At 31.9% G+C, this 268,750-nt stretch overlaps 1 protein-coding gene and 3 long non-coding RNA genes across 5 annotated transcripts; all 4 read left to right on the top strand.

Annotated features, from left to right (window-relative positions):
* The first annotated feature begins 47,381 nt into the window (after positions 1–47,381).
* Positions 47,382–62,147, top strand: LOC127723019 (uncharacterized). The gene is made up of 4 exons (XR_007991799.1): positions 47,382–47,620; positions 59,952–60,091; positions 60,766–60,862; positions 62,118–62,147. It is a non-coding gene; the product is annotated as an uncharacterized LOC127723019 (long non-coding RNA).
* A 12,016-nt stretch (positions 62,148–74,163) lies between these two features.
* LOC127723840 (ficolin-2-like) lies at positions 74,164–249,091 on the top strand. The gene is made up of 5 exons (XM_052230562.1): positions 74,164–74,549; positions 240,821–240,960; positions 243,136–243,232; positions 243,797–243,964; positions 248,569–249,091. Exons 1-5 carry the CDS (start codon positions 74,240–74,242, stop codon positions 248,823–248,825), a joined length of 972 nt encoding a protein of 323 aa, XP_052086522.1. The 5' UTR covers positions 74,164–74,239; the 3' UTR covers positions 248,826–249,091.
* LOC127723020 (uncharacterized) lies at positions 77,035–79,316 on the top strand. The gene is made up of 2 exons (XR_007991800.1): positions 77,035–77,067; positions 79,221–79,316. It is a non-coding gene; the product is annotated as an uncharacterized LOC127723020 (long non-coding RNA).
* LOC127723018 (uncharacterized) lies at positions 122,526–225,565 on the top strand. 2 transcript variants are annotated; one of them, XR_007991798.1, is made up of 4 exons: positions 122,526–122,898; positions 223,425–223,564; positions 224,239–224,335; positions 225,536–225,565. It is a non-coding gene; the product is annotated as an uncharacterized LOC127723018 (long non-coding RNA). The 2 variants fall into 2 exon arrangements; XR_007991797.1 differs by lacking the exon at positions 122,526–122,898 and adding an exon at positions 212,972–213,334.
* Positions 249,092–268,750: the final 19,659 nt, after the last annotated feature.

Genomic DNA, 268,750 nt, shown 5'->3' with positions numbered 1-268,750 from the left:
TGAAATAATTATTCTGAAATCTTTTTTCCTTTTCAACTTCATACACCATGTACAACCAAAAACATTTAAAAAAAAAGTCTAGATTTTGTTTTATCTTCGTTTTATGGCATATTTAAATCTTTGAATTTGAATTTTACCATTTTTGTTTTGTAAGCTGGTTGAAAAAAAAATCTTTTTTCTGGATGTCAAAGGATGCCTTACTAAGTTTCGCCTATTCAACATCGATTATGTCAATTCTGCTTTATATAGTTTGTATGTTGTTTAAGATTTGTATTTGTCTATAAATTTATATGACTGTAATTTCCCCTTCCATACCCAAACCGAGTCAATTAAAAAAGTGACAAAAAAAAGATAGAAGATATCATGTTAGACCAGCGGTGAAATCATAAAAAAAAGTGATTTATTGCACCCATAGAACACATGGCTAAATCATATATCCTTGGAAAGAAAAAATCGTAAATTTTCAGATTAATGGTGCCATAATCCTCAGAAGTGGTCAATTTTGCATAAAGGTTAACAATTATATATTTCCAAATGTTGTATTCTTAACTGTAAATTTGGTGTTTATTTCAGAACTTGTAAACATATTGTTAAGTCGATATTTGATTCAGCATTTATGAAGCTTGTAGGAGATATCAAATTAGAAAAATAACGTTGTTATGCATTAAAATTGACGTTTTTATTAGTTAAGAATTTTGTTCAATTATGACTCAATTTTGTTTCCATACAAGGATAGCCTTGAACTTTGATTATACAAATTCATATAAAAATGTACTTTGTAATAGACTTGTCAGTATTTAAAACTTAAACGGGAAGTAAAGAAGGGGAAAACTTAATTTTATTGAATTTAGTCCCACTGACTTATTAGTCAGTATTTGACATTTTTATTTCAGACTAAATGTATCTATGACATTTCTGTTTTTACATAAACATGTGTTCGTATAAATGTTTTCAAAATATATATTAGTATCCTGTCAACGTTTCTTCGCGTTTTTTGACGTTTGTAATGTGCCGAGTACCATATCGTATAGAAGGAAAATAATGTTTGTGTGATAACTTACATAAATGTATTAACAACAGAAAAAAACAATAAACAATAACTGAATGCAAAGTAAGTCTTTTAAATTCATTCGAATGTTTAAGATGAAAATAGCTCAAATAATTAATCAGCATCATCATCATCATCATCATCAACATCTGTCAAGTATGTATTGATATAATGACACAGGTGTTTTACATTGACAAAGTCAGTACAAGACAAATTATTTTCAAAACGCACAAATCTTATTGCACACTGATTAACCTTTGCACATGCACACCAAACCTTGAAGGAAGTCGGATGACATTTGACCTTCAAACAAGAACGGTTCAAGAGCAAAATTTCCTGCTTTCCAACTAAAATTGTAGAAGCGACCCAAGAACCGATTTAGCATCATGCGCATTCACCAGATTTTTCAATAGAGATCTCAACACGCGTAGTTAAAATGATGCTTCAAGGTAGAAATTGGGCTTAGTTAGAGCATTTACAGGTGGCAAATTTCACATATAGCCTGTTCAGATTTTTATGGCAACGTTAAGACTTTTTCTTGGCATCTTACCACATTGCTATCAACCTGACGTCAAATGAATCATTTATATATTATGGTGATATATAGAATAAGGCATTGCATTGACGGGGGATTACTCATTGAATTGATAGGGTGTTTCTTTCAATACCTTTAGTAAGGATTCCAACAGTATGTGCAGTCGGAAGGAACGAACATAAAACTGAATTCATTGACTCTCACAACTTAGGAATGTAACGCCGACAATACGTAGGGCTAGACACTATTCCTGTGTGAAACTACAATGCAGATATACGAGTCATTAAGCGAAAGCTTTAGTGGCATCATCAATAGTAACAACAGTAACGGTACCAATTTTACTGCACCAGATGCGAATTTCGACAACAAAATTATTCAGTGATGATCGAGATCAAAATGTTGAAAATCCAAAACTTATTAAAAAAAAAATGAAGAGCTTATAAACCAATAAAAAAAAAAAAATAGTATACCCAAAGACATGCAGGAATCAGAGCTTAGCATGAAGGAGATATTATCCTTAATTTAAAATGATTTCAAACCTTTTGAAACAAAAAAATTTAAAAACACATTATACGTTTTTTTCATTTCCAGTACCGAAGTACTGGCTACCGGGCTGTAGTAACAGTCCACTAGCAGAAGTATCGAGCAGTTGTAATATTAAAATAAGGGTACCTATTTTACTGGATCAGATGCGATATATATGGAACTGCTGAATACTATGTTAGATTTACCTTTGCTTTGTTGTAGTTGTATAATAATTGAATCGCTGTAATAATTCTACAATATGGCGTTGTCAGCTTATTTTCGATTTATGAGTTTTTATATCCCTCGGGTATCTGGAGCCTGTCTTTTATCAATTTATAACAATCTTTTGAAAAGCTTGGTATTTTGAAACAGAGGAGAGAACATCATAAAGGAAAGCATCATGAATTTTAAACGGATGTTAATTCTCTTTTTGCCTTATCTATGTTTATAACGGATTTAAATAGGTTTGACTTCAGAAGTACAGGGCTAAAGTAGGTACAAACAACTCATTGGTACATGTATAAAAGTGTAACAAAAATATGGAACTCTTTGAAAATTCAAAATAGAGAAGTCCACATAAAATTTGACAAAACCTCCAGCAAAAAATCCAAATGACGCTAAAGAGTCATATGAAAAAAGAGCATAATAGCACAAAAACAATAAAAAGAAAACTGTGAATTAATAAAAAGTTCACAACTTCAGCACCTATTATCTATCGCTCGGGACCATGTTGTATTATTTGTGAAGTATACATCAAGCTGATAAAATAAAGATATATAGTACCAAGAAAAATCACCGACCTTTAACGTTTTATACAGATCAGACAGGAATCCGACTAAAAAAAATATTTACATCAATATATGGTCTTCAACAAAATAAACACTATACAAGTTTTAAAACCATATATCATATTGTTAAGCTTGTACAAAACGAGGTTTGATATCTTTTAACGTTATAATCTCTTCTGTTATTCCATTGAAACATACACTCATTCCAATAAAAAATTTAAAAAAGACTTATAGAAGATACCAGACTTATAGTTCGTCTTTCTACAAAAGATAGTGACGCCCGAATCAAAAAAAGTTAAAAGGCCAAACAAATAAAGTTCGAAGAGGTGGAGCATTGAGCACAAAACATACCGAAAGGTTTTTCAAATACAGCTAATGTAGTCTATTTCTGGAGTCGAAAATCCTAAGTATTTCGAACAATTCTACGTTTTGTAAACAGTTGATTTACTAATATTACCATATCAATGATAATTCGTGTCAACACAGAAATACTGACTACTTACAATGCAGTGTTCAATTCAGTTCGACAATACTAATTGCAATATTCTAACATTGTATAATCCTTTTTTTTTAATTGAATGGCTGTTTCATAAGCGTAAGTCATAACTATGCAATGCATCAATGTTCCGATGTAAAATTAAATTACCTTCTTAATTGAAGTTTTGATGAATCGTACTATTCAATAGCTTAAAATATTGCACACCAAAAGTACCTATGAAATATTTACCGTGTTTACTAAAATGTTACGTAATAAGTGTTATTATAATATAACATAATATTGATCTAATGGATAACAGTCCAAAGACAATAAAAAACCTACTCAGAGCATGTAAAAAATATAATATAGAAAAATACTGAACTCCATAGAAAATTCAAAACGGAAAATGGCAAAATTGAAAACTTCAACACATCAAACGAATGGAAATATTTCTTACTTGGTACAGGCATTTTCTCATGTAGAAAAAAGGTGGATTAAACTTTGTTTTAAAGCTATACCTCTCACTTCAATGAAGGCTACACTGGTTTAATTTCGTGAGTCCGGAACAACTTTCTGAATTTTCTTTCCTCTGCACACTTAAACAAAACATATACAAAAACAAATTTGTACATGTTTTGCGTCCGAAGCGATTTTTCCAAAGCAAAATATTTGAAAGCCGAGGGTGTATAAGTAACGAATATGTTTAAAGGGTACCTTAAAATAATCGATCGAAATTTAATTTATTTTAGAGAGTTGAAACCTTAGTTTCTTAATAATTTAAGAAAGGTTTGTCATAAATCATGTCAGTACCGAAGCAGACTAACTACTGAGCTGATGACACCCTCGGGAACTCATAGTCCAGCAGCTATCGTATTTTACCACTACTTTAAAAAAATGACAAAAAAATAAGGAACAACGACAAAAATCGAAACTACCAAATCTAATAAAGATTGAAAGATCAGGAAAATATGGCTAACGCTTTGTACCCTTCTTCTTGATTTTCGTAGATTTGTAATACCAAATGTACGTATTTACGGTAATGCAAACGGTGTCAACACTTTATAAAGGTGTTTCGTTGGTTATCGTATATTATTCATGGGACTGAGAAATGTAATTTACTCCAAGTATTATCTAAATGCATTGATGATCAGTCATACATTAATTTCATGATATGAAAGTTAAAAGCTCGACCAATTGAAATCATACGACTTTCTTATATCAAGTTTCAAGCTCCATTGAAAAATAAATAAATTTCCAAAATGTTTTTGTGATATTATTGAAATTATAATTTCAATTATTTATGACATGAAATCAATAGATCAATATATCATACAATAAAGTAATCACTTTGTTACATCGTCATAGACTCGTCATATTTGTTTGGTTATTGTGCGAAGACGCTTTACAGTAAAACTACAAAATCACATTCTCAAACGGTAGCGGAATATCAATGAATGCTATGTTTTATATAAGGACAGCAGTTGTGTTTGCACTTTTTGTACAATATGTTGAAAGTTTTGGTATTAGAACACAGAGGTTTAACACCAACACAAACATAAGAATAGTTCAAAATGGAGCATCAGTTCATACAGTGGAAGCAAAATCCCGAATCCAGTGTGCCATGTTGTGCACAAGTGATAGTACTTGCTGCTCAAGTACCTATGAACAAATCGTTGAACACTGTTTTTTTATTTTTGGCTTACTGCCCTATGAAGGAACCCTCTACAGGATCACATACAAGTACAAAGACTCCTAAACTAGGTAGGATTGTTACAAAATAAAAATCATTTATTATTATAAGAATATCTTAATATATTTGTTCTGTTTTCATATTAATTGTGGATTTTTTTGTAATGATAGCGAGTTTTATCGTTTATTTTTGGATTATTATTGGCTATTTCACATATTTGAAACGAAAATGATTACATTCAATTTGTCCATTTTTGTTTTATAAATACAGTAAGATTTCATCATTTTTACTACATAATTTTACAAATGTTTATTCGCAAATTCCTATGCGAGTAAAGCGTAATGTGCCTAGATTAGGCTTCTTGCTAGAAATTTCGGTAATATACTTATTATATATACTTTTATATATGCTCTTTGGTCAGGTTGTTGTCTCTTTGACACATTCCCCATTTCCATTCTCAATTTTATTAGAAATAAGTTCGAATATGTCTTATTTTGTAAACACAGATAATATTCAGATACCTGATAATTTAAAGGCAGACGTGTTGTGTTATATTTGTATTTTTCTGACCAATTAATTGTGATCTTATATTTAGTAATGCATCGTTGAACATGATACCATGGTTATCTAAACTCACTTACAATACCTTCTAATTAAGAAAAGGCTTTAATTTTGAAAAGACATGAACACAATAGTTTAAGTTATAGATACAATGGATAAGCGTTGATTCATTGTATCTATATTACATATTGAATGAGTTAAAAGGAAGAACGACAGAATTCGACACTAGTTCTACCGTCAACCTTACAAATTTGTTGACGATACGATTTGTCAGTGTCAGTGTCTTAACATACTAGCGACATATTGTCGCGGTCTTAGATCTTTAGATTCTATTATAGTAGCCTTATCTGTACATTTACCGATTATGACATTTTGACTGAGTGTGAATTTGCATGCATTGGAGAAGACGCTTATCCTGTCACACATCCAGTCTCCTTCTTTCGGAGTTCTACGATTCCCAAAGCTACTTTGTTTAATATCTTGATGTGTCTGTTTTTAATCAATTTACGGGATTTTAACACCGGTTTTCTACTGTCGCATTCATTTAGTTGTATCATTTTTGTCCCACACTTAGTGTTAATTGACAATTTTCCGTCAAATATGTCAATTAGGACATGTTGATGATATCACTAATTACCTTTATGTTATATAGTGCACAAGCTGTAATAATGTCCTTTATAAAATGGCAAAATCAAAAGCTCATACACACATCTAACGAACGGAAAACAACTGTCATATTCATGACTCGGTTCAGGTCAGCTTGATATTTTGATATTTCCTCGATATTGACACCGTTGAACGACTAGAATATGACAAATGTAAGGATTTCAATTTCTGTCAAATATGTCAATTAGGACATGTTGATGATATCACTATTTACCTTTATGTTATTAAGTGCACAAGCTGTAATAATGTAGATAAACAATAAAATAAACGTTATCTTATAAATATACAATATTTGTTTAGTTTTTTTGGTCATTCTCCAAAAATAAAAGTATGCATTCCTTTTCGTGGTTCTTAATTATATTTTGTCCTTTGTTATGTGATTTTAATTACGCAATTGATGATCATACTGAATTCAGTGTGGGTTAATTTTGTTGTATTACTTAAATGATAATCGTTTAAAATTTAATGTCTTTGTTTTTGTGGGTAGGTGTGTTTACGTGTTTGATTTATACCTGTTTTGTATTTTTTTTTGTTCCTATCCGAGTTCGAATGATTCCATTCTATATATTAGGGTCATGATAGGAAGGTCTTCATTTTTTTCAATCTATTATTTATAATTAGCACACACTTATTCTCTATTCTATAGACTCCATTTATACTATCATGTGTATAATTTACCAGTTGTCTCATAAACATCGATCAGTGGTCAAATTTGTTTATATCCATCACTAAATAAAACTGATCTCTCACTTGAATATAATACAATTATATTAGTAAAATTCAAACACAAAGCTAACATTATTTCTTTAAAACCATATAGCCAGATTAAATCGGGACCTATATATTTTATATCTACAAATTGTAGTTACGTAATATACGCGACAGTTTATAGAAATAAAAAAAAAGTAAAATAACAAAAATACCAACTCCAAGAGAAATTCAAAACGGAATGTCCTTTATGAAATGGCAAAATCAAAAGCTCATACACATCTAACGAACAGAAAACAACTGTCATATTCATGACTCAGTTCAGGTCAGCTTGATATTTTAATATTTCCTCGATATTGACACCGTTGAACGACTAGAATATGACAAATGTAAGGATTTCAATTTCTGTCAAATATGTCAATTAGGACATGTTGATGATATCACTAATTACCTTTATGTTATATAGTGCACAAGCTGTAATAATGTAGATAAACAATATAATAAACGTTATCTTATAAATATACAATATTTGTTTAATTTTTTTGGTCATTCTCTAAAAATAAAAGTATGCATTCCTTTTCGTGGTTCTTAATTATATTTTGTCCTTTGTTATGTGATTTTAATTACGCAATTGATGATCATACTGAATTCAGTGTGGGTTAATTTTGTTGTATTACTTAAATGATAATCGTTTAAAATTAAATGTCTTTGTTTTTGTGGGTAGGTGTGTTTACGTGTTTGATTTATACCTGCTTTGTATTTTTTTTTTTCCTATCCAAGTTCGAATGATTCCATTCTATGTATTAGGGTCATGATAGGAAGGTCTTCATTTTTTTCAATCTATTATTTATAATTAGCACACACTTATTCTCTATTCTATAGACTCCATTTATATTATCATGTGTATAATTTACCAGTTGTCTCATAAACATCGATCAGTGGTCAAATTTGTTTATATCCATCGCTAAATAAAACTGCTCTCTCACTTGAATATAATAAAATTATATCAGTAAAATTCAAACACAAAGCTAACATTATTTCTTTTAAACCATATAGCCAGATTAAATCGGGACCTATATATTTTATATCTACAAATTGTAGTTACGTAATATACACGACAGTTTATAGAAATAAAAAAAAAGTAAAATAACAAAAATACCAACTCCAAGAGAAATTCAAAACGGAATGTCCTTTCTAAAATGGCAAAATCAAAAGCTCAAACAAATCTAACGAACGGAAAACAACTGTCATATTCATGACTCGGTACAGGTCAGCTTGATATTTTAATATTTCCTCGATATTGACACCGTTGAACGACTAGAATATGACAAATGTAAGTATTTCAATTTTCAAATTGTCAATTACCAAATTATCAGCATTAACATAGCCTCTGCTCACATCAATAAGAATATTTATATCTCAGTTAATATGTTGCGCTCGTGTATGTCCAATCTAAACGGACTTCCTGAGCAAGGTGTGCTCTTTACATAAAACATCTCCGACATGTTATAAGGAGCACTAGTGTACGACTGTCTTGCTCGGTGGAAGACTGAAAATGACCTTCAAATCAACTGATAAGAAATGTAAGGTGTGACAGTTGCCTTATTTCGTTATAACAGCTTATTTATGTTTATCCCAACACTTTTATGGATTGTGAAAAACAAAAATTATTATCCACAGTCATTTGAGGACTGTTGCAGTGGTTTACGGCGTTGTCACAGTCAAATACAATTTGTTACAGTCTTTCCAAAATTTGAGGCAGTTGTATAATGTGTGTCCCAACCTTTTGATAGTTGGGACAGTTAAAATTTGTTTGTGTCAACTTTTCAGACGTTGGTACAGTCAAATACATAATATTATTATCATCTATTGTGGTTTTTTTTTTATCATAATTTTTATTTTTTTTGGCGATCGTTGTTGATCATTTTGTCGTTTCCCGTTTATTGCTGCGGCATTGTCTGTTCATTTTCGACTTGTGCGTTTGACTATCCTTTAGGTATCGTTATCTTGTATTATGTTTATTCAGAAATGTTTATAACTTGCTTCATTATATGAGAAGTCTCCGTTTAAAAAAGAGGTTTAGAATTATTGGAGAAGATGCTTATGACACTAATGAATTTATTTTAATTCATATTTGAAATTGTTTTGATAAATTATGCAAAAGTGTAGGGCTACGAACTAACGACGGTGTACCTGAAGTAAATTTAAAGAATATGACTTCCTATTCTATACAGCATAATCACTGGTTTTATTTGAAGTGCTATCCATGAGGGATATTTGTCGATGATAATTAATCAAATCTGTCAAATTTTATCAAAAACGGAAAAAATCTTCACCGTAAACGGTTTATCCTCTTTATTGATTTGTTGCATTCCTGTCGGCAGACCGACCGTGGTCGTCAAACTTCATTTTACAAAAGGAAGCTACAGTTGTTTAGTTAGACCCCAATATAAGCTGAGCTGGAAATTGTTTCGGTGAGTAGAAATGAACAATATTTTAAAGCAAATCTTTTATCATTATCATCATCATTTATCCAATATTTTGAAGGAAAAATGTCCAAATTCTTCTTTCTACAGTACAGGTAAGAATCGACATGATTTCATCATATATGATCTATCGCCGCACTCCTGCATAGTAGCATGTTCCTAGGCAGTTAAGATTTAAGATTGTAAAAAGTGTATGCATCATTGAAATTAATGTATATCCCCATTTTCCCTCCCCCTTTTGGATCCATTATTTTCTATGCTGAAAACCCCAAGCCAAACACTCCTTTAATGATCTTATGCACATTCCTTTTTTATCTTGCCCTTCACAAATCTCTTTTAAGATGAAAATGAAAATAGGAAAATCATCAGTATTGGCAGAATGATAGAAAATTTTACAGGCCTGATAGTCATTTTACATATCTGGGCTGAAAAGTCTGTGCTCATCTGTGTAGACTGTATGTGTGGATCTAGCTGACATGGCAAATTCTGACCTGTTATCTTTGGGAGGATGTTGGTGTGTGACAAATCATGACATTTTATTTTTTAAGGACCTGTGACTTGTGCAAATGTTCATATTGAACCAAAAATCAGATCAGTTTAGAACAAAATTGATTGTTCAAAGTCACCTATTGCTAGTGACATGAGGCTATTTTAAACGTGTCTTAAGTATGGAACCCTACTACCCCAAACGTTTAATTGTTTTACATAAATCTTTGTTCCAGTTGTTTAGATTTCAAATGTTAACGAGTGAAATTCTCATGTTAATCATGTGTCTTCATAAATCTGACTAAACGTTTTAATCCCCTATCCACTTCACATACATCACCCAAAGGGTGACAAGGGAATAGAAAAAAAAGGTCACTCTTGATCTTGTCGTCTTATTGTTAAACCCTTTTCACGTGGGGCATTGGTTTGGTTGTGCGGGATGGGCTATCATAGGACCTATACATATTGTATGTTAATGTATTGTTCACTGTCTCGTTCTATATTGGCATGACATATTTGTCACTGGATTTTTTTAACCAAAAATCAACCAATCTTCACATGTACATATCCATATATTGTGTTGCTAACACCGGTTTCTAAGTATTTCCCGGGTTTACTTAATAACCTTTTGGATGATGTATAATAATGTCTTGCATTTTGACGAACACTTAAAGTAATCATGGTAATGTTAAATAGAATTTGAGAAAATTCATGTTGAATTTGACTACAAAGTAAATATTCATATATTTTGCTGTTAAAATTCTTATCTATAGGTGTTTTATTTAGCAAGAATGCATTATTAGTATATTTGTTTTCAAATAATTTCTGAGTCATGGACACCAAAACAGTTCAATTAAATGAATTAATTTAATAATATAAAGCATTGAAAGTGAGTTCTATAACGGTTCATAATAACATTAATTTCCAAAATAAAACAATATTATTAATTTAATTTTTAGGAAACAATTCACAAAGTCATAACAATTGTCCTTTTAAAAAAGTTATTTAACGAAATGTGTTAATAGTTTCACCATGTACTGTATGCGTCATTTTGAAAAAAGGTTGTGGAGGTTGCATCTTTTCTCAAAATGAATTATTGTAATGTATAAAATATCTATAATTAATGTATTTGCTAGGTGGTTTACAGTTAAAAAGAAATACAAAAACTATTCAAGGAGCAAAGTGAGCTTCATAACAGTTACTGTATTGTTTTTAGATTTAGCATAGAATATAAAATCACTAAATACTGTAAACTTGAAAAATATATGTTTGCATATCATAAGAATGTGTGTACTATATACACATGCTAGAATTCATGTATAAAAACCAAAATACATATATATTTTCATGTGATCTCTGTCATTTTTATATAAATTGTGTCCTGTTAGCATGGTTAGTCAAAATCCGTTTTATACCTTTTTACTTGTTTTGGTTTTAGGGCTACTGTCTCTTTGGCACACACCCAACATCTCCTTTTATTCATGTGTTGGATATTAGCATGAATGGCCATCCACATCAACAAATATGTTCCATGCATATATGTGTAATGTTATCTAGTTGTAACATTCAACTATAGATGTCACTGAGTCACTCTAATAGCTGCAAATTGTGAAACATTTGATTAATTCATAATTTTGTGTTAGTTCTTTATTGTTTTTGGAAAAAACGAATAGCGCTTACAGCATTATGAAATGATGATGATGTGATTTTCAAATCCAACTTACAATTTGTAAAGAAGCACCATTACTGGATGACTGTGTATACCTTGGATAATTTTTCATCATGTTCATATGAGATAGCAATTTAAAAAGAGGGACGAAAGATACCAGAGGGACAGTCAAACTCATAGATCGAAAACAAACTGACAACGTCATGGCCAAAAATAAAAAGACAAACAGACAAATAATAGTACAGATGACACAACATAGAAAACTAAAGACTAAGCAATACGAACCCCACCAAAAACTGGGGGTGATCTCAGGTGCTCCGGAAGGGTAAGCAGATCCTGCTCCACATGTCGCACCCGTCGAGTTGCTTATGTTATTACAAATCCGGTAAATAGTCTAATTCGGTAAGTCACATTCGTGAAAAGGGAAGGGTATTGTAGTTACGACATAAGGAACATATCCGATATCATCTGTGAAACGGTTATTCCATAACGGTCAACCAACTCGTGATGGCGTCCGTAAAATTTACGAAGGGATGACTTCAACTTCACCATTTGGAACTCTTGGTTTAATAGCTTCCTTGTGAGCAGCAATCCTCTATCAAGGAAATCATGATAGGAAACACAAGCCCGGGAATATCGTATCAATTGGGAGATATATACTCCGTATGCAGGCGCTGCTGGAATGTTGCTACATAGAAATGGAAAGTTCACAATTGGGAAGCTGAAATCATCTCTTTTGTCGTAAAGTTTTGTTTTCAACCGACCCTCATTGTCAATTTCTAGATGTAAGTCAAGATATGAGGCAGACTTAACTGTATCTGTAGTATCCTTTATCTCTAGTTCGATGGGATAGATTCGTTCAACATAGTCACCAAATTTTGTATTATTTAGTGAGAGAACATCATCTATATAGCGGAACGTAGAGTTAAAGGATATTGCTAACTTCTTATCTCTCTTCCTAAGAAGCTCCAGTATGAAGTCAGCCTCATAATAATAAAGAAACAAGTCGGCAAGAAGAGGGGCACAATTGGAATTCCGACAGTCTGTTGAAAAACACGCCCTCCAAACGTAACAAATATGTTGTCAATCAAGAAATCAAGCATCTTGATAATGTCAGTTTCAGAGAATTTTTTGTTTGAATCAGAGTGATTCTTTACAAAGTAGGATTTATCCCTCCCCAAGACAAGATACTTGTATCCACGTTCGCCATTCTTTTTAATGAAACAAAGTAATACCAACTCTTTCAATTTGTCTTTTAGTTTGGAATGGGGAAAACTTGTGTAAAGTGTAGGAAAGGTATAAATTGCTATTTCATATGGACATGATGAATTTGAATTTGGAATAATGATAATTTATAGTTTCAGTGACTATTAATTGTGCATCATACATGTATCTGAATTCCAGGAATACCTTGGATAGATATTCATTTAAACTAGCAATTTTGGAATAATGCATATTCATAGTTTCAATGAATATTAATAGTGCATCATATCTGAATTGATGAATACATTGGATAATCATTTATTTAAAGTAGCAATTTAGATAATGAGAATTTCTAGTTTCAGTGAAATGTATAGTGCATTACATCTGAAGTTAATGCTACATTGCAATTGTTAACTACCACCACGGGGTGTAAAACAACCTTGACTACCCATTAGGGTATCTCACTGTCCGTCACTATTGTTGAGTGTCTAACGTCTGCTTGCTATACTGAAAGTCTGAATGTACATGTATATTAATAATAGTCTAATATACTGTTGGAAGTGAAACTGGCATTTCATTCTGGTCAATCATATTAAACAATACATCTACTTCAAAGTATCATTTCATTGCCTCGCCTGTGACAAAAATTGAAGTATGTAAGAAATAGGTATTACAATCTGGTAGCGTCTAAAATGTAAACTATTTGTATAAAGCTTTACATTTTAGAAGCTAAAAGACCTGGATGCTTCTTATCTTGTATTCAGAAAGTAAATAAGTTGATATGAAGTTTCTGTTTGTCATATGTCTATTGCCATTGACCTTATTTCCTGGTTCAATGACTACTTGAAAAACAAATACAAATACAGTGAAATACTCTCTTATGTCTAATGAGTACATCTAATTGGATAATTTTATTTGGTGTATGGGTATCTTGCAAGGTCTACATGTCTGTCAGGTAGGGTCCACCCGACCTTTACTTCTTTTCAAGGATCAGTGATTTAGGTTATTTAGTTAGTAGTTACATTGTCAAGTCCGTTTCTCAGATACTTTAAGCACTTGATCAACTATATTTGGTTTATGGAATGATAATAAGGTGTATATGTATGACTGGTAGGTTTCATCAGACCTTGGCTTCAATGTCATGGTTCATTGAATAATGTTAAGTTTTTGGTGTTTGGTCTACAATGTATATCCCAATGTTTCTCAGATGCTATAAGCTATAGGATCACTATTTTTCAGATATCGAATGCTCATAAGGTGTATATGTTAGATTGGATGGTTTCATCTGACCGTGACCTCATTTTCATGGTTCATTGGACAATATTTTGTTATCATGGTTTGGATGTTTGGTCTATTTCACCGATACATTTGTACTATTAACCATTACATTCATTTAATTTGGGTTTTGGAATGATTGTAAGCTGTAAATCATCTGTCTGGCTTTGTTAATTTGACTTTCACTTCATTTTCATGGATTATTGATAATTTCATGAATTTTAAGTGTATGGGATACTTGCAATTGTTATGATTGTAGTAAAACTTTCATATTACAGACTGTCAATGCTAATAAATTCAATTATACATGTAGGTAAATCAGACGTGACATTTCAGCGTTTACACTCTTGTTTATATCAAAAGTCAGACAACTATTAGCAATGATTATTAACATTCATTTGATAATATTGTAGTCTTGTATCATGTAAAATAAGCGGAATAAGGAGATGTGGTATGAATTGCGATGACACAAATATCAACCGACGACCAAGTGATGTAATTGCTAGTAATTACTGGTCACTTCCTATCCTTCAACAATGAGCAAGACGAATACAGCAGAATGAGCAACATATAAAATGTTCAGCTATACATGTTACACACAAAAGTTTGATTTATACACAAATTCATCAAACAAACAAATATATGATAAACACAAACAAACAAAAGCCACTTCAACCATTCAAAAATAAGCCTCTATCAGGGTGTTGCAACCCATCATATAAGAATAAAAGTAAAATATTTATAAAAAAACTTATTAATACAAAAAAATAAATGAAAACGTAAGAACCATATACATGATATATGCATACCATCATATTTAGAGGCCACCAGTACTTAATATCAGTTGGCGACAAAATTTAATAAAAATTTTGTCAGTTAAGGATATGAAACAATAATTTCTTGATGATCATATCTGATGTCTCCAATTTTTATAGGCCCATTGATAATAAATGTATTATGGTTTACCAAAGTCCGTTATATGTCATCCAATATTTCTATATGTGATCCATTTTATTTGCTTTTGAATAAATACCTTCAAAATATCCCAATATATTTTTGCTACCATTTCAATATACACAATGTGCATCACAATTTGCATCACAAGAGCGTGTCTGTGTTATTTACTTTAAGTGAGCTGTTTGTTATATTTTTAATTTTATTTATTAGTGGAAGCATATTTTTGTGGTTTTAAATTCCTATAATTCGAACACTTTTAGCAAAAGAAAAAAAAAAATAACAAGAAATAAAAAAAAAAAAATTATATAAATAGTGGTTTCAAGACGGAGGATGAGAATTGGAATTTTCTTTTTGTGGCTGTACAATTAGAATTTAACTCTCTTGCTTACCCATGATGTATACACACTATATAACTATTGTTGTACATTATTAATATAGCATGGTGTGAAAAGCTTATGAAATACAAATAGGCAGCTGGCTAAAACATGATATTAAAACGGGTGATATGAGTAACCTGCTATGATAAGACATCAACCCAACAACAATAAAAATATAATTAAGAGGTCAACATACACATGACATAGCTTTAAACAAAAAAAAAACAGTCATGAAAATTTTAATTAGTGGCTTTTTTTTATAAGACCATGATAAATAAAATGATGCGGTACTTGTTTGCAATTAGGACAATCTTTTACCCGAGACCCAACATGCCCAATGCATAGAAGGTAGCAACTCAACTGGCAAATTTGATGAGGTCAGAATATTTTTTTCTAACATATAGTCGGCAAGATTATATATTTTTACTCAGACCAGGGCCAGAATACTTATTTTCAGTCCATCCTTATAATAACACAAAAACAACTCACAAGGTAAAATTGTTCGTTTTTTTTTATCTACAGGTTGAATAATGTATCAATATCAGACAGGCGTTTATGTGAGTTAATCAATGTTTTTGGGTAACCGTCAGTATGACATGTATTATATCAACTGAAACGTCAAAAATCACAAAAAGTCATCTTGAGGTCAGCATGTAGAATTCAACAAGACCAGAGTCTAAGGAATCAATACAACGAGCAGTAAACCGTTGTGTGAATAAATAAAAGAAGATTTAATCTCCTTGTCTGAAACAATGCGAGTCTTCTTGTTTGAAAAAGTTTGACGTTCACTGACGAGAGTTATTGTGTCGGTCTTAAATAAACAGTATGTCCATCCACCTATAAATACATTTTTACAATTTATGCATGATAAATTAGTTGAGAAAAATCCGATGAAAATATAAATTAACTCGAGTCATAATATTTTTGCCTCAATAATGCCATCTGAAGTGCTATTTATTAAGACTATTGAACTTCAAATAGACCACTCGGTACAATAAACAGTACAAAGTCGAGTCAATATTAAACTTTAACTAAACTATTCAAAAATAAAGTAAGGTAATATAAAACAAATTAAATTGAAATAGATTTAAGAATATTTTTGTTTTCAATAGCTGCAGAGCGTGCGTTAAAAGTTACCATAGCTTTGATTTTTTTTTATATATACATTAAAAATGGTTTATACCGGAATATTTATCATGTTCATAATTTTGTAACAAAAACAAATGTGGTCCCAAGTAAAAGCTTAACAACAATCAAATGATTTCTATTAGTGTCCATGCCGTATGAAATAAGCCCTCGGGAATAAGTAGTTTAAAACGGGGATAAGAATGACAGGTATAAAAAAAAGAAGATGTGGTATGATTGCCAATAAGACAACTCTCCACAAGAGACCAAATGACACAGAAATTAACAACTATAGGTCACCGTACGGTCTTCAACAATGAGCAAAGCCCATACCTCACAGTCAGCTATAAAAGGCCCCGAAATGACAATGTTAAACACTTCAAACGAGAAAAACAACGGCCTAATTTATGTACAAAAAATGAACGAAAAACAAATATGTAACACATAAACAAACGACAATTTAAATATATTGGTGACATTATGTGCACCATCTAATATTGTGAAATTTAATTGATGTACCAAGTATACTGCACAAAATGCAGTTTTTGACATAATGTGTCTTCACTAATTCTCAAAATCAAATATTAGGACAATAAGACACATGTTTCGTTGAAGAGTTAATATCCCCCCCCCCCCCCAAAAAAAAAAAAAACCAAACGTAAACAAAATCGTTCCATTAAGACAAAATCGATGTTAACTAGTCCATTAAATGTTGCCTACATCATTAGCACTGATACGTATTAATTTGATGTGTAGTATCATCAAAATTTGATTTCAACTATTGCATCACAATACTACAAGTATATAAAAACTTCCTTTACACCAGCTAAGGTCTTTTCTCCTACACCAACCGACTGCAGCGAATTTCCTCCTGGAACATGTACTGGGGTACATACTATCCAGCCAGAAAACGGTCCAACCATAATTGTGTTTTGTGACATGGACACTGATGGTAGAGGGTGGACGGTAAGTTAAATTTTTCTGTCAATAAAAAAAGAAATATTATAAATAAAGGCACCAGTAGTATACCGCTGTTCAGTAGTAATAAATCGGTTAAACTGAAACAAATCTGGGTCACAAACCAAAACCGAAGGAAACACATCAACTATAAGAGGAAAACAACGGAACAACATAAATACTGAACTGCTACAAAAACAAACGCCAACATACATAGAACCGGACTATTTGATAACAACTGCCATATTCCTGACTTGGTACAGGACATTTTAAGAGAAAAAAAGGTGGGTTGAACCAGGTTTGATGGCTATCCAAACATCCCGCTTATATGGCAATAAAACTGTATTATTTTTTTCCATTGAAGCGTAGTTATAGAAAAATAAAATTACTCCATATTTAATAATAGTACATTGTTTATTCAATTAATTGCATTTGTTTTTAGAAAATCTAATTCTTAAAGATATCGTTAAAAAGGTGTATCAAAAATATCAACTGAAGTGTTGTAACAGTACTTACAATCACTTAGACTGTATGACAAACTGAAAACTTTCGACTTGTCACCAATGGTAGCTAGAGTATGTCTATGTAGTCACGATATTTAAAAGGTAGTTTTAAACTTTTAATCTTAAAGACCTGAACATTTGCTTATTATTGAAGGCCGTATGGTGACCTAAAATGGCTTTCAACCACTCAATTTGGACTGTGTTGGATAATCGTTGCATTGAAATCATACCACATCTCCTTATTTTACACTTATAAAACATTTTTTTTCTTTTTTTTTATATATATGTATCTATATGTTTGCCTTGCATTCGATAACCCTTTCATAAGTTTGTAACCTGTGAACTTAAAAAATAATAACACAAAGACCTGAATACTAGCGTCATATGAGGCTTTTTGTATTGAATTTATGAACAAATGCTGAAAAAACATTAACAAACGCGATGAGATTTGCCATTAACTTTAAAACTTAGTTAGTTGTCATCTCATTGAAATACAGATTTTCTGGCCCTCATTCAATTTCAACCAACTAACATATTTCTGTTCTCCCTTCTTGTCTGATAATATTACTTAAACAGAGAAAATTATGCCTCTAAATTTTATCAATTTAAATATTAATGTGAATAATAACCTAATAACCCGAGGATTCCGAAAAGGTTATAGAAAAAGAAATCACAACGGAGAAGTGCCATTCCTCAAATCAAAGAATGGACATAAGTTCTGTATTGTATATGTCTTGCTTTCAACAATTACGTTGTACCACAGTTATAACTTTGGAATCGAGTAACATGCAATGCATGTATACACGACCATTCCTACCATATCAATGCATCTTGTCTAACTGTATCTGGATTTGTTGCGATGCCAATTTCAAAGTTTTTCTATCCCCTGGTAGATATTGCTTTATACCTATGTGGCGTAATTTGTTTCTTCTTTACGGTTTTTTAATGATCTTCAACTTCGTGTTTGATTTTGGAATTTCAACTTTTGTATATGAACGCCACTGATGAGTCTCATGTAGAGGAAACGCTCGTCTTGAGTACTAAATTAGAAGCCGGTATCTTTAATGAATCCTTTTAATCCTACCGTTGGTTTTTTTATGTTTCTTTTCTGGTTGTGTAGCAGATGTTGCAACAAAACTGTATGTCCTTTATGCATAGAAATTCTGGAACAAAAAACATGAAAAAGCTGGCTTCATCAATGACCGTCTAGAGTAAAACAATCCTACCCGTTGTCTTTATTTGAAGACCAATACCGAGAGAAGGTTTTTATTTACTTCTGCCTTCTTTTGTTGTCTTCAGAAAATGACTGTACCAAGTCAGAGTATGTATGACATTTGTTTTTCCAGTCGTTCCGTTGTTTAATATAGTCGAGCGATTGATTTTATCATGTTTTATGGTCTTTTCCTTATTTGAATTTTGGATTTATTTTTTTTTCGGGTTTGATAATTTTCTTTAGAACATGATGTGAAAATTAGAAATTGAAAATTGAATTTTGTAAAAAAAAATAGTAGCACCAACTCTACAAAAAAAATGAAAAAAAAAATTGTTCGCAAATATATATTTTGTTTAATTAAACTTTATTCATTTATATACTATTATTTTCATGGGTCTTAAAATCTTCGTTTATATTCAAAATACTTTGTATCTGTAGACAATTCAAAGACGATTTGATGGGAATGTTGATTTCTATAGAGATTGGGAGGATTACAAAAATGGATTTGGGGATATAGCAGGAGAACATTAGCTTGGTAAGATATTTCAATTAACATTTTGTTTTTATAACCGGTTTGTACTAACATTAGCAACACGACGGGTGCCACATGTAAAGCAGGATCTGCTTACCCTTCTAGGGCACCTGAGATCACCTTAAGTTTTTGATGGGGTTCGTGTTACTCAGTCTTCAGTTTTCTATGTTGTGTTTTGTGTACTATTGTAGGACTGTTTGTCTTTTTTTAGGCGTTGTCAGTTTATTTTCGACTTATGAGTTTGAATGTCCCTTTGGTATCTTTCGCCCCACTTGTCTAATAACAACATACGGGAATTAAATGAACATTTTCCAACAACAGCAATTTACATACTAGCTGATTTGACGTTATGCATGCTAATAGAGTATCCTAACTATTTGATTATATTCAAGCATATTTATAGTAATATTAATTTCAAACTTGATTCGGTTGGCATGTGCAAACCGTAACTTACATTTTGCTATATGTCTTAGCATATTTGTAATAGTCTAAGATCCAATTTTTAAAAATTTTGTTCCCTCAAACGTGTGATAGCCATCAATGTGTATGGTTTGTGACTCTGTTGTAACGTTCATCGAACGTGTGATAGCCATCAATACGTATGGATTATGACGACTCTGTTGTAACGTTCATCTAACGTGTAATAGCCATCAATACGTATGGCTTGGGACTCTGTTGTAGCGTTCATCGAACGTGTGATAGCCATCAATATGTATGGCTTGTGACTCTGTTGTAGCGTTCATCGAACGTGTGATAGCCACCAATACGTATAGCTTGTGACTCTGTTGTAACATTCATCGAAAGTGTGATAGCAATCAATACGTATGGTTTTTGACTCTGTTGTAACGTTCATCGAACGTGTGACAGCTGATGCCATTAAAACAAAAAAGCCTTTTATTCTTATTTATAAAGATTTATTTTTATGATTTTTAAAATATCGTGATTGTTATGGGCAACACAGTTCTTGGTGTTTATAATTTTCGCCCTGTGAATTGTTCATGTTATCGTTCATCATAAAAGCTTAAAACTCCAAGGGAGTATTTTGAGATCTCAACTTAATCGCAAATTTAGCAAAATTAAATTACTTTATAATCCCGATTGACTGGAAAAAGATACATACAATAACAAAACAATAGCAAATGTACAGTCATCACGTCTTACTCCTTAACAGAGGAATAATAGATACTGCAAAGTGATTAAATTTTCGCGAGTAATTTATTTTCAGTCAGTGGTTCTCCTTACTACAATCTACTACAATCTACATTGGTTTTATCCTTTTTGTGTTGATTGCAGGTGTTTGATACTAAATCAATGACTTTTCTATTACTAAATCTTGGTAAATTGTGGTAGAAAAAAGAAGCTTCACATATTTCATCGTGTTTATACAATTTATTTGTTGGAGACAATTTTTTTACGTTTAAATGTCTGTTTGTTTGTTTTCTTGTTTGAGAGGGAATGAAAGGTTGCTCGCAGATTTCTTGATATTCAAAAAATCTATTTCATTGAACATGAATATCTATGAATTTTCAAGGTTTAAAGCAGTATATCGACAGAATATGTACCGCTAATCATCTGTAAATAATTATCTATTTCAAAAGGAAATGACAATCTCCATTATATTCTTCGACAACAAAAAGATTACCAAGTCCAATTTGATCTTGAAGATGTCAATAAGACTACAGCGTATGCTGTGTACGATGGAATATGAGTGGGGAGTGAGAGCACTAACTACCAGCTTACAATTACAGGTTACAGTGGAACAGCAGGTAATCATAATTTAAACTTAAACATGCACAGGATTAAGTCCCCTTGTACAGTTGTTATTCAAATATAACCTAAAAATTGATATTGAAAACTGTAATGCTAAACCTAGGACCGTAAAGAAATGGAATGTGAATTATCTATAAGTTTACCTTTTATTACCTGTGAAATGAATCGCACAAACTTAATAAAAGGTTGCGCGAAAATTTAATGATTTGTATTCGCAAATGTAGGGGGAATGCGTGCAAACGTAATGTACCGATCGTTGATAATTACTTAGGGACCTATAATCATGATAATGTGGAGGTGTGAGAATGAAGGGTACATTCTCAATAGTCTGCTAAAATTCCCCGACAATTATAGCGTTTTCCTACTGTGTTGCCTTATTCCAAATGACTTGTCATCCATTCTGATTATTATAAACATATTAAAATATATAGCCACTTGCATGAAAAACCACAAAAAAGGATAAATCTGAAGAACAAACTACTGTTATTGGCCCTTGTTCTCTCGATTGGATATCAAGAATCTAGATGCACGCGTTATAATCGAAAATCTAAATTGTTTCTTGATTTTTGGGAGTCGAGTTTTTTTTAGACCGAGTAAACAATCATTTGAAGTAAAAGTATATCTGTATGCCTAGCCAATATAAAATCAGCATTACTAATTCAGCAATTGTTATTTTGGAAAACGAAATTTGGCCCTTGCAAAATTCCACCTATGGACCCCTCAAAGAATTCTGTTAACGTGCAGAGGTTGTGGCAGTATCTACACGAGACAGTGGATTTCACGTCATAATTTGGACCAGACGTGGCTGGAATTTATACATCGCACATAGCAAAACAGACGCCTTTCTTTGATAACCGTTTTACTGCCGTTCGGAAAAACAGGAATGACCATTTTGCTATAACCTAGTCAACCGTTTGGGTTTGCACGTGCATTGTGTTTACACTAATTATTTAATGGACTCGCTTGAACTTTTGCCTGCAGACATCAAAGACAATGAAGTTTAAAAATTTGTAAGCCATCTGTCACTCTTTGCTCTGTTCATACTTCTTGACCTTATAATTATCAATCAAAGATGAAATGTTTTGAAAGTAAGTGTTGGTGACACTCCCCTGTAAAATGAATGGGTCCGGTCTTGTCAATGATACCGGTACGTAATTCGACGGGATTTAACATGCTTGCAAGTCAATCATATGCCTAATATAAGACAGTGGTGTAAAACACAAGATGAGAATAGACTATAAAAACATTTAGAAAAGACTCGTCATTTAATGCATTTGGCAAACATTGTTCAACGAACTCCTCTGTCTTTTTTGAATAAGGGGACTTAGACCAACTTCTGCATTTTTTTAACTTTATTTCATCTGGAATAACGTGGAAATTCCAATTTTCAATTAAAAAAGAATGCTGTCAAATGTGCTTTGGATGAAACATTTAAATTATGGTTTTGGATGAATGATAATTTCATGTTTTACCTTTCGTGAAAGTTTACAGATACAAAATTATAAATTAAACATTTCTACGGTTTTTCAACAAATTCTACAATGATTATTTGTAAGTGAGCAGAGAATTTGATATACATTTAGTGAAACAAACGATTAAGTAACAATGAAATAATTTAGCCAGATCGTGTGATCCGCAGATACAAATATGCGTAAATTTTTACCATGTTTCACGAAAAATCAAGAAGAAAGAAGTTTTCCGCCATGTTATTGAATATTTTCAGAACGATATTGGTATTGACTCAAATCAACTTTTCAACCATTATGATATAAACAACTTTAAAATGCACTGAACTTAATCTTAAAGCTTCACCAATAAAACTTATTTCAACTCAGACATAATGTTGTAGAATTGATAGCAACATGACTGAAAATTGCTATTGGGTAATCAGGCAAAAATGAGGTATTTTAGCAGGATTTTTAATACAAGTAATATACGAATATTATTCCATATTGATAGATCTTAAGTACACTGTGTCTAAACTACCCCGGACAAAAATGTTTGGACGCAATAGTATATAATATCCGGTACGGTGACGGACCATCCGCAGACAGAGAAATGGTAGGATTTCTGTTTATTAATTTGTTATTTTTTATGATATTGAAGAAAATAAATACACATATAACTAATTTCAATTGTGAGATAAAATTTATAACAACCGTTCTGGATTAACGTAGAAAAATTAAATAAGGCATGTCAAAATGATGAAATGAGTGACCTTTGGGTCGAATTTGTTTAATTTCTCGTTAAATTGTGCATATTGTATGGAAAGAAAGGTAAGGCAAGAAAGATATTAAGATGGAAATTTGCAATACTCGTCACTTTGTGCTTCTCAATGTTTGTTTTTATGTGCATGGAACGAAATAAATAGATCATGTCAAAATGGATGGATACGGATTTGTCTTGGTATGAGGCCCGGTTTAGTTTTATTTTAAAACCACATATTTATGAAAAGTAACGTTAACACGATTCAGAACATTGTCTGTCGAAAAAAATTCAATATAGATGTTATTGAAAAACAAGCATGTCATGTTGAGATTTATTTTAAAATTACACCTTAGATAAGAATGCCGGATTTTGATTGGTTGTTAGCCAGGGTATTTTTCGCATATTCTAACATTTTTTCCTCATTTCAAACAAATTTGCCTCAAATTCCCCTCTCTGCCGTGGTATTTGCCATTTTGGATATTCCTTTGTTTACCCTCGCGAGCCTGTTCCCGCCTAATTTATTAGGAACCTTTCTCACTTTATCTCGACAACATGGTTATGCACTATTGAATGAGTTAAACTGAAAACTGTCAGAGATATACATATAAAGAGGGAAAGAACATGTGTATACAAAGGAACGATTGTGGGACCAAATTTCCCTCGCCTAGAGGCTTGGGAATTTTAACCGTTCCTTGACTGGTATTTTTCGCAAATACCCCGCAGTAACATCATATTTCTGTTCAAAAGGAACATTTTAGAAATAAGGACACATTTTTTGAATGCTATACGCATACCTTTTTTCTGTTTCTACTTCTACCATGTAAGAAACAAGATTCAAAATTTGAATGTATATGGTTACATGTTGCACTCATCTGATTTAACCATGCATTACATTAAATCTTTTATAACATCATGATTTTTGTTTGTTTACTATACTATAGCATATAATACTGTAAAATTAAATAAGAAGATGTTGTATGATTGTGTCACCATATCAATTAATCAACAGAGTAGAGCTAGCATACTTTATTATACTATATGCTATGTTTACAACGTATTATATGGTAATTTTTATATAAATTTCCTGTTACAAAACTTTGAATTTTTCGTAAAACTAAGGATTTTCTTATCCAAGGAATAGATTACCTTAGCCGTATTTGGCACAACTTTTTGGAATTTTGGTTCCTCAATGCTCGTCAACTTTGTACTTGTTTGGCTTTATAACTATTTTGTCCTGAGCGTCACTGATGAGTCTTATGTAGACGAAACGCGCGTCTGGCGTATTAAATTATAATCCTATTACCTTTGATAACTATTTACTCATTCATTCATTTATTCATTCATTGACGGACAGTCATAAAAGGACTTTAGGTTATACTAGTATTCTGCACGAATTAATGGTACATGCAACCCCGCAAATTTTTCTGGTACTGTGTATACTGTTTTTTGCAGTTGTTCACACTTGAGCAGACTCATTTCAAGTTCCAAGGAAACTTCAAAGTTAAGATTTGAAATAAATGGTTTGCAGCATATTATCGTCACAATATCTACTTCTTTTATAGAACAACCTATTTTGTAGTTAGAATCTCTGTAAAATTTGCCATTTTACATGAGAGTTAAATGAATATAAAAAACAAAAGTTTCATAAAAACATAGGGCAACAATTGCCTGTAGCTGAAATGAACATGGCCGTTTTCGAAGATAATGTCATTGTCATTGTTATAATGCTTTGAATGTAATTAAATCGTGATATACATGTAAGTCATGTCTGGTGTTAAGAGAACATCTTCTTTAATATACGTGTCTTTAATATCATAGAAAGACGTCCAAAAAGTATGTAATTAATGTACTGTGCTGTTGTTTTCCAAATAATTATAACATCGGTAACATACTTTGCCTTAATTTACATATTTTAAATTTACATTTATAGGTGATTCAATGAACGATTGGGATAACAATCCAATAAATGGTATGATGTTTTCTACTCGTGACAAGGATAACGACTTAAAACCAAAGCTGTCGTGTTCTGATTCCAAAAATAGTGGTTGGTGGCATGCCAAATGTACTAATGCCAACATCAACGGTGTGTTCAAAGACAACCTTAATTGGAAATCGTGGCGCAAAGACGGCATAACAAAGACAAGAATGATGATTGAACCAAGAAATTAAAAACATACGAAAAATGTTTGATAGATGAAACCTTTATAATACAAACATTTTTTTGATTTTTTTTATATCAATGTATTAATCTTGACATCCGTAAGAAAATGGTATACTAAATTCAGTTCAATTATCAAAAACCAAGATAGAAATATTGGATTGAAAGCGAAGGCAGTTATCTTGGTTTCACATGCAGCGAAAATGATATGACCATAATAAATATTTTGCACATTACTCAACGCTATAATGGGAATAATAACTACTTCAGATTCATATAAGCATAAAAATATTATAGAAAAGTATTGATATTACGAGTTAGAGAAATGCGAACGCCTTGTTTCATGTCAGATACGATTGCTCTGTTATGTATTTTACACCTCCAGACAATAATATCAACGATATTTTTCTTACTTAATAAACTTGTCACATTCCATTGCATGCTTTCTTTCATCGATGATGAAGTGCAATTGGCTCCTTTGTTTATTGTGAACATTAACTGTGATACGTTATTTCGGTATGCGCTTGCTTACATTGACATCTTGAATTTCAATCAACATAATATATATTTTTTAAAACATTATATGTTCGGAATGAGAGCACCAACTACCAACTTACGATTACCGAGTAAAACAGAAGGTAATATTAATAAAAACTCATATTTCCACAGGATTGGCTCCAATATATTCTTATTATTTGTTTTAACTGGCATGCCTTTTGAAATAATTTTTCTGAAATGTTTTTTTCTTTTCAACTTCATAAAACATGTACAACCAAAAAAATTAAAAAAAAAAGGCCTACATTTTGTTTCATCTTCGTTTTATGGCATATTTAGATCTTTGAATTTGAATTTTACCATTTTTGTTTTGTAAGCTGGTTGAAAAAAAAACTTTTTTCTGGATGCCAAAGGATGCCTTACTAAGTTTCGCCTATTCAACATCGATTATGTCAATTCTGCTTTATATAGTTTGTATGTTGACTAAGATTTGTATTTGCCTATAAATTTATATGACTTTGATGGTATTTTTGTAATTTCCCCTTCCATACCCAAACCGAGTCAATTAAAAAGGTGACAACAAAAAAGTTAGAAGATACCGTGTTAGACCAGCGGTGAAATCATAAAAAAGTAATTTAATGCACCCATAGAACACACGGCTAAATCATATATCCTTGGAAAGAAAAAATCGTAAACTTTTGGATTAATGATGCCATAATCCTCAGAAGTGGTCAATTTTGCATAAAGAGGGTCAAAGGTTAACAATTATATATTTCCAAATGTTGTCTTCTTAACTGTAAATTTGGTGTTTATTTCAGAACTTGTAAACATATTGTTAAGTCGATATTTGATTCAGCATTTATGAAACTTGTAGGAGATATCAAATTTAAAAAATAACGTTTTTATGCATTAAAATTGACGTTTTTATTAGTTAAGAATTTTGTTCAATTATGACTCAATTTTGTTTCCATACAAGGATAGCCTTGAACTTTAATTATACAAATTAATATAGAAATGTACCTTTTAATAGACTTGTCAGTATTTAAAATTTAAACGGGAAGTAAAGGAGGGGAAAAACTTAATTTTATTGAATTTAGTCCCATTGGCTTTTTAGTCAGTATTTGACATTTTCATTTCAGACTAAATGTATCTATGACATTTCTGTTTTTACATAAACATGTGTTCGTATAAAATTTTTCAAAATATATATAAGTATCCTGTCAACGTTTCTTGGCGTTATTTGACGTTCGTAATGTGCCAAGTATCATATCGTATAGAACGAAAATACTGTGTGTGTGATAACTTACATAAATTTATTAACAACATAAAAAAATAGACAATAACTGGATGCAAAGTAAGTCTTTTAAATTCATTCGAATGTTTAAGATGTAAATAGCTCAGATAATCAATCATCATCATCATCATCATCATCATCATCATCATCATCATCATCATCAACATCATCATCATCATCATCATCATCATCATCAACATCTGTCAAGTGTGTATTGATATAATGACACAGGTGTTTTACATTGACAAATTTCAGTGCAAGACAAACTATCTTCAAAACGCACAAATCTTACTGCACACTGATAACCCGTTGCACATGCACACCAAACCTTGAAGGAAGTCGGATGACATTTGACATTCAACCAAGAACGGTTCAAGAGCAAAATTTCATGCTTTCCAACCAAAATTTTAGGAGCGACCCAAGAACCGATTTAGCTTCATGCGCATTCACCAGATTTTTTAATAGAGATCTCAACACGCGTGGTTAAAATGATGCTTCTCAAGGTGGAAGTTGGGCCTAGTTAGAGCATTTAAAGGTTGCAAATTTCACACATAGCCTGTTTAGATTTTTATGGCAACGTTAAGACTTTTTCTTGGCATCATACATGTACCACATTGCTATCAACCTGACGTCGAATGAATCATCTATATCTTATGGTTATATATAGAATAAGTCATTGAATTGAACGGGGATAAGTCATTGAATTGATCTGATATAACTCATTGAATTGATAGGGTGTTTCTTTCAATACCTTTAGTAAGGATTTGTTGCCTAAATTAAACAGAGATGATATAGTGTCGCATCCTGTAACAACATGTGCAGTTGGAAGGAACGAACATAAAACTGAATTCATTGACTCTCAATACTTAGGAATGTAAGGCCGACAATACTTAAGGCTAGACACTATTCCTGTGTGAAACTACAATGCAGATATACACTACCAACAATTTGCCTAACGTTTACATGTACATTAAATGCCGCTATATAAACAGTACTTTTAGGAAACATAACTAATCAGTACATTAAATGCCGTTATATAAACAGTACTTTCAGGAAACATAAATAATCAGTACATTAAATGCCGCTATATTAACAGTACTTTTAGGAAACATCATTAATCAGTACATTAAATGGCGCTATATTACCAGTACTTTTAGGAAACATCACTAATCAGTACATTAAATGCCGCTATATAAACAGTACTTTTAGGAAACATAACTAATCAGTACATTTCTTACCCATACATTTTCAGTACATTAATTTATATATCATTTTTAGTAATGTTGAGATAAAGTTGTTTACAGTACTGAAAATTTCAGTCATTTTTCAGTACTGAAAATTTCAGTCATTTTTCAGTACTGTAAATTTCAGTCAATTTTCAGTACTGAAAATTTCAGTCATTTTTCAGTACAGAAAATTTCAGTCGTTTTTCAGTACAGAAAATTTCAGTCATTTTTCAGTACTGTAAATTTCAGTCAATTTTCAGTACTGAAAATTTCAGTCATTTTTCAGTACAGAAAATTTCAGTCGTTTTTCAGTACAGAAAATTTCAGTCATTTTTCAGTACTGTAAATTTCAGTCATTTTTCAGTACTGAAAATTTCAGTCATTTTAATGTACTGTAAATTTCAGTCATTTTTCAGAACTGAAAAATTCAGTCATTTTACAGTACTGAAAGTTGTAGTCATATTCAAGACCTAATAAAAAAGTTCTCGGCTATGCTATCACAAATATCATAACCCCCAAGGGTGAGTAGGGAATAGAAATATGGTCACTTGGTCTTCTTCCGACCGGCAGTAAAACGCTTGCCAAAGTTGGGCGTCCGTTTGGCTGTGCGGGATGAATCAAGTTTGCAGCTACGTCCTGTCAGAATGGTGAGGTAAATCCGATGCCTCGTGTAAAAAGAGTGCCAAGCTCTTTGCACGTTTAGAACCCTTGCAACATCTCTTCGAGGGGTCCGTAGGTAACCTGTTGCAAGACAAAATTTCTGTCCCTATCCTATCCAATATACCCTCATTTTCCAGTGACAGTCGAAATTCCCCCGACCATCATCCCGGTGGGCCTCCATAATTACAAGACCTACCTGTTGTATTTATTGTTAACTTTTTCTCGTCCTGAACATGCATGAAATATTTGCCACTGGACGTTTAGCAACCAACAATCAATCAATCATCAACAAGTATTTTAAAACTCCATCGCTGTATGTATTCTTTCATTTCAACCCATTAATGCATTGAAGATGATTCTTTTGATGAACTATATGGCCACATTCTTTATGTGCCTGTTTCAAGCCATGACTTCTCATTTTTGATTGTCGTTGTTTGTTGTATGTCATAAATGATGTTATTCAATGTTTTTGACGTAGATCAGTGCGGAGTTTTTTTTATTATTACGATTAGTTTCGCTAGTTATTAAGTAGACTTTTACAGCTTTCCGTGCGCTATGATTTTTTCATTGTTGATTTGTGTGAAAGACGGAAAAGGAGCTGTCAAAAAGACAGTCAAATTCAATCACATAAGCAACAAATACAAAACCATCAGACAGAGGTCACCAATACAGTTCTTCAATGTTTAGCAGTCCACACCATACAAGAAGCTCTGAATGGCTCCGACAAAAAAAAAGATGATATCTAGCTGTACAGCACAATGTCAGAATATCGTTTATTCAACTAAAGGTATAACTACACAAAGACATATCTATGACATGACTTTGTCCGACTTGGGACAGAGGTGCATATAAATGTGGCAGGTTAAACCGATTTTGTCGACGTCTGACGTTGGACATTATGGTTATATACTAGTATACTATCCTTGTTCTGTTGTTGATAGTTGGCAAGCATACCACATCTCCTTGTTTTTATAATACAAATAAATATGTAGGTTATATATGCAGTCGTCCATATTAAAACTGTTGCTCTTAAAGCAACAATGCATGGTCATAGCTATTTTTGACTAGGTAATTTCTTGGAGCACTTACATTGCAATGAAGTCTTTAATATAGTTCACGTTTCTCCTATAGATAGAAAACATTCTTCTGATACCATGACAGTTTGTTATCAGTGATAATTTCAAAGTAATTTAAAAGAATATGCACACATTTCAAGATCTTTTTTATAACATAAACCTTGGACAAAGTCAAGAGCCTGTAGTCTAGTGGTTGTGGTTGGTTCATTTCGGTCATATTTGTTGTTTGTGAATTGTTTTGTTATAAATTAGGCAATTAGTTTTCTCATATGAATTGTTTCATATTCATATTTTACATGTTTAAACCTTTTATAGCGACTTTACGGTATGGGTTTTCACTCACTTTATCAAGGCCGTACAGTCGACTATAATTGCTTATATCTACTTAATTGAACTTTGGTGAATAGTTATCTCATTGGCAATTATAACCACATTTCCTTATTTTTTTTTATTGTAATAGACCTATTTGGCATGTTTGGGAGTTTCAACTTCTGCAAAAATAATGCTTTAGATTAGTTTGTATTTCAGATAGCTCGCTATCGGTTTAAACCAGAAACCAGCAATACCAACATTGATATTTTTTATTCAACGGCAAGAAATTAGAACCTTAACTTTGCTTCTTTTTGTTCTTTGTGTGGTTTTAATATTGCATAAGAATTTTGACAGCAGTAGATTTTGAATGAAAAGCTGGACTAATTTTTAGGTTAGTAAGGCATAATCTAATTAAACTACATAATGTAAATAAATAAGGAAATATTAGTTAAATCCCCATGAAACAGTAACCCTTCTACCAAAGATATTTCAGTCTATCACTATATGAAGTCTAATTCGGTTTTCTTCATCTTTAACGTCACAACTAAAAGAGTGTTCAATTGCAAAAAACGGCATTTTTTTGTCCTTGACCTAAAGCACTTAAGTCCAAAGCGGTTGGTGTAAAAGAATTATTTAAAATACAGACAAATTTTCTACCTATGAAATTAAGGTGAATCGAGCTATCACATGAATTTTTTTTAATGTGAAATGAACACGAATCGAGCCTTCACATGAATTTAACAGTAACTGAACATATTTTAGATAATATTAATGCTTATCTAACATACCTTCTATCTTTTATAATACATAAAATTAGAAAATAGATATGTGTTTTTTTTGGTAGTGAGCATGTGTTCATACTACCATTCTATATTTCTTTCTTGTTGTTCATATTTCTTGGTCCTCAACAATAAAAGTCAGTCCTGTAAACTCTAACCAATAATGTCTCAAATATAACATATAAGATGCAACAAGACTGCTCAAGCTGAAATGTCTCGCCTGCTTTTCTATTCATGAATTATTTTATGCTGATAGTCCTAAGGATAAAGTTTTAGTACAAGTGTCACATAAATCTCACATTGTAAAAGATCCATGAAAATGAAGTCAAGGTGAGATAAACCAATTTAAGCCAGAAAGACATGTATAGCTGACAATCATTACACACACCTAATATAGTTTTGCTATTGCTTATCTTATACAAGAAACATACAAAACCATGAAAAATAAATATTTACCAATGAACCATGAAAAAATAAGGTCAAGGTGACTCATCAGATGAACCCTACCAGACAGACATGCACACCTTAAAATCATTTCATACACTAGATATAGTTGATCTATTGCTTATAGTAATAGACAAAAACAAAATTTTAAAATTGACCAATGAAATGTGCAAATTAGACAAATAATAGTACACAAGACACAACATAGAAAACTAATGACAAAGCAACACGAACCCCACCAAAAACTGGGTTTGATCTCAGGTGCTCCGGAGGGTAGGCAGATCCTGCTCCACATGTAGCACCCATCGTGTTGCTCATGTTATTACAAACCCGGTAAATTATAGTCTAATTCGGTAGGTCACATAATAGGTAAGTGCGAAATTCACATAACAAAAATAGAAACTTGTTTTCGAGCAGTCACTTGACCATGAAAATGAGGTCAAGGCCAACAGACATATGACAGACCTTCGTCATATAAGCCATCTGTACACAAGGTATGAAGCCTCCAGTTCAAGTTAATTACCATCTAAAATATAAAGCACAATACAAATACCGGTAGTTTACGCCGTAGGATTGTTATCTGTATGTTTTGCATGTCACAGGAGCAACAATAAAGCAAGAAGACATGCATGCAAATGTGTCACAGGTGTAGAATTTCATGTACATCGATGATTCGCATCCTGGATTATAGATGTATTATTGTTGATCAATTTTCAAACAAATTACCTATGGAAAAAGAGTCTTACTTGCAAAAGACAGAAATGAAAGATGTTAATCCTTTTATGAAAATTTTGTTAGTCTACTAGATAACTTAATATTCTAAAAATAGTTTATTCAAATGCCTGTAGACAGTACTAAGGTAGGAACCTTCCCATTGGTTGTTTCATGTCAAAAATACATAATAAAAAAAATATATGTTATTTGGAAAATTCTTTGTTGATTTTGTTTTTATTTATTTTATTCACAATGGAGAGCATGCTACATGTATGAAGTATACGAACTGCATGTTTCCCTTTTGATGTTTGTCTGGTGTTTTTATCGATGGATTCATAGGCGTTTGTTTTTGTTTTTGGAAAGGGGGCAGGGACCCAGCCCCCTTCATGGAGCTACATAAATGGTTAATGCATAAACTTTCTACATGTCCCACAACATGGAATGGACTCAAAGTTTGTAAAAATTCTTGTTATATCAATGTTTTGTACTTATTTCATTTAAAACTAAATTTTCTATTTTGAGAGTTTATCTGTTATGTTCATACAATAATTTGAATTTGAATTGTATAATATTCTGAAAAAGCTTGTGGTTGAGAGAAATATACACTCATGACAAGTTATTACAGGTTCTTTTGATCTCTTAAATACACCACTGTATGTCTCTTACATTGAAGTATTGTTTAAAAGTTCTCTCCTGCATATAATTGCTCTTAGTACCCATGGATTCCTTCATACATTTCATGTTCACCGATTTGACTCAAATTCTCATATTTGATTTATAACAATGTAAAACATTTATCCAAATTATAAAAAGTCTAAAATAAACAATATACCGGGCATGGGCTCGATAATATGTAGCTTCGTTTCGTGTGAATTTTAGTCTAGACGCCATCTAATTACTGTCGAGTCGACCTCCGAACACCTCCGATTGCCATATAAGCGATATAAACATAAATATAGATATAAATAGATATCAGACTCGTGCATTTGGATTTTTCTAGGTCTGTTTAATTTCATATTATAGATTAAAAATATATGTTAATCATCGTTTTTACCTATATAAGAATGATTTTTTGTGGATCGAATCAGTCAATCAAATGATTTACCTTTGTTTCACTTTCAATGTTGACATTCTTTTCATTTAAATAATTGAACACGCACAAAGCATGCGGTATCTAAGTATACTTATATATTTTTTTTTAAATTCTGTATTTTATTGATAAATATACTCACTTTTTAAGTCAACATCCCACTTTTACACTAACAGCAGCAACTGCAGGTGAGATACAGTGTTCTGTGGATCCCCTTACAAATTTTTCAATCTAGATATCCCAATGATGATTTATTGTTCCCAAGTTTGGTAAAATAATTTGGCTCATTAGTATATCAAAGGAGATCAGTTTTACAATTTTGGATAAGTTAACGGACAATGATAACGGACAAAAACTTATGAATATCTCTTTTAGCCCTTTGGGCCAAGTGGGCTAAAAATATGACAAACATGTCTTTTAAATGGATTTTTATAAATGTAATACCTTCTTGTATGACAAAGGAGTTGTGTCACTAAGGTGGAAATTTGGTCCCAAATTAAGTGCAAGTTACCATCTTTGACTTTAAATTTGACCTAACATTGTAACTTACATACGTGTGCTCTTTTGGTCGTGTTGTTGTCTCTTTGACATATTCGTCCATTTCCATTCTCAATTTTATGTACATGCAGGTTTAAAGACTGGTGTTCAGGATAAAAGTCAGTTCACATTTGTTGAGTTACAATACCAACAATAACAAAGCATGAAGAAATTGGTATATTTTGTAAAATTTCTTTTATTTCCTTGTTTTGCATCAACTTTGATATGTATGTAAACGTATTTTGAATATTTAATCTGGATTGAAAATTAAAAGTAAAACAACTTTAATTTTATATTTGGTGGAATTCTGTAAAAAGTATAAGTAAAGAATTAGCTTCTCTTAACTTATTTGCTGTTATTTGGCTGCAGTTAATGTTATAAAGAAAGTTCTGGATCACGAAAGGAATTCTGCAAAAAGATAGCATTGTTTTCGTTCTTGTGAAATATGTGCATATATTATCATGTAATTATGACATCATATCATTATATATGAGCTGCATCGGATTAGAAATCGACCTAATGCAAATGCTTGTTTACATGCATGGATATAAGAAGATGTGGTATGAGACAACTCTCCATCCGAGTCACAATTTGTAAAAGTAACCCATTATAGGTCAAAGTACATGTGTACATGTATTAGATTTCCGATTGATTTTGGAACCTTTAAATACGAAATAAAAGATAAATTTTAGTCTGTTTTGTATCAACTCAATATTTAACAGTTACAGACTTTGCAAAAAAGATTTTTTCAACCCCAAATAGGTTAACAGATGTCAGTGACGAATCAGGAAATTTTCATAAGGGGTTTGGGGGGGGGGGGGACACTGACAGTCCTAAGAGGGGCCCATTCCAGTCAAGCTTCAGTGGTTCCCTAAATAATCAACCATATTTTTCCCAATATTACCTTCATATCAGAAAAAAATTTGAACGTCACACAAAAAAGCAATGTGTGCATGATTGAAGTGTATAAGTAAAATGTAACAAAATCCCAAATAGCGATAAGGGGACGATAATTGATTCTAAAAGGGACCGGATGCTGGCAGATTTTGGAAATAAATATTCTGGCACCTATTTAGTTGGAAATAGATAAACTTTACTTATCACACTTGAAAATATATATTACATGAATTCTGACCCAAAATAATGAAAACGTACAATCTTTTTTCACTCGCTCTGCATGCCAAATGTACAAAGCATGTACATGTATACAATTACATAAATATTGTCTGTTGCAGTTGGTCTTAAATTCAAAAGTCAGATTTTCTTTGCCTATGTTTCTTCATAGCATTTTCTTTTTACTGCTCTTAATTAACATAACAATTTACATGTTAATTTGGGGGAGAGGCATGTAGCCTATGGTGTTAGAAAAGAATTAAAGAATTAAAAAAAGAACACAAAAAAAAACAGAGATTTTTTAAAATTAATTTTTCACGTATATTTGTAATGTTTATTGTATATTTGTGTTATTTTGTAGCAGTCCAATTGTTAGGATTTTATACTTATATATATCTTATATCGTATATAAGACACAGGACCCAACCTCTCTCCCTTTTAATGCTATTTTATTTTCATGCATTTATAAATTCACCCATCTGAAATTGTTTTTGTATAAATGAATTACAACCATTATAAATAACATACTTGTACAATCAGGGTTTTTTCTGTGATATAACAACATAAGCATTGTGATATAAGAATTATATGGGGAAGTGTACTAAATCCAAAGTTGTTCATATCCTGGCCTGGTTGGTTCGCAGTGGAATCTCAACCTAAAAAGTTGGGTACAGAGTTGAGACGTCCGGTTGGAGTTTGAATAACACCTCCCGTTCATATATTCTAATGCAATTATTTTGTATCAATTGCGCTGATTGGATGACGACAAGCGTAAAATTCTCTATCTCCCTGTCTGTAACTAAGGAAGCCGATATTTTGAATTCCGAAATATATTGACATGTAATTTCTCCAATAATAAGCAAATAAACTCACATTTGGACCTACAAATCTTCTTTTCATCCAATTTTGTTACATTTTGAAGCGGACAAGAAGCCAGAAAACGCCCGGTGTTTACATTTGATGACGAAAGCACACCTATGACGTCACCTAGTTTAGGCGCAAAAGAAGATAACATCATTTCGCGGAATTTTCGTTTAGTGAAAATTTTACACCCAAATAATGACTAAAATTGAATAATTTGTTTATTTTGCATTAGAATAGAGATAACTGTATTGAATTTGACGCTTTGCAGACGTCCATCGGTAGTTTTACTGTCGCAAATACACGTTTACCTGTCTCCGCTACGCGTCGCCAGGTAAACTAAATTTGCGACAGTAAAACTACCGATGGACGTCCACAAAGCGTCAAATACAATACAGTTATCTCTAAATTGATTAATGTGAAAGTCCCTACCCATTTACATATATATTATATAAGAAAATCAAAACCCATTTATACACATGTATATTTCCAAACTACCTGTTTAAATTAGGTAATCAAATAAGTTTATTTTCATTTTTTTTTAATTAACTTTAATAAAGTCTATTTCTACTCTCTGCTAAATGACATTGATGCCCCTCTCCCTTTTCCGTGGGCTGATAAGAGTTGAAAGAAATGATTTTGCCCAACATGCCCAGAGCATGAGGAAAATTAATTCTCTGCAACTCAAAATGCAGGAACTAAATTGTGTACAAAGTGAAAATGTAACTTTGCTGCAGTAAAATATAAGCATGCGTAGCAACAGATCAAAATGAATAAATCTACTTGTAAAAAATTCCCCCATCCCCCAAAAAAAATCAAATAGTTGTCCCCTTAAAACTAAACAACCCTGACCATGGCAACTATAAAAGAACCCTTGTAGTAAAGTTACAGAATACATGACAATTGACCAGGAGACAAGTCGGACCGAGTCCAATCGGAAAGTCTAAAAAGACAACTCGGACCGTCAATAAGACAACTCGGACCACCAATAAGTAAACTCGGACCATCTATAAAGACAACGCAAAGATTTATTATTCAAAGAGGATTTGAACTATATACATTATTAAATGATAAATTTTAGATGGCAACATCATTTCGGCATAATACTGAATTCGCAAAACATAATAAAAATAAATATTGTATTACGTGGATACAATTTTTTATTAATTTTTTATTAATTTATTATTGATGCATAAAATAAGTCTAGGGGTTAAATTAGCTTTATTTTATGCCCCCCCCCCCCCCTCCCCCATAGCAGAGGGGGCATTAAGTTTTACCATTGTCCGTCCGTACGTCCGTCCGTACGTCCCGAAGTTGGTTTCCATTCTCGAACTTAAGTTTGCCTGAACCAAATGTTATGAAACGTATACACAATGCTAATTACCACAAAACACAGATCAAGTTTGAATTATGGTGGCGTCACTTTAACTGTTCTAGAGTTATATCCCTTCACAATTGGAAGAATTGCTGAATTTTTCGTTTCCGTTCTCTTACTTTAGATTGCCTCAACCAAATGTTATGAAACTTACACACAATGCTTTATATCACAAAAAACACAGATCAAGTTAGAATTTTGGTGGCGTCACTTTAACCGTTCTAGAGTTATGCCCCTTTACAATTGAAAAAATTGCTGAATTTTTCGTTTCCATTCTCTAACTTTAGTTTGCCTCAATCAAATGTTATGAAACTTATACACAATGCTTATTAACACAAAACACAGATCAAGATCGAATTTTGGTGGGGTCACCTTAACCGTTCAAGAGTAATGCCCCTTTAAACATTTAAAAAAAGCTGATTTTTTTCGTTTCTGTTCTCTAACTTTAGTTTGCCTCAACCAAATGTTATGAAACTTATACACAATGCTAAATACAACAAAACAAGATCAAGTTTTGAATTTTAGTAGCGTCATTCTACCCATTTTAGAGTTATGCCCCTTTACAAATGAAAAATATTAGAATTTTTTGTTTCCATTCTTTAACTTAAGTTTAAATTGCCTAAACCAAATGGTATGTAACTTATACACAATACTTATTACGACAAAACTCGGATCAAGTACAAATTTAGGTAGTATCACTTTTACTGCTCCTCAGTAATGTCCTTTTATAACTTTATATGACATGCAAGCGGGGGCATCATCAGTGTCCCATGGACACATTACCTATTTATCTAAATTTTTTTCAAGTAACAGATAGAATTTATAGAACAGACAAGGGGTAATGGCAAATATTTCATGTATATTTTGAACACAGAGAAGATTGCCCCGGCACCCTTTGCCAAAAAAACCCTTCTTTTTCTTCTTTGTGCCCGCCTTCAGACTCTATGTTTTGAATTGTCGTTTCACTTTCCATATTCGGTATTTATTCTTATGTAAGCTCCACGTGGCAAAAATCATCACGTGATGCAGGAATTTATTATCTTGGAGTTAGGCTATTTCTTTCTTTTCGGGCGGGGACTCCAAGCAGACAACATGCATGTGTATAACGGCACTGTAGAATTTCTCAATAAATAAAGAAAGTTGCCGGTCCGGCACATGAAAAGATCGGTTAGAAAGCAAGGTTTTAATCTTAATTCGAGGGTTGAAAAAAGAGGGGGGTGTTCCTCAGGGAATCTTTTTATCTTATGAACTCTACATTTAAAAGGTTTTTTTTATTAATTAAAACAGAGAAAACAAATGTTAGTCAACTTGTGAGTGGTCTTTCTTCCTTTTTCCCATGCCAAGTAATCCTCGCTAAAAATTCCGGTGGACCTCCTACGGCACCCATTAGTAGTTAAAGATTTTATTTCATTCAACAAATTAATTTATGACCTGCATGTACGTGTCGCTCAGAACACGGTCATATACCAAATGATCAATATTAATCATCCATGTAATTTGCTCTATGGGATGTTTGCATACTTTCAACGGAGGCAATTTCATGACAAAATTGAACTATACTGGCTGCTAAAAGCGAATAATTATTTCACTGTTTCACTTTCATTAATGATTGAACAAAAAAAAATCATATTTTAGATTTTTTATATATCTCGTAGCTAGTGCCCTTTAATTAATCTGTTAATTAAAGTATTCATTTTGTCACAATATTTAAATTGAATCAACAATCAGTAATGTAACAAAACAAAAAGAGAATCTATCAAAACATTACAAAAAATATTTTCTCATACAGCTTTCAAACAACAGAAATAACAAGCATCTGTGAGTATTGCATGGCAATATATAGTCCCATACCGGTTAAAAAATTGATCTTTAAACTACATTGAATATAACAAATAGCAAGTCATCATCTTCAAGCATAACGAAAAAGGTGCGGAAATTATTAAGTGAATTTTCTGTCCAAGGGCCATAACTCTGCACAAAATCATCCGACCGGAACAAAATTCAAACTTGATCTGTAACTTGTCATGACAAAACAATACACGAAATGTCAAATTAATGTCTTGAAGCATGAAGAAAAAAAGAGTTGAACGCTGATGTGCTGGACTGACAGACAGACAGACAGACAGACAGATCGGCGGAGTGTAAACCTTAAGTCCCAAAAAATACTTTGGAACACAAGTACTCAACTGTTGATATAGACGTCTCTTCATGTACGGACCTAGGGCGTGTTTTATTGGTCTCTTCTGTATACCTCCAGAATGTCTTCTAGTGAATAGTTCAAAATAATGAATCAGGACCTATTCAGGAGATATTCTGATGAAGAAGTTACAAAACAACAATACAATTTGCCGTCGAATATAGCACTTTTTTTTTATGTTGGATTACATAAACGAAGTTTACGATAATTTATTAGAAAATTTAGTTACGCCAGTTCATTTGGTAGACATGACAAAACAAAAATAAAATAAAATTTAGTTACGCCAGTTCATTTGGTAGACATGACTTTAATAGTGTTCTCTGTTTTGGCATTGATGTAATTATATAAGTGTAAAGACAAAAAAATGGTTGGAAGAAATCGCTGTGTACGTAATATTGTTTCTTAATGTTTTTCTAACTTAATTAAGATAAACAAATAGGGCTTAAAGCTCAGACTATTTATCTTTTTGAAATGATCTGAAACTATACAAAAAAATGTCAATATTTTACTGGTATATATATGACCGAAAAGGACATCTTTCCTTTAGAAATTGTATATAAAAGATATTGAAGAGTTCTCAAAATCTTTATTCCCTGTTGGTCCTTGAAGAAAAATCTACTGGTCAAAACCATCGGACCACCACTTTTCCAGAACCTTGATCGTACAAATGTATATGTTTTCAAGGTACAAGTATACAAGGTAATGGCGTTTTCCAGACTGTTTATGACTAAATCCGTTTGTTGTGTAATGATTGACAGAGGCGGATTTTGGGGGCGGGGTGCCCAATCCCCTTTTGTGGGAAAAATTTGGTTGATTATATAGGGAATTACTGAAGCATGATTAGAGCGAGTTTCCTCTTGCCCAACCCCTCTTATGAACATTTCTTGATCCTCCACTGATTGATACTTTAGTCTGGAAGAGCATGATTTATATGTTGGTTTTAATTGGCTTCTAACAAGTTTTCAGTTACTACAAATACTCTTATTTCGGTGCTTCACGTTTATCATCTTTAGTTAACGTTAGTTGTTGTTGTGTCTCGTACTGATCTTTTGGGTTAATCCAATTGCAACTGACTTTTACACGTTGTTTTTATGTTGTACTGTTGCACCAGTCTACGTTTAGGGATGGGTTGAGCGCTCACAGACATGTTGAATCCTGTCACATTATCATGAGCCTGTAGTTCAGTGGTTATTGTTTGTTCATATCTGTCGACTCATATTGTATTTTTTTAGAATGGGTTTGTTATATATCGTTAGGCCGTTAGTTTATTTCGTTTTAATTGTTTCACATTTTTTATGTCGGGGCCTATACAGTATGGGTATTTGTCATTTTTGAAGGCCGCACGGTTGGTTATAATTGCTTACGCTACTTCATTGAAATCCGGTTGATAGTTGCCTAATTGGCAATCATACCACATCTCCTTACTTGTGTTTTTGATATTCTATATATGACTTTTAATTTTGCGTCTTGTCTAAACATGTATGAAATATTAGTCGCTGGACGTTAAAAACAAACAAACAACAATCAATCAATTTAAACTCGTGTTAAATAAGGAGAAAATCATATGATTTTTTGTGAAAAGGGGGGGGGGGAGGATTTTTAATATGAATATGGTGGCCTGGTAAGAGCTGGGAAAAATAGGCATGCTTAGCGACAAGTTAAAAATTTTAAATGAATAAAAAATTCCGTAGAAGATCCTCCTGCCCCATTCCCCTCCTTAGAATATCAAAAGGTCGTACCCTTACTGTTATTATCCGTGTGTTTTTATTATTTGTCCAGCTAGTTGTCCTTATAGTGTCCTACTAAGGTTGCCATACCATAAACACGTTTATCACACATCTCATATTTTATCATTTCTGCATCTATAAATCTATTAATGTCAGTTAGACTAAGCGACGCGATGTTTGTTATGTGTCTCTGCCGTCTAAACTACCTATTAAAAAAGAAAAGGTAGAAGAGAGCCAGAAGATCTTCCCAATGCCAAAAAAAAAAATAAAAATGGACCTCTTCTGGCTCACTACCGAAGAACAAAAAACACGCCCCTAGTTGACGTTATAATTTTATATATACTCAACATGCTCAAAATTGGAATAAAAAAATTATCAATTTAGATACTTCTCTTCAGACTCGTTATTTTTCCTTAAATCATTTATTTCTTCCAAAGTCTAATTTTATACTTTAACTTAGTCTGAGTTGTCATTATAGATGGTCCGAGTTGTCTTTTTTGAGACGGTCCGAGTTGTCCCAGGGCGGACTTGTCTTGCACCCAACTAAAATGCCCAAGTTTGAACATCATATTCAATTTCCTGACCACCATACCATACTAACCAAATTAAATGTGAACTACTTTGATATAATTCGTAACTTTTTACCTTAAAGAATCCTGGTCCTGAGTAGATTTTGAAGTTGTCGTCAGCAAAAGATTAAAACACCGTTCTATTGCGGGCTTCCGTTGTCGTTGATTTCTATATTTTGTGCAATGTCAATTTCATCATGGAACACTTTCTCCACAATCAGGGGTTCATTAGGGGATAAAAATAAGTTTGATATTTATGTTATTAATATATAATAGTTAGAATTTAAAAAGTTATCAATGTATTAATTTAAGTTGCAGTATAAAAACAATATTAGGTCAATGTCATAAAGATATAAACTTTTTTGTATTCGGCACAAAACTGGAGAAGGGCTCAGTAAAACCTCGCCCTTCCCCAGTTTCTCAGCCTCATACAAACATTTTATATTTTTCTGACATTGACCTAATATTGTATGTGTAGAAGAACTTAAAGATGACAAAAAGTTTAAGTACTGAAAAATGACTGAAATTTTCAGTACTGAAAAATGACTAAAATATTCAGTACTGTGAAATGACTGAAATTTACAGTACTGTAAAATGACTGAAATTTTCAGTACTGAAAAATGACTGAAATTTTCAGTACTGAAAAATGACTGAAATTTTCAGTACTGAAAAGTGACTGAAATTTTCAGTACTGAAAAATGACTGAAATTGTCAGTACTGAAAACAATTTTTTCTCAACATTACTAAAAATGATATATAAATAAATGTACTGATTAGTGATGTTTCTTAAAAGTACTGTTTATATATCGGCATTTAATGTACTGATTAGTGATGTTTTCTAAAAGTACTGTTTATATAGCGGCATTTAATGTACTGATTAGTGATGTTTCCTAAAAGTACTGTTTATATAGCGGCATTTAATGTACTGATTAACGATGTTTCCTAAAAGTACTGTAAATATAGCGGCATTTAATGTACTGATTATGTATGTTTCCTGAGAGTACTGTTTATATAACGGCATTTAATGCACTGATTAGTTATGTTTCCTAAAAGTACTATTTATATAGCGGCATTTAATGTACATGTAAACGTTAGGCAAATTGTTGGTAGTGTACGAGTCATTTAAGAGAAAGCTTTAGTGGCATCATCAATAGTAACAACATTAACAGTACCAATTTTACTGCACCAGATGCGAATTTCGACAACAAAATTATTCAGTGATGATCGAGATCAACATTTTGAAAATCCAAAACTTTTTAAAGAAAAATGAAGAGCTTATAAACCAAAAAAAGACAAATGGTATATCCACAAAGCCATGGAAGGAATCAGAGCTTAGCATGAAGGAGATATTGTCCTTAATTTAAAATGATGTCAAACCTTTTGAAACAAAAAATAAAAAAAAAAACACATTATACGTTTATTTTTCATTCCACTACCGAAGTACTGGCTACCGGGTTGTTGATACCCTCGGGAGTAAGAGTCCACCAGCAGAAGTATCGACCAGTTATAATATTAACATTACGGGTACCTATTTTACTGCACCAGATGCGATATATATGGAACTGCTGTATACTATGTTAGATGTACCCTTGCTTTGTTGTAGGTGTATAATACTTGAATCGCTGTAATAATTCTACAACCTATATGGCGTTGTCAGTTTATTTTCGATTTATGAGTTTTTATGTCCCTCGGGTATCTGGAGTCTCTCTTTTATCAATTTATAACACTCTTTTGAAAAGCTTGTTTTTTTGAAACGGAGGAGAGAACATCATAAAGGAAAGCGTCATGAATTTTAAACGGATGTTAATTCTCTTTTTACCCTATCTATGTTTATAACGGATTTGAATAGGTGTGACTTCAGAAGTACAGGGCTAAAGTAGGTAAAGACAACTCATTGGTACATGTATAAAAGTATAACAAAATTACGGAACTCTTTGTAAATTCAAATTGGAGAAGTGTACATGAAATTTGACAAAAACGTCAGCAAAAAAATCCGAGTCACGCTAAAGAGTCATATGAAAACAGAGCGTAATAGCACAAAAAAAAAAATAAAAGGAAAACTGTGAATTAATAAAAAGTTCACAACTTCAGGACCTATTATCTATCGCTCGGGACCATCTTGTATTATTTGTGAAGTATACATCAAGGTAATAAAATAAAGATATATAGTACCAAACAAAATCACCGACATTTAACGTTTTATACAGATCAGACAGGAATCCGACTAAAAAAGTTATTTACGTCAATATATGGTCTTCAACATCATAAATACCATACAAGTGTTAAAACAATATGTCATATTGTTAAGCTTGTTCAAAACGAGGTTTGATATCTTTTAATGCTATAATCTCTTCTGTTATTCCTTTGAAACATACACTCATTCCAATAAAAAATTTAAAAACAACTTATAGAAGATACCAGACTTGTAGTTCGTCTTTCTACAAAAGACAGGGACGCCCAAATAAAAAAATGTTAAAAGGCCAAACAAATACAGTTCGAAGAGGTGGAGCATTGAGAACAAAACATACCGAAAGGTTTTTCAAATACAGCTAATATAGTCTATTTCTGGTGTCGAAAGTCCTAAGTATTTCGAACAATTCTCAGTTTTGTAAACAGTTGATTTACTAATATTACAATATCAATGATAATTCGTGTCAACACAGAAATACTGACTACTTACAACGCAGTGTTCAATTAAGTTTGACAATACTAATTGCAATATTCTAACATAGTATAATCTTTTTTTTTAATTTGAATGTCTGTTTCATAAGCGTAAGTCATAACTATGCAATGCATCACTGTTCCATAGTAAAATGAAATTGCCTTCTTAATTGAAGTTTTGATGTATCATACTAGTCAATAGCTTAAAATATTGCACATCAAAAGTACCTATGAAATATTTACCGTGTTTACTGAATTGTTACGCAATAAGTGTTATTGTGCCGATTTAAAGATAATCAGATATTTGATTGTCAATAAAACTAATCTAGAAATCATTAATATTTTAGTATATGTTACACTCATTTCAATACACTGCACTAAAAGTAGTCGATAATGCTCCAGGGATTAGGACGAGTGTACTGGTACACTAATTAAAGCATGCCTTTTACGACATTATTCAAAACGATCCATAACGAGTCCTGAATTATTGGCAGCGGCTTCATACGCTTTCTAACAAATGGAATATTTTGTTCGAGGCAAACAAAATAATACCTTCATACAAGATTTAGTACATTATGTTCACAATGAATTAGAATCTCGTTACGTTGTGTCATTTCAGTTCGAGGGTGTTTGCACAACAGATAATCGGTAGATGAAGGCAACTAGTAGTCGTCAATGAGCAAATACCATACCGTATATTAATCAATAAAATGTCCCGACATGTCAAAAATAGAATGATTTAAATGAAAAAACTCTTTGGCTTAGTTGATGTACAGGACTGTACCATGTTATAACCACAAAACACATATGATAAACAACGACTAACAACAACCACCATATAACAGGCTCCTGACCTTGGATAGCATAGAATTCGGCGGGTTTCAACATGTTCACGAGCGATCAACCTTTCCTGTAAATGGAAGGGGATTTAACAACAACAAATTAAAAACAAATGGTAAAATCAGTTAACAGAAATGACTCATCAGATCTATATAAAGGACACAACGAATATATCTACAAAGTTCCAACCTAAAAGTACTCTCTATTAAAATGCCATAAACATTAGTTTCTTTTTTTTTCAACGATGAAGTTTAGGAATATGTCTTAGTATATACGCACTTAATATTGATCTAATAGATAACAGTCCAAAGACAGTAAAAAAACCTACTCAGAGCAAGTAAAAAATATGATATAGAAAAATACCGAACTTCATAGAAAATTCAAAACTGAAAATGGCAAAATTGAAAACTTCAACACATCAAACGAATGGAAATATTTCTTAATGGTACAGGCATTTTCTCATGTAGAACAAAAGGTGGATTAAACTTTGTTTTAAAGCTATACCTCTCACTTCAATGAAAGCTACACTGGTTCAACTTTGTAAGTCCGGAACAACTTTCTGAATTTTCTTTCCTCTGCACACTTAAACAAAAAATATACAAACACCAATTCATACATGTTTTGCGTCCAAAGCGATTTTTCCAAAGCAAAATATTTGAAAGCCGAGGGTGTATAAATATGTGTAAATGATACCTTAAAATAATCGACCGAAAGTTAATTTATTTTAGGGACCTGAGTGTCTTAATAATTTAAGAAATGTATGTCATAAATCATGTCAGTATCAAAGCAGTGACTTACTACTGAGCTGATGATACCCTCGGGAACTCATAGTCCAGCAGCTATTGTATTTAACCAGTACTTTAAAAAATGAAAAAAAAATAAGGAACAACGACAGAAATCGAAACTACCAAATTTAATTAAGATTGAAAGATCAGGAAAAATAGCTAACGCTTTGTACCCTTCTTCTTAATTTTCGTAGATTTGTAATACCAAATGTACGTTTTTACGGTAAACGCAAAAGGTGTCTACACTTAATAAAGGTTTTGCATTGGTTATCGTATATTTTTCATGGGACTGAAAAATGTAATTTACTCCAAGTATTTTCTAAATGTATTGATGATCTGTCATACATTAATTTCATGAAATAAGAGTTAAAAGCTCGACCAATTGAAATCATACGACTTTCTTATATCAAGTTTCAAGCTCCATTGAAAAATAAATACATTTCCAAAATGTTTATGTGATGTTATTGAAATTATAATTTCAATTATTTATGACAGAAATCAATAGACCAATATATCATACAATAAAGCAATCACTTTGTTACATCGTCATAGACTCATCATATTTGTTTGGTTATTGTGCGAAGACGCTATACAGTAAAACTACAAAACCATATTCTCAAATGGTAGCGGATTATCAATGAATGCTATGTTTTATATAAGAACAGCAGTTGTGTTTGCACTTTTTCCACAATATGTTGAAAGTTTTGGTATTAAAACACAGAAGTTTAACACCAACACAAACATAAGAATAGTTCAAAATGGAGCATCAGTTCATACAGTGGAAGCAAAATCCCGAATCCAGTGTGCCATGTTGTGCACAAGTGATAGTACTTGCTGCTCAAGTACCTATGACCAAATCTTAGAACACTGTTCCTTATTTTTGGCTTGCTGCCCTATGAAGGAACCCTCTACAGGATCACATACAAGTACAAAGACTCCAAAACTAGGTAGGATTGTTACAAAATAAAAATTATCTATTATTATAAGACTATTTTAATATATCTGTTCTGTTTTCATACCTTCGCACGTAAAGGGATTATATAGTGATGCAAATGTCCGACCGTTTGTCCCCTCGTTAGTCACAAGTGTGATGTCAAGATAAGAATAAACTCATCATAGATACTAGGATAAGAATTAAATTTTGAAGTAAACTATGGACAAACCTTTTTTTAATCTTAAAATCTCATGGACCAAGATATCAAGTCAAGTTATATATTGAATGAGTTAAAAGGAAGAACGACAGAATTCGACACAACATTAGTTCTACCGTCAACCTTACAAATTGGTTGACGATACGATTTGTCGGTGTCTTAACACACTAGCAACAGTTTTGCGTGGTCTTAGATCTTAAGATTCTATTATAGTCGCCTGATCTGTACATTTACCGATTATGACATTTTGACTGATTGTGAATTTGCATGCATTGGAGAAGACGCTGATCCTGTCACAAATCTAGTCTCCTTCTTTCGGAGTTCTACGATTCTCCAAGTTACTTTGTTTGATATCTTGATTTGTCTGTTCTTAATCAATTTACGGGATTTTAACACCGGTTTTCTACTGTCGCATTAATTTAGTTGTATCTTTTTTGTCCCACACTTAGTGTTAATTGACAATTTTCTGTTAAATGTGCCAATTAGGACATGTTAATGATATCACAAATTACCTTTATGTTATATAGTACACAAGCTAAAATAATGCAGATAAACAATAAAATAAAAGTTATCTTATAGATATACAATATTTGTTTAATTTGTTTGGTCATTCTCCAAAAATAAAAGTATGCATTCCTTTTTGTGGTTCTTAATTTTATTTTGTCCTTTGTTATGTGATTTTAAATACGCATCTGATGATCATACTGAATTCAGTGTGGGTTAATTTTGTTGTATTACTTAAATGATAATCGTTTAAAATTAAATGTCTTTGCTTTTGTAGGTAGGTGTGTTTACGTGTTTGATGTATACCTGTTTTGTATTATTTTTGTTCCTATCCAAGTTCGAATGATTCCATACTATATATTAGGGTCATGTTATGAAGGTCTTCATTTTTTTCTATCTATTATTTATAATTTAGCACACACTTATTCCTTACTGTACCAAGTCAGGAATATGACAGTTGTTATCCATTCGTTTGATCTGTTTGAGTTTTTGATTTTGCCATTTGATTAGGGACTTTCCTTTTAGAATTTTCCTCGGAGTTTAGTATTTTTGTGATTTTACCTTTTCTCTATTCTATAGACCCCATTTATACTACCATGTGTATAATTTACCAGTTATCTCATATACATCGATCAATGGTCAAATTTGTTTATATCCATCACTAAATAAAACTGCTCTCTCACTTGAATATAATACAATTATATAAGTAAAATTCAAACACAAAGCTATCATTTTTCCTTTGAAACCCTATAGCCAGATTGAATTGGGACCTATATATTTTGTATCTACAAATTTCATGTATTTAATATAAGCGACAGTTTATAGAAATAAAAAAAAGTAAAATAACAAAAATACCGAACTCAAAGAGAAATTCAAAACGGAATGTCCTTTATAAAATGGCAAAATCAAAAGCTCAAACACATCTAACGAACGGAAAACAAGTGTCATATTCATGACTCGGTACAGGTCAGCTTGATATTTTAATATTTCCTCGATATTGACACCGTTGAACGACTAGAATATGACAAATGTAAATATTTCAATTTTCCAATTGTCAATTTCAAAATTATCAGCATTAACATAGCCTCTGCTCACGTCAACAAGAATTTTTTATATCTCAGTTAATACGTTGCGCTCGTGTATGTTCAATCTAAACGGACTTCCTGAGCAGGTTGTGCTTCTTACATAAAACTTCGGAGTAGTGGACGAAAAAACAACTGTCCATATTAGTAACAGTCGTTGTACGACTGTTTTGGTCTGTGGAAGACTAAAAATGACTTTCAAATCAAATGATAAGAAATGTAAGGGTTGTGACAGTTGCCTTATGTTGTTGTAACAGCTTATTCATGCCTATCCCAACACTTTTAGGGGTTGTGAAAAACATAAATTATTATCCACAGTCATTTGAGGACTGTGCAGTTGTTTACGGCGTTGTCACAGTCAAATACTATTTGTTACAGTCTTGTTGTTGTGGTAGTTGTATAGTGTGTATCCCAACCTTTTGATAGTTGGGACAGTTAAAATTTGTTTGTGTCAACTTTTCAGACGTTGGTGCTGTCAAATACATTATATTATTATCATCTATTGTGGGTTTTATTTTATTATTATTTATTTCTTTTTTGCGATCGTTGTTGATCATTTTGTCGTTTCCCGTTTATTGCCGCGTCATTGTCCGTTCATTTTCGACTTGTGCGTTTGACTATCCTTTAGGTATCTTTATCTAATATTCCGTTTATTCAGAATTGTTCATAACTTGCTTCATCATATGAAAAGGCTCCGTTTAAAAAAGAGGTTAGGAATTATTGCAGAAGATGCTAATAATGCTAATGAATTCATTTTAATTCATATTTGAAATTGTTTTGATAAATTATGCAGAAGTGTAGGATTACGAACTAACGACGGTGTACCTGAAGTAAATTTAAAGAATATGACTACCTATTCTATACAGCACAATAACTGCTTTTATTTGAAGTGCTATCCATGAGGGATATTTGTCGATGATAATTAATCAAATCTGTCAAATTTGATCAAAAACGGAACAAATTTTCACCGTTAACGGTTCATCCTCTTTATTGTTTTGTTGCATTCCTGTCGGCAGACCGACCGTGGTCGTCAAACAGCATTTTAAAAAAGGAAGCTACAGTTGTTTAGTTAGACCACAATATAAGCTGAGCTTGAAATTGCATTCGGTGAGTAGAAATGAACAATATTTTAAAGCAAATCTATCATCATTATCATCATCATTCATCCAATATTTTGAAGGAAAAAATTTCCAAATTCTTTCTACAGTACAGGTAAGAATCGACATGATGTTATCCTATATGATCTTTCGCCGCAATTCTGCATAGTAGCATGTTCCAAGGCAGTTAGGATTTAAGATTGTAAAAAGTTTATGCATCATTGAAATTCAGGTAAATCCCCATTTTCCCTCCCCCTTTTTAATCCATTTTTTTTCTATGCTGAAAACCCCAAGTCAAACACTCTCTTAGTGATCTTATGCACATTCCTTTTTTCATCTTGCCCTTGACAAATCTCTTATTAGATGAAAATGAAAATAGGAAAATCATCAATATTGGCAGAATGATAGAAACTTTTACAGGCCTGATAGTCATTTTACATGCCTGGGCTGAAAAGCCTGTGCCCATCTGTGTAGACTGTATGTGTGGATCTAGCTGACATGGCAAATTCTGACCTGTTATCCTTGGGAGGATGTTGATGTGTGACAAAACATGACATTTCATTTATTAAAGGACCTGTGACTTGTGCAAATGTTCATATTGAACAAAAAATCAGATCAGTTTAGAACAAAATTGATTGTTTAAAGTCACCTATTGCTAGTGAAATTCTCATGTTAATCATGTGTCTTCATAAATCTGACTAAACTTTTCAATCCCCTATCCACTTCACAACCATCACCCCAAGGGTGACAAGGGAATAGAAAAAGGTCACTCTTGATCTTGTCGTCTAATTGTTAAACCCTTTTCAAGTAGGGCATTGGTTTGGTTGTGCGGGATGGCCTTTCATAGGACCTATACATATTGTATGGTAATGTATTGTTCACTGTCTTGTCCTATATTGGCATGAAATATTTGTCACTGGATTTTTTTTAACCAAAAATTAACCACATGTACATATGCATATATTGTGTTACTAACACCGGTTTCTAACTATTTCCCTGGTTTACTTAATTACCTTTTGGATGATGTATAATAATGTCTTGCATTTTGAAGAACACTTAAAGTAATCATGGTAATGTAAAATAGAATTTGAGAAAATTCATGTTGAATTTGACTACAAAGTAAGTATTCATATATTTTGCTGTTTAAATTCTTATCTATAGGTGATTTATTTAACAAGAATGCATTATTAGTATATTTGTTTTCAAATAATTTCTGAGTCATGGACAACAAAACAGATCAATTAAATGAATATATTTAATAATATAAAGCATTGAAAATGAGTATTTCTATAATGGTTCAAAATAATATTAATTAACAAAATAAAACAATATTATTAATTTAATTTTCCGGAAACGATGCACAAAGTCATAACAGTTGTCCTTTTAAAAAGGTTATTTAACAAAATGTGGTCATTGTTTCATTATGTATTTAATGCGTCTTATTGAACAAAAGGTTGTGAAGGTTGCATCTTTTCTCAAAATGTATTATTGCAATGAATAAATATCTATAAATAATGTATCATGCTTATTGCTAGGTGGTTTACAGTTAACAAGAAATACAAAAACTATTTAAGAAGCAAAGTGAGCTTCCTAACTGTATTCTTTTTAGATTTAGCATAGAATATAAAATCACTAAATAAGAATGTGTGTACTATATAAACATGCTAGAATTTATGTATAAAAACCAAAATGCATAGATATTTTCATGTGAACTCTGTCATTTTTATGTAAATTGTGTCCTGTTAGCATGGTTAGTCAAAATCCATTTAATTCCTATTTACTTGATTTGGTTTTGGGGCCACTGTCTCTTTGGCGTATAACCAACATCTCCTTTTATTCATGTGTTGGATATAAGCATTAATGGCCACCCACATCAACAAATATGTTTCCATGCATATATGTGTAATGTTATCTAGTTTTAACATTCAAGCCTTTTTATTTATATATAAATTTCATCGTTAAAGGACTTTCTATTCATTAGCCATATCTTTCTACATGTGTTTTGGTTTTTTCTTCTTTTTTGGGGGGAAAGGGGGGGGAGGAGTTGATATATCATTGATATTAGTATCCAACATCTCCTCTTATCGTGTTCAATTATATCTTTTCTGCCTTTTTAAAAAAATTAACAGCAAAATTTTATCTGTAAGCATATTTGTTTTATGTAAACATGGCATAAACTAAGTAGTTCATGAAGTTCAAAATCGTTTTTATATATATTGTATTGACAAGTAAGTTGTCACAAAATTGACTTAGTTAAATTCTTTGTATGTCTCAGAATTTAGTTTGAAAATATCTATAATTCTAATTCAAAATAAATTATTGAAATATATTTATTGATCATGAATTCTTGAACATGCAAATGTGACAGTAGAATACTAGGTAATAATCAAGATGTTAATACTGAATAGGTAATAATTAGGAATTTTTTTATACATGCTATACTGGTAATAAACAGATTTAGACACAATAGTTTATTGCCCTGAGGGATGAAAACTGTCAGGTGTATTGAAGGTGATATTATACTGAGGTTCACAAATTTTAATTATCCTCTGACTTCAAAATGTGGATATATTCAAATTATCCGCAATTAGACAGTAATCCGTCAATGAAAGTACACACCTCAGAAAACATGTAGATAGGAAGACAATATCTTTAAGAATTTAGACCCTCAAAAAAGTTTTTATTCTTCTTGTTGTATGGGACTTATAAATGCAATTGTATGAGTCCTAAAACTTTGTTATCAAGCAAATTAGGATTGGTAGTTTTCTTCCTAGTAAATACAGTTATTGTAATAGTGACTTTCTTCTAGGTAATGTATAAAGTATTAGATTAGTTACAATATTTCAGTACTTTATTCTCAATGTATATTACTTTTTGTAGAATTCACATTGGTTTGACCATGATTCCCAGCTCGAATATAAAGCCGGCTACATATGAACTATGATTTTGATGCATAGGAAATATAGATGTCACTGAGTCACTCTAATAACTGCAAATTGTGAAACATTGGATTAATTCCTAATTTTGTGTTAATTCTTTATTGTTTTTAGAAATAACGAATAGCGCTTACAGCATTATGCCATGTTGCTGGTGTGATTTTAAAACTCAACAGGACAAGAAAGAAATTGTGCATTGAACAAATTTCAAACTTACAATTTTTAAGAAGCCACATTACTGGATGACTGTGATTACCTTGGATAATTTTTCATCATGTTCATATGAAATAGCAATTAAATTGCTATTTCATATGAACATGATGAATTTGAATTTGGAATAATGAGAATTCATAGTTTCAGTGACTAATAATTGTGCATCATACATGTATCTGAATTTCATGAATACCTTGGATAGATATTCATTTAAACTAGCAATTTTGGAATAATGCATATTCGTAGTTTCAGTGAATATTAATAATGCATCATATCTGAATTCATGAATACATTGGATAATCATTTATTCAAAATAGCAATTTGGATAATGAGAATTTGTAGTTTCAGTGAAATGTATAGTGCATCACATCTGAAAATAATGCTGCATTGCAATTGTTTACTACACAAAAATGTCAGTATTCACCTCTGAAGCTAACAAAACCTTTAAATAGACTTATTAAGAAGGAATATAGTTACGATACTGTTGTCAGGTCATTAAAGATTGCATATTTTGGCGTTAATATTGATTCACTTATAGGGTCTTTGCATCGGCACTAAACACATTTATTTAAAAACCAGTTGTTGGCATGACACGGGTTATGTTCTTCTCATATATGTTATGATGGTATGATACTAAACCCCTAACGGGAAAGATTGTGCCTGATATTCATATGATGAAGACATAATCTTTCAATCAGTTTAATTGAAGTCTGGAGCTGGCATGTCAGTTAACTGCTAGTAGTCTGTTGTTATTTATGTATTATTGTCATTTTGTTTATTTTCTTTGGTTACATCTTCTGACATCAGACTCGGACTTCTCTTGAACTGAATTTCAATGTGCGTATTGTTATGCGTTTACTTTTCTACATTGGCTAGAGGTATAGGGGGAGGGTTGAGATCTCATAAACATGTTTAACCCCGCCGCATTTTTGCGCCTGTCCCAAGTCAGGAGCCTCTAGCCTTTGTTAGTCTTGTATTATTTTTAATTTTAGTTTCTTGTGTACAATTTGGAGTTTAGTATGGCGTTCATTATCACTGAACTAGTATATATATTTGTTTCGGGACCAGCTGAAGGACGCCTCCGGGTGCGGGAATTTCTCGCTGCATTGAAGACCTGTTAGTGACCTTCTGCTGTTGTCTGTTCTATGGTCGGGTTGTTGTCTCTTTTACACATTCCCCATTTCCATTCTCAATTTTATTGACTACCCATGAGGGTATCTCACTGTCCGTCATTATTGTTGAGTGTCAAACGTCTGCTTGCTATACTTAAAGTCTGAATGTACATGTTTATAAATAAAGTCTAAATTACTGTTCAAAGTGGAACTGGCATTTTATACTGGTCAATCAAATTAAACAATACATGTACTTCAAAGTATCATTTTATTATCTCGCCTGCGAAAAAAATTAAAGTATGTAAGAAATAGGTATTACAATCTGGTTGCGGCGACAGTGTAAACTATTCGTATAAAGCTTTACATTTTAGAAGCTAAAAGACCTGGATGCTTCTTATCTTGTATTCAGATAGTAAATATGTTGATATGAAGTTTCTGTCTGTCATATATCTATATATATTTGGTACATGGGTATCTTGCAAGGTCTACATGTCTGTCAGGTAGGGTTCACCCGACCTTGACTTCATTTCAAGATTCAGTGATTTAGGTTATTTAGTTAGTAGTTACATTGTCAAGTCCGTTTCTCAGAAACTTTAAGCACTAGATCAACTATTTTTTGGTGTGGAATGATAATAAGGTGTATATGTCTGACTTGCAGGTTTCATCAGACCTTGGCTTCAATGTCATGGTTCATTGAACAATGTTAAGTTTTTGTATATCCCAATGTTTCTCAGATGCTATAAGCTATAAGATCACAATTTTTGAGATATGGAATGATCATAAGGTGTACAAGTTTGATTGGATGGTTTCATCTGACCGTGACCTCATTTTCATGGTTCATTGCACAATATTTTCTTTTCATGGTTTGGATGTTTAGTCTATTTCTCCGATACATTTGTACTATAAACCACTACATTCATTAAATTTGGGTTATGGAATGATTGTAAGCTGTAAATCATTTGTCTGGCATTGTTAATTTGACTTTGACTTCATTTTAATGGATCATTGATAATTTCATGAATTTTAAGTGTATGTGATACTTGCAATTGTTATGATTGTAGTAAAACTTTCATATTACAGACTTTCAATGTTCATAAATTCAATTATACATGTAGGTAAATCAGACGTGACATTTCAGCGTTTTCACTCTTGTTTATATCAAAAGTCAGACAACTATTAACAATGATTATTAACATTCATTTGATAATATTATAGTTTTGTATAATGTAAAATAACCGGAATAAGGAGATGTGGTATGAATTTCGATGACACAACCATCAAATTCAACAAACAAACAAAAGCCACTATAATCATTCAAAAAGAAGCCTCTATCAGGGTTTTGCAACCCACCATATAAGAATGAAAGTAAAATATTTATAAAAAAATGATTGAAAACTAAAGAATTATGCATACCAACATGTTTAGAGGTCACCAGTACTTAATACCAGTTGGCGACAAAATTTAATAAAAATTTTGTCAGTTAAGGATATAAAACAATAATTTCTTGATTATCATATCTGATGTCTCCTATTGTTATAGGCCCATTGATAACAACTGTATTATGGTTTACCAAAATCCGTTATATGTGATCCAATATTTACAAGCTTCTGATCTCGGGCATGTTTTTCTACAGAATCATTTTATTTGCTTTTGAATAAATGCCTTCAAAATATCCCAATATATTTTTGCTACCCTTTTATTATACACAATTTGCATTACAAGGGCGTGTTTGTATTATGTACTATAGGGTGAGCTGTTTGTTTTATCTTTAATTTTATTTGAAAGCATATTTTGGGGTTTTAATTTGCTATGATTCGAAAACTTTTAGCAAAAGAAAAAATTTAACAAGAAATAAAAAAAGAAAATGATATAAATAGTGGTTTCAAGACGGAGGATGAGAATTGGAATTTTCTTTTTGTGGCTGTACAATTAGAGTTTGACTCTCTTGCTTATCAATGGTGAATACACAATGTTATAACTATTGTTGTACATTATTAATATAGCATGGTGTGAAAAGCTTATGAAATACAAATATGCAGCTGGCTAAAACATGATATTAAAACGGGTGATGTGAGTAACCTGCTATGATGAGGCATCAACACAAAAACAACAACAATTTAATTTAGAGGTCAACATATACATGACATAGCTTTCAACAAAAACAAAAACAGTCATGAAAATTCTAACTAGTAGATTTTTTTTATAAGATCATGATAAATCAAATGATGTGGTACTTGTTTGCAATTAAGACAATTTTCCACCCGATACCCAACATGCCCAAATGCATAGAAGTTAGCAACTCAACTGGCAAATTTGATGAGGTCAGAATATTTTTTCCAACATATAGGCGGCAAGATTATATATTTTTACTCAGACCAGGGCCAGAATACTTATTTTCAGTCCATCCTTATAATAACACAAAAACTACTCACAAGGTAAAATTGTTCCTTTTCTAACTACAGGTTGAATAATGTATCAATATCAGACAGGCGTTTATGTGAATTTATAAATGGTTTGAGTCACCGTCAGTATGACATGTTTTTTATCAACTGAAACGAAAAAAATCACAAAAAGTCATCTTGAGGTCAGCATGTAGAATTCAACAAGACCAGAGTCTAATGAATTAATACAACGAGCAGTAAACCGTTGTGTGAATAAATAAAAGATGATTTAATCTCCGAGTCTTCTTGTTTACAAAAGTTTAACGTTCACTAACGAGAGTTATTGGGTCGGCCTTAAAAAAACAGTATGTCCATCCACCTATAAATTTATTTTTACAAATTATACATCATAAATTGGTTGAGAAAAATCCGGTGAAAATATAAATTAACTCGAGGCATAATATGTTTGCCTCAATAATGCCATCTGACGTGCTTTATACATTAAGACTATTGAACTTCAAATAGACCACTCGGTACATTAAACAGTACAAAGTCGAGTCAATATTAAACTTTAACTAAACTTTTCAAAAATAAAGTAAGGTAATATTAAAACAAATTGAATTGAAATAGATTTTAGAATATTTTTGTTTTCAATAGCTGCAAAGCGTGCGTTAAAAGTTATCATAGCTTTGATTCATTTTTTTTTATATATATATTAAAACTGGTTTATACCACAATATTTATCATGTTTATAATTTTGTTACAAAAAAAAATGTGGTCTCAAATAAAAGCTAAAAAACAATCAAATGATTTCTATTAGTGTCCATGCCGTATGCAATAAGCCCTCGGGAATAAGTAGTTTAAAACGGGGATGACAGGTATGTATATTCCCGCTGGGTTTATAATATATTGACCGTTATTATGATGTGATTCGTAAAACTACGGGCATTGGAGATAGCCTTAAATGCATGAATGATTTCACACCTTTGACTTAATTAAAAAGTTGTTGTTTCGATAATTTTGAAAAGGGTTAACTGTTACCGTTGAAGATATTGGAAAAATCTGCTTTCAATTTATCTTATAGGTGAGGTGTTTTTTCATATGAAGTATTTAATGCGTATAAGACAGCCCCATGTGAAATTGCTGGTTCAGAATTTTTTTCAAAGATATGTGAGGCAAGGTATTTTTAAATAAATTGATAAGTTAAACAAATAACCAAATTAGTTGCGAATACCAAAATATTCAGTGACAAATATTTCAATATCCTATTTCTTTTACATCAGTTATTATTTAAATCAATGTTTTAAATGGGTGCGACAATGCTGTCTATTTTGTTACAACTTTATTAATACGCAAAGTGAAATTGTTTTACAAATGATTTAACCTATCCCGAACTGTCAGAAATTTTGTATCCGTGACTTTTAATAGTCTTAATGACTTGATCAATGTTTGGAAGTTGCGAAACTTAAATGTAGCTATGACTATATAATGGCTGTACCAAACATATTTTAACTGTAACAACCTTTTCGGCGTTTAAACAGTTCATTTATGACTCTTTCAAGGTTTTTTGCTTTGGGATCGTTATGAAATAACTGTTACAACCTTCAAATGGTTCCAGCAGTCGTATTATAACTGTGACAACCTTTTCGTCGTTAAAACAGTTTGTTTATGACTGTTGCAACGTTTTTCGAGTTGGGACAGTTGTAAATCAACTATTACAACTTTAAAATAATTGTATCAGTCCTATAATGACTGTGACAACTATTTTTAGCGTTGTTGCAATCGATTTATGTATAAGACAAACACTGTTAAAGTTGGAACAGTTAAAAAATAACTGCAACAGTGAAATTTTACAACTGTTACAACTTTGACAAATATTATCAGTCGTAAAATTACTGTTACTGGTATGGACAGTTGTTTTTTCTTTCAATAGTGGAGAAACGCATGAATTTGACGCTACAACGGTTTGATGTCAACATAATAAATAAGTTGATCGATACGATAGGTCTATGTATCAAATCACTAGAGACATGTGTTCGCAGTCTTAGAACATATATACCTGAATAGTTTTTTAATTTACATTTTTAGAGGATTCCTATAGAGGGTGTTGTATTTTTAGCATGTGAATTATAGGATTTAAACATCTGTTAACTACAGGTGCCTTAATTTATGAAAATAATACAAAAAAAAATATTGTTGGATTCTTTGTAACATAAAGGATAACGTTTTGCCTATTGGTTGACAAGGAATAATATAAGACTATTTATTATTCTTTTTTTATTTTGATATCCCATTTGATTTGGGATATTGTTTATTCATCTATGGTTACTCAATTTATTTTAACCTCCATTTAAAATAATTAATTTAATATGATCCTGTCCCTTGTAGTTGCTTACAAATTCTACAAACATGTACACAATTTAATTATATTCGTGACATTTTGTGCACTTTATCTAATATTGTGAAATTTAATTAATGTACCAAGTATACTGCACAAAATGCAGTTTTTGACATAATGTGTCTTCACTAATGCTCAAAGTCAGAATATTAGGACAATAAGACACATGTTACGTTGATTAGCTTAAATACCCCCCCCCCCCCCCCCCCCCCCAAAAAAAAAAAAAAGGACCAAACGTAAACGAAATCGTTCCATTAAAACAAAATTGATGTTAACAAGTCCATTAAATGTTGCCTACATTATGAGCACTGATACGTATAAATTTGATGTGTATTATCATAATAATTTGATTTCAACTATTGCATCATAATACTACAAGTATATAGTAATTTCCTTTTCACCAGCTATGGTCTTTTCTCCTACACCAACCGACTGTAGCGAATTTCCTCCTGGAACATGTACTGGGGTACATACTATCCAGCCAGAAAACGGTCCAACCATAACTGTGTTTTGTGACATGGACACTGATGGTAGAGGGTGGACGGTAAGTTAGATTTTTCTGTCAATAAAAAAAAAAATATTATAAAAAAAGGCACCAGTAGTATACAGCTGTTCAGTAGTCATCAATCGATTTAACTGAAACAAATCCGGGTCACAACCAAAACCGAGGGAAACACATCAACTATAAGAGGAAAACAACGGAACAACATAAATACTGAACTGCTACAAAAACAAACGCCAACATACAGAGAACCGGACTATTTGATAACAACTGCCATATTCCTGGCTTGGTACAGGACATTTTAAGAAAAAAGGTGGGTTGAACCAGGTTGTATGGCTAGCCAAACCTTCCGATTATATGGCAATATAACTGTATTAATTTTTTTCACTGAAGTGTAGTTATAGAAAAAAAATGCACTTACTCTATATCTAATAATAAAACATTGTTAATTCAATTAATTTCATTTTTTTAGAAAATGTCATTCTTAAAGATATCGTTAAAAAAAAGTGTATCAAAATTATTAACTGCGAAAATTAGAAATTGAAAATTGATTTTTTTTTTAAAATAGTAGCACAAACTCTACAAAAAAATTGAAAAAAAGATTGTTTGCAAATATAATAATTGTTTATTTAAAATTTATTCTGAAGTATACTATTATTTTCATGACGTTGGGTCTTAAAATCTTCGTTTATATTCAAAATACTTTGTATCTGTAGACAATTCAAAGACGATTTGATGGAAATGTTGATTTCTATAGAGATTGGGAGGATTACAAAACTGGATTTGGGGATATAGCAGGAGAACATTGGCTTGGTAAGATATTTTAATTAGAATTTTGTTTTTATTACCGGTTTGTAGTAACACGACGGGTTAGCATGTAAAGCAGGATCTGCTTACCCTTTCGGAGCACCTGAGATCACCCCAAGTTTTTGGTAGGGTTCGTGTTACTCAGTCTTCAGTTTTCTATGTTGTGTTTTGTGTACTTTTGTACGACTGTTTGTCTTTTTCTTTTGGCGTTGCCAGTTTATTTCGACTTATGAGTTTGCATGTTCCTTTGGTATCTTTCCCCTCTCTTGTCTAATCAACAACAGACGGAAATTAAATAAACATTTTCCAACAACAGCAGTTTACATACAAGCTAATTTGACCTTATGCATGCTAATAGAATAACCTAACTATTTGATTATATTCAAGCATATTTATAAAAATATTAGTTTCAAACTTGATTCGGTTGGCATGTGAAAACCGTAACTTACATTTTACTATATGTTTAAGCATATTTGTAATAGTCTAAGATCCAAAAACTTAAATTGTTTGTTACATCAAACGTGTGATAGCCATCAATACGTATGGTTTGTGACTCTGTTGTAACGTTCATCGAAAGTGTGATAGCCATCAATACGAATGGCTTGTGACTCTGGTGTCACGTTCATCGAACGCGTGATAGCCATCAATACGAATGGCTTGTGACGACTCTGTTGTATCGTTCATCTAACGTGTGATAGCCATCAAAACGTATGCCTTGTGATTCTGTTAGTGTTCATCGAACGTTTGATAGCCATCAACACGTATGGCTGAGATCTCGAAATACTACCTTGAAACTTTATGCTTTTATGATGGACAATAACACGAACAATTCAAAGGGCGAACTTTATAAACACCGAGAACAGTGTTGCCCATAACAATCACGATATTTTAAAAAGTGTTTGTCAGTGGTTTTCCTTACTACAATCTACTACAATCTACGTTGGTGTTATTCTTTTTGTGTTGATTGCAGGTGTTTGATACTAAATCAATTACTTTTCTAGTACTTAATCTTGGTAAATCTTGGTAGAAAATATTACATCGTGTTTATACAATTTATTTGTTGGAGACGATTTTTAACGTTTAAATGTCTGTTTGTTTGTTTTCTTGTTTGAGAAGGAATGAAAGGTTGCTCGCCGATTTCTTGATATTCAAAAAATCTATTTCATTGTACACAAATATCTATGAATTTTCAAGGTTTAAAGCAGTATATCGACAGAATATGTACCGCTAATTATCTTTTAATTATTATTCATTTCAAAAGGAAATGACAATCTTCATTATATTCTTCGACAACAACAAAATTACCAAGTCCGATTTGATCTTGAAGATGTCAATAAGACTACAGCTTATGCTGTGTACGATGGAATATGTGTGGGGAGTGAGAGCACTAACTACCAGCTTACAATTACAAGTTACAGTGGAACAGCAGGTAATCATAATTTAAACTTATAATTACACAGGATTAAGTCCCCTTGTACAGTTGTTATTTAAATATAACCTGAAAATTGATATTGAAAGCTGTAATGGTAAATCTAGGACCGTTAAGAAATGGAATGTGAATTATCTATAAGTTTACCTTTAATTACCTGTAAAATGAATTGCAAAAACTTTATAAAACGTTGTGCGTAAATTTAATGATTTGTATGCGCAAATGTAGGGGGAATGCGTGCGTACGTAATGTACCGATCGTTGATAATTATTTGGGGACCTATTGTGTGGAGATGTGAAAATGAAGTGTTAATTCTCAATTGTCTGCTAAAAAAAAGGATCAACATGAAGAAAAAACAAGTGTTATTGGTTTTTGTTCTGTGGATTGGATATCAAGAACCTAGATGCACGAGTTATAATCGAAAATCTAAACTGTTTCTTGATTTTTGTGAGTCGAGTTTTTTAAGACCGAGTAAATAATCATTTGAAGTAAAAGTATATTTGTATGCCTGGCCAAATATAAAATCAGCATTACCAATTCAGCAATTGTTATTTTGGAAAACAAAATTTAGCCCTTGAAAAATGCCACCTATGGACCCCTCAAAGAATTCTGTTCTTAACGTGCAGAGGGCGTGGCAGTATCTACACGAGACAGTGGATTTCACGTCATAATTTAGACCAGACGTGGCTGGAATTTATACATCCCACATAGCCAAACGGATGCCTTTCTTTGATAACCGTTTTACTGCCGTTCGGAAAAACAGGAATTACCATTTTTCTTTAACCTAGTCAACTGTTTGGGTTTGCACGTGCATTGTGTTTACACTAATAATTTAATGGACCCGTTTGAACTTTTACCTGCAGACATCAAAGACAATGAAATTTAAAAAATTGTTAGCCATCTGTCACTCTTAGCTCTGTTCATACTTTTTGACCTTATAAAAATTAATCAAAGATGAAATTTTTTGAAAGTAAATGTTGGTGACACTCCCCTGTAAAATAAATGGGTCCGGTCTTGTCAATGATAACAGTACGTAATTCGACCGGATTTAACATGCTTGCAAGTCAATCAAATGCCTAGTACAAGACAGTGGTGTAAAACAGAAGATGAGAATAGACTATAAAACATTTAGAAAAGACTCGTCATCTAAGGCAAACATTTTTCAACGAGCTCCTCTGTCCGTTTTTTGAATAGGGGAACTGAGACCAACTTCTGCATTTTTTTTTTAACTTTATTTCATCTTGAATAACGTGGAAATTCCAATTTTCAATTAAAAAAAAGCTGTGAAATGTTCTTTGGATGAAACAGTTCAATTATGGTTTTGGATGACTGATAATTTCATGGTTTACCTTTTGTGAAAGTGTACAGATAAAAAGTTACAATTAAACATTTCTACGTTTTTTTCAACAAAATATACAATGATTATTTGTACGTTAGCAGAGAATTTGATATAAATTTAGTGAAACAAACGATTAAGGAAAAAGAAAATAATTTAGCACGATCGTTTGATCCACAGATACAAATTTGCGTAAATTTTTACCATGTTTCACGATAAATCAAGAAAAGAAGTTTTCCGCCATGTTATTGAATATTTTCAGAACGATATTGATATTGACTCAAATCTACTTTTCAACCATTATGATATCAACAATTTTAAAATGCACTGAACTTAATCTTCAAGCTTTTCCGATAAAACTCATTTCAACTCAGACATAATATTGTAGAATTGATAGCAACATGACTGAACATTGCTATTGGGTAATTAGGCAAAAATGACGTATTTTAGCAGGCTTTTTAATACAAGTAGTATACGAATATTATTCCATATTGATAAAACTTAAGTACACTGTGTCTAAACTACCCCGGATAAAAATGTTCGGACTCAATAGTATATAATATCCGGTACGGTGAGGGACCATCGGCAGACAGAGAAATGGTAGGATTTCTATTTATTTATTTGTTATTTTTATGATATTGAAGAAAATAAATAAACATATAACTAATTTCAATTATGAGATAAAATATTTTCTACAACCGTTCTGAATTAACGGAGAAAAAAGTAAAAAGGCATGTCAAAATGATGAATTAAATGACCTTTGGATCGAATTTGTTTAATTTCTCGTTAAATTGTGCATATTGTATGGAAAGAAAGGTAAGGCAAGAAAGATATTAAGATGGAAATTGCAAAATTTCGTCACTTCGTGCTTCTCAATGTTTGTATTTATGTGCATGGAACGAAATAAATGGGTCATGTCAAAATGGAAGGACCCGGATTTGTCTTTGCATAAGGCCCGGTTTGCTTTTTTTTTAAAACAACAAATTTACGAAAAGCAACGTTAACACGATTCAGAATAGTGTCCGTCAAAAGAAATTCAATATAGATGTTATTGGAAAACAAGCCTGTCGTGTTATGATTTATTTTAAAAGGAAAATTTTAGAAAGAAGGACACATTTTTTGAATGCTATACGTATACCTTTTTCTGTTTCTACGTATACCATGTAAGAAACAAGATTCAAAATGTGAATGTACATGGTTCCTTGTTGCACTCCTCTGATTTAAGCATGCATTTCATTAAATCTATTATAACATCATGATTTTTGTTTGTTTACTATACTTTAGCACATAATACTGTAAAATTAAATAAGAAGATGTGGTATGATTGTGTCACCATATCAATTAATTAAAAGAGTAGAGCTAGCATACTTTATTATACTATATGCTATGTTTAAAATATTAACTCATTCATTCATTTATTCATTCATTGACGGACAGTCATAAAAAGACTTTAGGTTATACTTGTATTCTACACGATTTAATGGTACATGCAACCCCGCAAATGTTTCTGGTACTGTGTATACTGTGTTACAGTTTTTCACACTTGAGCAGACACATTTCAAGTTCAAAGGAAACTTTAAGCTAACATTTGAAATAAATGGTTTGCAGCATATTATCGTCACAATATCTACTTCTTTTTTAGAACAACCTACTTTGTAGTTAGAATCTCTGTAAAATTTGCCATTTTACATGAGAGTTAAATGAATATAAATACAAAAGTATCATAAGAACATAGGGTAACAATTGCCTGTAGCTGAAATGAACATGGCAGTTTTCGAAGATAATGTCATTGTCATTGTTACAATGATTTGAATGTAATTAAATCGTGATATTAGTCATGTCTAGTGTTAAGAGAACATCTTCTTTAATATACGTGTCTTTAATTCCATAGAAAGACGTATAAAAAGTATCTCACTAATGTACTGTGCTGTTGTTTTCCGACTAATCATAGCATCGGTAAAATACTTTGCCTTAATTTACATATTTTAAATTTAAATTTACAGGTGATTCAATGAACGATGGGGATAACAATCCAATGAATGGTATGATGTTTTCTACTCGTGACAAGGATAACGACTTAAAACCACTTCGGTCGTGTTCTGATTCCAAAAATAGTGGTTGGTGGCATGCGAAATGTACTAATGCCAACATCAACGGTGTGTTCAAAGACAACCTTAATTGGAAATCGTGGCGCAAAGACGGCATAACAAAGACAAGAATGATGATTAAACCAAGAAATAAAAAAACACAAGAAAAAATGTATGATAGATGAAACCTTTATAATACAAACACTTTTTTGATTTTTTTTTTATATCAATGTATTAATCTTGACATCCGTAAAAAATGGTATACTAAATTCAGTTCAATTATCAAAAACCAAGGTTATCTTGGCTTCACATGCAGCGAAAACGATATGACCATAATAAATATTTTACAATGCAATGACACATTACTCAACGCTATAATGGGAATAATAACCACTTCAGATTCATATAAACATAAATATATCTAGAACAGTATTGATATTACGAGTTAAAGAAATGCGAACGCCTTGTTTCATGTCAGATACGATTGCTCTGCTATGTATTTTACACCTCCATACAATAATATCAACGATATTTTTCTTGCTTAATAAACTTGTCACATTCTCTTGCATGCTTTCTTGTCATCAATGATGAAGTGCAGTTGGCTCCTTTGTTTATTGTGAACATAAACTGTGATACGTTATTTCGGTATGCGCTCGCTTACATTGACATCTTGGATTTCAATCAACATAAAATATATTTTTTAAAACATTATATGTGGGGTATGAGAGAACTAACTACCAACTTACGATTACCGATTACAGTAAAACAGAAGGTAATATTAATTAAAACTTATATTTCCACAGGATTGGCTCCAATCTATTCTTATTATTTGTTTTAACTGGCATGCCTTTTGAAATAATTATTCTGAAATCTTTTTTCCTTTTCAACTTCATACACCATGTACAACCAAAAACATTTAAAAAAAAAGTCTAGATTTTGTTTTATCTTCGTTTTATGGCATATTTAAATCTTTGAATTTGAATTTTACCATTTTTGTTTTGTAAGCTGGTTGAAAAAAAATCTTTTTTCTGGATGTCAAAGGATGCCTTACTAAGTTTCGCCTATTCAACATCGATTATGTCAATTCTGCTTTATATAGTTTGTATGTTGTTTAAGATTTGTATTTGTCTATAAATTTATATGACTGTAATTTCCCCTTCCATACCCAAACCGAGTCAATTAAAAAAGTGACAAAAAAAAGATAGAAGATACCATGTTAGACCAGCGGTGAAATCATAAAAAAAAGTGATTTATTGCACCCATAGAACACATGGCTAAATCATATATCCTTGGAAAGAAAAAATCGTAAATTTTCAGATTAATGGTGCCATAATCCTCAGAAGTGGTCAATTTTGCATAAAGGTTAACAATTATATATTTCCAAATGTTGTATTCTTAACTGTAAATTTGGTGTTTATTTCAGAACTTGTAAACATATTGTTAAGTCGATATTTGATTCAGCATTTATGAAGCTTGTAGGAGATATCAAATTAGAAAAATAACGTTTTTATGCATTAAAATTGACGTTTTTATTAGTTAAGAATTTTGTTCAATTATGACTCAATTTTGTTTCCATACAAGGATAGCCTTGAACTTTGATTATACAAATTCATATAAAAATGTACTTTGTAATAGACTTGTCAGTATTTAAAACTTAAACGGGAAGTAAAGAAGGGGAAAACTTAATTTTATTGAATTTAGTCCCACTGACTTATTAGTCAGTATTTGACATTTTTATTTCAGACTAAATGTATCTATGACATTTCTGTTTTTACATAAACATGTGTTCGTATAAATGTTTTCAAAATATATATTAGTATCCTGTCAACGTTTCTTCGCGTTTTTTGACGTTTGTAATGTGCCGAGTACCATATCGTATAGAAGGAAAATAATGTTTGTGTGATAACTTACATAAATGTATTAACAACAGAAAAAACAATAAACAATAACTGAATGCAAAGTAAGTCTTTTAAATTCATTCGAATGTTTAAGATGAAAATAGCTCAAATAATTAATCAGCATCATCATCATCATCATCATCAACATCTGTCAAGTATGTATTGATATAATGACACAGGTGTTTTACATTGACAAAGTCAGTACAAGACAAATTATTTTCAAAACGCACAAATCTTATTGCACACTGATTAACCTTTGCACATGCACACCAAACCTTGAAGGAAGTCGGATGACATTTGACCTTCAAACAAGAACGGTTCAAGAGCAAAATTTCCTGCTTTCCAACTAAAATTGTAGAAGCGACCCAAGAACCGATTTAGCATCATGCGCATTCACCAGATTTTTCAATAGAGATCTCAACACGCGTAGTTAAAATGATGCTTCAAGGTAGAAATTGGGCTTAGTTAGAGCATTTACAGGTGGCAAATTTCACATATAGCCTGTTCAGATTTTTATGGCAACGTTAAGACTTTTTCTTGGCATCTTACCACATTGCTATCAACCTGACGTCAAATGAATCATTTATATATTATGGTGATATATAGAATAAGGCATTGCATTGACGGGGGATTACTCATTGAATTGATAGGGTGTTTCTTTCAATACCTTTAGTAAGGATTCCAACAGTATGTGCAGTCGGAAGGAACGAACATAAAACTGAATTCATTGACTCTCACAACTTAGGAATGTAACGCCGACAATACGTAGGGCTAGACACTATTCCTGTGTGAAACTACAATGCAGATATACGAGTCATTAAGCGAAAGCTTTAGTGGCATCATCAATAGTAACAACAGTAACGGTACCAATTTTACTGCACCAGATGCGAATTTCGACAACAAAATTATTCAGTGATGATCGAGATCAAAATGTTGAAAATCCAAAACTTATTAAAAAAAAAATGAAGAGCTTATAAACCAATAAAAAAAAAAATAGTATACCCAAAGACATGCAGGAATCAGAGCTTAGCATGAAGGAGATATTATCCTTAATTTAAAATGATTTCAAACCTTTTGAAACAAAAAAATTTAAAAACACATTATACGTTTTTTTCATTTCCAGTACCGAAGTACTGGCTACCGGGCTGTAGTAACAGTCCACTAGCAGAAGTATCGAGCAGTTGTAATATTAAAATAAGGGTACCTATTTTACTGGATCAGATGCGATATATATGGAACTGCTGAATACTATGTTAGATTTACCTTTGCTTTGTTGTAGTTGTATAATAATTGAATCGCTGTAATAATTCTACAACCTATATGGCGTTGTCAGTTTATTTTCGATTTATTAGTTTTTATGTCCTTCGGGTATCTTGAGCCTCTCTTTTATCAATATATAACAATCTTTTAAAAAGCTTGTTATTTTGAAACAGAGGAGAGAACATCATAAAGGAAAGCATCATGAATTTTAAACGGATGTGAATTCTCTTTTTGCCTTATCTATGTTTATAACGGATTTGAATAGGTTTGACTTCAGAAGTACAGGGCTAAAGTAGGTAAAAACAACTCATTGGAACATGTATACTAGTATCAGAAAAATACGGAACTCTTTGTAAATTCAAAATGGAGAAGTCTACATAAAATTTGACAAAAACGCCAGCAAAAAATCCGAGTAACGCTAAAAAGTCCTGTGAAGAAAGCACAAAAACAAATAAAAGGAAAATTGAGAATTAATAAAAAGTTCACAACTTCAGGACCTATTATCTATCGCTCGGGACCATCTTGTATTATTTGTGAAGTATACATCAAGCTGATACAATAAAGATATATAGTACCAAGAAAAATCACCGACCTTTAACGTTTTATACAGATCAGACAGGAATCCGACTAAAAAAACATTTAGGTCAATATATGGTCTTCAACAAGATAAACACTACACAAGTGTTAAAACAATATGTCATATTGTTAAACTTGTACAAAACGAGGCTTGATATCTTTTAAGGTTATAATCTCTTCTGTTATTTCATTGAAACATACACTCATTTCAACAAAAATTTAAAATAACTTATAGAAGATACCAGACTTTTAGTTTGTCTTTCTACAAATGACAGTGACGCCCGAATCAAAACAAGTTAAAAGGCCAAATACAGTTCGAAGAGGTGGAGCATTGAGAAAAAAAACATACCGAAAGGTTTTGCAAATACAGCTAATGTAGTATATTTCTGGTGTCGAAAATCCTAAGAATTTCGAACAATTCTAAGTTTTGTATACAGTTGATTTACTAATATTACCATATCAATGATAATTCGTGTCAACACAGAAATACTGACTACGTACAACGCAGTGTTCAATTCAGTTCGACAATACTAATTGCAATATTTTAACATTGTATAATCCTTTTTTTTTATTTGAATGTCTGTTCTATAAGCGTAAGTCATAACTATGCCATGCATCACTGTTCCAATGTAAAATTAAATTTCCTTCTTAATTGAAGTTTTGATTGATCATACTAGTTAAAAGCTTAAAATATTGCACATCAAAAGTACTTATGAAATATTTACCGTGTTTACTGAATTGTTACGTAATAAGTGTTATTGTGCCGATTTAAAGATAACCAGATATTTTGATTGTCAATAAAGCCAATTTAGAAATCATTAATATTTTAGTATACATTACACATGTTACACAGATGTCAATTCACTGCAGATAATGTTCCAGGGATTAGTACAAGTGTACTGGTACACTAATTATAGCATGCCTTTTACGACTTTATTCAAAACGATCCATAACGAGTCCCGAATTATTAGTAGCGGCTTCATACGCTTTCTAACAAATGAAATGTTTTGTTGGAGTCAAACAACATAATACCTTCATACAAGATATAGTACATAATGTTGACAATGAATTAGAATCTCGTTACGTTGTAACATGTCATATCAGTTCGAGTGTGTATAATCCAGGGTGTTTGCACAACAGATTATCTGCAGATGAAGGCAACTAGTAGTCGTCAATGAGTAAATACCATACCGTATATTAATCAATAAAATGTCCCGACATGTCAAATATAGAATAATTCAAATGAAAAAACTCTTTGGCCTATAGTCCGGTCTAAAGGGGTCCTGTCCGCCTAAAAAACAATACAACTTTTTTATTGCTATCATTTAACGTATTTGACTAAGAAATTACATTTGATAACTGTCCACCCATTCATTTTAACCTTATTTATTTACTAATTGCTCCATTGATCATCATGTACCGCCCATTTTCCGATCCTTACGGAGGTTTAACATTGTCATGTCGGCCATTTTCCGTCTCCTGTTAACAACAGGGAGTCGTAGTTGTTTTTTTTTTTTTTCACGTGCACAGTTTCTGCTTTTTCCGTGTCATTCCGTCAACCAATCAGATATCCGTTGCCTTCCAAGTACTTCGCGCGGTTTCTGTAGCAGACACGCCTATCACAATATCGGAACAGAAGACATGTTCACAAAACGAGCATTTGGAAGAATTATTGTGATATAGTGTATTCTCTCTGGTCAATTATAAGCATATAAGTTATTCTTAACTGATGTTTGCAAATATAATTTATAATGAGAACATAGTGTTCTATATCCATATTTCATGGAACCACGTGCTCTGTCCATGAAAAAAATCTTGACCACGAGTCTAAGTCTGCACGAATATTATTTTTAGTATAAAAATTTAATTATACACAAAATATTGTATCCGAAGAATCAACATTGTCCTTGCGAGTTAGGTATCGATCTGCTTTTGTTTTGCTAATATTATTTTCGGAAAAAGTAGAAGGGGGAGAGGCAAACAAGAGCTTCACACGAGGTTCTTTCGTTACAGAAAACCATCAACGTACTGAAGTATACATCAAGCTGATAAAATAAAGATATATAGTACCAATAAAAATCACCGACCTTTAACGTTTTATACAGATCAGACAGGAATCCGACTACAAAAAATATTTACATCAATATATTGTCTTTAACGACATAAACACCATACAAGTGTTAAAACAATATGTCATATTGTTAAGTTTGTACAAAACGAGATTTGATATCTTTTAACGTTATAATCTCTTCTGTTATTCCATTGAAACATACACTCATTCCAAGTACAAAATTTAAAAAAACTTATAGAAGATACCAGACTTATAGTTCGTCTTTCTACAAAAGACAGTGACGCCCGAATCAAAAAAAAGTTAAAAGGCCGAATACAGTTCGAAGAGATGGGGCATTGAGAACAAAACATACCGAAAGGTTTTTGCAAATACAGCTAATATAGTCTTTTTCTGGTGTCGAAAATCCTAAGTATTTCGAACAATTCTAAGTTTTGTAAAGAGTTGATTTACTAGTATTACCGTTTCAATGATATATCGTGTCAACACGAAAATGCTGACTTCTTACAACGCAGTGTTCAATTCAGTTTGACAATACTAATTGCAATATTTTGACATTGTATAATTTTTTTTCTATTTGAATGTCTGTTTCATAAGTGAAAGTTATAACTATGCCATGCATCACTGTTCCAATATAAAATTAGATTTCTTTCTGAATTGAGGTTTTGATGAATCAGTCAATAGGTACATACAATGATGAATACTAGTAAATAGGTACATATAATGCAAATCAAAAGTTCCTTTAAAATATTTACCGTGTTTACTGAATTGATACGTAATAAGTGTTATAGTGCCGATTTAAATATAACCAGAAATTTGGTTGTCTTTAAAACCAATCTAGAAACCATTAATATTTTACCATACGTTACAAGCATGTCAATGTTGACAATGAATTAGAATTTCGTTACGTTGTAACATGTCATATCAGTTCGAGTGTATATAATCCAGGGTGTACTCTGTAGATGTAGTCAACTAGTAGTCGTCAATGAGCAAAAATGAACACGTATATTAATCTATAAACTGTCCCGACATGTGAAATATAGAATAATTTAAATGAAAAAAACTCTGTGGCCCAATTGATGTACCAAGCAATAACCACAAAACACATATGATAAACAACGACCAATAACAACCACCGAATAACAGGTTCCTGACCTAGGATAGCATAGCATGTGGCGGGTTTTCAACATGTTTACGAGCGATCATCCTTCCCTGTAAATGGAAAGTGATTTAACAACACAACATAAACACAAATGGTAAAATTAGTTAAAAAAATGACTCATTAGATCGATATAAAGGACAAAGTGAATATATCTACAAAGTTCCAATCTAGGAGTACTCTCTATAAAAATGTCATAAACATTAGTTTCTTTCTTTTTCAACGATGAAGATTAGAAATATTTCTAACAAGTTATTTAAGTGCGTACGCAATTACTATTGATTTAATGGATAACAGTCCAAATACAGCAAAGAAATCGACTAAGAGCAAGTAAAAAGTATCATATAAAAAATAACGAACTGCAAGGAAAATTCAAAACAGAAAGTGGCAAAATCGATGGCTTAAACAAAATAAACGAATGGAAAACAACTGCCATATTCCCGACTTGGTACTGGCATTTCCTCATGTAGAAAAAAGGTGGATTAAACCTTATTTTATAGCTAAACCTCTCACTTAAATGAAAATAACACTGATTCAAGTTTATGCGTCCTGAACAACTTTCTGAATTTACTTTCCTCTGTACACTAAAACACGCTTTTGAGTCTGAGGCGATTTTCCCTATCAATCTTCATCAGAAACACTCAAAGCCAAGGGTATATAAGTAACAAAATAGTTGAAGTGCTATGTGTTTAAAAGGCACCTAAATATAATAGCCAAATTGATCTAAGGTTAATTCATTTGAGGGCGTTGAAACCTTAGTTTCTTGATAGTTTAAGGAATGTTTTGTCATAAATCCTGTCAGTACCGAAGCACTGACTAGCTACGTAGCTGATGATACCCTCGGGAAGTCATAGTCAAGCAGCTGTTGTATTTAACCAGTGTTTTGCAAAATGCAAAAAAAAGGAACAACGACTGAAATCATCACTACAAAATTTGATAGAGATTAGGAAAATCTGGCTGTTGTATTCAACCAGTGTTTTGCAAAATGCAAAAATAAGGAACAACGACTGAAATCATCACTACCAAATTTGACAAGGATCCTTCTTCTTGATTTTCGTAGATTTATGATACCAAATTGCGTATTTACGGTATACGCAAAAGGTGTCTACATTTAATAAAAGTTTTTCGTTGGTAACCGTATATTATTCAATTTCATAGGACTGCGAAATAAAATAGTTTAAGTATTCTCTTAAGGCATTAATGAGCTGTCATGCGTTTGTTTTATGAAATGAAATGAGAGTTTAAAGCTCAACCAATTGAAATCATACGACTTTCTAATATGAAGTTTCAAGCTCCACTGAAAATTAATAAATTTCCAAAATATTTATTGTGATGTTATTGAAATTTCAATTTCGATTAGTTTCTTCTTTCTTTTATCAACGTATAAACTATATAAAATTAAAATAACTTATTCATGACAGGTATCAAAAGACCAATCTATCATACAATGAATCGATCACTTTGTTACATCGTCAAAGAGTCACCACATTTCTTTGGTTAAAAGTGCTTGTGCAAAGGCGCTTTAACGTCAAACTAAAACAACACATTCTCAAATGGTATCGGAATATCAATGAATACTATGTTTTATATAAGGACAGCAGTTGTGTTTGCACTTTTTGCACAATATGTTGAAAGTTTTGATATTAAAACACAGAAGTTCAACACCAACACGAACAGAAGAATAGTTCAAAATGGAGCACAAGTTCATACAGGGAAAGCCAAATCCCGAATCCAGTGTGCCATAATGTGCACAAGTGATAGTACTTGCTGCTCGAGTACCTATGACCAAATCTTAGAACACTGTTCATTATTTTTGGCTTGCTGTCCTACAAAGGAACCCTCTACAGGATCATATACAAGTATAAAGACTCCTAATTTAGGTAAGATTATTACACAATAATTGTAATCTATTATTATAAGACTATTTTAATATATTTCTTCTATTTTTATACCTTCGCACATAAAGGGATTATATAGTGATGCAAATGTCCGACCGTTCGTCTCTTCGTTAGTCAAAAGTGTGATGTCAAGAATAAACTCACCATAGATACCAGGATAATAATTAGATTTTGAAGTAAACCAGGAACAAACCTTTTTTTTTAATCTTAAAATCACATGTACCAAAATATCAAGTCAAGTAATATATTGAATGAGTTAAAAGGAAGAACGACAGAAATCGACACAACATAAGTTCGACCGTCAACCTTACAAATTGGTTGACGATACGATGTGTCAGTGTCTTAACACACTAGCGACATTTTTTTGCGGTCTTTAGATTCTATTACAGTCGTCTGATCTGTACATTTAACGATTATGACATTTAGACTGAGTGTGAAATTGCATGCATTGGAGAAGACACTTGTCCTGTCACACATCCAGTCTCCTTCTTTCGGAGTTCTAATTGTTCTTAATCAATTAACAGGATTTTAACACCGGTTTTCTACTGTCGCATTAATCTAGTTGAATCTATTTTGCCCCACACTTAGTGTTAATTGACAATTTCCTGTCATATATGTCAATTAGGACAGGTTGACGATATCACAAATCACATTTATGTTATATAGTGCACAAGGTATAATAATGTAGATAAACAATTAAATAAATGTTATCTTATAAATATACAATATTTGTTTAATTTTTGGGCCATCCATAAAAGTATGCATTCCTTTTCGTGTTTTTTTTTATTTATTTTATTTTGTCCTTTGTTATGTGATTTTAATAACGAATCTGATGGTCATACTGAATTCAGTGTGGGCTAATTTTGTTGTTTTACTTAAATGATAATCGTCTAAAAGTAAATGTCTTTGTTTTTCATGTTTTTGTGGGTACAATGTAGGTGTGTTTACGTGTTTGATTTAAACCTGTTATGTTATTGTTCCTATCCAAGTTCGAATGATTCAATACTATGTATTAGGGTCATGATAAGAAGGTTTTCATTTTTGTAGTCTTAGACCTTTTTTCTCAATCTATTATTTTTAATTTAGCACACACTTATTCTCTATTCTATAGACCCCATTTATACTATCATGTGTATAATTTACCAGTTGTCTCATAACCTTGATCAATTGTCAAATTTGTTTAAATCCATCACTACATAAAACTGCTCTCTGACTTGAATATAATACAACCATATTAGTAAAATTCAAACACAAAGCTATCATTTTTTCTTTTAAACTCTATAGCCAGAATGAATCGGGACTTATATATTTTATATTTACAAATTTTAGTTACTTAATATAAGCGACAGTTTATAAAACAAAATGTAAAATAACAAAAATATAGAACGCCAAGAGAAATTCAAAACGGAATGTCCTTTATAAAATGGCAAAACCGAAATCTCAAACACATCTTACGAATTGAAAACAACTGTCATATTCATGACTTGGTACATGCCAGCTTGATATTTTATTATTTTCCTCGATACTGACACCGATGAACGACTAGAATATGACAAATGTAAGGATTTCAATTTTCCAATTATCAATTTCCAGATTATCAGCATTAACATAGCATCTTCTAACATCAACAAGAATTTTTATATCTCAGTTAATACGTTGCACTCGTGTGTATGTTCAATCCAAACGGACTTCCTGGGCAGGGTGTGTTCTTTACATAAACCTTCTCCGACATGTTATAAGGAGAAACGCATGATTTTGACGCTACAATGGTTTGATGTCAACATAATAAATATGTTGACCGATAAAATAGGTCTATGTCTCAAGCCACTAGCAACATGTGTTCGCAGTTTTAGAACATATATACCAGAATAGTTTTTAATTTACATTTTTAGAGGATTCCTATAGAGAATGGTGTATTTTTAGCATGTGAATTATGAGATTTGAACATCTGTAAACTACTGATGCCTTAATTTATGAAAATAAAATACAAATATAATATTGTTGGGTTCTTTGTAATATTAAGGTTAACGTTTTGCCAATTTTTTATGGTGACATTTTGTGCACTTTATCTAATATTGTGAAATTTAATTGATGTACCAAGTAAACGGCAAAAAATGCAGTTTTTGACATAACATGTCTTCCCTCATGCTAAAAATCAAGATATTAGGACAATAAGACACATGTTACCAAACGTAAACAAAATCGTTCTATTAAGACGAAATTGATGTTAACAAGTCCATTAAATGTTGTCTACATTATGAGCACTAATACGTATATATTTGATGTGTATTATCATATTAATTTGTTTTCAACTATTGCATCATAATACTACAAGTATATAGTAATTTCCTTTTCACCAGCTAAGGTCTTTTCTCCTACACCAACCGACTGCAGCGAATTTCCTCTTGGAACATGTACTGGGGTACATACTATCCAGCCAGAAAACGGTCCAACCATAACTGTGTTCTGTGACATGGACACTGATGGTGGAGGGTGGACGGTAAGTTAAATTTTTCTGTCAATAAAAAAAGAAATATTAAAAATTAAGGCACCAGTAGTATACCGCTGTTCAGTAGTCATAAATCGATTTAACTGAAACAAATTCGGGTCACAAACTAAAACCGAGGGAAACACATCAACTATAAGAGATAAACAACGGAACAACATAAATACTGAACTGCTACAACAACAAACTCCAACATACATAGAACCGCACTATTTGATAACAACTGCCATATTCCTGACTTGGTACAGGACATTTTAAGAAAAAAAGGTGCGTTGAACCAGGTTGTATGGCTAGCCAAACCTCCCGCTTATATGGCAATAAAACTGTTTTAATTTTTTTCATTGAAGCGTAGTTATAGAAAAAAAATGCATTTACTCTATATCTAATAATAAGACATTGTTTATTCAATTAATTTCATTTTTTTAGAAAATGTCATTCTTAAAGATATCGTTAAAAAAGGTGAATCAAAAATATTAACAGAAGTGTTTTAACAGTACGTACGATCACTTTGAGTGTATGACAAACTGAAAACTTGCAACTTGTCACCGATGGTAGCTAGAGTATATCTATCTCGTCACGATACTTTAAAGGTAGTTTTAAACAAACTTAGAATATTGAAGACGTGAAAATTTCCTTATTATTGAAGGCCGTATGGTGACCTAAAATGACTGAAAACCACTCAATGTTGACTGTGTTGGATAATGGTTGCATTGAAATCATACCAAATCTCCTTATTTTATACTTATCAAACATTTTTACTTTTTTATTTTTTTATTTTATATGTATCTATATGTTTGCCTTGCATTCGATAACCCTTTCATAAGTTTGTAACCTGTGAACTTAAAGGATGATAACACAGAGACCTGAATACTAGCGTCATTTGAGGCTTTTTGTCTTGAATTTATGAACAAATGCTTAAAAAAACATTAACAAACGCGATGAGATTTGCCATTAACTTTAAAACTTAGTTAGTTGCCATCTGATTAAAATACAGATTTGCTGGCCCTCATTCAATTTCAACCAACTAACACATTTCTGTTCTCCCTTCTGTTCTGATAATATTACGTTAACAGAGAACAGTCTGCCTCTAAATTTTATCAATTTAAACATTAAATGTGAATAATAACCTAAACACCCGGGGATTCCGAAAAGGTCTTAGAAAAAGTAATCACAACGGAGAAGTGCCAGATCCTCAAATCAAAGGATGGACATAAGTTCTGTATTGTATATGTCTTGGTTTCAACAATTACGTTGTACCACAGTTATAACTTTGCAATCGAGTTACATGCAATGCATGTATACACGACCATTCCTAACATGTCAATGCATCTTGTCTAACTGTATCTGGATTTGTTGCGATGCCAATTCCAAAGTTTATTATACCCAGGTAGTGATTGCTTTATACGTATGTGGCGAAAGTAGTTTCGTCTTTACGGTTTTTAATGATCTTCAACTTCGTATTTGATTTTGGAATTCCATCTTTTGTATATGAGCGCCACTGATGAGTCTCATGTAAAGGAAACGCTCGTCTGGTGTACTAAATTAGAGCCGGTATATTTTATGAGTCTTTACAATCCTACCGTTGGTTTTTTATGTTTCTCTTCTGGTTGTGTAGCAGATGTTGCAACTAAACTGTGTGTCCTTTATGCATAGAAATTCGGGAATAGAAAACACGAAAAAGCTGCTTTCATCAATGACCGTCTAGAAACAAATTGTTCTACACGTTGTCTTTATTTGAAGACCAATACCGAGAGAAGGTTTTTTCAGTTCTGCCTGCTTTTGTTTTTTTCAGAATATGACTGTACCAAGTCAGAGTATGTATGACATTTGTTTTTCCAGGTGTCCGTTGTTTAATATAGTTGAGCGATTGATTTTATCAAGTTTTATTGTCTTTCCCTTTTTTTAAATTTTGGATTTATTTTTTTTGGGGAGTTGATAATTTTCTTTCGAACATATGATGTGAAAATTAGAAATTGAAAATTGAATTTTGTCATAATAGTAGCACAAACTGTTAAAAAAATTTTTAAAAAAGATTGTTTGCAAATATAATAATTATTTATTTAAACTTTTCTTATAAGTATACTATTATTTTCATGACGTTGGGTCTTAAAATCTTCGTTTATATTCAAAATACTTTGTATCTATAGACAATTCAAAGACGATTTGATGGAAGTATTGATTTCTATAGAGATTGGGAGGATTACAAACTTGGATTTGGGGATATAGCGGGAGAACATTGGCTAGGTAAGATATTTCAATTAGCATTTAGTTTTTATTACCGGGTTTGTACTAACATGAGCAACACGACGGGTGCCACATGTGAAGTAGGATCTGTTTATCCTTCCGGAGCACCTGAGATCACATCCAGTTTTTTATTAAGTTCGTTTTGCTCAGTTTTCAGTTTTCTATAAACACAGAGAACGGTGTTGCCCACAACAATCACGGTATTAATAGTTAAGGTGTTGGTAAGTGGTTCTCCTCATTATAAACGTTGGTTTTATCCTTTTTGTATTGATTGCAGGTGCTTGATACCTTATTTAGTATTGTTTTAGTACTGAATCTTGGTAAATCTCGGTAGAAAAAAAGCTTCACACATTACATTGTGTTTTATACATTGTTGGAGACATTTCTTTAAGTTTTAATGTCTTTTTTGTTTCAGAGGGAACGAAAGGTTCCTCGCCGATTTCTTTTTATTAAAACAATCTATTTCATTGAACACAAATATCTATGAATTTTCAAGGTTTAAAGCAGTATATCGACAGAATATGTACCGCTAATTATCTATAAATTATTATCTATTTCAAAAGGAAATGACAATCTCCATTGCATTCTTCGACAACAAAAACATTACCAAGTCCGATTTGATCTTGAAGATGTCAATAATACTACAGCGTATGCTGTGTACGATACCATATTTGTGGGGAGTGCGTTCACTGACTACCAACTCACAATGACAGGTTACAGTGGAACAGCAGGTAATCATAATGATGTTCTTTCCATTAGCAATCGAAACATTTCTGGATTCCATTAATATGTCCCCCAGAACTAGAAATTAAAGAAACAACAGTCTCATCGTCCTCTGCCTAATTTTTAGACTAGTACATCGAGTTTGACATATGCGGTCATCTCAGTACCAGAATCTTCGACAAACGAGACGATTTTGGTTATAAATTATCAATTTCCCACACCTTAGTAGCAATATACTAACTTCACCTGTAAAAGGGATATATATTTCCCAACTTATTCGGTATTCAAGAAATTCCAGCTGCTACTCAGACTTTGTAAAACGTCACAAGTGTTCGAGTTGAAAGTTGATGAACCAGGGGTATGTCAAAGAATGTCTCGTCCTTTTTCTAAAAACCGTTCATCAGAAGGTACCAAGACCTGTTGATAAATATTCAGTATCAACTTCACAAATAATACACGTTGGTTTTGAAGTATAGATTCTGGGTAATGACGTTGTTCATCATCTTAATAACTTGTTATAGTGTTCTTTTTTTTTTTGCTTAATGAATATTACTTTTGCTGTTTGGTCTGTTTTTGGTCATTTCCATTTGACGTGGCTCTGTTCTTATGCATCCCGTCATTATGATGTTGTATTATGGTAAATTTTTGTATTCTTGTGTTTCATTTTTGCTAATGTACTTTATTACATATAACGTGGCTCTGTACTTATACATCCGGTCATTGATAAGGGACTTTCCTTTTTGAATTTTCCTCGGAGTTCAGTATTTTTGTGATTTTTCTTTTTTCTGTACTTATACATCCCGTCATTTTGTTATTGTGCTATGGTAAATTTTTGTATTCCTGTCTTTCATTTTTGCTAATGTGCTTTGTCTCTATGCCTTTTTGTGTTTCTTTGTTACATATTTGCTTGTTTTTAAAGTGATTTAGATTATAACACAATGTTGACTGTTGTACCCTTATTTTTGACATTTTACCCATTATCATGCTTATGACTGTTTGTTTTGTTTACACATCGCTGTTAATATAATGGAATTGTATGCGACTGTTGCTATAAAACCAGGTTTAGTCCACCATTTTCTACATAAGAAAATGCCTGTACCAAGTCAGGAATATGACAGTGGTTATCCATTCGTTTGATGTGTTTGATCTTTTGATTTTTCCATTTGATTACGGACTTTTCGTTTAGAATTTTCACCGTTGTTCTGTATTTTTGTTATTTTACTTTTTAAACTTATAATTGCACAGGATTAAGTCCCATTGTAAAGTTGTTATTTAAACGTAGCCTAAAAATTGATATTGAAAACTGTTATGGTAAACCTAGGACGTTATTTGTAAGTTTACCTTTTATTGCCTGTAAAATGAATCACATAAATTTAATAAAAGGGGTTAATGATTTTTTATGCGGAAATGTAAAGGCAATGCGTGCAAACGTAATGTACCTATCGTTGATAATTAATTAGGGACCTATTATGTGGAGGTGTGAAAATGAAGGGTTAATTCTCAATAGTATGCTGAATTTTCCCGAAAATTATAAAGTATTGCTACCCTGTTGCCAAATTCCAAATGATTTGTCATCCATTTTGATTATTATTAACATATTAAAACCTATAGCCACCTTATGTAAATTCAAATTATACCTTCGTACATGTTTTACTCCCTTCTCTGCATGAAAAACCACTTAAAAGGATCAACATGAAGAACCAACTACTGTGATTGTACTTATAAAAAAGAAGATGTGGTATGATTGCCAATTATCAAACGACATACAATTTAACAGTTATAGGTCATCGTACGGCCTTCAACAATGAGCAAATCCCATACAGCATAGTCAGCTATAAACGGTCCCGAAATGACAAATGTAAAGCAATTCAAACGAGAAAACTAACAGCCTAGTTAATATACAAAACAACGAACGAAAAACAAATATGTAACACAGCAACAAACGACAACCATTGAATTACAGGCTCCTGACTTGGGACAGACACATACATACAGAATGTGGCTGGGTTAAACATGTTAGCGCGATCCCAACCCTCCCCATTACCTGGGACAGTGGTGTGACAGTACAACATAAGAACGAACTATAAAATCAGTTGAAAAAGGATTAACTCATCAGATGGATACAAATTGAAATACATAACACAGAGTGGACGTGACTGGGTACTTGTACATCCCAACAACAAACAGACAGTAAGTACAGATCTGAGAGTACTCGCAGTTACTGACAGCTAGTTAAAAGCCAATAACAACTAATAAAAGAAATAATGCATCTAAGACTATACAGCATTGATATGGTCCTTGTTTTCTTGATTGAATATCACGAATATCACGAACCTAAATGCATGCGTTATAATCAAAAATCTCAACTGTTTCTTGTTTTTTATTAGTCGGTTCTTTTTAAGACTGAGTAAACAATCAATTGAAGTAAAACTATATTTGTATGTCTAGGCAAATATTACATTAGCACTACCAATTCAGCAATTGTTATTTTGGAAAACGAAATTTAGCCCTATCAAAATTGATCTCTCAAAGAATTCTGTTTCTTAACGTGTTGTGGGTGTGGCAGTATCTACACGAGACATTGGATTTCACGTCATAATTTTGACCGCACGTGGCTGGAATTTATATCCCACATAGCCAAACGGACGCCTCTCGATGATAAGCGTTTTACTGCTGTTCGGACAAGACCAAGGAATGACCATTTTTCTATAACCTAGTCAACCGTTTGGATTTGCAAGTGCAATATATGTACACTAAAAATTTCATGAGCTCGTTTGAATTTTTGCCTTCAGACTTCAAAGACAAATGCAATTCAAAAATTTGTTAGCCATATGTCATCCTTTGCTCTGTTCATACCTGTTGACCGTGTAATTATTTATAAAAGATGAAATATTTTGAAAGTAAATGTTGATGACACTCCCCTGTAAATGAATGGGTCCGGCCTTGTCAATGAAACCTGTACGTAATGCGACGGGAATACACTTGCTTGCAAGTCAATCATATACCTCCAATTTTCTATTAAAAAAAATGCTGTCAGATGTGCTTTGAATAAAACATTTTAATTATGGTTGTGGATGACTGATAATTTCGTGGTTTACCTTTCGTTAAAGTTTACAGATAAAGAGTTACAATATTACATTTGTGACGTCAACAAACTATACAGCGATTATTTGTCGGAAAGCAACGAATTTGATATATATTTTGTGATACAAACGATAAAGTAAAAATGAAATAATTCAGCATGAACGTGTGATCCACAGATACATATGTGTGTAAATTTTTAGGATATTCACGAAAACTCCACAAAAGAATGACAACCGGAAAGAAGTTTTCCGCAATGTTTTGAAGATTAGCTGAACGAAAGTAGTATTGATTCAAATCGACTCTTCAATCATTATGATATAAACAATTTAAAATGCACTGAACTTTATCGTCAAGCTTCTCCGATAAAACTCATTTCAGATCATGACATAATATTGTAGAATTGACAGCAGCATGACTGTAAATAGCTCTTGCGTAATCAGGCAAAAATTAGGTAATTTAGCAGGCTTTTTAATACAAGTAATATACGAATATTATTCCATATTGATAGAACTTTAGTAGGTTTTTATATGAATTGGATTTTGAATAAATACGCATATTCACCGCGGAAAACATTGCGTGCGTTTACGTGTATTATTATGTTAAAATCGTTTAACGTACTATTGGTTTTGGTAAATAATTATCATTACATACATTTATTTGGTAACCTCTCGGAATATTGAATAAAACAATTACTGTCTTGTGTTTCGGTAAGTACGTGGTTTAATTGACTTTTGAAAACTGACATTACTTTGGCCGCTGGCCTCAGTGAATATCAGTTTTTTTAAAAGTCACCAAAAGACAGTAATTGTATAACATATAACAACACTATCCTTTCTCAGATTTGTACACTCGGATTGGAAGAAGAGAAAAATTGCCTGTTACCATATACTTTTGCACTACTTTGTCAATTGTTTTAGTCAAATGATACGTGTTGTGCTTTGGCAGAAAAAGGACTTTATCTTTTAACAATGTCAATCATAGACTCGTCATTGGACTGTATATTATTGTTTTGTCTTTACTGTCGCTATGCTGACCTATGATTGTATTATATTATCATATAAAACTATTCGTGTATTTACCTGTCCTTTATGTACGACTCGAACATTATCATTGTTCTGGTATATTGATCATCCATTATTTTTATATTTTGACCAGAATCTACTCAAACTACCTTGTCGTTAGAATCTCAGTAAAATTTGCTATTTTACATGACATTAAAAAAACGATTTGTCCTAAAAACAGATGGTAATAATTACCTGTAGCTAAATTGAACATGGCCGTTTGCAAAGATACTGTTATAATTGTTATTGGTATAATGATTTGAATGTAATGTTATCGTGATATCAGTCATGTCTGGTGTTAAGAGAACATCTTCTTTACGATACGTGTCTTTGATTACGTAGGAAGATGTTCAAAAAGTATCCAACCAGTGTAATGTGCTGTTGTTTCCTGATTAATTGTAACATCGGTAACTTACTGTTGCCCTATTTTACATATATTACAATACATTTTACAGGTGATTCAATGAATGATGGGAATAACAATTCAATGAATGGTATGATGTTTTCTACTCGTGACAAGGACAACGACTTAAAACCAACTCGGTCGTGTTCTGAGTCCAAAAAGAGTGGTTGGTGGCATGCAAAATGTACTAATGGCAACATCAACGGTGAGTTAAAAGCAGAATCTGATTTCAGTTCCAACATTCATTGGAAATCGTGGCGCAAAGACGGCATAACCAAGACAAGAATGATGATTAAACAAAGAAATTAAAAACAATATGAAAAATTGTATGATAGATGAAACCTTTATATTACAAACACTTATGTTGGTTTGTTTTCTTTTTTCATCAATGTATAAATCTTGACAACCTGCAGGTAAATGGTATACCACATTCAGTTATTTTATCAAAAACCAAGATAGAAACATTACATTGAAAGTGACAATAGTTATCTTGACTTTACATAGTCCATTCGGCAATTTAGCGAGAACAATTTGACCATCACAAATACTTTATACATTACCTGATGCAACAACCACTTCGGATGTTTAGAGATATAAACTATTGTATAATTTATTATATATTCATGTATATGTCTAGACTAGCATTTATATTACGAGTTGCAGAAATATGTCAGCCTTGTTTCTCGTCATTGATTTCTACGTTGACAGATAAGATTGCTCTGTTTTGTATTTTACACTTCCATACAATAATATCAAAGATACTTTTTCTTACTTCAATAAAATTGTCACATTCCATTGCATGTTTTCTTTTAATCGATGATATAGTGCAATTGGTTCCTTCGTGTAGTGTGAACATTAACTGTGATACGTTATTTCGGTATGGATTTCCTTACATTGACATCTTGGATTTCAATCAACATAATATATATTTTTTAAAGTCTATATGTTGGGGGATGAGAGCACTAATTACCAACTAACGGTTACCGATTACAGTAAAATAGAAGGTTATCTTAATCAAAACTGATATTTACACAGAATTGGGTCCAATTTATTCTTAATATTCGTTTTAACTGGCATGCCGTTTGAAATCATTTTTTTTCTTTTCACCTTCATATAACCCCCAACCCCCAACCCACCCTCTCCCCTCTCCCCTTAAAAAAGGCTGCATTTAATTTTATTGCTTGCTTGAATCTTTGAATGTGAAGTTTACTATTTTTGTTTTGTAAGCTCGTTGAATTCAGTTATTTTTTTCTGGAAGCCAAAGCATGCCTTTCTTAGTTTCGCCTATTCAAAATCGAGTATGTCAATTCTTCTTTATATTGTTTGTATTTTGATTTAAATTTGTATTTGCCTATAAATTTATATGACGTTGATGGTATTTTTGGTAATTTCCCCTTCCATACCCAAACCGATTCAATTAAAATAAGTGACAAAAAAGATAGATGATACCATGTTAGACCAGCGGTAAAATCATAACAAAACGTAATATAATGCATCCATAGAACACACGGCTAAATCATATATCCTTAGAAAGAGAAAATCGTGAATCGTCAGATTAATGATGTCATAAGCCTCAGAAGTCGTAACAATTTTGCATAATGAGGGTCAAAGGTTAACAATTATATATTTCCAAATGTTGTCTTCTTAACTGTAAATTTGGTGTTTATTTCAGAACTTGTAAACATATTGTTTAGTCAATATTTGATTCAGCATTTATGAAGCTTGTAGGAGATATCAAATTAAAAAGGAATAACGTTTTATGCATTGAAATTGATGTTTTTATTAGTTAAGAATTTTGTTCAATTATGACTCAATTTTGTTTCCATACAAGGATAGCCTTGAACTTTGATTATACAAATTCATATAACATGTACTTTTTAATAGACTTGTCAGTATTTAAAACTTAAACGGGAAGTTAAGGAGGGGAAAAACTTAATTTTATTGAATTTAGTCCCACTGGCTTTTTAATCAGTATTTGACATTTTCATTCAGACTAAATGTATCTATGACATTTCTGTTTTTACATAAACATGTGTTCTTATAAAATTTTTCAAAATATATTAGTATCTTGTCAACGGTTCTTGGCGTTATTTGACGTTCGTAATTTGCCAAGTACCATATCGTATAGAACGAAAATAATTTTTGTGCGATAACTTACATAAATGTATTAATAACAGAAAAAAATAGACAATAACTAAATGCAAAGTAAGTTTTTAAAATTAATTCGAATGTTTACGATGTAAATAGCTCAAATAATCAAGCCGCATCATCATCATCAACATTTGTCAAATGTGTATTGATATAATGACACAGGTGTTTTACATTGACAAAGTTCAGTTCAAGACAAATTATCTTCAAAACGCACAAATCTTACTGCACACTGATCTACATTGTACCTTTGCACATGCACACCAAACCTTGAAGGAAGTCTGATGACATTTGACCTTCAAACAAGAACGGTTCAAGAGCAAAATTTCCTGCTTCCTAACCAAAATTATAGAAGCGACCCAACAACCGATTTAGCTTTATGCGCATTCACCAGATTTTTCAATAGAGATCTCAACATGCATAGCTTAAATGATGCTTCTTAAGGTGGAAGTTGGGCTTAGTTAGAGCATTCACAGGTGGCAAATTTCACACATAGCCTGTTCAAATTTGTATGGCAACGTTTAGACTTTTTCTTAGCATCATACCACATTGCTATCAACCTGACGTCGAAGGAATCATTTATATATGATGGTGATATATAGGATAAGTCATTGAATTGAACGGGAATAAGTCATTGAATTGATCTGATATAACTCTTTGAATTGATAGGGTATTTCTTTCAATACCTGTAGTAAGGATTTGTTGCCTAAACTAATCAAAGATTATGTAGTGTCGCATCCTGTAATAACATGTGCAGTTGGAAGGAACGAACATTAAACTGAATTCACTGACTTTCACAACTCAGAAATGTAACGCCGACAATACTTAAGGCTAGACACTATTTCTGTATGAATCTACAATGCAGACATACGAATCATTTAATTAAAGCTTTAGTGGCATCATCAATAGTAACAACATTAACAGTACCAATTTTACTGCACCAGATGCGAATTTCGACGACAAAATTGTTCAGTGATGATCGAGATCAAAATTTTAAAAATCCAAAACTTATTAAAACAATGAAGAGCTAATAAACCATAAAAAACAAATAGTATACCCAAAGCCATGGAAGGAATCAGAGCTTTGCATGAAGGAGATATTATCCTTAATTTAAAATAATTTCAAACCTTTTGAAACAGAAAATTTAAAAAAACATTATACGTTTTTAAGTACTGGATACTGGGCTGTTGATACCCTCGGGAGTAACAGTCCACCAGCAGAAGTATCGACCAGTTGTAATATTAAAATTAAGGGTACCTATTTTACTGCACCAGATGCGATGGATATGGAACTGCTGAATACTATGTTAGATTTACCCTTGCTTTGTTGTAGTTGTATAATAATTGAATCGCTGTAATAATTCTACAACCTATATGGCGTTGTCAGTTTATTTTCGATTTATGAGTTTTTATGGCTCTTGGGTATCTGGAGCCTCTCTTTTATGAATTTATAACATTCTTTTTAAAGCTTGTTATTTTAAAACAGAGGAGAGAACATCATAAAGGAAAGCATCATGAATTTTAAACGGATGTTAATTCTCTTTTTGCCTTATCTATGTTTATAACGGATTTAAATAGGTTTGACTTCAGAAGTACAAGGGCTAAAGTAGGTACAAACAACTCATTGGTACATGTATAAAAGTGTAACAAAAATATGGAACTCTTTGAAAATTCAAAATAGAGAAGTCCACATAAAATTTGACAAAACCTCTAGCAAAAAATCCGAATGACGCTAAAGAGTCATATGAAAAAAGAGCATGATAGCACAAAAACAATAAAAAGAAAACTGTGAATTAATAAAAAGTTCACAACTTCAGCACCTATTATCTATCGCTCGGGACCATCTTGTATTATTTGTGAAGTATACATCAAGCTGATAAAATAAAGATATATAGTACCAAGAAAAATCACCGACCTTTAACGTTTTATACAGATCAGACAGGAATCCGACTAAAAAAAATATTTACATCAATATATGGTCTTCAACAAAATAAACACTATACAAGTTTTAAAACCATATATCATATTGTTAAGCTTGTACAAAACGAGGTTTGATATCTTTTAACGTTATAATCTCTTCTGTTATTCCATTGAAACATACACTCATTCCAATAAAAAATTTAAAAAAGACTTATAGAAGATACCAGACTTATAGTTCGTCTTTCTACAAAAGACAGTGACGCCCGAATCAAAAAAAGTTAAAAGGCCAAACAAATAAAGTTCGAAGAGGTGGAGCATTGAGAACAAAACATACCGAAAGGTTTTTCAAATACAGCTAATGTAGTCTATTTCTGGTGTCGAAAATCCTAAGTATTTCGAACAATTCTACGTTTTGTAAACAGTTGATTTACTAATATTACCATATCAATGATAATTCGTGTCAACACAGAAATACTGACTACTTACAATGCAGTGTTCAATTCAGTTCGACAATACTAATTGCAATATTTTAACATTGTATAATCCTTTTTTTTTAATTGAATGGCTGTTTCATAAGCGTAAGTCATAACTATGCAATGCATCAATGTTCCGATGTAAAATTAAATTACCTTCTTAATTGAAGTTTTGATGAATCGTACTATTCAATAGCTTAAAATATTGCACACCAAAAGTACCTATGAAATATTTACCGTGTTTACTGAAATGTTACGTAATAAGTGTTATTATAATATAACATAATATTGATCTAATGGATAACAGTCCAAAGACAATAAAAAACCTACTCAGAGCATGTAAAAAATATAATATAGAAAAAAACTGAACTCCAAAGAAAATTCAAAACGGAAAATGGCAAAATTGAAAACTTCAACACATCAAACGAATGGAAATATTTCTTACTTGGTACAGGTATTTTCTCATGTAGAAAAAAGGTGGATTAAACTTTGTTTTAAAGCTATACCTCTCACTTCAATGAAGGCTACACTGGTTTAATTTCGTGAGTCCGGAACAACTTTCTGAATTTTCTTTCCTCTGCACACTTAAACAAAAAATATACAAAAACAAATTTGTACATGTTTTGCGTCCGAAGCGATTTTTCCAAAGCAAAATATTTGAAAGCCGAGGGTGTATAAGTAACGAATATGTTTAAAGGGTACCTTAAAATAATCGATCGAAATTTAATTTATTTTAGAGAGTTGAAACCTTAGTTTCTTAATAATTTAAGAAAGGTTTGTCATAAATCATGTCAGTACCGAAGCAGACTAACTACTGAGCTGATGACACCCTCGGGAACTCATAGTCCAGCATCTATCGTATTTTACCACTACTTTAAAAAAAAATGACAAAAAATTAAGGAACAACGACAAAAATCGAAACTACCAAATCTAATAAAGATTGAAAGATCAGGAAAATATGGCTAACGCTTTGTACCCTTCTTCTTGATTTTCGTAGATTTGTAATACCAAATGTACGTATTTACGGTAATGCAAACGGTGTCAACACTTTATAAAGGTGTTTCGTTGGTTATCGTATATTATTCATGGGACTGAGAAATGTAATTTACTCCAAGTATTATCTAAATGCATTGATGATCAGTCATACATTAATTTCATGATATGAAAGTTAAAAGCTCGACCAATTGAAATCATACGACTTTCTTATATCAAGTTTCAAGCTCCATTGAAAAATAAATAAATTTCCAAAATGTTTTTGTGATATTATTGAAATTATAATTTCAATTATTTATGACATGAAATCAATAGATCAATATATCATACAATAAAGTAATCACTTTGTTACATCGTCATAGACTCGTCATATTTGTTTGGTTATTGTGCGAAGACGCTTTACAGTAAAACTACAAAATCACATTCTCAAACGGTCGCGGAATATCAATGAATGCTATGTTTTATATAAGGACAGCAGTTGTGTTTGCACTTTTTGTACAATATGTTGAAAGTTTTGGTATTAGAACACAGAAGTTTAACACCAACACAAACATAAGAATAGTTCAAAATGGAGCATCAGTTCATACAGTGGAAGCAAAATCCCGAATCCAGTGTGCCATGTTGTGCACAAGTGATAGTACTTGCTGCTCAAGTACCTATGAACAAATCTTTGAACACTGTTCCTTATTTTTGGCTTACTGCCCTATGAAGGAACCCTCTACAGGATCACATACAAGTACAAAGACTCCTAAACTAGGTAGGATTGTTACAAAATAAAAATCATTTATTATTATAAGAATATCTTAATATATTTGTTCTGTTTTCATACCTTCGCGCGTAAAGGGATTATATAGTGATGCAAATGTCCGACCGTTCGTCTCCTCGTTACTCAAAAGTGTGATGTCAAAATGAGAATAAACTCATCATAGATACCAGGATAGGAACTAAATTTTTAAGTAAACCATGGACAAACCTTTTTTTAATCATAAAATCTCATAGACCAAATTATCAAGTCAAGTTATTTAAACCATTGTCGTGACGTCAGCCTATTCATTTACCGTGAATTCTTTTTCTAGAATCAACGCTTTCTGAATCTGTCACTGAAATGGATTCATCAAATTATGTTCAATTGTTTCCTTTGTGTGCCTAATTTAATTAAGTTTGAATTAGCTAATTTACTGATTTCTGTTCACTAATCGAATTAATTTAAAAACTTACCTTTAATTTTATATGCCTTCAATTGGAATCGAACCCGTCCTTGAAAAATCTGTTACGTGTGACTGACATCAACATATCGACGAAACCTCTCGGCTACCAATTGGTTACAATTTAAATGTCTATTTTATATATATAAATGAACATATGATATACATCGGTACAACGGACACACAGGGCTTGTACCTTTATATATACATAATAGGCAATCGTATAGTATACATTGGTAGCCGCGAGGTTAGCATGGTTAAGATCAATGAGTTAAAGACTTAAAGGTAGGGACTTGTCGGTTTAGGTTCGAATCCCTGTATTCTCTTTGTTGTCCCTATTCTTTAGTTTTCTGTTTTTTTTTCTTATTTTGTATGTAATTGTGGATTTTTTTGTAATGATAGCGAGTTTTATCGTTTATTTTTGGATTATTATTGGCTATTTCACATATTTGAAACGAAAATGATTACATTCAATTTGTCCATTTTTGTTTTATAAATAAAGTAAGATTTCATCATTTTTACTACATAATTTTACAAATGTTTATTCGCAAATTCCTATGCGAGTAAAGCGTAATGTGCCTAGATTAGGCTTCTTGCTAGAAATTTCGGTAATATACTTATTATATATACTTTTATATATGCTCTTTGGTCAGGTTGTTGTCTCTTTGACACATTCCCCATTTCCATTCTCAATGTTATTAGAAATAAGTTCGAATATGTCTTATTTTGTAAACACAGATAATATTCAGATACCTGACAATTTAAAGGCAGACGTGTTGTGTTATATTTGTATTTTTCTAACCAATTAATTGTGATCTTATATTTAGTAATGCATCGTTGAACATGATACCATGGTTATCTAAACTCACTTACAATACCTTCTAATTAAGAAAAGGCTTTAATTTTGAAAAGACATGAACACAATAGTTTAAGTTATAGATACAATGGATAAGCGTTGATTCATGAAAAACAAACCATTCGCCCTCCGGGCTCATGGTTTCTTTTTCAAGACTCAACGTTTATTCATTGTATCTATATTACATATTGAATGAGTTAAAAGGAAGAACGACAGAATTCGACACTAGTTCTACCGTCAACCTTACAAATTTGTTGACGATACGATTTGTCAGTGTCAGTGTCTTAACATACTAGCGACATATTGTCGCGGTCTTAGATCTTTAGATTCTATTATAGTAGCCTTATATGTACATTTACCGAGTATGACATTTTGACTGAGTGTGAATTTGCATGCACTGGAGAAGACGCTTATCCTGTCACACATCCAGTCTCCTTCTTTCGGAGTTTTACGATTCCCAAAGCTACTTTGTTTAATATCTTGATGTGTCTGTTTTTAATCAATTTACGGGATTTTAACACCGGTTTTCTACTGTCGCATTCATTTAGTTGTATCATTTTTGTCCCACACTTAGTGTTAATTGACAATTTTCCGTCAAATATGTCAATTAGGACATGTTGATGATATCACTAATTACCATTATGTTATATAGTGCACAAGCTGTAATAATGTCCTTTATAAAATGGCAAAATCAAAAGCTCAAACACATCTAACGAACGGAAAACAACTGTCATATTCATGACTCGGTTCAGGTCAGCTTGATATTTTGATATTTCCTCGATATTGACACCGTTGAACGACTAGAATATGACAAATGTAAGGATTTCAATTTCTGTCAAATATGTCAATTAGGACATGTTGATGATATCACTAATTACCTTTATGTTATTAAGTGCACAAGCTGTAATAATGTAGATAAACAATAAAATAAACGTTATCTTATAAATATACAATATTTGTTTAGTTTTTTTGGTCATTCTCCAAAAATAAAAGTATGCATTCCTTTTCGTGGTTCTTAATTATATTTTGTCCTTTGTTATGTGATTTTAATTACGCAATTGATGAGCATACTGAATTCAGTGTGGGTTAATTTTGTTGTATTACTTAAATGATAATCGTTTAAAATTTAATGTCTTTGTTTTTGTGGGTAGGTGTGTTTACGTGTTTGATTTATACCTGTTTTGTATTTTTTTTTCCTATCCAAGTTCGAATGATTCCATTCTATATATTAGGGTCATGATAGGAAGGTCTTCATTTTTTTCAATCTATTATTTATAATTAGCACACACTTATTCTCTATTCTATAGACTCCATTTATATTATCATGTGTATAATTTACCAGTTGTCTCATAAACATCGATCAGTGGTCAAATTTGTTTATATCCATCGCTAAATAAAACTGCTCTCTCACTTGAATATAATAAAATTATATCAGTAAAATTCAAACACAAAGCTAACATTATTTCTTTTAAACCATATAGCCAGATTAAATCGGGACCTATATATTTTATATCTACAAATTGTAGTTACGTAATATACACGACAGTTTATAGAAATAACAAAAAAGTAAAATAACAAAAATACCAACTCCAAGAGAAATTCAAAACGGAATGTCCTTTCTAAAATGGCAAAATCAAAAGCTCAAACAAATCTAACGAACGGAAAACAACTGTCATATTCATGACTCGGTACAGGTCAGCTTGATATTTTAATATTTCCTCGATATTGACACCGTTGAACGACTAGAATATGACAAATGTAAGGATTTCAATTTTCCAATTGTCAATTACCAAATTATCAGCATTAACATAGCCTCTGCTCACATCAATAAGAATATTTATATCTCAGTTAATATGTTGCGCTCGTGTATGTCCAATCTAAACGGACTTCCTGAGCAAGGTGTGCTCTTTACATAAAACATCTCCGACATGTTATAAGGAGCACTAGTGTACGACTGTCTTGCTCGGTGGAAGACTGAAAATGACCTTCAAATCAACTGATAAGAAATGTAAGGTGTGACAGTTGCCTTATTTCGTTATAACAGCTTATTTATGTTTATCCCAACACTTTTATGGGTTGTGAAAAACAAAAATTATTATCCACAGTCATTTGAGGACTGTTGCAGTGGTTTACGGCGTTGTCACAGTCAAATACAATTTGTTACAGTCTTTCCAAAATTTGAGGCAGTTGTATAATGTGTGTCCCAACCTTTTGATAGTTGGGACAGTTAAAATTTGTTTGTGTCAACTTTTCAGACGTTGGTACAGTCAAATACATAATATTATTATCATCTATTGTGGTTTTTTTTTATCATAATTTTTATTTTTTTTGGCGATCGTTGTTGATCATTTTGTCGTTTCCCGTTTATTGCTGCGGCATTGTCTGTTCATTTTCGACTTGTGCGTTTGACTATCCTTTAGGTATCGTTATCTTGTATTCTGTTTATTCAGAAATGTTCATAACTTGCTTCATTATATGAGAAGTCTCCGTTTAAAAAAGAGGTTTAGAATTATTGGAGAAGATGCTTATGACACTAATGAATTTATTTTAATTCATATTTGAAATTGTTTTGATAAATTATGCAAAAGTGTAGGGCTACGAACTAACGACGGTGTACCTGAAGTAAATTTAAAGAATATGACTTCCTATTCTCTACAGCATAATCACTGGTTTTATTTGAAGTGCTATCCATGAGGGATATTTGTCGATGATAATTAATCAAATCTGTCAAATTTTATCAAAAACGGAAAAAATCTTCACCGTAAACGGTTTATCCTCTTTATTGATTTGTTGCATTCCTGTCGGCAGACCGACCGTGGTCGTCAAACTTCATTTTACAAAAGGAAGCCACAGTTGTTTAGTTAGACCCCAATATAAGCTGAGCTGGAAATTGTTTCGGTGAGTAAAAATGAACAATATTTTAAAGCAAATCTTTTATCATTATCATCATCATTTATCCAATATTTTGAAGGAAAAATGTCCAAATTCTTCTTTCTACAGTACAGGTAAGAATCGACATGATTTCATCATATATGATCTATCGCCGCACTCCTGCATAGTAGCATGTTCCTAGGCAGTTAAGATTTAAGATTGTAAAAAGTGTATGCATCATTGAAATTAATGTATATCCCCATTTTCCCTCCCCCTTTTGGATCCATTATTTTCTATGCTGAAAACCCCAAGCCAAACACTCCTTTAATGATCTTATGCACATTCCTTTTTTATCTTGCCCTTTACAAATCTCTTTTAAGATGAAAATGAAAATAGGAAAATCATCAGTATTGGCAGAATGATAGAAAATTTTACAGGCCTGATAGTCATTTTACATATCTGGGCTGAAAAGTCTGTGCTCATCTGTGTAGACTGTATGTGTGGATCTAGCTGACATGGCAAATTCTGACCTGTTATCTTTGGGAGGATGTTGGTGTGTGACAAATCATGACATTTTATTTTTTAAGGACCTGTGACTTGTGCAAATGTTCATATTGAACCAAAAATCAGATCAGTTTAGAACAAAATTGATTGTTCAAAGTCACCTATTGCTAGTGACATGAGGCTATTTTAAACGTGTCTTAAGTATGGAACCCTACTACCCCAAACGTTTAATTGTTTTACATAAATCTTTGTTCCAGTTGTTTAGATTTCAAATGTTAACGAGTGAAATTCTCATGTTAATCATGTGTCTTCATAAATCTGACTAAACGTTTTAATCCCCTATCCACTTCACATACATCACCCAAAGGGTGACAAGGGAATAGAAAAAAAAGGTCACTCTTGATCTTGTCGTCTTATTGTTAAACCCTTTTCACGTGGGGCATTGGTTTGGTTGTGCGGGATGGGCTATCATAGGACCTATACATATTGTATGTTAATGTATTGTTCACTGTCTCGTTCTATATTGGCATGTCATATTTGTCACTGGATTTTTTTAACCAAAAATCAACCAATCTTCACATGTACATATCCATATATTGTGTTGCTAACACCGGTTTCTCGGTTTCCCGGGTTTACTTAATAACCTTTTGGATGATGTATAATAATGTCTTGCATTTTGACGAACACTTAAAGTAATCATGGTAATGTTAAATAGAATTTGAGAAAATTCATGTTGAATTTGACTACAAAGTAAATATTCATATATTTTGCTGTTAAAATTCTTATCTATAGGTGTTTTATTTAGCAAGAATGCATTATTAGTATATTTGTTTTCAAATAATTTCTGAGTCATGGACACCAAAACAGTTCAATTAAATGAATTAATTTAATAATATAAAGCATTGAAAGTGAGTATTTCTATAATGGTTCATAATAACATTAATTTCCAAAATAAAACAATATTATTAATTTAATTTTTAGGAAACAATTCACAAAGTCATAACAATTGTCCTTTTAAAAAAGTTATTTAACGAAATGTGTTAATAGTTTCACCATGTACTGTATGCGTCATTTTGAAAAAAGGTTGTGGAGGTTGCATCTTTTCTCAAAATGAATTATTGTAATGTATAAAATATCTATAATTAATGTATTTGCTAGGTGGTTTACAGTTAAAAAGAAATACAAAAACTATTCAAGGAGCAAAGTGAGCTTCATAACAGTTACTGTATTGTTTTTAGATTTAGCATAGAATATAAAATCACTAAATACTGTAAACTTGAAAAATATATGTTTGCATATCATAAGAATGTGTGTACTATATACACATGCTAGAATTCATGTATAAAAACCAAAATACATATATATTTAAATGTGATCTCTGTCATTTTTATATAAATTGTGTCCTGTTAGCATGGTTAGTCAAAATCCGTTTTATACCTTTTTACTTGTTTTGGTTTTAGGGCTACTGTCTCTTTGGCACACACCCAACATCTCCTTTTATTCATGTGTTGGATATTAGCATGAATGGCCATCCACATCAACAAATATGTTCCATGCATATATGTGTAATGTTATCTAGTTGTAACATTCAACTATAGATGTCACTGAGTCACTCTAATAGCTGCAAATTGTGAAACATTGGATTAATTCATAATTTTGTGTTAGTTCTTTATTGTTTTTGGAAAAAACGAATAGCGCTTACAGCATTATGCCATGATGATGATGTGATTTTCAAATCCAACTGGACAAGAAAAAATTGTGCATTGAACAAATTTCAAACTTACAATTTGTAAAGAAGCAACATTACTGGATGACTGTGTATACCTTGGATAATTTTTCATCATGTTCATATGAGATAGCAATTTAAAAAGAGGGACGAAAGATACCAGAGGGACAGTCAAACTCATAGATCGAAAACAAACTGACAACGTCATGGCCAAAAATAAAAAGACAAACAGACAAATAATAGTACAGATGACACAACATAGAAAACTAAAGACTAAGCAACACGAACCCCACCAAAAACTGGGGGTGATCTCAGGTGCTCCGGAAGGGTAAGCAGATCCTGCTCCACATGTCGCACCCGTCGAGTTGCTTATGTTACAGTCCTTGGATGGTGTAAACTTCCCACTCACACCATACACCATTACACCATTCACCATACACCATTACACCATACACCTTGTGCCATTACACCATACACGTTACACCTTTGCACCATACACCTTACACATTACACCATACACCATTCCCCATTCTATCTACACGATCCGAAATTACCCATAATGCAATTAAATTTCAAAGAAAGCGTGCGACTACAAAATTATTTATTTGATTTAAAAAACGAATTTTAATCACAATATTGTAAATTGATGTATAAAATTAAAATCTCCGTGGTCATGCCTATGATGGTTATATAAACAATACAGATTAAATATATATACATGTATTTGTAAATAAAGTACGCATAAAACTTTGCTTGTAATGCAAATTTATCCGCGATCTGCCTATCTATAAATTAAAATCGATATTGGTTACAATGCTATTATTATCGGTTTTAACATGTATCGTAAATCTTATAAACTTGGTTTTCAGATAAAATCGACAAACAATGCCAAAAATGAATACTTCAGGATGACTGGTACATGTACAACATGTACAACAAAATTATTTTAAGCATCAACCAAAACTGACCATATTTGCACTTATAATTATAAAATTGAGAATGGAAATGGGGAGTGTGTCAATCTGTTAATTTATATAGGGTTAAAAAATTTGGAAATATTTTTGCCCTCCTTTTATTCAAATTATTGTCTCGCTACAAAATTTCAGTAATTTTGATACCTCAGGCTGACTCATATAACAAAATTATTTAACTCATCAACCAAAACTGACCATAATATTTTCACTTTATTATATAGATCTATATAGCCGCATAGTAAATCAGCAATATTTTCATGTCAGGGTGGATTGTATAATACAAATGACAGCAACATTGCAAAACAACATGTACAATGACAAAAATTTGTCCCCATCAATCTAGATTGCCAGCATGTCCTCTTTTTATTCAATATATTGTCTCGCAACAAAATTTCAGTAGTTTTGATACTTCAGGTTGACTTGTATAACAAAATTATTTTAAAGCATCAACCAAAACTGACCATATTTGCACTTTTAATATTATGTATATCTATATAGCCACATAGTAAAGCAGCTATATTTTATTGTCAGAATGGGTTGCATTATACAAATGACAGCAACATTGCAACACAATGACAACAAAAATTATCCCCATCAATTAAAATTGCCAGCATGTCCTCTTTTTATTCAAAATATTGTCTCGCAACAAAATTTCAGTAATTTTGATACCTAAGGCTGACTAGTATAACAAAATTATTTTAACGCATCAACCAAAACTGACCATATTTGCACTTTATCATGTAAATCTATATAGCCGCATAGTAAATCAGCAATATTTTGATGTCAGGATGGATTGTATAATACAAATGACAGCAACATTGCAATACAATGACAACAAAAATTTATTCCCATCAATCTAGATAGCCAGCATGTCCTCATTTTATTCAAAATATTGTCACGCAACAAAATTTCAGTAGTTTTGATACCTCAGGCTGACTCGTATAACAAAATTATTTAAACAAATCAACCAAAACTGACCATATTTGCATTTTATTATGTAAATCTATATAGCCGCATAGTAAATCAGCAATATTTTGTTGTCAGAATGGATTGCATAATACAAATGACAGCAACATTGCAACACAATGACAACAAAAATTTGTCCCCATCAATCTAGATTGACAGCATGTCCTCTTTTTATTCAAAATATTGTGTCGCAAGAAAATTTCAGTAGTTTTGATACCTCAGGCTGACTCATATAACAAAACTATTTTAAAGTATCAACCAAAACTGACCATATTTGCACTTTATTATGTAAATCTATATAGCCGCATAGTAAATCAGCAATATTTTGATGTCAGGATGGATTGTATAATACAAATGACAGCAACATTGCAATACAATGACAACAAAAATTTGTCCCCATCAATCTAGATAGCCAGCATGTCCTCTTTTTATTCAAAATATTGTCTCTTAAGAAAATTTCAGTAGTATTGATACCTCAGGCTGACTTGTATAACAAAATTATTTTACAGCATCAACCAAAACTGACCATATTTGCACTTTTAATATTATGTATATCTATATAGCCACATAGTAAAGCAGCTATATTTTATTGTCAGAATGGATTGTATAATACAAATGACAGCAACATTGCAACACAATGACAACAAAAATTATCCCCATCAATTTAGATTGCCAGCATGTCCTCTTTTTATTCAAAATATTGTCTCGCAACAAAATTTCAGTAATTTTAATACCTAAGGCTGACTAGTATAACAAAATTATTTAAACGCATCAACAAAAACTGACCATATTTGCACATTATTATGTATATCTATATAGCCACATAGTAAATCAGCAATATTTTGATGTCAGGATGGATTGTATAATACAAATGACAGCAACATTGCAATACAATGACAACAACAATTTGTTCCCATCAATCTAGATAGCCAGCATGTCCTCTTTTTATTCAAAATATTATCTCGCAACAAAATTTCAGTAGTTTTGATACCTCAGGCTGACTCGTATAACAAAATTATTTAAACGAATCAACCAAAACTGACCATATTTGCACTTTATTATGTAAATCTATATAGCCGCATAGTAAACAACAATACTTTGATGTCAGAATGGATTGCATTATACAAATTAAATGACAGCAACATTGCAACACTATGACAACAAAAATTTGTCCCAATCAATCTACATGTAGATAGCCAGCATGTCCTCTTTTTATTCAAAATATTGTCTCGCATGAAAATTTTAGTAGTTTTGATACCTCAGGCTGACTTGTATAACAAAATTATTTTAAAGCATCAGCCAAAACTGATCATATTAGCACTTTATTATGTCATGTATGTAAATCTATATAGCCGCATAGTAAATCAGCATATAGCCGCAAAGTAAATCAGCAATATTTTGATGTGAGGATGGATTGTATAATACAAATGACAGCAACATTGCAATACAATGACAACAAAAATTTGTCCCCATCAATCTAGATAGCCAGCATGTCCTCTTTTTATTAAAAATATTGTCTCGCAAGAAAATTTCAGTAGTTTTGATACCTCAGGCTGACTCGTATAACAAAACTATTTTAAAGTATCAAACAAAACTGACCATATTTGCACTTTATTATGTAAATCTATATAGCGGCAGCCGCATAGTAAATCAGCAATATTTTGATGTCAGGATGGATTGTATAATACAAATGACAGCAACATTGCAATACAATGATAACAAAATCTTGTCCGCTTTAATTTAGAGTGCCAGCATTTCATCTCTGTATTCGTTATATAAAACTGTCACTAAAGTCAGTCTCAGTATCTGTATTTCCCACTTCCATGACTTCTGAATATGGACGGGTACATCACAGATTCCTTTTGGGCTATTGTGTGATAGGTTGGTCTGCGCATAAATTAGTCGTGCTTGCTGAGGTGTGATGATTTAAACTCAGTAGTTCAGGATGGTTTGTATAATAAAACTATTCCACCTCATCATCCAACAGTGTGACTGACATGACAGATTTCATTTGTACTTTATAATGAAAAGTATGAGAAGTTCTCTTCTAGGAAAAGTATACTGTTAGTATATCATGTCGGTTGGTTGATTTTGTTGGTGGCTAAATATCAAGTGGCAAATATTTCATTCCGTTTCACATAAGTATATTTTTTCGGACGTTCAAGATATCATTTATAATCCGTAAAGACAAATCTAACGAAATTGACGAGATTGTTCATAATTATACAACACCTTATGTGCAATAACACTGTACAATTTTCCTTTGAACATTTTTTGGAAAACAGAATCGTAAATCCAAGGCAAACATAGGTGAATGACGATAAGATATTTATAAAGAGACTGTCAAAAGTGGGGAACGAAGCAACTTTTAAAAAGGTTGTTGATAACCCGTGATATAAAAATACTGTTCCGATGCGTGGATAACCTTTCTATCCGCCTTCTAGTTTAAATAAAATCCTTTCTTTTATGATAACTGCATGTGAGCACAAGTGTGTAATTTTAAAGCCATTGTTTAATGTAAATAAGAATATGAAAAAAAAAGATTTTTTAATATGTGTATATTAAATATATATGACATAGAGTCTAACGAGTAAAGTAATTTGCTTTACTGGGAAAAAAGAACAATAGGATTATTATTATTGTTTATGTTTACAATCCGAAAAATTAAAATAAAATGAACTTCGGTTTCAACCAATGAAATGTCGTACACCATTCATTCACACCATTCCCGATCGCACGTTACACAATCACACCATTCCTCATACACCATTACACCATTCCCCTTACACCATACACCATAGCACCATACACCTTCTACCATTGCACCATATGCCATACACCATTACACCATACACGTTACTTTGGGAAGTTTACACCATCCAAGGGCTGTATTACAAATCCGGTAAATAGTCTAATTCGGTAAGTCACATTCGTGAAAAGGGAAGGGTATTGTAGTTACGACATAAGGAACATATCCGATATCATCTGTGAAACGGTTATTCCATAACGGTCAACCAACTCGTGATGGCGTCCGTAAAATTTACGAAGGGATGACTTCAACTTCACCATTTGGAACTCTTGGTTTAATAGCTTCCTTGTGAGCAGCAATCCTCTATCAAGGAAATCATGATAGGAAACACAAGCCCGGGAATATTGTATCAATTGGGAGATATATACTCCGTATGCAGGCGCTGCTGGAATGTTGCTACATAGAAATGGAAAGTTCACAATTGGGAAGCTGAAATCATCTCTTTTGTCGTAAAGTTTTGTTTTCAACCGACCCTCATTGTCAATTTCTTGATGTAAGTCAAGATATGAGGCAGACTTAACTGTATCTGTAGTATCCTTTATCTCCAGTTCGATGGGATAGATTCGTTCAACATAGTCACCAAATTTTGTATTATTTAGTGAGAGAACATCATCTATATAGCGGAACGTAGAGTTAAAGGATATTTCTAACTTCTTATCTCTCTTCCTAAGAAGCTCCTGTATGAAGTCAGCCTCATAATAATAAAGAAACAAGTCGGCAAGAAGAGGGGCACAATTTGTTCCCATTGGAATTCCGACAGTCTGTTGAAAAACACGTCCTCCAAACGTAACAAATATGTTGTCAATCAAGAAATCAAGCATCTTGATAATGTCAGTTTCAGATAGTTTTTTGTTTGAATCAGAGTGATTCTTTACAAAGTAGGATTTATCCCTCCCCAAGACAAGATACTTGTATCTACGTTCGCCATTCTTTTTAATGAAACAAAGTAATACCAACTCTTTCAATTTGTCTTTTAGTTTGGAATGGGGAAAACTTGTGTAAAGTGTAGGAAAGGTATAAATTGCTATTTCATATGGACATGATGAATTTGAATTTGGAATAATGATAATTTATAGTTTCAGTGACTATTAATTGTGCATCATACATGTATCTGAATTCCAGGAATACCTTGGATAGATATTCATTTAAACTAGCAATTTTGGAATAATGCATATTCATAGTTTCAGTGAATATTAATAGTGCATCATATCTGAATTGATGAATACATTGGATAATCATTTATTTAAAGTAGCAATTTAGATAATGAGAATTTCTAGTTTCAGTGAAATGTATAGTGCATTACATCTGAAGTTAATGCTACATTGCAATTGTTAACTACCACCACGGGGTGTAAAACAACCTTGACTACCCATTAGGGTATCTCACTGTCCGTCACTATTGTTGAGTGTCTAACGTCTGCTTGCTATACTGAAAGTCTGAATGTACATGTATATTAATAATAGTCTAATATACTGTTGGAAGTGAAACTGGCATTTCATTCTGGTCAATCATATTAAACAATACATCTACTTCAAAGTATCATTTCATTGCCTCGCCTGTGACAAAAATTGAAGTATGTAAGAAATAGGTATTACAATCTGGTAGCGTCTAAAATGTAAACTATTTGTATAAAGCTTTACATTTTAGAAGCTAAAAGACCTGGATGCTTCTTATCTTGTATTCAGAAAGTAAATAAGTTGATATGAAGTTTCTGTTTGTCATATGTCTATTGCCATTGACCTTATTTCCTGGTTCAATGACTACTTGAAAAACAAATACAAATACAGTGAAATAGTCTCTTATGTCTAATGAGTACATCTAATTGGATAATTTTATTTGGTGTATGGGTATCTTGCAAGGTCTACATGTCTGTCAGGTAGGGTCCACCCGACCTTTACTTCTTTTCAAGGATCAGTGATTTAGGTTATTTAGTTAGTAGTTACATTGTCAAGTCCGTTTCTCAGATACTTTAAGCACTTGATCAACTATATTTGGTTTATGGAATGATAATAAGGTGTATATGTATGACTGGTAGGTTTCATCAGACCTTGGCTTCAATGTCATGGTTCATTGAATAATGTTAAGTTTTTGGTGTTTGGTCTACAATGTATATCCCAATGTTTCTCAGATGCTATAAGCTATAGGATCACTATTTTTGAGATATCGAATGCTCATAAGGTGTATATGTTAGATTGGATGGTTTCATCTGACCGTGACCTCATTTTCATGGTTCATTGGACAATATTTTGTTATCATGGTTTGGATGTTTGGTCTATTTCACCGATACATTTGTACTATTAACCATTACATTCATTTAATGTGGGTTTTGGAATGATTGTAAGCTGTAAATCATCTGTCTGGCTTTGTTAATTTGACTTTCACTTCATTTTCATGGATTATTGATAATTTCATGAATTTTAAGTGTATGGGATACTTGCAATTGTTATGATTGTAGTAAAACTTTCATATTACAGACTGTCAATGCTAATAAATTCAATTATACATGTAGGTAAATCAGACGTGACATTTCAGCGTTTTCACTCTTGTTTATATCAAAAGTCAGACAACTATTAGCAATGATTATTAACATTCATTTGATAATATTGTAGTCTTGTATCATGTAAAATAAGCGGAATAAGGAGATGTGGTATGAATTTCGATGACACAACCATCAAGCGACGACCAAGTGATGTAATTGCTAGTAATTACTGGTCACTTCCTATCCTTCAACAATGAGCAAGACGAATACAGCAGAATGAGCAACATATAAAATGTTCAGCTATACATGTTACACACAAAAGTTTGATTTATACACAAATTCATCAAACAAACAAATATATGATAAACACAAACAAACAAAAGCCACTTCAACCATTCAAAAATAAGCCTCTATCAGGGTGTTGCAACCCATCATATAAGAATAAAAGTAAAATATTTATAAAAAAACTTATTAATACAAAAAAATAAATGAAAACGTAAGAACCATATACATGATATATGCATACCATCATATTTAGAGGCCACCAGTACTTAATATCAGTTGGCGACAAAAATTAATAAAAATTTTGTCAGTTAAGGATATGAAACAATAATTTCTTGGTGATCATATCTGATGTCTCCAATTTTTATAGGCCCATTGATAATAAATGTATTATGGTTTACCAAAGTCCGTTATATGTCATCCAATATTTCTATATGTGATCCATTTTATTTGCTTTTGAATAAATGCCTTCAAAATATCCCAATATATTTTTGCTACCATTTCAATATAATAATGTGCATCACAATTTGCATCACAAGAGCGTGTCTGTGTTATTTACTTTAAGTGAGCTGTTTGTTATATTTTTAATTTTATTTATTAGTGGAAGCATATTTTTGTGGTTTTAAATTCCTATAATTCGAACACTTTTAGCAAAAGAAAAAAAAAATAACAAGAAATAAAAAAAAAAAAATTATATAAATAGTGGTTTCAAGACGGAGGATGAGAATTGGAATTTTCTTTTTGTGGCTGTACAATTATAATTTAACTCTCTTGCTTACCCATGATGTATACACACTATATAACTATTGTTGTACATTATTAATATAGCATGGTGTGAAAAGCTTATGAAATACAAATAGGCAGCTGGCTAAAACATGATATTAAAACGGGTGATATGAGTTACCTGCTATGATAAGACATCAACCCAACAACAACAAAAATATAATTAAGAGGTCAACATACACATGACATAGCTTTCAACAACAAAAAACAGTCATGAAAATTTTAATTAGTGGCTTTTTTTTATAAGACCATGATAAATAAAATGATGCGGTACTTGTTTGCAATTAGGACAATCTTTTACCCGAGACCCAACATGCCCAATGCATAGAAGGTAGCAACTCAACTGGCAAATTTGATGAGGTCAGAATATTTTTTTCTAACATATAGTCGGCAAGATTATATATTTTTACTCAGACCAGGGCCAGAATACTTATTTTCAGTCCATCCTTATAATAACACAAAAACAACTCACAAGGTACAATTGTTCGTTTTTTTATCTACAGGTTGAATAATGTATCAATATCAGACAGGCGTTTATGTGAATTAATCAATGTTTTTGGGTAACCGTCAGTATGACATGTATTATATCAACTGAAACGTCAAAAATCACAAAAAGTCATCTTGAGGTCAGCATGTAGAATTCAACAAGACCAGAGTCAAGGAATCAATACAACGAGCAGTAAACCGTTGTGTGAATAAATAAAAGAAGATTTAATCTCCTTGTCTGAAACAATGCGAGTCTTCTTGTTTGAAAAAGTTTGACGTTCACTGACGAGAGTTATTGTGTCGGTCTTAAATAAACAGTATGTTCATCCACCTATAAATACATTTTTACAAATTATGCATGATAAATTAGTTGAGAAAAATCCGATGAAAATATAAATTAACTCGAGTCATAATATTTTTGCCTCAATAATGCCATCTGAAGTGCTATTTATTAAGACTATTGAACTTCAAATAGACCACTCGGTACAATAAACAGTACAAAGTCGAGTCAATATTAAACTTTTACTAAACTATTCAAAAATAAAGTAAGGTAATATAAAACAAATTAAATTGAAATAGATTTTAGAATATTTTTGTTTTCAATAGCTGCAGAGCGTGCGTTAAAAGTTACCATAGCTTTGACATTAAAAATGGTTTATACCGGAATATTTATCATGTTCATAATTTTGTAACAAAAACAAATGTGTTCCCAAGTAAAAGCTTAACAACAATCAAATGATTTCTTTTAGTGTCCATGCCGTATGAAATAAGCCCTCGGGAATAAGTAGTTTAAAACGGGCATAAGAATGACAGGTATAAAAAAAGAAGATGTGGTATGATTGCCAATAAGACAACTCTCCACAAGAGACCAAATGACACAGAAATTAACAACTATAGGTCACCGTACGGTCTTCAACAATGAGCAAAGCCCATACCTCACAGTCAGCTATAAAAGGCCCCGAAATGACAATGTTAAACACTTCAAACGAGAAAACCAACGGCCTAATTTATGTACAAAAAATGAACGAAAACCAAATATGTAACACATAAACAAAAGACAATTTAAATATTTTGGTGACATTATGTGCACCATCTAATATTGTGAAATTTAATTGATGTACCAAGTATACTGCACAAAATGCAGTTTTTGACATAATGTGTCTTCACTAATTCTCAAAATCAAATATTAGGACAATAAGACACATGTTTCGTTGAAGAGTTAATATCCCCCCCCAAAAAAAAAAACCAAACGTAAACAAAATCGTTCCATTAAGACAAAATCGATGTTAACTAGTCCATTAAATGTTGCCTACATCATTAGCACTGATACGTATTAATTTGATGTGTAGTATCATCAAAATTTGATTTCAACTATTGCATCACAATACTACAAGTATATAAAAACTTCCTTTACACCAGCTAAGGTCTTTTCTCCTACACCAACCGAATGCAGCGAATTTCCTCCTGGAACATGTACTGGGGTACATACTATCCAGCCAGAAAACGGTCCAACCATAATTGTGTTTTGTGACATGGACACTGATGGTAGAGGGTGGACGGTAAGTTAAATTTTTCTGTCAATAAAAAAAGAAATATTATAAATAAAGGCACCAGTAGTATACCGCTGTTCAGTAGTAATAAATCGGTTAAACTGAAACAAATCTGGGTCACAAACCAAAACCGAAGGAAACACATCAACTATAAGAGGAAAACAACGGAACAACATAAATACTGAACTGCTACAAAAACAAACGCCAACATACATATGACCGGACTATTTGATAACAACTGCCATATTCCTGACTTGGTACAGGACATTTTAAGAGAAAAAAGGTGGGTTGAACCAGGTTTGATGGCTATCCAAACATCCCGCTTATATGGCAATAAAACTGTATTATTTTTTTTCATTGAAGCGTAGTTATAGAAAAATAAAATTATTCCATATTTAATAATAGTACATTGTTTATTCAATTAATTGCATTTGTTTTTAGAAAATGTCATTCTTAAAGATATCGTTAAAAAAGGTGTATCAAAAATATCAACTGAAGTGTTGTAACAGTACTTACAATCACTTAGACTGTATGACAAACTGAAAACTTTCGACTTGTCACCAATGGTAGCTAGAGTATGTCTATGTAGTCACGATATTTAAAAGGTAGTTTTAAACTTTTAATCTTAAAGACCTGAACATTTGCTTATTATTGAAGGCCGTATGGTGACCTAAAATGGCTTTCAACCACTCAATTTGTACTGTGTTGGATAATCGTTGCATTGAAATCATACCACATCTCCTTATTTTACACTTATAAAACATTTTTTTTCTTTTTTTTTATATATATGTATCTATATGTTTGCCTTGCATTCGATAACCCTTTCATAAGTTTGTAACCTGTGAACTTAAAAAATAATAACACAAAGACCTGAATACTAGCGTCATATGAGGCTTTTTGTATTGAATTTATGAACAAATGCTGAAAAAACATTAACAAACGCGATGAGATTTGCCATTAACTTTAAAACTTAGTTAGTTGTCATCTCATTGAAATACAGATTTTCTGGCCCTCATTCAATTTCAACCAACTAACATATTTCTGTTCTCCCTTCTTGTCTGATAATATTACTTAAACAGAGAAAATTATGCCTCTAAATTTTATCAATTTAAATATTAATGTGAATAATAACCTAATAACCCGAGGATTCCGAAAAGGTTATAGAAAAAGAAATCACAACGGAGAAGTGCCATTCCTCAAATCAAAGAATGGTCATAAGTTCTGTATTGTATATGTCTTGCTTTCAACAATTAAGTTGTACCACAGTTATAACTTTGGAATCGAGTAACATGCAATGCATGTATACACGACCATTCCTACCATATCAATGCATCTTGTCTAACTGTATCTGGATTTGTTGCGATGCCAATTTCAAAGTTTTTCTATCCCCTGGTAGATATTGCTTTATACCTATGTGGCGTAATTTGTTTCTTCTTAAAGTTTACGGTTTTTTAATGATCTTCAACTTCGTGTTTGATTTTGGAATTTCAACTTTTGTATATGAACGCCACTGATGAGTCTCATGTAGAGGATACGCTCGTCTTGAGTACTAAATTAGAAGCCGGTATCTTTTATGAATCCTTTTAATCCTACCGTTGTTTTTTTTATGTTTCTTTTCTGGTTGTGTAGCAGATGTTGCAACAAAACTGTATGTCCTTTATGCATAGAAATTCTGGAACAAAAAACATGAAACAGCTGGCTTCATCAATGACCGTCTAGAGTAAAACAATCCTACCCGTTGTCTTTATTTGAAGACCAATGCCGAGAGAAGGTTTTTATTTACTTCTGCGTTCTTTTGTTGTCTTCAGAAATGACTGTACCAAGTCAGAGTATGTATGACATTTGTTTTTCCAGTCGTTCCGTTGTTTAATATAGTCGAGCGATTGATTTTATCATGTTTTATGGTCTTTTCCTTTTTTGAATTTTGGATTTATTTTTTTTTCGGGGTTGATAATTTTCTTTAGAACATGATGTGAAAATTAGAAATTGAAAATTGAATTTTGTAAAAAAAAATAGTAGCACCAACTCTACAAAAAAAAATGAAAAAAAATATTGTTCGCAAATATATATTTTGTTTAATTAAACTTTATTCATTTATATACTATTATTTTCATGGGTCTTAGAATCTTCGTTTATATTCAAAATACTTTGTATCTGTAGACAATTCAAAGACGATTTGATGGGAATGTTGATTTCTATAGAGATTGGGAGGATTACAAAAATGGATTTGGGGATATAGCAGGAGAACATTAGCTTGGTAAGATATTTCAATTAACATTTTGTTTTTATAACCGGTTTGTACTAACATTAGCAACACGACGGGTGCCACATGTAAAGCAGAATCTGCTTACCCTTCTAGGGCACCTGAAATCACCTTAAGTTTTTGATGGGGTTCGTGTTACTCAGTCTTCAGTTTTCTATGTTGTGTTTTGTGTACTATTGTAGGACTGTTTGTCTTTTTTTAGGCGTTGTCAGTTTATTTTCGACTTATGAGTTTGAATGTCCCTTTGGTATCTTTCGCCCCACTTGTCTAAATAACAACATACGGGAATTAAATGAACATTTTCCAACAACAGCAATTTACATACTAGCTGATTTGACGTTATGCATGCTAATAGAGTATCTTAACTATTTGATTATATTCAAGCATATTTATAGTAATATTAATTTCAAACTTGATTCGGTTGGCATGTGCAAACCGTAACTTACATTTTGCTATATGTCTTAGCATATTTGTAATAGTCTAAGATCCAATTTTTAAAATTTTTGTTCCCTCAAACGTGTGATAGCCATCAATGCGTATGGTTTGTGACTCTGTTGTAACGTTCATCGAACGTGTGATAGCCATCAATACGTATGGATTGTGACGACTCTGTTGTAACGTTCATCTAACGTGTAATAGCCATCAATACGTATGGCTTGGGACTCTGTTGTAGCGTTCATCGAACGTGTGATAGCCATCAATACGTATGGCTTGGGACTCTGTTGTAGCGTTCATCGAACGTGTGATAGCCATCAATATGTATGGCTTGTGACTCTGTTGTAGCGTTCATCTAACGTGTGATAGCCACCAATACGTATAGCTTGTGACTCTGTTGTAACATTCATCGAAAGTGTGATAGCAATCAATACGTATGGCTTGTGACTCTGTTGTAACGTTCATCGAACGTGTGACAGCTGATGCCATTAAAACAAAAAATTTAGCAAAATTAAATTACTTTATAATCCCGATTGACTGGAAAAAGATACATACAATAACAAAACAATAGCAAATGTACAGTCATCACGTCTTACTCCTTAACAGAGGAATAATAGATACTGCAAAGTGATTAAATTTTCGCGAGTAATTTATTTTCGCTAAATTCGCGATTAATCTGAGATCTCGAATGCTTCCTTGGAGCTTTATGTTTTTATGATGGACGATAACACGAACAATTCAAAGGGCGAAAATTATAAACACCGAGAACAGTGATGCCCATAACAATCACGATATTTTAAAAATCATAAAAATAAATCTTTATAAGTAACGTGTTGGTCAGTGGTTCTCCTTACTACAATCTACTACAATCTATGTTGGTTTTATCCTTTTTGTGTTGATTGCAGGTGTTTGATACTAAATCAATGACTTTTCTAGTACTAAATCTTGGTAAATTGTGGTAGAAAAAAGAAGCTTCACATATTTCATCGTGTTTATACAATTTATTTGTTGGAGACAATTTTTTTACGTTTAAATGTCTGTTTGTTTGTTTTTTTGTTTGAGAGGGAATGAAAGGTTGCTCGCAGATTTCTTGATATTCAAAAAATCTATTTCATTGAACATGAATATCTATGAATTTTCAAGGTTTAAAGCAGTATATCGACAGAATATGTACCGCTAATCATCTGTAAATAATTATCTATTTCAAAAGGAAATGACAATCTCCATTATATTCTTCGACAACAAAAAGATCACCAAGTCCAATTTGATCTTGAAGATGTCAATAAGACTACAGCGTATGCTGTGTACGATGGAATATGAGTGGGGAGTGAGAGCACTAACTACCAGCTTACAATTACAGGTTACAGTGGAACAGCAGGTAATCATAATTTAAACTTAAACATGCACAGGATTAAGTCCCCTTGTACAGTTGTTATTCAAATATAACCTAAAAATTGATATTAAAAACTGTAATGCTTAACCTAGGACCGTAAAGAAATGGAATGTGAATTATCTATAAGTTTACCTTTTATTACCTGTGAAATGAATCGCACAAACTTAATAAAAGGTTGCGCGAAAATTTAATGATTTGTATTCGCAAATGTAGGGGGAATGCGTGCAAACGTAATGTACCGATCGTTGATAATTACTTAGGGACCTATAATCATGATAATGTGGAGGTGTGAGAATGAAGGGTACATTCTCAATAGTCTGCTAAATTTCCCCGAACATTATAGCGTTTTCCTACTGTGTTGCCTAATTCCAAATGACTTGTCATCCATTCTGATTATTATAAACATATTAAAATATATAGCCACTTGCATGAAAAACCACAAAAAAGGATAAACATGAAGAACAAACTACTGTTATTGGCCCTTGTTCTCTCGATTGAATATCAAGAATCTAGATGCACGCGTTATAATCGAAAATCTAAATTGTTTCTTGATTTTTGTGAGTCGAGTTTTTTTTAGACCGAGTAAACAATCATTTGAAGTAAAAGTATATCTGTATGCCTAGCCAATATAAAATCAGCATTACTAATTCAGCAATTGTTATTTTGGAAAACGAAATTTGGCCCTTGCAAAATTCCACCTATGGACCCCTCAAAGAATTCTGTTAACGTGCAGAGGTTGTGGCAGTATCTACACGAGACAGTGGATTTCACGTTATAATTTGGACCAGACGTGGCTGGAATTTATACATCGCACATAGCAAAACAGACGCCTTTCTTTGATAACCGTTTTACTGCCGTTCGGAAAAACAGGAATGACCATTTTGCTATAACCTAGTCAACCGTTTGGGTTTGCACGTGCATTGTGTTTACACTAATTATTTAATGGACTCACTTGAACTTTTGCCTGCAGACATCAAAGACAATGAAGTTTAAAAATTTGTAAGCCATCTGTCACTCTTTGCTCTGTTCATACTTCTTGACCTTATAATTATCAATCAAAGATGAAATGTTTTGAAAGTAAGTGTTGGTGACACTCCCCTGTAAAATGAATGGGTCCGGTCTTGTCAATGATACCGGTACGTAATTCGACGGGATTTAACATGCTTGCAAGTCAATCATATGCCTAATATAAGACAGTGGTGTAAAACACAAGATGAGAATAGACTATAAAAACATTTAGAAAAGACTCGTCATTTAATGCATTTGGCAAACATTGTTCAACGAACTCCTCTGTCTTTTTTGAATAAGGGGACTTAGACCAACTTCTGCATTTTTTTAACTTTATTTCATCTGGAATAACGTGGAAATTCCAATTTTCAATTAAAAAAAAATGCTGTCAAATGTGCTTTGGATGAAACATTTAAATTATGGTTTTGGATGAATGATAATTTCATGTTTTACCTTTCGTGAAAGTTTACAGATACAAAATTATAAATTAAACATTTCTACGGTTTTTCAACAAATTCTACAATGATTATTTGTAAGTGAGCAGAGAATTTGATATACATTTAGTGAAACAAACGATTAAGTAAAAATGAAATAATTTAGCCAGATCGTGTGATCCGCAGATACAAATATGCGTAAATTTTTACCATGTTTCACGCAAAATCAAGAAGAAAGAAGTTTTCCGCCATGTTATTGAATATTTTCAGAACGATATTGGTATTGACTCAAATCAACTTTTCAACCATTATGATATAAACAACTTTAAAATGCACTGAACTTAATCTTAAAGCTTCACCAATAAAACTTATTTCAACTCAGACATAATATTGTAGAATTGATAGCAACATGACTGAAAATTGCTATTGGGTAATCAGGCAAAAATGAGGTATTTTAGCAGGATTTTTAATACAAGTGATATACGAATATTATTCCATATTGATAGATCTTAAGTACACTGTGTCTAAACTACCCCGGACAAAAATGTTTGGACGCAATAGTATATAATATCCGGTACGGTGACGGACCATCCGCAGACAGAGAAATGGTAGGATTTCTGTTTATTAATTTGTTATTTTTTATGATATTGAAGAAAATAAATACACATATAACTAATTTCAATTGTGAGATAAAATTTATAACAACCGTTCTGGATTAACGTAGAAAAATTAAATAAGGCATGTCAAAATGATGAAATGAGTGACCTTTGGGTCGAATTTGTTTAATTTCTCGTTAAATTGTGCATATTGTATGGAAAGAAAGGTAAGGCAAGAAAGATATTAAGATGGAAATTGCAATACTCGTCACTTTGTGCTTCTCAATGTTTGTTTTTATGTGCATGGAACGAAATAAATAGGTCATGTCAAAATGGATGGATACGGATTTGTCTTGGTATGAGGCCCGGTTTAGTTTTATTTTAAAACCACATATTTATGAAAAGTAACGTTAACACGATTCAGAACATTGTCCGTCGAAAAATATTCAATATAGATGTTATTGAAAAACAAGCATGTCATGTTGAGATTTATTTTAAAATTACACCTTAGATAAGAATGCCGGATTTTGATTGGTTGTTAGCCAGGGTATTTTTCGCATATTCTAACATTTTTTCCTCATTTCAAACAAATTTGTCTCAAATTCCCCTCTCTGCCGTGGTATTTGCCATTTTGGATATTCCTTTTTTTTGCCTGTTCCCGCCTAATTTATTAGGAACCTTTCTCACTTTATCTCGACAACATGGTTATGCACTATTGAATGAGTTAAACTGAAAACTGTCAGAGATATACATATAAAGAGGGAAAAAACATGTGTATACAAAAGAACGATTGTGGGACCAAATTTCCCTCGCCTAGAGGCTTGGGAATTTTAACCGTTCCTTGACTGGTATTTTTCGCAAATACCCCGCAGTAACATCATATTTCTGTTCAAAAGGAACATTTTAGAAATAAGGACACATTTTTTTAATGCTATACGTATACCTTTTTTCTGTTTCTACTTCTACCATGTAAGAAACAAGATTCAAAATTTGAATGTATATGGTTACATGTTGCACTCATCTGATTTAACCATGCATTACATTAAATCTTTTATAACATCATGATTTTTGTTTGTTTACTATACTATAGCATATAATACTGTAAAATTAAATAAGAAGATGTTGTATGATTGTGTCACCATATCAATTAATCAAAAGAGTAGAGCTAGCATACTTTATTATACTATATGCTATGTTTACAACGTATTATATGGTAATTTTTATAAATTTCCGGTTACAAAACTTTGAATTTTTCGTAAAACTAAGGATTTTCTTATCCAAGGAATAGATTACCTTAGCCGTATTTGGCACAACTTTTTGGAATTTTGGTTCCTCAATGCTCGTCAACTTTGTACTTGTTTGGCTTTATAACTATTTTGTCCTGAGCGTCACTGATGAGTCTTATGTAGACGAAACGCGCGTCTGGCGTATTAAATTATAATCCTATTACCTTTGATAACTATTTACTCATTCATTCATTTTTTCATTCATTGACGGACATTCGTAAAAGGACTTTAGGTTATACTAGTATTCTGCACGAATTAATGGTACATGCAACCCCGCAAATTTTTCTGGTACTGTGTATACTGTTTTTTGCAGTTTTTCACACTTGAGCAGACTCATTTCAAGTTCCAAGGAAACTTCAAAGTTAAGATTTGAAATAAATGGTTTGCAGCATATTATCGTCACAATATCTACTTCTTTTTTAGAACAACCTATTTTGTAGTTAGAATCTCTGTAAAATTTGCCATTTTACATGAGAGTTAAATGAATATAAAAAACAAAAGTTTCATAAAAACATAGGGCAACAATTGCCTGTAGCTGAAATGAACATGGCCGTTTTCGAAGATAATGTCATTGTCATTGTTATAATGCTTTGAATGTAATTAAATCGTGATATACATGTAAGTCATGTCTGGTGTTAAGAGAACATCTTCTTTAATATACGTGTCTTTAATATCATAGAAAGACGTCCAAAAAGTATGTAATTAATGTACTGTGCTGTTGTTTTCCAAATAATTATAACATCGGTAACATACTTTGCCTTAATTTACATATTTTAAATTTACATTTATAGGTGATTCAATGAACGATTGGGATAACAATCCAATGAATGGTATGATGTTTTCTACTCGTGACAAGGATAACGACTTAAAACCAAAGCTGTCGTGTTCTGATTCCAAATATAGTGGTTGGTGGCATGCCAAATGTACTAATGCCAACATCAACGGTGTGTTCAAAGACAACCTTAATTGGAAATCGTGGGGCAAAGGCGGCATAACAAAGACAAGAATGATGATTGAACCAAGAAATTAAAAACATACGAAAAATGTTTGATAGATGAAACCTTTATAATACAAACATTTTTTTGATTTTTTTTATATCAATGTATTAATCTTGACATCCGTAAGAAAATGGTATACTAAATTCAGTTCAATTATCAAAAACCAAGATAGAAATATTGGATTGAAAGCGAAGGCAGTTATCTTGGTTTCACATGCAGCGAAAATGATATGACAATAATAAATATGTTGCACATTACTCAACGCTATAATGGGAATAATAACTACTTCAGATTCATATAAGCATAAAAATATTATAGAACAGTATTGATATTACGAGTTAGAGAAATGCGAACGCCTTGTTTCATGTCAGATACGATTGCTCTGTTATGTATTTTACACCTCCAGACAATAATATCAACGATATTTTTCTTACTTAATAAACTTGTCACATTCCATTGCATGCTTTCTTTCATCGATGATGAAGTGCAATTGGCTCCTTTGTTTATTGTGAACATTAACTGTGATACGTTATTTCGGTATGCGCTTGCTTACATTGACATCTTGAATTTCAATCAACATAATATATATTTTTTAAAACATTATATGTTCGGAATGAGAGCACCAACTACCAACTTACGATTACCGAGTAAAACAGAAGGTAATATTAATAAAAACTCATATTCCACAGGATTGGCTCCAATATATTCTTATTATTTGTTTTAACTGGCATGCCTTTTGAAATAATTTTTCTGAAATGTTTTTTTCTTTTCAACTTCATAAAACATGTACAACCAAAAAAATTTTAAAAAAGGCCTACATTTTGTTTCATCTTCGTTTTATGGCATATTTAGATCTTTGAATTTGAATTTTACCATTTTTGTTTTGTAAGCTGGTTGAAAAAAAAACTTTTTTCTGGATGCCAAAGGATGCCTTACTAAGTTTCGCCTATTCAACATCGATTATGTCAATTCTGCTTTATATAGTTTGTATGTTGATTAAGATTTGTATTTGCCTATAAATTTATATGACTTTGATGGTATTTTTTGTAATTTCCCCTTCCATACCCAAACCGAGTCAATTAAAAAGGTGACAAGAAAAAAGTTAGAAGATACCGTGTTAGACCAGCGGTGAAATCATAAAAAAGTAATTTAATGCACCCATAGAACACACGGCTAAATCATATATCCTTGGAAAGAAAAAATCGTAAACTTTTGGATTAATGATGCCATAATCCTCAGAAGTGGTCAATTTTGCATAAAGAGGGTCAAAGGTTAACAATTATATATTTCCAAATGTTGTCTTCTTAACTGTAAATTTGGTGTTTATTTCAGAACTTGTAAACATATTGTTAAGTCGATATTTGATTCAGCATTTATGAAACTTGTAGGAGATATCAAATTTAAAAATAACGTTTTTATGCATTAAAATTGACGTTTTTATTAGTTAAGAATTTTGTTCAATTATGACTCAATTTTGTTTCCATACAAGGATAGCCTTGAACTTTAATTATACAAATTAATATAAAAATGTATCTTTTAATAGACTTGTCAGTATTTAAAATTTAAACGGGAAGTAAAGGAGGGGAAAAACAAAATTTTATTGAATTTAGTCCCATTGGCTTTTTAGTCAGTATTTGACATTTTCATTTCAGACTAAATGTATCTATGATATTTCTGTTTTTACATAAACATGTGTTCGTATAAAATTTTTCAAAATATATATAAGTATCCTGTCAACGTTTCTTGGCGTTATTTGACGTTCGTAATGTGCCAAGTATCATATCGTATAGAACGAAAATACTGTGTGTGTGATAACTTACATAAATTTATTAACAACATAAAAAAATAGACAATAACTGGATGCAAAGTAAGTCTTTTAAATTCATTCGAATGTTTAAGATGTAAATAGCTCAGATAATCAATCAGCAGCATCATCATCATCATCATCATCATCATCATCATCATCATCATCATCATCATCATCATCATTATCATCATCATCATCATCATCAACATCTGTCAAGTGTGTATTGATATAATGACACAGGTGTTTTACATTGACAAATTTCAGTGCAAAACAAACTATCTTCAAAACGCACAAATCTTACTGCACACTGATAACCCGTTGCACATGCACACCAAACCTTGAAGGAAGTCGGATGACATTTGACATTCAATCAAGAACGGTTCAAGAGCAAAATTTCATGCTTTCCAACCAAAATTTTAGGAGCGACCCAAGAACCGATTTAGCTTCATGCGCATTCACCAGATTTTTTCAATAGAGATCTCAACACGCGTGGTTAAAATGATGCTTCTCAACGTGGAAGTTGGGCCTAGTTAGAGCATTTAAAGGTTGCAAATTTCACACATAGCCTGTTTAGATTTTTATGGCAACGTTAAGACTTTTTCTTGGCATCATACATGTGCCACATTGCTATCAACCTGACGTCGAATGAATCATTTATATCTTATGGTTATATATAGAATAAGTCATTGAATTGAACGGGGATAAGTCATTGAATTGATCTGATATAAATCATTGAATTGATAGGGTGTTTCTTTCAATACCTTTAGTAAGGATTTGTTGCCTAAATTAAACAGAGATGATATAGTGCCGCATCCTGTAACAACATGTGCAGTTGGAAGGAACGAACATAAAACTGAATTCATTGACTCTCAATACTTAGGAATGTAAGGCCGACAATACTTAAGGCTAGACACTATTCCTGTGTGAAACTACAATGCAGATATACGAGTCATTTAAGAGAAAGCTTTAGTGGCATCATCAATAGTAACAACATTAACAGTACCAATTTTACTGCACCAGATGCGAATTTCGACAACAAAATTATTCAGTGATGATCGAGATCAAAATTTTGAAAATCCAAAACTTATTAAAGAAAAATGAAGAGCTTATAAACCAAAAAAAGACAAATGGTATATCCAAAGCCATGGAAGGAATCAGAGCTTAGCATGAAGGAGATATTGTCCTTAATTTAAAATGATGTCAAACCTTTTGAAACAAAAAATAAAAAAAAACACATTATACGTTTATTTTTCATTCCACTACCGAAGTACTGGCTACCGGGTTGTTGATACCCTCGGGAGTAACAGTCCACCAGCAGAAGTATCGACCAGTTATAATATTAACATTACGGGTACCTATTTTACTGCACCAGATGCGATATATATGGAACTGCTGTATACTATGTTAGATTTATCCTTGCTTTGTTGTAGGTGTATAATACTTGAATCGCTGTAATAATTCTACAACCTATATGGCGTTGTCAGTTTATTTTCGATTTATGAGTTTTTATGTCCCTCGGGTATCTGGAGTCTCTCTTTTATCAATTTATAACACTCTTTTGAAAAGCTTGTTTTTTTGAAACAGAGGAGAGAACATCATAAAGGAAAGCGTCATGAATTTTAAACGAATGTTAATTCTCTTTTTACCCTATCTATGTTTATAACGGATTTGAATAGGTGTGACTTCAGAAGTACAGGGCTAAAGTAGGTAAAGACAACTCATTGGTACATGTATAAAAGTATAACAAAATTACGGAACTCTTTGTAAATTCAAATTGGAGAAGTGTACATGAAATTTGACAAAAACGTCAGCAAAAAAATCCGAGTCACGCTAAAGAGTCATATGAAAACAGGGCGTAATAGCACAAAAACAAATAAAAGGAAAACTGTGAATTAATAAAAAGTTCACAACTTCAGGACCTATTATCTATCGCTCGGGACCATCTTGTATTATTTGTGAAGTATACATCAAGGTAATAAAATAAAGATATATAGTACCAAACAAAATCACCGACATTTAACGTTTTATACAGATCAGACAGGAATCCGACTAAAAAAGTTATTTACGTCAATATATGGTCTTCAACATCATAAATACCATACAAGTGTTAAAACAATATGTCATATTGTTAAGCTTGTACAAAACGAGGTTTGATATCTTTTAATGCTATAATCTCTTCTGTTATTCCTTTGAAACATACACTCATTCCAATAAAAAATTTAAAAACAACTTATAGAAGATACCAGACTTGTAGTTCGTCTTTCTACAAAAGACAGGGACGCCCAAATAAAAAAATGTTAAAAGGCCAAACAAATACAGTTCGAAGAGGTGGAGCATTGAGAACAAAACATACCGAAAGGTTTTTCAAATACAGCTAATATAGTCTATTTCTGGTGTCGAAAGTCCTAAGTATTTCGAACAATTCTCAGTTTTGTAAACAGTTGATTTACTAATATTACAATATCAATGATAATTCGTGTCAACACAGAAATACTGACTATTTACAACGCAGTGTTCAATTAAGTTTGACAATACTAATTGCAATATTCTAACATAGTATAATCTTTTTTTTTAATTTGAATGTCTGTTTCATAAGCGTAAGTCATAACTATGCAATGCATCACTGTTCCATAGTAAAATGAAATTGCCTTCTTAATTGAAGTTTTGATGTATCATACTAGTCAATAGCTTAAAATATTGCACATCAAAAGTACCTATGAAATATTTACCGTGTTTACTGAATTGTTACGCAATAAGTGTTATTGTGCCGATTTAAAGATAATCAGATATTTGATTGTCAATAAAACTAATCTAGAAATCATTAATATTTTAGTATACGTTACACTCATTTCAATACACTGCACTAAAAGTAGTCGATAATGCTCCAGGGATTAGGACGAGTGTACTGGTACACTAATTAAAGCATGCCTTTTACGACATTATTCAAAACGATCCATAACGAGTCCTGAATTATTGGCAGCGGCTTCATACGCTTTCTAACAAATGAAATATTTTGTTCGAGGCAAACAAAATAATACCTTCATACAAGATATAGTACATAATGTTCACAATGAATTAGAATCTCGTTACGTTGTGTCATTTCAGTTCGAGGGTGTTTGCACAACAGATAATCGGTAGATGAAGGCAACTAGTAGTCGTCAATGAGCAAATACCATACCGTATATTAATCAATAAAATGTCCCGACATGTCAAAAATAGAATAATTTAAATGAAAAAACTCTTTGGCTTAGTTGATGTACAGGACTGTATCATGTTATAACCACAAAACACATATGATAAACAACGACTAACAACAACCACCATATAACAGGCTCCTGACCTTGGATAGCATAGAATTCGGCGGGTTTCAACATGTTCACGAGCGATCAACCTTTCCTGTAAATGGAAGGGGATTTAACAACAACAAATTAAAAACAAATGGTAAAATCAGTTAACAGAAATGACTCATCAGATCGATATAAAGGACACAACGAATATATCTACAAAGTTCCAATCTAAAAGTACTCTCTATTAAAATGCCATAAACATTAGTCTCTTTTTTTTCAACGATGAAGTTTAGGAATATGTCTTAGTATATACGCACTTAATATTGATCTAATAGATAACAGTCCAAAGACAGTAAAAAAACCTACTCAGAGCAAGTAAAAAATATGATATAGAAAAATACCGAACTTCATAGAAAATTCAAAACTGAAAATGGCAAAATTGAAAACTTCAACACATCAAACGAATGGAAATATTTCTTAATGGTACAGGCATTTTCTCATGTAGAACAAAAGGTGGATTAAACTTTGTTTATAAAGCTATACCTCTCACTTCAATGAAAGCTACACTGGTTCAACTTTGTAAGTCCGGAACAACTTTCTGAATTTTCTTTCCTCTGCACACTTAAACAAAAAATATACAAACACCAATTCATACATGTTTTGCGTCCAAAGCGATTTTTCCAAAGCAAAATATTTGAAAGCCGAGGGTGTATAAATATGTTTAAATGATACCTTAAAATAATCGACCGAAAGTTAATTTATTTTAGGGACCTGAGTGTCTTAATAATTTAAGAAATGTATGTCATAAATCATGTCAGTATCAAAGCAGTGACTTACTACCACACTACTGAGCTGATGATACCCTCGGGAACTCATAGTCCAGCAGCTATTGTATTTAACCAGTACTTTAAAAAATGAAAAAAAAATAAGGAACAACGACAGAAATCGAAACTACCAAATTTAATTAAGATTGAAAGATCAGGAAAAATAGCTAACGCTTTGTACCCTTCTTCTTAATTTTCGTAGATTTGTAATACCAAATGTACGTTTTTACGGTAAACGCAAAAGGTGTCTACACTTAATAAAGGTTTTTCATTGGTTATCGTATATTTTTCATGGGACTGAAAAATGTAATTTACTCCAAGTATTTTCTAAATGTATTGATGATCTGTCATACATTAATTTCATGAAATAAGAGTTAAAAGCTCGACCAATTGAAATCATACGACTTTCTTATATCAAATTTCAAGCTCCATTGAAAAATAAATACATTTCCAAAATGTTTATGTGATGTTATTGAAATTATAATTTCAATTATTTATGACAGAAATCAATAGACCAATATATCATACAATAAAGCAATCACTTTGTTACATCTTCATAGACTCATCATATTTGTTTGGTTATTGTGCGAAGACGCTATACAGTAAAACTACAAAACCATATTCTCAAATGGTAGCGGATTATCAATGAATGCTATGTTTTATATAAGAACAGCAGTTGTGTTTGCACTTTTTGCACAATATGTTGAAAGTTTTGGTATTAAAACACAGAAGTTTAACACCAACACAAACATAAGAATAGTTCAAAATGGAGCATCAGTTCATACAGTGGAAGCAAAATCCCGAATCCAGTGTGCCATGTTGTGCACAAGTGATAGTACTTGCTGCTCAAGTACCTATGACCAAATCTTAGAACACTGTTCCTTATTTTTGGCTTGCTGCCCTATGAAGGAACCCTCTACAGGATCACATACAAGTACAAAGACTCCAAAACTAGGTAGGATTGTTACAAAATAAAAATAATCTATTATTATAAGACTATTTTAATATATCTGTTCTGTTTTCATACCTTCGCACGTAAAGGGATTATATAGTGATGCAAATGTCCGACCGTTTGTCCCCTCGTTAGTCACAAGTGTGATGTCAAGATAAGAATAAACTCATCATAGATACCAGGATAAGAATTAAATTTTGAAGTAAACTATGGACAAACCTTTTTTTAATCTTAAAATCTCATGGACCAAGATATCAAGTCAAGTTATATATTGAATGAGTTAAAAGGAAGAACGACAGAATTCGACACAACATTAGTTCTACCGTCAACCTTACAAATTGGTTGACGATACGATTTGTCAGTGTCTTAACACACTAGCAACATTTTTGCGTGGTCTTAGATCTTAAGATTCTATTATAGTCGCCTGATCTGTACATTTACCGATTATGACATTTTGACTGATTGTGAATTTGCATGCATTGGAGAAGACGCTTATCCTGTCAAAAATCTAGTCTCCTTCTTTCGGAGTTCTACGATTCTCCAAGTTACTTTGTTTGATATCTTGATTTGTCTGTTCCTAATCAATTTACGGGATTTTAACACCGGTTTTCTACTGTCGCATTAATTTAGTTGTATCTTTTTTGTCCCACACTTAGTGTTAATTGACAATTTTCTGTTAAATGTGCCAATTAGGACATGTTAATGATATCACAAATTACCTTTATGTTATATAGTACACAAGCTAAAATAATGTAGATAAACAATAAAATAAAAGTTATCTTATAGATATACAATATTTGTTTAATTTGTTTGGTCATTCTCCAAAAATAAAAGTAGGCATTCCTTTTCGTGGTTCTTAATTTTATTTTGTCCTTTGTTATGTGATTTTAAATACGCATCTGATGATCATACTGAATTCAGTGTGGGTTAATTTTGTTGTATTACTTAAATGATAATCGTTTGAAATTAAATGTCTTTGCTTTTGTAGGTAGGTGTGTTTACGTGTTTGATGTATACCTGTTTTGTATTATTTTTGTTCCTATCCAAGTTCGAATGATTCCATACTATATATTAGGATCATGATATGAAGGTCTTCATTTTTTTCTATCTATTATTTATAATTTAGCACACACTTATTCCTTACTGTACCAAGTCAGGAATATGACAGTTGTTATCAATTCGTTTGATCTGTTTGAGTTTTTGATTTTGCCATTTGATTAGGGACTTTCCTTTTAGAATTTTCCTCGGAGTTTAGTATTTTTGTGATTTTACCTCTTCTCTATTCTCTATTCTATAGACCCCATTTATACTACCATGTGTATAATTTACCAGTTATCTCATATACATCGATCAATGGTCAAATTTGTTTATATCCATCACTAAATAAAACTGCTCTCTCACTTGAATATAATACAATTCTATAAGTAAAATTCAAACACAAAGCTATCATTTTTCCTTTGAAACCCTATAGCCAGATTGAATTGGGACCTATATATTTTGTATCTACAAATTTCATGTATTTAATATAAGCGACAGTTTATAGAAATAAAAAAAAGTAAAATAACAAAAAAACCGAACTCAAAGAGAAATTCAAAACGGAATGTCCTTTATAAAATGGCAAAATCAAAAGCTCAAACACATCTAACGAACGGAAAACAAGTGTCATATTCATGACTCGGTACAGGTCAGCTTGATATTTTAATATTTCCTCGATATTGACACCGTTGAACGACTAGAATATGACAAATGTAAATATTTCAATTTTCCAATTGTCAATTTCAAAATTATCAGCATTAACATAGCCTCTGCTCACGTCAACAAGAATTTTTTATATCTCAGTTAATACGTTGCGCTCGTGTATGTTCAATCTAAACGGACTTCCTGAGCAGGTTGTGCTCCTTACATAAAACTTCGGACTAGTGGACGAAAAAACAACTGTCCATATTAGTAACAGTCGTTGTACGACTGTTTTGGTCTGTGGAAGACTGAAAATGACTTTCAAATCAAATGATAAGAAATGTAAGGGTTGTGACAGTTGCCTTATGTTGTTGTAACAGCTTATTCATGCCTATCCCAACACTTTTAGGGGTTGTGAAAAACAAAAATTATTATCCACAGTCATTTGAGGACTGTGCAGTTGTTTACGGCGTTGTCACAGTCAAATACTATTTGCTACAGTCTTGTTGTTGTGGCAGTTGTATAGTGTGTATCCCAACCTTTTGATAGTTGGGACAGTTAAAATTTGTTTGTGTCAACTTTTCAGACGTTGGTGCTGTCAAATACATTATATTATTATCATCTATTTTGGGTTTTATTTTTATTATTATTTATTTATTTTTTGCGATCGTTGTTGATCATTTTGTCGTTTCCCGTTTATTGCCGCGTCATTGTCCGTTCATTTTCGACTTGTGCGTTTGACTATCCTTTAGGTATCTTTATCTAATATTCCGTTTATTCAGAATTGTTCATAACTTGCTTCATCATATGAAAAGTCTCCGTTTAAAAAAGAGGTTAAGAATTATTGCAGAAGATGCTAATAATGCTAATGAATTCATTTTAATTCATATTTGAAATTGTTTTGATAAATTATGCAGAAGTGTAGGATTACGAACTAACGACGGTGTACCTGAAGTAAATTTAAAGAATATGACTACCTATTCTATACAGCACAATAACTGCTTTTATTTGAAGTGCTATCCATGAGGGATATTTGTCGATGATAATTAATCAAATCTGTCAAATTTGATCAAAAACGGAACAAATTTTCACAGTTAACGGTTCATCCTCTTTATTGTTTTGTTGCATTCCTGTCGGCAGACCGACCGTGGTCGTCAAACAACATTTTACAAAAGGAAGCTACAGTTGTTTAGTTAGACCACAATATAAGCTGAGCTTGAAATTGCATTCGGTGAGTAGAAATGAACAATATTTTAAAGCAAATCTATCATCATTATCATCATCATTCATCCAATATTTTGAAGGAAAAAATGTCCAAATTCTTTCTACAGTACAGGTAAGAATCGACATGATGTTATCCTATATGATCTTTCGCCGCAATTCTGCATAGTAGCATGTTCCAAGGCAGTTAGGATTTAAGATTGTAAAAAGTTTATGCATCATTGAAATTCAGGTAAATCCCCATTTTCCCTCCCCCTTTTTAATCCATTTTTTTTCTATGCTGAAAACCCCAAGTCAAACACTCTCTTAGTGATCTTATGCACATTCCTTTTTTCATCTTGCCCTTGACAAATCTCTTATTAGATGAAAATGAAAATAGGAAAATCATCAATATTGGCAGAATGATAGAAAATTTTACAGGCCTGATAGTCATTTTACATGCCTGGGCTGAAAAGCCTGTGCCCATCTGTGTAGACTGTATGTGTGGATCTAGCTGACATGGCAAATTCTGACCTGTTATCCTTGGGAGGATGTTGATGTGTGACAAAACATGACATTTCATTTATTAAAGGACCTGTGACTTGTGCAAATGTTCATATTGAACAAAAAATCAGATCAGTTTAGAACAAAATTGATTGTTTAAAGTCACCTATTGCTAGTGAAATTCTCATGTTAATCATGTGTCTTCATAAATCTGACTAAACTTTTCAATCCCCTATCCACTTCACAACCATCACCCCAAGGGTGACAAGGGAATAGAAAAAGGTCACTCTTGATCTTGTCGTCTAATTGTTAAACCCTTTTCAAGTAGGGCATTGGTTTGGTTGTGCGGGATGGCCTTTCATAGGACCTATACATATTGTATGGTAATGTATTGTTCACTGTCTTGTCCTATATTGGCATGAAATATTTGTCACTGGATTTTTTTTAACCAAAAATCAACCACATGTACATATGCATATATTGTGTTGCTAACACCGGTTTCTAAGTATTTCCCTGGTTTACTTAATTACCTTTTGGATGATGTATAATAATGTCTTGCATTTTGAAGAACACTCAAAGTAATCATGGTAATGTAAAATATAATTTGAGAAAATTCATGTTGAATTTGACTACAAAGTAAATATTCATATATTTTGCTGTTTAAATTCTTATCTATAGGTGATTTATTTAACAAGAATGCATTATTAGTATATTTGTTTTCAAATAATTTCTGAGTCATGGACAACAAAACAGATCAATTAAATGAATATATTTAATAATATAAAGCATTGAAAATGAGTATTTCTATAATGGTTCAAAATAATATCAATTAACAAAATAAAACAATATTATTAATTTAATTTTCCGGAAACAATGCACAAAGTCATAACAGTTGTCCTTTTAAAAAGGTTATTTAACAAAATGTGGTCATTGTTTCATTATGTATTTAATGCGTCTTATTGAACAAAAGGTTGTGAAGGTTGCATCTTTTCTCAAATGAATTATTGCAATGAATAAATATCTATAAATAATGTATCATGCTTATTGCTAGGTGGTTTACAGTTAACAAGAAATACAAAAACTATTTAAGAAGCAAAGTGAGCTTCCTAAATGTATTCTTTTTAGATTTAGCATAGAATATAAAATCACTAAATAAGAATGTGTGTACTATATAAACATGCTAGAATTTATGTATAAAAACCAAAATGCATAGATATTTTCATGTGAACTCTGTCATTTTTTTATAAATTGTGTCCTGTTAGCATGGTTAGTCAAAATCCATTTAATTCCTATTTACTTGATTTGGTTTTGGGGCCACTGTCTCTTTGGCATATAACCAACATCTCCTTTTATTCATGTGTTGGATATAAGCATTAATGGCCATCCACATCAACAAATATGTTTCCATGCATATATGTGTAATGTTATCTAGTTTTAACATTCAAGCCTTTTGATTTATATATAAATTTCATCGTTAAAGGACCTTCTATTCATTAGCCATATCTTTCTACATGTGTTGTGGTTTTTTCCTCTTTTTTGGGGGGGAAGGGGGGGGGGGGGGTGGAGTTGATATATCATTGATATTAGTATCCAACATCTCCTCTTATCGTGTTCAATTATATCTTTTCTGCCTTTTTAAAAAAATTAACAGCAAAATTTTATCTGTAAGCATATTTGTTTTATGTAAACATGGCATAAACTAAGTAGTTCATGAAGTTCAAAATCGTTTTTATATATATTGTATTGACAAGTAAGTTGTCACAAAATTGACTTAGTTAAATTCTTTGTATGTCTCAGAATTTAGTTTGAAAATATCTATAAATCTAATTCAAAATAAATTATTGAAATATATTTATTGATCATGAATTCTTGAACATGCAAATGTGACAGTAGAATACTAGGTAATAATCAAGATGTTAATACTGAATAGGTAATAATTAGGAATTTTTTTATACATGCTATACTGGTAATAAACAGATTTAGACACAATAGTTTATTGCCCTGAGGGATGAAAACTGTCAGGTGTATTGAAGGTGATATTATACTGAGGTTCACAAATTTTAATTATCCTCTGACTTCAAAATGTGGATATATTCAAATTATCCGCAATTAGACAGTAATCCGTCAATGAAAGTACACACCTCAGAAAACATGTAGATAGGAAGACAATATCTTTAAGAATTTAGACCCTCAAAAAAGGTTTTATTCTTCTTGTTGTATGGGACTTATAAATGCAATTGTATGAGTCCTAAAACTTTGTTATCAAGCAAATTAGGATTGGTAGTTTTCTTCCTAGTAAATACAGTTATTGTAATTGTGACTTTCTTCTAGGTAATGTATAAAGTATTAGATTAGTTACAATATTTCAGTACTTTATTCTCAATGTATATTACTTTTTGTAGAATTCACATTGGTTTGACCATGATTCCCAGCCAGAATATAAAGCCGGCTACATATGAACTTTGATTTTGATGCATAGGAAATATAGATGTCACTGAGTCACTCTAATAACTGCAAATTGTGAAACATTGGATTAATTCCTAATTTTGTGTTAATTCTTTATTGTTTTTAGAAATAACGAATAGCGCTTACAGCATTATGCCATGTTGCTGATGTGATTTTAAAACTCAACAGGACAAGAAAGAAATTGTGCATTGAACAAATTTCAAACTTACAATTTTTAAGAAGCCACATTACTGGATGACTGTGAATACCTTGGATACTTTTTCATCATGTTCATATGAAATAGCAATTAAATTGCTATTTCATATGAACATGATGAATTTGAATTTGGAATAATGAGAATTCATAGTTTCAGTGACTAATAATTGTGCATCATACATGTATCTGAATTTCATGAATACCTTGGATAGATATTCATTTAAACTAGCAATTTTGGAATAATGCATATTCGTAGTTTCAGTGAATATTAATAATGCATCATATCTGAATTCATGAATACATTGGATAATCATTTATTCAAAATAGCAATTTGGATAATGAGAATTTGTAGTTTCAGTGAAATGCATAGTGCATCACATCTGAAAATAATGCTGCATTGCAGTTGTTTACTACACAAAAATGTCAGTACTCACCTCTGAAGCTAACAAAACCTTTAAATAGACTTATTAAGAAGGAATATAGTTACGATACTGTTGTCAGGTCATTAAAGATTGCATATTTTGGCGTTAATATTGATTCACTTATAGGGTCTTTGCATCGGCACTAAACACATTTATTTAAAAACCAGTTGTTGGCATGACACGGGTTATGTTCTTCTCATATATGTTATGATGGTATGATACTAAACCCCTAACGGGAAAGATTGTGCCTGATATTCATATGATGAAGACATAATCTTTCAATCAGTTTAATTGAAGTCTGGAGCTGGCATGTCAGTTAACTGCTAGTAGTCTGTTGTTATTTATGTATTATTGTCATTTTGTTTATTTTCTTTGGTTACATCTTCTGACATCAGACTCGGACTTCTCTTGAACTGAATTTCAATGTGCGTATTGTTATGCGTTTACTTTTCTACATTGGCTAGAGGTATAGGAGGAGGGTTGAGATCTCATAAACATGTTTAACCCCGCCGCATTTTTGCGCCTGTCCCAAGTCAGGAGCCTCTAGCCTTTGTTAGTCTTGTATTATTTTTAATTTTAGTTTCTTGTGTACAATTTGGAGTTTAGTATGGCGTTCATTATCACTGAACTAGTATATATATTTGTTTAGGGACCAGCTGAAGGACGCCTCCGGGTGCGGGAATTTCTCGCTGCATTGAAGACCTGTTAGTGACCTTCTGCTGTTGTCTGTTCTATGGTCGGGTTGTTGTCTCTTTTACACATTCCCCATTTCCATTCTCAATTTTATTGACTACCCATGAGGGTATCTCACTGTCCGTCACTATTGTTGAGTGTCAAACGTCTGCTTGCTATACTTAAAGTCTGAATGTACATGTTTATAAATAAAGTCTAAATTACTGTTCAAAGTGGAACTGGCATTTTATACTGGTCAATCAAATTAAACAATACATGTACTTTAAAGTATCATTTTATTATCTCGCCTGCGAAAAAAATTAAAGTATGTAAGAAATAGGTATTACAATCTGGTTGCGGCGACAGTGTAAACTATTCGTATAAAGCTTTACATTTTAGAAGCTAAAAGACCTGGATGCTTCTTATCTTGTATTCAGATAGTAAATATGTTGATATGAAGTTTCTGTCTGTCATATATCTATATATATTTGGTACATGGGTATCTTGCAAGGTCTACATGTCTGTCAGGTAGGGTTCACCCGACCTTGACTTCATTTCAAGATTCAGTGATTTAGGTTATTTAGTTAGTAGTTACATTGTCAAGTCCGTTTCTCAGATACTTTAAGCACTAGATCAACTATTTTTTGGTGTGGAATGATAATAAGGTGTATATGTCTGACTTGCAGGTTTCATCCGACCTTGGCTTCAATGTCATGGTTCATTGAACAATGTTAAGTTTTTGGAGTTTGGTCTACATTGTATATCCCAATGTTTCTCAGATGCTATAAGCTATAAGATCACAATTTTTGAGATATGGAATGATCATAAGGTGTACATGTTTGATTGGATGGTTTCATCTGACCGTGACCTCATTTTCATGGTTCATTGCACAATATTTTCTTTTCATGGTTTGGATGTTTAGTCTATTTCTCCGATACATTTGTACTATAAACCACTACATTCATTAAATTTGGGTTATGGAATGATTGTAAGCTGTAAATCATCTGTCTGGCATTGTTAATTTGACTTTGACTTCATTTTAATGGATCATTGATAATTTCATGAATTTTAAGTGTATGTGATACTTGCAATTGTTATGATTGTAGTAAAACTTTCATATTACAGACTTTCAATGTTCACAAATTCAATTATACATGTAGGTAAATCAGACGTGACATTTCAGCGTTTTCACTCTTGTTTATATCAAAAGTCAGACAACTATTAACAATGATTATTAACATTCATTTGATAATATTATAGTTTTGTATAATGTAAAATAACCGGAATAAGGAGATGTGGTATGAATTTCGATGACACAACCATCAAATTCAACAAACAAACAAAAGCCACTATAATCATTCAAAAAGAAGCCTCTATCAGGGTTTTGCAACCCACCATATAAGAACGAAAGTAAAATATTTATAAAAAAATGATTGAAAACTAAAGAATTATGCATACCAACATGTTTAGAGGTCACCAGTACTTAATACCAGTTGGCGACAAAATTTAATAAAAATTTTGTCAGTTAAGGATATAAAACAATAATTTCTTGATTATCATATCTGATGTCTCCTATTGTTATAGGCCCATTGATAACAACTGTATTATGGTTTACCAAAATCCGTTATATGTGATCCAATATTTACAAGCTTCTGATCTCGGGCATGTTTTTCTACAGAATCATTTTATTTGCTTTTGAATAAATGCCTTCAAAATATCCCAATATATTTTTGCTACCCTTTTATTATACACAATTTGCATTACAAGGGCGTGTTTGTATTATGTACTATAGGGTGAGCTGTTTGTTTTATCTTTAATTTTATTTGAAAGCATATTTTGGGGTTTTAATTTGCTATGATTCGAAAACTTTTAGCAAAAGAAAAAATATAACAAGAAATAAAAAAAGAAAATGATATAAATAGTGGTTTCAAGACGGAGGATGAGAATTGGAATTTTCTTTTTGTGGCTGTACAATTAGAGTTTGACTCTCTTGCTTATCAATGGTGAATACACAATGTTATAACTATTGTTGTACATTATTAATATATCATGGTGTGAAAAGCTTATGAAATACAAATATGCAGCTGGCTAAAACATGATATTAAAACGGGTGATGTGAGTAATCTGCTATGATGAGACATCAACACAAAACCAACAACAATTTAATTTAGAGGTCAACATATACATGACATAGCTTTCAACAAAAACAAAAACAGTCATGAAAATTCTAACTAGTAGATTTTTTTTATAAGATCATGATAAATCAAATGATGTGGTACTTGTTTGCAATTATGACAATTTTTCACCCGATACCCAACATGCCCAAATGCATAGAAGTTAGCAACTCAACTGGCAAATTTGATGAGGTCAGAATATTTTTTCCAACATATAGGCGGCAAGATTATATATTTTTACTCAGACCAGGGCCAGAATACTTATTTTCAGTCCATCCTTATAATAACACAAAAACTACTCACAAGGTAAAATTGTTCCTTTTCTAACTACAGGTTGAATAATGTATCAATATCAGACAGGCGTTTATGTGAATTTATAAATGGTTTGAGTCACCGTCAGTATGACATGTATCATATCAACTGAAACGAAAAAAATCACAAAAAGTCATCTTGAGGTCAGCATGTAGAATTCAACAAGACCAGAGTCTAATGAATTAATACAACGAGCAGTAAACCGTTGTGTGAATAAATAAAAGATGATTTAATCTCCGAGTCTTCTTGTTTACAAAAGTTTAACGTTCACTAACGAGAGTTATTGGGTCGGCCTTAACAAAACAGTATGTCCATCCACCTATAAATATATTTTTACAAATTATACATCATAAATTGGTTGAGAAAAATCCGGTGAAAATATAAATTAACTCGAGGCATAATATGTTTGCCTCAATAATGCCATCTGAAGTGCTTTATACATTAAGACTATTGAACTTCAAATAGACCACTCGGTACATTAAACAGTACAAAGTCGAGTCAATATTAAACTTTAACTAAACTTTTCAAAAATAAAGTAAGGTAATATTAAAACAAATTGAATTGAAATAGATTTTAGAATATTTTTGTTTTCAATAGCTGCAAAGCGTGCGTTAAAAGTTACCATAGCTTTGATTCATTTTTTTTTTTTATATATATATTAAAACTGGTTTATACCACAATATTTATCATGTTTATAATTTTGTTACAAATAAAAGCTAAAAAACAATCAAATGATTTCTATTAGTGTCCAGGCCGTATGAAATAAGCCCTCGGAAATAAGTAGTTTAAAACGGGGATGACAGGTATGTATATTCCCGCTGGGTTTATAATATATTGACCGTTATTATGATGTGATTCGTAAAACTACGGGCATTGGAGATAGCCTTAAATGCATGAATGATTTCACACCTTTGACTTAATTAAAAAGTTGTTGTTTCGATAATTTTGAAAAGGGTTAACTGTTACCGTTAAAGATATTGGAAAAATCTGTTTTCAATTTATCTTATAGGTGAGGTGTTATTTCATATGAAGTATTTAATGCGTATAAGACAGCCCCATGTGAAATTGCTGGTTCAGAATTTTTTTCAAAGATATGTGAGGCAAGGTAGTTTTAAATAAGTTGATAAGTTAAACAAATAACCAAATTAGTTGCGAATACCAAAATATTCAGTGACAAATATTTCAATATCCTATTTCTTTTACATCAGTTATTATTTAAATCAATGTTTTAAATGGGTGCGACAATTCTGTCTATTTTGTTACAACTTTATTAATACGCAAAGTGAAATTGTTTTACAAATGATTTAACCTATCCCGAACTGTCAGAAATTTTGTATCCGTGACTTTTAATAGTCTTAATGACTTGATCAATGTTTGGAAGTTGCGAAACTTAAATGTAGCTATGACTATATAATGGCTGTACCAAACATATTTTAACTGTAACAACCTTTTCGGCGTTTAAACAGTTCATTTATGACTCTTTCAACGTTTTTTGCTTTGGGATCGTTATGAAATAACTGTTACAACCTTCAAATTGTTCCAGCAGTCGTATTATAACTGTGACAACCTTTTCGTCGTTAAAACAGTTTATTTATGACTGTTGCAACGTTTTTCGAGTTGGGACAGTTGTAAATCAACTATTACAACTTTAAAATAATTGTATCAGTCCTATAATGACTGTGACAACTATTTTTAGCGTTGTTGCAATCGATTTATGTATAAGACAAACACTGTTAAAGTTGGAACAGTTAAAAATAACTGCAACAGTGAAATTTTACAACTGTTACAACTTTGACAAATATTATCAGTCGTAAAATAACTGTTACTGGTATGGACAGTTGTTTTTTTCGTTCAATAGTGGAGAAACGCATGAATTTGACGCTACAATGGTTTGATGTCAACATAATAAATAAGTTGATCGATACGATAGGTCTATGTATCAAATCACTAGAGATATGTGTTCGCAGTCTTAGAACATATATACCTGAATAGTTTTTAATTTACATTTTTAGAAGATTCCTATAGAGGGTGTTGTATTTTTAGCATGTGAATTATAGGATTTAAACATCTGTTAACTACAGGTGCCTTAATTTATGAAAATAATACAAAAAAAATATTGTTGGATTCTTTGTAACATAAAGGATAACGTTTTGCCTATTGTTTGATAAGGAATAATATAAGACTATTTATTATTCTTTTTTTATTTTGATATCCCATTTGATTTGGGATATTGTTTATTCATCTATGGTTACTCAATTTATTTTAACCTCCATTTAAAATAATTAATTTAATATGATCCTGTCCCTTGTAGTTGCTTACAAATTCTACAAACATGTACACAATTTAATTATATTCGTGACATTTTGTGCACTTTATCTAATATTGTGAAATTTAATTAATGTACCAAGTATACTGCACAAAATGCAGTTTTTGACATAATGTGTCTTCACTAATGCTCAAAGTCAGAATATTAGGACAATAAGACACATGTTACGTTGATTAGCTTAAATCCCCCCCCCCCCCCAAAAAAAAAGGACCAAACGTAAACGAAATCGTTCCATTAAAACAAAATTGATGTTAACAAGTCCATTAAATGTTGCCTACATTATGAGCACTGATACGTATAAATTTGATGTGTATTATCATAATAATTTGATTTCAACTATTGCATCATAATACTACAAGTATATAGTAATTTCCTTTTCACCAGCTATGGTCTTTTCTCCTACACCAACCGACTGTAGCGAATTTCCTCCTGGAACATGTACTGGGGTACATACTATCCAGCCAGAAAACGGTCCAACCATAACTGTGTTTTGTGACATGGACACTGATGGTAGAGGGTGGACGGTAAGTTAGATTTTTCTGTCAATGAAAAAAAAAATATTATAAAAAAAGGCACCAGTAGTATACAGCTGTTCAGTAGTCATCAATCGATTTAACTGAAACAAATCCGGGTCACAACCAAAACCGAGGGAAACACATCAACTATAAGAGGAAAACAACGGAACAACATAAATACTGAACTGCTACAAAAACAAACGCCAACATACAGAGAACCGGACTATTTGATAACAACTGCCATATTCCTGGCTTGGTACAGGACATTTTAAGAAAAAAGGTGGGTTGAACCAGGTTGTATGGCTAGCCAAACCTTCCGATTATATGGCAATATAACTGTATTAATTTTTTTCACTGAAGTGTAGTTATAGAAAAAAAATGCACTTACTCTATATCTAATAATAATACATTGTTAATTCAATTAATTTCATTTTTTTAGAAAATGTCATTCTTAAAGATATCGTTAAAAAAAAGTGTATCAAAATTATTAACTGCGAAAATTAGAAATTGAAAATTGATTTTTTTTTAAAATAGTAGCACAAACTCTACAAAAAAATTGAAAAAAAGATTGTTTGCAAATATAATAATTGTTTATTTAAAATTTATTCTGAAGTATACTATTATTTTCATGACGTTGGGTCTTAAAATCTTCGTTTATATTCAAAATACTTTGTATCTGTAGACAATTCAAAGACGATTTGATGGAAATGTTGATTTCTATAGAGATTGGGAGGATTACAAAACTGGATTTGGGGATATAGCAGGAGAACATTGGCTTGGTAAGATATTTTAATTAGAATTTTGTTTTTATTACCGGTTTGTACTAACACGACGGGTTAGCATGTAAAGCAGGATCTGCTTACCCTTTCGGAGCACCTGAGATCACCCCAAGTTTTTGGTAGGGTTCGTGTTACTCAGTCTTCAGTTTTCTATGTTGTGTTTTGTGTACTTTTGTACGACTGTTTGTCTTTTTCTTTTGGCGTTGTCAGTTTATTTCGACTTATGAGTTTGCATGTTCCTTTGGTATCTTTCCCCTCTCTTGTCTAATTACCAACAGACGAAAATTAAATAAACATTTTCCAACAACAGCAGTTTACATACAAGCTAATTTGACCTTATGCATGCTAATAGAATAACCTAACTATTTGATTATATTCAAGCATATTTATAAAAATATTAGTTTCAAACTTGATTCGGTTGGCATGTGAAAACCGTAACTTACATTTTACTATATGTTTAAGCATATTTGTAATAGTCTAAGATCCAAAAACTTTAATTGTTTGTTACATCAAACGTGTGATAGCCATCAATACGTATGGTTTGTGACTCTGTTGTAACGTTCATCGAAAGTGTGATAGCCATCAATACGAATGGCTTGTGACTCTGGTGTCACGTTCATCGAACGTGTGATAGCCATCAATACGAATGGCTTGTGACGACTCTGTTGTATCGTTCATCTAACGTGTGATAGCCATCAAAACGTATGCCTTGTGATTCTGTTAGTGTTCATCGAACGTTTGATAGCCATCAACACGTATGGCTGAGATCTCGAAATACTACCTTGAAACTTTATGCTTTTATGATGGACAATAACATGAACAATTCAAAGGGCGAACTTTATAAACACCGAGAACAGTGTTGCCCATAACAATCACGATATTTTAAAAAGTGTTTGTCAGTGGTTTTCCTTACTACAATCTACTACAATCTACGTTGGTGTTATTCTTTTTGTGTTGATTGCAGGTGTTTGATACTAAATCAATTACTTTTCTAGTACTTAATCTTGGTAAATCTTGGTAGAAAATATTACATCGTGTTTATACAATTTATTTGTTGGAGACAATTTTTAACGTTTAAATGTCTGTTTGTTTGTTTTCTTGTTTGAGAAGGAATGAAAGGTTGCTCGCCGATTTCTTGATATTCAAAAAATCTATTTCATTGAACACAAATATCTATGAATTTTCAAGGTTTAAAGCAGTATATCGACAGAATATGTACCGCTAATTATCTTTTAATTATTATTTATTTCAAAAGGAAATGACAATCTTCATTATATTCTTCGACAACAAAAAAATTACCAAGTCCGATTTGATCTTGAAGATGTCAATAAGACTACCGTTTATGCTGTGTACGATGGAATATGTGTGGGGAGTGAGAGCACTAACTACCAGCTTACAATTACAAGTTACAGTGGAACAGCAGGTAATCATAATTTAAACTTATAATTACACAGGATTAAGTCCCCTTGTACAGTTGTTATTTAAATATAACCTGAAAATTGATATTGAAAGCTGTAATGGTAAATCTAGGACCGTTAAGAAATGGAATGTGAATTATCTATAAGTTTACCTTTAATTACCTGTAAAATGAATTGCAAAAACTTTATAAAACGTTGTGCGTAAATTTAATGATTTGTATGCGCAAATGTAGGGGGAATGCGTGCAAACGTAATGTACCGATCGTTGATAATTATTTGGGGACCTATTGTGTGGAGATGTGAAAATGAAGTGTTAATTCTCAATTGTCTGCTAAAAAAAAGGATCAACCTGAAGAACAAACAAGTGTTATTGGTTTTTGTTCTGTGGATTGGATATCAAGAACCTAGATGCACGAGTTATAATCGAAAATCTAAACTGTTTCTTGATTTTTGTGAGTCGAGTTTTTTAAGACCGAGTAAATAATCATTTGAAGTAAAAGTATATTTGTATGCCTGGCCAAATATAAAATCAGCATTACCAATTCAGCAATTGTTATTTTGGAAAACAAAATTTAGCCCTTGCAAAATGCCACCTATGGACCCCTCAAAGAATTCTGTTCTTAACGTGCAGAGGGCGTGGCAGTATCTACACGAGACAGTGGATTTCACGTCATAATTTAGACCAGACGTGGCTGGAATTTATACATCCCACATAGCCAAACGGATGCCTTTCTTTGATAACCGTTTTACTGCCGTTCGGAAAAACAGGAATTACCATTTTTCTTTAACCTAGTCAACTGTTTGGGTTTGCACGTGCATTGTGTTTACACTAATAATTTAATGGACCCGTTTGAACTTTTACCTGCAGACATCAAAGACAATGAAATTTAAAAAATTGTTAGCCATCTGTCACTCTTAGCTCTGTTCATACTTTTTGACCTTATAAAAATTAATCAAAGATGAAATTTTTTGAAAGTAAATGTTGGTGACACTCCCCTGTAAAATAAATGGGTCCGGTCTTGTCAATGATACCAGTACGTAATTCGACCGGATTTAACATGCTTGCAAGTCAATCATATGCCTAGTACAAGACAGTGGTGTAAAACAGAAGATGAGAATAGACTATAAAACATTTAGAAAAGACTCGTCATCTAAGGCAAACATTTTTCAACGAGCTCCTCTGTCCGTTTTTTGAATAGGGGAACTGAGACCAACTTCTGCATTTTTTTTTTAACTTTATTTCATCTGGAATAACGTGGAAATTCCAATTTTCAATTAAAAAAAGCTGTGAAATGTTCTTTGGATGAAACAGTTCAATTATGGTTTTGGATGACTGATAATTTCATGGTTTACCTTTTGTGAAAGTGTACAGATAAAAAGTTACAATTAAACATTTCTACGTTTTTTTCAACAAAATATACAATGATTATTTGTACGTTAGCAGAGAATTTGATATAAATTTAGTGAAACAAACGATTAAGGAAAAAGAAAATAATTTAGCATGATCGTTTGATCCACAGATACAAATTTGCGTAAATTTTTACCATGTTTCACGATAAATCAAGAAAAGAAGTTTTCCGCCATGTTATTGAATATTTTCAGAACGATATTGATATTGACTCAAATCTACTTTTCAACCATTATGATATAAACAATTTTAAAATGCACTGAACTTAATCTTCAAGCTTTACCGATAAAACTCATTTCAACTCAGACATAATATTGTAGAATTGATAGCAACATGACTGAACATTGCTATTGGGTAATTAGGCAAAAATGACGTATTTTAGCAGGCTTTTTAATACAAGTAATATACGAATATTATTCCATATTCATAAAACTTAAGTACACTGTGTCTAAACTACCCCGGATAAAAATGTTCGGACTCAATAGTATATAATATCCGGTACGGTGAGGGACCATCGGCAGACAGAGAAATGGTAGGATTTCTATTTATTTATTTGTTATTTTTATGATATTGAAGAAAATAAATAAACATATAACTAATTTCAATTATGAGATAAAATATTTTCTACAACCGTTCTGAATTAACGGAGAAAAAAGTAAAAAGGCATGTCAAAATGATGAATTAAATGACCTTTGGATCGAATTTGTTTAATTTCTCGTTAAATTGTGCATATTGTATGGAAAGAAAGGTAAGGCAAGAAAGATATTAAGATGGAAATTGCAAAATTTCGTCACTTCGTGCTTCTCAATGTTTGTATTTATGTGCATGGAACGAAATAAATGGGTCATGTCAAAATGGAAGGACCCGGATTTGTCTTTGCATAAGGCCCGGTTTGCTTTTTTTTTAAAACAACAAATTTACGAAAAGCAACGTTAACACGATTCAGAATAGTGTCTGTCAAAAGAAATTCAATATAGATGTTATTGGAAAACAAGCCTGTCGTGTTATGATTTATTTTAAAAGGAAAATTTTAGAAAGAAGGACACATTTTTTGAATGCTATACGTATACCTTTTTCTGTTTCTACGTATACCATGTAAGAAACAAGATTCAAAATGTGAATGTACATGGTTCCTTGTTGCACTCATCTGATTTAAGCATGCATTTCATTAAATCTATTATAACATCATGATTTTTGTTTGTTTACTATACTTTAGCACATAATACTGTAAAATTAAATAAGAAGATGTGGTATGATTGTGTCACCATATCAATTAATTAAAAGAGTAGAGCTAGCATACTTTATTATATTATATGCTATGTTTAAAATATTAACTCATTCATTCATTTATTCATTCATTGACGGACAGTCATAAAAAGACTTTAGGTTATACTTGTATTCTACACGATTTAATGGTACATGCAACCCCGCAAATGTTTCTGGTACTGTGTATACTGTGTTACAGTTTTTCACACTTGAGCAGACACATTTCAAGTTCAAAGGAAACTTTAAGCTAACATTTGAAATAAATGGTTTGCAGCATATTATCGTCACAATATCTATTTCTTTTTTAGAACAACCTACTTTGTAGTTAGAATCTCTGTAAAATTTGCCATTTTACATGAGAGTTAAATGAATATAAATACAAAAGTATCATAAGAACATAGGGTAACAATTGCCTGTAGCTGAAATGAACATGGCCGTTTTCGAAGATAATGTCATTGTCATTGTTACAATGATTTGAATGTAATTAAATCGTGATATTAGTCATGTCTAGTGTTAAGAGAACATCTTCTTTAATATACGTGTCTTTAATTCCATAGAAAGACGTATAAAAAGTATCTCACTAATGTACTGTGCTGTTGTTTTCCGACTAATCATAACATCGGTAAAATACTTTGCCTTAATTTACATATTTTAAATTTAAATTTACAGGTGATTCAATGAACGATGGGGATAACAATCCAATGAATGGTATGATGTTTTCCACTCGTGACAAGGATAACGACTTAAAACCACTTCGGTCGTGTTCTGATTCCAAAAATAGTGGTTGGTGGCATGCGAAATGTACTAATGCCAACATCAACGGTGTGTTCAAAGACAACCTTAATTGGAAATCGTGGCGCAAAGACGGCATAACAAAGACAAGAATGATGATTAAACCAAGAAATAAAAAAACATAAGAAAAAATGTATGATAGATGAAACCTTTACAATACAAACACTTTTTTGATTTTTTTTTTATATCAATGTATTAATCTTGACATCCGTAAGAAAATGGTATACTAAATTCAGTTCAATTATCAAAAACCAAGGTTATCTTGGCTTCACATGCAGCGAAAACGATATGACCATAATAAATATTTTACACATTACTCAACCCTATAATGGGAATAATAACCACTTCAGATTCATATAAACATAAATATATCTAGAACAGTATTGATATTACGAGTTAAAGAAATGCGAACGCCTTGTTTCATGTCAGATACGATTGCTCTGCTATGTATTTTACACCTCCATACAATAATATCAACGATATTTTTCTTGCTTAATAAACTTGTCACATTCTCTTGCATGCTTTCTTGTCATCAATGATGAAGTGCAATTGGCTCCTTTGTTTATTGTGAACATAAACTGTGATACGTTATTTCGGTATGCGCTCGCTTACATTGACATCTTGGATTTCAATCAGCATAAAATATATTTTTTAAAACATTATATGTGGGGTATGAGAGAACTAACTACCAACTTACGATTACCGATTACAGTAAAACAGAAGGTAATATTAATTAAAACTTATATTTCCACAGGATTGGCTCCAATTTATTCTTATTATTTGTTTTAACTGGCATGCCTTTTTAAATAATTATTCTGAAATCTTTTTTTCTTTTCAACTTCATACAACATGTACAACCAAAAACATTTAAAAAAAAAGTCTAGATTTTGTTTTATCTTCGTTTTATGGCATATTTAAATCTTTGAATTTGAATTTTACCATTTTTGTTTTGTAAGCTGGTGGAAGAAAAAAATCTGGATGCTAAAGAATGCCTTACTAAGTTTTGCCTATACAACATCGATTATGTCAATTCTGCTTTATATAGTTTTATCCTTTATGGGTGTATTTTACATAGATGTATAAAATCGTATAATATAAGCAAAATGAGGATTTTAAATTTGATGTATGCCTTTTTGTGCTTCTTCTTTACATTTGTTTGTTTTTATAGTGATTAAGATGATAACACAATGTTGACTGTTGTGCCCCTATTTTTGACATTTTTACCTATTGTGTCTGTTTGTTTTGTTCACACATCGTTGTCAATATAATGGAATTTGATGCGAGTGTCATACAAGTGAGAGGTTTAGCTAGCTATAAAACCAGGTTCAATCCACCATTTTCTACATAAAAAAATGCCTGTACCAAGTCAGGAATATGACAGTTGTTATCCATTCGTTTGATGTGTTTGTTGTTTTGATTTTGCCATTTGACTGGGGACTTTCCTTTTTGAATTTTCCTCGGAGTTCAGTATTTTTGTGATTTTACTTTTTTGTATGTTGATTAAGATTTGTATTTGTCTATAAATTTATATGACTTTGATGGTATTTTTTTAATTTCCCCTTCCATACCCAAACCGAGTCAATTAAAAAAAGGGGCAAAAAAAAAGATAGATGATACCATGTTACACCAGCGGTGAAATCATAAACAAAGTAATTTAATGCACCAATAGAACACACGGCTAAATCATATATCCTTGGTGAGAAAAAATCGTAAATTTTCAGATTAATGATGCCATAATCCTCAGAAGTGATCAATTTTGCATAATGAGGGTCAAAGGTTAATAATTATATATTTCCAAATGTAGTCTTCTTAACTGTAAATTTGGTGTTTATTTCAGAACTTGTAAACATATTGTTAAGTCAATATTTGATTCAGCATTTATGAAGCTTGTAGGAGATATCAAATTAAAAAACGTAACGTTTTTATGCATTAAAATTGACGTTTTTATTAGGTAAGAATTTTGTTCAATTATGACTCAATTTTGTTTCCATACAAGAATAGCCTTGAACTTTGATTATAGAAATTCATATAAAAATGTACTTTTTAATAGACTTGTCAGTATTTAAAACTTAAACGGTAAGTAAAGGAGGGGAAAAATTTTATTTTATTGAATTTAGCCCCACTGGCTTTTTAGTCAGTATTTGACATTTTCATTTCAGACTAAATGTATCTATGAAATTTCTGTTTTTACATAAACATGTGTTCGTATAAATTTTTTCAAATATATATTAGTATCCTGTCAACGTTTCTTGGCGTTATTTGACGTTCGTAATGTGCCAAGTATCATATCGTGTAGAACGAAAATAATGTGTGTGTGATAACATACATAAATGTATTAACAACAGAAAAAAAAAAAGACAATAACGAATGCAAAGTAAGTTTTTTAAATTCATTCGAATGTTTAAGATGTAAATAGCTCAGATAATTAAGCAGCATTATCATCATCAACATCTGTCAAGTGTGTATTGATATAATGACACAGGTGTTTTACATTGAGAAAGTTCAGTACAAGACAAATTCTCTTCAAAACGAACACATCTTAATGTGCACTGATTCACCTTTGCACATGCACACCAAACCTTGAAGGAAGTCTGATGACATTTGACCTTTAAACAAAAACGGTTCAAGAGCAAAATTTCCTGCTTTCCAACCAAACTGTAGAAGCATACCAAGAACCTATTAAGCTTTATGCGCATTCACCAGATTTTTCAATAGAGATCTCAACACGCGTAGTTAAAATGATGCTTCTCAAGGTGGAAGTTGGGCTTAGTCAGAGCATTTACAGGTGATAAATTTCACACATAGCCTGTTCAGATTTTTATGGCAACGTTACGACTTTTTCTTGGTATCATACCACATTGCTATCAACCTGACGTCGAATGAATCATTTATATCTTATGGTGATATATAGAATAAGCCACTGAATTGAACGGAAATAAGTCATTGCATTGATCTGATATAACTCATTGAATTGATAGGGTGTTTCTTTCAATACCTTTAGTAAGGATTCCAACAGTATGTGCAGTCGGACGGAACGAACATAAAACTGAATTCATTGACTCTCACAACTTAGGAATGTAACGCCGACAATACGTAGGGCTAGACACTATTCCTGTGTGAAACTACAATGCAGACATACGAGTCATTTAAGAGAAATCTTTAGTGACATCATCAATAGTAACAACATTAACAGTACCAATTTTACTGCACCAGATGCGAATTTCGACAACAGAATTTTTCAGTGATGATCGAGATCAAAATTTTGAAAATCCAAAACGTACCAAAAAAAAACATGAAGAGTTATAAACCAAAAAAAGACAAATAGTATACTCAAAGCCATACAAGGAAACAGAGCTTAGCATGAAGGAGATATTATCCTTGATTTAAATTTGTTTCAAACCTTTTGAAACAGAAAATTTTAAAAACACATTATACGTTTTTTTTTCATTCCAGTACCGAAGTACTGGCTACCGGGCTGTTGATACCCTCGGGAGTAACAGTCCACCAGCAGAAGTATTGACCAGTTGTAATATTTAATAAGGGTACCTATTTTTTTGCATCAGATGCGATATATATGGAACTGCTGAATACTATGTTTGATTTACCCATGCTTTGTTGTAGTTGTATAATAATTGAATCGCTGTAATAATTCTACAACCTATATGGCGTTGTTAGTTTATTTTTAACTTATGAGTTTTTATGTCCCTTGGGTATCTGGAGCATCTCTTTTATCAATTTATAACAATCTTTTAAAAAGCTTGTTATTTTGAAACAGAGGAGAGAACATCATAAAGGAAAGCATCATGAATTTTAAATGGATGTTAATTCTCTTTTTGCCTAATCTATGTTTATAACGGATTTGAAAAGGTTTGACTTCAGAAGTACAGGGCTAAAGAAGGTAAAACAACTCATTGGACTATGTTTAAAAGTATAACAAAAATACGGAACTCTTTGTAAATTCAAAATGGAGAAGTCTACATAAAATTTGACAAAAACGCCAGCAAAAATCCGAGTCACGCTAAAGAGTCATATGAAAAAAGAGCATAATAGCACAAAAACAAATAAAAGGAAAACTGTGAATTAATAAAAAGTTCACAACTTCAGGACCTATTATTTATCGCTCGGGACCATCTTGTATTATTTGTGAAGTATACATCAAGCTGATAAAATAAAGATATATAGTACCAATAAAAATCACCGACCTTTAACGTTTTATACAGATCAGACAGGAATCCGACTAAAAAAAATATTTACATCAATATATGGTCTCCAACAACATAAACACTATACAAGTGTTAAAATATTTCATATTGTCATATTGTTAAGCTTGTATAAAACGAGGTTTGATATCTTTTAACGTTATAATCTCTTCTGTTATTCCATTGAAACATACACTCATTCCAATACAAAAATTAAAAGAACTTATAGAAGATACCAGACTTATAGTTCATCATTCTACAAAAGACAGTGACGCCCGAATAAAAAAAAGTTAAAAGGCCAAACAAATACAGTTCGAAGAGGTGGAGCATTGACATCAAACATACCGAAAGGTTTTGCAAATACAGCTAATATAGTCTTTTTCTGGTGTCGAAAATCCTATGTATTTTAAACTAATATAACCATATCAATGATAATTCGTGTCAACACAGAAATACTGACTACTTACAACGCAGTGGTCAGGTCAGTTCGACAATACTAATTGCAATATTTTAACATTGTATAATCTTTTTTTTTTATTTGAATTTCTGTTTCATAAGCGTAAGTCATAACTATGCCATGCATCACTGTTCCAATGTAAAATTAAATTTCCTTCTTAATTGAAGTGTTGATTAATCATACTAGTTAATAGCTTAAGATATTGCACATCAAAAGTATCTATGAAATATTTACCGTGTTTACTGAATTGTTACGTTATAAGTGTTATTGTGCCGATTTAAAGATAACAAGATATTTGATTGTCAATAAAGCCAATCTAGAAATCATTAATATTTTAGTATACGTTACACACATGTCAATTCACTGCACTAAAAGTAGTCGATAATGTTCCAGGGATTAGGACGAGTGTACTGGTACACTAATTAAAGCATGCCTTTTACGGCATTATTCAAAACGATCCATAACGAGTCCCGAATTATTGGTAGCGGCTTCATACGCTTTCTTACAAATGAAATGTTTTGTTCGAGGCAAACAACATAATACCTTCATACAAGATAAAGTACATAATGTTGAATTAGAATCTCGTTACGTTGTAACATGTCATATCAGTTCGAGTGTGTAGAATCCAGGGTGTTTGCACAACAGATTATCTGCAGATGAAGGCATCGAGTAGTCGTCAATGAGCAAATACCATACCGTATATTAATCAATAAAATGTCCCAACATGTCAAATATAGAATAATTGAAATGAAAAAACTCTTTGGCCTATAGTCTGGCTCAAGGGGTCCTGTCCGCCTAAAAAACAATACAACTTTGTTATTGCTATCATTTAACGTATTTGACCAAGAAATTACATTCGATAACTGTCCATCTATTCATTTTAACCTTATTTATTTACTAACTGCTCCATTGATCATCATGTACCGCCCACTTTCCGATCCTTACAGAGGTTTCACATTGTCATGTCGGCCATTTTCCGTCTCCTGTTAACAACAGGGAGTCGTAGTTGTTTTTTTCACGTCCACATTTTCTGCCCTTTCCGTGTCATTCCGTCAACCAATGAGATATTCGTTGCCTTCCGTCTTCTTCGCGCGGTTTCTGTTGCAGTAACGCCCATCACAATATCGGAACAGAAGACATGTTCACGGAACGAGCATTTGGGAGAATTGTGATATAGTGCATTCTCTCTGGTCAATTATAAACATATAAGTTATTCTTAACTGATGTTTGCAAATATGATATATAATGAGAACATAGTGAACTATATCCATATTTCATGGAACCACGTGCTCTGTCCATGAAAAAAATATTGACCACGAGTCTAAGTCTGCACGAATATTGTTTTTAGTATAAAATTTAATTATACACAAAATATTGTATCCGAAGAATTAACAACGTCCTTGCGAGTTAGGTATCGATCTGTTTTTGTTTTGCTAATATTATTTGTGGAAAAAGTAAAAGGGGGAGAGGCAAACAAGAGCTTCACACGAGGTTCTTTCGTTACAGAAAACCACCAACGTACTGATGTTTATATTCCGGCGCATGCCTTGTAAATGTTTCCAAATAAATTGGGGGATTTTTTTTTGGTCACAAATAGATTAACAAAATATTTCTTGTTTTAGGTTAAGTGTAAAGACTTACGGCAAAGCATCTTGCCAAATGTCGTTAACGCTAATTTTAGGTGCATGATGATAAAATGTACACTTCTTTTGAGTCGGTAAAAATTGGGTACGAGTTAACATGGATCCAAGAAGATGAGCAGTCCATGTCAAACTATCCATAGTTCAGATATTTTAGATACTATCAATTAAATAACTTTTTGCTTTTGATAGCTTTCTAGATAAGCTTCTACAACAGCACTGCAATACCTTTTATACCCCTACTTGACTAAATAACTCCATTGAAATATTAGTTAAATCTCTGTCAATGTGCCTGAACAACATACAAAAGTTCATTCCACTAAAACAAGACCTGAAGACATGCCCAATTAAAACGCACTTGCCCCATTTTCTTTTCGCACGATTAATTGTGATGTGAACTGAAATTAAGAGTGTGAAGTTGGTCTCGTGTCTCCAAAAAAACATGTGTACTAAAACCTTTTTAATTTACTTTTGTTCTTCATAAATGCTACAAAATTGCATTACATGTACAGGAAAAAGATTAAGCCTTAATATTGCAAATAGATGAAATCCCTGTATACTCATAAACACAACTCCTATAGGTAACACCTTGTGAACCTGACCGAGCAATACTGTTTTCCTGTTATCAATTTTTCTTTTTCCTTCGGCTCACTTTACATACACATGATACATGTAGATTCAATGTGTGGAGTCTTGAATCTATTGAAGCTTAAATTAAAAAAAATAAAATAAAATACACATGAGACAACAGCAGGGGCAGATCCTGTCATTTTTGAAAAGTGAGGGGGACCAACCATATGTCCACATTATGGCATTCAAAAGAATTGATCGTCAAAAAAGGGGGCGGGTTCAAACCCCCAGATCCCATCTCCCCTGGATTCGCCACTGAGCTGTGTAATTCAGAATCCCTCAACAAACTAGTATTAAAGATTTGATACAAATTAATAATTATCTGAAAGGTTACAAGTGAATCGCACAAAAGAAAATGCTAAAAAGCATTGAAAACCAGTGGCAGATCCAGGGGGGGGGGGGGGGGGGGGGGGGGGGGGTCTTGGGGTTGGAACCCTCCTTTTCTTTTGACAATCAATGCATTTGAATATGGACATTCAGTTGGAACCCCCCCCCCCCCCCCCCCCCCCTTTTTTTTATAAATGGCTGGATCTGCCCCTGATAACTCAAACACATCCTGTCCTGAATAAATTATAAAACTACAACTATTATGATCGATTTAAAAGTTGTTAATACTCAGTCTTTAATGATAATGTAATCAAAATTTCATTTTACTCGGTCACCTCTTTAATTTTTGCGTATTAATGTTCTGGTTTGTAACGGAAGATGAATTGTGTTTAACTTTAAACGATGAAGAGATATCCTTTAAAGTGAAGTGTTGATAGCATGCAAATATGTATTTACATACATTTTTTTGTATGTTAAACCTTATCCTTGTATCCTTTAATGTTTCATTGTAACCTTTATTTATAATGGAATTGCTTAAGGTAATTTCAAGTAACGAAAATAAGTTTGTTTAAGGGTGAGGTTTCATACATGTATAGTGAGTTCTGAAGCCAGAAATAAAGGAAATCTGACACATGATTACATATAAAAATAAGAAGATGTGATATGATTGCCAATGAGACAACTCTCCAGCACAGACCAAATGACATAGAACAAACAAAATGTCACTGTACATAATGGTTGGGTGTTTTTTAAAAGGGAAAAAAGAGGGGGCGTCGTTTAGACACATCCTTTTCATGTTGTAATTTAACATCATTGTTTACAAAACAATTTACCTAATGATTCCTTATTTCAAAGAGCAAGCAGTTATTCCTAAAATTGCTGACTTTCATGTACATGTGATACATGGTTGAATATTAGGTTTCACAATTATGTGTGTGTACATTAATAATCTTGCTCTCATAAATCAGTGATATAAAAAGATACTGGAACTAAATAAGCAAAAAACAGTGATGACTTTTAATATCTGACATGATCAATATTAAAGGTGATAATATACTTCATTAAGCACAAATTACACCCATAAGAGGGTCAAAGGCATAACAATTACATGTAATAACAACAATAAAATGATGGCGTTTACATTTACATAAAAATAAAACAAAACATTAAACACAACAAATGACCTCAAGCGCCACCTATCCTCAGTTCCATAGACTGTTTAATAAAGGAGCCTAAAGATTTTACTTGCTGACTAGTGGATGGATTTAGGATATATTTCATTTTATTATCAGAAAAATCTTTGTATTGAGTTAATCATTAGAAAAGATATTTCTTAAATCATCATTAATTTTACATAATAAAAAGAAATGGGATTCATCATCTAGAACTTTGCACTAACTACAAAGTCTTTGAGGGCGTGTAATATTTTTATATCTTCCAGTTTCAAAAGCGAGGAAATGATCACTAATTCTAAATTTGCATATAAGTTTTCTTGTATCAAGATTAGGGTATGTCAAATAAAATTCTTGTTTATATTCAGTTTATATGTGCTTAAACACAAAATGTTTGCTATTTTGGTCAAAAGATGATATCTTATTGTCATATATTTATTTATATCTTTGCTGAAATTCATTTTTATAGTATTTTTTACTGAAATTCTTACAGTCTCTGTTTTTGTTTTTAGTTTCATCTTCGGGTTTGTTAATATTATTGTCGGACCTAATATGATTTACATATGAGTATCATGAGTATATACCTTAATCATGAAGTGACTTTGAAAGAGAGTAACACTCTTTAAGTAAATCAGATGAGTTTTCATTCAAAAGTTGGTCTTCATATAAAAGTGATTGTGTGGCAATGAAACAATAAAGGAGGAATCTTCCTAATTTAGATCTAGAGGCAATATTACTAGCACATTTCTTTATTCTAAGTGTAAATTTACAAAACTTATTGTGAATTTTTTCAGGAGGACTCTTATCTATAAAACTGAGTTTATCCAAAGGAGAATTATTTTTTCTGGCTCTAGCAATTGCATTATAGTATAATTTGTACACATCCATATACCAACTTTCACAATTATATGTAAGAATAGGACGAACCAAAGAATCAAATAAATAAACAGATAAATTTGCAGGTAATTCGTTCAGACCACTTGTATAGCTGTTGATAGAGTACATATCTTTAAGAGCTTTTTTCGAAAGTGCTTCTGCAGATGACAAAAAAGATTCCATTTTGTGAGAGCAAGTTGCCTAAGAACTTAAATTCATTTACTGATTCTAAAACAGTGTGCTTGTAATTAAATGTTATATTTTGCATCTTTTTATGATGCTGACCAATAACCATAGTTTTTTCCTTTTTACAATTAACAGTGAGTTGCCTTTTATCACAGTAAGAAGAAAATTTATCTAAGCTTTCCGGAAGACCTTTTTTTGATTCTGACATTATTAATAAATCATCTGCAAACATTAAACTTCCAATAACAGAATTTTCTAAAGTTAGCGGTTAACACTCATTTCCTGAAAATAAATTTGGAACATCATTTGTATATATGTTAAAAAGAGTAGGGCTTAAAGAATCTCCTTGCCTAACTCCTCGGTTTATATCAGAGTAGTCAGTAAAACAATTGCTAATTGTCAGTGCTGACATTGTCTTAGATTACATACATTTAATGAAATAATTTAATTAAACATGATTGCAAAACATTTAAAGAAAATACAAAGTTTGAAAATATGTTTTAATATATATTATCACAGTTGGAAACAAAGATTGCAATACAAAGTCCTTATTACAGATGAAACAAAAATTTCCTATCAAATATGATTATCACAGTTTACAAATTTATAAAATTAATTCTTAGTTTTTTTATCATGATTAATTAATTTAATGTATATAAAAGTTTGAAATGCAGGATTGTTCAGATTTCTTTTATTTCTGTTCTGTATTAAACAGCTTGGCAGTCTCTCCATGCAGTGCCATAAGAATCAGACTGAAGTCCTGCAGTAACTGAAGATTAGATGAGAAAATGACTTGACAAGATTTCTCCAGATTGAAAAGAATCAACTTGAGTGACAAGTCAATTACAGCAAGCAATGCAATTTGCCATCAAAGTACAAATATATGTTGTTATTTTTCATCCTTTCGAATAAATACAGGTTTTAAACACATGGAAACATAATGTTTTAATATATAATGAAAAATATTTTAAAAGTTTGATTAGAAGAAATATGTATCAATTTAGTAAATATGCTATCTTTCCTCTTTTCCCCATTATATTAATTCAGTAAAAGGGAATCTCATTATTTAAGTAATTGCAATACAGAAAAAAAGAAAGATTGAACTTTTACAATTGTTATAGTAAGCAAGTTTTTATACTATTGAATATATTTGTTTTCTTTTTCAGATAAATGAGTGTGTACATAGCAATGTACTTTAATGGCATTTAAAAGTCAATTCATGTTTCTGTGTCCATCAGTTCAAGAAACAGCTGCATGTTGAGATCCTTGTGATGAAGAATGGAATGACAGAGGAGACACATATCCCCCTTCCGTGCAGCACCTTTACGACAATTCTCATCCAGCCACCCCTTACAGTACACACACTGGAACCATTGGACCTCCTTTTCTCTCTTTTTCTGCTTAGGAGGGTTAGCTGCCTGACAAATATCACAAAGTCTCGTCCGATATACAATATTACGACCTTCCTGCCTATACTTATTTACCTTTTGGAGGTATGAATGTCGCCAAGACACAATAGCTTGCCTCTCTTAGATTCATCTACGCTGAGATTCCTTCTTTTGATACCTAAAATGTTAAAATCAAATTAATACACACAATTTCACCACGTATACTGTAAACCAACTAATTTTCGCGAGTAGAAAATAACGCGAATATGTAAAACTTTGATAATTCCTTATTTAACTAAATCAAACAAATTTGAAAATCTCGAAATTTAATCACTGCGAAGTTTGATAGAAAGGGTTTAACTCAAAATAAAGTATCCGTGAAAATAAGCTAGTTTACAGTATATATATATATATATATAATTATGTGAATATTGAAGGTGTTTTTATGTATTCAATTAAAAGCTCTCTATAACTTCTGTTGTGTAATTTATAACTCGAACACATTTAGATAAAGCTTTCATGTTCATATCGTATTCATATTCACATTTTTTTTGCAGATTTGATGTCTTGATTTAGATTATAAAGAGTAGTTTACCTGATGCTAGGTATTGATAAATGTAAGTATGAGTAATACAAGAGGGGCGAAAGACACCAGAGGGACATTCAAACTCATAAATCAAAAAAATAAACTGACAATGCCATGGCTATAACAAAAAAAGACAAACAGACAAACAATAGTACACAAAACACAACATAGAAAACTAAAGACTAAGCAACACGAACCCCACCAAAACCTCAGGTGTCTTGGAAGGGTAAGCAGATCCTGCTCTACATGTGGCACCCGTTGTGTTGCTCATGTTAGTACAATCCTGGTAAATAGTCAAATTCGATAGATCATATTTGTGAAAAGGGAACGGGATTGTAGATTGTAATAACAGTGGAGTGATCATTACTGAAACAATCATCAACATATAGCTCAAATCTTTTAGTTGAATGTACTAGAGAGCAATCCAACCGTAAAATATAGCTCATGTTTATTAAAGGAATAATAATGGTAATTCATTTAACTGTACAGAGACAAGAATTTTGCTTTTATGTAAAATTTTGATCCCGCGAGTTATGTTTCATAGGTATTAGGAATTCTTGAATAAATCATCCTATCTTAATCACAGTCTCGTTTTCAATTATTAATAATAAGTATGTATGATGAGACAGTCGGGATAATGTTCAATCATATTCAGCAAAGTAGGTTTCCAAATAAACTTGTTCAGAAGGGAGACTTATCGTCAGCAGCATCAACAATTGTACACCCCAACCCTCCTTTTTCCCCCAACCAGCTGTTTAACTGTTCTTTTCACGGTAAATAAAGACACATCAATATCTCTCTTTCATTACTGGCTGGAGCTTAGGCATTGTCACCACCTGTTTCTTGTACATATCATGGATAGTCCTCCTCACCACACACTCATAATAAACATCCAGCTTCTTAGGAATTACAACCTGATTTTAACAGCACTCTCATGATGAAGAGACTGGACAACATCCTGAACAGCATCGTGGTCTCCAGAACTGGTGTGACGCCATTGTTTTTTTTTCACTTAAACCTGGAAATTATGAGAAAGTATTACAGTGATATAAACATCGGAAACCATTCAATACTTGAAACTTTAAGAAATGAATTCCAAATTATCACTTTTGCTGTTCAGAATTTATGGTTGCTTAAAAATGACACTGCTAAATGAATGAATACATTGATTGTTCATTTTAACAGCTACTTTTAATCTTGTAAATTGAGTATGCATTGCCTTTTTAGTACCATGTCCTATTGTATTTATTTTTATGCCCCACCTACGATAGTAGAGGGGCATTATGTCTTCGGTCTGCGAGTCCGTTGCTCCGTCCATCTGTTCCTCTATCCGTCCGTTCCGCCATCCGTCCGTCCGTCCCGCTTTAGGTTAAAGATTTCGGTCAAGGTAGTTTTTTGAAGATTAATGAATCATTTATAATGTGCTTCAACTACACTTATTTTGACTGACTATCAAAGGGACATAACTCCTATAAACATTAATTTCGGAATGAATTCTGTATATGATTCAGGAATACTTTTTAGATTACTATTGATTTATATATTTCACTATGCTGTTCTTTTCAATAACTTTTTTTGGATCATACAAGCTTGTAATATTTAAAAAGATTTTATTTATTCATTCTATCTTTTCATCAGATGAATTTTAGGATTTCTACAGAGGTTATGTGATGTCATAAAGCCAACTTTAATTTTGTCCAAATATATTTCTGATATATTACAGTAAACAATTCTTATTTTAAAATCTGTGAAATAATTTCTTATAAATGTGTTAAATTATAAATAGCTTTGAAAGTAGCAATTTTTGTCTAACCCTGCTGGAAGACTTATTCACATATTTGTCTTGGTCATTTCTACTTTTTTCCTTTATTTGATTTTTAATAATTTCTAAGATGACCTATTTAATGTTTTTTTTCGGATATTGAAATGATGAAAAATATCATATCTATATCAGTGCTTATTTGGTTTACAGTTTTGATGTCCTTTAATTTTTATCACACTCTTTTTATTGTCTCGCTTTGACGGAGTCAAAAAGCCAGACGTAGGTATGCAGTTTCTGGCGTCAAAAATGTATAAGTTTGTGATTAGGTCTAGTTTAAGGGGAACCAATAGTGGTAGGTCAATGATATTTGGTATGCAGTTGTATAAACATTAGCACATTTCATTTCCATTGAGAATATTTGATCCTTACCCCTCAGTCATGGTTCATTGACTTTGACACTTTTACGTAGGTAAAAAGTTAATGTTTGTGTTTAGCTTTGTTTAAAGGGAATGACTTATGTTAAGTCAATGGTATTTGGTATGCAGTTGCATTAGTATTGGCACATCTCATTTCTATGGAGATTGTTCAGCCCTTTACCTTCAGTCATGGTTCATTGACTTTGAATGTATGCATTACTTACATGTTAAAAGTATTGATATTTTAATTTCAACATTTGCATTATCGAAATAACAAAAAGGCGAGACATATCTGTATTAACAGTTTATTTCTGTTGAAGAAAGACCCACAAGTTAAATTGAATGCATGTATTATTATATCCAAGTGAAATGTTTATTTCTTATTGTCACATTTTAGGTCATGTTTATTATTAGTATTGGCACATCTCAGTATTTCTCATAACAATGGATATTATTTGGCCCCGCCCCCTCAGTCTTAGTCTATTAATTAAAAACTTTTGCATTATTTTCAAGTTAAAAGTTTCTGATAAGATCATTTAGATAAATGACTAATAATGTTAAGTCAATGACATTTGGTATGCAGTTGTATTTGTGCAAGTCTCATTTCCATGGAGATTATATGGCCCATCCCTTCATCATGGTTCATTGACCTCGAATCTTATACATGGTTTACAAGTTAAAGTTTATGTTAGTTTAAAGTGAACCACTAGTGATAAGTTATTTGTACTTGACATGCAGTTTTATGATTGATTGATTGGTGGTTGTTGAATCAGTGGCAAATATTTCATGCATGTTCTTGACAATGCATTTTTATGAGCATTGTCAACAGTTTATTTTCCGAAGCTTTATATAACTGAATGTAGAAGACCTGGATGTTACAGATGCCTCATGTCAGTAAAATTTAGTGTCAACGTCCTTGTCTTTGACCTCATTTTCATGGTTGAGCAAGTGCTTTAAATAAGTGTAGTGTCGTGTGAATTTCTCTCTTATGAGTAAAAGATGAACTACATTTGGTTTATCAAATGATTTAAAGCTCTACATGTCCACGTATATGTCCACGTGAGGGGGTTCATATTTCCAACGTTCATTTGTCAATGTTGAGTTTTTATACGCCTGTTTACGGGACGTATTATGGTTACATTAACAGTTGTCTGTCCGTCCGTCGTCAACATGCTGGACAATAATTCATAAACACTTTAACCAATTTGCATGAAACTTTGGTAAAATGTTTATATCTATTGACGTAAGCTCCCTTTTGATTTTTATAAATTTAAGATTTTACGTTTCAAAGTTTCAGGATTTTATTCATAAAAAGGGGGTATTTTTCCAGTTTTCGGACAATAACTCAAAAGTGGTGAATGGTTTATATCTATAAAATAACCTCCTTTTGGTTTTTCATAAATTTCTTATATGATATTGAGGAGCTATGGAACTCTATTCTTTGAAAAAAAACGACGGGCGTATCGTGCGCTCATGGTGCAGCTCTGTATTGTTGTTTGATTTTTTACTCGGATACTAGAGTGGAATCAAGGTCAATGACATTTGGTCTGGAATTTTGGTTGTATGTGCACGTGTCTGCATTTGCAGTATTCAACTAATCTTTAACTCGTATTTAATGTTTAAGTCTTCATGGTTTTGTCTTCTTCTCATATAACGGTCAATAAAAGTTGACAACATTTGGTGATTAAATGATTGTCTGTCATGTAAAAAAAAAATAAGAAGATGTGGTAGTTATTAACTATGTGTCACTGTTCGGCCTTCAACAATTGGAAACAAAACATGTCCAAAACCAGCTTCCTATTATTGGGTATACGGGGATGTACCAAAAATATGGGTCATAATTTTTGCGAAATTTTATATTAAAATGATCTAATCCTATATTCTAATGCATTTTCGTTTGATAACTGTATATTGATTTGGGGGTATGATCTACATATCATATATACATATGCTATTGCTAATCTTGCATTATAAGTGGTCAATTATTAAATTGAATTAAATCAATTCATTTGAAGGTTCACCTTTCAAAAAAATTCCTAAATGAACCCCAGATGTCAATTCATGTACAAAAACAAAAAGGTAGTTGTAAATGCACATTTATACCCTTTGTTGTTGAAGGCATACCATACAATACAATACAATACAAATATATCATTAGGTGAGACATTTCAGTGTGTCCACTCGTGTAACTATGGTTATATATATGTCTCTGATTATAGCGTAAACAAGGTAAGTGGATTCATTGCATGGTTTGGCAAATCTTGCATGCATATGAGACGAGGATCTCGCATATTGCAATGACAATTATTGGTATAGAAATGTACATGTATATAAACTCTCTTCACGAAAAAAACCATGAAGAGGAAGTTTCACAATTTGGCCAAGAGTAATAAGTTCCAACCCTTTTCACTGGGTCTTGCTGGTGTTCAGTTGAGTATGGACAATATTTGGGGAGGGGTAATTAAACAATAATGCACTGGTCAACATTAGGTTAAAACATGTATTAAATTAAAGTAATCTCGTGATGGACCAAGAACAATTCGATTTCAGTATAATCATAAAATAACAAATAAAATGTAATATGTCAATGACTAAAGGAGTATTTCCAGTGACCATAGGTCTTCAATTGCGGCAAAATTGGCGATGACCCTGGACAAAGGTTTTTCACCGACCAATGAAAGCAGCTTCTCGTAAATAAGGTGTTGCAAAATATCATGATTTAAATGTGTTTATTTGCTTTGCTTTTTCAGTTCGCATTTGTATTTCGGTCATAAACGAATGAGTTTGTTTCTCTGTTTTCAAATCCAAAAAGCCTTTTTATTTTGTAAATTATGACTCACTTATGCCCTTCAAGGAAATGGCTGCAAATAAATGGGACAAATTCAAAATTTACAACTGATGGAAAAGATCAATTAATTTATTTGCTTAAAATCAGGTGACACATGTTTTTTAAGCAGGCACATATACAACGTATCAAATGAACGAACATACTGATATCCAGGAGTCAGTTTCACAAAAAAACTTACTACTAATATTGATCGTAAGTATACTGAATTATTCATGACTTACGATCAATCTTTGTCGTAATTTTTTTTGCGGAAACCGACTTCTGTTGCATATTTTTTGCCAGGTCGCTAGGAAAAGAGAGGACATGATATCCTTTAAATAATATTTGAATGTCAAGTGGGACCTTTTTATGTTATTTCCAGATTTTGGTATTTAGATAGATATATAAGAATATTTGTTAATTAAATAACATTCATTGGATATCTCCCTTTTGTGAGATCCATCGTCGTATATTGATGTTTTGTTAATTTGTTGTGTTTGCATTTTTTATGTTTTATTCTCGGTTCTCTAACTTGAGATTGCCTCAACCAAATGTTATGAAACTTATACACAATGGTTATTACTACAAAACACAGATCAATTTTGAAATTTGGTGGCGTTACTTTAACCGTTCTAGAGTTATGCCCCTTTATAAATGGAAAAATTGCAAAATTTTTAGTTTCCGTTCCCTTACTTAAGTTTGCCTCAAACAAATGTTATGAAACTTATACACAATGCTTATTACTACAAAACACAGATCAAGTTTGAATTTTGGTGGCGTCACTTTAACCGTTTTAGAGTTATCCCCATTTATAAATGGAAAAATTACAAAATTTGTATTTTCTTCTAAATATCAAGTAATTTTTAAAATTAGATTTGTCTTCCATTGTCCATGATTATAGTTGAATCAACTACAATCAATGCTTTATACAATGAAATGTTTAATTTTGACTTCCACTGATAAAACACAGATCAAGTTCAATTTGGGTAGTGTCACTTTAACCATTATTGAGTTATGCCCTTTTATAAATCGAAAGATTGCAAAATGTTGAGTTTCCATTCTGTAACTTAAGTCTGCCCCAACCAAACATTATGAAACCTTTACATAATATTCATTACCACAAAACTAAGATCAAGTACAAATTTTTTGTTGCCGTTTTCTAAGTTTAGTTTGCCTCAACCAAATGTTATGAAACTTATAGACAATGCTTGTAACTACATAATACAGATTTAGAACGAAATTTAGTGGTGACACTTTTACCATTCTTGAGTTATGTACCTTTATAAACATAAAAATTGCTGAAATTTATTACGGAAGTTTATTGCGTGAATTCCAGAAGAGAAGAAAAGAAACGGGCATGAGTCATAAGCTGAAAATAGGCCCTTCTGTATGAATTGGTGGATTTTCACAGATCTGCCTAAAATTACTGCAATTTAGTTTGATCTCAAAACATTCCGATCTGTTAACGAACATATAAATCAATACCAGAAGAACCCATTTTTTTTATTTTTGAGAATTTGTATGGTTTACGTCAAATGATTTTAGATGTTTTACACTCTTTTTTTCTCTCTGGTTGAGTTTTTCTTTTCTCTGTAGTCAGACAATCAGCTGGTTTCAGTCAAAGTCAGCGTCTTTCATACGAGTTTTTTCCCTTTCATTACTATACGTAACGTCGTGTGGACTTTGATGACGTAAATACATTCTCCCAAACAAAACATCCAGAAAAAATAGGCGACCATTGCAATGTTAATTTCTCTTAGAGTAATTTAAAATGATACGTTCACGCATCTAGACAGTTTCGGAATGACCCGAGGTACGTGAATTGTGTTGTAATTTAATTTTCTTTCAGAAAATCGCTGTTTGAAACAAATGTTTGCACAAATAAAAAAATAATCGCGATTTTTTGGCGGACAGCAAAGCTTGAGCCAGACTATAGTTTATGTACCAAGTAATAACCACAAAACACATATGATAAACAACTACTACCAAGAACCACCGAATAACAGGCTCCTGACCTATGATAGCATAGAATGTGGCGGGTGTCAACATGTTCACGAGCGATCAACCTTCCCTGTAAATGGAAGGGGATTTAACAACACAACATAAAAACAAATGGTAAAATCAGTTAACAAAAATGACTCATCAGATCAATATAAAGGACACAACGAATATATCTACAAAGTTCCAATCTAGAAATACTCTCTATTAAAATTCCATAAACATAAGTTTCTTTCTTTTTCAACGATGAAGTTTAGGCATATTTCTTACAAGTTATTTTAGTATATACGCACTTAATATTTATCTAATGGATAACAGGTCAAAGACAGTAAAAAACCTATTTAGATCAAGTAAAAAATATAATAAAGAAAATACCGAAATCCATAGAAAACTCAAAACGGAAAGTGGCAAAATTGAAAACTTCAACACATCAAACGAATGGAAATATTTCTTACTTGGTAAAGGCATTTTTCCCACGTAGAAAAAAGGTGGATTAAGCTTTGTTTTAAAACTATACCTCTCACTTCAATGAAAGCTACACTGGTTCAATTTCGTGAGTCCGGAACAACTTTCTGAATTTTCTTTCCTCTGCACACTTAAACAAAAAATATAAAAAAAAACAATTCGTACATGTTTTGCGTCCGTCCGAAACAATTTTTTCAAAGCAAAATATTTGAAAGCCGAGGGTGTATAAGTAACGATTATGTTTAAAGGGTACCTAAAAATAATCGTTCGAAAGTTAATTTATTTTAGGGAGTTGAAACCTTAGTTTAAAGGTTTTTCATTGGTTATATTATATTATTCATGGGACTGAGAAATGTAATTTACTCCAAGTATTTTCTAAATGTATTGATGATCTGTCACACATTAATTTTATGAAATGAGAGTTAAAAGGTCGACCAATTGAAATCATACGACTTTCTTATATCAAGTTTCAAGCTCCATTGAAAAATAAGTAAATTTCCAAAATGTTTATGCGATGTTATTGAAATTAAAATTTCAATTATTCATGACAGTAATCAATAGACCAATATATCATACAATAAAGCAATCACTTTGTTACATCGTCAAAGACTCATCTTATTTGTTTTGTTATTGTGCGAAGACGCTTTACAGTAAAACAGTAAAATTATAAAACCACATTCCCAAATGGAAGTAGAATATCAATAAATGCTATGTTTTATATAAGGACAGCAGTTGTGTTTGCACTTTTTGCAAAATATGTTGAAAGTTTTGGCAATAAAGCACAGAAGTTTAACACGAACACAAACATAAGAATAGTTCACAATGGAGCATCAGTTCATACAGTGAAAGCAAAATCCCGAATCGAGTGTGCCATGTTGTGCACAAGTGATAGTACTTGCTGCTCCAGTACCTATGAACAAATCTTCGAACACTGTTCCTTATTTTTGGCTTGCTGTCCTATGAAGGAACCCAAGTACAAAGACTCCTAAACTAGGTAGGATTGTTACAAAATAAAAATAACCAATTATTATACGACTATTTTAATATATTTGTTCTGTTTTCATACTTTCCCACGAAAAGGGATAATATAGTGATGCAAATGTCCAAACGTTCGTCTCCTCGTTAGTCACAAGTGTGATGTCAAGATGAGAATAAACTCATCATAGATACCAGGATAAGAATTAAATTTTGAAGTAAACCATGGACAACCCTGTTTTTAATCTTAAAATATCATGGACCAAAATATCAGGTCAAGTTATATATTGAATGAGTTAAAAGGAAGAACGACAAAAATCGACACAACATTAGTTCTACCGTCAACCTTACAAATTGGTTGACGATACGATGTGTCAGTGTCTTAACACACTAGCGACATTTTTTTGCGGTCTTTAGATTCTATTATAGTCGTCTGATCTGTATATTTAACGATTATGACATTTTGACTGAGTGTGAATTTGCATGCATTGGAGATGACACTTGTCCTGTCACACATCCAGTCTCCTTCTTTTGGGAGTTCTAATTGTTCTTAATCAATTTACAGGTTTTTAACACCAGTTTTCTACTGTCGCATTAATTTAGTTGTATCTATTTTACGCGGTCTTAGATCTTTAGATTTTATTATAGTCGCCTGATCTGTACATTTACCGATTATGACATTTTGACTGAGTGTGAATTTGCATGCATTGGAGAAGACGCTTATCCTGTCACACATCCAGTCTCCTTCTTTCGGAGTTCTAAGATTCTCCAAGCTACTTTGTTTGATATCTTGATTTGTCTGTTCTTAATCAATTTACGGGATTTTGACACCGGTTTTCTACTGTCGCATTAATTTAGTTATATCTTTTTTGTCCCACACTTAATGTTAATTGACAATTTTCTGCCAACTATGTCAATTAGGACAAGTTGATGATATCACAAATTACCTTTATGTTATATAGTGCACAAGCTATAATAATGTAGATAAACAATTAAATAAATGTTATCTTATAAATATACAATATTTGTTTATTTTTTTTTGGTCATTTTCCAAAAATAAAAGTATGCATTCCTTTCGTGGTTCATAATTTTATTTTGTCCTTTGTTATGTGATTTTAATTACGCATCCGATGACCATACTGAATTCAGTTAGGGTTTAATTTGTTGTATTACTTAAATGATAATCGTTTAAGATTAAATGTTTGCTTTTGTAGGTAGGTGTGTTTACGTGTTTAATGTATATCTGTTTTGTATTTTTTTTGTTCCTATCCAAGTTCGAATGATTCCATACTATGTATTAGAGTCATGATAGGAAGGTCTTCATTTTTTTCAATCTATCATTTATAATTAGCACACACTTATTCTCTATTCTATAGACCCCATTTATACTATCATGTGTATAATTTACCAATTGTCTCATAAACATCGATCAATGGTCAAATTTGTTTATATCCATCACTAAATAAAACTGCTCTCTAACTTGAATATAATACAATTATATTAGTAAAATTCAAACACAAAGCTATCATTATTTCTTTTAAACCCTATAGCCAGATTAAATCGGGACCTATATATTTTATATCTACAAATTGTAGTTACTTAATATAAGCGACAGTCTATATAAATAAAAAAAAAAGTATAATAACAAAAATACCGAACTCCGAGAGAAACTCAAAACGGAATGTCCTTTGTAAAATGGCAAAATCAAAAGCCCAAACACATCTAACGAACGTAAAACAACTGTCATATTCATGACTCGGTACAGGTCAGCTTGATAATTTAATATTTCCTCGATATTGACACCGTTTAGCGACTAGAATATGACAAATGTAAGGATTTCAATTTTCCAATTGTCAATTTCCAAATTTTCAGCATTAACATAGCCTCTACTCACATCAACAAGAATTTTTATATCTCAGTTAAAACGTTGCGCTCGTGTACGTCTAATCTAAACGGACTTCCTGAGCAGGGTATGGTCTTTACATAAACTTCTCCGACATGTTATAAGGAGCACTAGTGGACGAACAAACAACTGTCTATATCAGTAACAGTCGTTGTACGACTGTATTGGTCTGTGGAAGACTGAAAATGACTTTCAAATCATCTGATAAGAAATGTAAGGGTTGTGACAGTTGCCTTATTTCGTTGTAACAGCTTATTTATGTCTATCCCAACACTTTCAGAGGTTGTGAAAAACAAAAAAATTATCCATAGTCATCTGAGGACTGTTGCAGTGGTTTACGGCGTTGTCACAGTCAAAAACAATTGTTTACAGTCTTTCCAAAATTTGAGGCAGTTGTATAATGTGTGTCCCAACCTTTTGATAGTTGGGACAGTTAAAATTTGTTTGTGTCAACTTTTCAGACGGTGGTGCAGTCAAATACATAATATTGTTATCATCTATTATTTTTTTTTTTATTATTATTTTTATTTTTTTTGCGATCGTTGTTGATCATTTTGTCGTTTCCCGCTATTGCCGCGGCATTGTCCGTTCATTTTCAACTTGTGCGTTTGACTTTACTTTATGTATCTTTATCTTATATTCTGTTTATTTAGAACTGTTCATAACTTGCTTCATCATATGAGAAGTCTCCGTTTAAAAAAGAGGTTTAGAATTATTGCAGAAGATGCTAATTCATATTTGAAATTGTTTTGATAAATTATGCAGAAGTGTAGAGTTACGAACTAACGACGGTGTACCTGAAGTAAATTTAAAGAATATGACTACCTATTCTTCACAGCATAATAACTGATTTTATTTGAAGTGCTATCCATGAGGGATATTTGTCGATGATAATTAATCAAATCTGTCAAATTTTATCAAAAACGGAAAAAATCTTCACCGTAAACGGTTTATCCTCTTTATTGATTTGTTCCATTCCTGTCGACAGACCGACCGTGGTCGTCAAACTACATTTTACAAAAAGAAGCTACAGTTGTTTAGATAGACCACAATATAAGCTGAGCTTGAAATTGCATTCGGTGAGTAGAAATAAACAATATTTTAAAGCAAATTTATCATCATTATCATCATCATTTATCCAATATTTTGAAGGAAAAAATGTCCAAATTCTTTCTACAGTACAGGTAAGAATCGACATGATGTCATCCCATATGATCTATCGCCGCAATCCTGCATAGTAGCATGTTCCTAGGCAGTTAGGATTTAAGATTGTAAAAAGTTTATGCATCATTGAAATTCATGTATATCCCCATTCCCCCCCCCCCCCCCCCCGCCCCCTTTGGATCCATTATTTTCTATGCTGAAAACCCCAATCCAAACACTCCCTTAATGATCTTATGCACATTCCTATTTTACCTTGCCCTTCACAAATCTCTTATTAGATGAAATGAAAATAGGAAAATCATCAGTATTGGCAGAATGATAGAAATTTTACAGGCCTGATAGTCATTTGACATGTCTGGGCTGAAAAGTCTGTGCTCATCTGTGTAGACTGTATGTGTGGATCTAGCTGACATGACACATTCTGACCTGTTATCTTTGGGAGGATGTTGGTGTGTGACAAAACATGATATTTCATTTATTAAAGGACCTGTGACTTGTGCAAATGTTCATATTGAACCAAAAATCAGATCAGTTTAAAACAAAATTGATTGTATAAAGTCACCTATTCCTAGTGACCTGAGGCTATTTTAAACGTGACTTAAGTGTAGAACCATACTACCCCAAACGTTTAATTGTTTTACATAAATTTTTGTTCCAGTTGTATAAATTTCAAAAATACTGCTAATGAGTGAAATTCTCATGTTAATCATGTGTCTTCATAAATCTGACTAAACGTTTTAATTCCCTATCCACTTCACATACATCACTCCAAGGGTGACAAGGGAATAGAAAAAAGTCACTCTTGATCTTGTCGTCTTATTGTTAAACCCTTTTCAAGTGGGGCATTGGTTTGATTGTGCAGGATGGGCTATCATAGGATCTATACATATCGTATGTTAATGTATTTTTCACTGTCTCGTCCTATATTGGCATGACATATTTGTCACTGGATTTCTTTAACCAAAAATCAACCAATCTTCACATGTACATATCCATATATTGTGTTGCTAACACCGGTTTCTAAGTATTTCCCTGGTTTTCTTAATTACCTTTTGGATGATGTATAATAATGTCTTGCATTTTGAAGAAAACTAAAAGTAATCATGGTAGTGTTAAATAGAATTTGAGACAATTCATGTTGAATTTGACAACAAAGTAAATATTCATATATTTTGCTGTTAAAATTCTTATCTATAGGTGTTTTATTTAGCAAGAATGCATTATTAGTATATTTTTTTCAAATAATTTCTGAGTCATGGACAACAAAACAGTTCAATTAAATGAATTTATTTAATAATATAAAGCATTGAAAGTGAGTATTTATATAATGGTTCAAAATAATATTAATTAACAAAATAAAACAATATTATTAATTTAACTTTTCAGAAACAATTCACAAAGTCATAACAGTTGTCCTTTTAAAAAGATTATTTAACAAAATGTGTTAATTGTTTAATCATGTACTTAATGCGTCATTTTGAACAAAAGGTTGTGGAGGTTGCATCTTTTCTCAAAATGAATTATTGTAATGAATAATATATCTATAAATAATGTATCATGTTAATTGCTAGGTAGTTTACAGTTAAAAAGAAATACAAAAACTATTCAAGGAGCAAAGTGAGCTTCATAACTGTATTGTTTTTAGATTTAGCATATAATATAAAATCACTAAATACTGTAAACCTGAACAATATATGTTTGCATATCATAAGAATGTGTGTACTATATACACATACTAGAATTCATGTATAAAAACTAAAATACATATATATATTCATGTGAACTCTGTCATTTTTATATAAATTGTGTCCTGTTAGCATGATTAGTCAAAATCCATTTTATACCTTTTTACTTTTTTTGGTTTTGGGGCTACTGTCTCTTTGGCATACACCCAACATCTCCTTTTATTCATGTTTTGGATATTAGCATGAATGGCCATCCACATCAACAAATATGTTCCATGCATATATGTGTAATGTTATCTAGTTGTAACGATCAAGCCTTTTTGATTTATATCTAAATTTCATCGTTAAAGGACTTTCTATTCATTAGCCATATATTTCTACATGTGTTATGGTTTCTTTTTTTTTTTTTTTTTTTTTGGGGGGGGGGGGGGTTGATATATCATTGATATTGATTACACATCTCCTATCATCATGCTCAATCATATCTTTTCTGCCTTTTTAAATAAACAAACAATAAAATTCTATCTGTAAGCATATTTTTGTTATGTAAACATGGTATAAACTAAGTAGTTCATGAAGTTCAAAATAGTTTTTTTATATATTGTATTAACAAGTAAGTTGTCACAAAATTGACTTAGTTAACGTCTTTGTATGTCTCAGAATTTAGTTTAAAATTATCTATAATTCTAATTCAAAATAAATAATTGAAATATATTTATTGATCATGAATTCATGAACATGCAAATGTGACATTCGAATATTAGGTAATAATCAAGATGTTAATAGTAAATAGGTAATAATCAGGAATTTTTATAAACATGCTGTACTAGTAATAAACATATTAAGACACAATAGTTTATTGCCCTGAGGGATGAATTTTAAACTGTCATGTGTATTGAAGGTGATATTATACTGATGTTCACACATTTTGATTGTCCTCTGACTTCAAAATGTGAATATATTCAAAATGAATTAAAAATTAAAGGAAATATGAAACATCAGGCTATAGTTTCATTTTGGTATTTTGGATATAAAAAATGCAGTTTTTAAAATTATCTAAGTATTGATTTATCAACATAAAAATGGGTAAATAACTAAAGTAAAATAAGGAAAGTGTCGTATGGGTTTCATTATTTAATACAAGCTGTAAAAAGTGTACTGGGTAACATCAAAGATGTCAAATTAAACTCAAGGCTTACTACTACATTTAAGAAGGAAATGTTAGCTATTTTAGATTGCTTAAAACTTTAAAATGGAGGGTTTACCTTTAGACAAAGATTCTACATTTACCTCAAAAAAGTTTATTCAATGGTGACACAAAGTTCTTATATGCACTTGACAGTTTTTTTTTATCCTTTAAAGTAATCGTTGTAGTAATTTATTTTCTATCAATATGATCAAAGAAAATCACTTGGTATGTTTTAAGGAGAAATAACTGTCTGACTTCAAAGAATTGATCAAAACAAGTATGATGTTAGCCTCATTGAGACAGTAATGAAAATACACACATCAGAAAACATGTAGATAGGAAGACAATATCTTTTAAAATTTAGACACTCAAAAAAGGTTTTATGCTTCTTGTTGTAGGGGACTTATAATTTCAATTGTATAAGTCCTAAAACTTCGCTATCAAGCAAATTAGGATTGGTAGTTTTCTTCCTGGTAAATACAGATATTGTAATTGTGACTTTTTCTAGGTAATGTATAACGTATTAGATTAGTTACAATATTTCAGTACTTTATTCTCAATGTATATTTTTTTTTGTAGAATTCACATTGGTTTGACCATGATTACCACCCAGAATATAAAGCCAGCTACATATGCACTTTGATTTTGATGCATAGGAAATATAGATGTCACTGAGTCACTCTAATAGCTGCAAATTGTGAAACATTGGATTAATTCATAATTTTGTGTTAGTTCTTTATTGTTTTTGGAAATAACGAATAGCGCTTACAGCATTATTCCATGATGATGCTGTGATTTTCAAATTCAACTGAACAAGAAAGAAATTGTGCATTGAACAAATTTCAAACTTACAATTTGTAAAGAAACCACATTACTGGATGACTGTGAATACCTTGGATAATTTGTCATCATGTTCATATGAAATAGCAATTAAATTGCTATTTCATATGGACATGATGAATTTGAATTTGGAAAAATGAGAATTTATAGTTTCAGTGACTATTAATTGTGCATCATACATGTATCTGAATTCCAGGAATACCTCGGATAGATATTCATTTAAACTAGCAATTTTGGAATAATGCATTTTCATAGTTTCAGTGAATATTAATAGTGCATCATATCTGAATTGATGAATACATTGGATAATCATTTATTTAAAGTTGCAATTTAGATAATGAGAATTTCTAGTTTCGGTGAAATGTATAGTGCATCACATCTGAAGACCATGATAAATAAAATGATGTGGTACTTGTTTGCTATTAAGACAATTTTTCACCCGAAACCCAACATGCCAAATGCCTAGAAGGCAGCAATTCAACTGGCAAATTTGATGAGGTCAGAATATTTGTTTCCAACATATAGGCGGCAAGATTATATATTTTCACTCAGACCAGGGCAAGAATACTTATTCTCATCTCATCCTTATAATAACACAAAAACTACTCACAAGGTAAAATTGTTCGTTTTTTATCTACAGGTTGAATAATGTATCAATATCAGACAGGCGTTTATGTGAATTAATAAATGTTTTAGGTAACCGTCAGTATGACATGCATCATATCAACTGAAACGACAAAAATTACAAAAAGTCATCTTGAGGTCAGCATGTAGAATTAAACAAGACCAGAGTCTTAGGAATTAATACAACGAGCAGTAAACCGTTGTGTGAATAAATAAAAGAAGATTTAATCTCCTTGTCTGAAACAATGCGAGTCTTCTTGTTTGAAAAAGTTTGACGTTCACTGACGAGAGTTATTGTGTCGGTCTTTAATAAACAGTATGTCCATCCACCTATAAATACATTTTTACAAATTATGCATGATAAATCAGTTGAGAACAATCCGATGAAAATATAACTTAACTCGAGTCATAATATTTTTGCCTCAATAATGCCATCTGAAGTGCTATTTATTAAGACTTTTGAACTTCAAATAGACCACTCGGTACAATAAACAGTACAAAGTCGAGTCAATATTAAACTTTAAATAAACTATTCAAAAATAAAGTAAGGTAATATAAAACAAATTGAATTGAAATAGATTTAAGAATATTTTTGTTTTCAATAGCTGCAAAGCGTGCGTTAAAAGTTACCATAGCTTTGATTTTTTTTTTATATATATACATTAAAAATGGTTTATACCGCAATATTTATCATGTTCATAATTTTGTAACAAAAGAAAAGTGGTCCCAAATAAAAGCCTATAAACAATCAAATGATATCTATTAGTGTTTTTGTCGTATGAAATAAGCCCTCGGGAATAAGTATTTTAAAACGGGGATAAGTATGACAGGTATAAAAAAAGAAGATGTGGTATGATTGCCAATGAGACAACTCTCCACAAGAGACCAAATGACACAGAAATTAACAAATATAGGTCACCGTACGGCCTTCAACAATGAGCAAAGCCCATACCCCACAGTCAGCTATAAAAGGCCCCGAAATGACAATGTAAAACAATTCAAACGAGAAAACAAACGGTCTAATTAATACAAATATTTAACACATAAACAAACGACAAGCACTGAATTACAGGCTCTAGACTTGGGACAGGAACATACATACAGAATGTGGCGGGGTTAAACATGTATATTCCTGCTGGGTTTATGATATATTGACCGTTATTATGAAGCATTCGTAACTATTTATTTTTTTGTTTTTATTTTGATTTGGGTTCATGTTTATTCATCTATGGTTACTCAATTTATTTTATCCTCCATTTAAAATAATTAATCTAATATGATCCTTTTCCCTTGCAGTTGCTTACAAACTCTACAAACATGTACACAATTCAACTATATTGTGCAATTTATCTTATATTGTGAAATTTAATTGATGTACCAAGTATACTGCACAAAATGCAGTTTTTGACATAATGTGTCTTCACTAATGCTCAAAATCAAAATATTAGGACAATAAGACACATGTTACGTTGAAGAGTTAATATACCCCAAGAAAAGACCAAACGTAAACAAAATCGTTCCAATAAGACAAAATCGATGTTAACTAGTTCTTTAAATGTTGCCTACATTATGAGCACTGATACGTATTAATTTGATGTGTAGTATCATAAAAATTTGACTTCAACTATTGCATCACAATACTACAAGTATATAGTAATTTCCTTTTCACCAGCTATGGTCTTTTCTCCTACACCAACCGACTGCAGCGAATTTCCTCCTGGAACATGTACTGGGGTACATACTATCCAGCCAGAAAACTGTCCAACCATAATTGTGTTTTGTGACATGGACACTGATGGTAGAGGGTGGACAGTAAGTTAAATTTTTCTGTCAATAAACACAGATATATTATTGATAAAGGCACCAGTAGTATACCGCTGTTCAGTAGTCATAAATCGATTTAACTGAAACAAATCTAGGTCACAAACCAAAACCGAGGGAAACAAATCAACTATAAGAGGAAAACAACGGAACAGCATAAATACTGAACTGCAACAAAAACAAACGCCAACACACATAGAACCGGACTATTTGATAACAACTGCCATATCCTGACTTGGTACAGGATCATTTTAAGAGAAAAAGTTGGATTGAACCAGATTTTATGGCTAGCCAAACCTCCCGCTTATTAGCAAAAAAACAGTATTCATTTTTTTTATTGACGCGTAGTTATAGAAAAAAAAAAGCATTTACTCTATATCTAATACTAGTACATTGTTTATTCAATTAAATATCATTTTTTTTTAGAACATGTCATTCTTAAAGATATCGTTAAAAAAGGTGTATCAAAAATATTAACTGAAGTGTTGTAACAGTACTTACAATCACTTAGAGTAGTTTTAAACTTAGAATCTTAAAGACCTGAACATTTGCTTATTATTGAAGGCCGTTTGGTGACCTAAAATGGCTTTCAACGACTCAATTTGGACTGTGTTGGATAATCGTTGCATTAAAATCATACCACATCTCCTTATTTTATACTTATAAAACATTTTTTTTCTATTTTTTATATATCTGTATCTATATGTTTGCCTTGCATTCGATAACCCTTTCATAAGTTTGTAACCTGTGAACTTAAAAAATGATAACACAGAGACCTGAATACTAGTGTCATATGAGGCTTTTTGTATTGAATTTATAAACAAATGCTGAAAAAACATTAACAAACGCGATGAGATTTGCCATTAACTTTAAAACTTAGTTAGTTGTCATCTGCTTGAAATACAGATTTTTTGGCCCTCATTCAATTTCAAGCAACTAACACATTTCTGTTCTCCCTTCTGTTCTGATAATATTACGTAAACAGAGAAAAATATGCCTCTAAATTTTATTAATTTAAACATTAATGTGAATAATAACCAAAAAACCCGAGGATTCCGAAAAGGTCTTAGAAAGAGAAATCACAACGGAGAAGTGCCAGATCCTCAAATCAAAGGATGGACATAAGTTCTGCATTGTATATGTCTTGGTTTCAACAATTGCGTTGTACCACAGTTATAACTTTGCAATCGCATAACATGCAATGCATGTATACACGACCGTTCCTACCTTGTCAATGCATCTTGTCTAACTGTATCTGGATTTGTTGCGATGCCAATTTCAAAGTTTTTCTATCCCCAGGTAGATATTGCTTTATACGTATGTGGCGCAATTTGTTTCGTCTTTACGGTTTTTTAATGATCTTTAATTTCGTGTTTGATTTTGGAATTCCAACGTTTGTATATGAACGCCACTGATAAATCTCATGTAGAGGAAACGCTCGTCTTGCGTACTAAATTAGAAGCCGGTATCTTTTATGAATCTTTTCAATCCTACCGTTGGTTTGTTTATGTTTCTCTTCTGGTTGTGTTGCAGATGTTGCAACAAAACTGTATGTCCTTTATGCATAGAAATTCTGGAACAAAAAACATGGAAAAGTTGGCTTCATCAATGACCGTCTAGAAACAAACAATCCTACCCGTTGTCTTTATTTGAAGACCAATACCGAGAGAAGGATTTTGTTTAGTTCTGCCTTGTTTTGTTGTCTTCAGAAAATTACTGTACCAAGACAGAGTATATATGACATTTGTTTTTCTAGTCGTTCCGTTGTTTAATATAGTCGAGCGATTGATTTTATCATGTTTTCTGGTCTTTCCCTTTTTTGAATTTTGGATTTATTTTTTTTCGGGGATGATAATTTTCTTTAGAACATGATGAAAAAATTAGAAATTGAAAATTGAATTTTGTAAAAAATAGTAGCACAAACTCTACAAAAAAAATGAAAAAAAAATTGTTCGCAAATATGTTAATTGTTGAATTAAACTTTATTTATTTATATACTATTATTTTCATGACGCTGGGTCTTAAAGTCTTCGTTTATATTCAAAATACTTTGTTTCTGTAGACAATTCAAAGACGATTTGATGGGAATGTTGATTTCTATAAAGATTGGGAGGATTACAAAACTGGATTTGGGGATATAGAAGGAGAACATTGGCTTGTTAAGATATTTCAATTAACATTTTGTTTTTATTACCGGTTTGTACTAACATTAGCAACACCACGGGTATCAAATGTAAAGAAGGATCTGCTTACTCTTCCAGAGCACATGAGATCACCACAAGTTTTTAATGGGGTTCGTGTTACTCAGTCTTCAGTTTTCTATGTTGTGTTTTGTGTACTATTGTATGACTGTTTGTCTTTTTCTTAGGCGTTGTCAGTTTATTTTCGACTTACGGGTTTGAATGTTCCTCTGGTATCTTTCGCCCCACTTGTCTAAATAACAACACACGGAATTATATGAACATTTTCCAACAACAGCAATTTACATACTAGCTGATTTGACGTTATGCATGCTAATAGAGTAACCTAACTATTTGATTATATTCAAGCATATTTATAGTAATATTTGTTTCCAACTTGATTCGGTTGGCATGTGAAAACCGTAACTTACATTTTGCTATATGTCTTAGCATATTTGTAATAGTCTAAGATCCAAAAAATTGTTTGTTCCATCAAACGTGTGATAGCCATCAATACGTATGGTTTGTGACTCTGTTGTAACGTTCATCGAACGTGTGATATCCATCAATACGAATGGCTTGTGACTCTGTTGTAGCGTTCATCGAACGTGTGATAGCCATCAATACGTATGGCTTGTGACTCTGTTGTAGCGTTCATTGAACGTGTGATAGCCATCAATACGTATAGCTTGTGACTCTGTTGTAACGTTCATCGAAAGTGTGATAGCAATCAATACGTATGGCTTGTGACTCTGTTGTAACGTTCATCGAACGTGTGACAGCTGATGCCATTAAAACAAAAAAGCCTTTTATTCTTAATTATAAAGATTTATTTTTATGATTTTTTAAATATCGTGATTGTTACGGGCAACACTGTTCACTATTCTTGGTGTTTATACTTTTCGCCCTTTGAATTGTTCATGTTATCGTCCATCATAAAAGCTTAAAGCTCCAAGGGAGTATTTTGAAATCTCAACTTAATCTCAAATTTAGCGAAAATAAATTACTTTATAATTCCGATTGACTAGAAAAATGTACATACAATAACAAAACAATAGCAAATGTACAGTCATCACGTCTTACTCTTTAACAGAGGAATAAAAGATACTGCAAAGTGATTAAATTCTCGCGAGTAATTTATTTTCGCTAATTTCGCGATTATTCTGAGATCTCGAAATACTCCCTTGGAGCTTTATGTTTTTATGATGGACGATAACATGAACAATTCAAAGGGCGAAAATTATAAACACCGAGAACAGTGTTGCCCATAACAGTCACGATATTTAAAAAATCGCAAAAAATAAATCTTTATAAGTAACGTGTTGGTCAGTGGTTCTCCTTACTACAATCTACTACAATCTACGTTGGTTTTATCCTTTTTGTGTTGATTGCAGGTGTTTGATACTAAATCAATTACTTTTCTAGTACTAAATGTTGGTAAATCGTGGTAGAAAAAAGAAACTTCACATATTTCATCGTGTTTATACAATTTATTTGTTGGAGACATTTTTTTACGTTTAAATGTCTGTTTGTTTGTTTTCTTGTTTAAGAGGGAATGAAAGGTGGCTCGCAGATTTCTTGATATTCAGAAAATCTATTTCGTTGAACATGAATATCTATGAATTTTCAAGGTTTAAAGCAGTATTTCGACAGAATATGTACCGCTAATTTTCTGTAAATTATTATCTATTTCAAAGGAAATGACAATCTCCATTATATTCTTCGACAACAAAAAAATTACCAAGTCCGATTTGATCTTGAAGATGTCAATCAGACTACAGCGTATGCTGTGTACGATGGAATATGTGTGGGGAGTGAGAGCACTAACTACCAGCTTACAATTACAGGTTACAGTGGAACAGCAGGTAATCATAATTTAAACTTAAACATGCACAGGATTAAGTCCCCTTGTACAGTTGTTATTCAAATTTAACCTGAAAATTGATATTAAAAATTGTAATGCTAAACCTAGGACCGTAAAGAAATGGAATGTGAATTATCTATAAGTTTACCTTTTATTACCTGTGAAATGAATCGCACAAACTTAATAAAAGATTGCGCGAAAATATAATGATCTGTATTCGCAAATGCAAGGGCAATGCATGCAAACGTAATGTACCGATCGTTGATAATTACTTAATGACCTATAATGTGGAGGTGTGAGAATGAAGGGTAAATTCTCAATAGTCTGCTGAATTTCCCCGAACATTATAGCGTTTTGCTACTGTGTTGCCTAATTCCAAATGACTGGTCATCCATTCTGATTATTATTAACATATTAAAATATATAACCATTTGATGTAAATTCAAATTATGTCTTTGTACATGTTTTACCCCTTCTCTGCATGAAAAAACCACAAAAAAGGATGAACCTGAAGAACAAACTACTGTTATTGATCCTTGATCTCTCGATTGGATATCAAGAATCTAGATGCACGCGTTATAATCGAAAATCTAAACTGTTTCTTGATTTTTGTGAGTTGATTTTTTTTAGACCGAGTAAACAATCATTTGAAGTAAAAGTATATCTGTATGCCTGGCCAAATATAAAATCAGCATTACCAATTCAGCAATTAATATTTTGGAAAACGAAATTTAGCCCTTGCAAAATGCCACCTATGGACCCCTCAAAGAATTCTGTTCTTAACGTGCAGAGGGCGTGTCAGTATCTACACGAGACAGTGGATTTCACGTCATAATTTAGACCAGACGCGTCCCACATAGCCAAACGGACGCCTTTCTTTGATAACTTCCGTTCGGAAAAACAGGAATGACCATTTTTCTATAACCTAGTCATCCGTTTGGGTTTGCACGTGCATTGTGTTTACACTAATTATTTAATGGACTCGTTTGAACTTTTGCCTGCAGACATCAAAGACAATGAAGTTTAAAAATTTGTTAGCCATCTGTCACTCTTTGCTCTGTTCATACTTCTTGACCTTATAAATATCAATCAAAGATAACATGTTTTGAAAGTAAATGTTGGTGACACTCCCCTGTAAAATAAATGGGTCCAGTCTTGTCAATGATACCGGTATGTAATTCGGCGGGATTTAACATGCTTGCAAGTCAATCATATGCCTAATATAAGACAGTGGTGTAAAACACAAGATGAGAATAGACTATAAAAACATTTAGAAAAGACTCGTCATTTAATGCATTTGGCAAACATTGTTCAACGAACTCCTCAGTTTGTTTTTGAATTGGGGAACTTAGACCAACTTCTGCATTTTTTTTTACTTTATTTTATCTGGAATAACGTGGAAATTCCAATTTTCAATTAAAAAAAATGCTGTCAAATGTGCTATGGATGAAACATTTCAATTATGGTTTTGGATGAATGATAATTTCATGGTTTACCTTTCGTGAAAGTTTACAGATAAAAGGTTACAGTTAAACATTTCTACGGTTTTTTAAACAAATCATACAATGATTATTTGTAAGTGAGCAGAGAATTTGATAAATATTTAGTGAAACAAACGATTAAGTAAAAATGAAATAATTTAGCCTGATCGTGTGATCCACAGATACAAATATGCGTACATTTTTTACCATGTTTCACGAAAAATCAAGAAGAAAGAAGTTTTCCGCCATGTTATGGAAGATTTTCAGAACGATATTGGTATTGACTCAAATCGACTTTTCAACCATTATGATATAATCAACTTTAAAATGCACTGAACTTAAACTTAAAGCTTCACCGATAAAACTTATTTCTACTCAGACATAATATTGTAGAATTGATAGCAACATGACTGAAAACTGTTATTGGGTAATCAGGCAAAAATGAGGTATTTTAGCAGGCTTTTTAATACAAGTAATATACGAATATTATTCCATATTGATAGAACTTAAGTACACTGTGTGTAAACTACCCCGGAAACAAATGTTTGGACGCAATAGTATATAATATCCGGAACGGTGACGGACCATCCGCAGACAGAGAAATAGTAGGATTTCTGTTTATTAATTTGTTATTTTTTATGATATTGAAAACATGTATATACAAATGAACGATTTAATGATGGAATAAAAATGACGTTTACACATATAGATACCATGACGTTACAAAAAGACAGCACTAACGCATATAAGTACATGTATAATTCCCGCGGTACTACGATTTCCCATCACATGTACAGACAGTTTCAATCAAAATCTATTCGGTGTAATTAAACAGATATATCATGTTATGGAGGGTTATTTGCGAAAAAATACCAGTCTTGGGACCAAATTTACCTCGCCTAGCACCGTCCCTTGACTGGTATTTTTCGCAAATACCCCGCAATAACATGATATTTCTGTTCAAAAGGAACATTTTAGAAATAGGGACACATTTTTAGTGCTATACGTATACTTTTTTCTGTTTCTACTTCTACCATGTAAGAAACAAGATTCACAATTTGAATGTATATGGTTGCATGTTGCACTCATCTGATTTAAGCATGCATTACATTAAATCTTTTTAGAACATCATGATTTTTGTTTGTTTACTATACTCAAGCATGTAATACTGTTAAATTGAATAAGAAGATGTGGTATGATTGTGTCACCATATCAATTAATCAAAAGAGTAGAGCTAGCATACTTTATTATACTATATGCTATGTATACAATATTTACTCATTCATTCATTCATTAAAAAGACTTTGATTAAACTAATACTCTGCACGAATTAATGGTACTGTATCTACTGTGTTACAGTTTTTCACACTTGAGCAGACACATTTAAAGTTCCAAGAAAATTTCAAGTTAACATTTAAAAATAAATGGTTTGCAGCATATAATAGTCACAATATCTACGTCTCTTTTGGAACAATCTAAGTGACCAATTACCCCGTGAACATTGTCAATGGGACAACTTTTTATCAGAGACCAAATTACGTAAAATTTAGCAAATATAGGTCACTGTATGGCTTTCCAAAATCCTCAGATTTGATTACTCGGATTAGAAGAACAGAGAAATTGTCTGTAACAATATACTTTTGTTTTAGTCAAATGATATGTGTAGGCTTTGGTAGGAAAAGGATGTTATCTGTTAACCATGTCACATTTGTGTCCATTTACTCTGTTACACACATTTTCTAAATATACTGAAACATTTTTCAGCATCTTTACAATATAATACTATTGTGTCCCTCTTTTCTATATAAAATATTTTTTTGGGTTTGATTTGTTTCCTTTACAAATTAATCATAGACTCGTCAATGCACTTGGGTAATATTTTGTAGTCTTTCCTGTTGCTACGATTGTATTATATTCTCATATAAAACTATCCATGTACTTACCTGTTATTAAGGTACGATTCGAACAACAGCCTAGTTCTTGTATATGGTTTATCCATTGGCTTGATATTTTTACCAGTATCTACACCAACTACTTTGTAGTTATTATCTCTGTAAATTTGCCATTTTACATGACAGTTAAATGAATATGAATACAAAAGTTTCCTAAAAACAGATGGCAACAATTGCCTGTAGCTGAAATGAACATGGCCGTTTTCGAAGATAATGGCATTGTCATTGTTATAATGATTTGAATGTAATTAAATCGTGATATTAGTCATATCTGGTGTGAAGAGAACATCTCCTTTAAGATACGTGTCTTTTATTTCATAGAAAGACGTCCAAAAAGTATCTAATTAATGTACTGTGCTGTTGTTTTCCGAATAATTATAACATCGGTAAAATATTTTGCCTTAATTTACATATTTTAAATTTACATTTATAGTTGATTCAATGAACGATTGGGATAACAATCCAATGAATGGTATGATGTTTTCTACTCGTGACAAGGATAACGACTTAAGACCACATCGGTCTTGTTCTGATTCCAAAAATAGTGGTTGGTGGCATGCAAAATGTACTCATGCCAACATCAACGGTGTGTTCAAAGTCAACCTTAATTGGAAATCGTGGCGCAAAGACGGCATAACAAAGACAAGAATGATGATTAAACCAAGAAATAAAAAACAATATGAAAAAATGTATGATAGACGAAACCTTAATAATACAAACACTTTTTTTATTTTTTTTATATCAATGTATTAATCTTGGCATCCGTATGAATATGGTATACTAAATTTAGTTCAATTATCAAAAACCAAAGTAGAAACATTGGATTGAAAGCGACTGCAGTTATCTTGGCTTCACATGCAGCGAAAACGATATGACCATAATAAATACTTTACACATTACTCAACGCTATAATGGGAATAATAACCAATTCAGATTCATATAAACATAAACATATCTAGAATAGTATTTATATAACGAGTTAAGGAATTGCGAACGCCTTGTTTCATGACAGATACGAATGCTCTGTTATGTATTTTACACCTCCCTACAATAATATCAACGATATTTGTCTTACTTAATAAACTTGTCACATTCCATTGCATGCTTTCTTTTCATCGATGATGAAGTGCAATTGGCTCCTTTGTTTATTGTGAACATTAACTGTGATACGTTATTTCGGTATGCTCTTGCTTACATTGACATCATGGATTTTAATCAACATAATATATATTTTTAAAACATTATATGTGGGGGATCAGAGCACTAAATACCAACTAACGGTTACCGATTACAGTAAAATAGAAGGTTATCTTAATCAAAACTGATTTTTACACAGAATTGGGTCCAATTTATTCGTAATGTTCGTTTTAACTGGCATGACGTTTGAAATTATTTTTTTCTTTTCACCTTCATATAACCCCAAACCCCCAACCTTACCTCTCCCCTCCCCCTAAAAAAAGCTGCATTTTGTTTTATCTTTGTTTTATCGCTTGCTTGAATCTTTGAATGTGAAGTTTACTATTTTTGTTTTGTAAGCTCGTTGAATACAGTTATTTTTTTCTGGAAGCCAAAGCATGCCATTCTCAGTTTCGCCTTTTCAAAATCGATTATGTCAATTCTGCTTTATACAGTTCGTATTTTGATTACAATTTGTATTTGTCTATAAATTTATATGACGTTGATGGTATTTTTGGTAATGTCCCCTTCGATACCAAAACCGATTCAATTAAAATAAGTGACAAAAAAAGATAGATGATACCATGTTAGACCAGCGGTAAAATCATAACAAAAAGTAATGTAATGCACCCATAGAACACACGGCTAATTCATATATCCTTAGAAAGAGAAAATCGTGAATTGTCAGATTAATGATGTCATAAGCCTCAGAAGTGGTAACAATTTTGCATAATGAGGGACAAAGGTTAACAATTATATCTTTCCAAATGTTGCCTTCTTAACTGTAAATTTGGTGTTTATTTCAGAACTTGTAATCATTTTGTTAAGTCAATATTTGATTCAGCATTTATGAAGCTTGTAGGAGATATCAAATTAAAAAAGAATAACGTTTTATGCATTGAAATTGATGTTTTTATTAGTTAAGAATATTGTTCAATTATGACTCAATTTTGTTTCCATACAAGGATAGCCTTGAACTTTGATTATAGAAATTCATATAAAAATGTACTTTTTAATAGACTTGTCAGTATTTAAAACTTAAACGGGAAGTAAAGGAGGGGAAAAACTTAATTTTATTGAATTTAGTCCCACTAGCTTTTTAATCAGTATTTGACATTTTCATTCAGATTAAATGTATCTGTATGACATTTCTGTTTTTACATAAACATGTGTTCTTATAAAAATTTTCAAAATATATTAGTATCCTGTCAACGTTTCTTGGCGTTATTTGACGTTCGTAATGTGCCAAGTGCCATATCGTATAGAACGAAAATAATGTTTGTGTAATAAGTTACATAAATGTATTAATAACAGAAAAAAATAGACAATAACTAAATGCAAAGTAAGTTTACAAAATTAATTCGAATGTTTAAGATGTAAATAGCTCAGATAATCAAGCAGCATCATCATCATCAACATTTGTCAAGTGTGTATTGATATAATGACACAGGTGTTTTACATTGACAAAGTTCAGTACAAGACAAATTATCTTCAAAACGCACAAATCTTACTGCACACTGATTTACCTTTGCACATGCACACCAAACCTTGAAGGAAGTCTGATGACATTTGACCTTCAAACAAGAACGGTTCAAGAGCAAAATTTCCTGCTTCCTAACCAAAATTGTAGAAGCGACCCAATAACCGATTTAGCTTTATGCGCATTCACCAGATTTTTCAATAGAGATCTCAACACGCGTAGTTTAAATGATGCTTCTCAAGGTGGAAGTTGGGATTGGTTAGAGCATTCACAGGTGGCAAATTTCACACATAGCCTGTTCAGATTTTTATGGCAACGTTTAGACTTTTTCTTGGCATCATGCCACATTGCTATCAACCTGACGTCGAAGGAAATAATATATTATGGTGATATATAGGATAAGTCATTGAATTGAACGGGAATAAGTCATTGAATTGATCTGATATAACTCATTGAATTGATAGGGTATTTCTTTCAATACCTTTAGTAAGGATGTGTTGCCTAAACTAAACAAAGATTATGTAGTGTCGCATTCTGTAATAACATGTGCAGTTGGAAGGAACGAACATTAAACTGAATTCACTGACTTTCACAACTCAGAAATGTAACGCCGACAATACTTAAGGCGAGACACTATTCCTGTGTGAAACTACAATGCAGATATACGAGCCATTTAAGCGAAAACTTTAGTGGCATCATCAATAGTAAAAACATTAACGGTACCAATTTTACTGCACCTGATGCGAATTTCGACAACAAAATTTTTCAGTGATGATCGAGATCAAAATTTTAAAAATCCAAAACTTAAAAAATGAAGAGCTAATAAACCAAAAAAAGACAAATAGTATGTTAGAGTTACCCTTCCTTTGTTGTAGTTGTATAATAACAAATAGTATACCCAAAGCAATGCAAGAAATCAGAGCTTTGCATGAAGGAGATATTATCCTTAATTTAAAATGATTTCAAACCTTTTGAAACAGAAAATTAAAAAAAAACATTATACGTTTTTAAGTACTGGATACTGGGCTGTTGATACCCTCGGGAGTAACAGTCCACCAGCAGAAGTATCGACCAGTTGTAATATTAAAATTAAGGGTACCTATTTTACTGCACCAGATGCGATAGATATGGAACTGCTGTATACTATGTTAGATTTACCCTTGCTTTGTTGTAGTATAATAACTGAATCGCTGTAATAATTCTACAACCTATATGGCGTTGTCAGCTTATTTTCGATTGATGAGTTTTTATATCCCTCGGGTATCTGGAGCCTGTCTTTTATCAATTTATAATAATCTTTTGAAAAGCTTGGTATTTTGAAACAGCCATGCAAGAAATCAGAGCTTTGCATGAAGGAGATATTATCCTTAATAAAATGATTTCAAACCTTTTGAAACAGAAAATTTAAAAAAAATTATACGTTTTTAAGTACTGGATACTGGGCTGTTGATACCCTCGGGAGTAACAGTCCACCAGCAGAAGTATCGACCAGTTGTAATATTAAAATTAAGGGTACCTATTTTACTATGTTAGATTTACCCTTGCTTTGTTGTAGTTGTATAATAATTGAATCGCTGTAATAATTCTACAACCTATATGGCGTTGTCAGTTTATTTTCGACTTATGAGTTTTTATGTCTCTTGGGTATCTGGAGCCTGTCTTTTATCAATTTATAACAATCTTTAGAAAAGCTTGGTATTTTGAAACAGAGGAGAGAACATCATAAAGGAAAGCATCATGAATTTTAAACGGATGTTAATTCTCTTTTTGCCTTATCTATGTTTATAACGGATTTAAATAGGTTTGACTTCAGAAGTACAGGGCTAAAGTAGGTACAAACAACTCATTGGTACATGTTTAAAAGTGTAACAAAAATATGGAACTCTTTGAAAATTCAAAATAGAGAAGTCCACATAAAATTTGACTATTCAATAGCTTAAAATATTGCACACCAAAAGTACCTATGAAATATTTACCGTGTTTACTGAAATGTTACGTAATAAGTGTTATTATAATATAACATAATATTGATCTAATGGATAACAGTCCAAAGACAATAAAAAACCTACTCAGAGCATGTAAAAAATATAATATAGAAAAATACTGAACTCCATAGAAAATTCAAAACGGAAAATGGCAAAATTGAAAACTTCAACACATCAAACGAATGGAAATATTTCTTACTTGGTACAGGCATTTTCTCATGTAGAAAAAAGGTGGATTAAACTTTGTTTTAAAGCTATACCTCTCACTTCAATGGAGGCTACACTGGTTTAATTTCGTGAGTCCGGAACAACTTTCTGAATTTTCTTTCCTCTGCACACTTAAACAAAAAATATACAAAAACAAATTTGTACATGTTTTGCGTTCGAAGCGATTTTTCCAAAGCAAAATATTTGAAAGCCGAGGGTGTATAAGTAACGAATATGTTTAAAGGGTACCTTAAAATACTCGATCGAAATTTAATTTATTTTAGAGAGTTGAAACCTTAGTTTCTTAATAATTTAAGAAAGGTTTGTCATAAATCATGTCAGTACCGAAGCAGACTAACTACTGAGCTGATGACACCCTCGGGAACTCATAGTCCAGCAGCTATCGTATTTTACCACTACTTTAAAAAAAAATGACAAAAAAATAAGGAACAACGACAAAAATCGAAACTAGCAAATCTAATAAAGATTGAAAGATCAGGAAAATATGGCAAACGCTTTGTACCCTTCTTCTTGATTTTCGTAAATTTGTAATACCAAATGTACGTATTTACGGTAATGCAAACGGTGTCAACACTTTATAAAGGTGTTTCGTTGGTTATCGTATATTATTCATAGGACTGAGAAATGTAATTTACTCCAAGTATTATCTAAATGCATTGATGATCAGTCATACATTAATTTCATGATATGAAAGTTAAAAGCTCGACCAATTGAAATCATACGACTTTCTTATATCAAGTTTAAAGCTCCATTGAAAAATAAATAAATTTCCAAAATGTTTTTGTGATATTATTGAAATTATAATTTCAATTATTTATGACATGAAATCAATAGATCAATATATCATACAATAAAGTAATCACTTTGTTACATCGTCATAGACTCGTCATATTTGTTTGGTTATTGTGCGAAGACGCTTTACAGTAAAACTACAAAATCACATTCTCAAACGGTAGCGGAATATCAATGAATGCTATGTTTTATATAAGGACAGCAGTTGTGTTTGCACTTTTTGTACAATATGTTGAAAGTTTTGGTATTAGAACACAGAAGTTTAACACCAACACAAACATAAGAATAGTTCAAAATGGAGCATCAGTTCATACAGTGGAAGCAAAATCCCGAATCCAGTGTGCCATGTTGTGCACATGTGATAGTACTTGCTGCTCAAGTACCTATGAACAAATCTTTGAACACTGTTTCTTATTTTTGGCTTACTGCCCTATGAAGGAACCCTCTACAGGATCACATACAAGTACAAAGACTCCTAAACTAGGTAGGATTGTTACAAAATAAAAATCATTTATTATTATAAGAATATCTTAATATATTTGTTCTGTTTTCATACCTTCGCGCGTAAAGGGATTATATAGTGATGCAAATGTCCGACCGTTCGTCTCCTCGTTACTCAAAAGTGTGATGTCAAAATGAGAATAAACTCATCATAGATACCAGGATAGGAACTAAATTTTTAAGTAAACCATGGACAAACCTTTTTTTAATCATAAAATCTCATAGACCAAAATATCAAGTCAAGTTATTTAAACCATTGTCGTGACGTCAGCCTATTCATTTACCGTGAATTCTTTTTCTAGAATCAACGCTTTCTGAATCTGTCACTGAAATGGATTTATCAAATTATGTTCAATTGTTTCCTTTGTGTGCCTAATTTAATTAAGTTTGAATTAGCTAACTTACTGATTTCTGTTCACTAATCGAATTAATTTAAAAACTTACCTTTAATTTTATATGCCTTCAATTGGAATCGAACCCGTCCTTGAAAAATCTGTTACGTGTGACTGACATCAACATATCGACGAAACCTCTCGGCTACCAATTGGTTACAATTTAAATGTCTATTTTATATATATAAATTAACATATGATATACATCGGTACAACGGACACACAGGGCTTGTACCTTTATATATACATAATAGGCAATCGTATAGTATACATTGGTAGCCGCGAGGTTAGCATGGTTAAGATCAATGAGTTAAAGACTTAAAGGTAGGGACTTGTCGGTTTAGGTTCGAATCCCTGTATTTTCTTTGTTGTCCCTATTCTTTAGTTTTCTTTTTTTTTTTCTTATTTTGTATGTAATTGTGGATTTTTTTGTAATGATAGCGAGTTTTATCGTTTATTTTTGGATTATTATTGGCTATTTCACATATTTGAAACGAAAATGATCACATTCAATTTGTCCATTTTTGTTTTATAAATATAGTAAGATTTCATCATTTTTACTACATAATTTTACAAATGTTTATTCGCAAATTCCTATGCGAGTAAAGCGTAATGTGCCTAGATTAGGCTTCTTGCTAGAAATTTCGGTAATATACTTATTATATATACTTTTATATATGCTCTTTGGTCAGGTTGTTGTCTCTTTGACACATTCCCCATTTCCATTCTCAATTTTATTAGAAATAAGTTCGAATATGTCTTATTTTGTAAACACAGATAATATTCAGATACCTGATAATTTGAAGGCAGACGTGTTGTGTTATATTTGTATTTTTCTAACCAATTAATTGTGATCTTATATTTAGTAATGCATCGTTGAACATGATACCATGGTTATCTAAACTCACTTACAATACCTTCTAATTAAGAAAAGGCTTTAATTTTGAAAAGACATGAACACAATAGTTTAAGTTATAGATACAATGGATAAGCGTTGATTCATGAAAAACAAACCATTCGCCCTCCGGGCTCATGGTTTCTTTTTCAAGACTCAACGTTTATTCAATGCATCTATATTACATATTTAATGAGTTAAAAGGAAGAACGACAGAATTCGACACTAGTTCTACCGTCAACCTTACAAATTTGTTGACGATACGATTTGTCAGTGTCAGTGTCTTAACATACTAGCGACATATTGTCGCGGTCTTAGATCTTTAGATTCTATTATAGTAGCCTTATCTGTACATTTACCGATTATGACATTTTGACTGAGTGTGAATTTGCATGCATTGGAGAAGACGCTTATCCTGTCACACATCCAGTCTCCTTCTTTCGGAGTTCTACGATTCCCAAAGCTACTTTGTTTAATATCTTGATGTGTCTGTTTTTAATCAATTTACGGGATTTTAACACCGGTTTTCTACTGTCGCATTCATTTAGTTGTATCATTTTTGTCCCACACTTAGTGTTAATTGACAATTTTCCGTCAAATATGTCAATTAGGACATGTTGATGATATCACTAATTACCTTTATGTTATATAGTGCACAAGCTGTAATAATGTCCTTTATAAAATGGCAAAATCAAAAGCTCAAACACATCTAACGAACGGAAAACAACTGTCATATTCATGACTCAGTTCAGGTCAGCTTGATATTTTAATATTTCCTCGATATTGACACCGTTGAACGACTAGAATATGACAAATGTAAGGATTTCAATTTCGGTCAAATATGTCAATTAGGACATGTTGATGATATCACTAATTACCTTTATGTTATTAAGTGCACAAGCTGTAATAATGTAGATAAACAATAAAATAAACGTTATCTTATAAATATACAATATTTGTTTAGTTTTTTTGGTCATTCTCCAAAAATAAAAGTATGCATTCCTTTTCGTGGTTCTTAATTATATTTTGTCCTTTGTTATGTGATTTTAATTACGCAATTGATGATCATACTGAATTCAGTGTGGGTTAATTTTGTTGTATTACTTAAATGATAATCGTTTAAAATTTAATGTCTTTGTTTTTGTTGGTAGGTGTGTTTACGTGTTTGATTTATACCTGTTTTGTATTATTTTTTTTTTTCCTATCCGAGTTCGAATGATTCCATTCTATATATTAGGGTCATGATAGGAAGGTCTTCATTTTTTTCAATCTATTATTTATAATTAGCACACACTTATTCTCTATTCTATAGACTCCATTTATACTATCATGTGTATAATTTACCAGTTGTCTCATAAACATCGATCAGTGGTCAAATTTGTTTATATCCATCACTAAATAAAACTGCTCTCTCACTTGAATATTAAACAACAATTATATTAGTAAAATTCAAACACAAAGCTAACATTATTTCTTTTAAACCATATAGCAAGATTAAATCGGGACCTATATATTTTATATCTACAAATTGTAGTTACGTAATATACGCAACAGTTTATAGAAATAAAAAAAAAGTAAAATAACAAAAATACCAACTCCAAGAGAAATTCAAAACGGAATGTCCTTTATAAAATGGCAAAATCAAAAGCTCATACACATCTAACGAACAGAAAACAACTGTCATATTCATGACTCGGTTCAGGTCAGCTTGATATTTTGATATTTCCTCGATATTGACACCGTTGAACGACTAGAATATGACAAATGTAAGGATTTCAATATCTGTCAAATATGTCAATTAGGACATGTTGATGATATCACTAATTACCTTTATGTTATTAAGTGCACAAGCTGTAATAATGTAGATAAACAATAAAATAAACGTTATCTTATAAATATACAATATTTGTTTAGTTTTTTTGGTCATTCTCCAAAAATAAAAGTATGCATTCCTTTTCGTGGTTCTTAATTATATTTTGTCCTTTGTTATGTGATTTTAATTACGCAATTGATGATCATACTGAATTCAGTGTGGGTTAATTTTGTTGTATTACTTAAATGATAATCGTTTAAAATTTAATGTCTTTGTTTTTGTGGGTAGGTGTGTTTACGTGTTTGATTTATACCTGTTTTGTATTTTTTTTTTTGTTCCTATCCGAGTTCGAATGATTCCATTCTATATATTAGGGTCATGATAGGAAGGTCTTCATTTTTTTCAATCTATTATTTATAATTAGCACAGACTTATTCTCTATTCTATAGACTCCATTTATACTATCATGTGTATAATTTACCAGTTGTCTCATAAACATCGATCAGTGGTCAAATTTGTTTATATCCATCACTAAATAAAACTGCTCTCTCACTTGAATATAAAACAATTATATTAGTAAAATTCAAACACAAAGCTAACATTATTTCTTTTAAACCATATAGCCAGATTAAATCGGGACCTATATATTTTATATCTACAAATTGTAGTTACGTAATATACGCGACAGTTTATAGAAATAAAAAAAAAGTAAAATAACAAAAATACCAACTCCAAGAGAAATTCAAAACGGAATGTCCTTTATAAAATGGCAAAATCAAAAGCTCATACACATCTAACGAACAGAAAACAACTGTCATATTCATGACTCAGTTCAGGTCAGCTTGATATTTTGATATTTCCTCGATATTGACACCGTTGAACGACTAGAATATGACAAATGTAAGGATTTCAATTTCTGTCAAATATGTCAATTAGGACATGTTGATGATATCACTAATTACCTTTATGTTATATAGTGCACAAGCTGTAATAATGTAGATAACCAATATAATAAACGTTATCTTATAAATATACAATATTTGTTTAATTTTTTTGGTCATTCTCCAAAAATAAAAGTATGCATTCCTTTTCGTGGTTCTTAATTATATTTTGTCCTTTGTTATGTGATTTTAATTACGCAATTGATGATCATACTGAATTCAGTGTGGGTTAATTTTGTTGTATTACTTAAATGATAATCGTTTAAAATTAAATGTCTTTGTTTTTGTGGGTAGGTGTGTTTACGTGTTTGATTTATACCTGTTTTGTATTTTTGTTTTTTCCTATCCAAGTTCGAATGATTCCATTCTATGTATTAGGGTCATGATAGGAAGGTCTTCATTTTTTTCAATCTATTATTTATAATTAGCACACACTTATTCTCTATTCTATAGACTCCATTTATACTATCATGTGTATAATTTACCAGTTGTCTCATAAACATCGATCAGTGGTCAAATTTGTTTATATCCATCGCTAAATAAAACTGCTTTCTCACTTGAATATGATAAAATTATATTAGTAAAATTCAAACACAAAGCTAACATTATTTCTTTTAAACCATATAGCCAGATTAAATCGGGACCTATATATTGTATATCTACAAATTTACGTAATATACGCGACAGTTTATAGAAATAAAAAAAAAAGTAAAATAACAAAAATACCAACTCCAAGAGAAATTCAAAACGGAATGTCCTTTCTAAAATGGCAAAATCAAAAGCTCAAACAAATCAAACGAACGGAAAACAACTGTCATATTCATGACTCGGTACAGGTCAGCTTGATATTTTAATATTTCCTCGATATTGACACCGTTGAACGACTAGAATATGACAAATGTAAGGATTTCAATTTTCCAATTGTCAATTACCAAATTATCAGCATTAACATAGCCTCTGCTCACATCAATAAGAATATTTATATCTCAGTTAATATGTTGCGCTCGTGTATGTCCAATCTAAACGGACTTCCTGAGCAAGGTGTGCTCTTTACATAAAACATCTCCGACATGTTATAAGGAGCACTAGTGTACGACTGTCTTGCTCGGTGGAAGACTGAAAATGACCTTCAAATCAACTGATAAGAAATGTAAGGTGTGACAGTTGGCTTATTTCGTTATAACAGCTTATTTATGTTTATCCCAACACTTTTATGGGTTGTGAAAAACAAAAATTATTATCCACAGTCATTTGAGGACTGTTGCAGTGGTTTACGGCGTTGTCACAGTCAAATACAATTTGTTACAGTCTTTCCAAAATTTGAGGCAGTTGTATAACGTGTGTCCCAACCTTTTGATAGTTGGGACAGTTAAAATTTGTTTGTGTCAACTTTTTAGACGTTGGTGCAGTCAAATACATAATATTATTATCATCTATTGTGGTTTTTTTTTTATCATAATTTTAATTTTTTTGGCGATCGTTGTTGATCATTTTGTCATTTCCCGTTTATTGCTGCGACATTGTCTGTTCATTTTCGACTTGTGGGTTTGACTATCCTTTAGGTATCGTTATCTTGTATTCTGTTTATTCAGAATTGTTCATAACTTGCTTCATTATATGAGAAGTCTCCGTTTAAAAAAGAGGTTTAGAATTATTGCAGAAGATGCTTATGACACTAATGAATTTATTTTAATTCATATTTGAAACTGTTTTGATAAATTATGCAAAAGTGTAGGGCTACGAACAAACGACGGTGTACCTGAAGTAAATTTAAAAAATATGACTTCCTATTCTATACAGCATAATCACTGGTTTTATTTGAAGTGCTATCCATGAGGGATATTTGTCGATGATAATTAATCAAATCTGTCAAATTTTATCAAAAACGGAAAAAATCTTCACCGTAAACGGTTTATCCTCTTTATTGTTTTGTTGCATTCCTGTCGACAGACCGACCGTGGTCGTCAAACTACATTTTACAAAAGGAAGCTACAGTTGTTTAGTTAGACCCCAATATAAGCTGAGCTGGAAATTGTTTCGGTGAGTAGAAATGAACAATATTTTAAAGCAAATCTTTTATCATTATCATCATCATTTATCCAATATTTTGAAGGAGAAATGTCCAAATTCTTCTTTCTACAGTACAGGTAAGAATCGACATGATTTCATCATATATGATCTATCGCCGCACTCCTGCATAGTAGCAAGTTCCTAGGCAGTTAAGATTTAAGATTGTAAAAAGTGTATGCATCATTGAAATTAATGTATATCCCCATTTTCCCTCCCCCTTTTGGATCCATTATTTTCTATGCTGAAAACCCCAAGCCAAACACTCCTTTAATGATCTTATGCACATTCCTTTTTTATCTTGCCCTTCACAAATCTCTTATTAGATGAAAATGAAAATAGGAAAATCATCAGTGTTGGCAGAATGATAGAAAATTTTACAGGCCTGATAGTCATTTTACATGTCTGGGCTGAAAAGTCTGTGCTCATCTGTGTAGACTGTATGTGTGGATCTAGCTGACATGGCAAATTCTGACCTGTTATCTTTGGGAGGATGTTCGTGTGTGACAAAACATGACATTTTATTTTTTAAGGACCTGTGACTTGTGCAAATGTTCATATTGAACCAAAAATCAGATCAGTTTAGAACAAAAATTGATTATTCAAAGTCACCTATTGCTAGTGACATGAGGCTATTTTAAACGTGTCTTAAGTATGGAACCCTACTACCCCAAACGTTTAATTGTTTTACATAAATCTTTGTTCCAGTTGTTTAGATTTCAAATGTTAATGAGTGAAATTCTCATGTTAATCATGTGTCTTCATAAATCTGACTAAACGTTTTAATCCCCTATCCACTTCACATACATCACCCAAAGGGTGACAAGGGAATAGAAAAAAAAGGTCACTCTTGATCTTGTCGTCTTATTGTTAAACCTTTTCACGTGGGGCATTGGTTTGGTTGTGCGGGATGGGCTATCATAGGACCTATACATATTGTATGTTAATGTATTGTTCACTGTCTCGTTCTATATTGGCATGACATATTTGTCACTGGATTTTTTTAACCAAAAATCAACCAATCTTCACATGTACATATCCATATATTGTGTTGCTAACACCGGTTTCTAAGTATTTCCCGGGTTTACTTAATAACCTTTTGGATGATGTATAATAATGTCTTGCATTTTGACGAACACTTAAAGTAATCATGGTAATGTTAAATAGAATTTGAGAAAATTCATGTTGAATTTGACTACAAAGTAAATATTCATATATTTTGCTGTTAAAATTCTTATCTATAGGTGTTTTATTTAGCAAGAATGCATTATTAGTATATTTGTTTTCAAATAATTTCTGAGTCATGGACACCAAAACAGTTCAATTAAATGAATTAATTTAATAATATAAAGCATTGAAAGTGAGTATTTCTATAATGGTTCATAATAACATTAATTTCCAAAATAAAACAATATTATTAATTTAATTTTTAGGAAACAATTCACAAAGTCATAACAATTGTCCTTTTAAAAAAGTTATTTAACGAAATGTGTTAATAGTTTCACCATGTACTGTATGCGTCATTTTGAAAAAAGGTTGTGGAGGTTGCATCTTTTCTCAAAATGAATTATTGTAATGTATAAAATATCTATAATTAATGTATTTGCTATGTGGTTTACAGTTAAAAAGAAATACAAAAACTATTCAAGGAGCAAAGTGAGCTTCATAACAGTTACTGTATTGTTTTTAGATTTAGCATAGAATATAAAATCACTAAATACTGTAAACTTGAAAAATATATGTTTGCATATCATAAGAATGTGTGTATTATATACACATGCTAGAATTCATGTATAAAAACCAAAATACATATATATTTTCATGTGATCTCTGTCATTTTTATATCAATTGTGTCCTGTTAGCATGGTTAGTCAAAATCCGTTTTATACCTTTTTACTTGTTTTGGTTTTAGGGCTACTGTCTCTTTGGCACACACCCAACATCTCCTTTTATTCATGTGTTGGATATTAGCATGAATGGCCATCCACATCAACAAATATGTTCCATGCATATATGTGTAATGTTATCTAGTTGTAACATTCAACTATAGATGTCACTGAGTCACTCTAATAGCTGCAAATTGTGAAACATTGGATTAATTCATAATTTTGTGTTAGTTCTTTATTGTTTTTGGAAAAAACGAATAGCGCTTACAGCATTATGCCATGATGATGATGTGATTTTCAAATCCAACTGGACAAGAAAGAAATTGTGCATTGAACAAATTTCAAACTTACAATTTGTAAAGAAGCAACATTACTGGATGACTGTGTATACCTTGGATAATTTTTCATCATGTTCATATGAGATAGCAATTTAAAAAGAGGGACGAAAGATACCAGAGGGACAGTCAAACTCATAGATCGAAAACAAACTGACAACGTCATGGCCAAAAATAAAAAGACAAACAGACAAATAATAGTACAGATGACACAACATAGAAAACTAAAGACTAAGCAACACGAACCCCACCAAAAACTGGGGGTGATCTCAGGTGCTCCGGAAGGGTAAGCAGATCCTGCTCCACATGTGGCACCCGTCGAGTTGATTATGTTATTACAAATCCGGTAAATAGTCTAATTCGGTAAGTCACATTCGTGAAAAGGGAAGGGTATTGTAGTTACGACATAAGGAACATATCCGATATCATCTGTGAAACGGTTATTCCATAACGGTCAACCAACTCGTGATGGCGTCCGTAAAATTTACGAAGGGATGACTTCAACTTCACCATTTGGAACTCTTGGTTTAATAGCTTCCTTGTGAGCAGCAATCCTCTATCAAGGAAATCATGATAGGAAACACAAGCCCGGGAATATCGTATCAATTGGGAGATATATACTCCGTATGCAGGAGCTGCTGGAATGTTGCTACATAGAAATGGAAAGTTCACAATTGGGAAGCTGAAATCATCTCTTTTGTCGTAAAGTTTTGTTTTCAACCGACCCTCATTGTCAATTTCTAGATGTAAGTCAAGATATGAGGCAGACTTAACTGTATCTGTAATATCCTTTATCTCTAGTTCGATGGGATAGATTCGTTCAACATAGTCACCAAATTTTGTATTATTTAGTGAGAGAACATCATCTATATAGCGGAACGTAGAGTTAAAGGATATTGCTAACTTCTTATCTCTCTTCCTAAGAAGCTCCTGTATGAAGTCAGCCTCATAATAATAAAGAAACGCAAGAAGTCGGCAAGAAGAGGGGCACAATTTGTTCCCATTGGAATTCCGACAGTCTGTTGAAAAACACGTCCTCCAAACGTAACAAATATGTTGTCAATCAAGAAATCAAGCATCTTGATAATGTCAGTTTCAGAGAATTTTTTGTTTGAATCAGAGTGATTCTTTACAAAGTAGGATTTATCCCTCCCCAAGACAAGATACTTGTATCTACGTTCGCCATTCTTTTTAATGAAACAAAGTAATACCAACTCTTTCAATTTGTCTTTTAGTTTGGAATGGGGAAAACTTGTGTAAAGTGTAGAAAAGGTATAAATTGCTATTTCATATGGACATGATGAATTTGAATTTGAAATAATGATAATTTATAGTTTCAGTGACTATTAATTGTGCATCATACATGTATCTGAATTCCAGGAATACCTTGGATAGATATTCATTTAAACTAGCAATTTTGGAATAATGCATATTCATAGTTTCAGTGAATATTAATAGTGCATCATATCTGAATTGATGAATACATTGGATAATCATTTATTTAAAGTAGCAATTTAGATAATGAGAATTTCTAGTTTCAGTGAAATGTATAGTGCATTACATCTGAAGTTAATGCTACATTGCAATTGTTAACTACCACCACGGGGTGTAAAACAACCTTGACTACCCATTAGGGTATCTCACTGTCCGTCACTATTGTTGAGTGTCTAACGTCTGCTTGCTATACTGAAAGTCTGAATGTACATGTATATTAATAATAGTCTAATATACTGTTGGAAGTGAAACTGGCATTTCATTCTGGTCAATCATATTAAACAATACATCTACTTCAAAGTATCATTTCATTGCCTCGCCTGTGACAAAAATTGAAGTATGTAAGAAATAGGTATTACAATCTGGTAGCGTCTAAAATGTAAACTATTTGTATAAAGCTTTACATTTTAGAAGCTAAAAGACCTGGATGCTTCTTATCTTGTATTCAGAAAGTAAATATGTTGATATGAAGTTTCTGTTTGTCATATGTCTATTGCCATTGACCTTATTTCCTGGTTCAATGACTACTTGAAAAACAAATACAAATACAGTGAAATAGTCTCTTATGTCTAATGAGTACATCTAATTGGATAATTTTATTTGGTGTAAGGGTATCTTGCAAGGTCTACATGTCTGTCAGGTAGGGTCCACCCGACCTTTACTTCTTTTCAAGGATCAGTTATTTAGGTTATTTAGTTAGTAGTTACATTGTCAAGTCCGTTTCTCAGATACTTTAAGCACTTGATCAACTATATTTGGTTTATGGAATGATAATAAGGTGTATATGTATGACTGGTAGGTTTCATCAGACCTTGGCTTCAATGTCATGGTTCATTGAATAATGTTAAGTTTTTGGGGTTTGGTCTACAATGTATATCCCAATGTTTCTCAGATGATATAAGCTATAGGATCACTATTTTTGAGATATCGAATGCTCATAAGGTGTATATGTTAGATTGGATGGTTTCATCTGACCGTGACCTCATTTTCATGGTTCATTGGACAATATTTTGTTATCATGGTTTGGATGTTTGGTCTATTTCACCGATACATTTGTACTATAAACCATTACATTCATTTAATTTGGGTTTTGGAATGATTGTAAGCTGTAAATCATCTGTCTGGCTTTGTTAATTTGACTTTCACTTCATTTTCATGGATTATTGATAATTTCATGAATTTTAAGTGTATGGGATACTTGCAATTGTTATGATTGTAGTAAAACTTTCATATTACAGACTGTCAATGCTAATAAATTCAATTATACATGTAGGTAAATCAGACGTGACATTTCAGCGTTTTCACTCTTGTTTATATCAAAAGTCAGACAACTATTAGCAATGATCATTAACATTCATTTGATAATATTGTAGTCTTGTATCATGTAAAATAAGCGGAATAAGGAGATGTGGTATGAATTTCGATGACACAACCATCAACCGACGACCAAGTGATGTAATTGCTAGTAATTACTGGTCACTTCCTATCCTTCAACAATGAGCAAGACGAATACAGCAGAATGAGCAACATATAAAATGTTCAGCTATACATGTTACACACAGTAAAAAAATCAGACGAGAAACACAAAAGTTTGATTTATACACAAATTCATCAAACAAACAAATATATGATAAACACAAACAAACAAAAGCCACTTCAACCATTCAAAAATAAGCCTCTATCAGGGTGTTGCAACCCATCATATAAGAATAAAAGTAAAATATTTATAAAAAAACTTATTAATACAAAAAAATAAATGAAAACGTAAGAACCATATACATGATATATGCATACCATCATATTTATATGACAGTACTTAATATCAGTTGGCGACAAAATTTAATAAAAATTTTGTCAGTTAAGGATATGAAACAATAATTTCTTGATGATCATATCTGATGTCTCCAATTTTTATAGGCCCATTGATAATAAATGTATTATGGTTTACCAAAGTCCGTTATATGTGATCCAATATTTCTATATGTGATCCATTTTATTTGCTTTTGAATAAATGCCTTCAAAATATCCCAATATATTTTTGCTACCATTTCAATATACACAATGTGTATCACAATTTGCATCACAAGAGCGTGTCTGTGTTATTTACTTTAAGTGAGCTGTTTGTTATATTTTTAATTTTATTTATTAGTGGAAGCATATTTTTGTGTTTTAAATTCCTATAATTCGAACACTTTTAGCAAAAGAAAAAAAAAATAACAAGAAATAAAAAAAAAAAAATTATATAAATAGTGGTTTCAAGACGGAGGATGAGAATTGGAATTTTCTTTTTGTGGCTGTACAATTAGAATTTAACTCTCTTGCTTACCCATGATGTATACACACTATTATAACTATTGTTGTACATTATTAATATAGCATGGTGTGAAAAGCTTATGAAATACAAATAGGCAGCTGGCTAAAACATGATATTAAAACGGGTGATATGAGTAACCTGCTATGATAAGACATCAACCCAACAACAACAAAAAATTAATTAAGAGGTCAACATACACATGACATAGCTTTCAACAAAAAAAAACAGTCATGAAAATTTTAATAAGTGGCTTTTTTTATAAGACCATGATAAATAAAATGATGTGGTACTTGTTTGCAATTAGGACAATCTTTTACCCGAGACCCAACATGCCCAATGCATAGAAGGTAGCAACTCAACTGGCAAATTTGATGAGGTCAGAATATTTTTTTCTAACATATAGTCGGCAAGATTATATATTTTTACTCAGACCAGGGCCAGAATACTTATTTTCAGTCCATCCTTATAATAACACAAAAACAACTCACAAGGTAAAATTGTTCGTTTTTTTATCTACAGGTTGAATAATGTATCAATATCAGACAGGCGTTTATGTGAATTAATCAATGTTTTTGGGTAACCGTCAGTATGACATGTATTATATCAACTGAAACGTCAAAAATCACAAAAAGTCATGTTGAGGTCAGCATGTAGAATTCAACAAGACCAGAGTCTAAGGAATCAATACAACGAGCAGTAAACCGTTGTGTGAATAAATAAAAGAAGATTTAATCTCCTTGTCTGAAACAATGCGAGTCTTCTTGTTTGAAAAAGTTTGACGTTCACTGACGAGAGTTATTGTGTCGGTCTTAAATAAACAGTATGTCCATCCACCTATAAATACATTTTTACAAATTATGCATGATAAATTAGTTGAGAAAAATCCGATATAAATATAAATTTACTCGAGTCAAAATATTTTTGCCTCAATAATGCCATCTGAAGTGCTATGTATTAAGACTATTGAACTTCAAATAGACCACTCGGTACAATAAACAGTACAAAGTCGAGTCAATATTAAACTTTAACTAAACTATTCAAAAATAAAGTAAGGTAATATAAAACAAATTAAATTGAAATAGATTTAAGAATATTTTTGTTTTCAATAGCTGCAGAGCGTGCGTTAAAAGTTACCATAGCTTTGATTTTTTTTTATATATACATTAAAAATGGTTTATACCGGAATATTTATCATGTTCATAATTTTGTAACAAAAACAAATGTGGTCCCAAGTAAAAGCTTAACAACAATCAAATGATTTCTATTAGTGTCCATGCCGTATGAAATAAGCCCTCGGGAATAAGTAGTTTAAAACGGGGATAAGAATGACAGGTATAAAAAAAAGAAGATGTGGTATGACTGCCAATAAGATAACTCTCCACAAGAGACCAAATGACACAAAAATTAACAACTATAGGTCACCGTACGGTCTTCAACAATGAGCAAAGCCCATACCCCACAGTCAGCTATAAAAGGCCCCGAAATGACAATGTTAAACACTTCAAACGAGAAAACCAACGGCCTAATTTATGTACAAAAAATGAACGAAAAACAAATATGTAACACATAAACAAACGACAATTTAAATATATTGGTGACATTATGTGCACCATCTAATATTGTGAAATTTAATTGATGTACCAAGTATACTGCACAAAATGCAGTTTTTGACATAATGTGTCTTCACTAATTCTCAAAATCAAATATTAGGACAATAAGACACATGTTTCGTTGAAGAGTTAATACCCCCCCAAAAAAAACCAAACGTAAACAAAATCGTTCCATTAAGACAAAATCGATATTAACTAGTCCATTAAATGTTGCCTACATTATTAGCACTGATACGTATTAATTTGATGTGTAGTATCATCAAAATTTGATTTCAACTATTGCATCACAATACTACAAGTATATAAAAACTTCCTTTACACCAGCTAAGGTCTTTTCTCCTACACCAACCGACTGCAGCGAATTTCCTCCTGGAACATGTACTGGGGTACATACTATCCAGCCAGAAAACGGTCCAACCATAATTGTGTTTTGTGACATGGATACTGATGGTAGAGGGTGGACGGTAAGTTAAATTTTTCTGTCAATAAAAAAAGAAATATTATAAATAAAGGCACCAGTAGTATACCGCTGTTCAGTAGTAATAAATCGGTTAAACTGAAACAAATCTGGGTCACAAACCAAAACCGAGGGAAACACATCAACTATAAGAGGAAAACAACGGAACAACATAAATACTGAACTGCTACAAAAACAAACGCCAACATACATAGAACCGGACTATTTGATAACAACTGCCATATTCCTGACTTGGTACAGGACATTTTAAGAGAAAAAAGGTGGGTTGAACCAGGTTTGATGGCTATCCAAACATCCCGCTTATATGGCAATAAAACTGTATTAATTTTTTTCATTGAAGCGTAGTTATAGAAAAATAAAATTACTCCATATTTAATAATAGTACATTGCTTATTCAATTAATTGCATTTGGTTTTAGAAAATGTCATTCTTAAAGATATCGTTAAAAAAGGTATATCAAAAATATCAACTGAAGTGTTGTAACAGTACTTACAATCACTTAGACTGTATGACAAACTGAAAACTTTCGACTTGTCACCAATGGTAGCTAGAGTATGTCTATGTAGTCACGATATTTTAAAGGTAGTTTTAAACTTTTAATCTTAAAGACTTGAACATTTGCTTATTATTGAAGGCCGTATGGTGACCTAAAATGGCTTTCAACCACTCAATTTGGACTGTGTTGGATAATCGTTGCATTGAAATCATACCACATCTCCTTATTTTACACTTATAAAACATTTTTTTTCTTTTTTTTTATATATATGTATCTATATGTTTGCCTTGCATTCGATAACCCTTTCATAAGTTTGTAACCTGTGAACTTAAAAAATAATAACACAGAGACCTGAATACTAGCGTCTTATGAGGCTTTTTGTATTGAATTTATGAACAAATGCTGAAAAAACATTAACAAACGCGATGAGATTTGCCATTAACTTTAAAACTTAGTTAGTTGTCATCTGATTGAAATACAGATTTTCTGGCCCTCATTCAATTTCAACCAACTAACATATTTCTGTTCTCCCTTCTTGTCTGATAATATTACTTAAGCAGAGAAAATTATGCCTCTAAATTTTATCAATTTAAATATTAATGTGAATAATAACCTAATAACCCGAGGATTCCAAAAAGGTTATAGAAAAAGAAATCACAACGGAGAAGTGCCATTCCTCAAATCAAAGAATGGACATAAGTTCTGTATTGTATATGTCTTGCTTTCAACAATTACGTTGTACCACAGTTATAACTTTGAAATCGAGTAACATGCAATGCATGTATACACGACCATTCCTACCATATCAATGCATCTTGTCTAACTGTATCTGGATTTCTTGCGATGCCAATTTCAAAGTTTTTCTATCCCCTGGTAGATATTGCTTTATACCTATGTGGCGTAATTTGTTTCTTCTTTACGGTTTTTTAATGATCTTCAACTTCGTGTTTGATTTTGGAATTTCAACTTTTGTATATGAACGCCACTGATGAGTCTCATGTAGAGGAAACGCTCGTCTTGAGTACTAAATTAGAAGCCGGTATCTTTTATGAATCTTTTTAATCCTACCGTTGGTTTTTTTATGTTTCTTTTCTGGTTGTGTAGCAGATGTTGCAACAAAACTGTATGTCCTTTATGCATAGAAATTCTGGAACAAAAAACATGAACAAGCTGGCTTCATCAATGACCGTCTAGAAACAAACAATCCTACCCGTTGTCTTTATTTGAAGACCAATACCGAGAGAAGGTTTTTATTTACTTCTGCCTTCTTTTGTTGTCTTCAGAAAATGACTGTACCAAGTCAGAGTATGTATGACATTTGTTTTTCCAGTCGTTCCGTTGTTTAATATAGTCGAGCGATTGATTTTATCATGTTTTATGGTCTTTTCCTTTTTTGAATTTTGGATTTATTTTTTTTTCGGGGTTGATAATTTTCTTTAGAACATGATGTAAAAATTAGAAATTGAAAATTGAATTTTGTAAAAAAAAAATAGTAGCACCAACTCTACAAAAAAAAATGAAAAACAAAATTGTTCGCAAATATATATTTTGTTTAATTAAACTTTATTCATTTATATACTATTATTTTCATGGGTCTTAAAATCTTCGTTTATATTCAAAATACTTTGTATCTGTAGACAATTCAAAGACGATTTGATGGGAATGTTGATTTCTATAGAGATTGGGAGGATTACAAAAATGGATTTGGGGATATAGCAGGAGAACATTAGCTTGGTAAGATATTTCAATTAACATTTTGTTTTTATAACCGGTTTGTACTAACATTAGCAACACGACGGGTGCCACATGTAAAGCAGGAGCTGCTTACCCTTCTAGGGCACATGAGATCACCTTAAGTTTTTGATGGGGTTCGTGTTACTCAGTCTTCAGTTTTCTATGTTGTGTTTTGTGTACTATTGTAGGACTGTTTGTCTTTTTTTAGGCGTTGTCAGTTTATTTTCGACTTATGAGTTTGAATGTCCCTTTGGTATCTTTCGCCCCACTTGTCTAAATAACAACATACGGGAATTAAATGAACATTTTCCAACAACAGCAATTTACATACTAGCTGATTTGACGTTATGCATGCTAATAGAGTATCCTAACTATTTGATTATATTCAAGCATATTTATAGTAATATCAATTTCAAACTTGATTCGGTTGGCATGTGCAAACCGTAACTTACATTTTGCTATATGTCTTAGCATATTTGTAATAGTCTAAGATCCAATTTTTTAAATTTTTGTTCCCTCAAACGTGTGATAGCCATCAATGCGTATGGTTTGTGACTCTGTTGTAACGTTCATCGAACGTGTGATAGCCATCAATACGTATGGATTGTGACGACTCTGTTGTAACGTTCATCTAACGTGTAATAGCCATCAATACGTATGGCTTGTGACTCTGTTGTAGCGTTCATCGAACGTGTGATAGCCACCAATACGTATAGCTTGTGACTCTGTTGTAACATTCATCGAAAGTGTGATAGCAATCAATACGTTTGGCTTGTGACTCTGTTGTAACGTTCATCGAACGTGTGACAGCTGATGCCATTAAAACAAAAAAGCCTTTTATTCTTATTAATAAAGATTTATTTTTTTGATTTTTAAAATATCGTGATTGTTATGGGCAACACTGTTCTTGGTGTTTATTATTTTCGCCCTGTGAATTGTTCATGTTATCGTTCATCATAAAAGCTTAAAGCTCCAAGAGAGTATTTTGAGATCTCAACTTAATCGCAAATTTAGCAAAATTAAATTACTTTATAATCCCGATTGACTGGGAAAAGATACATACAATAACAAAACAATAGCAAATGTACAGTCATCACGTCTTACTCCTTAACAGAGGAATAATAGATACTGCAAAGTGATTAAATTTTCGCGAGTAATTTATTTTCGCTAAATTCGCGATTAATCTGAGATCTCGAATGCTTCCTTGGAGCTTTATGTTTTTATGATGGACGATAACACGAACAATTCAAAGGGCGAAAATTATAAACACCGAGAACAGTGTTGCCCATAACAATCACGATATTTTAAAAATCATAAAAATAAATCTTTATAAGTAACGTGTTGGTCAGTGGTTCTCCTTACTACAATCTACTACAATCTATGTTGGTTTTATCCTTTTTGTGTTGATTGCAGGTGTTTGATACTAAATCAATTACTTTTCTAGTACTAAATCTTGGTAAATTGTGGTAGAAAAAAGAAGCTTCACATATTTCATCGTGTTTATACAATTTATTTGTTGGAGACAATTTTTTTACGTTTAAATGTCTGTTTGTTTGTTTTCTTGTTTGAGAGGGAATGAAAGGTTGCTCGCAGATTTCTTGATATTCAAAAAATCTATTTCATTGAACATGAATATCTATGAATTTTCAAGGTTTAAAGCAGTATATCGACAGAATATGTTCCGCTAATCATCTGTAAATAATTATCTATTTCAAAAGGAAATGACAATCTCCATTATATTCTTCGACAACAAAAAGATTACCAAGTCCAATTTGATCTGGAAGATGTCAATAAGACTACAGCGTATGCTGTGTACGATGGAATATGAGTGGGGAGTGAGAGCAATAACTACCAGCTTACAATTACAGGTTACAGTGGAACAGCAGGTAATCATAATTTAAACTTAAACATACACAGGATTAAGTCCCCTTGTACAGTTGTTATTCAAATATAACCTAAAAATTGATATTAAAAACTGTAATGCTAAACCTAGGACCGTAAAGAAATGGAATGTGAATTATCTATAAGTTTACCTTTTATTACCTGTGAAATGAATCGCACAAACTTAATAAAAGGTTGCGCGAAAATTTAATGATTTGTATTCGCAAATGTATGGGGAATGCGTGCAAACGTAATGTACCGATCGTTGATAATTACTTAGGGACTCATAATCATGATAATGTGGAGGTGTGAGAATGAAGGGTACATTCTCAATAGTCTGCTAAATTTCCCCGAACATTATAGCGTTTTCCTACTGTGTTGCCTAATTCCAAATGACTTGTCATCCATTCTGATTATTATAAACATATTACAATATATAGCCACTTGCATGAAAAACCACAAAAAAGGATAAACCTGAAAAACAAACTACTGTTATTGGCCCTTGTTCTCTCGATTAGATATCAAGAATCTAGATGCACGCGTTATAATCGAAAATCTAAATTGTTTCTTGATTTTTGTGAGTCGAGTTTTTTTTAGACCGAGTAAACAATCATTTGAAGTAAAAGTATATCTGTATGCCTAGCCAATATAAAATCAGCATTACTAATTCAGCAATTGTTATTTTGGAAAACGAAATTTGGCCATTGCAAAATTCCACCTATGGACCCCTCAAAGAATTCTGTTAACGTGCAGAGGTTGTGGCAGCATCTACACGAGACAGTGGATTTCACGTCATAATTTGGACCAGACGTGGCTGGAATTTATACATCGCACATAGCAAAACAGACGCCTTTCTTTGATAACCGTTTTACTGCCGTTCGGAAAAACAGGAATGACCATTTTTCTATAACCTAGTCAACCGTTTGGGTTTGCACGTGCATTGTGTTTACACTAATTATTTAATGGACTCGCTTGAACTTTTGCCTGCAGACATCAAAGACAATGAAGTTTAAAAATTTGTAAGCCATCTGTCACTCTTTGCTCTGTTCATACTTCTTGACCTTATAATTATCAATCAAAGATGAAATGTTTTGAAAGTAAGTGTTGGTGACACTCCCTTGTAAAATGAATGGGTCCGGTCTTGTCAATGATACCGGTACGTAATTCGACGGGATTTAACATGCTTGCAAGTCAATCATATGCCTAATATAAGACAGTGGTGTAAAACACAAGATGAGAATAGACTATAAAAACATTTAGAAAAGACTCGTCATTTAATGCATTTGGCAAACATTGTTCAACGAACTCCTCTGTCTTTTTTTAATAAGGGGACTTAGACCAACTTCTGCATTTTTTTAACTTTATTTCATCTGGAATAACGTGGAAATTCCAATTTTCAATTAAAAAAAAATGCTGTCAAATGTGCTTTGGATGAAACATTTAAATTATGGTTTTGGATGAATGATAATTTCATGTTTTACCTTTCGTGAAAGTTTTACAGATACAAAATTATAAATTAAACATTTCTACGGTTTTTCAACAAATTCTACAATGATTATTTGTAAGTGAGCAGAGAATTTGATATACGTTTAGTGAAACAAACGATTAAGTAAAAATGAAATAATTTAGCCAGATCGTGTGATCCGCAGATACAAATATGCGTAAATTTTTACCATGTTTCACGAAAAATCAAGAAGAAAGAAGTTTTCCGCCATGTTATTGAATATTTTCAGAACGATATTGGTATTGACTCAAATCAACTTTTCAACCATTATGATATAAACCACTTTAAAATGCACTGAACTTAATCTTAAAGCTTCACCAATAAAACTTATTTCAACTCAGACATAATATTGTAGAATTGATAGCAACATGACTGAAAATTGCTATTGGGTAATCAGGCAAAAATGAGGTATTTTAGCAGGATTTTTAATACAAGTAATATACGAATATTATTCCATATTGATAGAACTTAAGTACACTGTGTCTAAACTACCCCGGACAAAAATGTTTGGACGCAATAGTATATAATATCCGGTACGGTGACGGACCATCCGCAGACAGAGAAATGGTAGGATTTCTGTTTATTAATTTGTTATTTTTTATGATATTGAAGAAAATAAATACACATATAACTAATTTCAATTGTGAGATAAAATTAATAACAACCGTTCTGGATTAACGTAGAAAAATTAAATAAGGCATGTCAAAATGATGAAATGAGTGACCTTTGGGTCGAATTTGTTTAATTTCTCGTTAAATTGTGCATATTGTATGGAAAGAAAGGTAAGGCAAGAAAGATATTAAGATGGAAATTGCAATACTCGTCACTTTGTGCTTCTCAATGTTTGTTTTTATGTGCATGGAACGAAATAAATAGGTCATGTCAAAATGGATGGATACGGATTTGTCTTGGTATGAGGCCCGGTTTAGTTTTATTTTAAAACCACATATTTATGAAAAGTAACGTTAACACGATTCAGAACATTGTCCGTCGAAAAAAATTCAATATAGATGTTATTGAAATACAAGCATGTCATGTTGAGATTTATTTTAAAATAACACCTTAGATAAGAATGCCGGATTTTGATTGGTTGTTAGCCAGGGTATTATTCGCATATTCTAACATTTTTTCCTCATTTCAAACAAATTTGCCTCAAATTCCCCTCTCTGCCGTGGTATTTGCCATTTTGGATATTCCTTTTTTTACCCTCGCGAGCCTGTTCCCGCCTAATTTATTAGGAACCTTTCTCACTTTATCTCGACAACATGGTTATGCACTATTGAATGAGTTAAACTGAAAACTGTCAGAGATATACATATAAAGAGGGGAAAAACATGTGTATACAAAGGAACGATTGTGGGACCAAATTTCCCTCGCCTAGAGGCTTGGGAATTTTAACCGTTCCTTGACTGGTATTTTTCGCAAATACCCCGCAGTAACATCATATTTCTGTTCAAAAGGAACATTTTAGAAATAAGGACACATTTTTTTAATGCTATACGTATACCTTTTTTCTGTTTCTACTTCTACCATGTAAGAAACAAGATTCAAAATTTGAATGTATATGGTTACATGTTGCACTCATCTGATTTAACCATGCATTACATTAAATCTTTTATAACATCATGATTTTTGTTTGTTTACTATACTATAGCATATAATACTGTAAAATTAAATAAGAAGATGTTGTATGATTGTGTCACCATATCAATTAATCAAAAGAGTAGAGCTAGCATACTTTATTATACTATATGCTATGTTTACCACGTATTATATGGTAATTTTTATAAATTTCCTGTTACAAAACTTTGAATTTTTCGTAAAACTAAGGATTTTCTTATCCAAGGAATAGATTACCTTAGCCGTATTTGGCACAACTTAATGGAATTTTGGTTCCTCAATGCTCGTCAACTTTGTACTTGTTTGGCTTTATAACTATTTTGTCACGAGCGTCACTGATGAGTCTTATGTAGACGAAACGCGCGTCTGGCGTATTAAATTATAATCCTATTACCTTTGATAACTATTTACTCATTCATTCATTTATTCATTCATTGACGGACAGTCATAAAAGGACTTTAGGTTATACTAGTATTCTGCACGAATTAATGGTACATGCAACCCCGCAAATTTTTCTGGTACTGTGTATACTGTTTTTTTGCAGTTTTTCACACTTGAGCAGACTCATTTCAAGTTCCAAGGAAACTTCAAAGTTAAGATTTGAAATAAATGGTTTGCAGCATATTGTCGTCACAATATCTACTTCTTATTTAGAATAACCTATTTTGTAGTTAGAATCTCTGTAAAATTTGCCATTTTACATGAGAGTTAAATGAATATAAAAAACAAAAGTTTCATAAAAACATAGGGCAACAATTGCCTGTAGCTGAAATGAACATGGCCGTTTTCGAAGATAATGTCATTGTCATTGTTATAATGATTTGAATGTAATTAAATCGTGATATAAGTCATGTCTGGTGTTAAGAGAACATCTTCTTTAATATACGTGTCTTTAATGTCATAGAAAGACGTCCAAAAAGTATGTAATTAATGTACTGTGCTGTTGTTTTCCAAATAATTATAACATCGGTAACATACTTTGCCTTAATTTACATATTTTAAATTTACATTTATAGGTGATTCAATGAACGATTGGGATAACAATCCAATGAATGGTATGATGTTTTCTACTCGTGACAAGGATAACGACTTAAAACCAAAGCTGTCGTGTTCTGATTCCAAAAATAGTGGTTGGTGGCATGCCAAATGTACTAATGCCAACATCAACGGTGTGTTCAAAGACAACCTTAATTGGAAATCGTAGCGCAAAGACGGCATAACAAAGACAAGAATGATGATTGAACCAAGAAATTAAAAACATACGAAAAATGTTTGATAGATGAAACCTTTATAATACAAACATTTTTTTGATTTTTTTTATATCAATGTATTAATCTTGACATCCGTAAGAAAATGGTATACTAAATTCAGTTTAATTATCAAAAACCAAGATAGAAATATTGGATTGAAAGCGAAGGCAGTTATCTTGGTTTCACATGCAGCGAAAATGATATGACCATAATAAATATTTTGTACATTACTCAACGCTATAATGGGAATAATAACTACTTCAGATTCATATAAGCATAAAAATATTATAGAAAAGTATTGCTATTACGAGTTAGAGAAATGCGAACGCCTTGTTTCATGTCAGATACGATTGCTCTGTTATGTATTTTACACCTCCAGGCAATAATATCAACGATATTTTTCTTACTTAATAAACTTGTCACATTCCATTGCATGCTTTCTTTCATCGATGATGAAGTGCAATTGGCTCCTTTGTTTATTGTGAACATTAACTGTGATACGTTATTTCGGTATGCGCTTGCTTACATTGACATCTTGAATTTCAATCAACATAATATATTTTTTTTAAAACATTATATGTTCGGAATGAGAGCACCAACTACCAACTTACGATTACCGAGTAAAACAGAAGGTAATATTAATAAAAACTCATATTTCCACAGGATTGGCTCCAATATATTCTTATTATTTGTTTTAACTGGCATGCCTTTTGAAATAATTTTTCAGAAATGTTTTTTTCTTTTCAACTTCATAAAACATGTACAACCAAAAAAATTAAAAAAAAAGGCCTACATTTTGTTTCATCTTCGTTTTATGGCATATTTAGATCTTTGAATTTGAATTTTACCATTTTTGTTTTGTAAGCTGGTTGAAAAAAAACTTTTTTCTGGATGCCAAAGGATGCCTTACTAAGTTTCGCCTATTCAACATCGATTATGTCAATTCTGCTTTATATAGTTTGTATGTTGACTAAGATTTGTATTTGCCTATAAATTTATATGACTTTGATGGTATTTTTTGTAATTTCCCCTTCCATACCCAAACCGAGTCAATTAAAAAGGTGACAACAAAAAAGTTAGAAGATACCGTGTTAGACCAGCGGTGAAATCATAAAAAAGTAATTTAATGCACCCATAGAACACACGGCTAAATCATATATCCTTGGAAAGAAAAAATCGTAAACTTTTGGATTAATGATGCCATAATCCTCAGAAGTGGTCAATTTTGGATAAAGAGGGTCAAAGGTTAACAATTATATATTTCCAAATGTTGTCTTCTTAACTGTAAATTTGGTGTTTATTTCAGAACTTGTAAACATATTGTTAAGTCGATATTTGATTCAGCATTTATGAAACTTGAAGGAGATATCAAATTTAAAAAATTACGTTTTTATGCATTAAAATTGACGTTTTTATTAGTTAAGAATTTTGTTCAATTATGACTCAATTTTGTTTCCATACAAGGATAGCCTTGAACTTTAATTATACAAATTAATATAAAAATGTACCTTTTAATAGACTTGTCAGTATTTAAAATTTAAACGGGAAGTAAAGGAGGGGAAAAACTTAATTTTATTGAATTTAGTCCCATTGGCTTTTTAGTCAGTATTTGACATTTTCATTTCAGACTAAATGTATCTATGACATTTCTGTTTTTACATAAACATGTGTTCGTATAAAATTTTTCAAAATATATATAAGTATCCTGTCAACGTTTCTTGGCGTTATTTGACGTTCGTAATGTGCCAAGTATCATATCGTATAGAACGAAAATACTGTGTGTGTGTGATAACTTACATAAATTTATTAACAACATAAAAAAATAGACAATAACTGGATGCAAAGTAAGTTTTTAAATTCATTCGAATGTTTAAGATGTAAATAGCTCAGATAATCAATCATCATCATCATCATCATCATCATCATCATCATCATCATCATCATCATCATCATCATCATCATCATCATCATCATCATCAACATCTGTCAAGTGTGTATTGATATAATGACACAGGTGATTTAAATTGACAAATTTCAGTGCAAGACAAACTATCTTCAAAACGCACAAATCTTACTGCACACTGATAACCCGTTGCACATGCACACCAAACCTTGAAGGAAGTCGGATGACATTTGACATTCAATCAAGAACGGTTCAAGAGCAAAATTTCATGCTTTCCAACCAAAATTTTAGGAGCGACCCAAGAACCGATTTAGCTTCATGCGCATTCACCAGATTTTTTCAATAGAGATCTCAACACGCGTGGTTAAAATGATGCTTCTCAAGGTGGAAGTTGGGCCTAGTTAGAGCATTTAAAGGTTGCAAATTTCACACATAGCCTGTTTAGATTTTTATGGCAACGTTAAGACTTTTTCTTGGCATCATACATGTACCACATTGCTATCAACCTGACGTCGAATGAATCATTTATATCTTATGGTTATATATAGAATAAGTCATTGAATTGAACGGGGATAAGTCATTGAATTGATCTGATATAACTCATTGAATTGATAGGGTGTTTCTTTCAATACCTTTAGTAAGGATTTGTTGCCTAAATTAAACAGAGATGATATAGTGTCGCATCCTGTAACAACATGTGCAGTTGGAAGGAACGAACATAAAACTGAATTCATTGACTCTCAATACTTAGGAATGTAAGGCCGACAATACTTAAGGCTAGACACTATTCCTGTGTGAAACTACAATGCAGACATACGAATCATTTAAGAGAAAGCTTTAGTGGCATCATCAATAGTAACAACATTAACAGTACCAATTTTACTGCACCAGATGCGAATTTCGACAACAAAATTATTCAGTGATGATCGAGATCAAAATTTTGAAAATCCAAAACTTATTAAAGAAAAATGAAGAGCTTATAAACCAAAAAAAGACAAATGGTATATCCAAAGCCATGGAAGGAATCAGAGCTTAGCATGAAGGAGATATTGTCCTTAATTTAATATGATGTCAAACCTTTTGAAACAAAAAATTAAAAAAAACACATTATACGTTTATTTTTCATTCCACTACCGAAGTACTGGCTACCGGGTCGTTGATACCCTCGGGAGTAACAGTCCACCAGCAGAAGTATCGACCAGTTATAATATTAACATTACATGTGCCTATTTTACTGCACCAGATGCGATATATATGGAACTGCTGTATACTATGTTAGATTTACCCTTGCTTTGTTGTAGGTGTATAATACTTGAATCGCTGTAATAATTCTACAACCTATATGGCGTTGTCAGTTTATTTTCGATTTATGAGTTTTTATGTCCCTCGGGTATCTGGAGTCTCTCTTTTATCAATTTATAACAGTCTTTTGAAAAGCTTGTTTTTTTGAAACAGAGGAGAGAACATCATAAAGGAAAGCGTCATGAATTTTAAACGGATGTTAATTCTCTTTTTACCCTATCTATGTTTATAACGGATTTGAATAGGTGTGACTTCAGAAGTACAGGGCTAAAGTAGGTAAAGACAACTGATTGGTACATGTATAAAAGTATAACAAAATTACGGAACTCTTTGTAAATTCAAATTGGAGAAGTGTACATGACATTTGACAAAAACGTCAGCAAAAAAATCCGAGTCACGCTAAAGAGTCATATGAAAACAGAGCGTAATAGCACAAAAACAAATAAAAGGAAAACTGTGAATTAATAAAAAGTTCACAACTTCAGGACCTATTATCTATCGCTCGGGACCATCTTGTATTATTTGTGAAGTATACATCAAGGTAATAAAATAAAGATATATAGTACCAAACAAAATCACCGACATTTAACGTTTTATACAGATCAGACAGGAATCCGACTAAAAAAGTTATTTACGTCAATATATGGTCTTCAACATCATAAATACCATACAAGTGTTAAAACAATATGTCATATTGTTAAGCTTGTACAAAACGAGGTTTGATATCTTTTAATGCTATAATCCCTTCTGTTATTCCTTTGAAACATACACTCATTCCAATAAAAAATTTAAAAACAACTTATAGAAGATATCAGACTTGTAGTTCGTCTTTCTACAAAAGACAGGGACGCCCAAATAAAAAAATGTTAAAAGGCCAAACAAATACAGTTCGAAGAGGTGGAGCATTGAGAACAAAACATACCGAAAGGTTTTTCAAATACAGCTAATATAGTCTATTTCTGGTGTCGAAAGTCCTAAGTATTTCGAACAATTCTCAGTTTTGTAAACAGTTGATTTACTAATATTACAATATCAATGATAATTCGTGTCAACACAGAAATACTGACTACTTACAACGCAGTGTTCAATTAAGTTTGACAATACTAATTGCAATATTCTAACATAGTATAATCTTTTTTTTTAATTTGAATGTCTGTTTCATAAGCGTAAGTCATAACTATGCAATGCATCACTGTTCCATAGTAAAATGAAATTGCCTTCTTAATTGAAGTTTTGATGTATCATACTAGTCAATAGCTTAAAATATTGCACATCAAAAGTACCTATGAAATATTTACCGTGTTTACTGAATTGTTACGCAATAAGTGTTATTGTGCCGATTTGAAGATAATCAGATATTTGATTGTCAATAAAACTAATCTAGAAATCATTAATATTTTAGTATACGTTACACTCATTTCAATACACTGCACTAAAAGTAGTCGATAATGCTCCAGGGATTAGGACGAGTGTACTGGTACACTAATTAAAGCATGCCTTTTACGACATTATTCAAAACGATCCATAACGAGTCCTGAATTATTAGCAGCGGCTTCATACGCTTTCTAACAAATGAAATATTTTGTTCGAGGCAAACAAAATAATACCTTCATACAAGATATAGTACATAATGTTCACAATGAATTAGAATCTCGTTACGTTGTGTCATTTCAGTTCGAGGGTGTTTGCACAACAGATAATCGGTAGATGAAGGCAACTAGTAGTCGTCAATGAGCAAATACCATACCGTATATTAATCAATAAAATGTCCCGACATGTCAAAAATAGAATAATTTAAATGAAAAACCTCGTTGGCTTAGTTGATGTACAGGACTGTACCATGTTATAACCACAAAACACATATGATAAACAACGACTAACAACAACCACCATATAACAGGCTCCTGACCTTGGATAGCATAGAATTCGGCGGGTTTCAACATGTTCACGAGCGATCAACCTTTCCTGTAAATGGAAGGGGATTTAACAACAACAAATTAAAAACAAATGGTAAAATCAGTTAACAGAAATGACTCATCAGATCGATATAAAGGACACAACGAATATATCTACAAAGTTCCAATCTAAAAGTACTCTCTATTAAAATGCCATAAACATTAGTTTCTTTTTTTTTCAACGATGAAGTTTAGGAATATGTCTTAGTATATACGCACTTAATATTGATCTAATAGATAACAGTCCAAAGACAGTAAAAAAAAACCTACTCAGAGCAAGTAAAAAATATGATATAGAAAAATACCGAACTTCATAGAAAATTCAAAACTGAAAATGGCAAAATTGAAAACTTCAACACATCAAACGAATGGAAATATTTCTTAATGGTACAGGCATTTTCTCATGTAGAACAAAAGGTGGATTAAACTTTGTTTTAAAGCTATACCTCTCACTTCAATGAAAGCTACACTGGTTCAACTTTGTAAGTCCGGAACAACTTTCTGAATTTTCTTTCCTCTGCACACTTAAACAAAAAATATACAAACACCAATTCATACATGTTTTGCGTCCAAAGCGATTTTTCCAAAGCAAAATATTTGAAAGCCGAGGGTGTATAAATATGTTTAAATGATACCTTAAAATAATCGACCGAAAGTCAATTTATTTTAGGGACCTGAGTGTCTTAATAATTTAAGAAATGTATGTCATAAATCATGTCAGTATCAAAGCAGTGACTTACTACTGAGCTGATGATACCCTCGGGAACTCATAGTCCAGCAGCTATTGTATTTAACCAGTACTTTAAAAAATGAAAAAAAAATAAGGAACAACGACAGAAATCGAAACTACCAAATTTAATTAAGATTGAAAGATCAGGAAAAATAGCTAACGCTTTGTACCCTTCTTCTTAATTTTCGTAGATTTGTAATACCAAATGTACGTTTTTACGGTAAACGCAAAAGGTGTCTACACTTAATAAAGGTTTTTCATTGGTTATCGTATATTTTTCATGGGACTGAAAAATGTAATTTACTCCAAGTATTTTCTAAATGTATTGATGATCTGTCATACATTAATTTCATGAAATAAGAGTTAAAAGCTCGACCAATTGAAATCATACGACTTTCTTATATCAAGTTTCAAGCTCCATTGAAAAATAAATACATTTCCAAAATGTTTATGTGATGTTATTGAAATTATTATTTCAATTATTTATGACAGAAATCAATAGACCAATATATCATACAATAAAGCAATCACTTTGTTACATCGTCATAGACTCATCATATTTGTTAGGTTATTGTGCGAAGACGCTATACAGTAAAACTACAAAACCATATTCTCAAATGGTAGCGGATTATCAATGAATGCTATGTTTTATATAAGAACAGCAGTTGTGTTTGCACTTTTTGCACAATATGTTGAAAGTTTTGGTATTAAAACACAGAAGTTTAACACCAACACAAACATAAGAATAGTTCAAAATGGAGCATCAGTTCATACAGTGGAAGCAAAATCCCGAATCCAGTGTGCCATGTTGTGCACAAGTGATAGTACTTGCTGCTCAAGTACCTATGACCAAATCTTAGAACACTGTTCCTTATTTTTGGCTTGCTGCCCTATGAAGGAACCCTCTACAGGATCACATACAAGTACAAAGACTCCAAAACTAGGTAGGATTGTTACAAAATAAAAATTATCTATTATTATAAGACTATTTTAATATATCGGTTCTGTTTTCATACCTTCGCACGTAAAGGGATTATATAGTGATGCAAATGTCCGACCGTTTGTCCCCTCGTTAGTCACAAGTGTGATGTCAAGATAAGAATAAACTCATCATAGATACCAGGATAAGAATTAAATTTTGAAGTAAACTATGGACAAAACTTGTTTTAATCTTAAAATCTCATGGACCAAGATATCAAGTCAAGTTATATATTGAATGAGTTAAAAGGAAGAACGACAGAATTCGACACAACATTAGTTCTACCGTCAACCTTACAAATTGGTTGACGATACGATTTGTCAGTGTCTTAACACACTAGCAACATTTTTGCGTGGTCTTAGATCTTAGGATTCTATTATAGTCGCCTGATCTGTACATTTACCGATTATGACATTTTGACTGATTGTGAATTTGCATGCATTGGAGAAGACGCTTATCCTGTCACAAATCTAGTCTCCTTCTTTCGGAGTACTACGATTCTCCAAGTTACTTTGTTTGATATCTTGATTTGTCTGTTCTTAATCAATTTACGGGATTTTAACACCGGTTTTCTACTGTCGCATTAATTTAGTTGTATCTTTTTTGTCCCACACTTAGTGTTAATTGACAATTTTCTGTTAAATGTGCCAATTAGGACATGTTAATGATATCACAAATTACCTTTATGTTATATAGTACACAAGCTAAAATAATGTAGATAAACAATAAAATAAAAGTTATCTTATAGATATACAATATTTGTTTAATTTGTTTGGTCATTCTCCAAAAATAAAAGTATGCATTCCTTTTCGTGGTTCTTAATTTTATTTTGTCCTTTGTTATGTGATTTTAAATACGCATCTGATGATCATACTGAATTCAGTGTGGGTTAATTTTGTTGTATTACTTAAATGATAATCGTTTAAAATTAAATGTCTTTGCTTTTGTAGGTAGGTGTGTTTACGTGTTTGATGTATACCTGTTTTGTATTATTTTTGTTCCTATCCAAGTTCGAATGATTCCATACTATATATTAGGGTCATGATATGAAGGTCTTCATTTTTTTCTATCTATTATTTATAATTTAGCACACACTTATTCCTTACTGTACCAAGTCAGGAATATGACAGTTGTTATCCATTCGTTTGATCTGTTTGAGTTTTTGATTTTGCCATTTGATTAGGGACTTTCCTTTTAGAATTTTCCTCGGAGTTTAGTATTTTTGTGATTTTACCTTTTCTCTATTCTATAGACCCCATTTATACTACCATGTGTATAATTTCAAATTTGTTTATATCCATCACTAAATAAAACTGCTCTCTCACTTGAATATAATACAATTATATAAGTAAAATTCAAACACAAAGCTATCATTTTTCCTTTGAAACCCTATAGCCAGATTGAATTGGGACCTATATATTTTGTATCTACAAATTTCATGTATTTAATATAAGCGACAGTTTATAGAAATAAAAAAAAGTAAAATAACAAAAATACCGAACTCAAAGAGAAATTCAAAACGGAATGTCCTTTATAAAATGGCAAATTCAAAAGCTCAAACACATCTAACGAACGGAAAACAAGTGTCATATTCATGACTCGGTACCGGTCAGCTTGAGATTTTAATATTTCCTCGATATTGACACCGTTAAACGACTAGAATATGACAAATGTAAATATTTCAATTTTCCAATTGTCAATTTCAAAATTATCAGCATTAACATAGCGTCTGCTCACGTCAACAAGAATTTTTTATATCTCAGTTAATACGTTGCGCTCGTGTATGTTCAATCTAAACGGACTTCCTGAGCAGGTTGTGCTCCTTACATAAAACTTCGGACTAGTGGACGAAAAAACAACTGTCCATATTAGTAACAGTCGTTGTACGACAGTTTTAGTCTGTGGAAGACTGAAAATGACTTTCAAATCAAATGATAAGAAATGTAAGGGTTGTGACAGTTGCCTTATGTTGTTGTAACAGCTTATTCATGCCTATCCCAACACTTTTAGGGGTTGTGAAAAACAAAAATTATTATCCACAGTCATTTGAGGACTGTGCAGTTGTTTACGGCGTTGTCACAGTCAAATACTATTTGTTACAGTCTTGTTGTTGTGGCAGTTGTATAGTGTGTATCCCAACCTTTTGATAGTTGGGACAGTTAAAATTTGTTTGTGTCAACTTTTCAGACGTTGGTGCTGTCAAATACATTATATTATTATCATCTATTGTGGGTTTTATTTTTATTATTATTTATTTCTTTTTTGCGATCGTTGTTGATCATTTTGTCGTTTCCCGTTTATTGCCGCGTCATTGTCCGTTCATTTTCGACTTGTGCGTTTGACTATCCTTTAGGTATCTTTATCTAATATTCCGTTTATTCAGAATTGTACATAACTTGCTTCATCATATGAAAAGTCTCCGTTTAAAAAAGAGGTTAAGAATTATTGCAGAAGATGCTAATAATGCTAATGAATTCATTTTAATTCATATTTGAAATTGTTTTGATAAATTATGCAGAAGTGTAGGATTACGAACTAACGACGGTGTACCTGAAGTAAATTTAAAGAATATGACTACCTATTCTATACAGCACAATAACTGCTTTTATTTGAAGTGCTATCCATGAGGGATATTTGTCGATGATAATTAATCAAATCTGTCAAATTTGATCAAAAACGGAACAAATTTTCACCGTTAACGGTTCATCCTCTTTATTGTTTTGTTGCATTCCTGTCGGCAGACCGACCGTGGTCGTCAAACAACATTTTACAAAAGGAAGCTACAATTGTTTAGTTAGACCACAATATAAGCTGACTTGAAATTGCATTCGGTGAGTAGAAATGAACAATATTTTAAAGCAAATCTATCATCATTATCATCATCATTCATCCAATATTTTGAAGGAAAAAATGTCCAAATTCTTTCTACAGTACAGGTAAGAATCGACATGATGTTATCCTATATGATCTTTCGCCGCAATTCTGCACAGTAGCATGTTCCAAGGCAGTTAGGATTAAAGATTGTAAAAAGTTTATGCATCATTGAAATTCAGGTAAATCCCCATTTTCCCTCCCCCTTTTTAATCCATTTTTTTTCTATGCTGAAAACCCCAAGTCAAACACTCTCTTAGTGATCTTATGCACATTCCTTTTTTCATCTTGCCCTTGACAAATCTCTTATTAGATGAAAATGAAAATAGGAAAATCATCAATATTGGCAGAATGATAGAAAATTTTACAGGCCTGATAGTCATTTTACATGCCTGGGCTGAAAAGCCTGTGCCCATCTGTGTAGACTGTATGTGTGGATCTAGCTGACATGGCAAATTCTGACCTGTTATCCTTGGGAGGATGTTGATGTGTGACAAAACATGACATTTCATTTATTAAAGGACCTGTGACTTGTGCAAATGTTCATATTGAACAAAAAATCAGATCAGTTTAGAACAAAATTGATTGTTTAAAGTCACCTATTGCTAGTGAAATTCTCATGTTAATCATGTGTCTTCATAAATCTGACTAAACTTTTCAATCCCCTATCCACTTCACAACCATCACCCCAAGGGTGACAAGGGAATAGAAAAAGGTCACTCTTGATCTTGTCGTCTAATTGTTAAACCCTTTTCAAGTAGGGCATTGGTTTGGTTGTGCAGGATGGCCTTTCATAGGACCTATACATATTGTATGGTAATGTATTGTTCACTGTCTTGTCCTATATTGACATGAAATATTTGTCACTGGATTTTGTTTAACCAAAAATTAACCACATGTACATATGCATATATTGTGTTGCTAACACCGGTTTCTAAGTATTTCCCTGGTTTACTTAATTACCTTTTGGATGATGTATAATAATGTCTTGCATTTTGAAGAACACTTAAAGTAATCATGGTAATGTAAAATAGAATTTGAGAAAATTCATGTTGAATTTGACTACAAAGTAAATATTCATATATTTTGCTGTTTAAATTCTTATCTATAGGTGATTTATTTAACAAGAATGCATTATTAGTATATTTGTTTTCAAATAATTTCTGAGTCATGGACAACAAAACAGATCAATTAAATGAATATATTTAATAATATAAAGCATTGAAAATGAGTATTTCTATAATGGTTCAAAATAATATTAATTAACAAAATAAAACAATATTATTAATTTAATTTTCCGGAAACAATGCACAAAGTCATAACAGTTGTCCTTTTAAAAAGGTTATTTAACAAAATGTGGTCATTGTTTCATTATGTATTTAATGCGTCTTATTGAACAAAAGGTTGTGAAGGTTGCATCTTTTCTCAAAATGAATTATAGCAATGAATAAATATCTATAAATAATGTATCATGCTTATTGCTAGGTGGTTTACAGTTAACAAGAAATACAAAAACTATTTAAGAAGCAAAGTGAGCTTCCTAACTGTATTCTTTTTAGATTTAGCATAGAATATAAAATCACTAAATAAGAATGTGTGTACTATATAAACATGCTAGAATTTATGTATAAAAACCAAAATGCATAGATATTTTCATGTGAAAACATGTAGATAGGAAGACAATATCTTTAAGAATTTAGACCCTCAAAAAAGGTTTTATTCTTCTTGTTGTATGGGACTTATAAATGCAATTGTATGAGTCCTAAAACTTTGTTATCAAGCAAATTAGGATTGGTAGTTTTTTTCCTAGTAAATACAGTTATTGTAATAGGAGCCTCTAGCCTTTGTTAGTCTTGTTTTATTTTTAATTTTAGTTTCTTGTGTACAATTTGGAGTTTAGTATGGCGTTCATTATCACTGAACTAGTATATATATTTGTTTAGGGACCAGCTGAAGGACGCCTCCGGGTGCGGGAATTTCTCGCTGCATTGAAGACCTGTTAGTGACCTTCTGCTGTTGTCTGTTCTATGGTCGGGTTGTTGTCTCTTTTACACATTCCCCATTTCCATTCTCAATTTTATTGACTACCCATGAGGGTATCTCACTGTCCGTCACTATTGTTGAGTGTCAAACGTCTGCTTGCTATACTTAAAGTCTGAATGTACATGTTTATAAATAAAGTCTAAATTACTGTTCAAAGTGGAACTGGCATTTTATACTGGTCAATCAAATTAAACAATACATGTACTTCAAAGTATCATTTTATTATCTCGCCTGCGAAAAAAATTAAAGTATGTAAGAAATAGGTATTACAATCTGGTTGTGGCGACAGTGTAAACTATTCGTATAAAGCTTTACATTTTAGAAGCTAAAAGACCTGGATGCTTGTTATCTTGTATTCAGATAGTAAATATGTTGATATGAAGTTTCTGTCTGTCATATATCTATATATATTTGGTACATGGGTATCTTGCAAGGTCTACATGTCTGTCAGGTAGGGTTCACCCGACCTTGACTTCATTTCAAGATTCAGTGATTTAGGTTATTTAGTTAGTAGTTACATTGTCAAGTCCGTTTCTCAGATACTTTAAGCACTAGATCAACTATTTTTTGGTGTGGAATGATAATAAGGTGTATATGTCTGACTTGCAGGTTTCATCCGACCTTGGCTTCAATGTCATGGTTCATTGAACAATGTTAAGTTTTTGGGGTTTGGTCTACATTGTATATCCCAATGTTTCTCAGATGCTATAAGCTATAAGATCACAATTTTTGAGATATGGAATGATCATAAGGTGTACATGTTTGATTGGATGGTTTCATCTGACCGTGACCTCATTTTCATGGTTCATTGCACAATATTTTCTTTTCATGGTTTGGATGTTTAGTCTATTTCTCCGATACATTTGTACTATAAACCACTACATTCATTAAATTTGGGTTATGGAATGATTGTAAGCTGTAAATCATCTGTCTGGCATTGTTAATTTGACTTTGACTTCATTTTAATGGATCATTGATAATTTCATGAATTTTAAGTGTATGTGATACTTGCAATTGTTATGATTGTAGTAAAACTTTCATATTACAGACTTTCAATGTTCATAAATTCAATTATACATGTAGGTAAATCAGACGTGACATTTCAGCGTTTTCACTCTTGTTTATATCAAAAGTCAGACAACTATTAACAATGATTATTAACATTCAGTTGATATTATTATAGTTTTGTATAATGTAAAATAACTGGAATAAGGAGATGTGGTATGAATTTCGATGACACAACCATCAAATTCAACAAACAAACAAAAGCCACTATAATCATTCAAAAAGAAGCCTCTATCAGGGTTTTGCAACCCACCATATAAGAATGAAAGTAAAATATTTATAAAAAAATGATTGAAAACTAAAGAATTATGCATACCAACATGTTTAGAGGTCACCAGTACTTAATACCAGTTGGCGACAAAATTTAATAAAAATTTTGTCAGTTAAGGATATAGAACAATAATTTCTTGATTATCATATATGATGTCTCCTATTGTTATAGGCCCATTTATAACAACTGTATTATGGTTTACCAAAATCCGTTATATGTGATCCAATATTTACAAGCTTCTGATCTCGGGCATGTTTTTCTACAGAATCATTTTATTTGCTTTTGAATAAATGCCTTCAAAATATCCCAATATATTTTTGCTACCCTTTTATTATACACAATTTGCATTACAAGGGCGTGTTTGTATTATGTACTATAGGGTGAGCTGTTTGTTTTATCTTTAATTTTATTTGAAAGCATATTTTGGGGTTTTAATTTGCTATGATTCGAAAACTTTTAGCAAAAGAAAAAATATAACAAGAAATAAAAAAAGAAAATGATATAAATAGTGGTTTCAAGACGGAGGATGAGAATTGGAATTTTCTTTTTGTGGCTGTACAATTAGAGTTTGACTCTCTTGCTTATCAATGGTGAATACACAATGTTATAACTATTGTTGTACATTATTAATATATCATGGTGTGAAAAGCTTATGAAATACAAATATGCAGCTGGCTAAAACATGATATTAAAACGGGTGATGTGAGTAACCTGCTATGATGAGATATCAACACAAAAACAACAACAATTTAATTTAGAGGTCAACATATACATGACATAGCTTTCAACAAAAACAAAAACAGTCATGAAAATTCTAACTAGTAGATTTTTTTTATAAGATCATGATAAATCAAATGATGTGGTACTTGTTTGCAATTAAGACAATTTTTCACCCGATACCCAACATGCCCAAATGCATAGAAGTTAGCAACTCAACTGGCAAATTTGATGAGGTCAGAATATTTTTTCCAACATATAGGCGGCAAGATTATATATTTTTACTCAGACCAGGGCCAGAATACTTATTTTCAGTCCATCCTTATAATAACACAAAAACTACTCACAAGGTAAAAATGTTCCTTTTCTAACTACAGGTTGAATAATGTATCAATATCAGACAGGCGTTTATGTGAATTTATAAATGGTTTGAGTCACCGTCAGTATGACATGTATTATATCAACTGAAACGAAAAAATCACAAAAAGTCATCTTGAGGTCAGCATGTAGAATTCAACAAGACCAGAGTCTAATGAATTAATACAACGAGCAGTAAACCGTTGTGTGAATAAATAAAAGATGATTTAATCTCCGAGTCTTCTTGTTTACAAAAGTTTAACGTTCACTAACGAGAGTTATTGGGTCGGCCTTAAAAAAACAGTATGTCCATCCACCTATAAATATATTTTTACAAATTATACATCATAAATTGGTTGAGAAAAATCCGGTGAAAATATAAATTAACTCGAGGCATAATATGTTTGCCTCAATAATGCCATCTGAAGTGCTTTATACATTAAGACTATTGAACTTCAAATAGACCACTCGGTACATTAAACAGTACAAAGTCGAGTCAATATTAAACTTTAACTAAACTTTTCAAAAATAAAGTAAGGTAATATTAAAACAAATTGAATTGAAATAGATTTTAGAATATTTTTGTTTTCAATAGCTGCAAAGCGTGCGTTAAAAGTTACCATAGCTTTGATTCATTTTTTTTTATATATATATTAAAACTGGTTTATACCACAATATTTATCATGTTTATAATTTTGTTACAAAAAAAAAATGTGGTCTCAAATAAAAGCTAAAAAACAATCAAATGATTTCTATTAGTGTCCATGCCGTATGAAATAAGCCCTCGGGAATAAGTAGTTTAAAACGGGGATGACAGGTATGTATATTCCCGCTGGGTTTATAATATATTGACCGTTATTATGATGTGATTCGTAAAACTACGGGCATTGGAGATAGCCTTAAATGCATGAATGATTTCACACCTTTGACTTAATTAAAAAGTTGTTGTTTCGATAATTTTGAAAAGGGTTAACTGTTACCGTTGAAGATATTGGAAAAATCTGTTTTCAATTTATCTTATAGGTGAGGTGTTTTTTCATATGAAGTATTTAATGCGTATAAGACAGCCCCATGTGAAATTGCTGGTTCAGAATTTTTTTCAAAGATATGTGAGGCAAGGTATTTTTAAATAAGTTGATAAGTTAAACAAATAACCAAATTAGTTGCGAATACCAAAATATTCAGTGACAAATATTTCAATATCCTATTTCTTTTACATCAGTTATTATTTAAATCAATGTTTTAAATGGGTGCGACAATGCTGTCTATTTTGTTACAACTTTATTAATACGCAAAGTGAAATTGTTTTACAAATGATTTAACCTATCCCGAACTGTCAGAAATTTTGTATCCGTGACTTTTAATAGTCTTAATGACTTGATCAATGTTTGGAAGTTGCGAAACTTAAATGTAGCTATGACTATATAATGGCTGTACCAAACATATTTTAACTGTAACAACCTTTTCGGCGTTTAAACAGTTCATTTATGACTCTTTCAAGGTTTTTTGCTTTGGGATCGTTATGAAATAACTGTTACAACCTTCAAATGGTTCCAGCAGTCGTATTATAACTGTGACAACCTTTTCGTCGTTAAAACAGTTTGTTTATGACTGTTGCAACGTTTTTCGAGTTGGGACAGTTGTAAATCAACTATTACAACTTTAAAATAATTGTATCAGTCCTATAATGACTGTGACAACTATTTTTAGCGTTGTTGCAATCGATTTATGTATAAGACAAACACTGTTAAAGTTGGAACAGTTAAAAAATAACTGCAACAGTGAAATTGTACAACTGTTACAACTTTGACAAATATTATCAGTCGTAAAATAACTGTTACTTGTATGGACAGTTGTTTTTTCTTTCAATAGTGGAGAAACGCATGAATTTGACGCTACAATGGTTTGATGTCAACATAATAAATAAGTTGATCGATACGATAGGTCTATGTATCAAATCACTAGAGACATGTGTTCGCAGTCTTAGAACATATATACCTGAATAGTTTTTTAATTTACATTTTTAGAGGATTCCTATAGAGGGTGTTGTATTTTTAGCATGTGAATTATAGGATTTAAACATCTGTTAACTACAGGTGCCTTAATTTATGAAAATAATACAAAAAAAAATATTGTTGGATTCTGTGTAACATAAAGGATAACGTTTTGCCTATTGTTTGACAAGGAATAATATAAGACTATTTATTATTCTTTTTTTATTTTGATATCCCATTTGATTTGGGATATTGTTTATTCATCTATGGTTACTCAATTTATTTTAACCTCCATTTAAAATAATTAATTTAATATGATCCTGTCCCTTGTAGTTGCTTACAAATTCTACAAACATGTACACAATTTAATTATATTCGTGACATTTTGTGCACTTTATCTAATATTGTGAAATTTAATTAATGTACCAAGTATACTGCACAAAATGCAGTTTTTGACATAATGTGTCTTCACTAATGCTCAAAGTCAGAATATTAGGACAATAAGACACATGTTACGTTGATTAGCTTAAATCCCCCCCCCCCCCCCCCCCAAAAAAAAAGGACCAAACGTAAACGAAATCGTTCCATTAAAACAAAATTGATGTTAACAAGTCCATTAAATGTTGCCTACATTATGAGCACTGATACGTATAAATTTGATGTGTATTATCATAATAATTTGATTTCAACTATTGCATCATAATACTACAAGTATATAGTAATTTCCTTTTCACCAGCTATGGTCTTTTCTCCTACACCAACCGACTGTAGCGAATTTCCTCCTGGAACATGTACTGGGGTACATACTATCCAGCCAGAAAACGGTCCAACCATAACTGTGTTTTGTGACATGGACACTGATGGTAGAGGGTGGACGGTAAGTTAGATTTTTCTGTCAATAAAAAAAAAAATATTATAAAAAAAGGCACCAGTAGTATACAGCTGTTCAGTAGTCATCAATCGATTTAACTGAAACAAATCCGGGTCACAACCAAAACCGAGGGAAACACATCAACTATAAGAGGAAAACAACGGAACAACATAAATACTGAACTGCTACAAAAACAAACGCCAACATACAGAGAACCGGACTATTTGATAACAACTGCCATATTCCTGGCTTGGTACAGGACATTTTAAGAAAAAAGGTGGGTTGAACCAGGTTGTATGGCTAGCCAAACCTTCCGATTATATGGCAATATAACTGTATTAATTTTTTTCACTGAAGTGTAGTTATAGAAAAAAAAATGCACTTACTCTATATCTAATAATAAAACATTGTTAATTCAATTAATTTCATTTTTTTAGAAAATGTCATTCTTAAAGATATCGTTAAAACAAGTGTATCAAAATTATTAACTGCGAAAATTAGAAATTGAAAATTGATTTTTTTTTTTAAATAGTAGCACAAACTCTACAAAAAAATTGAAAAAAAGATTGTTTGCAAATATAATAATTGTTTATTTAAAATTTATTCTGAAGTATACTATTATTTTCATGACGTTGGGTCTTAAAATCTTCGTTTATATTCAAAATACTTTGTATCTGTAGACAATTCAAAGACGATTTGATGGAAATGTTGATTTCTATAGAGATTGGGAGGATTACAAAACTGGATTTGGGGATATAGCAGGAGAACATTGGCTTGGTAAGATATTTTAATTAGAATTTTGTTTTTATTACCGGTTTGTAGTAACACGACGGGTTAGCATGTAAAGCAGGATCTGCTTACCCTTTCGGAGCACCTGAGATCACCCCAAGTTTTTGGTAGGGTTCGTGTTACTCAGTCTTCAGTTTTCTATGTTGTGTTTTGTGTACTTTTGTACGACTGTTTGTCTTTTTCTTTTGGCGTTGTCAGTTTATTTCGACTTATGAGTTTGCATGTTCCTTTGGTATCTTTCCCCTCTCTTGTCTAATTAACAACAGACGGAAATTAAATAAACATTTTCCAACAACAGCAGTTTACATACAAGCTAATTTGACCTTATGCATGCTAATAGAATAACCTAACTATTTGATTATATTCAAGCATATTTATAAAAATATTAGTTTCAAACTTGATTCGGTTGGCATGTGAAAACCGTAACTTACATTTTACTATATGTTTAAGCATATTTGTAATAGTCTAAGATCCAAAAACTTAAATTGTTTGTTACATCAAACGTGTGATAGCCATCAATACGAATGGCTTGTGACTCTGGTGTCACGTTCATCGAACGTGTGATAGCCATCAATACGAATGGCTTGTGACGACTCTGTTGTATCGTTCATCTAACGTGTGATAGCCATCAAAACGTATGCCTTGTGATTCTGTTAGTGTTCATCGAACGTTTGATAGCCATCAACACGTATGGCTGAGATCTCGAAATACTACCTTGAAACTTTATGCTTTTATGATGGACAATAACATGAACAATTCAAAGGGCGAACTTTATAAACACCGAGAACAGTGTTGCCCATAACAATCACGATATTTTAAAAAGTGTTTGTCAGTGGTTTTCCTTACTACAATCTACTACAATCTACGTTGGTGTTATTCTTTTTGTGTTGATTGCAGGTGTTTGATACTAAATCAATTACTTTTCTAGTACTTAATCTTGGTAAATCTTGGTAGAAAATATTACATCGTGTTTATACAATTTATTTGTTGGAGACGATTTTTAACGTTTAAATGTCTGTTTGTTTGTTTTCTTGTTTGAGAAGGAATGAAAGGTTGCTCGCCGATTTCTTGATATTCAAAAAATCTATTTCATTGTACACAAATATCTATGAATTTTCAAGGTTTAAAGCAGTATATCGACAGAATATGTACCGCTAATTATCTTTTAATTATTATTTATTTCAAAAGGAAATGACAATCTTCATTATATTCTTCGACAACAACAAAATTACCAAGTCCGATTTGATCTTGAAGATGTCAATAAGACTACAGCTTATGCTGTGTACGATGGAATATGTGTGGGGAGTGAGAGCACTAACTACCAGCTTACAATTACAAGTTACAGTGGAACAGCAGGTAATCATAATTTAAACTTATAATTACACAGGACTAAGTCCCCTTGTACAGTTGTTATTTAAATATAACCTGAAAATTGATATTGAAAGCTGTAATGGTAAATCTAGGACCGTTAAGAAATGGAATGTGAATTATCTATAAGTTTACCTTTAATTACCTGTAAAATGAATTGCAAAAACTTTATAAAACGTTGTGCGTAAATTTAATGATTTGTATGCGCAAATGTAGGGGGAATGCGTGCGTACGTAATGTACCGATCGTTGATAATTATTTGGGGACCTATTGTGTGGAGATGTGAAAATGAAGTGTTAATTCTCAATTGTCTGCTAAAAAAAGGATCAACCTGAAGAAAAAACAAGTGTTATTGGTTTTTGTTCTGTGGATTGGATATCAAGAACCTAGATGCACGAGTTATAATCGAAAATCTAAACTGTTTCTTGATTTTTGTGAGTCGAGTTTTTTAAGACCGAGTAAATAATCATTTGAAGTAAAAGTATATTTGTATGCCTGGCCAAATATAAAATCAGCATTACCAATTCAGCAATTGTTATTTTGGAAAACAAAATTTAGCCCTTGAAAAATGCCACCTATGGACCCCTCAAAGAATTCTGTTCTTAACGTGCAGAGGGCGTGGCAGTATCTACACGAGACAGTGGATTTCACGTCATAATTTAGACCAGACGTGGCTGGAATTTATACATCCCACATAGCCAAACGGATGCCTTTCTTTGATAACCGTTTTACTGCCGTTCGGAAAAACAGGAATTACCATTTTTCTTTAACCTAGTCAACTGTTTGGGTTTGCACGTGCATTGTGTTTACACTAATAATTTAATGGACCCGTTTGAACTTTTACCTGCAGACATCAAAGACAATGAAATTTAAAAAATTGTTAGCCATCTGTCACTCTTAGCTCTGTTCATACTTTTTGACCTTATAAAAATTAATCAAAGATGAAATTTTTTGAAAGTAAATGTTGGTGACACTCCCCTGTAAAATAAATGGGTCCGGTCTTGTCAATGATAACAGTACGTAATTCGACCGGATTTAACATGCTTGCAAGTCAATCATATGCCTAGTACAAGACAGTGGTGTAAAACAGAAGATGAGAATAGACTATAAAACATTTAGAAAAGACTCGTCATCTAAGGCAAACATTTTTCAACGAGCTCCTCTGTCCGTTTTTTGAATAGGGGAACTGAGACCAACTTCTGCATTTTTTTTTTAACTTTATTTCACCTTGAATAACGTGGAAATTCCAATTTCAATTAAAAAAAAGCTGTGAAATGTTCTTTGAATGAAACAGTTCAATTATGGTTTTGGATGACTGATAATTTCATGGTTTACCTTTTGTGAAAGTGTACAGATAAAAAGTTACAATTAAACATTTCTACGTTTTTTTCAACAAAATATACAATGATTATTTGTACGTTAGCAGAGAATTTGATATAAATTTAGTGAAACAAACGATTAAGGAAAAAGAAAATAATTTAGCATGATCGTTTGATCCACAGATACAAATTTGCGTAAATTTTTACCATGTTTCACGATAAATCAAGAAAAGAAGTTTTCCGCCATGTTATTGAATATTTTCAGAACGATATTGATATTGACTCAAATCTACTTTTCAACCATTATGATATAAACAATTTTAAAATGCACTGAACTTAATCTTCAAGCTTTTCCGATAAAACTCATTTCAACTCAGACATAATATTGTAGAATTGATAGCAACATGACTGAACATTGCTATTGGGTAATTAGGCAAAAATGACGTATTTTAGCAGGCTTTTTAATACAAGTAGTATACGAATATTATTCCATATTGATAAAACTTAAGTACACTGTGTCTAAACTACCCCGGATAAAAATGTTCGGACTCAATAGTATATAATATCCGGTACGGTGAGGGACCATCGGCAGACAGATAAATGGTAGGATTTCTATTTATTTATTTGTTATTTTTATGATATTGAAGAAAATAAATAAACATATAACTAATTTCAATTATGAGATAAAATATTTTCTACAACCGTTCTGAATTAACGGAGAAAAAAGTAAAAAGGCATGTCAAAATGATGAATTAAATGACCTTTGGATCGAATTTGTTTAATTTCTCGTTAAATTGTGCATATTGTATGGAAAGAAAGGTAAGGCAAGAAAGATATTAAGATGGAAATTGCAAAATTTCGTCACTTCGTGCTTCTCAATGTTTGTATTTATGTGCATGGAACGAAATAAATGGGTCATGTCAAAATGGAAGGACCCGGATTTGTCTTTGCATAAGGCCCGGTTTGCTTTTTTTTAAAACAACAAATTTACGAAAAGCAACGTTAACACGATTCAGAATAGTGTCCGTCAAAAGAAATTCAATATAGATGTTATTGGAAAACAAGCCTGTCGTGTTATGATTTATTTTAAAAGGAAAATTTTAGAAAGAAGGACACATTTTTTGAATGCTATACGTATACCTTTTTCTGTTTCTACGTATACCATGTAAGAAACAAGATTCAAAATGTGAATGTACATGGTTCCTTGTTGCACTCATCTGATTTAAGCATGCATTTCATTAAATCTATTATAACATCATGATTTTTGTTTGTTTACTATACTTTAGCACATAATACTGTAAAATTAAATAAGAAGATGTGGTATGATTGTGTCACCATATCAATTAATTAAAAGAGTAGAGCTAGCATACTTTATTATACTATATGCTATGTTTAAAATATTAACTCATTCATTCATTTATTCATTCATTGACGGACAGTCATAAAAAGACTTTAGGTTATACTTGTATTCTACACGATTTAATGGTACATGCAACCCCGCAAATGTTTCTGGTACTGTGTATACTGTGTTACAGTTTTTCACACTTGAGCAGACACATTTCAAGTTCAAAGGAAACTTTAAGCTAACATTTGAAATAAATGGTTTGCAGCATATTATCGTCACAATATCTACTTCTTTTTTAGAACAACCTACTTTGTAGTTAGAATCTCTGTAAAATTTGCCATTCTACATGAGAGTTAAATGAATATAAATACAAAAGTATCATAAGAACATAGGGTAACAATTGCCTGTAGCTGAAATGAACATGGCAGTTTTCGAAGATAATGTCATTGTCATTGTTACAATGATTTGAATGTAATTAAATCGTGATATTAGTCATGTCTAGTGTTAAGAGAACATCTTCTTTAATATACGTGTCTTTAATTCCATAGAAAGACGTATAAAAAGTATCTCACTAATGTACTGTGCTGTTGTTTTCCGACTAATCATAGCATCGGTAAAATACTTTGCCTTAATTTACATATTTTAAATTTAAATTTACAGGTGATTCAATGAACGATGGGGATAACAATCCAATGAATGGTATGATGTTTTCTACTCGTGACAAGGATAACGACTTAAAACCACTTCGGTCGTGTTCTGATTCCAAAAATAGTGGTTGGTGGCATGCGAAATGTACTAATGCCAACATCAACGGTGTGTTCAAAGACAACCTTAATTGGAAATCGTGGCGCAAAGACGGCGTAACAAAGACAAGAATGATGATTAAACCAAGAAATAAAAAAACATAAGAAAAAATGTATGATAGATGAAACCTTTATAATACAAACACTTTTTTGATTTTTTTTTTATATCAATGTATTAATCTTGACATCCGTAAAAAATGGTATACTAAATTCAGTTCAATTATCAAAAACCAAGGTTATCTTGGCTTCACATGCAGCGAAAACGATATGACCATAATAAATATTTTACAATGCAATGACACATTACTCAACGCTATAATGGGAATAATAACCACTTCAGATTCATATAAACATAAATATATCTAGAACAGTATTGATATTACGAGTTAAAGAAATGCGAACGCCTTGTTTCATGTCAGATACGATTGCTCTGCTATGTATTTTACACCTCCATACAATAATATCAACGATATTTTTCTTGCTTAATAAACTTGTCACATTCTCTTGCATGCTTTCTTGTCATCAATGATGAAGTGCAATTGGCTCCTTTGTTTATTGTGAACATAAACTGTGATACGTTATTTCGGTATGCGCTCGCTTACATTGACATCTTGGATTTCAATCAACATAAAATATATTTTTTAAAACATTATATGTGGGGTATGAGAGAACTAACTACCAACTTACGATTACCGATTACAGTAAAACAGAAGGTAATATTAATTAAAACTTATATTTCCACAGGATTGGCTCCAATCTATTCTTATTATTTGTTTTAACTGGCATGCCTTTTGAAATAATTATTCTGAAATCTTTTTTCCTTTTCAACTTCATACACCATGTACAACCAAAAACATTTAAAAAAAAGTCTAGATTTTGTTTTATCTTCGTTTTATGGCATATTTAAATCTTTGAATTTGAATTTTACCATTTTTGTTTTGTAAGCTGGTTGAAAAAAAAAATCTTTTTTCTGGATGTCAAAGGATGCCTTACTAAGTTTCGCCTATTCAACATCGATTATGTCAATTCTGCTTTATATAGTTTGTATGTTGTTTAAGATTTGTATTTGTCTATAAATTTATATGACTGTAATTTCCCCTTCCATACCCAAACCGAGTCAATTAAAAAAGTGACAAAAAAAAGATAGAAGATACCATGTTAGACCAGCGGTGAAATCATAAAAAAAAGTGATTTATTGCACCCATAGAACACATGGCTAAATCATATATCCTTGGAAAGAAAAAATCGTAAATTTTCAGATTAATGGTGCCATAATCCTCAGAAGTGGTCAATTTTGCATAAAGGTTAACAATTATATATTTCCAAATGTTGTATTCTTAACTGTAAATTTGGTGTTTATTTCAGAACTTGTAAACATATTGTTAAGTCGATATTTGATTCAGCATTTATGAAGCTTGTAGGAGATATCAAATTAGAAAAATAACGTTTTTATGCATTAAAATTGACGTTTTTATTAGTTAAGAATTTTGTTCAATTATGACTCAATGTTGTTTCCATACAAGGATAGCCTTGAACTTTGATTATACAAATTCATATAAAAATGTACTTTGTAATAGACTTGTCAGTATTTAAAACTTAAACGGGAAGTAAAGAAGGGGAAAACTTAATTTTATTGAATTTAGTCCCACTGACTTATTAGTCAGTATTTGACATTTTTATTTCAGACTAAATGTATCTATGACATTTCTGTTTTTACATAAACATGTGTTCGTATAAATGTTTTCAAAATATATATTAGTATCCTGTCAACGTTTCTTCGCGTTTTTTGACGTTTGTAATGTGCCGAGTACCATATCGTATAGTAGGAAAATAATGTTTGTGTGATAACTTACATAAATGTATTAACAACAGAAAAAACAATAAACAATAACTGAATGCAAAGTAAGTCTTTTAAATTCATTCGAATGTTTAAGATGAAAATAGCTCAAATAATTAATCAGCATCATCATCATCATCATCATCAACATCTGTCAAGTATGTATTGATATAATGACACAGGTGTTTTACATTGACAAAGTCAGTACAAGACAAATTATTTTCAAAACGCACAAATCTTATTGCACACTGATTAACCTTTGCACATGCACACCAAACCTTGAAGGAAGTCGGATGACATTTGACCTTCAAACAAGAACGGTTCAAGAGCAAAATTTCCTGCTTTCCAACTAAAATTGTAGAAGCGACCCAAGAACCGATTTTGCATCATGCGCATTCACCAGATTTTTCAATAGAGATCTCAACACGCGTAGTTAAAATGATGCTTCAAGGTAGAAATTGGGCTTAGTTAGAGCATTTACAGGTGGCAAATTTCACATATAGCCTGTGCAGATTTTTATGGCAACGTTAAGACTTTTTCTTGGCATCTTACCACATTGCTATCAACCTGACGTCAAATGAATCATTTATATATTATGGTGATATATAGAATAAGGCATTGCATTGACGGGGGATTACTCATTGAATTGATAGGGTGTTTCTTTCAATACCTTTAGTAAGGATTCCAACAGTATGTGCAGTCGGACGGAACGAACATAAAACTGAATTCATTGACTCTCACAACTTAGGAATGTAACGCCGACAATACGTAGGGCTAGACACTATTCCTGTGTGAAACTACAATGCAGATATACGAGTCATTAAGCGAAAGCTTTAGTGGCATCATCAATAGTAACAACAGTAACGGTACCAATTTTACTGCACCAGATGCGAATTTCGACAACAAAATTATTCAGTGATGATCGAGATCAAAATGTTGAAAATCCAAAACTTATTAAAAAAAAAATGAAGAGCTTATAAACCAATAAAAAAAAAAAAAATAGTATACCCAAAGACATGCAGGAATCAGAGCTTAGCATGAAGGAGATATTATCCTTAATTTAAAATGATTTCAAACCTTTTGAAACAAAAAAATTTAAAAACACATTATACGTTTTTTTCATTTCCAGTACCGAAGTACTGGCTACCGGGCTGTAGTAACAGTCCACTAGCAGAAGTATCGAGCAGTTGTAATATTAAAATAAGGGTACCTATTTTACTGGATCAGATGCGATATATATGGAACTGCTGAATACTATGTTAGATTTACCTTTGCTTTGTTGTAGTTGTATAATAATTGAATCGCTGTAATAATTCTACAACCTATATGGCGTTGTCAGTTTATTTTCGATTTATTAGTTTTTATGTCCTTCGGGTATCTTGAGCCTCTCTTTTATCAATATATAACAATCTTTTAAAAAGCTTGTTATTTTGAAACAGAGGAGAGAACATCATAAAGGAAAGCATCATGAATTTTAAACGGATGTGAATTCTCTTTTTGCCTTATCTATGTTTATAACGGATTTGAATAGGTTTGACTTCAGAAGTACAGGGCTAAAGTAGGTAAAAACAACTCATTGGAACATGTATACTAGTATCAGAAAAATACGGAACTCTTTGTAAATTCAAAATGGAGAAGTCTACATAAAATTTGACAAAAACGCCAGCAAAAAATCCGAGTAACGCTAAAAAGTCCTGTGAAGAAAGCACAAAAACAAATAAAAGGAAAATTGAGAATTAATCAAAAGTTCACAACTTCAGGACCTATTATCTATCGCTCGGGACCATCTTGTATTATTTGTGAAGTATACATCAAGCTGATACAATAAAGATATATAGTACCAAGAAAAATCACCGACCTTTAACGTTTTATACAGATCAGACAGGAATCCGACTAAAAAAACATTTAGGTCAATATATGGTCTTCAACAAGATAAACACTACACAAGTGTTAAAACAATATGTCATATTGTTAAACTTGTACAAAACGAGGCTTGATATCTTTTAAGGTTATAATCTCTTCTGTTATTTCATTGAAACATACACTCATTTCAACAAAAATTTAAAATAACTTATAGAAGATACCAGACTTTCAGTTTGTCTTTCTACAAATGACAGTGACGCCCGAATCAAAACAAGTTAAAAGGCCAAATACAGTTCGAAGAGGTGGAGCATTGAGAAAAAAAACATACCGAAAGGTTTTGCAAATACAGCTAATGTAGTATATTTCTGGTGTCGAAAATCCTAAGAATTTCGAACAATTCTAAGTTTTGTATACAGTTGATTTACTAATATTACCATATCAATGATAATTCGTGTCAACACAGAAATACTGACTACGTACAACGCAGTGTTCAATTCAGTTCGACAATACTAATTGCAATATTTTAACATTGTATAATCCTTTTTTTTATTTGAATGTCTGTTCTATAAGCGTAAGTCATAACTATGCCATGCATCACTGTTCCAATGTAAAATTAAATTTCCTTCTTAATTGAAGTTTTGATTGATCATACTAGTTAAAAGCTTAAAATATTGCACATCAAAAGTACTTATGAAATATTTACCGTGTTTACTGAATTGTTACGTAATAAGTGTTATTGTGCCGATTTAAAGATAACCAGATATTTTGATTGTCAATAAAGCCAATTTAGAAATCATTAATATTTTAGTATACATTACACATGTTACACAGATGTCAATTCACTGCAGATAATGTTCCAGGGATTAGTACAAGTGTACTGGTACACTAATTATAGCATGCCTTTTACGACTTTATTCAAAACGATCCATAACGAGTCCCGAATTATTAGTAGCGGCTTCATACGCTTTCTAACAAATGAAATGTTTTGTTGGAGTCAAACAACATAATACCTTCATACAAGATATAGTACATAATGTTGACAATGAATTAGAATCTCGTTACGTTGTAACATGTCATATCAGTTCGAGTGTGTATAATCCAGGGTGTTTGCACAACAGATTATCTGCAGATGAAGGCAACTAGTAGTCGTCAATGAGTAAATACCGTATATTAATCAATAAAATGTCCCGACATGTCAAATATAGAATAATTCAAATGAAAAAACTCTTTGGCCTATAGTCTGGCTCAAGGGGTCCTGTCCGCCTAAAAAACAATACAACTTTTTTATTGCTATCATTTAACGTATTTGACCAAGAAATTACATTTGATAACTGTCCATCCATTCATTTTAACCTTATTCATTTACTAATTGCTCCATTGATCATCATGTACCGCCCATTTTCCGATCCTTACGGAGGTTTAACATTGTCATGTCGGCCATTTTCCGTCTCCTGTTAACAACAGGGAGTCGTAGTTGTTTTTTTTTTCACGTGCACAGTTTCTGCTTTTTCCGTGTCATTCCGTCAACCAATCAGATATCCGTTGCCTTCCAAGTACTTCGCGCGGTTTCTGTAGCAGACACGCCTATCACAATATCGGAACAGAAGACATGTTCACAAAACGAGCATTTGGAAGAATTATTGTGATATAGTGTATTCTCTCTGGTCAATTATAAGCATATCAGTTATTCTTAACTGATGTTTGCAAATATAATTTATAATGAGAACATAGTGTTCTATATCCATATTTCATGGAACCACGTGCTCTGTCCATGAAAAAAATCTTGACCACGAGTCTAAGTCTGCACGAATATTATTTTTAGTATAAAAATTTAATTATACACAAAATATTGTATCCGAAGAATCAACATTGTCCTTGCGAGTTAGGTATCGATCTGCTTTTGTTTTGCTAATATTATTTGCGGAAAAAGTAGAAGGGGGAGAGGCAAACAAGAGCTTCACACGAGGTTCTTTCGTTACAGAAAACCATCAACGTACTGAAGTATACATCAAGCTGATAAAATAAAGATATATAGTACCAATAAAAATCACCGACCTTTAACGTTTTATACAGATCAGACAGGAATCCGACTACAAAAAATATTTACATCAATATATTGTCTTTAACGACATAAACACCATACAAGTGTTAAAACAATATGTCATATTGTTAAATTTGTACAAAACGAGATTTGATATCTTTTAACGTTATAATCTCTTCTGTTATTCCATTGAAACATACACTCATTCCAAGTACAAAATTTAAAAAAACTTATAGAAGATACCAGACTTATAGTTCGTCTTTCTACAAAAGACAGTGACGCCCGAATCAAAAAAAAGTTAAAAGGCCGAATACAGTTCGAAGAGATGGGGCATTGAGAACAAAACATACCGAAAGGTTTTTGCAAATACAGCTAATATAGTCTTTTTCTGGTGTCGAAAATCCTAAGTATTTCGAACAATTCTAAGTTTTGTAAAGAGTTGATTTACTAGTATTACCGTTTCAATGATATATCGTGTCAACACGAAAATGCTGACTTCTTACAACGCAGTGTTCAATTCAGTTTGACAATACTAATTGCAATATTTTGACATTGTATAATTTTTTTTCTATTTGAATGTCTGTTTCATAAGTGAAAGTTATAACTATGCCATGCATCACTGTTCCAATATAAAATTAGATTTCTTTCTGAATTGAGGTTTTGATGAATCAGTCAATAGGTACATACAATGATGAATACTAGTAAATAGGTACATATAGTGCAAATCAAAAGTTCCTTTAAAATATTTACCGTGTTTACTGAATTGATACGTAATAAGTGTCGATTTAAATATAACCAGAAATTTGGTTGTCTTTAAAACCAATCTAGAAACCATTAATATTTTACCATACGTTACAAGCATGTCAATGTTGACAATGAATTAGAATTTCGTTACGTTGTAACATGTCATATCAGTTCGAGTGTATATAATCCAGGGTGTACTCTGTAGATGTAGGCAACTAGTAGTCGTCAATGAGCAAAAATGAACACGTATATTAATCTATAAACTGTCCCGACATGTGAAATATAGAATAATTTAAATGAAAAAAACTCTGTGGCCCAATTGATGTACCAAGCAATAACCACAAAACACATATGATAAACAACGACCAATAACAACCACCGAATAACAGGTTCCTGACCTAGGATAGCATAGCATGTGGCGGGTTTTCAACATGTTTACGAGCGATCATCCTTCCCTGTAAATGGAAAGTGATTTAACAACACAACATAAACACAAATGGTAAAATTAGTTAAAAAAATGACTCATTAGATCGATATAAAGGACAAAGTGAATATATCTACAAAGTTCCAATCTAGGAGTACTCTCTATAAAAATGTCATAAACATTAGTTTCTTTCTTTTTCAACGATGAAGATTAGAAATATTTCTAACAAGTTATTTTAGTGCGTACGCAATTACTATTGATTTAATGGATAACAGTCCAAATACAGCAAAGAAATCGACTAAGAGCAAGTAAAAAGTATCATATAAAAAATAACGAACTGCAAGGAAAATTCAAAACAGAAAGTGGCAAAATCGATGGCTTAAACAAAATAAACGAATGGAAAACAACTGCCATATTCCCGACTTGGTACTGGCATTTCCTCATGTAGAAAAAAAGGTGGATTAAACCTTATTTTATAGCTAAACCTCTCACTTAAATGAAAATAACACTGATTCAAGTTTATGCGTCCTGAACAACTTTCTGAATTTACTTTCCTCTGTACACTAAAACACGCTTTTGAGTCTGAGGCGATTTTCCCTATCAATCTTCATCAGAAACACTCAAAGCCAAGGGTATATAAGTAACGAAATAGTTGAAGTGCTATGTGTTTAAAAGGCACCTAAATATAATAGCCAAATTGATCTAAGGTTAATTCATTTGAGGGCGTTGAAACCTTAGTTTCTTGATAGTTTAAGGAATGTTTTGTCATAAATCCTGTCAGTACCGAAGCACTGACTAGCTACGTAGCTGATGATACCCTCGGGAAGTCATAGTCAAGCAGCTGTTGTATTTAACCAGTGTTTTGCAAAATGCAAAAAAAAAGGAACAACGACTGAAATCATCACTACAAAATTTGATAGAGATTAGGAAAATCTGGCTGTTGTATTCAACCAGTGTTTTGCAAAATGCAAAAATAAGGAACAACGACTGAAATCATCACTACCAAATTTGACAAGGATCCTTCTTCTTGATTTTCGTAGATTTATGATACCAAATTGCGTATTTACGGTATACGCAAAAGGTGTCTACATTTAATAAAAGTTTTTCGTTGGTAACCGTATATTATTCAATTTCATAGGACTGCGAAATAAAATAGTTTAAGTATTCTCTTAAGGCATTAATGAGCTGTCATGCGTTTGTTTTATGAAATGAAATGAGAGTTTAAAGCTCAACCAATTGAAATCATACGACTTTCTAATATGAAGTTTCAAGCTCCACTGAAAATTAATAAATTTCCAAAATATTTATTGTGATGTTATTGAAATTTCAATTTCGATTAGTTTCTTCTTTCTTTTATCAACGTATAAACTATATAAAATTAAAATAACTTATTCATGACAGGTATCAAAAGACCAATCTATCATACAATGAATCGATCACTTTGTTACATCGTCATAGAGTCACCACATTTCTTTGGTTAAAAGTGCTTGTGCAAAGGCGCTTTAACGTCAAACTAAAAAAACACATTCTCAAATGGTATCGGACTATCAATGAATACTATGTTTTATATAAGGACAGCAGTTGTGTTTGCACTTTTTGCACAATATGTTGAAAGTTTTGATATTAAAACACAGAAGTTCAACACCAACACGAACAGAAGAATAGTTCAAAATGGAGCACAAGTTCATACAGGGAAAGCCAAATCCCGAATCCAGTGTGCCATAATGTGCACAAGTGATAGTACTTGCTGCTCGAGTACCTATGACCAAATCTTAGAACACTGTTCATTATTTTTGGCTTGCTGTCCTACAAAGGAACCCTCTACAGGATCATATACAAGTATAAAGACTCCTAATTTAGGTAGGATTGTTACACAGTAATTGTAATCTATTATTATAAGACTATTTTAATATATTTGTTCTATTTTTATACTTTCGCACATAAAGAGATTATATAGTGATGCAAATGTCCGACCGTTCGTCTCTTCGTTAGTCAAAAGTGTGATGTCAAGATGAGAATAAAATCACCATAGATACCAGGATAATAATTAGATTTTGAGGTAAACCAGGGACAAACCTTTTTTTTTAATCTTAAAATCTCATATACCAAAATATCAAGTCAAGTAATATATTGAATGAGTTAAAAGGAAGAACGACAAAAATCGCCACAACATAAGTTCGACCGTCAACCTTACAAATTGGTTGACGATACGATGTGTCAGTGTCTTAACACACTAGCGACATTTTTTTGCGGTCTTTAGATTCTATTATAGTCGTCTGATCTGTACATTTAACGATTATGACATTTTGACTGAGTGTGAATTTGCATGCATTGGCGATGACACTTATCCTGTCACACATCCAGTCTCCTTCTTTGGGAGTTCTAATTGTTCTTTATCAATTTACAGGTTTTTAACACCGGTTTTCTACTGTCGCATTAATTTAGTTGTATCTATTTTGTCCCACACTTAGTGTTAATTGACAATTTTCTGTCATATATGTCAATTAGGACAGGTTGATGATATCACAAATTACATTTATGTTATATAGTGCACAAGGTATAATAATGTAGATAAACAATTAAATAAATGTTATCTTATAAATATATAATATTTGTTTAATTTTTGGGTCATCCTCTAAAAATAAAAGTATGCATTCCTTTTCGTGGTTTTTTTTTTTTATTTTATTTTGTCCTTTGTTATGTGATTTTTAAAACGCATCTGATGATCATACTGAATTCAGTGTGGGCTAATTCTGTTGTTTTACTTAAATGATAATCGTCTAAAAGTAAAAGTCTTTGTTTTTGTGGGTACAATGTAAGTGTGTTTACGTGTTTGATTTATACCTGTTATTTTATTGTTCATATCCAAGTTCGAATGATTCAATACTATGTATTAGGGTCATGATAGGAAGGTTTTCATTTTTGTAGTCTTAGGCCTTTTTTCTCAATCTATTATTTTTAATTTAGCACACACTTATTCTATAGACCCCATTTATACTATCATGTGTATAATTTACCAGTTGTCTCATAACCTTGATCAATGGTCAAATTTGTTTATATCCATCACTAAATAAAACTGCTCTCTGACTTGAATATAATACAACCATATTAGTAAAATTCAAACACAAAGCTATCATTATTTCTTTTAAACCCTATAGCCAGATTGAATCGGGACTTATATATTTTATATTTACAAATTTTAGTTACTTAATATAAGTGACAGTTTATAAAACAAAATGTAAAATAACAAAAATACAGAACTCCGAGAGAAATTCAAAACGGAAAACGGAGTGTGGGACAAAATAGATACAACTAAATTAATGCGACAGTAGAAAACCGGTGTTAAAAACCTGTAAATTGATAAAGAACAATTAGAACTCCCAAAGAAGGAGACTGGATGTGTGACAGGATAAGTGTCATCGCCAATGCATGCAAATTCACACTCAGTCAAAATGTCATAATCGTTAAATGTACAGATCAGACGACTATAATAGAATCTAAAGACCGCAAAAAAATGTCGCTAGTGTGTTAAGACACTGACACATCGTATCGTCAACCAATTTGTAAGGTTTAAAATGGCAAAACCAAAATCTAAAACACATCTTACGAATTGAAAACAACTGTCATATTCATGATTGGTACAGGTCAGCTTGATATTTTATTATTTTCCTCGATACTGACACCGATGAACGACTAGAATATGACAAATGTAAGGATTTCAATTTTCCAATTGTCAATTTCCAGATTATCAGCATTAACATAGCATATTCTAACATCAACAAGAATTTTTATATCTCAGTTAATACGTTGCACTCGTGTGTTTGTTCATTCCAAACGGACTTCCTGAGCAGGTTGTGCTCTTTACATAAAACTTCTCCGACATGTTATAAGGAGAAACGCATGATTGTGACGCTACAATGGTTTGATGTCAAGATAATGAATATGTTGACCGATACGATAGGTCTATGTCTCAAACCACTAGCAACATGTGTTTGCAGTTTTAGAACATATATACCAGAATAGTTTTTAATTTACATTTTTAGAGGATTCCTATAGAGAATGGTGTATTTTTAGCATGTGAATTATGAGATTTAAACATCTGTAAACTACTGATGCCTTAATTTATGAAAATAAAATACAAACATAATATTGTTGGGTTCTTTGTAATATATAACGTTTTGCTAATTTTTTGACATGGAATAATATAAGACTATTTTAATTTTTTGTTTGTATTTTGATATCCCATCTGATTTGGGATATTGTTTATTCATCTATGGTTACTCAATTTAGTTTAACCTCCATTTTAAAATAATTAATTTAATATGATCCTTTTTCCTTGTAGTTGCTTACAAACTCTACAAACATGTACAAAATTCAAATATATTGGTGACATTTTGTGCACTTTATCTAATATTGTGAAATTTAATTGATGTACCAAGTATACGGCACAAAATGCAGTTTTTGACATAACATGTCTTCACTTATGCTCAAAATCAAGATATTAGGACAATAAGACACATGTTACGTTGAAGAGTTCATATACCCCCAAAAAAGACCAAACGTAAACAAAATCGTTCTATTAAGACGAAATTGATGTTAACAACTTCATTAAATGTTGTCTACATTATGAGCACTAATACGTATAAATTTGATGTGTATTATCATATTAATTTGTTTACAACTATTGCATCATAATACTACAAGTATATAGTAATTTCCTTTTCACCAGCTAAGGTCTTTTCTCCTACACCAACCGACTGCAGCGAATTTCCTCTTGGAACATGTACTGGGGTACATACTATCCAGCCAGAAAACTGTCCAACCATAACTGTGTTTTGTGACATGGACACTGATGGTGGAGGGTGGACGGTAAGTTAAATTTTTCTGTCAATAAAAAAAGAAATATTAAAAATAAAGGCACCAGTAGTATACCGCTGTTCAGTAGTCATAAATCGATTTAACTGAAACAAATTCGGGTCACAAACTAAAACCGAGGGAAACACATCAACTATAAGAGAAAAACAACGGAACAACATAAATACTGAACTGCTACAATAACAAACTCCAACATACATAGAACCGCACTATTTGATCACAACTGCCATATTCCTGACTTGGTACAGGAGATTTTAAGAAAAAAAGGTGCGTTGAACCAGGTTGTATGGCTAGCCAAACCTCCCGTTTATATGGCAATAAAACTGTATTCATTTTTTTCATTGAAGCGTAGTTATAGAAAAAAAATGCACTTACTCTATATCTAATAATAAGACATTGTTTATTCAATTAATTTCATTTTTTTAGAAAATGTCATTCTTAAAGATATCGTTAAAAAAGGTGTATCAAAAATATTAACTTAAGTGTTTTAACAGTACGTACGATCACTTAGAGTGTATGACAAACTGAAAACTTGCAACTTGTCACCAATGGTAGCTAGAGTATATCTATCTCGTCACGATACTTTAAAGGTAGTTTTAAACAAACTTAGAATATTGAAGACGTGAAAATTTGCTTATTATTGAAGGTCATATGGTGACCTAAAATGACTTAAAACCACTCAATTTTGACTGTGTTGGATAATGGTTGCATTGAAATCATACCACATCTCCTTATTTTATACTTTTTCAAACATTTTTACTTTTTTATTTTTTTATTTTATATGTATCTATATGTTTGCCGTGCATTCGATAACCCTTTCATAAGTTTGTAACCTGTGAACTTAAAGGATGATAACACAGAGACCTGAATACTAGCGTCATTTGAGGCTTTTTGTCTTGAATTTATGAACAAATGCTTAAAAAAACATTAACAAACGCGTAGAGATTTGCCATTAACTTTAAAACTTAGTTAGTTGCCATCTGATTAAAATAAAGATTTGCTGGCCCTCATTCAGTTTCAACCAACTAGCATATTTCTGATCTCCTTTTTGTTCTGATAATATTACGTTAACAGAGAAAAGTCTGCCTCTAAATTTTATTAATTTAAACATGAAATGTGAATAATAACCTAAAAACCCGGGGATTCCGAAAAGGTCTTAGAAAAAGTAATCACATCGGAGAAGTGCCAGTCCTCAAATCAAAGGATGGAGATAAGTTCTGTATTGTATATGTCTTGGTTTCAACAATTACGTTGTACCACAGTTATAACTTTGCAATCGAGTAACATGCAATGCATGTATACACGACCATTCCTAACATCTATGCATCTAACGTCAATGCATCTTGTCTAACTGTATCTGGATTTGCTGCGATGCCAATTTCAAAGTGTTTCTATCCCCAGGTATTGATTGCTTTATACGTATGTGGCGAAATTTGTTTCGTCTTTACGGTTTTTAATGATCTTCAACCTCGTATTTGATTTTGGAATTCCAACTTTTGTATATGAGCGCCACTGATGAGTCTCATGTAAAGGAAACGCTCGTCTGGTGTTCTAAATTAGAAGCCGGTATATTTTATGAGTCTTTACAATCCTACCGTTGTTTTTTTTATGTTTCTCTTCTGGTTGTGTTGCAGATGTTGCAACTAAACTTTGTGTCCTTTATGCATAGAAATTCGGGAATAAAAAACACGAAAAAGCTGCATTCATCAATGACCGTCTAGAAACAAATTGTCCTACACGTTGTCTTTATTTGAAGACCAATACCGAGAGAAGGTTTTTTTAGTTCTGCCTTCTTTTGTTTTCTTCAGAATATGACTGTACAAAGTCAGAGTATGTATGACATTTGTTTTTCCAGGTGTCCGTTGTTTAATATAGTTGAGCGATTGATTTTATCAAGTTTTATGGTCTTTCCCTTTTTTTTAAATTTTGGATTTATTTTTTTTTTTTGGGGAGTTGATAATTTTCTTTCGAACATATGATGTGAAAATTAGAAATTGAAAATTGAATTTTGTCATAATAATAGCACAAACTCTACAAAAAAATTGACAAAAAAGATTGTTTGCAAATATAATAATTATTTATTTAAACTTTTTTCATAAGTATACTATTAATTTTATGACGTTGGGTCTTAAAATCTTCGTTTATATTCAAAATACTTTGTATCTATAGACAATTCAAAGACGATTTGATGGAAGTATTGATTTCTATAGAGATTGGGAGGATTACAAACTTGGATTTGGGGATATAGCGGGAGAACATTGGCTAGGTAAGATATTTCAATTAGCATTTAGTTTTTATTACCGGGTTTGTACTAACATGAGCAACACGACGGGTGCCACATGTGAAGTAGGATCTGTTTATCCTTCCGGAGCACCTGAGATCACATCCAGTTTTTTATTGGGTTCGTTTTGCTCAGTCTTCGGTTTTCTATAAACACAGAGAACGGTGTTGCCGTCAACAATCACGGTATTAATAGTTAAGGTGTTGGTTAGTGGTTCTCCTCATTATAATCGTTGGTTTTATCCTTTTTGTATTGATTGCAGGTGCTTGATACCTTATTAAGTATTGTTTTAGTACTGAATCTTGGTAAATCTCGGTAGAAAAAAAAGCTTCACACATTACATTGTGTTTTATACATTGTTGGAGACATTTCTTTAAGTTTTAATGTCTTTTTTGTTTCAGAGGGAACGAAAGGTTCCTCGCCGATTTCTTTTTATTAAAACAATCTATTTCATTGAAAACAAATATCTATAAATTTTCAAGGTTTAAAGCAGTATATCGACAGAATATGTACCGCTAATTATCTATAAATTATTATCTATTTCAAAAGGAAATGACAATCTCCATTGTATTCTTCGACAACAAAAAAATTACCAAGTCCGATTTGAGCTTGAAGATGTCAATAAAACTACAGCGTATGCTGTGTACGATACCATATTTGTGGGGAGTGCGGTAACTGACTACCAACTCACAATTACAGGTTACAGTGGAACAGCAGGTAATCATTATGCTGTTCTTTCCATTAGCAATCGAAACATTTCTGGATTCCATTAATATGTCCCCCAGAACTAGAAATTAAAGAAACAACAGTCTCAACGTCCTCCGCCTAATTTTTAGACTTGAACATCGAGTTTGACATAAGCGGTCATCTCAGTACCAGAATCTTCGACAAACGAGACGATTTTGGTTATAAATTATCAATTTCCCACACCTTAGTAGCAATATACTAACTTCACCTGTATATGTGATATATATGTCCCAACTTATTCGGTATTCAAGAAATTGCATCTGCTACTCAGACTTTGTAAAACGTCACAAGTGTTCGAGTTGAAAGTTGATGAACCAGGGGTATGTCAAAGAATGTCTCGTCCTTTTTCTAAAAACCGTTCATCAGAAGGTACCAAGACCTGTTGATAAATATTCCGTATCAACTTCACAAATAATACACGATGGTCTTAAAGTATAGATTTTGGGTAATGACGTTGGTTATCATCTTAATAACTTGTTATAGTGCTCTTTTTTTTTTTTGCTTAATGAATATTATTTTTGCTGTTTGGTCTGTTTTTGGTGATTTCCATTTGACGTGGCTCTGTTCTTGTGCATCCCGTCATTGTGTTGTTGTGTTATGGTAAATTTTTGTATTCTTGTCATTCATTTTTGCTAATGTACTTTATTGCATATGACGTGGCTCTGTACTTATACATCCCGTCATTGATTAGGGACTTTCCTTTTTGAATTTTCCTCGGAGTTCAGTATTTTTGTTATTTTACTTTTTTCTGTACTTATACATCCCGTCATTGTGTTATTGTGCTATGGTAAATTTTTGTATTCCTGTCTTTCATTTTTGCTAATGTGCTTTGTCTCTATGCCTTTTTGTGTTTCTTTGTTACATATTTGCTTGTTTTTAAAGTGATTTAGATTATAACACAATGTTGACTGTTGTACCCCTATTTTTGACATTTTACATGATTATGACTGTTTGTTTTGTTTACACATCGTTGTCAATATAATGGAATTGTATGCGACTGTTGCTATAAAACCAGGTTTAGTCCACCATTTTCTACATAAGAAAATGCCTGTACCAAGTCAGGAATATGACAGTTGTTATCCATTCGTTTGATGTGTTTGATCTTTTGATTTTTCCATTTGATTACGGACTTTTCGTTTAAAATTTTCACCGTTGTTCTGTATTTTTGTTATTTTACTTTTTAAACTTATAATTGCACAGGATTAAGTCCCATTGTAAAGTTGTTATTTAAACGTAGCCTAAAAATTGATATTGAAAACTGTTATGGTAAACCTAGGACGTTAAAGAAATGGAATGTGTATTATTTGTAAGTTTACCTTTTATTGCCTGTAAAATTAATCACATACATTTAATAAAAGGGGTTAATGATTTTTTATGCGGAAATGTACAGGCAATGCGTGCAAACGTAATGTACCGATCGTTGATAATTAATTAGGGACCTATTATGTGGAGGTGTGAAAATAAAGGGTTAATTCTCAATAGTATGCTGAATTTTCCCGAAAATTATAACGTATTGCTACCCTGTTGCCAAATTCCAAATGATTTGTCATCCATTTGATTATTATTAACATATTAAAACCTATAGCCACCTTATGTAAATTCAAATTATACCTTCGTACATGTTTTACTCCCTTCTCTGCATGAAAAACCACTTAAAAGGATCAACATGAAGAACCAACTACTGTGATTGTACTTATAAAAAAGAAGATGTGGTATGATTGCCAATTATCAAACGACATACAATTTAACAGTTATAGGTCACCGTACGGCCTTCAACAATGAGCAAAGCCCATACAGCATAGTCAGCTATAAACGGCCCCGAAATGACAAATGTAAAGCAATTCAAACGAGAAAACTAACAGCCTAGTTAATATACAAAACAACGAACGAAAAACAAATATGTAACACAGCAACAAACGACAACCATTGAATTACAGGCTCCTGACTTGGGACAGACACATACATACAGAATGTGGCGGGGTTAAACATGTTAGCGCGATCCCAACCCTCCTCATAACCTGGGACAGTGGTGTGACAGTACAACATAAGAACGAACTATAAAAATCAGTTGAAAAAGGATTAACTCATCAGATGGATACAAATTGAAATACATAACACAGAGTGGACGAGACTGGGTACTTGTACATCCCAACAACAAACAGACAGTAAGTACAGATCTGAGAGTACTCGCAGTTACTGACAGCTAGTTAAAAGCCAATAACAACTAATAAAAGAAATAATGCATCTAAGACTATACAGCATTGATATGGTCCTTGTTTTCTTGATTGAATATCACGAATATCACGAACCTAAATGCATGCGTTATAATCAAAAATCTCAACTGTTTCTTGTTTTTTATTAGTCGGTTCTTTTTAAGACTGAGTAAACAATCAATTGAAGTAAAACTATATTTGTATGTCTGGGCAAATATTAAATTAGCACTACCAATTCAGCAATTGTTATTTTGGAAAACGAAATTTAGCCCTTTCAAAATTGATCTCTCAAAGAATTCTGTTTCTTAACGTGTTGTGGGTGTGGCAGTATCTACACGAGACATTGGATTTCACGTCATAATTTTGACCGCACGTGGCTGGAATTTATATCCCACATAGCCAAACGGACGACTCTCGATGATAAGCGTTTTACTGCTGTTCGGACAAGACCAAGGAATGACCATTTTTCTATAACCTAGTCAACCGTTTGGATTTGCAAGTGCAATATATGTACACTAAGAATTTCATGAGCTCGTTTGAATTTTTGCCTTCAGACTTCAAAGACAAAATGAAATTCAAAAATTTGTTAGCCATATGTCATCCTTTGCTCTGTTCATACCTGTTGACCGTGTAATTATTTATAAAAGATGAAATATTTTGAAATTAAATGTTGAGGACACTCCCCTGTAAATGAATGGGTCCGGCCTTGTCAATGATACCTGTACGTAATGCGACGGGAATACACTTGCTTGCAAGTCAATCATATACCTCCAATTTTCTATTAAAAAAAATACTGTCAGATGTGCTTTGGATAAAACATTTTAATTATGGTTGTGGATGACTGATAATTTCGTGGTTTACCTTTCGTTAAAGTTTACATATAAAGAGTTAAAATATTACATTTGTGACGTCAACAAACTATACAGCGATTATTTGTCGGAAAGCAACGAATTTGATATATATTTTGTGAAACAAACGATAAAGTAAAAATGAAATAATTCAGCATGAACGTGTGATCCACAGATACATATGTGTGTAAATTTTTAGGATATTCACGAAAACTCCACAAAAGAATGACAACCGGAAAGAAGTTTTCCGCAATGTTTTGAAGATTAGCTGAACGAAAGTAGTATTGATTCAAATCGACTCTTCAATCATTATGATATAAACAATTTAAAATGCACTGAACATTATCTTCAAGCTTCTCCGATAAAACTCATTTCAGATCATGACATAATATTGTAGAATTGACAGCAGCATGACTATAAATAGCTCTTGCGTAATCAGGCAAAAATTAAGTAATTTAGCAGGCTTTTTAATACAAGTAATATACGAATATTATTCCATATTGATAGAACTTTAGTAGGTTTTTTATATGAATTGGATTTTGAATAAATACGCATATTCACCGCGGAAAACATTGCGTGCGTTTACGTGTATTATTATGTTAAAATCGTTTAACGTACTATTGGGTTTGGTAAATAATTCTCATTACATACATTTATTTGGTAACCTCTCGGAATATTGAATAAAACAATTACTGTTTTGTATTTCGGTAAGTACGTGGTTTAATTGACTTTTGAAAACTAACATTACTTTGGCCGCTGGCCTCAGTGAATATCAGTTTTTTTACAAGTCACCAAAAGACAGTAATTGTATAACATATAACAACACTATCCTTTCCCAGATTTGTACACTCGGATTGGAAGAAGAGAGAAATTGCCTGTTACCATATACTTTTGCACTACTTTGTCAATTGTTTTAGTCAAATGATACGTGTTGTGCTTTGGCAGAAAAAGGACTTTATCTTTTAACAATGTCAATCATAAAATCGTCATTGGACTGTATATTATTGTTTTGTCTTTACTGTCGCTATGCTGACCTATGATTGTATTATATTATCATATAAAACTATTCGTGTATTTACCTGTCCTTTATGTACGATTCGAACATTATCATTGTTCTGGTATATTGATCATCCATTATTTTTATATTTTGACCAGAATCTACTCAAACTACCTTGTCGTTAGAATCTCAGTAAAATTTGCTATTTTACATGACATTAAAAAACGATTTGTCCTAAAAACAGATGGTAATAATTACCTGTAGCTAAATTGAACATGGCCGTTTGCAAAGATACTGTTATAATTGTTATTGGTATAATGATTTGAATGTAATGTTATCGTGATATCAGTCATGTCTGGTGTTAAGAGAACATCTTCTTTACGATACGTGTCTTTGATTACGTAGGAAGATGTTCAAAAAGTATCCAACCAATGTAATGCTGTTGTTTCCTGATTAATTGTAACATCGGTAACTTACTGTTGCCCTATTTTACATATATTACAATACATTTTACAGGTGATTCAATGAATGATGGGAATAACAATTCAATGAATGGTATGATGTTTTCTACTCGTGACAAGGACAACGACTTAAAACCAACTCGGTCGTGTTCTGATTCCAAAAAGAGTGGTTGGTGGCATGCAAAATGTACTAATGCCAACATCAACGGTGAGTTAAAACCAGAATCTGATTTCAGTTCCAACATTCATTGGAAATCGTGGCGCAAAGACGGCATAACCAAGACAAGAATGATGATTAAACAAAGAAATTAAAAACAATATGAAAAATTGTATGATAGATGAAACCTTTATATTACAAACACTTATGTTGGTTTGTTTTCTTTTTTCATCAATGTATAAATCTTGACAACCTGCAGGTAAATGGTATACCACATTCAGTTATTTTATCAAAAACCAAGATAGAAACATTACATTGAAAGTGACAATAGTTATCTTGACTTTACATAGTCCATTCGGCAATTTAGCGAGAACAATTTGACCATCACAAATACTTTATACATTACCTGATGCAACAACCACTTCGGATGTTTAGAGATATAAACTATTGTATAATTTATTATAAATTCATGTATATGTCTAGACTAGCATTTATATTACGAGTTGCAGAAATATGTCAGCCTTGTTTCTCGTCATTGATTTCTACGTTGACAGATAAGATTGCTCTGTTTTGTATTTTACACTTCCATACAATAATATCAAAGATACTTTTTCTTACTTCAATAAAATTGTCACATTCCATTGCATGTTTTCTTTTAATCGATGATATAGTGCAATTGGTTCCTTCGTGTAGTGTGAACATTAACTGTGATACGTTATTTCGGTATGGATTTCCTTACATTGACATCTTGGATTTCAATCAACATAATATATATTTTTTAAAGTCTATATGTTGGGGGATGAGAGCACTAAATACCAACTAACGGTTACCGATTACAGTAAAATAGAAGGTTATCTTAATCAAAACTGATATTTACACAGAATTGGGTCCAATTTATTCTTAATATTCGTTTTAACTGGCAATCATTTTTTTTCTTTTCACCTTCATATAACCCCCAACCCACCCTCTCCCCTCCCCCCTAAAAAAAGGCTGCATTTTATTTTATCGCTTGCTTGAATCTTTGAATGTGAAGTTTACTATTTTTGTTTTGTAAGCTCGTTGAATTCAGTTATTTTTTTCTGGAAGCCAAAGCATGCCTTTCTTAGTTTCGCCTATTCAAAATCGATTATGTCAATTCTTCTTTATATAGTTTGTATTTTGATTTAAATTTGTATTTGCCTATAAATTTATATGACGTTGATGGTATTTTTGGTAATTTCCCCTTCCATATCCAAACCGACTCAATTAAAATAAGTGACAAAAAAAGATAGATGATACCATGTTAGACCAGCGGTAAAATCATAACAAAACGTAATATAATGCATCCATAGAACACACGGCTAAATCATATATCCTTAGAAAGAGAAAATCGTGAATCGTCAGATTAATGATGTCATAAGCCTCAGAAGTGGTAACAATTTTGCATAATGAGGGTCAAAGGTTAACAATTATATATTTCCAAATGTTGTCTTCTTAACTGTAAATTTGGTGTTTATTTCAGAACTTGTAAACATATTGTTTAGTCAATATTTGATTCAGCATTTATGAAGCTTGTGGGAGATATCAAATTAAAAAGGAATAACGTTTTATGCATTGAAATTGATGTTTTTATTAGTTAAGAATTTTGTTCAATTATGACAAATAGTATACCCAAAGCCATGCAAGAAATCAGAGCTTTGCATGAAGGAGATATTATCCTTAATAAAATGATTTCAAACCTTTTGAAACAGAAAATTTAAAAAAAACATTATACGTTTTTAAGTACTAGATACTGGGCTGTTGATACCCTCCGGAGTAACAGTCCACCAGCAGAAGTATCGACCAGTTGTAATATTAAAATTAAGGGTACCTATTTTACTGCACCAGATGCGATGGATATGGAACTGCTGAATACTATGTTAGATTTACCCTTGCTTTGTTGTAGTTGTATAATAATTGAATCGCTGTAATAATTCTACAACCTATATGGCGTTGTCAGTTTATTTTCGATTTATGAGTTTTTATGTCTCTTGGGTATCTGGAGCATCTCTTTTATGAATTTATAACAGTCTTTTGAAAAGCTTGTTATTTTGAAACAGAGGAGAGAACATCATAAAGGAAAGCATCATAAATTTTAAACGGATGTTAATTCTCTTTTTGCCTTATCTATGTTTATAACGGATTTAAATAGGTTTGACTTCAGAAGTACAGGGCTAAAGTAGGTAAAAACAACTCATTGGTACATGTATAAAAGTATAACAAAAATACGGAACTCTTTGACAATTCAAAATGGAGAAGTCCACATAAAATTTGACAAAAACTCCAGCAAAAATCCGAGTGCCGCTAAAGAGTCATATGAAAAAAGAGCATAATAGCACAAAAACAAATAAAAAGAAAACTGTGAATTAATAAAAAGTGCACAACTTCAGCACCTATTATCTATCGTAAGGGACCATCTTGTATTATTTGTGAAGTATACATCAAGCTAATAAAATAAAGATATATAGTACCAATAAAAATCACCGACCTTAAACGTTTTATACAGATCAGACAGGAATCCGACTAACAAAATTATTTACGTCAATATATGGTCTTCAACAACATAAACACTATACAAGTGTTAAAACAATATGTCATATTGTTAAGCTTGTACAAAACGAGGTTTGATATCTTTTAACGTTATAATCTCTTCTGTTATTCCAATGAAACATACACTCATTCCAATAAAAAAATTTAAAACAACTGGTCGAAGATACCAGACTTATAGTTTGTCTTTCTACAAAAGACATTGACGCCCGAGTAAAAAAAAAATTAAAAGGCCAAATACAGTCCAAAGAGGTTGAGCATTGAGAACAAAACATATCGAAATGTTTTGCAAATACAGCCATGTAGTCTATTTCTGGTGTCAAAAATCCTAAGTATTTCGAACAATTCTAAGTTTTGTAAACAGTTGATTTACTAGTATTACCATATCAATGATAATTCGTGTCAACAAGAAAATGCTGACTTCTAACAACGCAGTGTTCAATTCAGTTTGACAATACTAATTGCAATATTTTGACATTGCATATTTTTTTTTTCTATTTGAATGTCTGTTTCATAAGCGAAAGTTATACCTATGCCATGCATCACTATTCCAATATGAAAGTAGATTTCTTTCTGAATTGAGGTTTTGATGAATCATACTAGTCAATAGGTACATATAATGCACATCAAAAGTTCCTATGAAATGTTTACCGTGTTCACTGAATCGTTACGTAATAAGTGTTATTCTGCCGATTTAAAGATAACCAGATATTTAGTTGTCTTTAAAACCAATCTAGAAACCATTGATATTTTACCATACGTTACACACATGTCAATGTTGACAATGAATTAGAATTTTGTTACGTTGTTACATGTCATATCAGTTCGAGTGTATATAATCCATGGTGTTTGCACAACAGATACTCTGTAGATGTATGCAACTAGTAGTCGTCAATGAGCATATACGAAATCGTATATTAATCTATAAACTGTCCCTACATTTCCAATATAGAATAATTTAAATGAAAAAAAAAACTCTGTGGCCTTATTTATGTACCAAGCAATAACCACAAACACATATGATGAACAACGACCAATAACAACCATCCGAATAACAGGCTCCTGACCTAGGATAGCATAGAATGTGCCGGGTTTCAACAGGTTCACGAGCGATCAACTTTACCTGTAAAAAAACAGTGATTTTTAACAACACAACATAAAAACAAATGGTAAAATCAGTTAAAGTAAATGACTCATCAGAACGATATAAAGGACAAAACGAATATATCTACAAACTTCCAATCTAGGAGTACTCTCAATTAAAATGTCATAAACATTAGTGTCTTTCTTTTTCAACGATGAAGTTTAGTAATATTGCTAACAAGTTATTTTAGTACATATACACTTAATATTGATCTAATGCATAACAGTCCAAAGACAGTAAAAAAAATCAACTCAGAGCAAGTGATGAATATTATATAAAAAAATACCAAATTCCATAGAAAATTCAAAACGGGAAAAAGGCAAAATTGAAAGCTTCAACACATCAAACGAATGAAAATATGTATTACTTGGTACAGGCATTTCATCATGTAGAAAAAAATGAATTAAACTTGGTTTTAAAACTATACCTTACTTCAATGAAAGTTAAACTGGTTCAATTTCGTGCGTCCGGAACAACTTTCTTAAATTTCTTTCCTCTGCACACTTAAACAAAAAATATACAAAAACCAATGCGTACATGTTTTGCGTCCAAAGCGACTTTTCCAAAGCAAAATATTTGAAAGCCGAGGGTGTATAAATATGTTTAAAGGGTACCTTAAAATAATCGATCGAAAGTTAATTTATTTTAGGGACCTGAGTGTCTAAATAATTTAAGAAAGGTTTGTCATAAATCATGTCAGTACCCAAGCAGTGACATACTACTTAGCTGATGATACCCTCTGGAACTCATAGTCCAGCAGCTATTGTATTTTACCAGTACTTTAAAAAATGAAAAAAAGAGGAACAACGACAGAAATCGAAACTACCAAATTTAATAAATATTGAAAGATCAGGAAAATATAGCTAACGCTTTGAACCCTTCTTCTTAATTTTCGTAGATTTGTAATACCAAATGTACGTTTTTACGGTAAACGCAAAAGGTGTCTACACTTAATGAAGGTTTTTCATTGGTTATCGTATATTTTTCATGGGACTGAAAAATGTAATTTACTCCAAGTATTTTCTAAATGTATAGATGATCTGTCATGCATTAGTTTCATTAAATGAGAGTTTAAAGCTCATCCAATTGAAATCATACGACTTTCTAATAACAAGTTTCAAGCTCCATTGAAAATCAAATAATTTTCCAAAATGTTTATGTGATGTTATTCAAATTGAAATTTCAATTAGTTTCTTCTTTCTTTTATCAATGTATAAACTATATAAAATAAAATAAAAACTCATTCATCGCAGTAATCACAAGACCAGTTTATCTTACAATGAAGCGATCACTTTGTTACATCGTCATAGACCCGTCATATTTGTTTGGTTATTGTGCGAAGACGCTTTACAGTCAAACTACAAAACCACATTCTCAAATGGTAGCGGAATATCAATGAATGCTATGTTTTATATAAGGACAGCAGTTGTGTTTGCACTTTTCGCACAATATGTTGAAAGTTTTGATATTAAAACACAGAAGTTCGACACCAACACGAACCGAAGAATAGTTCAAAATGGAGCATCAGTTCATACAGTGAAAGCAAAATCCCGAATCCAGTGTGCCATGTTGTGCACAAGTGATAGTACTTGCTGCTCCAGTACCTATGAAAAAATCTTAGAACACTGTTCCTTATTTTTGGCTTGCTGTCCTATGAAGAAACCCTCTACAGGATCGCATACAAGTACAAAGACTCCTAAACTAGGTAGGATTGTTACACAATAAAAATGATCTATTAATTATAAAACTATCTTAATCTATTTCTTCTATTTTTATATCTTCGCACGTTTAAGGATTTTTTGTGATGCAAATGTCCGTCCGTTCGTCTCTTCGTTAGTCACAAGTGTGATGTCAAGATGAGAATAATTTCATCAGGATAAAAATTAGATTTAAAAGTTAACCATGGACAAACCCTTTCAAATCTTAAAATATTATGGACCAAAATATCAAGTCAATTTATATATTGCATGCGTAAAGAGGAAGAACAGAAATCGATACAACTTAGGTCTACCGTCAACCTTACAAATTGGTTGACGATACGATGTGTCAGTGTCTTAACATACTAGCGACATTATTTTTTTGCGGTCTTAGATCTTTAAATTCTATTAAAGTCGTCTAATCTGTACATTTACCGATTATGACATTTTGACTGAGTGTGAATTTGCCTGCATTGAAGAAGATGCTTATCCTGATGACACATCCAGTCTCCTTCTTTCGAAGTTGATGCATTTCCACAAGTTATTTTGTTTAATATCTTGATTTGCCTGTTCTTAATCAAGTTACAGGAATTTAACATCGGTAATCTACTGTTGCATTAATATAGTTGTGTCCATGTTGTCCCAAACTTAGTGTTAATTGGCAGTTTTCTGTCAAATATGTCAATTGGGAAATGTTAATAACATCACAAATTACCATTATGTTATACAGTGCACAGGCTATAATAATGTAGTTAAACAATGAAATAAACGTTGTCTTATTACTGTACAATCTTTCCTTTAACTTTTGTGTCATCCTCAAAATTAAAACAAAAAGTATGCATTCCATTCTCAATTTTGTTCCTTTACATAGTTTTTAATTTGATTTTGTCCTTTGTTATGTGATTTTAAATACCCATCTGACAATCATACAAAATTCAGTGTTAATTAATTCTGTTGTATTACATAAATGATATTTGTTTAAAACAATATGTCTTTGTTTTTGTTGGTGGGTGTGTTTATGAGTTTTATTTAAACTTTTTTGTTACTATCCAAGTTCGACTGATTCCATACTTTGGATGAGGTTCATGATTGGAAGGTCTTCATTTTTGAAGTTTTAGGCCTTTTCTCAATTTATTCTGAAAAATTTTAAACACACTTATTCTATATATTCCATAGACCCCATGTATACTCTCATGGGTACAATTTACTAGTAGTCTCATAAACATTGATCAATGGTCAAATTTAATTATATCTATCACTTCATAAAACTTCTCAAAATGTATTTTTTCCATTCTCAATTTAAAATTTTACCTTTGCTGATATTGCAAGACGACATTGTAAGATGTGAGTTTAAATAAATTCCTTATTTTGATATCTCGCACGAATATTATATAACTATTTTCGTAAAACTTAAACACAAGGATATCATTATTTCTTTTAAACCCCATTGCATTATTGAATCGAGAGGAATCTATTTTATATTTACAAACTTTTAGATACTTAATATTAATTACAGTTCATAACAAACAGTCGCGGTCAGCTTGATATTTTAATATTTTCCTCAATATTGACACGGATGAACGACTTTAATATGACACATGTAATGATTTCATCTTTCCAGTTGTCAATTTACCAATTTTCAGCATCAAATCAACTAGTTTGTATTTTAAAATCCTATACAATTTGGATATTGTTTATTTATCTATGGTTATTTAATTTATCTTTATCTCCATTTAAAACAATTAATTAGATATGATCCTTTCGCCTTGTAGTTGATTACACACTCTACAAGCATGTATAAAAGTAAAATATACTAGTGACATTATGTGCACTTTATTTAATATTGTTTAATATAATTGATTAACAAAGTTTTCTGCACAAGAAGCAGTTTTTTGGCATAGTGTGTCTTCACTGATGCTCAAAATCAAAATATTAGGAAAATAAGACACATGTTACGTTGAAGAGCTCATATAATCCCCCTCCCAAAAAAAATTCAAACGTAAACAAAATCTAGAAAACACAATTGATGTTAACAAGTCCATAAAATGTTACCTACATTACAATATGTGAGCACTTGTGAGCATACGTGTATATTTGATGTGTATAAGAATAATGATTTGATTACAACTTTTGCATCATAATACTACAAGTATATAGTAATTTCCTTTTCACCAGCTAAGGTCTTTTCTCCTACACCAACCGACTGCAGCAAATTTCCTCCTGGAACATGTACTGGAGTACATACTATCTAGCCAGAAAACGGACCAACTATGACTGTGTTTTACGACATGAACACTGATGATGGCAGATGGACGGTAAGTTAAATTTGTCTGTCAATAAGAAAAGAAATATTATAAAACTCTACTTAATTTATTCACTGAAGCGTAGTTATAGAAACAAAATGCATTTACACTATGTCTTATACAATGGTATAATATTACATTGTTTATTCAATTCATTTCATTCAATATTTTTCTTATAGTGTTTGTTTTAGTTTTTTTTTATTAGAAAATGTCAGGCTTCAAGATATCGGTAAAAGATGTATTAAAAAGTTAATCAACTGAAATGTTATAACAGTTGTTATTATCACTTAAAGTGTATGGCAAACTGAAAACTTTCGACTTGTCACCAATGGTAGCTAGAGTACGTCTATCTCGTCACGATATTTTAAATTGTCGTTTAAACTTGGTATCTTGAAGACCTGTTATTTTGTTTATTATTGAAGACCGTATGGTGTCCTCAAATGTCTTAAATCCACTCAATTTGGACACTATTTGTTAATTGTTGCATCGGAATCATATTTTTATCATTACAATCAAAATGTCTGGTGTTTTTTTTTTTTAACTTATATACATTTATACATGTATCTTTATGTTTGCAATATATTCAATTATCCTTTCATAAGTTTGTATCCATGCTAACTTAGAACAATGATAACGCAGAGGCCTGAAAACTAGCGTCAAAAGAGGCTTTTTGTATTTATTTGAATGTTCAAATGCTGAAAAAGAACCATAACAAACGCAATGAGATTTACATTTATTTTAAAACTTATTTAGTAGCCATCTGATTTAAATACAGATTTGATGGCCCTCGTTCTATTTCAACGAACTAACACGGATCTGTTCTCCCTTCTGTTACGATAATATTACGTTAACAGAGAAAATATATACCTCTGAATTTCTTAAATCTAAACATTGAATGTGAATGAATCCCTAAAACCCGAGGATTCCGAAAATGTCTTAGAAATAAAAATTATAGCAGATAAGTGCCAGATCTTCAAATCGAAGAATGAACATTTGTATTGTAGATGTTTTGGTTTTAACAATCACGTTATACCACAGTTATAACTTTGCAATTGTGTAAAATGCAATGCATGTATACATGATTATATAGATATAAGAAGATGTGGTATGAGTGCCAATGAGACAACTCTCCATCCAAGTAAAAATTTATAAAAGTAAACCATTATAGGTCACAGTACGGTCTTCAACACGGAGCCTTGCCTACCATGTCACTGCATCTTGTCTAACATTATTTGGATTTGCTGCGATGCCAATTTCAAAGTTTTTCTACCCCTAGATAGTGATTGCTTTGTTTCGGCTTTTTCATTTGTTAATTATCTTCAACTTCGTATTTGTTTGAAATTCCAACTTTTGTGTGTGAGCGCTCAATTAGACGAAACTCGTGTATGGCGTATTAAATTAGAAGCCGGTATCTTTTATGATTTTTTTTTAATCCTACCTATTTTTTTGTGTATCTCTTCTGGTTGTTTAGCAGATGTTGAAACTAAGCTGTATGTCCTTTATGCATAGAAATTCGGGAACCAAGAAATAACATGAAAAAGCTACCTTCATCAATGACCGTCTAGAAACAAACAATCCTACCCGTTGTCTTTTTTTGAACACCAATACCGAGAGAACGCTTTTTTAGTTCTGCCTTCTTTTTATTTTCTACAGAAAATGATTGTGCCAAGTCAGGAATATGTATAACATTTGTTTTTTCCAGTCGTTCCATATTTTAATATAGTCCAGCGATTGATTTTATCAAGTTTTATGGTCTTTCCCTTTGAATTATTGAACTTTTTTTGTGGTTATTTTTTTTTTCTAACATATGATGTGATTATTAAAAATTTTAAATTGAATGTTGTCAAAAAGGTAGCATACACTCTACAATAAAATGAAAGAAAAAGATCGTTTGCAAATGTAATAATTGTTTATTCAAACTGTATTCATAAGTATACAATTATTTTCATGACGTTGGGTTTTAAAATCTTCGTTTATATTCAAAATACTTTGTTATCTGTAGACAATTCAAAGACGATTTGATGGAAGTGTTGATTTCTATAGAGATTGGGAGGATTACAAAACTGAATTTGGGGATATAGCAGGAGAACATTGGCTAGGTAAGATATTTCAATTAGCCTTTTGTTTTTATTACTGGTTTGTACTAACATGAGCAACATGACGGGTGTCACATGTGAAGCAGGATCTGCTTACCCTTCTGGGCCACCTGAGATCACCCCCAGTTTTTAATTGGGTTCGTGTTGCTCAGTAAACACAGAGAACGGTGTTGCCCACAACAATCACGGTATTTCCAAAATCATAAAAAAAAATCGTAATAAGTGACGTGTTGGTCAGTGGTTCTCCTTATTATAAACGTTGGTTTTATCCTTTTTGTATTGATTGCAGGTGATTGATACTAAATTGATTAGTATTTTAGTACTGAATCTTGGTAAATATCGGTAGAAAAAGTATCTTCACACATTACATCGTGTTTTATACATTGTTGGAGACTTTTTTTGCGTTTAAATGTCTTTTTTGTTTTAGAGGGAACGAAAGGTTGATCGCCGATTTCTTTTTATTAAAAAAATCTATTTCATTGAACACGATTATCTTTGCATTTTCAAGGTTTAAAGCAGTATATCGACAGAATTTGTAGCGCTAATTATCTGTAAATTATTATATATTTCAAAGGAAATGACAATCTCCGTTACATTCTTCGACAACAAAAGTTCTACCATGTCAGATTTGATCTTGAAGATGTCAATAAGATTACAGCGTATGCTGTGTACGATACAATATTTGTGGGGAGTGAGATCACCAACTACCAACTCACAATTACAGGTTACAGTGGAACAGCAGGTAATCATAATGATGTTCTTTCCATTAACTATCGAAACTTTTCTGATTGGATTCCATTAATATGTCCCCCAGAACTAGAAATTGAAGAAACAACAGTCTCAGCTTCCTCCGCCTAATTTTTATACTTGTACATCGAGTTTGACATACGCGGTCATCTCAGTACCAGAATCTTTGACAAACGAGACGATTTTGATTATAAATTATCAACTTCCCCCATCTTAGTAGCAATATACCAACTTCACCTGTATATGGGATATTTAGTTCCCAACTTATTCGGTATTCAAGCGTTTGCAGCTGCTACTCAGACTTTGTAAAACGTCACAAGTGTCTGAGTAGAAAGTTGATGAACCAAGGGTATGTCAAAGAATGTCTCATCCTTTTTCTATAAACTTTCATCGGAAGGTACCAAGACCTTGCTGATAAATATTCCGTATCAACTTCACAAATAATGCACGATGGTCTTGAAGTATAGATTCTGGGTACTGACGTTGTTCATCATCTTAATAACATGTTATCTTGTTTTTTTTTGCCTTTATGTATATTACTGTTGCTGTTTGGTCTGTTTTTGGTGATTTCCATTTGACGTGGCTCTGTACTTGTGCATCCCGTCATTGTGTTGTTGTGTTATGGTAACTTTTTGTATTCTTGTCTTTCATTTTTGCTAGTGTGCTTTGTCTATATGCCTTTTTTCGTTACTTTATTACATATGACGTGGCTCTGTACTTATACATCCCGTCATTGTGTTATTGTGCTATGGTGAATTTGTGTATTCTTGTCTTTCATTTTTGCTAATGTGCTTTGTCTTTATGCCTTTTTGTGTTTCTTTGTTACATATTTGTTTGTTTTAAAAGTGATTAAGATGATAACACAATGTTGACTGCTGTACCCCTATTTTTGACATTTTATCTATTATCATGATTATGTCTGTTTGTTTTGTTCACACATCGTTGTCAATATAATGGAATTGTATGTGACTGTCATATAAGTGACAGGTTTAGCTAGCTATAAAACCGGGTTTAATCCACCATTTTCTATATAAGAAAATGCCTGTACCAAGTCAGGAATATGACAGTTGTTATCCATTCGTTTGATGTGTTTGATCTTTTGATTTTTCCATTTGATTACGGACTTTCCGTTTAAAATTTTCACCGAAGTTCGGTATTTTTGTTATTTTACTTTTTAAACTTATAATTGCACAGGATTAAGTCCCCTTGTAAAGTTGTTATTTAAATGTAACCTGAAAATTGGTATTGAAAACTGTTATGGTAAACCTAGGACGGTAAAGAAATGGAATGTGTATTATTTATAAGTTTACCTTTTATAGCCTGTAAAATGAATCGCATAAATTTAATAAAAGGTTGGGCACAAATTTAATGATTTTTTATGCGGAAATGTAAGGGCAATGCATGCAAACGTAATGTACCGATCGTTAATAATTAATTAGGGACCTATTATGTGGAGGCGTGAAAATGAAGGGTTAATTCTCAACAGTATGCTGAATTTTCCCGAAAATTATAACGTTTTGCTACTATGTTGCCAAATTCCAAATGATTTGTCATCCATTTTGATTATTATTAACATATTAAAACCTATAGCCACCTTATTTTAATTCAAATGCCTTCGTACATGTTTTACCCCCTTCTCTGCGTGAAAAACCACTAAAAAGGATCAACATGAAGAACCAACTACTGTGATTGTACTTATAAAAAAGAAGATGTGATATGATTGACGATGAGACAACTCTCCACAAGAGACCAAATGACACACAAATTATCAGCTTTAGGTCACCGTACGGCCTTCAACAATGAGCAAAGTCCATACCGCATAGTCAGCTAAAAAAAGGCCCCGAAATGACAAATGTAAAACAATTCAAACGAGAACACTAACGGCCTAACTAATGTACAAAACAGTGAACGAAAAACAAATATGTAGCACAGCAACAAACGACAACCATTGAATTAGAGGCACCTGACTTGGGACAGACACATACATACAGAATGTGGCCGGGTTAAACATGTTAGCGGAATCCAAACCATCCCCCTAACCTGGGACAGTGGTGTAACAGTACAACATAAGAACGAACTATAAACATCAGTTGGAAAAGGCTTAACTCATCAGATGAATACAAATTGAAATACATATAACAAAAACACAGAGTGGATGTGACCAGGTACTTGTACATCACAACAACAAAAAGACAGTAAGTACAGATCTGGGAGTACTCTCAGTTACTGACAGCTAGTTAAAAGCCAATAACAACTAATAAAAAAATGCATGCATCTAAGACTAAATAGCATTGCTTTGGTCCTTGTTTTTCTTGATTGAATATCACGAACCTAGATGCATGCGTTATAATCGAAAATCTCAACTATTTCTTGTTTTTTATGAGTCGGTTCTTTTTTAGACTGAGTAAACAATCAATTGAAGTAAAAGTATACTTGTATGTCTAGGCAAATATTAAATCAGCACTACCAATTCAGCAATTGTTATTTTGAAAACAAAATTTAGCCCTTGCAAAATTGACCCCTCAAAGAATAATGTTCTTAACGTGCAGTGGGCGTGGCAGTATCTACACGAGACATTGCATTTCACGTCATAATTTTGACCGCACGTGGCTGGAATTTATACATCCCACATAGCCAAACGGACGCCTCTCGATGATAAGCGTTTTACTGCCGTTCGGAAAAAGACCAAGGAATGACCATTTTTCTATAACCTGTACAACCGTTTGGATTTGCACGTGCAATATGTGTACACTAAGAATTCCATGAGCTCGTTTAAACTTTTGCCTTCAGACTCCAAAGACAAATGAAATTTAAAAATTTGTTTGCCATATGTCATCCTTTACACTGCTCATACCTCTTGACCGTATAATTATCAATAAAAGATGAAATATTTTGAAAGTAAATGTTGGTGACACTCCCCTGTAAAATGAATGGGTCCGGCCTTGTCAATGATACCGGCACGTAATGCGACGGGAATAAACTTGCTAGCAAGTCAATCATATACCTAATCTAAGACAGAGGTGTAAAAAACAAGATGAGCATAGAAATATTTTTAAAAGACTTGACTCGTCATCTAATTCATTTGGCAAACATTGTTCAACGAGCTTCTCTGTCCGTTTGCGAATAGGCGAACTTGGACCAACATCTGCATTCAAACATGTAAAAATTGTGAAAGGTAAAAGATATTGAAGTAATGTTTGCTGTAATCTTTTTATAACTTTATTTCATCTGGAATAAGGTGGAAATTCCAATTTTCTATTACAAAAAAGGCTGTCAGATGTGCTTTGGATAAAACATTTTAATTATGGATAATTTCATGGTTCACCTTTCGTTAAAGTTTACAGATAAAGAGTTACAATAATATATTTGTGACGATTTTATTTGTCAGAAAGCAACGAACTTGATATATATTTTGTGAAACAAACGATAAAGTAAAAATGAAATAATTCAGCATGACCGTGTGATCCACAGATACAAATTTGCATAAATATTTACGATAATTCACGAAAAATCCAGAAAAGAACGACAACCGGAAAGAAGTTTTCCGCAATGTTATTGAAGATCAACAGAACGATAGTGGTATTGATTCAAATCGACTCTTCAACCATTCTGATAAAAACAACTTTAAAATTCACTGAACTTTATCTTCAATCTTCTACGATAAAACTAATTTGAAATCATGACATAATCTTATAGAATTGATAGCAACATAACTGTTAATTGCTATTGGGTAATCTGGCAAAAATGAGGTATTCGAGCAGGCTTTTTAATGCAAGTAGTATACGAATATTATTCCATATTGATAGAACTTTAGTAGGTTTTCCTATATGAATTAAATTTTGAATTAATAAGCATATTGACCTGTGAACAAAGTGTATTCACCGCGCAAAACGTCGCATGCGTTTACGTGTATAATTATTTTGAAATCGTTTAATGTACAATGGGTTTTGGTTAATATTTGTCATTACATACATATATTTCGGTACTCTATCGGAATGTGAAATAAAACAACTACTGTATTTTGTTTCGGTAAAGATCTGGTTTAATTGACTTGTGAAAACCTATATTCACTTCGTCCGCTGGCCTCAGTTAATATCAGTTCTTCAAAATCAATGAAACCACACATTCACCTCATCAAAAGACAGCAATTGTATAATATTTAACAACATAATCGATCGTTAGATTTGAGTACTCGGATTGGAAGAACAGAGAAATTCCCTTTTGCACCTTTTATGTCAATTGTTTTAGTCGAATGATATTTTTTGTGCTTTTGCAGGTAAAGAACTTTATCTTTTAGCCATGTCACATGTATGTCCATTTACCATCTACACACATTTTCTAAATAAACTGAAACATTCTTAAGAATATTCACAATATAATACTATTGTGTTCCTCTTTTATATATTTTTGGTTTGATTTGTTTCCTTTGCAAATCAATCATGGACTTCATTGGGCTGGGTAATATTTTGTGGTCTTTACTGTTACTAGGCTGATCAATGATTGTATTATATTCTCATATCAAACTATTCGTGTATTTACCTGTCATTAAGGAACGATTCGAACATTATCATTGTTCTTGTATATGCTTCATCCATTAGTTTCATATTTTGACCAGAATCTACTCAAACATGACAGTAAAATGAATATAAAAACAATCGTTTCCTAAAAACATGGAGAAATAACTACATGTAACTGAATCGAATATGGCCGTTTGCGAAGATAATGACATTGTCATTGCTATAATGATTTGAATGTTATGTTATCATGAAATAAGTCATGTCTGATGTTAAAAGACTATCTTCTTTACGATGCGTGTCTTTGATTACGTCGAACAATGTTTTAAAAATTATCCAACCAATGTATTGCGCTGTTGTGTCCTGACTAATTTTAGCATCGGTAAATTACTGTTACCTTAATTTACATATCTTACATTTACATTTACAGGTGATTCAATGATCGATGGTAATAAAATTCCCTCGAATGGTATGATGTTTTCTACTCGTGACAGGGACAACGACATAAATCTATCTAAACCGTGTTCTATCTTCAAGAGGAGTGGTTGGTGGCATGCAAGATGTACTCATGCCAATATTAACGGTGTGTTCATGAGAGAATCGGATCCCAAAGCAAACATTCAATGGCAATCGTGGCGCATAGACGGGATAACAAAGACAAGCATGATGATAAGACCAAGAAATTAAAAGCATGCGTAAAGTATGTAACTGATTAAAAATTAAGTTGTTATAACAACCATTCAAAACGAACCAAAATTCATCTTTTATTTTGTTTTTGAATGTTCCAAAATCAATCAAAGTCTTATACATGAACATCTATATGTGCACTTGCTTAAGGTAAAATATGCTTTTTCACTTTTTTGGTCTTTTGGAAAATGTTGGTTGTGCTGTATTTAGACCCTTCTAACAAAAAATTTGTTTTGCATGCACACGTATAAAAATTTTTATCCAACACAATCATAGGTTTGAGCGTTGTTTTCAATTTAGACTTGTTTATACATATATATATATATATCTAGAGTAGAATTTATATTAGGAATTTAAGTAATATGTATGCTTTGTTTCAGGTCATTGTTATCTACAATAATATCAAAGATATTTTTTTTTCTACTTAATAAACTTGTCACATTCCATTGTATGTTTTCTTTTTATCGATGGTGAAGTTCAATTAGCTCGTTCGTTTAGTGTGAATATAAACTGTGATACGTTAGTTCGGTATGCGCTTGCTTACATTAACATCTTGGATTTCAATCAATATAATATATAATTTTTTCAAATTATAATATGTGCGGGGATGAGAGCACTAACTACCAATTAACGATTACTGGTTACAGCAGTACAGAAGGTAATCTTAATTAAAACTGATATTTACACAGGATTGGGTCAAATTTATTCTTATTATTTGTTTAACTGGCATGCCTTTTGAAGAGGGGCGAAAAATGCCAAAGGGAAATTCAAACTCATAAGTCGAAAATAAACTGACAACGCCATGCCTAAAAAAGAAAAAGACAAACAGAAAAACAACATCAACAATAGTACACAAAACACAAGATAGCAAACTAAAGACTGAGCAACACAAACCCCACAAAAACTGGGAGTTATCTCAGGTGCTGCAGTAAGCAGATCCTACTCCACATGTGGCACCTTTAGTGTTTCTTATATTAGTACAAACCCGGTAATAACTCTTTATCGGTAGGTCACATTCGGAGAACACGGACGGGATTGTAGTAACGACATTTGGAACATATCCACTATCCTCTGTGAAACGGATATTCCATAACGGTCAACCAACTCTTGATGGTGTCCGTAAAATTTATGAAGGGATGATTTCAACTTTACCACTTGGAACTCTTGTTTTAATAGCTTCCTTGTGAGCAGCAACCCTCTACTAAGGAAGTCATGAGATGAAATACAAGCCCTGGCATATCGTATCAACTGGGAGATATAAACTCAATATATGCAGGTGCTGCTTGAATGTTGCTAAATATAAATGGAACGTTTTTATTGATGTAAGTTAAGATATGAGGCAGACTTAACTGTATCTGTTGTATCCTTTATCTCCAGTTCGATGGGATAGATGCGTTCAACATAGTCACCACATTTTGAATTATTTATTGAACGAACACTATCTATATAGTGGGAAGTGAAGTTAAGGGATACTGATAACTTCTTTTTTTCTCCTAAGAAATTCCTGTATGAAGCCTTATATGAATTAAGGAAGATATCACCCTGAAATCGTCTTCAAGCTGGTATGTTTCCTTTAGTCGTATGACTATTAACGTGACTCGGCATTTATGCACCCCGCTATTGGGTTTATGATTTTGGCGTTCCTGGTGCATGTGGGTGTTGCGGTGTAAATCGGACACAACGGGATATTACATAATGTATAGAGAAAATGTATCATGTCAAAAACGCTAAAATTAAGCAGTGACAACAATAATTAACTTAAAGAAAAAGAAAAATGTCAGTAACACATAGATCATGTGAAGTTAGATTTCCGTGACACAAGGTAATCTCTAAAATACAAAAAGTAAAATGCGAACATTTATTTCTTTAAATGATCAGGATAAGGTTCTAGATGTGAATCATGCTGTTTTATATACATCAATAGAGAAACCTGAAAATGTAACCGATAAATCAGTGGTGAAGGTGATGAAGAAAGTAGTTTCATTTGACCATATATTATCTGGAAGATTGTGTCCAGTCAAACTGTATAGCTCTGTTCCATTTTGTCTATCATAAATCTGAAAAATAAAACATGTATGAAATTTTCTATTATCTTGAATCAGCAAGGAATGGTAAACACTATCATGAGCATGTAATTCGGCGGTTGTCCTTAGTTACTGTGTATCATATTTGTTTTTAGTTCATAATTTTTGATTGAATCGTTTAATAGCTAGTTTAAACAGATTTTATTGTTCAAAATGACAAATGGATCAGACACAAGTTTTACAACTTAGTAACGTCTTCTCCAAAACAACAAACAATATACACATTAATTAATGAACACATCAAATATTTCATACTAACAAATAATTTAAGAATAAAGACATAAAAAAAACAAAAGGAAACTTGTTGAAGCGAATCAATGGATTGTAATCGAGTGCATCTTTTATAGTATAAATAAAACACGAACACACCGAATTGTTTGTGTGGAATAACCTATGCGCACATCCTTTTTTGTGTAGATATAATTTTAATAAGTGTCTGTGTGTTTCTCATAATAATGCGTGGGATCTTAATATATTATGCAAATTTAAGGAAAAGATGTCAACTACACAATGGTAAGTATATATTTGAAACTTAATCTTATATTCTTTCGTTAAAATCCATTGAATCGTTATTGATAACATAACATAACAGTAGTTATTCATCAAGATCATTCGATTATTGCCATTACATGTGTATAAAAATATCTTTAATCACATGTGTTGTAAACAGAATTAAGGTTGTCAAAGCTGAGAAAAATGCTTGGTATTTTTTATATACTTTTGAACAGATAAACAAATATTATCATTTTCTTCAGTACTTAAAGCATCATCACCAAATAATAATAAATCGATAATAATATTGACATTAAAGACATTTTTTTCGTTTAACATCAGATTTCTCTGAGTTGAAAAATTAATACAATATAGTAGATAGTGTTCAACATTTTCATTGATAAAACCACATGAACAATTGGCATTTTGTCAGCATGCAGTGCGCTACATCTGTTACGCAGCCTTGTGTGTAAAACTGAATACAAACGATCTCCTAAAGAACCATATATCAGAGATTTATTATTTCTATAATATAGTTTATGCAAATTTAATTTAAAAAAGGAAAATGTAGGAATCTGTCTTATACTTAAGTCTAAAGTATTCCACAATTCAACAGATGACGGAAAATAAGACTGTTGATAAGCTGATAAACAATTTACGGGAATAGTAATATTTTGACTGTTACGCAAATTATAATTACTAATATCTGATACAAATTCCGGAACCAAATCTTGTAAATAATCTGGCGCTTGATTATTAATAATCTTATAAAACATAGATAATTTGTTAATCTCCCTTCTGGCGCTTAATTTTTCCCATCCTGTCTCTAAATAGATACTGTTCCGGCTAGAGTAACTTGTTAATCCCGTAACTATTCGAGCAGCCTCGATTTAGATATTTTCCAACCGATTAGAATTTATTTGTCTACAGTTACCCCATACTTCTGATGAATACTCCAAAATTGGCCGAATAAAAGTCATATAAATTTTTTCCAAATATTCCCTCTTAAGTCCAAAGGAGTAGGTCCGGTAAGGGCCGATTTTGGCCCCAAATTTCAGGTTCATCTGATGAAAGATTTTGGACACTTTTTAAACACTTAAGTGTCAACTTTAGTAGAATCAATTTATTTATGGGAAAGATTTGAACTGATTTAGTCATTAAAAACGCTCATATTCAAGCTTAAATGTTATAAATCTATCAAATATGCCATAATATGTCACTTTTCAGATGGTTTTTGTCAAAAATGAAAGTGGCCGCATCCGTGTTCATCCTCAACCTTTATATATGTTATGTATTATCATCAAATACAACTTACATTCAAATATTAAGAATGAACACAAATGCGGCCACGTCCATTTAAGACGGAAACCATCTAAAAATTAACTCAAATGCTAAAATTATGAAGATTTCAGTAATTTAGCATGACTTAATGATGCTAGTACCCGATAAATATGCATTGTATTATCAAAAACAGCCCATATGTATGTGACAGAAGTATTCTACTTTCAAATGAATAGCTAAAAGTTTACATTTTAACAATTTTGTAAAACTGCTATATTTTGGGGCCAAAAAGGGGTCTTACTGAACCTACTCCTTTTAGTTTTCGTAAAACATTAAGCTGCTTCGAAGTTTTTTCTATCAGCTTATTAACATACTTACTCCATTTACAATCACTACTAAATATTACACCAAGATGTTTATGCGTATGAACTGGCTCTAATGTAACGCCATCAAAATCAAAAGAAGAATTA

This window comes from Mytilus californianus, unplaced genomic scaffold (genome assembly GCF_021869535.1).
Source record: "Mytilus californianus isolate M0D057914Y unplaced genomic scaffold, xbMytCali1.0.p SCAF_13, whole genome shotgun sequence".
Classification (NCBI taxonomy): Eukaryota; Metazoa; Mollusca; class Bivalvia; order Mytilida; family Mytilidae; genus Mytilus; species Mytilus californianus.
Note: the sequence above shows the minus strand (reverse complement) of the source record. Positions and strands in the feature narration are given on the sequence as shown.

Bases quoted from the DNA above. Each gene is read 5' to 3' on its own strand.
- LOC127723840 (XM_052230562.1), top strand. From the start codon at position 74,240: ATGAATACTATGTTTTATATAAGGACAGCAGTTGTGTTTGCACTTTTT. The intron at 74,550-240,820 runs GTAAGATTATTA...CCTTTTCACCAG, and splicing joins TATAAAGACTCCTAATTTAG to CTAAGGTCTTTTCTCCTACA. The intron at 243,233-243,796 runs GTAAGATATTTC...CTATTTCAAAAG, and splicing joins AGCGGGAGAACATTGGCTAG to GAAATGACAATCTCCATTGT.